General features: G+C 39.9%; 6 protein-coding genes across 22 annotated transcripts in view; 3 read left to right on the forward strand and 3 right to left on the reverse strand.

Moving 5' to 3' along the window:
- Positions 1-9,658: 9,658 nt before the first annotated feature.
- gmcl1.L (germ cell-less, spermatogenesis associated 1 L homeolog) lies at positions 9,659-42,241 on the reverse strand. The gene is made up of 15 exons (XM_018253399.2): positions 41,837-42,241; positions 36,702-36,862; positions 35,393-35,516; positions 34,920-35,016; positions 30,743-30,840; positions 29,972-30,084; positions 27,233-27,298; positions 25,440-25,524; positions 25,132-25,222; positions 21,895-22,035; positions 19,540-19,609; positions 15,751-15,826; positions 12,388-12,533; positions 11,739-11,826; positions 9,659-10,380 (listed from the first exon to the last, which is right to left on the reverse strand). Exons 2-15 carry the CDS (start codon positions 36,851-36,853, stop codon positions 10,252-10,254), a joined length of 1,476 nt encoding a protein of 491 aa, XP_018108888.1. The 5' UTR covers positions 36,854-36,862; positions 41,837-42,241; the 3' UTR covers positions 9,659-10,251.
- Positions 42,242-48,252: 6,011 nt separating this feature from the next.
- anxa4.L (annexin A4 L homeolog) lies at positions 48,253-84,595 on the reverse strand. 2 transcript variants are annotated; one of them, NM_001090012.1, is given in 13 exon segments: positions 48,253-48,405; positions 48,744-48,866; positions 51,326-51,384; positions 54,001-54,096; positions 55,794-55,887; positions 60,280-60,336; positions 62,114-62,193; positions 63,591-63,681; positions 66,090-66,203; positions 67,863-67,957; positions 73,930-74,017; positions 74,832-74,885; positions 84,576-84,595. In NM_001090012.1, coding segments are annotated over 12 exon segments (966 nt in total). In that variant the 5' UTR covers positions 74,841-74,885; positions 84,576-84,595; the 3' UTR covers positions 48,253-48,345.
- A 37,976-nt stretch (positions 84,596-122,571) lies between these two features.
- LOC108711545 (AP2-associated protein kinase 1) lies at positions 122,572-197,767 on the forward strand. Of its 11 annotated transcripts, none has more exons than XM_018253408.2 (21): positions 122,572-123,220; positions 140,155-140,273; positions 146,533-146,641; positions 147,936-148,078; positions 152,570-152,691; positions 155,318-155,399; positions 158,895-159,027; positions 160,481-160,584; positions 160,937-161,016; positions 161,274-161,428; positions 162,795-163,075; positions 163,524-163,724; positions 165,467-165,714; positions 166,711-166,868; positions 168,467-168,583; positions 169,932-170,030; positions 173,327-173,428; positions 177,351-177,452; positions 178,043-178,153; positions 183,277-183,381; positions 196,116-197,767. In XM_018253408.2, the coding sequence occupies exons 1-21, from the start codon at positions 123,070-123,072 to the stop codon at positions 197,174-197,176; spliced, it is 3,783 nt and encodes a 1,260-aa protein (XP_018108897.1). In that variant the 5' UTR covers positions 122,572-123,069; the 3' UTR covers positions 197,177-197,767. The 11 variants fall into 11 exon arrangements, with proteins under 11 accessions (XP_018108897.1, XP_041442886.1, XP_041442888.1 ...); XM_018253402.2 differs by lacking the exon at positions 196,116-197,767 and adding an exon at positions 189,343-191,699 and having other exon boundaries at positions 122,578-123,220; XM_018253404.2 differs by lacking the exons at positions 169,932-170,030; positions 196,116-197,767 and adding an exon at positions 189,343-191,699 and having other exon boundaries at positions 122,578-123,220.
- Positions 197,768-205,310: 7,543 nt separating this feature from the next.
- On the reverse strand, positions 205,311-214,066 carry coa6.L (cytochrome c oxidase assembly factor 6 L homeolog). 4 transcript variants are annotated; one of them, NM_001171673.1, is given in 3 exon segments: positions 205,311-206,769; positions 209,930-210,081; positions 212,681-212,709. In NM_001171673.1, coding segments are annotated over 2 exon segments (234 nt in total). In that variant the 5' UTR covers positions 210,074-210,081; positions 212,681-212,709; the 3' UTR covers positions 205,311-206,679.
- Positions 214,067-216,146: 2,080 nt separating this feature from the next.
- nfu1.L (NFU1 iron-sulfur cluster scaffold L homeolog) lies at positions 216,147-241,566 on the forward strand. 2 transcript variants are annotated; one of them, XM_041586958.1, is made up of 7 exons: positions 216,147-216,671; positions 229,307-229,442; positions 230,580-230,646; positions 230,814-230,928; positions 232,465-232,528; positions 233,675-233,849; positions 241,384-241,566. In XM_041586958.1, exons 2-7 carry the CDS (start codon positions 229,396-229,398, stop codon positions 241,426-241,428), a joined length of 513 nt encoding a protein of 170 aa, XP_041442892.1. In that variant the 5' UTR covers positions 216,147-216,671; positions 229,307-229,395; the 3' UTR covers positions 241,429-241,566. The 2 variants fall into 2 exon arrangements, with proteins under 2 accessions (XP_041442892.1, XP_041442891.1); XM_041586957.1 differs by lacking the exon at positions 241,384-241,566 and having other exon boundaries at positions 233,675-234,094.
- Positions 241,567-264,919: 23,353 nt separating this feature from the next.
- gfpt2.L (glutamine-fructose-6-phosphate transaminase 2 L homeolog) overlaps positions 264,920-281,823 on the forward strand; it is a 33,169-nt gene continuing 16,265 nt past the window's right edge. Inside the window, exons 1-7 of one of the 2 annotated variants that reach the window (XM_041584956.1) lie at positions 264,920-265,075; positions 273,600-273,707; positions 275,953-276,060; positions 279,393-279,518; positions 279,811-279,869; positions 281,113-281,247; positions 281,735-281,796. In XM_041584956.1, the coding sequence (XP_041440890.1) occupies positions 265,069-265,075; positions 273,600-273,707; positions 275,953-276,060; positions 279,393-279,518; positions 279,811-279,869; positions 281,113-281,247; positions 281,735-281,796 (605 nt within the window). In that variant the 5' untranslated portion in view covers positions 264,920-265,068. 2 annotated transcript variants of the gene reach the window in all.

The raw sequence follows: 281,823 nt of genomic DNA on the forward strand, positions 1-281,823 counted from the left end.
AAGTGTTACGTGGGGTGCCCATAGCAGAGGAGGATGAGGATGTTGTGGCAAAGTTAGAAACGGTAGAGGATGGGGTGTGCTGTGTAAGCCAGTCAACTACCTCTTCAGCATTTTGGGAGTTCAGGGTAATTGCCTTTGTAAAACTGGGCAATTTCCTAGGGCCACAGGATAGCATAGCAGCTCGGCCCCTAGTGCCTCTGCGTGGCGGCCTGCCTTTGCCTGGCATTTTTTTTAAAACAACAACAACAACTCAGGTGATGTTTCTGGAGACAGTATTATTATTGATATTTAGACAGAATGTGAAAAAGCTCACACAGCTAGGTGGCAGTTGTTTGAAGAACACACTGGGCAAACAATGCCTGCAAGGTCAACGTATACACTACAGCAGTGGATACGGAATATATTATTGCTGTTTGGAAAACGTCACTCAGGTGGTGTTTCTGGAGACGGTATTATTATTGATATTTAGACAGAATGTGAAAAAGCTCACACAGCTAGGTGGCAGTTGTTTGAAGAACACACTGGGCAAACAATGCCTGCAAGGTCAACGTATACACTACAACAGTGGATATGGAATATATTATTGCTGCTTGAAAAACGTCACTCAGGTGGTGTTTCTGGAGACGGTATTATTATTGATATTTAGACAGAATGTGAAAAAGCTCACACAGCTAGGTGGCAGTTGTTTGAAGAACACACTGGGCAAACAATGCCTGCAAGGTCAACGTATACACTACAGCAGTGGATACGGAATATATTATTGCTGCTTGAAAAACGTCACTCAGGTGGTGTTTCTGGAGACGGTATTATTATTGATATTTAGACAGAATGTGAAAAAGCTCACACAGCTAGGTGGCAGTTGTTTGAAGAACACACTGGGCAAACAATGCCTGCAAGTGCACTACTATTGGTGCACTACTATGAAGAACAGCAAACAGCACTGGACACGTTAAAGAACAGTAAGATAAGTAAAATAAAAAAAAATATATATATATTAAAAAAAAAAAATTACTCTGGTTGGTGCTGAACTACTAGGAGCAGCACACCAGTCCCACTCCCCAACACAGCTAGACTAATAGCACTGGGCTCTTACAGTAGCAAAGTAAAAAAAACAAAAAAGAAAATAAAAGCAGTCCTTACAAGGACTATTGGGTTACAGGCAGCAGTCAGCAGATGAGAGATCAGCAGCAGTGCCCACAGCAGCTACATACAGAGCACTGCAGTAGAAGGTAGATTACTAGCCAGCAAAGCTACCTAACCTAAAATGTCCCTCAAATCCCTGCAGAGTTCTGTCCCTACAATACAGAGCAGTATCAAGTAGATTACTAGCCAGCAAAGTTACTATCAACTGTCCCTCAAATCACTAACAGCTCTCTCCCTACACTAGCTCTTCCAAGCACACACAGGCAGAATGAAAAAACGCTGCAGGGCTTCTGTTTATATATGGAAGGGGAGTGGTCCAGGGGGTGTGGGGGTGGTCCAGGAGGGAGAGCTTCCTGATTGGCTGCCATGTATCTGCTGGTCTGGGGTGAGAGGTCAAAAATAAGCGCCAGCTAAGGCGAACCCAAATTTGCGAACGTCGCACGACGTTCGCGAACATTCGGCGGACGCGAACAGCCGATGTTCGCGCGAATTAGTTCGAACAGTCTGCGACATCCCTACTCACGGACTCCTACAAGGACATGACTTGCCGCTCTACCATTCTGTGCCACTTGTTTTTAAGAAGTTAAAATGACCCATTTGCTGTGTATAATTTAAACACACATGCACATAATTCCCTTTTCTGTTTGAGCTTAAAGAAGTGAGCGCCTCACCTCTAGAGACTTTCGGCGCTTTAGAGTGCAAATTTTATTTTTCCAGTAAACAAACTTATTCCAGCTGCAACGTCAAAGTTATTCTTTGGAACCTGCTGTTAACAGCAACACTGCCAGAGGACAAACACATTAAGAGAGGGTCTTTTTGTGCTCGATAAAGTGATATGCCCATGCTCTAAAGCACGTTCAGTGGCTTGGCACAGAATGATCTCACCGTTTAATACACTTATTGTCATCTAAAAACACAGGGAAGAAAAACAGCAGAATCAGAGGACAAGTAAAGGATAGAGGATTCTATGCTCTCCATGTCTCTGCACCCAGTCTGACACAGAGACTCAGGTGCAGACACACAAGAGAGCAGATGTCAAAGGGATTGGCTGATTTATGCCCTGCGCTTATATGCATATGGCATTAGCCTAAAGAAATGCACCCCCTTTGCAATGAACAGGGCTTGGGCTGAAAATATATTTTTTTCCAATTGTTTTAATCACAAAAATCTGAAGTTTTTGTTATTTCTTGAGCTAAACAGGGAACTTGCACTTACCCCATTGTTTGGTCCTTGCGAGGTAGATAATTAGATTACCAGTTCCACTGGCACTAAAAAATGGTCCCCTTGAAAGATGAAATCATTACTAGAATATGTCTGCTGAAGCTCTTGGGTGATACTGTAAATCCAATACTATTTCAAGCCATATAAACCTGCTCACTTAAAGGACATGTAAAGCCTACATTTTCCTACCATGTATATAAGTTGGGCATAACTCCCTATATACCCCTCCATTTGCATCACATTTTCCTAAAACAAATAGCAGCTTTCACCAGTTGGCCATTTTCCCTCAGACACATCATCAGTAACATTGAGACATGTATGCTGTAAAGTTTATGCAATGCAGAATGCAGGGTTACACAGGCACAACATACTCTGATAAAAAGATCTGTGGGGGTTGAGCACTGTAATGGTTAAGCTGAGCTCAGTAGAGATGGTTAGGAGAAAAAAAATAGGATCAGCCATCTAGAGTTTCTATGGGAACCAGCAGTGCGATCTCTTCTTTAGCTGTTAGACTGGAGGTGTGTTGAGTAATCTAAGCTGAGAAGAACTGAGCATGCTCATTAGCCAATGGCCAAAGAATATTCCTGAGGGAGGGGCAGAGTGGGTTAGAGGAGGAGAAGGAATTTTAAGTGATTAAAGGAGAAGCAAATCAGAAAGTTAAAAACCCTTACCCTACATAGACCCCCCCTCCCCCCAGCCTAAGTGTTACCCTGGGCAAATGCACCAAAGTCTTTACTTACCCCTCCGTGCAGATTCTGTCCAGCAGATTTCACGAGCACCATCTTCAGCCGCTTTGGTAATCTTCGGAATGAGACCGGTGCTTCGGCAATTTACTAGAGTTTCAGCGCATGCGCAGTTGAGAATTGCTCCAACTGCACGTGCCACTGGTCTCATTCTGAAGATTACTGAAGTGGCTGAAGATGGTGCCCGAGAACTCCGCTGGACAGAATCTGCCCCGAGGGGTAAGTAAAGACTTAGGGGCATTTGCCCGGGGTAACATTTAGGCTGGGGGGGGGAGGAGAGAGTGGGGTCTATGTAGGGTAGGGTTTTTTAACTTTAGGGTTCGCTTCTCCTTTAAGGGGATGCTGCAGCCTTACTGTTAACCATTTAACAACCAGTGGCAATTATCTAAAGATTTCAAAGAGGCTGTTCACTGATTACATTTTTTGTGGGGAGGGTTTACATGTCCTTTAAAGGGCATGTAAAGGCAAAAAAATAAAATCCCATTTTTACTTACTTTAATGGAAAAAAAACCTATCTCCAATATACTTTAATTTAAAAATGTGTACCGTTTTTATAAGAAACCTGACTGTATGCAGTGAAATTCTCCCTTCATTTACTGCTGTGGATAGGAATTGTCAGACGGTCCCTAACTGCTGAGCAGGGAAACAATCATACTTATGAACAGCAGGGGGAGCCCCCGCCTTACTTCCCAGCCATGCAAAACTCAAGCAGCTTTGTTTATGACGACCCCTAAGCAGCCCAGACCACACTGAGCATGTGCACAGTCTTAGTCTTGCAAAGATGTATAACAAAGTTACAAGATGGTGACCCCCTGTAGCCAACTTTGAAAGCATAAATTATTTGTTTGATTAGGCTTGTGGTGCAGTAAGTTCATGTTTATATTTAGTATACAAAATACAGCATTTCTAGCCTTATTCTATTTTACACTTTACATGCCCTTTAATGGCAACTTCTGTAAATAATGTGCTATGATTATAAAAAAAAACCCCTCTTTCAATGTTTCAATGTTGTGAACTTGGCTGTGTGCAAAAAATGTTATGACACCCAGGCAATCAAAAAAACGTAAACACAAAGTTTTGTCTGCACCCTAATATTGGGAATACCGGTACCTATTTTAGAGTTGCACCATGAATCTCCTTAAGAAACAATGCAGATGCCCAGCGAGCACCAACACTCTGAATCATGAGAATCTCAGGCACCATCCATAACCGAGCCAATATATAAGAGGAGAAAGAGCTCCACATAGGCTCGGATTAGGAGACTTAGGACACTGTCCTAGCAACCGGCTCCCTCGTGAGCACATACATATCCCTCAGTGCTAATTAGGTTGTGACTGGGTGACATGCCACCCCCTAAAATCTTGCTGCCCTAGGCCCAGGCCTTTGTGGCCTTGCCACAAATCCGGGGCTTGGCTCCATGGAGCCAATTTGGACGACAAATGCTGCGGTACTTAGTACAGGTATGGGATCTGTTATGTAGAAACCCGTTATCCAGAAAGCTGCAAATTAGATTGGCCGTCTCCCATACACTCCATTTTATCCAAATTTTTAAAAAGGATTTCCTTTTTCTATGTAATAAAACAGTAACTTGCACCTGGTCCAAACTAAGATATAATTAATCCTTATTGGAAGCAAAACCAGCCTATTGGGTTTATTTAATTTTTATATGATTTTCTAGTAGATTTAAGGTATGAAGATCCAAATTAAAGAAAGATGCTGAAAACCCCAAGGTCCTGAGCATTCTGGATAACAGGTCCCATACTTGTACTCATTAATTTATAAATATTACAGTCTTATTATATTTGACAGTCAGCAAGATACTCTTTTTTCCCAAAATAATCTTCATTGAGGACTTGGTAAGCATATTAAATTACAGACGGATATTTGCCAAGACACAGTGAGAAATGTGCATATAAATTAGGCTTCACTGGCTGCCTCTTCAGTACAAACCATTTGGGAACGGCATCTGCGGATCTCTACTTTCCCAGCAAAGGAAAATTGCTCCCACTCATCACATGAATAAAGACCAAGCCTCATGTTAACCAGACAAATTCACTTTGGCGTTATACGTATGTATTACAAAGCAAACGAAACAAGTCAAACCAACAGCTTTATTTTTTTGAAGACAAAAAGCAGAGGATTTTCACTGCGCTGCCGAAGCACCAGTTTCTGCCGTTACACAAATGCAAAGAAAAAAAAAAAATTTTCACCATATGTAAACGTATACAGCCCCTGCCCCTAGTATTAGCAGCCCCTTATATACGTTTTCCATTTGTAGATTCTAGTAGGAAAAAAATGCATTCAATCAATAAACTTTTATTTAAAAAAAAAAAAAAAGCAAAAAACAATCACAGTGTTAAAGTACATGGCAAAAATTTGTCTTATAACAGTCATTTGAGCCGTATTTATAACAAATATAAATAATGCCGACAAGTTTAAACACAACAGGAACTATATCTACATTATAAAACAGGAGTGAAGGAACAAAGCAGATTTTATTTCCATGTTTCATATAATTACATATGTTACACTGTGTGCAAGACCAATGCCCTATAGAGGTCTTAACTCTTGTAATAACATTAGGGTTGTCATCTGTCTGGATTTTACCTGTACAGCCTGGTTTTTGGAAGGGCTGCCTGGGGGAAACATTTCCAACTGAGGAGTTCCGGACAGGACATTAAGTGAATGACATGGCAATCAGCCAACCGATGATCATCAGTCCAGACCCCATCACCAGCCCGCTAATGTCTGATTTCGAGAACCCTAAATAACATACATCTATGTAAATGTATAAGCACACATATACACACGCGTGTGCCCAGAATAAAGATGGCGGTGTAAGAAAAAATGGAACCGTGAATATGCTTTGAGCTGTGTATCAGTAGCAGGCGCAGAATAATGGACAGAGCCGCTGAAAGGGAATTGGCAGGAGAATTGAATAGGAATGGATGGGTGATTGTTATGAAACTGATGTTGCTTCTCTACAAATGTGAGAACTTTTTGCAGCCCTGCTTGGGAAATAACAGTCTGTGAGATTTAGCGTCAGTGAATGGGAGGGGAGCTTTATATGTTCCCAACGCACACAAGATATATACAGCACCAAGTAGAGGTAAACAACAGGCATTTTAAACAAAAATTGGAATCTATGTCATAAAATGCAGTTGTGCCTCTTTTAATAATATTTTATTCCAGCCACTAGTGTTCAATGGCACAGACCTCTGCAGCTGGATTGTTACGTTTCTGTTTCCACCTGCTGCTGCTCTTAGGAAGGTGTTTACAAAGTGTAATTTTATACCCTTGTTTCACACGGCACTTTTCCCAAGACAGGTAAAAACCTGGTGCTACCGATATCCAACCGAGTGTTCTCTGATAATAATTGCTAATGTGATATTAAGTAATACTATTACTAAATGCTACCAGCAGTCTTGTATTATATTAATGCTTAACAACAGCAGAATAAACAGGCACTAAAGGTGGCCATACACAGAGAGATCCACTCGTTTGGTGATGTCGCCAAACGAGCGTCTCTCTCCCAGATATGCCCACATTGAGGTGGGCGACATTGGGCTGTTCCGATCATGGGCCCAACGATCGAATCATAATGGAGGCCATAAGGGCGGTCGGATCGCGGGACCACATCAACGAAAAGATCGAACTGAATTTTTTTTACCCTGCCCGATCGCCATCTGGCCAGATATCGATCGGGGATGCCAATCGGATGGCCTCACACATGGGCCAATAAGATGCAGACTCGGTCTTTCAGCAGCTTTTATAGGCCCGTGTATGGGGGCCATAACATTTTGGAGGAGGAGGGGTTACATAGATACATTCCTCAAATATAATGGCAGCGCCCAGGGGGTAAGTGGGTAATATCAGCTCATGCTTCCCATGGAATATAAATACAAATCAAATGTGGTTTCAAAAACAAAATTTTCAAGCAAACTCAATTGATTTGGATAACAATACTTTCCACCGTCAAGCTTAGCTATGAATAGAATATGGTCCCATATGGACATTGCACCCTACATGCTTGCTGGTCACAGTGTAGTCTGGCACCTAATCCAGGAGCAGCTACTGGAAATCTGTTTCTCTTCAGTCCATCACATATACAACCAGACCCTCCCCCCCCCCTCCACAAGTTGAGATTTTGCAGCCTAAAGGTTCTTACACACGGGCGGTTTTACCTGCACTCCCCTGCGTAGCGCTTTCTTCCATTCAGCCGCAGGGGAACGCAGGAGTAGACGCACTCAGTTATTGTGAAGGGAGCTGTATTCACACACAGACGCGTGTATGAGCCGAACGCAGGTGAAATGCAACATGCTGCGTCCCACCTGCGTTTGGGGCGTACATGCGTCTGTGTGAGTACAGCCCCCTTGACAATAATTGAGTGTGTTTACTCCTGTGCTCCCCTGCGGCTGAATAGAAGAAAGCGCAACACAGGGGAGCGCAGGTAAAACCACATGTGTGTAAGGGCCCTAAACCTGCAGCTTACAAAATGAGCCTCCTGCAGAAAAAAAGTTTTGGTAATAACAAAGGCAACACATCCCATTAACTGTTAATTGCCCATTGTTGCTGCAAAACAAACGTAAGACGAAAACCTCACCAAATCCAGTCCGCCAATTACTGAAGGAGATTCTCATGTTCAGTTCATTTTCATGGACTACTTGTCAACAATTGTAAACAAACATGAAAACACTTGCAACATACAGAGCCTGGCTGTGTATTAAAGTCTAGGTCCAATGTAACCCAAGAGAAACTATTAGCCGAGCAGATTCTGCACAGAAACTAAACACTGCGAACGAAGAAAAAAAAAAAAAAGGCTAAAAGTAGCGTTCGTGTGACTTCCAGTCTGGCTCTGTGATCTAACACCGAGGCATGCAGAAACAGCCAATCGGTTTCCTCATTAGGGAAGATGTTCTCTAGTAATCAAAGGACACGGCCACAGCTCTGGTTAACGAAACAGGATCATAAGAACACACTAGTTGAATGCTGCATTAGAAGTGCAGGACAAGGAAGAAGACACATAAGGCATTTAAGGCAGGTGGCTGGGGACTTTTTCTACTGCATTGCTTCCAGCGAGTTTACATTGTATTTCTTTATATAAGGATAATGCTGTCTAGATGCATAGATAGTCCGTCTCTGCCGTAACGAGAAATCATCAAGAATATACATTATCCCAAAATAAAATGACTGTATCCTGGCAAAATAAGAAGGAATTTGCCTTGGTCTTAATCAACACAGCAGCTCCTTTACCAACAGGGAGGTAAATGTGCCCCATGTGCAAACAGTTGATCAATCAAAGCCAATTATGCTCAGATGCTCTGGAACTAATGCACCAGCCTTGCGGTGGCACAAAATGGAGCCCTGGCTGCACATAACACTTTCAATTTAGACAATTAAGATCAGAACAAAATAGAATTAAAGACAAGGAGGGCGTTCATCAGCTAGGCAAATGGAGCATGACATCAACAGCAGCCGCTCTAAACGGTCCCTCACCCATAATGCTCAAGTCACTTCATTCAGTCAATGTTTCCCACAATTAAGTTTAAGAGGATCTGAATTATGCCATAACCATAAATCTTTGTTGCTGTTCTTGACATTTCAGAACACTTTAATGTATCACCGTAGGATAGATTTGCTGGGAGCCACAATCCAGTGGATATCAGGGTTTTAATCTTAAAGCAATATCACTTGATAAATGTTTTACCAAGCTCAAGGGCCAGTGGTTCCATTAAGCGGCAAAAGAATACAGTGAGAATTCCTTTGAATTTGCTCCATGGTCCTTTATCCTGCAACTTAAAGATGTGTCTGCAAGAGAAAAAACTGTTTTTAAGTCCTGATGGCTGATTAAACTAAATTTCAATGGGAACTATCACAAAAATGAAAATGTAAAATAAGCTTCAGCATACTGAAAAAAAGAAACTTGCTAAATACAATAAATTAAAAATCCTGTACCATTTCTGAAATAATCAAGTTTAGCTACACTATTCCTCTCTCAACCTCTGTTTCTTCTCATTCTGTCTTCATTCAGGAGTTGGGTGTCTGATGAATGATCCAATATATCTTATAGGGGGGCTCCTTTTGCCTAGAAGATGTATTAGAGCTCACTATTAAAATCACCAGACATCATGTCTCTCTACATGCAGGATTTGTGCAAAAGGCAGTTATTTTGTTAGATTTTGTTTGTACTTGAATCAGTCATTTGAGTGAGCTCCAATTCATTTGTTAGGAAAGGGAGCCCCCACCTATAAGATATATTGGATCCAACGCTCAACAAATATCTGACACCCAACTGCTGCATGAAGATAGAATGAAGAGAAACAGATGCTGAGAGAGGGATAGTGAAGATAAACTTGATTTAAAAAAAAAAAAAAAAAAAAGCAGAATATTTAATTAATTGTATTTAGAAAGTTTCTTATTTCAGTGTGAAGCATATAGTTAATGTAATTCTTGTGATAGTTCCCCTTTAAACTTAAAGAAAAAATGACAAATACAAGCAGCATTTGGACTGTGGATTGCATCAGTCATTACATTTTAGAGGAACAAGATGATGAGTGGTGGCACAGTTTAATGGAGGGTTTAGATCACTTTCAATTTGCACTTAAGTGTCCCTTTTTACATTCATCAGAAGAGTAGATTGTAGTAATTTGCTGGCAAAATGCAAGCGGATTAAACAAAAGCCCAAATCAGCCCACTACATGTGCTTGTAGCAAGGGAAGGGCTGCTCTTTATTTTCACTTTGAGCACCAGTGAGGCTCTTTTACTTTCAAGTACAGCCATTTGATCTGAGCAAAAACCATTACAAAAAAAAAAAAAAAAAGGTAACAATCGGGGACAGAAATGGCTTGCAAAAAGGTTTGAAGTAGATATCAAATACATTGTTGCCGTCTTGGGAAACTGAAATATCATAGCTTATAGCATATTTTGGGCACTCCTGCATTACTGAAACATAAGGAATGTGCTTCTTATATGCTACATGACTATATACTTTGGGATATATTTTATTTGTACAGTTGGCAGTTGGGTCCCTTTCCAGCATAAACACAGCTTGAAAGATAGGCCAGCAATCTGAACAAAATGCTATGTTCAACTTGTGATACTCAGAGGAAAGTTCCAATATAATAAGTACAGGCTTATGTGTGACTCAGTTCTCGGGATTATCCTGCCGTGCCGGTGCATCTGTTCTCCTCTCGGGGGAGGTATACAAGAAGTTGCAGCAGATGTACAGAGGGAAGAGAAGATGACGGCTGTCCAAGTTCATCACCACTTGTTCCTACAAGATCAAACAAAAAATTGCTGGTAAACATACAAAAAACAAATGCGTCTCAATTGCCAGAAAAAGGGGAATAAGAAAATAAGAACAAAGCAGTTTTCTTGGATGTACATTATAAAAAACGTCCTATTGTCGCACATAAAGCATAGGAACGGGCTAGTACTGCCTGAGAAGTGCATGCTAAAACAGATTATGCCTTTTGATAAGGGGCACCGTTTTTAAAGATCTGCCCCCAGATCAGCAAGCCCATTGGTCTGTGGGAGTCAACTAGGTTCCTACATAGAAAGTCATGGGCTAGCAGGATATAAGGATCAACCCATCTGCTATACAAAGTATCATTTCATGTAGAGGATTTAGTTTAGGCTATGAACAAGAAATTAAATAGAGATGAGAACTGCAACTAGATCAGGCAGAATTGATTTGTATAAGAAAAGGCCAGTAATTCTTAGAGAATGGTGGCTAAAAACATGAAAAAATGGGTGGTTCACCTTTAGGTTACCTTCTAGTAAGTTGTAGAATGGCCAACCCTAGCCAACTTTTCATTTGGCCTTCATTATTTATTTTGTATAGTTTTTTTAATTATTTTACCTTCGTCAGACTCTTTTCAGCTTTCAAATGGGAGTCACTGACCCCATCTAAAAAGCAAATGCTCTGTAAGGCTACAAATGTATTGTTATTGCTAATTTTTATTACTCAGGTCTCTCTTATTCATATTCCAGTCGCTTATTAAAATCAATGTAGGGTTGGTAGGGTAATTTGGACCCTAGCAACCGGATAGCTTAAAATGCAAACTGGAGAGCTGCTGAATAAAAAGCAAAAAAAATAAATAAAAAAAACCGGAAAACCAATTGCAAATTGTCTCAGAATATCGCTCTCTGTGATGTGTGGGTCAGGTTTTGCTTGACCCACCTACTGGCTTAATTTTATAGACCCGTGCCAATCCGCCCATGATGTCACAAAAGGGGTGGGGCGAGCAGGTGCAGCGTCTATAAAAGAAGAAGTCAAAAGCCGGCAGTGCAAGGTGGCAGCAGGGAGAGCAGGAGAAGAGCTCAACCCGGACCCACCCGCCACTAGCGAAGAGGAGTGTGAGGTCGGCCCGAACGACACGTATCGGGCCGGCCCGCACATCACTAAATCACTGCTCTACATCATACTAGAAGTTAACTCAAAGGTGAACAAATCATTTAAAGATTAACAGCTTTTCATTGTGCCGAAGAGCCACAGAAAGCTTGTGCAATTGCGCAGGCCGGGGGAATATTATGTAGGAGCCAGACTGTTCCTATTTACACAGGAAAACCTAGAGTTCTTTGCATGTTACTGCACTGATACATGCAGTGAAACCCAGGGCAACTCCTTACCTGATCTTTTTCAAGGCTCAGAATCTGATATCCACTTGTCTTGCTGCATATAACTTTACCATCATTATCAAACGAGGCCAAGCGCAACCTACAGATGCCATAAACAATTAGATTTAACAATCAATATATAGATTATATTAATAACATGTCTTCCAAGGATCGTAAATACCCTGAAAGTTCAAACAATAAAATGAAGAAAGCAGCAGTTTTATATAAGTGGAAACAAATGATCTAGATGGAAACGCAATGTGACAAGTCAATCCTGATCAAATGTTTTCCAACAGAACAAAATTCAATGGGTTGATTTATCAAAAATGTTATGTTTTTTTTCGTGCCAAATGTTGCTCATAAAATGTGGGCAAGCATTTCTTAAATCGCATATTTATCACTTGTCACGGGAATATTCCTGGAAATTTTCTGACTTGTAAAAATACATTCAAAGCCCAATTTTACCATTTCCCAGGGGCCACTAAAAATTGCCAGTAAACCTGGAAAAATAGAAAATCCAAGAAGGCAACAACACGGCTTACCTGCTTACTCAACTGTATTAACACCAATAAAAGTCAAGAACTGTGTTTTTTGTGAAAGATCTCAAACTTTTAATTGAAATCTTTGATAAGGCAAAGAATACCGCCTGACTGCCCCTCACCTGAAGGCAATGTTCCTATGAGGCTGCAGACTGACAGAACAACTGCACGGCTGGTTGAGGGTGTTGCGCTTAAAGATGATGTAGCGGTTTGTGTATGTAACCAACAAGTCAAAGCCAAAGTTAAACCCGGTCCATCTCCAGCAGTACTACAAATAGGATAATAAAAAGATGCAAGTTTGTCAATTCCTCAAAAATCATTGCCATTTTAGAACATTTCATAGTCAAAATGTATTTTTGTATTTAATAGAGAGAAACTGTTCAGGTAAATGCATCCTACTAAAGGGAAAGTTACAAATGGCTGCTAGTCCTGCTCACAATTAATGACTGGATTACACACAGGGGAAATTCTGTCCTCTAAATGGTTTCTGTGATTTCTTCTCCCAGCATGAAAAGTCCACTCAGCAAAGAGCGCAGCTGTGTTTGACTGCAACATTTTACCGCTCATTTACAGACGAGCAGGGCCATGAAATTATTTTGGCCAATTAAACCCCAAGGAGCTGGTCTACTGGGCTCTCTTAACAGTTAGAAGAAAAAAAAAAGTATATAGAAATCCAGAAATAGAAGCCCTTATTATGACAAGAGGAATCAGGAGGTATCTCTGCTACCAGCAAGATTAGCAGGAAGAGAAATACACAAAAACATGTAAATAGCTCTGTTAAACTTAGGGGTCTATTTATCATGTATTGTTATAAAGAGGAGTGAAACATTAACATCCCATGTCATTAGAGACCAAGATAAAACAGGATACCTTTGAATGTCTAGGATGTTGTGAAATTTGTACAGTATACACAGTGTAGAGGACTGGTACCTAGCTTAGAGTATAGTCCCCTACGGTTTTTGCCAGCTTTGTGGGCCTCACTAGAAGTTTAGACAGCTAAGGGGGTTCTTAGCCATAAACCGGAAGTAAGCTCCTTTTCCTGGGTCAAAGTATGACCTATATAGTCCTTTAGTTTGGCCATTAGGTGGTGATATGTTAAAGTATACAAGCTAAACATGTGCTCTGGGTGCATTTTATAGTAGCCCTTACCTGGGCAGGCAGGAAGGGTCTGGTGGAACCTAGGTAGGTCATACCTAGTTAGTGGTAGGATATACTCTTAAATAGGTCGCTTTAGGAGAGATAGATAGTAATAGTTTGAAGCCAGAAGCTCCACCGAGTGTTAGTGGGACTAGTTTCCCGGGTGCACTATTCCCCCAGAAGGGAAACAAAGTGTACAGACTCAGGGACTAGGAATGTATATCAGGGATCCACTTAGGCTAGGGCCTGAAAGCTAGGGGTGAGTCTTTGTAAGCTGCTCTGTTCTCATTTATTTACTCTGTGGGATGCATGCTGCCCATAATTGTATGCTGTGAGTATAACTTTATTACCACCCTGTTCTGTTATTCTGCAAAGTCTTCTTCAACATCTCACTGTACTCCCTTGTGGATACTGTTCAATATATCTGTTCTTGGGTACGGTACGAATCAGTGGCACCAATTAACTGCACTTCAACAGCACCCTGCCTCCAACACAAGCAAGAGCTCACCGCTGAGTAAAGAAAGTCTCATCTGGGGCACTTATCAGTAAGCCAATGGTTTTGGCCCGGGTAGCCCCATTTTACTGTAGCCTAAAGGTGGTCATAGACGTTACAATTACGATCTTTCCAATAATGATTGTTCATTTCAATACACACACACACACGTGTAGAGCTGAATCGTCAGATATTCAGGTAGAAACAATAGAATTCTACCTGTATCCGACGACTCAGCACTAACAATGGCCGATGTTCGGGTACCTTCAAAAGGCACCCGATCAAAATTTTCCAGTCAGCCCGATTGACGAGCCGACTGATATCCAAGTCTTCTGCTTACAACAGTTGGCTCGTCTCCCACCATACATGCACCGAATATTGTACGAGAATCATATGATATTATTGGTGCGTCTATGGCCACCTTTACAATAGGATTACCTATGTATCTGGCATGCAGATTTATTATGGCCGACACACTGCTGCAGGATAAGCAGGTATTTTATGTGTCATTTAACCCCTAGAAAATCACAGATTCAGTACAAAAATCACAAACCTCCTAATATGTATTTCAACTGCAAAGCTCACTGCATACACATTTTTCACAAGCAGAAACAAGTAATAAAGAAGAATGCCATAAAAATCACTGACATTTTAAAACAAAAATCCTGAAATAAAAGCAATAGAATTCCTTTTTTCACACAGAGATCGGTGTTCAGAATTGCTGGTTCAGTTCTTTTTCCAGTGCCAATGAAGTTTTACAAGCATAAACAAAGCAATCCACAGCTACACAAAACGAAAGGTGCAATATAAATGGCTAAAGGGGTTATAAAATCACCAAAGTAAAATATAAATGTAATTACATAGCAGATTGATAATCTCAATAGCCCAACCTGAAAACAATAAACAGGGCAAAAAAAAAAAAACAAAAAAAAAAAAAAACCTAAAAAAGACTGTGTATGTGTGTGCTTACTCCCCCAACCTAAACCAAAATAGCATGTGGGTGTGTAAGTGGAAAAAGGTGGGAAGTTAGTGGGAAAAAACGTATGAGAGAATTTTTGCAACACTAACCTGGAGCAGACAGGCTGGAGGGACATGGGATATGGAGGAGGGCCACCATCACCTTCTCCTCGCAGGTTGTGACAGAAAGTGAAGACAACAGCAGACACACGTTTTACACACGGCTGCTGTTGCCCATGACCTCTGGGCGTAATTGCCCCTGAGCCTACTCTGCTTGATGGGACCTGGGAATGAAATGGCTGTAAAGAAACAGTAACATCAAAAACTTAAGTGTTTTAAAGTAATAAAAATATAATGCAGTACTGCCCAGCACTGCTGTGTTTGCTTCAGAAACACTACTATTGTTTATATAAATAAGCTGCTGTGTAGCAATGGGGGCAGCCATTCAAAGGAGAAAAGGCTCAGGTTACACAGCAGATAAGCTCTGTAGAACATAATGGTGTTATCTGTTATCCACTATTTAACCTGTGCCATATAGACTTTTTTCAATTTCCACCATTTCTACACAACAGCTTGTTTATATGAACTATAGTAGTGTTTCTGAAGCAAACACATCAGTTTTACCAGTGCAGGGCAACAGTAAAGGATATTTTCATTACTTTAAAACACTTTATTTTTCTGTGTTACGGTTCCTTTAAAAGCCAATCCCCCTAATCAGAAGTGCAGCAGGACACAGGTTCTGGTTCTCAGTTTTATGGCAATAAAGAGGCAATATATACTTTGTGTTCAAAACGACCAAAATAGAGCATGGGCTGGAATTCTACGCTGCCTGCTCTGTATTTACCATATTTTTTAAAAAAAACAAACAAAAACCTGTTTCCAGGTAAGTCAATCTTACATCACCATCTTTGGTCAGTTTCCGGCCACATCTCATGCTGCTGTTCTCTAGATCATCTTTATTGATTTCCTGAGGCCTGCAAACAAATAATGGGGATACGATGACTGTTTTCCAATAAAAACTTGAAAAGTGAGTCACACACTTAAGTATGAATTGTACCTTCTACTGTGAATTGTGTGTCCCTTTGTATTTCTGTCACAACACTAATTGCCAAGGCCCCAAGCTGAGTGCCTCTATACATGCTGCAGAAATACAAGGTCTTGAAGAACTGCAACTGTACTAAAGAAAAACCTTATTCACTGGGTGCCAATATGCTACACAAAAGTGCTGCAGAACCACACTGCCATTTTACTTACTTTCTCAGTCGTCCCTTGGCAGACTTAGATTTTTAGATTTCACATTACTGTGCATAGTGAAGCCTAACATCTGTGCTAGGGACGCCTGGGAAAGCACGGTGCTGTGATATAATATTCTCTGCGTCAATGCATTTTATTTTCCTAAAAGGAACATCAGCCTAGGAAAAACACTTCCTTTTCAAGCCTTTGAATTGACTGGGGGTGACTTGCATATTGGCATGCCCCAGATGTAATGCATTCTACTATATCTACTGTTTATGTAGAGCCCCACATATATGGATTTTAATCTCCTTTGTAAGTAAGGACCATCATTAGGGATGCACCGTATCCACCAATCTTCACGAAAGATTTGGCCGAATACTGAACCGAATCCGAATTTGCATATGCAAATTAGGGGTGGGAATGGGGAAAACATTTTTTACTTCCTTGTTTCGTGACCAAAAGTCGTGCGATTTCCCTCCGCGCCCCTCATTTGCATATGCAAATTACAATTCGGATTCGCTTTGCCCGGGCAGAACGATTTGGCCGAATCCCGAACCGAATCCTGGATTCGGTGCATCCCTAATCATCATATACCCAAAGTCCACAATTGCTTTATTCCAGGTTTAGATTTTTCTCACTTACTGTATTCACTTTTATTTAAAGGGGTTGTTCACCTTTAAATTAAATTAACTTTAAGTATGATGTAGAGAGTGATATTCTGAGACAATTTGCATTTGGTTTTCATTTATTATTTGTGGTTTGAGGTATTTAGCAGCTCTTCAGTTTCATTCCAGCAATCTTGTTGCTAGGATCCAAATTACCCTAGCAACCTAGAATACAAATAGGAGAGGCTCCGAACAGAAAGACGAGCAATAGAAAGTAGCAATAACTATAAATTTTTAGCCTTACAGAGGATTTGTTTTTGGTGGGGTCAATGACCCCCATTTAAAAGCTGGAAACAGGAGAAGGCTGCAAATAATGAGAAAACTATTAACCAAGTCAATTGAAATAAGTTTCTCAAGAGTTGGCCATTCTATAACATACTAACAGTTAACAAAGCTGAACCACCTCTTTATTAATACTGTACTTCCATTGTATTGCCTTGAATTGTGTCCATTGTAACTTCTTAAAGAGGCGGTTCATCTTTGAGTTAACTTTTAGTATGATGTAGAGAGTGATATTCTCTCTTTGCAATTGGTTTTCATTTTTTATTATTTGTGGTTTTTGAGTCATTTAGCTTTTTATTCAGCAGTTCTCCAATTTGCCATTTCAGCAATCTGGTTGCTAGGGTCCAAACTGCCCATTCATTTCTATAAGAGACTGGAATTCTTTAGATGAGGTCAGTGTCCCCTATTTGAAAGCTGGAAAGTCAGAAGGCGGCAAAAAGCGAATAAATTAAAAAAACTACAGCAAGAACCCCCATTTTATGTTTTTCAGGGGACCAGAAAAAAAAATGGTGTAAAATCCAGGAAAATGTAAAATCAAGGAAATGTATTATGCATAATATATAGGTGGGATTACAAAACAACAATGTAAAATGAGGGGAAACTTAAAATCAGGGGATGTAAAATTGAGGTTCCACTGTATAAAAAAAATAATAAAAACAATGAAGACCAATTGAAAAGTTGCTTAGAATTAGCCAACTTACTAAACATTAACTTAAAGTTGATCCACCCTTTAAGTTACCTTCTCAACCTAGACCCCTTCCATAGCAAGCTTTTTCAGCATATAATATTTCAATTCAGTGGTCACAGTCTTAAATTAGGGGTCATAGAATGTGAAGAACGTGAGGGGCATAAAGTAGACTTTACAAACATCAGGGGGCAGATTTACTAAGGGTCAAAGTGAATTTTTGAAGATTAAAACTTAATTTCTAACTATTTTTGGGTACTTTGAACATCGAATAGGCCAAATTCGACTTCGACTCGAAGTAAAAAGTTCGACTTCGAAAATCGAAGTACTGTCTCTTTAAAAAAGTTTGACTTGGACACTTTGCCACCTTAAACCTGCCGAATTGCAATGTTAGCCTATGGGGACCTTCTAGAACCTATAGCCAAGATTTGCCTAAGTTTTTAGAAGTCGAAGGAAAATCCTTCGATCGATGAAATTGTTTGGTTCGAAGGATTTCATCGTACGATTGAACGATTTTCGTTCAACCAAATTTTGCCAAATTCGATTAATATCACATTTTGATCCCGAGAGAATTTCAGCATTTCTCAAGCACAGTAACTAAAACTAAATTTTGCTCCAAACTTCTCTCTTGCTGCCATTTAGAGCTACCAAGATATCATTGATACTGTTCTGGACATGTGGAAACGCAATACCTACACTAATAAAGAAAGACATTATACGGACATATTATAAATAAAATATATATTATATATACTTATATTCTAAAAATGAATTTAAAAAATATATATATTTTTTAAATTAAAAAAATTCACTGGAGTCTATAAATAAATTATATTTTAAACTGTAGTATGACAGCATGTAATATAAAGGTACAGGAGCCACCATAAGCAGAATAACTTTGATGATTTCTTGGACAGACATAATATCAAAGGCTATTGTGATACTAAACTCTATAGTTAGTATAGGTATGGGTATATAGAATTTAATTAAAAGTAGGGAGGGGTGTGTGTATGGATGCTGGGTTTTCATTTGGAGGGGTTGGACTTGATGGACTTTGTCTTTTTTCAACCCAATTTAACTATGTAACTTGCATTACTCCAAAAATAATTCCCCCAAAAGACTAGGAGAAAAATACCCACATTCACAAACATGATAAGGTAGAACCAGGAAACATTAATGGCCAAATTAGAGGACAGTATTAATTACATACAGTATGGGGAGACAGAATTAGAGACACTTTTTTACTTTTGGTACCCCCAAGTAACTACAGTCTTTCCTTCTCCTTTAATACTGCTTTTTTAATTTGGATTGGTTAAGGACCAATGGGAGTTTGAGGTGTTAGCCTATAGTGTTCGCCCTCTCCGTGTATTCCACATCATTACTGTAGGATACCTGCAATTGATTTCGGATTTGATGTACAGGGTACAACACAAAGTTCATTATATTAGTTGCTGGAGAATAATTTGAGCTTTATAAAGCGCTGGCACCTGTTTAGGGTATCTGTGATAAGTACACGTGCACTTGGGACATCATGGCAAAAGATTTGAACCTTTCAATAAATAAAGTATTTTGCAGAGTTAACCGATCTATGCATGGATGTCCATTACAGCTGTAACTATTACCATTTTTTGCTAAAATAACCCCCCCCCCCAATGTGCCCACGTCACTGCCATTTAACAATCCCATAATTTGGCCTCCATGAGGAATGATCAACCGCACACAGTTCTATCTACAAGTATCACAGATTTAGTGTAAAAATGAACAGACTGAATCACTTTCTCTTTTAGATGTGTTTATAGTAGAACATGGCTATTCTTACCCCATATCATTATCCTGTTCTGCTCGGAGCATGGTGAACCACTGTTGCTTGTAAATGGAAGACAACCATTCTGTGAAATAAGAAGGTGATGAAGTCAGAATGTATATTCCTGCAGTAGTACCTACTAATAAGTCTGATAATTGGTTGAAAGGGCACATTTCATCTTAAGAGTGCTCCACCCAAAAGCTGTTTTTCACATACAGAAAGATAAACTTTCAATAGAAACTCATTGAATACGCTCAATTCTTTTTAAGCGTATTTGTATATTATAATGGAGGGTATGGGATCAGTTAACCAGAAAGCTCTGAATTACGGGAAGGCCATTTACAATAGACTCAATTTTAATCAAATAAGTAAAATGCTTAAGAAGTATTTAATTTTTCTCTGGAACAATAAAACTGAATCTTGTACATGTATGGGATCCGCTATCCGGAAACCCGTTCTCCAGAAAGCTCCAATTATGGCTGTCTTCCATCGACTCCATTGTATCCAAACAATCTAAATTTTTAACAATGATTTCCTTTTTCTCTGTAATGATAAAACAGGAGCTTGTACTTTATCCAAACTAAGATATAATTAATCATTATTGGAAGCAAACCCAGCCTATTGGGTTTATTTAATGATTACATGATTTTCTAGTAGACTTAAGGTATGAAGATCCAATTACGGAAAGATCCATTATCCAGAAAAACCCGAGCATTCTGGAACATAGGTCCCATACATGTACTTGATCCTAAGTCTGGGTCTTACTTGAAACAATGCAACCCCAATCAGTTATTTTGCAGGTCTGTTAATCAGCATTGTTTCTAAAGTCAGATACACAAATGCAGAGAATGTAAACAACCAGATAAAGAATACTTATGAGAGCTACACTTATGGGACCGGTTATCCAGAATGCTCGGGACCTGGGCATTTCCAGACAAGGGGTCCTTCCAGAATTTAGAAACTTTTCTTTAACTTGAAAAATGATAAAAAAAAACAAAACACCTTTTTAAACATTAAATAACCCCCAATGGGATTGTTTTGCCTCCTACAAAGATTAATTATATCTTAGTTGAAATCAAGTAGAAGGTACTATTTTATTTTTACAGAGAAACGGTAAATCATTCTGAAAAATTTGACTTAATTTATGATAATGGAGTCCATGGGAGAGATAGCCTTCCTGTAATTCGTAGCTTTCGGATAATGGATCCCATACCGGTACAGAATCGGCTGCACTAGCCTAACGGTTCAGCAGCCCTATAAATATTAATGACCCAGGCAATAGTAGTTCTGCACAGGAGCCCCCCCATCTTGGAGTATGTAGAAGCATTAGTGGCACTGCACATGTTCAGTGTGCTCTCGTCTGTTTTGGGGAATCTATTTGTATTCTGATTTATACAGCACTGATTTTTGAGCTGCCATGCAATGAGATAGTATTGTAACTTTTATATTCTAGATACTGTATTGTTTTGATGCCTACACTCAAGCAACAGACAGCAGCCCAGAGCATGCGCTGTGAATATGAGGATCTACTAGGGGCATCTTTGGAGGATCTTCACTATTAAATGGCTGCCCAAACATAATGTAGAGCTTAGGTTCTCCTTTAAACCCATCCACAGTTCTATGAGGTTTGTAAGGGGCGCACACAAAGCCTTTTTTATACCCCCCATTTATGATTTTGATCATAAGCTCTTGTGCTAAATTTTCAGACCCTCTGATCCAATTTTTATTCGATTTGTTAAAGGAACAGTAACAGCAAAAATTAAAAATGTTTTACCTAACCACAATACAATTTACTGTAGACCTGCAGCGTCTCGTCAGAAACACTATTTTACTTTATATAATCAAGCTGCTATAGGGGCAGCCAAACAAGCACAGGATACTACAGAGCCGATCTGTATCTGCTAGGTATCCTGTGCCTTTTCTCCTTTTTTTCCAGCTTGAATGGCTGCCCACATGGCCATACAGCAGCTTATTTATATATAAACTATAGTAGGCGATCTGAAGCAAACACAACAGTTTTACTAGTGCTGCATAACACGTTATATTTACATTACTTTAAAACACTTTCATTTTTTGGTGTTCCGGTTCCTTTAAACTATCGAAAGAGACATTTGTTTATATGAATTACTGTATTGCTGGCACCATATAAACAATGGCATGACCTACAACAAATTTGCCACAAACTAGAGCAAATTTATACATAGGTAGTAAAAGCAGTTATAAGGCAATGTAAAACAATAAAATAAAGCTGCTTATAAGAAGAAAATAAATTTAACAAAGGAAATAACAGGGCTAGAGGTGAAAGCAATCCCTTTCAAATTCCCACTCTCCATCTTTCAAGACACACCATCTCTTCCTGCACTTTCTTACCTGAAGGAATAAGGCAATCTCGCTCGACAATTCTTGCTGAAGCCAAGTCACTAATTATGTACTGTAACCGTAAGTGCCTGAAAACCGGCATAAACGGGGAGCCTTGTTCACATTCCAGGAAGGTTCCATTCTCTTCAATCTCTAGGGAAGGAACACAGGCAGCAACAGGTAAATGATACTGACAGCACAGCTTTCTAGCACAGATCACAAGTAAACGATTTCATAAAAGACAAATACAGAACAGGATTAAAATTTAATCAAAGAGCCAGTAAACTTCACCATTTACATGTGACATTTGCACAAGTGCAGACTAAGTAATGATTCCATCTCATGTATAAAGCCGGGCTCTCTCACCCATATCATGAACATGTCTTATCTAAAATTCCATCCAACAAAGACTGGGGACGCTTTATTTAGATACTGAATAAAAGATGAACATATCAGAGATATCAAACTCTCTGCAGTCAAGCTCGGGGACTCCTGTTGCAATAAAGTATTAAAGTGGGCAGTAAAGAAATCAGTTAGATCTATACAAAATGCTTTCTTATTTTAGCTACTGAAACTTTAATGTCTGTGGCCACACCCCTGCCGGTTTGTAGGTGATTATAACCCATTAGGAGGGCTATGAGAAGAGGAGGCTAGAACTAATGGAAAATGGGGGTAAAAGGTTTAGAAAATGAAATCAGAGGTATAGAAAACCCATTAATGAACGTAGAAAAACATGATGGGGACCATTGTTAGATTTATCCTTCTCCTGTAATGGAGCAGATTTAGGGAGGACAATATGAATACATGTAATTAGGCTGAATTTCACTTGTTTCTCTTGCGGCGTTCCTGTTTTCACCATTGTGAGCTCCACGGTAACGATTCCTAGTGGCAGCTTTAGGCTACAAGGCTAGACTGCTTAAACACAACCTATTTTGTTCTATCACATTAAATTCCCTCTCGGGAGCGGAACAGCGCAGAAATATTTCCAGCACAAACTGGATTAAATTTAATGAAAAAAAAAAAATCTTCCAGGGGCAGAACACACATGAAGCACCCAATCCATTTGGATTCAGTCAAATAACATAGCTTTCCCCAAAAATTCTGCAGAATCCAATGTGGCCAACGGATAAATATTTATATTAGATGATATTTCTATAAAAGTTTTTGTATAAGTGAGCACGAGACTAAAAATATTACACTATTTACAGATGGGGAGAAGGAAAGGCAGTTCAGGGTAAAAAAAAAAATATATATTTGTGCATCATATTCTCATAAATAACTTTTAAATAAAAGTTAGAAAAAAACAATTTATTGCGCTAATGTTGAGCAAATACAGCCCATAAAATAAACTATGAACATTTTATACCAGGGGACCCCAAACTTTATATATATATATATATATATATATATATATATATATATATATATATATATATATATATATATATATATATATATATATATATCTATCTATGAGCAACATTAAGATGTAAAAAGGTTTGGGGAGGAACTCAAGCAGTTAAAATGTTTTTGGGGGTGCCAAATAAGGATTGACATTGGCTATTTGGTAGCCTCTATGTCAGGGATCCCCAACCAGTAGCTCGTGAGTAACATGTTGCTCTCCAACCCCTTGGATGTTGCTCCCAGTGGCCTCAAAGGAGGAGCTTATTTTTGAATTCCTGGCTTGGAGGCAAGTTTTGGTTGTATAAAAATCAGGTGCACTGCAAAACAGAGCCTCAGTATAGGTTGACAATCCACATAGGGGCTACCAAATGGCCCATCACAGCACTTATTTGGCACCCCAAGTACATTATTCATGCTTGTGTTGCTCTCCAACTCCTTTACTTCTGAATGTTGCTCACGGGTTCAAAAGGTTGGGATTCCTGCTCTATGTGGACTGGTAGGAGACTGTTTGGCAGTACACCTGGTTTCTATGCAACCAAAACTTGCCTACAAGCCAGGAATTCAAAAAGAAGCACCTGCTTACTCCACGGCGATTTCGGCACAAAAACGCAGGCGTCAAGTCACATGCAAAGGAAATAAGGTAAAAGATGGAAATGTCGGATGAAGTCGCAGCGTTCATCTGATACAACACGACTGTCGGATACAGACGCAGCGTGTAGCGTCTGCATCCAACAGTCGTGTCGGACAAATGCTGCGACACCATCCAACGTTCCTGTTGCTTAACTTATTTCCATTGCATCTGACTTTACTACTGCATTTTTGCGCAGTGTGCCCGTGGAGTTCCTCCCCAAGGCCCCTGGGAGCAATATCGAAGAGGTTGGTGAGCAACATTTTGCTCATGAGCCACTGGTTGCAGATCATGGTTTTACAGTATGAACTATGTTTGGATCTTATTGGACTAAAGATGGCATCCTTTTAAAACTATAGTTACTAACTGTATGGCTTCCAGATACAGACTTTCTTATACAGCCTGGGTGGCAATCATTTCCAGGAAGCCTTTTTTGAGAGTCAGCTTGTGTTTTGAATGAAGATCAGGGCCAGACAGATTATCTGAGAATCAATGCAAGACAGGTTTCTTGATCCTGACCTATATAACCATAAGATGGATATTGCTCGGGGTGTGTGCACTAATAATTATGGTAACGTCTCTAAAACAGGGGTCAAATGTCTCCCAGGATAACTGCATAAGATATGTGTTACAAAGATATGCAACCATGAGTGCCTAATTTACAGCAGGGACATTCTGCTGACCTGGTGATATCATACTTCTGAAGTAGTGCCATTAAAATAGATTGAAATTACACCAGCTAAATTACCCAATAGCAAATGCATTTGAAAGTCTTGTGAGATGTTATATAATGAAACCAGGTTTCTTATTAAAAAAAAGAAAAAGAAAAAAAAATGATATTGTATTTAGTTGAGAGATAAAAACTTTTCAAGGTCAGACCCCATACTGGTGAGGATAATGATCATGAAAGGTATACAGTAGTTAGCAAATCAACTTCATTACCTAAAGAATAAAGGCTACAGAAACATCCTAATTTACTAACACTGGACAAAGTTGCCCCAGTGCAGTTAATCAAGGCAATCTTCTAACTGCAGGAAACAAATAAAAAAAAAACGTATTGCCGATTGGTTCATCTGGGCTACTGCCTAATGTTGGTTAACACAAAAACAGGTATATTCATAACAGATCATTTAGCTCATATTTGAGAAGAATACATCAAAATGTGAGTTTCAGGAGGATATACTAAGAGTACATAAAAATTAACACTTCCTACTTACCTTTACGGCGTTTGGAAAACCAAGCGTCGGCTTCAGGCAGCAGTTGTTTTAATGACCCATTCCAAGAAGGCACTAGTTGTAGAAACATCCACTTGAGAGGAAAAAACACATTCATAGTCATTGGTTTTAGTCAGAAAGGACAACGACAATAAAAAAAGAAAAAGAAAAATTTAATAGTGTTTTAAAATTGTAATTATTTGATTAAAATTGAGTTTTTGTGACATGGCCCTCTCATAATTCGCAGCTTTCCAGAAACCAGTCACTGTGCCTGTGTGCGTATTTCGGAAGCAGAGCTACAGAAAACATACCTTTTTGAGAGCAGTGTAAACATCCATTTCTACTTGCATGACAAGCAAGTCAGGTGAGGAGATGAGCTGTTCCATCATACTGATGCTGCAATCAAAAACATTTTTAGTGAAGTAAAAAACCTGTAGAACTATACAAACAGCACAGGGACTAGGCCTGCAAGCATAACATACATTGTTTTGTTTTTATACTCACTTTACATTTATATAAAAAGTTCTGTGTGATATAGATCGCCATTACCCTTACTCATCTAGGTTACAACTCCTCTCTTGACCCATAACACTAAATGTAATCTCAGGCATAGAAAGCTGGAAAGTAACAAGGCCAGAAGGAAGAGGGCAGGGAAAATAGTTTGCCCTAGGGCAGTCAAGCTACTAGCAGAAAACCAACCAACTGGCATCAACAATCTGCTGGTTATTGAGCAACTTCAGGAATGTAATTGTCATTACGTCCGTGCCCCTTTGCTTTCTGAGCACTCCTTCTCTCTCAGACTAAATAGACCTCTAAGAGGGGCCTATTGCACAAGCCTTATTGATTTTCATTGGAGTAGAGGCAGTGAGCATCCTCTTTAAAGGAGAAGGAAAACTACAGAGGCATTTGATTGCCAATAGATTAGCCGCAATAGTGCAAGCTAGAATGCTATATTTATCCTGTAGAATGCTTTACCATACCCGAGTAAAAAGCTCTAGAAGCTCTCTGTTTGTTTAGGATAGCAGCTGCAGTATTAGCTTGGTGTGACATCACGTCCTGCATGAGGATCTCCCTACTCACTTATAGCTCTGGGCTCAGATTACAGAAGAGAAGGGAGGGGGGAGAGGAGCAAACTGAGCATGCTCACGCCCAGGGAAAGGAGGTTTAAACTGAAGGCAGTAAGTCTGATACAGAAGCCCATGTGTACACAATAGAAGGAAAGAAATGCTGTGTTTCTTTTGACAGAGGACTCAGAGCAGCATTACTTTGAGGGTTTACTGGTATATTTAGGTGGACCTTTCTGATAAGGCTTACTTAATTTTAACCTTTCCTTCTCCTTTAAGGGTGACAAAGGTCGAGTTTGTGAGTTTTTTTCTACCTCGAATAAACTCACAACTCGAATGTTTTCTTATTTATGAAAAAACGTGAATGTAAAAAACTCAAATCAATACAATTGGGGGTTAAAAATTTGAATAGCTAGAATTTTTTGCTTTTTGAGTGCAAACCACCAAAAAAAAAAAACCCCAGTGTAGGCTAAAAACATCTTCAAATGTTTCAAGGAACCTCTTGCCATTGACTTCTACATGACCTTGACAGAGTATTTTTTGGATTCAAGCTTTTTGCAGCTTCGGGGAATAATACATCTTGGTATATTTATTTTTTGTTATCCTGAAAAAAAAACAAGTTTTCACTGATACTACACTTGAAAAACTTGAATTGTTTGGGAAATCACAACTCAACCATTGATAAATCTGCCCCTAAGAGTGTAAATATTTAAATAAAGGAAAGAAACAAAAACATTTTTTTTTCTCTATCATCACCAAAATGTTTCCCCGTAAAATAAAATACCATTTAATAGCTGCTTAAGCTGAACACAAGTTGACAAGTCAATATATAATAATATGCTAAGGAGCAGAACAAAGGTACAAATGAATCATAACAGAATTAAAAAGAAATCCAAAAGTAGTCGCCTCTGAAATAATATGCAGTAAGCAGAGAGGTCATTATGCCGTTATTTGCGTAGAGACAGGGTCAGATTGCTAAAATGCTTTCGAATAACTGCTAAACAGACATCAGATTTTACAACTGTATGTATTTATCTTACCTTAGTTCTTTAAACAGGTCAACACTCTGATGCGTCATTAAGTTATTTAAAAGCCACTCAAGGCACCTATAATTAGGGAACAAAGAGATTTCAGAACACAGAAAATATATTATCTATTTTACATAACATGACAAAAAACAATAGAGCAATATATCTTACAAGGATAAAGTTGAGCATTCACCTCTAAGTGAACTAAAGCTTGCAGTGAGGGGGGGACTAAATGTGTGGGTCTGGCCAAAACCCTTGGGTTGAGCAGAGGCCAATAATGGAGGCATGCGTTGAAGGACAGGTTTCTTGCAGGGCATCACTCATGCAAGGATTTCAACACATATTCCCCTCCCTCTACTGATGTTAACCACCAATACTCTGTCCAGCTCTCATGTCATCTGAGGGTGCACACATGGGCTATTATTTCTCCCAGAATCTTTGGGTTGGATGCAGGTTGTAAAGAGTTAATGTTCCCAACCCATGGATCACTACTTTAGAGGGGGGGCATAAAATTCAATGTACATACCATTTAAAAGGTTCTTATTAGCGATGATTAAGAGCACAAGAACAAAATGTCTATAAAGATTTCCAATTATCCAAGTCATGATATGCAGTATCTAGTAGAGTTATGGAAACCAGTTTTCCAGAAAGCTCTGGATTTACGAGGTGGATGTCTACGATAAACTCCATTTCATGCGAATACTCAATTATTTCTCTGTGATAATAAAACGGTATCTTATACTTGATCCTAAGATATAATTAATAGTGGGAGCAAAACCAGCCTATTTGGGTTATTTAATGTTTACATGATTTTCTAGTAGACTAAGATATGAAGATCCAAATTATGGAGAAAAATCCATTTTGGAAAAGTACAGCAGCAGTTTTCTTGAAAAGAAAAGTCAGAAAAGTCCAGTTGCTTCAGACTTCAATCTACTAGATACAGCACAAGCACACAATTGAATAGAAATTAATGATGTTTTATGTATGTGTTCCTTATAGCAACACTGTATACAGAGCACTGTATATTTGTACAATACAGTACAGGTCTGGGACCTGTTATCCACAATACTTGGGATCCGGGGGTTTTCTGGATAATTTGGATCTTCAGACCCTAAGTCTACAAGAAAATCATGTAAACATTAAAGCAACAGTTCAGTGTAAAAATAAAAACTGGGTAAATAGATAGGCTGTGCAAAATAAAAAAAGGTTTCTAATATAGTTAGTTAGCCAAAAATGTAATATATAAAGGCTGGAGTGACTGGATGTCTAACAGAACAAAACACAACTTCCTGCTTTTCAGCTCTCTAACTCTGAGTTAGTCAGCGACTTGAAGGGGGGTCACATGGGACATATCTGTGTCTGTGAGTTTGTAATTGATCCTCAGCATTCAGCTCAGATTCAAAAGCAACAGATATGACCCATGTGGCCCTCCCTCTGTGAGTGTATTCTCCTTTATTATTTCTACCATATTTTCGTATTTTTATTTAATACTTATTTGTTCAGTGCTACCATAGATATTTTCTGTCATGTGGCAGTAGCACAAACATAAGCGTTTTCAATCCAGTCACTCCAGCCTTTATACATTACATTGTCTGGCTAACTAACTATATTAGAATTTTTTTTTAATTTTGAACAGCTCATTTACCCAGATTTTTTTTTTATACTGAACAATGCCTTTAAATAAACCCAATAGCTTCCAATAAGGATAAATTACTTCTTAGTTGGGATCAAGTACAAGGTACTGTTTTATTATTGTAGAGAAAAAAACATTTAAAAAATTTGGATTATTTGGATACAATGCAGTCTATGGGAGACAGACTTTCCGTATTCTGAGTTTTCTAGATAACGGGTTTCCAGATAACTGAACCCTTACCTGTACATTCATAAACTGGCATTTTCCATCTCGGCACTATGGAAGTAACTATATTGCCTATGGCCACAAAACAGAGGAGAACGTGGACCTATATTGACCCATAAGGAGCAGACTGACTCAAGGGACTAATACAGTCCTTGTCCAATGGGTTCTTCTAACCCGTCTAGGAGATTTCAGCCACATATAGGTCGGGCAGTCCATTGGGCAGGGTTGATAACAACAGCAATAAATTGCAGACTATCTGGATGGCCTGAGACAGAAGAGTATACCAGTCACTGTATGGCCTACTTACATCTGTAAACGAAGACTTAAAGGAATAGTTCAGTGTGAAAATTAAAACTGGGTAAATAGATAGTCTGTGCAAAATAAAAAATGTTTCTAATATAGTTAGTTAGCCAAAAATGTAATATATAAAGGCTGGAGTGACTGGATATCTAATAAAACAGCCAGAATGAAACTTCCTGCTTTTCAGCTCTATAACTCTGAGTTAGTCAGCGTCTTGAAGGGGGGCCACATGGTACATTTCTGTTCAGTGAGTTTGTAATTGATCCTCAGCATTCAGCTCAGATTCAAAAGCAACAGATATGACCCATGTGGCCCCCCTCAAGTCTCTGATTGGTTACTGCCTGGTAACCAGGGTAACCAGTCAGTGTAAACCAAGAGAGCTGAAAAGCAGGAAGTAGTGTTCTGACTGACAAGTTATACATCAAATCACTCCAGACTTTATACATTACATTTTTGGCTAACTAACTATATTAGAAACATTTTTTTATTTTGCATAGCCTATCTATTTACCCAGTTTTTATTTTTACACTGAACAATTCCTTTAAAATATACAAGTTATTTGTAATCCAAATAAAATAAGATGCTGCACATACTTTTTCTTCACAGAGTCTAATCCATAGATGCCGGCTGCAGATGAATATCCACAAACTGTCTGCACGCTGATCGTCTCTTTCATGGTTTCTCCACACTGCTGAATTAAACCATCCTGAGAAACATCAGATAAGCAGCAGGTTTTCAATCACAGAAGGGAAAGAGTGAACCGAAAAAACACTGAACTCACTCAGAGACGAAAGTTGCTACAAAATAACGTCTATTTAAATTGAGTCTGGGTCCAAAAATGTAAGCCAGACACCAAATAAATCTGTAGTGAACAGATGGCATCAGATTTGATCTCGAACCAGGAATGCAACTTGTACAATTGGTGTGGAACTGCCAATAAACTCTATAAACACTATTCTATTATAAAGAATAGGATCAAAGGGGTACACTACAGGGGTTATTTACTAAACTTGAATTTATCTAATTTTTTTTTTACTAAAAAACCACAACCAAACTCCCATGCCCGATTAAAAACTCAAATTAATCGGATCAGGAATTAAAAACGGTTAGAATTTTTTTGATTTTTTTGCGTTTATGCCCAAACCCCCGAATCATTTGGATTTTCAGGCTAAACCCAGAACAAACCACTATAACTTCAAATGCCTCTCCCATTGACTTAACAGGTCTGAAATGGTGGATTTTCAGATTCAGGCTGTTTGCAGCGTCGGGGTAATCTGTAATAATTTGAGTTTTTGCCCCAAAAAAACCAACCAGATAAATTCAAGGTTTAGTAAATAATCCCTGTAATGAGCATGGGTACTTACAAGCTGAAGCATACAAGCAGCCGCTAGGATGGCAATGACACGGCTGGGTTTTATCAATACATCGTCTCTGTAGAGGGAGCCAAACGCCACCTGCAGGGCTGAAAAGAGAGATCAAGCTGAAAATAAGCACAATTGTATGTTGTTGGAGAAGTATTGTTGGGAGGGAAAAGTCACTTGGGGTGCCAATGATGCTCCTCATTTTGTGAGCAATATGTTGCTCCCCAATCCCTTTTATGTTGCTCCCATTGGCCTCAAAGCAGGTGCTTATTTTTAAATTCCTGGCTTGGAGGCAAGTTTTGGTTGTATAAAAACCAGGTGTACTGCCAAACAGAGTCTCCTGTAGGCTACTAGCAAATAGCCAGCCAATCACAGCCTTTATTTGGCACCCCTGAAAGTATTTTCATGCTTGCATTGCTCCCAGATTTTTTAGATTTGAATTTATAATACAATGTAACTATTTTAAGTGTGTAGTTTCTATTTAATAGCTTATATTTGGAGGTTCTTGGGGATCAATTATACATTAGAGCATAATGATTGGTATACAGTACATAGTTCCTTATACAGTCAATGCTTGGCTATATGAAAATGATCCTTGATCAATTATTAGCTATACATTGTGTTAGTACTGCCCTCTATTGGTGGTCTGGCAGAACATAGACATCACAATTCTGCATATGCAAATTAGGATTCAGTTCGGCCAGGCACAAGGATTCGGCCGAATCCGAAACCTGATGAATCCTGGATTCAGTACATCCCTAGGTATAATACATAGATTTTATAAATACTTGCATATTCCTAAGAACATAAGGACTCTTTCAGCAGGGTCTGCTATGCCCTTAATACAGGTACCAGTGGTGTAACTAGATATTACTGGGCCCCACAGCAAATTATTTTTCAGCAAGTTGACTGGTTTTACCAATATTTATTGAAACTGTATATGAATTAGGGCCTCATGGGGCCCCTATACCTCCTGGGCCCCCCTGCAGGCGCAGGGTCTGCTTCCTCTATAGTTACGCCCCTGACAGGTACATTCATTTGCATAGCCTAAATGCGTACATGCAAGAACAAAAACACATTTAAAATCTGGCCATATACAGAAATGTAATCTCAATTCTGAAAACCTATATGAAAGACCAACACTTTCATAAAAAGGAGGCCAGGCCATTCACAGCAGGAAACTGCAATGTAGTGTATAGCCGAGTTCTGAGAATGGTAACGATCATTGATTTACTCATGCCCAATGAAGTGAGCATTAACGCTCAATAAATTACAAATACAAAGCTATTATTAACTATTATTTCTCTGGAAGGCCAAGAAAGACACTGATAAAAATGTAAAACTTTTCATGTGTCCTCAAGAGTTGGTCAATTCCGCTTTTCAGTTTACCGAGTTTCCAGCAGGTGGCAGCATCCCCAAAGTTTTTCTTTTTTTCCCCCAAACATAGGTACAGTATTTTGTATTTAATGCAGTATTTGAAAAGGGAGCATTTTTACAACAGTTTGATGAGGCATAAAAGCAATCTAAAAACTAGAAGCAAAGCAATAAGTCTTATGAAAAGAAAATAAATGCAGCAACTGACGTGCCAAGTTGTGTGCACTGGAGCTTGAGTGTCATTTTGAAGTGCGTGCATGAGCTTTTTTATGTGTATAGTTGCCTAGAAAAGCTTTCAATTGACAAGTGATGAGTAGGCGACTTAAATGTAAGTCTGAGAGGGGCTGTTGAGGAGCACCACATCCACAGACTAGTGAGTTAAATGCTAGTCTTGTGTTCCACTACCCTAAAACGGAGTATGAAAAATGCAGTAGAAATACTAGTTCCCAAAGGAATAACACAAAGATAATTAAAGGGGTGGTTCGTCTTTCAGTTTTTTTTTTGTTTTTTTTATACTACATTATAGAATTGCTAATTCCAAGCAATTCTCCAATTGGATTTTATTATAGTATTTGCCTTCTTCTTCTTCTGACCCTTTCCAGCTTTCAAATGTAAGGCTACAAATACATTATTATTGCTACTATTTATTAAGCATCTTTCAGTCCCTCTCCTATTCACATTTGTGTCTCTCTTTAAAATCAATGCATGGTTGCTAGGGTTTACTTTAGGTTACTTTAGACCCTAGCAACCAGACTGCTGAAATTGCAAACTGGAGAGCTGCAGAATAAAAAGCTAAATCACTCAAAAGCCACAAATAATAAAGATGAAAGCTAATTGCAATTTGTCTCAGAATATCACTCTTTACATCACAGAAGAATTCAATTTAAAGGTGACCCACCCCTTTTAAATACTGTGTTCCTAGTGCATCCTGTACCTCCAGTGTAATATGTTCTTTGTTTAAAGAAAGCGTAAAGGGTATTTTATAATTATATGACATAATAAACTGCTAAAGTTTTTCCCAGGCTAATGCTCCTGTTCAGAGAAAACTGCAACGGCCCATGGAAACCCCAGCAAGTTTACTCTACAGCTGCCTGATCAGCAAAGTGCTGAAGATTAAAGAGTAAGAAAATGCCGGTGCAGCTCTTTGGAATTTTTCAATGGGCCAGTGCAGTTTTCCCCGAACAAGAGCACAAGCCCAGGGAAAACCTTAATGGGTAATGTGTTTTTGACTTATTTGGCTTTTTTTTTTTTTTATTATTCAGCAGCTCTCCAGTTTGCAATTTCAGCAATCTGGTTGCTAGGGTCCATATTACCCTAGTAACCATGCACTGATTTAAATAAGAGACTGGAATATGAATAGGGGAGGGTCAGAATAGAAAGAGGAGTAATAAAAAGTAGCAATAACTATACATGTATAGCCTTGCAGAGCAATGACCCCTATTTGAAAGCTGGAAAGAGTCAGAAGAAGAAAGCAAATAACTAAAAAAATAACAACTATACAAAATGAATAATGAAGGCCAATTGAAAAGTTGACATACTAAAAGTTAACTTAAAGATGAACAACCCCTTTAACACTGGAAATGAGTTGAAGTCAAATGGTATCAGTGTAATGGGGAACATAAAGTATTGTATTTTTGTTAAGCTCCAGCCAATAAAAAAAACAATTGGTATCTACTAAAATTCACAGGATGCTAAACCTATACAAAAATGTAATTGAAACAAATACTATACATGAATGTTGTATGCAGGCTGTTTAAGTGCATATTTTTATTTTAAACCCCAGATTCCCACCACTGTATTGGTACTGGCCCATTAGGAATCGCTAACCTTCCCATGCCATGGTTTTGGCCCCATTTGCAAGCCAATAAGCTACTAGTAAGGCCAATAATTCAACAGTAGCCAGTGTATGGCCAAAACTATATTCTGAAAGGGTTTCAGAATTAGACAAGGACCCAGCATTAGTTTACATGAAAGTATGTGGCAACAATTTCCAATTAAAAGGCTTGTTCACCTTCCACACACTTTCAGTTGAGTTAGGTTTTTTTTTAGATTGTTTTCCAAAAATAAAGACTTTACAATTTTTCCAACATTTACGGTAAGTTTAAAGTTTAAGGTTCCTGTCTCTGGTGTTTCAGTCTGGCAGCTCAGTAATTCAGGTGCAGATTTAAATTTTTCAGCAGCATCTCTGGAGTATTAGCAACTATTGTATCAGTTCTAACAGCTGCCTGTAATGAAACCCAGGGATTCTGCTCAGTAGTGATGTGCGGGTCGGGTAAAACCTGACTCGCACCGGCCTACCATCCATGCACGACTTCAGGGTTTCTTTTATGGACCCATGCCGCCCCGCCTATGACATCACAGAAGGGGCTGGGCGAGCAGGCGCGCCACTATAAAACCGGATGTCGGCATTGTAAGGTGGCGGGCGGAGAGAGCAGGAAGAAAAAGCTCAACCGGACCCACCCACCAGCCGCAAATGGGGGTGCGAGGTCGGCCCGTGGGTATCGGACCAGCCCGCACATCACTACTGCTCAGTAGGGACAAAGATAACAAATGTATCAACTAAATGTATCAGTTTAGAACAGTTTACGCAAAACATATTGCCCCTCTAGATAATGTGAAACAAGAATTTTAAAACATTCACATGCAAATAGTGCACAAAATCATAGACCTGTGTTTTCTCAGACAGCAGAGACACACATGCCATACGCACATACGCTAACTATAGCTGGAAGCAGCTGGAAACAAAAGCAATTTTGCTACAATATTTTATTAAATAATGAAATTGTGTCATGCAAGATCTTCTTACCTTCTGCATCAATATTGTGGTCAGGAATCTCCAGCTCTATTACATTCATGCTGGACTCTCTCCAGGATCCACAGAACATACTTGAGAAGTAACCAGACTGCATCAGGAAAATAAGATGTTAAAAATGCCTAATATAGGAATGACACTTGCTAGTTTTTATAAAAGACTAAATGAACCGTCTCTCAAGCTGACTGACTACAATCTTCTTGATTTCCTTTCTCTCGTAGCCTCCTATTATGTTACAGCTGCCTAAGAAGCTTGAGGAGGACAGGCCTTGTAGCCTAGGGTGATATTCTGATATCACTGGGGGCTTGGCCAACAGGAGGTAACATGATTTCTCCATAGTTGAGGCAATTACCTTGATTCTCTCATAGCCTGTACAAAAACTATAAACAAGCTAATAAATATTCTCCAATACAATGCATGTTTGTGCTATAAAAGACTATTCACAATACACTTGGAAAACGACTTACCTGGCAGAGGTAGATTTTGTGCAAGCTCCATTCTTGCCCAAGTGCACAAATCTTAATATCGCTGTTTTCTCCATTGAGGAATAGAGTCTGGTAGATGTACTTTGACGTGCTTTTCAATTTTTTCCTACAGGATGATAAAAAATAATCATAGGTAACCAATTTAATGTTAAGCTAAGCATTTTTCTGCATTGAAAAATAAAACATATGTCTGCCTCAGCAAAAACATTTTGCACCTCCAATGAAAAGTCACTGATGTACCATACGATTCTGACATGTACAGTAAACAAGCAAAGCAGTCTGGTTCTAGCTTCTAGTTTGAATGCTACTGGTTATCGATCAGCCCGAGCCCCTGAAAGGGATGCAGACAAACATGGTGGCCTGCTAACCAGCTGTAGAGCTCTGCCTTTTTCTGTTTCCCAAGTATGGGTAGCAGGCCTGTTCTTGGGAGTTTGGTCCAAGTGGTTTAAGAGGGGGGCTTGTCCAGGGAATATATGATGGCCAAATATATTTACTTCTCCTATAAGTTTATAAGACTATAAGACATTGTACAGAACAAAGCTGGCCATACACCATAAGAAATGTTAGGGGAAGATCCGCTCATTTGGCGACCTTGCCAAATGAGGGGATCTTCCCCTGACATGCCCAACAAAAGGCGGGATCCTATTGTTCGGACTTACGCCCAAAAAAATGATTACAACGACACGCCAGCCGACAGGACAAGGACCATATCAACTAGCTGATGCAGTCCTCAATCTGGCTGGAAAATCAAACCTACATGATTGAGAACTGGCCAGATATCAGTCTGAGAGGCCTGTTGGAGGGCCCATATATGGCAGGTAGGCTACCAAAGTCTAAAGCTGGCCATACGTACAGAGATCCGCTCATTTGGCAATGTCTCCAAACGAGTGCATCTCCAGAGTCCTGTTCGTGGGCTCTGGGGCCCTTCAATTGGATCACAACGAGGAGAATATGGCCAGTCGGATCGAGGGCCACATCAACAAACGATTCGACAGGATTTTTAAACCTGGCCGATCGACATCTGGCCAACTTTCAGCCAGATATCAATCAGAGAAGCCAGTTGGGGGGCACCATACACTGCCCAAAAAGCTGCCGACTTAATACGTCGATGGCAGTTTATATCTGCCCGTGTATGGCCACTTTAAGCCATGTCTTTTAGCATTTTGAACCAAACTTTGACTTTGAAGTTTGCAGTTCTGGATGACAGAATGACAGGACAATGACAGGTTGAATTTCACTAAACGAAATCTTTATTTTACCCCAAAACTGCACAGATAAACATACGGTATACCTTCTTGGAGTATTCAGTAGATTTTCTAGCTCGTCATCTGTCTCGCTCTCACACTGGCACTCCAAGCTTCTTTTTCTTTTCCTGTGTTCACAAGAGCCAACAGTCTTCTGCTTGGACTCTTGCCATAATAGTCGGCTGCTCAAACTGCCCATTGTCAGAACCTAGAAAGAAAAATATATATATATATATATATATATATATATATATATATATATATTCACAGTGATTAGTAAGAGCACAAATAAATGTTTTGGACAGCAGTAGGTCTCAGCTATAAAAGAGATTGAATAGACAAAATTAGGAGTCAAGGAAACCAGTTTCAAATATCATGGCTACATGCCTGGGATACTGTTTGCCGAGTACTGTACTGTCTTCTCTAGTTCTCCCAGGTGTTCCCTATGCCAATTCTAGAAGGACGCATGTGCAGTACAAAAAAGTTCTGTACAGAGCATGCTCTTGCCCAAACCTGTTAGGGCACAAGCCCAAAAGAAGCACAAACAGTTCCCCCAGCTGGTGAGTTTTTTTAAGAAGAAGGGTACCAGTCCAGGGTTGCAGGTTAGAATCACTGTAGTGCAGCGATGTTGCTCATCAACCCCTTGGATGTTGCTCCCAGTGGCCTTAAAGCAGGTGCTTATTTTTAAATTCCTGGTTTAGAGGCAAGTTTTGCATGCATAAAAAACAGGTGTACTGCCAACCAGAGTCTCCTGTAAGCTGCTAGTCTACATAGGGGCTACCAAATAGCCAATAAAAACTATTACGTGTCACACCAAGGATTTTTTGTTCATGCTTGTGTTGCTCCCCAACTATTTTTGATTTGAATGTGGCTCATGGGTAAAAAAAGGTTGGGGATCCCTGCTGTAGTGTATAAAACAACATGGCACCCCAACCCCCAGGGATTTTAACTTTCCTTCTCCTTTAAGAAGCAAGCAAAGGGATTACCTGTTAACCTAGTGCATACAGTAGATGGGCAGCAAATAGTGAGGGTTGGTTAGGCAGCAAAAATGTTTATTGGCCATAGTACTATCATATTAGTGGGGCTCTGCTAAAGGTGGATGTCCCCCTTTAATCTGCAATACATTTGAAGGGCTTTACATTTCTCTGTGAGACTCATGTATTTTATCTTTGTTCTTAAATAAACAATCGATGACAGTCAAGATGCAAAGGCACATAATGAACCTATATCATCCTATAGAAATCTCTCTCACTACAGAATAACCCATCATTTGTTTTCCCTATGACTCATGTGCCTAGATTGAATGTCACTAGTAATGAACATCTGCCTTTCCCACTGATTTCCACAAGGTCACTTATATCATCCATATACTAGCCAGTGTTCTCTCTATAATCAACTAAGGGGGTTGCTGATGCACAATGATATGCCTTCTCAATGTTACAGAATTGATATGGTTTTCAGGCACACCCATAGCTGGAGCTACAACTACCCAATGTATATAGCTGGTCTGAACAGAGTTAAATGGCCTGAACAGAGTTAAATGGCCTAGAGCAGGGATCCCCAACCTTTAGAACCCGTGAGCAACATTCAGAAGTAAAAGGAGTTGGGGAGCAACACTAGCATGAAATTTGTTCCTGGGGTGCCAAATAAGGGCTGTGATTGGCCATTAAGTAGCCCATATGTGTATTGTCAACCTACATTGAGGCTCTGTTTGGCAGTGCACCTGGTTGTTATGCAGCAAAATCTTGCCTCCAAGCCTGGAATTAAAAAATAATCACCTGCTTTGAGGCCACTGAGAGCAACATCCAAGTGGTTGGAGAGCAACATGTTGCTCGCGAGCTACTGGTTGGGGATCCCTGGCCTAGAGCTAGACCCCCCCCCCATATTCAATAAATAGCACCAAGTATGCCCAGAACCAGCCAAGGTTCTAAGTTTTACAAATGCCTTTCCATTTCATATTGACAAGCCACAAAGGCTGCAGCTTCGACACTAAATCTGCATCAGAACAATCTCTTGCGCTCATATCTAGTCTCATCCTCTGCAACAGTTTCATTTCAGAATTGGGAATAAAAAGGAATAATTTATGTCTGAAAACTAATCACTATTGATACCCTTATTCTTCCCAATGTTATGGCATAAACTTATATTTTTCACAGCTAAACACATGATGCCAAAATGCCCAGAAATGTCCACAATCGCTTCCCTTTACTATGGTACACAAAAGAAATTGAGATTAATGGGAAGGTCCATATTTTACTCATGATTGCAAAAGTGCCTTGAATAACTGAGACACTTTGAGCCAATTCCAGATATTTTGTAACAAGAGACAAAACACCATATTTCTCATTGCTGTAAGGTTGCCTTGAAGGGATACTGTCATGGGAAAAAAAAATTCAGAACACATCAGTTAATAGAGCTGCTCCAGCAGAATTCTGCACTGAAATCCATTTCTCAAAAGAGCAAACAGATTTTTTTATATTTAATTTATTTTTATTGTTTCATTTTGAAATCTGACCTGGGACTAGATATACTGTCAGTTTTCCAGCTGCCCCCAGTCATGTGACTTGTGCTCTGATAAACTTCAATCACTCTTTTCTGCTGTACTGCAAGTTGGAGTGATAGCACCCCTTCCTTTCTTCACCCAGCAGCCCATCAGCAGAACAATGGGAAGGTAACCAGATAGCAGCTCCCTAACACAAGATAACAGCTGCCTGGTAGATATATGAACATGACTTAATAGTAGAATCCAGGTCCCACTGCGACACATTCAGTTACATTGAGTACTAGAAACAACAGCCTGCCAGAAAGCAGTTCCATCCTAAAGTGTTGGCTCTTTCTGAAAGCACATGACCAGGCAAAATGACCCGAGATGACTGCCTGCACACCAATATTACAACTAAAAAAAAAAAAAACACTTGCTGGTTCAGGAAAGAAATTTTATACAGTAGTGTGAATTATTTGCAGTGTAATTTAGAAATAAAAACGACATCATAAAAATCGTGACAGAATCCCTATAAGGCAGTGATCTCCAGCCAGAGGCTCGTGAGCAACATGTTATTCACCAACCCATTGAACATTGCTCCACACTTTAAAGCAGGGGCTTATTTTTTAATTTCACGTTTGAAGGCATAAGAACCAGTCTCCTGCACAACGCCAGTTCATATAGATGTTCCATATTGTCAATAAAAGCCCATATTTGGCACCCCAGGAACTTTTTGCATGCTTGTGTTTATCCCCAACTATTTTTTTACATTTGAATGTGGTTCACAGGTAAAAAATGTTTGGGAAGAACTAAACCCCCACCCCCAACAGAGTCCCCATCTGACAGCCCCCATTCCCGCATAGCCAACTACTGCAGTGTTGCAGTAAGTTGCACAGAATTCTCTCACGGGAGCCATCTTCAGATCCTCTTCTTCCCTTTGGCTATCTATGGAGCTTTCCAGCGCATGTAGGGGTTGCCACCTTTTCTGGAAAAAAAAATATTTATCTTTTTTCCCTATTAAAAACATTGGGATAAACCATAATTTTCACCTGCCAGGTGGCAAGCCTAGGGGCATCACAGTACACACAAACCGCAAACTGGCTCCAACTGCACGCATGCGAGAAAAAAACATAGTGCAGGCGGCCCTAAAAGCGCATGTAAAGGCAAAATAAAATAAATAAAATCCCATTTTTACTTTCTTTAATGAAAAAGAAACCAATCTCCAATATACTTTAATTAAAAAATGTTTACTGTTTTTACTGTTTTTAGAAGAAACCTGACTGTATGCAGTGAAATTCTCCCTTCATTTACTGCTGTGGATAGGAATTGTCAGATGGTCCCTAACTGCTGAGCAGGGAAACAATCATACATATGAACAGCAGGGGGAGCCCCCGCCTTACTTCCCAGCTATGCAGAACTCAAGCAGCTTTGTTTATGACGATCCCCAAGCAGCCCAGACCACACTGAGCATGTGCACAGTCTTAGTCTTGCAAAGATGTTTAACAAAGTTACAAGATGGTGACCCCCTGTAGCCAACTTTGAAAGCATAAATCATTTGTTTGATCAGGCTTGTGGTGCAGTAAGTTCATCTTTATATTTAGTATACAAAATACAGCATTTCTAGCCTTATTCTATTTTAGACTTTACATGCCCTTTAAGTGAACGTATCCAAAGACACCAAAGATGGAGCCCATGAGGTCCACTGTGCTACTCTACATGGAGAGGTCTGTGCAAATTTCTGTGACACTTATTTAAGTAGTGGGCTATGTGGAGAGAATGCGGAAAGGGGGGGCAAGTAGACGGAGACTCGCTTTAGGAGGGGAACTTAGTTATCCTTTAAAGGAATTGTTCAGTATAAAAATAAAAACTGTGTAAATAGATAGACTGTGCAAAACAAGACATGTATTTGATATATGTAGCCAAAAATGTAATGTATAAAGGCTGGAGTGACTGGATGTCTCACATAATAGCCAGAACACTACTTCCTGCTTTGCAGCTCTATTGGTTTCCACTGATTGGTTACCAGGCAGTAACCAATCAGACACTTGAAGGGGACCACATGGGTCATATCTGTTGCTTTTGAATCTGAGCTGAATGCTGAGGATCAATTGCAAACTCACTGAACAGTTATGTCCCATGTGGCCCCCCTTCAAGTCGCTGACTAACTCAGAGTCAGAGAGCTGAAAAGCAGGAAGTAGTGTTCTGGCTATTATGTTAGACATGCAGTCACTCCAGCCTTTATACATTACATTTATCTATTAACTCAGTTTAGATTTTTACACTGAAGTGTTCCTTTAAAGTTTTACTTTTTTTTTATTACCTGTACAAAGAGTGCAAATAAAACTTATGGAACTGTCCCCAAGCACTGGCTGCTGTGTCTCACTGGAATGAGCGGAAGCATGGCTCCCCTGCACAACTGTCACTTGCAAAGCTACGAGTCTTTTCCCAGCGGACAGCTCTAACATAGTTGAGGCCATTTCAATTATCCAAAACGGAAAGAGATTGGAGACAATTCCAGGGACTATTCGTTTTCTAGAGGAGATCAGAGCTGCTAATTAATATCAAAGCAAATGGTTAGAAATGAGTAAAGCGATAGTATTATGTGATAAGGAGGAGGTATACTAACAGGGTGCCCCATGCCCCACTGTCATACACAGGTGTAGCAGTACCACCACCAGATCATTGCTGGGTGTCACCCACCTGTGAGTGTCAGCTCCCATGTCCCAGCCCGGCGGAGCCATGAAGGTTAAAGGCAGATCAGTGGTGAACACATCCAAGGAAGGTCTTCAATCACAACTCACCCGCTACTTTCTAGCACCGCCCACTTTCCCTTACTCCCTCTAAGCCGCTACGGTGTCCGTTTTAGGACATGCTTCCTAAATGTAATTTGTGCGTCCGGCTCCCCCACTTCGTCGTGTCCCCTATGCGCCACTCGGATCTCCGCTCTTAATTACATTAAACATCCATCCCACATTGTCTGGCCAGCCACACAGCGCGTCAATGCGGAAACACCGCACCAAAATGAAGCAACTTCAACTACAAACCAATAAATATCAAATGGGGCGGGGCGTCTGGTAATATTCCCACTTCCTTGGTGACGCAACACGATGGGCGGGAGAACCGCGGCGAGGGTCCGCCTCCCGAAAACAAAAGCGAAGCGACTTCGGAAGTTTTCCGGAAGTAGCCGACGGTTGCCAAGATACAGCAAAAAAGAGAATTTTGTCTTCTTTCTATTTGCGGCTGTAGCAGTATTTATAATACGGGGTTACAGTGCAGACAGTTCCCTTGCTTTGCGTTGTCCTTACTTGGCACCAGCCCGAGCCACTGTTTTGAAAGCTGTTTATGGGCGGGGTGTGGGTAGGCGCCTCCAACTTACATAAGCAATAGCTTCTCAAGCACATCATCAACTGCTTCCTCCTTGTGTTTATGCTAGTACTATAATAACACCGCTGTGCATACAGGACCTCTATACATGTCTGCAAGTGACTCTTCTGGATGGGTGTGCCCACTGGAAATATTCATTTTAAAGATGGCAAAGACGTGCATAGTAGAAGCATGGTATTAAAGGGGTAGTGCACCTTAAAGTTAACTTTTACTATGTTATAGAATGGCCAATTCTTAGCAACCTTTATAATTATCTTTTATTTTATACAGTTTATGAATTATTTTCCTTCTTCTGACACTTTCCAGCTTTGGGGGGAGGCACTGTCCACAGCCAGGCCCGGATTTACAAACCGGTTGCCCCTAGGCCAGCTCTGTGCTCTTCCCCCCTCTCCCCTTCCGGTTTTGTCCCCCCTCGATGTCCCCTCTCCCCTTCCGGTTTGGTCCCCCTTCCAGGTGCTGTCCCCTACCCTTCCCCCTGCCAGGCGCTGTCTTCTCCACTTCCCCCTGCCAGGCGCTGTCTTCTCCACTTCCCCCTGCCAGGCACTGCCCGTCCCCTCTGCTTCTCCCTGCCAGGCACTGGCCGCCCCCTTTCTCTGCGTGTGTGCGCTCACAGGCTTCCCAACTTCTTAGTTGGGCACAGCACTGGAGACGGACGTGCGTCTCCAGTGCTAATAGATAATTTCAATGCTGCTGGGCAGTATGCCGCCCCTCAAGTTCTGCTGCCCTAGGCCTGGGCCTTTGTGGCCTCTCCACAAATAAAAAACAAACACTGTTATTGTTACTTTTTATAACTTATCTTTCTATTCAGGCCATCTTTTATTCGTATTCCTGTCTCTCATTCAAATCATTGCCTGGTTGCTAGGATAATTAAGACCTTAGTTACCAGACAGGTGCTGAACTTCCAAACTGGAGAATTGAACAAGAAGCTAAACAATTCAAAAACCACAAATAATAAAAAATGAAGACCGAGTGCAAATTGCTTCAGACTATCACCCTGTACATTATACTAAAACGTTAACAACCCCTTTAAAGGAACAGTAACTCCAAAAAATGAAAGTAATGAAAATATAATATACTGTTGCCATGCAGGGAGGCCCAGGAGTGTAGGGAGCACAGTAAGGCCCTTAGAGTAGAACTACATGCGCGACTTCGGTGCGTTTCCGCCAGATGTGACGGAGAATAAGGTAAGCAATAGCAATGTCGGATGGTGTTGCAGCGTTCATCCTACATGACACGACTGTTGGATGCAGACACTGCATGCTGCGTGGCAAGATCTGACATTTGTATTTTCCGTCGCATCCGATTTGCTGTAGTGCGTTGGATCTGCCGGAAACACATCGAAGTCCCCCATGTAGTGCTACCCTAATAAAAAAAGCAATTTCAATGTATATTGGTAGACTATATCAACCTGCCAATGTTTTGGAGCCCTAAATGTAATTTGCTGCGAGGCCCAGTAACATCTATTTATGCCAATGGATGTATACCATAGCGGTCGACCATGGGGCCCAAAATTTTACCCCCTGATTCTGTTGCAGCCGGACTAAGTGCCTGTTATGGTGTGGCACTGGGTCTTACCCACATGAAACTTCTTCCTTGACCACTGATCAGTGTCGGACTGGGACACCAGGGGCCCACCCATAAACAATAAACCAGGGGCCCACCAAAAAACCTTAGACCAGGGGCCCACTCTCAGTACTATTATTCTTCCTCTCCTCACTCAACCTCTATTCTCCTAGTCTCTTTTCTTTAAATACTATAATCTATTATTCCATCTATTTAGCCTCTTTGTTCTCATAGAAATAAGGAATGACCATGAAATAGGCCAAATGTTTAGCAGCAGGAGGGCCCACTGGGAGTTTTCCTGGTATCCCTGTGGGCCAGTCCGACACTGCCACTGATATACACACCCATTTATTGTACATCACTTGTCAGTGAGAGACATCTACCTCACAAGGATCTTATATGTTTATATTGTCTATCGTTCACAACTATAATATAAACCACATAAGAAACAGTTTCAACATGAACCACTTTACTGACCTGTATGTTTTTGGAATGCAGGAAGAAACACATGCAAACCATGGGGTTGGGGCATACAAACTGCTTATAGCGAGTACCCAGCCAAAAAACTAGCCACCAGGGGTGCTTCGCCAATGAGGTGATTTGAGGCTGTCGCCTCAGGCAGCAGAGCCCCACTAGGTACCAGGGGCAGCAGAAATGCTGCTCCTGTTACTTTAAGAGTGAATTTCCGGGGGAGGGGGGGCAGCAGCAACTGCTGCTGCCTCAGGCGGCGGAGGGGCCAGGATCGCCCCTGCTAGCCACCATGCTTTGTGTTTGCGCTTGATTAGGATAAGTTTGTATTATAATGCCATGTAAATGCCTTAATTTGCCCATCCAATGAGCAGTAATGCCCATACATTTCAGTGGGGCTAACACAGCATGCTACGTTTTCATGATAAATGGTGTCATAGGCAGATTTGACAGTGTTATAAAATGATCAATGCAACAGACCCAACACAGGGACTGAGATAGATCTTTCTATATGAAAGCAGCACATCTTTAAAGTAGGATAACATAACTATGTTTACCATGGGTAACTACAGTAAGTCATCAGCTGCTGTTCTGCAGCAAAAAACTAGCTAATCACACAGTGAAAGTCCCCTACCATTATTATACGGTTTTTATATATCACCAGCACATTTACACAGCACGTTGGTCCCTCCCCCAGTGGAACTTACAATCTAAGGTCCCTATCACATTCACACATGCTATGGTTCATTTTATCAGGAACTTGCCTGTATGTTTTAGGAGTGTTGCAGGAAACTGGAATACCCAGAGGAAACCCATGCATAATATATTTTCACAGTAAACTAGGAAATGAAATTTGAGATTGAGTAGAACAACAAAATCATGGGTAGCACTTTGAAATACAGCAGCAAAAATTCTCAATCTGCACAGTTAGAAAGAACATATAAAATACAATTCCACTAGTATTATCCTCCAGAGTTCCTGGAGAAAATGTTTGGGACACCCTGCTTTCCACAAGGAGGGAAAGGGGATCATTCACACACATTAGGTGGTTCTGCAGTATAAAAAAGGCATTCTGAAATAAGGCTGCAACTATGCTTTCCCAGGTATTTCACTGTAGACTCCAGCCAACCACTAAAAATATTATACTAGGCATAAAAATGGGAACTATTAAGGGTAGGGATGCACCATATCCAGGATTCGTTCAGTGCCAAAAGAATGGACGGCACTCCATTTGAGGAGGAAACAAGTTTTATTGCAGGCTCATGCAGGGATCAAAAGGCCCTACGCGTTTCGGGATACATTCCCTTAATCATAGGCATAATCCAGGATTCGGCCTTTATCAGCTGAATGCAGGTTCAGCCGAATCCAAGTGCCTGGTCAAACCGAATCTGAATCCAAAAAATCATCACACAAACAAGGAAGTAAAAAATATTTTTAACCACATACTGCGCACGCGGTTTTCTTTCCCCCTTTTTTTACATAAGAAAATTAGATTTGGCCAAATCCTAAAATAGTGGATTTGATGCATCCCTAATTAAGGGGGAATCAGCTCTAAGGGCCCTTACACACGGGTGGTTTTACGTGCGCTCCCCTGCGTTGCACTTTCTTCCGTTTAGCCGCAAGGGAGTGCAGGAGTAGATGCACTGAATTATTTTCAATGGGGCTGTACTCACACAGACGCATGTAAGCGCCAAATGCAGGTTGGGACACAGCATGTTACATTTTACATGTGTCTGATCATTAAAATAAATTGGGTAAGACCATGAAAACAATAAATCACTCACTAGACTGGCACCATCACTACTAGATAGAGCCTATGAAAATGAACTGGAATGGTTTCTCCAAACACAATGTCCACCTTTTTACCCTTTCCCATTTTCTTATTTTCCATGGCCTCTTATTAAGGTGCAATTCGAAAAAAACATAGCTCAGTGTTCTACATACTAACCAATGGCAATATATGGAATAGAAGCATTTTACATCACACGTGAAAGTCAGTCTTTTTTTCAAACATCCTGCTGTGCCTAAATGGAACCTGCAATCTTTATAAAAGTTTCAATAAAAAAAGAAAGAATGTCATTTATCCTCTAAGAGCAATTCTCAAGTTTTGGAAGTTTTTGTGATTGAGCAGATGACAGAACAATAATGCAAAATGCTGCACGATGACATGAAATACTATATTATTGTACACATAATCAGTGGCAATTATGCTCCTATTTATTCTTTCCAGTGTTGCTTTAAATACACTAGTTTCCTACTGTAAGACTTCTCTGCCAGCTGCATGTGCAGCCTACTCACTCATTAATCCCCATTAAGCACATTGCATCAAACTTGTACACCAACAATTCATGGTCTTTCTTTCTATACTGAAAAAAAAAACCCTCCTAATAAAAATACAAGATGACTGTAAGTCTTCATATCGGGCATACAGAATTCAGCATTTGCTATATCCAAGTGATGTAGGCCTTCTTCAAATTAAACCAGAATTGTGTCGTAAACATAAATATTCCATCTGCATTTATATTCAAAAAGGGATTGTGACATCTGTACTGTAAACGTTATTAGGAGGTTTGCTAAAAGACCACACAAAAAAAAAAAAAAAAGTATGTTCTGGAGAACAGAATTATAAGTAGGAATCGGCATGGCTTTATGAAGGATAGAGGACATCAAACAAACTATGATATAACTGGACACTGGGGTTTCGATACATGATCATCTTGGATTTTGCCAAAGATTTTGATACAGTGCTGCATAAATGTATGCTCTTTATAGTATGATCTGTTTATATCTGTGGTTCTGTTTGCACATGGATTGATTCTGGTTTACTTACCCTATAGCCAGGGAGTCACCAAAGGTTTTGGCCAGCTACATGGGCCATAATTTTGCATTTTGGGTGGTCCTAACTATAGATGGGAAGCAGTTTCCTTATGTTGTGTTAAAGTATTCTCCTGGCAGTTCAGTAACTGGTCAGTTGATGTCCTGGTTCTATTTCATAAAAAGGGGAGCCAGGTTCTCTCTTTTTCGGACAAAAAACTTGAATCGAATGCGATTCAAGTTTGCAGGTCTATCCCATTCACCCAAGTTTGTGAAATTCAAATTTTTTCATAAATTGCAAGTTGGTCGAATTTATGAGAGTTTTAAAAATTCGACCCTTGAAAATCTGCCCTTTTGCTTTCTGCAGAAGAGTTGCTGTCTGTAAGACCAATCAGATAATTAATTTATCTGTAAAAAGCTAAGTGTATCCCAATGCCTTGTGCAAGAATGCCAAGAGTTCATTGGAGGGTGCCGCATAAAAAATCCTGGTCTGTGGAGTGTTCATCAGGCTCACTAGGAGTGGGGCCCCATGGGCTTTTACCTGCGGTCCCGTTGGGCCAGCTACACAGACGAATATTTTATAAACTGTTACAACTGTACTACACAGAAAATCTCTATTCACAAGATAAAAACTATAAATTAGAATGCAAATTGCATAATGCACTTCGCACTCATTGTTGCTCATAGTGAGGTTAATCACAGATGAGAAAAAGCTGATCCCACCTGCAGCTGCTCTGAAGGAATTAGATCTGCCCGTTACCGTACACACAGGGCATATTTGGTCCTGGAGACACTCCTCCATGCATTTTCTACATGATACCTACTTGTTTGCTCAGTGTCAGAGCAGATTTCATTCATACCCTCAAATAAGATCAAAACAGACATTGTAAAAAGGCATCAGAAGGTTTTTATTTTGCATTGGTTATGTGTTCAATTAGACACAACAGACTTTTCTTGGACACACAGAAAGGCTATGTTACTTAGTCTTCCCCTCCGCAAAGTTTCAAGAGCACCTTCCTGTAATCTCCCGAGCAGTCACCCTGCGGAAAACAAAATACACAATATATATTACAACAAGCAAGCAGGAGATGGGACTTCTTTTGGTTTACAGATGCCTGCATTGCTTTGATTTCCTAGAAACGTGATCCCGAGTGTATAATTCATTACTGCGGAATCTCGAGGAATCAGAGCATCGTGTAATAGTTTATCAATCATCGATGGCCCAGTTCCATCACACAGCTAATTAAATCTCTATCCATATTTTGTGTTTATATGAACGGAGGATGTTGGGCAGTTTTTCAGGGCCGGCAGTCAGGGCATAGTGCCTATATACCATTGGTAAATGATGCAGCTGCACAGCAGTGAATTCTTCTCTCACCTTAATAAATGAATGCAGAGATTTGCCATACATCTTCTTGAACTCGCAGCGGATTTCCAGCATGTCAATTTCACAACGAGAAACCATAACTCTGATCAGAGTTTTATCGTCTGTCCCCAGACCCTGCAACACATAAAAATATAGCAGATATAATGTTATGGCACATGGGGAAGACATTTATCATTTGCAGTTTCTTATTGTTCATGTTACGGATCTCATTACAATGTTCAGCTACACAGAAGGGAAGGGTGCAGTGAAGCGGAAGTATGAGAAGCACGGAGGCCATAAAAAGGTGCTGCATTGCCCTGCATGGAATCTCCACACGTCTGGAAAAGGAGGCAGCATTGTAGGATGAGGCAATTATATTATCCAGCCTTTATAGATTACAATTTTTGACTAACTATATTTTTTTTTGCACAGGCTATATATTTAACCAGTTTTTATTTTCACACTGAACTGTTCCTTTAAGCAACCGATTATTTTTTTAAAATGGGAATTTTCTATTTAGGATTACCCAATGGCACATACTACTAAAAAAGTATATTATGAAAATTATTTATTTACACATGAGCAGTTTCATGCAATATCTTTTTATAGAGACCTACACTGTTAGGGGGGGTATAGTGTGCCTTTAAAGTCGCTGACTAACGCAGAGTTAGAGAGCTGAAAACCTGGAAGTAGAGCTCTGTTCTGTTATGTTAGACATCAAATCACTCCGGCCTTAATACATTGCATTTTTGACTAACCCAGTTTTTATTCTGAACTGCTCCTTTAAAGGACAAGTAAAATAAATAAATATCATACCTACAGCACATTTGAATGTTTGGGGGGGGGGGGATAATGAGAGGGAAATGTATATGCCAAGCCCTTTTCAGCTAGAAAGATACAGTATATGCTTCCTAGCCAGCTTTCAGTGAGAAAATAAATCACTTATTTTATTGGTGACATTTGTGTACATCGCATAATGGTTTAGGAATCCAGAGTCACCATGGATACGGTTTCTTATCAAGTTGGTTATTAAGTCTTCAATTATATGCTCTGCCTTTTTTCTGCATGGCAGCAGGATTCTGCATATACTGTAAGAGGCACACAGGTCCCATCAAAGGTCATACTGTATCACCAAGAGATGGATGCTCCTATTATCACAAGCGCTTATCATATGTACCATACAGACGATTTAAAGGAGAACTAAACCCCTTTGCTAATAAAAACCCCAACCTTCCATAGTCCCCCCTGCCTGCTCCCCCACACACAGGTGTTCATACAAGTAAATGCCCCTAAGCTGGTAATGATCCCTCATTGCAGAGTCAGTGCAGTGGAGCATCTTCAGCAAGTAAGCGCGGTATCGGCACATGCGCAGGCGTAGCAATATTGCGGTCCCGAACAACTGAGCATGCACAGAAAGCAACAGTAATTGCAGAAGGGACCCAAAGTTTACCGAACTACCAGAAGATGGCACCTGTAAGCTCTGCTGCGCTGACTCTGCAGTGAGGGGCAATTACCATTTTAGGGGCATTTAATAATAATAATAATGTTTTATGTAATGTTTTTATGTTTGGGGGCCTCTTTGAGCGAGTGTAGAAAATGATCTATTTTTTTCTGTGAGTTCAGAATGGTCCTTCCACGTGACAATCTTAGTGTTTTGCTTGTGATGGCTGATCATGTTTTTAAACACTCTCTATAATGGTCTGCTTTCCTGTAAAGGTCATGAGATAATTAGCTGCTAACGATTCATTAGGGAACAGCAAGATCATAATAAGACAGCCAGAATGTCAGTGGCTATGCCTTAGGTCTCTTCTGTCCTCCTCCCGACATCACTAAGGAAACAGCACCCACTTGCTAGTTATCAGACTGGGTATGTACTGTAATGTCACTGAGGTCAATTACAGTACAAGGATCTCATAGGCGACAAACGGATCAGATCATAACTGGATATACAGGGGACTAGTTAGTAAGTAAGGGGCTGTTTTCCCTTATAACTGCATTATTACAAAGCTGGGGTTCACTATGCCAAAATAGTATAAAGTATTAACACTATTTTTTTGTGTGCGCAATGAATCATATGCAACACCACATTATATGGGAACAACAAGCCCTAGCCCCATCAACCTTACAGTCTATGGTGGTGGCGAACATACAGGGAAATTAAGCGACCTGCTCATCATCCCACTCTAATCTTGAACCTAGAGGCCCTCTATCTGCTGCAGAAGTGTACTGCTAATTCCTTATGAAAATAGTTTGCCTACAGCTGTCTGTCTGAATGTTGGCACGGTCTTTTAGGCTGAAATACAGTAGAACCCCCATTTTACGTTTTTCAGGGGACCACAAAAAAAAATGGTGTAAAATCAGGGAAATGTATTATGCATAATGTATAGGTGGGACCACAAATCAACAATGTAAAATGAGGGAAAACAAAATCAGGGGATGTAAAATCGAGGTTCGACTGTACACAAGTGGAAAATGCCCAAGATGCCATTGCTTTACCCATCACTACTTTACAGTACATAAGATACGGTTATAAGGCACAAAAAAAAAAGTACACTTTCAGTGAAGTGTATGCATAACAAAAAACAAACACTCACCTTCATAGATTTATACAATCGTTCTGCAAAGTAGGCTGGCCTGCTCTTTATGCATTTCACTGCAGAACAAAGAGACAACAATTTAAATGGATTAGTCATGATTTTCATGATGTAGGCTTTATTTCTAAATTACACTGCAAATAATTCACTCTACAATATAAAATTGAATTCCTGAACTAGCCAGTGTATTTTTTAGGAATGCACCGAATCCAGGATTCGGCCTTTTTCAGCAGGATTAAGATCCGGCCGAACCGAATCCTAATTTACATATGCAAATTAGGGACGGGGAGGGAAATCACATGACTTTTTGCCAGAAAACAAGGAAGTAAAAAATGTTTTCCCATTTCTACCCCTAATTTGCATATGCACATTAGGCTTCGGATTCTTTCTAAAAGGATTCGGGGGTTCAGCCGAATCCAAATTAGTGGATTCGGTGCATCCCTAGACTATTTTTGTTTTAGTTGCAATATTGGTGTGTAGGCAGCCATCTCAGCTCATTTTGCCTGGTCATGTGCTTTCAGAAAGAGCCAGCACTTTAGGATGGAACTGCTTTCTGGCAAGTTGTTGTTCTCCTACTCAGTGTAACTGAATGTGTTGCAGTGGGACCTGGATTTTACTATGGAGTGCTGTTCTGAGATCTACCAAGCAGCTATCATCTTGTGTTAGGGAGCTGCTATCTGGTTACCTTCCCATTGTTCTGTTGTTAGGCTGCTGGGGGGGGGGTGATATCACTCCAAACTTGCAGTACAGCAGTAAAGAGTTACTGAAGTTTATCAGAGCACAACTGACATGACTGGGGGCAGCTGGGAAACTGACAATAGGTCTAGCCCCATATCAAATTTAAATATAAAAAAATCTATTTGCACTTTTGAGAAATGGATTTGTTTCAATTCTGCAGGAGCAGCACTATTAACCGACATGTTTAAAAAAAAAACATTTTTTCCCCATGACAGTGTCCCTTTAAGTCTGGCCAGTCGCATACCCTAAAGCTGACCATAGATTTTAAGATATTAGCTGCCCACTCAGTCACAACAGATATCTGGCTGCAAATTGACTTGATATCTATTGGGCAGGTTGGCCCATGGACATAGTCCTCTTTTTTTTTTTTTTTAAAGGTTAATTTTTATTAAATTTTAACAACAGAAAATTAGAAGGAAGAAAAGCAAGTTAGAAAGGAAAGAAAAGAAGTGGAAAGTGGGGAGAAGGGGATACGGCTGAAAAAGTATCTATCAATAGTTGTTCGAGGTGGCTGGCGACTCGAGCCAAGGGTTCCAAATATTCTCAAACTTCTTTGGGCATCCACGTGCTAAGTACGTGAGCTTGTACAGTTCCAGTTGCGAATTAACCAGTCCAATCCATCTACTCAGAGATGGTGGCGATGGGCCCATCCAGTGCAGGGCAACGACCTTCTTTGCGTAAAAGAGGAGCAACCTCATCAGGCATCTAGTGTTTACTCTAGGTATCACGGAGTCAAGGAGACCCAGAAAACAAGTAGCAGGGTTAAGTATCTGGGGAAGTTCCAGTTCGGTAGCCATGAAGTTCAAAATTGCCTTCCAAAATCTGAATATCACTGGGCAATCCCACATTAGATGTATGAAAGTAGCTACAGGAGCACCACATCTCAGACAGCTGGGTGAGGCTACTTTTCCCATAGTAAATAGTTTCTGAGGGGTGAGGTACGTTTGATGTACTATCTTAAACTGTATGAGCTTGTCTCTTACACTTACTAATGGGATATATAGGTTATCTATAATTTCTTCCCAATCATCTGGGTCGACATGAACCCCACTACTCTCCCACTTATACTTCACCCTGGGTCGAGGATCATATCTATTGGAAATTAAGTGCCTATATGTATTGGATAGGAGCTTGATCTTGGCGGGTTGAGAAATCAAAGTTTCCATCCCTGTGTATTGCAGGTGCTGAGGAGGGGTTGGGAATTGCGCAGAGCAGAGGTGGCTAATCTAGTTATAACGGAATTCGGACAGATCAGGCAGAGAGAGGATCTGGCGAAAGTCAGGCAGCGTGCGAATCCATCAGCGTATACTTGTGACCGCCGCTTTAGACCAAATTTAGTCCATGTTCCCACCTCTGAGAATGTGGATAATTACTATTACCCCATAAAGGTGAATCTAGAGAAAGACTGGTATCTGCTTTAGTGATTTGCACAATTGCATCCCAGGCTCTCTTAGTGGCATCCATTACAGGCAACAAAGGGCCAAGATCCCTTCGAGTTCTATATAAAGCATTGTGTAGGCTTTCCACAGAAGTAAGATAAAGTGCCTCTATTATGGATGCCGGGTTGTCAGCGTCAAACACTTTCCAACCGGCCGCATGTGAGGGGACATAGTCCTCTTTTAGCCTTGACCCATATTAGGAAACAGTCTTGGCCCAGGGTCCAAACTATCAAATCAGCTCTTCTGACCAATTTTTAGGAAACAAGCAGATAGTGTGCGCGTATTCTATTTTACTTGCATATGTGGCTAGTTTTTTTTTTCAACCCACCGTTAATAACCCTCAGGTTTTGTGTAAAGATCAAAACTAATATACACTCTGCCTTTTATATATACCCATTAGACAAGTCGAAAGCAATAAAAAAAAAAAAAAAAAAAAAAAAAAAAGTGGTGACCCTTTAATATCAACCTCCAGTAATGTGTATTTTATAAAATGCTTACCGATTGCCAAAAGAGAATCTTCTAAGTGTCCCGACATTTCAGATTTTATACTGGCCTCAAGATCTTTCTTTGCAATCTTTTTGTACTCTTCAAAAACTGAGAATAAAAGAACATAGAGCTTCAGTTCAGACCACGTCTCAGCAAGCATTATTATAATGGCTGCCCCTAGCGCACACAACCTTTTTTCTTCCCAGCAGTTTTGAAACACACAGAAATCATTATCTGACGACTGTCCCATTTATACTATGCATTTAAATACATTTAATTTCTTACTGTGTTACATCTCTCTGTACAAATTGTTCATTATTGGACACAAAGAGATATTTCACCCATTTCTGTAAGGTGGCACATTGTTATGTCACTTATCCTAGCTTTCCCACTCTAACTTTAGAGTCTCTCCTATACCTCTAACATACACACACACAATGTCCTGGTGCTAACCGTAGTATCAGATAAAAATTTACAAAAATGCTGTTGTACTCTAGGGACCTATGCAGTAAAAAGATATTTTGAATCGACGTTTCGACCCTCAATGGGGTCTTTATCAAGATCTTGATAAAGACCCCATTGAGGGTCAAAACGTCGATTCAATAAAGCTTTTTACTGCATAAGTCCCTAGAGTGCAACCGCATTTTTGTAAATTTTTATACGATACTACTGTTAGCACCAGGGCATTAACTCTTTTCAGTGTGTACAGCAGCCCTACGGACACACGGAGGATCAGCACTCACTGTTTGTGAATATATGTTCTTTTATTTCACACGAATTTCCATCTCAAGGACTGAAACGTCGAATAAGATGTCAATTCGTGTGAAATAAAAGTACATATATTCACAAACAACAGTGAGTGAAGTGTGGGCACTGTGGGACATGCTTTGACGATCCCACGCCGTCACTCTTCAGAAGCACAACTTGCAATTGGCCACCTTAAATACCCTTTCTCCCGATTGGACACACCTGCCTATGTAGGTCAAGGCTTAACAAGCTAATCTAACCAATTTGGTGTTGCCAGTAGTCAGTATTGAGCAGTTACACACATTCAAATTAGCAAAACTACAAGGGTACCACATTTTTGCACAGCCAGTTTTTCACATTTGATTTAATTTAATACAACTGAATACTGCTTCACTAAAAATCTTTGTTCAGAAAGCACTCCAGTACTTGGAGGGAAATGAAAGACATACCATCTTTTTTTGTGGAGTAAATTATTATGCAGGCTGAGAGGGGTTCCCAAACGAATATATATATATAAGTTTGGGAGTTTTACTTTGAAAGCAGCCAGTAAGTTGCAGGTAAAACTTAGTCCCTTTGTAAAATGTATAATTAAGCAATTGAATTCTTAATGAATCAGATAAAATTGAGCGTAGGACTGGCCAGATATGGGATGACTTTGACGTAGTTGGCCAGCTTAAATATATTGCAATATATGGACAAACAATCCCTGTGTTGTTTAAAGGGTAAGGCATTTTTCAGTAGCAGTATGCACAAAATGTCTCTGTCTTAAATATATTGATAATGGGTTGAGTGCAGAGGACCTCTTGTAGTTGACTATATGTATTTTGTGGTCACACCCTCATTGCACCCCCGCCTAATGGTTTTAAAAAATAGTGGTGAGCACAACTTTCCCTTGTTTTTTTTATATAAAACATATATATTTATTTAATTTTTTTTGGAAGTTCTGACATTTTGTGAAAGGCTTGCCTGTTTGACTTGCTGTTTAAAATTGGGTAAGCGGTGTTTACAATAGATATATACCCTGCAGTACATAGGACTAATACAGGAGATGTGCTCACCCTTCAGTAAGTGGTTCCGGTTTCTGCTGCAAAGGATAGTCAGGAATTTCACCTCATCGGTCCCCCACTTCTTCTCACCGGCTTCATATAGGTCCTGAGAAGAAAGTGTTACAAATACACATCAGACATAAAATTGACTACAACACAACCATAAGTGTGAGTTCCTCCGAAAAGTAAGACAGTAAATAAAAAAAAATACAAAATATTTATTTATGAGTTAGCTTATGAGTAAGTGCCCCCAACAGGCATGAAACGCGTTAGGCCTTTTCCTAATATGTCCCAATAAATATTTTGTTATGTTTTTTGTTATTTACGGTCTTACTTTTTGGAGGAACTCGCACTTATGGTTGTGTTACTATGTGCATGCACCCTCGGACTGGAGTGAATTGTGAGTATGCCCTCCTGCTTATATCACTTTTTTTTTTGCAACCCTTGAAATTGTATTTATTTTGGTAGTACTTATACTGGCCTTGTGCACTATTCCTTTTTGTATAAAATTTGACTACACACAAAAAGTGGGCAAACAGGTTTGATGCCAAAGTTTTATTTATTCAGGATTATTATTCTGTAAGGGAAACTACACACCATATTTATGCTGCAATGTTTATTTTCTATTTACTAAACAGTAATAGGACAAGGGAATAATGTGCCTTACTATGTGAGCTGTGATAATTCCCCCTCAGCAGCACCCTTGCATGCATACATTTGTTCTCCATAGATAGGACCAAGAACAATCTATCTTGCAAAAAAAATACAACTGCTGTCACTTATATTATTTCTCATATATGGCCTAAGGAGTAATCATGGATGATATCTGACATCAAATCTGGTCTCTAGACAGCTAATATACATACATACCACAACAGTATATATTAAGGTCAATAAAAAGCCATGGCTCCATACAACCCTTGCTCAGAACGTTGGCTTCCCATCTACAAAGGGGGATTAAATATGACAGAAAGCCAAAAATAAATGATGCCTTTTAAAAAAATAAGCGGTCACAAAATGGAGGCTCAAGGCAAGAGATGCAAAAGGCCAAGATTTACTTAAAATATATAGACCAGTTTGGTAAGATTCTTTAATATGCCACTTAATATGATGTAAACTGTTGCTTAAGTGTTGATTTGGGGGTATAGTTTTCCTTTAAAATCCCCAAAAAAATATTTGGCAGGTATTCGATGCCCAGGAGAAATCTGCTTTCTCTGATCATTCCCAACATTTCCGACACTACCTATGAATTATGCAAGTGAGCAGCCGAACAGTAAGGCATTAGTGAAAAGAGCAAGTTCATTCAGAGAAATGACTTGTATCCAGAAGCGAGCCCAACAGAAGGTATAATGGGAGGAATACTTTCACTTTAGTAGTTTCAGAGAATCTAAGCAAGTGGTTATGTGGAAAAGGTTAGAGAATATTTTCACTCATCAAAATAATTGGCCTTCCGTAGAAACCAGAGTTTGAATCTGTTTCTGAAAAGGAGATTGTGTACTCACCGTTAAATCTCTTTCTCTTCAGTCACTTGGGGGACAAAGGGACAGTGGGGTATAGCTGGCACCACTAGGAGGCAGGACACAAAGTAAAAGAAACAACTAGACCCTCCTCCGCCTACTATACCCCTCCTGTTGCAGGCAGAGACACTCAGTTTGTACCAAAGGATGAGCATGAGGTTACTAATAACCAAAAAAAAGATAAAACTAATTACAAGAAAACAGATGGTTGAAAGCCAACCATGTCTGAAGCCAAGAGAAGGCCTCTATCCAGGGAGGGAAGCACTGTGTCCCCCAAAGACTGGAGAGAAAGAGATTTAACGGTGAGTACAAAAAAAACCTTTTCTCCAGGTCTGCTTGGGGGACACAGCGGATGTACCAAAGCAGTCCCCGAAAGTAAGGGCGGGAATTAGAGGCCTATGTGGAACTAGCCACTGCAGCCTGAAGTACTTTCCTGCCGTAGCGGGTGACAGATGCCGCAAAGGTGTCAAACTGGTAAAATTTGGCAAGTTCCGCTGAGGCTTGGTTCCAAAAAGCCCAGGGCGTACTCATTCCTCTGCTGGAATGTGCCCTGATTGTATCTGGAGGAGTTTGGCCTTGTGCTGAGTAGGGTCTTTGGATGGTCTGTTTTATCCAGCGGGAGATAAGTCTTAGTGGCTGGAGTGCCCTGGAGGGGACCTTAAGGAAGGATGAACAAGGAGTCTGATTTACTAATGTCCTCAACTCGATGCAGGTAAAATTTGAGAATAATAGGAAAATAAACCATAAATAAATAAAAAGACTAAGATTATAACTCCTGTGACAGGAGCTCTTAGGATGTCCTAACCTCCTGAGGACACGACGGAACCGAGTGTCTCTGCCTGCAGAGGAGGGGTATAGCAGGCAGAGGAGGGTCTAGTTGTTTCTTTTACTTTGTGTCCTGCCTCCTAGTGGTGCCAGCTATACCCCACTGTCCCCGTGTCCCCCAAGCAGACCTGGAGAAAAAAAGGAGTTTGGAGACAGCCTCATAAAGTGACTGTATTCTGCTCAATTCTTAAGTATATGTGTTATGCCCATATAGTATGCTTACTCTACAATGTATTGCCTGGATATGCTTTAACAGAGTCATGTCCAAAATGTGGTCCGGGGCCAATTGCGGCCCGTTTTCAAATTTACACCGGCCCTCAGCCGCCATCATAAATTAATAATAATAATGAGGCCCCCCAGCAGAGTGCGATCTGGAATCCCATAGCAGTAATATTTGGGCATATTAGTGAAATGATCTGCCACCAGTCTATACTGCTGCCTGTGTGCTGATGGTGTTAGTAATAGACACGTACTGGCACATAGAGACGCGCTGTCTTCGCATACTTCTTTAGGGCTGAAGGTGTCAAAAGACGTACTGACGTGCCAGTACAGTAAACTAAAGAAGTATGGCATCACTATGTGCCAGTACATGTATTGCCTTCAGCACACAGGCAGCAGTATAGACCAAGTAGCAGATCATTTCATGAATATGCCCAAATATTAATGCTACGATTACTCGACTCCTGTAATTTAAAGTTAATGGTTCAAAGAATGTCGGGCTGAATTGTCGGCCCTCACACATTTTCACCTCACGAAATCTGGCCCTCGTTGCAAAAAGTTTGGGCACCCCTGCTTTAACAGGATGGATGGTGCAAGACCAACACAATAGGGGTCAATTATGAATGCAGTAGCAAGTCAGGTTGAACTAAACTAAACAAATGTTATTGAAGTTTTTTGTGTGCAAATGCACCTGCTGACACTGTAGAACCCTGCAGCCAACCTGAATGTGACAGTAATTCCAGGGTTCCCACAGTGGGATGAATCAATAGGTTGCAGTAGACTTGCACCAACACTTATGTAATTTTAATGCAGACTACCTGAAGTGACAATTCCAATTTTGAAACAGTTTGATACCACTTGCATTCAATTTTCTACCACATGAAAGTGCAACAGAGTTTGTTTTGACCCACTGGGAAAAGTTGCCCATGGTGCAACTCTCAGGGCAGCTGTAATGTTTTGCGTGGCCAGGCAAAAATTCGCTCAGAAAACGCCAATTTCCTAAAATGCAAAGTTGCGTCCAGGGCACCGAATGATGGTTTATTTTTGCTATCATTACTTCGGCAATCAAGGTGCGCTAGCGTTCAATTATTACTTCATTAGAGGTGTTCGCTCAGGCTAATTTGCATACGGTGAAAATTATAAAGTTGAATTGACGTATATGTTGCAGCAAATACATTACACAAATCCAGGGAACCTTAATAAAGAAAATAGAGTTGTTATAATGCCCTACACATTAGCCTAATGTATAGTTTATGTTCCATATGTTAGAAAATGTATGGGGGAAGCCGGTTACACCAAAAAAATTTTAAGGACTTTTGCAGGCTGAAAAAAAGAAAAAAAGACGCCAGCGTATTTTGGGACTTAGAAACTTCTTTTTACAGAGTTACAGAGGATTGAGGAAGATCTAGCTACTTTAATACACTTCGCCTGGTCTGAGCTGGCAATTGCAAGTCTGGCGAAAGAGGTAACGTTCAGTAAAATCCGCATCTTAGTGAATTTGCGGAGTAAAGTCCATTGGCCAGAGCGAATACTCGCCTGGCGATAGTGTGCGAATGACCGCTAGCATCTGTCTCTTTCGCTAGCGAAGATACGCCTGTGCCCGTTAGCTATAACTCTGGCACTTCGCCCTTTAGTAAATCTGCCTCATAGAATAGAATCAGTAGGTAATGCAGATATACCTATCACAAAGGGCAGTACTCGGGTCTCACACATATGTTTATTGAGAAACAACCAATCATTATTATTCAGGAATCTTGCTCTTATAACTTGTACAGCTTTTTTACCAAATTTTCTCGAAGATGGGTTGGGGAAAAAAAAAAAAAGTTTTCAAAATATCAGAATAAAATAAAGGAAAAAGTATTTGACTGCTACATAATCTATGGTGCAATACATTAAATTATGTACCAATAAGAAGAGAGCAGGATAGACTGACTTACATTGGCATCTTGTTTTGCAAGGTCTTCATTCACGGTGCTGCTCTGGTCTCTCCCACCCTGCAAATGAACAAAGAAAAAGATAAATAAAAGAATGGGATGCTAAGAAATTGCAGACACAGAGTGGCAGATTTATCAAGGGTCGAATTTATGGGAGTTTTTTTTAAAACTTCCATAAACTCGAAATTCGAACAATCGAAATTTATTAAAAAAATAAAATTCTAATTTTCTAAACTCGGGTGAATAGGATCGACCCTGAAACTCGAATCGAATTTGATTAGAGTTTTTCTCCCTAGTCGAATTTGATCGTTTTGGCCATTAAAAAAAAAAACAAAAAAACTCAAATTCTAAATTAGAATTTTCAACTCGACCCTTGATAAATCTGCCCCAGAATCTTTAGAGGCTTATGCAATGTGTTAGGCAATGTACACCAATTCTGTTGAAGTTTCTCAAACCAGCCATTTGTAAAGTTTCATGTAAGCTACAACCTGCAATCTATGTATCTGCCCAGTTTATCCAACACTTTTTCCCCAACTTGTTTTTCACCAGTGTAACTTAAAGGGGACCTGTCACCCTAAAAAAATAATTCCAAATCCTGCTTTATGAGGTTAGTCAAGCAAAATAAACTTCACTTACACTATATAAATTATTTAAATCTCGTTTATTTTTAGTCTTGGAATTCACAATCATGTGAAACATGCAGCAGACATTTTATGGATACGGTTATTAAGGCAAAGCTTTAGATCATGTCAAAATCTTGTTGATGTACCAAAATGGGGAACCTGATGCACATGCACTGGCTATAAAATTAAATGTTGGAGACAGAGGGGTAATGTAAGGAGAGCACTGACATCTAGGAATCTCAGAATGGAAAGTGAAAGTAATTGCCTGCCCGCCTCTATGCCTAAAGCTGGCCATAGACACAAAGATCCGATCGAGGATTCAAACGATCGGATCTTAGCATCTATGGCCAGCTTAAGGCATAGAGGCAGGGCAGGCAATTACTTTCACTTTCCATTCTGCGATTCCTAGATGTCAGTGCTCTCCTTACATTACCCTTTGACAGCTGAGAGTTTTAAATGAGTTCCTAACCATTATGGTTGTTTTAATGAAAAAAAGAATTTGGGTTTCATGATTAATTTTAAAAGGACTTTTATTATACAGATTTTCAGGTGTGGGTGACCGGCCCCTTTAAGAACGGGATGGACAAACTCTAGCCCCTTTTTCTGTTGCCAAACTGAGCATTTCCACGCAATCAAATCTGTCATTTAGTAACAACTGGAAGACTGCAGTTTGGCCAAACCTGACCTCCAAACTCCAATCACCAAGAGCCAGTTGATAGGTTAAATTGAAGATCAAGGCTAATGACAGATGGGGAATGAGCCCCTAGTTGCTACGCCTTTTCTGCCTTGCCTATACCCGGATCCATTGCATTGGCCTGGGTGTAGGTACACATGGTGGATTTCATTGATGAAAGACAAGAGTTTGCATTTCAGCACTGAAATCTGTTGCATGTGTCTGCACCTGGATGACGTAAATGGACCCATGTGCAGACAAGGAAGGAAGGAAGGAGATAGAGCAGGGCTTATTCTCAGCCTGTGCATTTCAGCGAGATTAGGCTTAGGGATCAACAAGGTTTTCCAGACTTGCAGAATTAAGAAATTATGTGCAAGCAGGAAGCTGTAGGTGTACTAGATTGTGAACTAGTATTCACAATGCTGTGGGCCAGTACAGGTGGAACCTCTAAACAAACCTGCAGGTTCACTTAGCACCCAAATTGCATATTTTACCCTTTAAAGAACAAAGATTACATCCTGACCGTGGTTGTGGTACTTACAGCAGCCAAAGATACCAGAACTCTCTGGAACATGAAAGATGTGTCTGAGCAAATATCGTCCTCCAGAGATTTACCATATTCTGCAAAGCAGAAAAAGGATCGACATTAACCTGCAGCTTGACAATACAACGGTTTTTATAAATGGGGAGACAAACATTTGTCTAATAAATCAGCAGTACATCAATTAATAATTGGCATAGGTTATTGTTCCCAGGAAGTTATATTTGCATATCTGCATATTCATATGCGTGGGAGCAGCACTGCATTTCAGTCTGTCAAATTAAGATAGTTTCGCTCATAAAATAAACAGCGCCTCCCAATGCTAAAAGTTTAAATGGTTCCCTTGTTTGGGTCAGGCCTATTGCTGATGTGGTGTGGCCTTAAAAAAGAAAGAAAGTACAGTTGGCAACATAGGCCTCAGTGAAGCATATCTGATTGACTATCCTTAAGGAAAATCAGTAGATATTAGTGAAAAATAACCAAACCCTCGGCCAATGGGATTATCAGTCAAACTCCTCTGTTAAAGTGAAGTCTTTGCATTTCTGCATCAGCCAGTAATGCCGACACATGCAGTGATATGGTTACTAGCCACTAAAGTTCCCCTGTGATCTGGTCATTCAGCCATTAAGTAAAAAACCAGGTCCGCAAGCTTTTAGCCAGTTATGATACTACACTGGTCATATATGCAGAATTTTGGCCATCAGGTCATTTGGTTGGAATGGACCATGTAAAACTACCTTGGTTATTTTAAATGCTGGCATTTAATTAGTTCTTGACTGCCAAGGCGAGTTTGCATTATATATATATACTAGCTTTATTGTATATAAGAAACCTTTATCTCAAAGGAAATCCTTCTGATGTTATTTTGCTGCCTCCCTTTCCCCTATTCCTCTCGTGTCTTGGAGATAAAAGCTGTCATCTCTTAAAGCACATTCAGAGCCAAAAAAAAAAAAAAAAACCCCCTCTCCTCTTTTGAAACCCAATACGTAAAAGTGCATTTGTATGAAAGTCTCCCATATCTTGTAGGTCACCAGCAAGGCAACTCATGAAAATGCTAATCCCAACTTGTAATTATAAATTGAAATATAAAATAGGACATGTACTCCGGTACCATGCTCATAAATTTTCAGCCTTTCTATAACCGTGCAGTTGGCCGATTGATCGTTCCCCAATCTTTTTTTTTCTCAAAAATGAAAGGGGACTGGAAACAGGACAGACAGCATTTCTTTCATCTGCAGGCTGGTTCTGTTCTCCAGCGTGCTTCCCTGAGGTGCTGTAACTTATACTTTGTGTAATGCCCTGTCCTGTATAGCCAGTAGTTGATTTACATGGCAGAAGAGCCTATAAGATGCATGTAGTCTCCAGCACAAGAAAGCATATATGCAGTTATAAAGCATATATGCAGTTATAAAACAGACAGGGTGGTGGAACCAAGCAGGTATGTCTTCAACTGCCTCTTCTTGTTTATAATACTTACTTATTTTGTAGGTGATATTTATGTTCTTGATCTCCTCTGCGCTGCGAGATGCCAAAATCTCAATCAAACAGCCCTCGTCTGTCCCTGCACCCTAAAAACCATACACAAAATGGTTATCACAGAGGGCATAACATAATTGTTGGTGCTATACAGATAACTGATGAGAAGGATGAAAGACTAACAACAATGACACTGCACAGAGGTCTTTGTACTGCTATACTGTATTACATGGACACTTAGGGCAGTGATTTTGCCAAAGTGATTATGGCTTTCCTTATTAAAAGGACATGTAACGTAAAATGAAAAAATATTTTTCCTCTCAGTAAATCCTAAATTTATCGGGATTGGCGCTACATGATTTCCAGAGTTGTAAATTGCTCCTATATCTTAAAAATCAATCTTAAAATTTGTAGCTGCAATCATGGAAGTCAGCACTGGAACATTTGACTGCAATACAGCAAGTCTTCAGCTGGAGCGAACAGAGCATGCTCCAGGGAACAAAAGATGGACAGGGACCTCTGTTGGATGATTATTAATAATTAATCCCAGTTCAGGCCTTCAGAGCATTGTTTTACTGTGAAACACACAGCATAACGTCCTTTAAAGGGGAAGTTGATTTATGTTATTTTTTTAACTGGTCTTTTTTCTTTGTGGTTTTAAGTATAAGCCTTCCTATATTTCTCTCTCCCGATCTAATTGAAATGCTACCTAGCTGTCCAGGTCACTGACTAAATTAGAAATTCACTGCAGTCTACAGTTCTATTGCAGTGGCTTTTTCTTATTGCGGACACTAGTGCAGATGCATGTGGACTTGAAAACCACTGCTTGGCTACTAGGGAAACAAGCCTTAGCAACCAGATCACAACTGAAATTCCAAACAGGAGAGTAATGTTACACCAATTCAGATTTTAAGATGAAATGCACAGGATTCACATCATGATCAGATGCCTTCAGTCTTTTTAAATCTGTAAAACATAATCCTTGATTTATACTCTCTCTTATCCTTTTAAAATGTGAAGAGATAAAGCAAGTATGCACACACAGAATGGCAAAAAGCACATAGAGAGAGAGAATGAAGCCTACTTTTCATACAATTGGCGGTCTTATGTTTAGCTTTGGCAAGAAGCTGTAGAAGACTTGTATTGTTGGTGAACCTGACTCCTACAGAAAGTAAAAAGCATCAATGGGGGAAAATGAAAGTGCTCTGTGGTGTGTGACATGCTTTGTCAAGAGACTTTATTGCAGTGTCTAACAAAAGCTTCCTTGGTATCTTTGCTTGCCCTCTCTCCCCCTCTCTTCTCTTCTATAACAAAGCCTCTGTCACAGGACGCGAAAGCACTGAGAAGTATCAGTGAGCTTCTGTATAAAGCATTAGCAATTACAGATGTTATACCTATTATCCAGAATGCTCTGGGCCTAGGGTTTTCTGCAGAACAGGTCTTTCCATAATTTGGATCACCATACCTTAGGTCTTGTATAAATCATTAGAATATTAAATAAACCCAATAGAATTATTTTGTCACCAATATAGATTTCATGCAGCTCAGTTCCCATCAAGGGACTGTATTAGGGAAATCGTTTTTAAAAACTAGAATTATTTGCTTGAAATGGGAGAGGAACTTCACGTAATTCAGACCTTTCTAGATGGCGGGCTTTTGGATAACAGATATACCTATATAATACATTTCTAAAAACCTATTTAAAATGGCCAATGTAAATAAATGCACATATGGATAATCATAATCAGGCCTGGATTTGTACTTGCGAGGGTGAGCGGGCGTGAGGACACTGCACCCTTGGGGCACTCGAGGGGGAAATCTGGGCCTGATCATAATACAGTATATAATGGGGCTCATTACCAGTACTGTACTAAGAGGGTGCAAATGTGCATGTGAAAAAAACCCATTATAAATTAGGAGATTGCAGGGACATAGTCTTACACCAAAATCCAGGGCGTCAGTTAATATAAATAGGGTGCAGCATTTAGCACTCAGGTGTACAGGAGCCCTGTCCCTTACAACTGACACAGACCAGAAGTAATTTACAGGGCTCTCCTTGCAAACCACAACCAAACATTTTTTGTGCAACTACAACATTTCAGACCTGCCCAACTTAAGGACCATTAAGTCTTGGGTGGAACATTCACAAAGTTGTGTGGCATTTACTAACTGGTAAGCCAAATTGTCAGGCATGGAATTTTGAACCAACAATTGGTGGGCACAATTACAAGTGTGGGTGGGACTGCAAAGTCTGGGGATTTAATGCAGCAAGCACTTTGCTCCCATTACTGATGATCGCCAGGGTATTTTTTGAATGAATGACCTTAGTAGGGGACAAAAGCCAGTATTGATGTTGTTCGGGATTTGAGGAATAAATGAGAGCAGGTGTATCCTCCGGAAACTTGTTTGGTTTGATGTTGGGCAATAACACAAGGGCGGGGACTTTGTTTCCCATAAAATCTAAAAGATGGCCTCTAAATACATCTCTCAGAACACCCACCTTCATGGCTTTTTTCAGTTCCTCCACATCATAGAGAGTGGATGAGGTTATAAGTCCCAGGATGACTTTTTCAAAGTTCCCTGTCAGTTCGGATTTTAAATCATCATCAAGATCCTAAAAATGAGAATAGCACAAATTTAAGAACCTGCATTGAAAGAAGCACCAACATTCTGTGAATAAGTAATTAGCATGGGGCTAGATTGCAAGGTCTAAACACTTCAACTGAAGCAAAAAATGGAACAAGTGTAGATGTATGAGAGGGATAGCTTTTTCTACAGAGCAGATTACGAACATTGCAATACTGTAGGTCCAAAGATGTAGATGTAATTCTATAAATAAAAAAGTAAAGATAAAAATAGTACTCCCATAAGGGAGATGTATCCTCCTCCGATAAGGACACTAAATGAACTGGGGGCGACAGACTCCCAAGAGGGGGGTGTAGCCTGCTGGGGAGAGTCAGGCTGGCCCCCTGGGAGGACTGTCATCCCCTCTGTTCTTTTACTGTTCTGTCCTCCCAGAAAGCAATGTTAACCCTCCAGTGTCTGTGATCAAAGAAAAACATGATTTTATTAACGTCTGTTAGCAATAATGTGACTAAACCATTAACGAAACAGTTTGGTTACCAAAGCCAAGGGGCTCAAGACAAAAGCTGTTCCATTATAAAATGCTGTAAAACATCAGCGTTTTGGCTTTTTTTGGTCAATACAACAAGAATTTAGGAAATATAATAAATGACAAAACATTTGCCCACGTGCAGTAACCCATAGCAACCATTAAGTTGCTTGCTTTTAAATAGGAGATTAGTATACTCTGCTGGTTGGTGGTAAGACCTATAGCACAGTTTGCACCTTTTATTTCATATCCCTCTATAAGTTGGGACGTAGATATTTTTTTTGCTTCCCACAATCCCCAGTACAACTTACTAACACTAGAGTTTATGGGAAAGTAACATTAAATGCTCTTATTTTCACCTTTTCGAGTGAAACAAGCATTTTTTTGCCACTATTTTATGCCACAGTTTTAAGTTAGTGATGCACCAAATCCATTATTCAGCTGCATTCCAGCACTTTTTTCAGGATTTCATTCAACCGAACCCTAGTGCTGTCCAACTATTTCCATGTAGAAGGCCAATTAGCCAACATGATCAGCATTGATGCATGGCAGTAGGGAATATGATACAACCAATTGGCCGACATGCAACATGTTCATGGGCTGAACTGTATCGAATGGATGATGTCATACACAACAGTCTAAAGCTGGCCATAGACTCAAAGATCCTCTCGTTTGGCGACAATCGCCAAATGAGCGGATCTTTCCCTGATATGCCACTAACGGCATGGCTATATCGGGGGTAATTCGAACGTTCGGCCGAACGAATTACGATACTCCAAGGGGCTCCGACGGGTCTGTCTGTTAAAAATCAAACCTTCCCGATCGATATCGTGGCCAGATATCGATTGGGAAGACCCGTCGGAAGCCCCCATACACTGGCAGATAAGCTGTAAAATTGGCTCAAACGACCGATATCGGCAGCTTTATCTGCCCGTGTATGGCCACCTTTAGGAGCCCATAGGCAGGCAGCGCGATATAAAAGTACCTTGAAGGGCCACATCTGGGCAGCCCTAAACCTTAACACTGGCAAATTCTTAGGGCTATAGAACATGCCACTATCCACAGCTGGTAGCTTCCCAGGGTCACTCAGCACCCACAATTCTACTTGAACACAAACACTGGCCACCACATTGTGTCATTGTAATCTTTGGCTTGACTTACTTTTCCAACAGTGGTTTTATAAGCAGTCTTGATTTCCTGGCGCTGAGAAAGAGTCCTGTTTGCAATGACGTCAATGACAGCATCTTCATCGGTGCCTAGAAAAGAGGCAAAGGGAATCCTTGTCACCGAATGTCAACACTAATGGATCCTTCTCACATGGCTCAGGTTATAGTATTAAAAAAAACAAAAAACACTTTTAACAGGTGTAAACATGGGCGTCCACAGAACATTTCTCAGGGTGGGGCAAGTAGCTAAAAGCATCACAAGCTAAATGTCTACAAATATTGTCATGGCAAAAACACAAATCTATGACTGGAATTGTTAATACACTTGAAAGAGAACTATTGGTAAGCTAAAATATTAAATAGCCTGATGGTGAAAAGAAATACGGTGCAGAGGAAATAATGTAAGAGTCATAACTCTGAGCCAATGTGGCCATCTTTATCCACTTTACAAGCAAATCATGCCTTGGGCACACACATATTAGCAGGTGTTGGCCTGGGTGCATACACACAGAGCAGATTTTGGATTGAAAGCATGCATTTGTGCTGAATCCCATTCTGTGTATATTTACCCAGGCTGAAACACTGCCCTCTCATAGAGACATAAGTAAGTGGGTTGAAGCCAATAAACATCACATGTGGTACTAGCCTTAGAAGGACACACATGTGAACCAAATCCAGGATTTGGTGCAATCAAAGTGAATTTTACTGAATCATCACGTGATTCAATAAAATTCACTTTTTGATTGAACTATTTGGAGTGCGGGTCCATTCTGAAGAAAATTGTATGTTATAAACTTGACCCAGCACCCACCACGAATCGGAAGGGATTGAGTGCAGGTACTTTCTGAACATTTATATATATTATCGGCCAGGATTCGGCCCTTTTCAGCAGGATTCGGCCGAATCCTTCTGCCCGGCTGAACCAAATCCGAATCCTAATTTGCATATGGTAATTAGGGGCGGGGAGGGAAATCACATGACTGTATCACAAAACAAGGAAGTAAAAAATGGTTTCCCCTTCCAACCCCTAATTTGCATATGCAAATCTTTCCCGAAGGATTCGGGGGTTCGACCGAATCACATATACATATACACACACACACACAAACGCTAGGTCGGTGCACCCAGAGCACAAAATGGATGCCTAGGTGCTGGATCTTTAACATCAATAATAGCAAAGCAACAAAAGGTGTCGTTTATTCAACGTTTCGGCTCAGCTACAAAAGACGGCTAATGTAGCTGAGCCGAAACGTTGAATAAACGACACCTTTTTTCTTTCATATAAGACCCTTGTGTGCGGACTCTTTTGTTGCTTTGCTATAGATAGATAGATAGATAGATAGATAGATAGATAGATAGATAGATAGATAGATACACACAAACAAGGGAATGTTGTGCTCACCACTAATTTTTAAAACCATTAGGCGGGGGTGCAATGAGGCTGTGACCACAAAATACATATAGTCAATTACAAGAGTCCTCTGCACTCAACCCATTATCAATATATTTAAGACAGAGACATTTTGTGCATACTGCTACTGAAAAATGCCTTACCCTTTAAACAAAACAGGGATTGTTTGTCCATATATTGCAATGTTTTTAAGCTGGCCAACTACGTCAAAGTCATCCCATATCTGGCCAGTCCTACGCTTAATTTTCATCTGATACATTAAAAATTCTATTGCTTCATTATACATTTTCAAAGGGACTAAGTTTTACCTGCAACTTATACACAATATATACATATATTTCTTATAGAGGGACTCGTTTTTTCAACACAAGAATCTGTGTGGGAGTAAGAATGTAAGTGTACGAATGTGGAGTGTAAGAATTATACAATTTCCATTGATCCAGCACCCACAAACGGATATTGGGAGTTAGAGTGCGGGTACCCTCTGGACATATAATATACAAATGGCTGCAGACTTTTTTTTTTCGGATAAGGGGTCTTTCCATAATATGGACCTGCACACCCTGTATACTTAAAATACATTAAAGCATGGCTTAAAACCAATAGGATTGTTTTGCCTCTAATAAAACTGAATTATACCTTAGTTGGGATCAAGTACAAGCACCTGTTTCAATATTACAGGTATGGGATCTGATATTCAGAATGTTTTGTACCTGAGGTTTTCTGGATTACAGATCTTTCCTTAATTTGGATCTTCATACCTTAAAACTACTCTAAAATCAGATTCAACAAGATTTGCTGAAGAAAATGGTTACCTTGCATTTATGTTTGTTAAACCATCTAAACAACTCATCCTGGATCTTCATACCTTAAACTACTCGAAAATCATTTAGAAATAGAATAAACTCAATAGTGTGGTTTTGCTTAAAATGAGAATGAATTAGATCTTAGTTGGGATCAAGTACGAGCTACTGTTTTATTATTACAGAGAAAAAGGAAATCATGTTTAAAAAAATTGATTATTTGGATAAAATGGAGTCTATGGGAGACAGCCTTCCTGTACTTCGGAGCTTTCTGGATAACGGGTTTCCAGATAACAGCCATACTGTTAACACCATATGCACCACCAATGATGTCAGAATACCATGTGACACACATGAAACATCATTTTTTGTGAGTTTTGTCGTCCACAAACCACCTATTTTTCTCAATAGCAGCAATGATCCAGGACTTCAAACTTGTCACAGGGGGTCAACATCTTGGAAAGGGTCTGTGACTCTCACATGCTCAGTGGGCTCTGAGCAGCTGTTGAGAAGCTAAGCTTAGGGGTCGTCGCAAATTATCAAGCAGAAAATTAGGTTTGTCTGTAATATAAGATGATACTACAGGGCTGATTATTAAATTCTGATGCTAATTGCACTGGTTTTGTTGCTTGTTTTGCTGCTTGTTTTATATCCCCCCCCCACCCGGTTACTTTTTCATCCCACCCGCTAGGAAAAAACTCCAGAGGGAGAACACTGTCCATGCAAAATAACATGGCAATTTCCATTTTATCTTGTTCCCCAGTGGCCTCAATGCAGGTTATTTTACATTTGAATGTGGCTCAAGGGTGGAAAAGGGGACCCCCCTCCCCAGGAACTAACCTCCCTCTAGCTAATCTAACCGATCCATGGCCTACACACGCCTAAGCCTGGCTGCTCATAGCCACACTCAGGAGTGCCCCAGCACCTATCACATTCACCTGTGGGCGCCGGGGAGACCCTATTCCCTATGTCCCTATCCTTCCCAGTGGTCTCTCCACACGCCTAAGCCTGGCTGCCCTCAGCCACACTCAGGAGTACCCCAGCACCTATCACATCATGTGAGTACTGGGCAGACCCCCTACCTAGCGCCTCTGCCCACCTCCCATATGTTTTTGGATTGTGGGAGGAAACCGAAGTACTCGGAGGAAACCCACACAGACACGGGGAGAACATACAAACTCCTTACAGAAAGGGCCCAGGTTAGAATTGAACCCAGGACTCCCAGCTGCAAGACACAGTGCTACCCACTGAGCCGCCGTGCTGCCCTACCTATATATACTGCTACTCATATATATCCTTTCCACTTTCCTATGACATCATCATAAAAAGGTCACATGACACTGTGCTGCTTTACGGTTACCTCAACAGCTCAAACAGCTTTACTGTTGCATGAACAGCTCTGGGGCTGAGACAATCCCAAAATGTGTCTTAAAGGAGACATGGGGAGACCCGTTTATCAAAATTGTGACTTTTATAGAGACACAGGGTGGGATTAATAAAGTTGGGAGCAGAGAGTGTGGGATTAAATTAGGCAGGGAGCATGAGTGGCTTTTCATTAAGGCTCTGGAAGGCAAATGTTTCCCAAACCTGACAAATAAAAAAAAGCTTTACTGACTTTTTCCCCCAAGTTGTAAGTCCCGGTCTTGCCACAGAGGATTGGCTGGGCTTGGAGGAAGAAATTGAAACCTTCCCTAAACCTAGCTAATCCCCTAGTGGCAGGGACTTTACACTCTGAAGGGAAAAAGTAGAAGTAGTTTACTGTTTGCAGGACAAGGCCCAGCACCAGGGTTCAATTTTTTTTTTTTTTTTCTTTACTCCTGGATTTTATGGAGTTTTTTGTTTGTTTTTTTAATTAATTAAATAAGGTGGATGGGAGTTTCTTCAGACTTTTTTTTTAAATTAAAATAATGAGAAAAATTTGGATTTTAGTAACAAGCACAACAAACTTCATTATAGACTGCGTAATATATAATTATTAATAATAATAATATTTTTTTGAATCCAAAAAACACAATCAAATAAAATCCATGGGGAAAAAACTCAAATAGCAGAGACACATGGAGGCAGGTCTAAATTAGGCTGGGGCAGAGAGACGTGGGGGAGGGGCTTAATTAGGCTAGGGCAGAGACGAGGGGCTTAATTAGGCTGGGGCAGAGAGACGTGGGGGAAGGGCTTAATTAGGCTAGGGCAGAGACATGGGGGAGGGGTTTAATTAGGCTAAGGCAAAAATATGTGGGGGAGGGACTTGTCAGTGTGAGATGAGCAGAGCTATGCAATAGGAGCCCAAGTTATGCAAATGAGGAAGTACAGTTGGCAATACCAACAGCTATAAACTCAATTAGTTGTTTCATAGTCAAATGGCACTTCATGTAAGCACATACAGTGCCAATCTGATACGCAATGCCCCAGTGCCAGTGCCATGTAAATTGTCTCCATGTGGTAATTGGGCCAGCTCTGTGTATAATAGACCTAATACCTTACAGTGTAAACATGGTCTCAATTCAATAACGAATCCCCCAGAACACAGTGCAGAATCATTTTTCAGACCAGAACAGACCAGGAAACACACCAGAATTAATATAGTGCCAATAACAATGGTGCCAGTTCCATTAATAATGTCCACAGAAGACAAGGCTGGATAGATACACCATGCCATTTATAAAGCTGAGAGCTCAGATCACATGGGAGAATAAATAGGGTGCGGTCCTGCCAGTAGTGTACATGGACTTTACTCAATCAGGAACTCAGGCAGGTGCACAAACACACACATATATAAAGGCACTATAAAGCACTGCAACAAAAGCAGATGTAACAGTCACAGTTGCACAAGAAATTGTGACAATACTCGGCAAACACACACAATAACACACAATTCATTAGGCAGCAGCACAAATATCAAATGCAGAATAAGATATACTAAAACACACACATGTACATGGCAGACACACACACACACACACACACACTACATTAGAAGATTTGGACAAATCTGGAGCTTTCACCGACAATAAATTTTATTGCTATTACCTTATTCCAAGCCTGCTGCTGCCTGCACAAACTGCTCACCTTCCCTTCAGTACAAGTCCCGGCACAGCTGCTCAGGGATTGGCTAGGCTGCAGAATGAATCCTTTCAGTCTATCCAATCGTGTACAGCTGCATGGTGATTGGTTATACTGCTGGGTATAGCCTACCCAATCAGTGTTCAGTTGTACCGGGACTTAAGACAATGAGATTAGTGATGTGCGGGTCAGGGTTTCCCTGACCCGCACCCAACCCACCCTGCTCCAATCCGCACCTGCTTTCGGGGTCCTTTTACAGACCCGCGCCGACCTGGCGAGCAGAAGCGAGACTATAAAACCGGAACCCGGAAGTCGGATGCCAGCATTAGAAGGTGGCGGGCGGGGAGAGCAGGAGAACAGCTCAATCCGCACCTGCGAGGAGCACTGCGAGGTAAACCCACGGGTATCGGGTCGGCCCGCACACCACTAACGGAGATCGTATCTACAGCCAGTGGCTTGAAACGTCTTCAGTACAGGTCAGAGACTCCAGGGGGGGCAAGTGCCCTCCCTTGCCCTTATTTGTGGATGCCCATGGGTGTAAATGTTCCTTGTGGAATATGACAGAAGAAAATGAATTACACAAGTGACTGAAGCATTAAAATAGGGCAACACTCCCATTCCACTACTACTACTAGATTCCAGGCATATATGTTATGTAGATCTACGCACATCCATGCTGTGCAAAACAAAAAGTCCTCATGTACCCATCAGTGTGCTTAACCAAGAGTGATTAAAGAGTAGTTCATACATGAGTGGGCCATTTATCCTGGAGATGTATTGGTACTCACCTGCTCCTTTCATGGCGTTCCTCAGCTTCTGCACATCATCTGCTGCATTGAAATTGGGGTAGGGTTTAATTGTACCCTTAGTTCCGAGCTATAGAACAGGAAAATAAAGTTTTAGTAGTTGGTTGCCAAAACAATAAGCTACCTTTATATTTGTGTTTTTGCACCATAGGTTTCCTTTAAGGAGAACTAATCCGTTAAAATGAATATGGCTAAAAAAAAATTAAAAAAAAGCCACAATTTATAGGTTTATATAGTAATCTTATTGAATCATCTTAGAGGTTCAGCATCTCTATAGTAGTAATGATGCATGCCTTCAAAGTAATCATAATAGTTTCTTATCTTGAATTTGTTAGGAGTGTGACACTCATGCTCAGTGGGCTCTGAGCAGCTGCTGAGAAGCTTAGGGGTCATCACAAATCATAAAGCAGAAAACGACTGATGCTACAGGGCTGATTATTAAAATGTGATGCTAATTGTGCTGGTCTCTCTGAGTTGCCAGGTACCAATAATCTCAATGATTTACTAATCAGCATCTTGTGCATCAGTCCCAGAGCTCAGGTAAGTGACAGCAGCCCAAAGCATGTGCAGTGAAACAGTAAAAAAAGAAGATGGGTAACTACAGGGGCATCTTTAGAAGCACAGATCTTCTACTACAGGGCTGTGGTTATGTTTCGGGTTCTATACCAACCCAAGGCACTGTACAACATTTCTGCCATACTTCTTTAGTTAAGCTTTAGACTCTTGACCAACGCTGAAGCAGACTGCTGTCAGTTGCAAATGGCATTTGCAAATACCTTTAAAAAAAAAAAAAAAAAACTAAAATACTGATTCCAGTACAGAGAATGGGGCTCCGCTGTCATAAGCAGCAGTCTCCCATTTATTGTCAGAAGGTTTATACTTACTGCTGCCATGATGTCCACCAACTGTGAAGCAGAGAATTTCTAAGCAGATGTCGGCTGTAATAAAACAGATAAGGCATGTTTTTACAAAGGCACTAACTGGCTGCGTTGGAGAATCTGTGGTCACCGTACATCTGCTTTTCATGCCATTTATGTACATGTAATTAATAGAGCTGGGAGGTTAGGGAATATATAGGTGCTCATTACTGCCCAATTCTTATTCTACAGCTCCTGCACATGATACAGGTCATTACTCCGATATCGTTATCTTCGGGAACAACCATTATCTTCCTTAATGGACAAGAACTTTACATTTTATGGTTACAGAAAACAATCCCATCTGATAAGGTGAAGGAAAACCACAACTAAAAACATCAGACTTCTGCATTATCAGAAACAGACTGGAGCAAAGGGCAAATCAACTTTCCTTTTTTTTCTTTAAATTCCACTATCATTATAAAAACCTTTTCTATATCTTAATGAATCCATCCTTCCACTTATGGAACACAAGTTATTTTCTCTAAAGAGGTATATATGTCAGCAGAGAAAAACAGATCTTTATATCTTACTTGGGATCAAGTACAATGTACTGTTTTATTATCACAGAGAAAAAGGAAAGCATTTTTTTTAAACTTTCAATTATTTGATTGAAATGGAGTCTATGCCAGATGGCCTTCCTGTAATTTGGATCTTTCTGGATAGAGAGTTTCTGGATAACGGATTGCATACCTGTAGACGCAAAGGGGGTAGTACTGAGAAGTACAAGGGTCCTATGCAAATGTAGGATATTTACATGGGTTCCCTTGTTCTTTAAAGGGATTCGGTCATGGTTTTAATGTAGTATTTAGTATTTATTTCTAAATTACACTGCAAATAATTCACTCTACAATATAAAATGTAATACCTGAACCAACAAGTGTATTTTTTTAGCTGTAATACTGGTGTGTAGGCAGCCATCTCAGGTCATTTCACCTGGTCATGTGCTTTCTGAAAGAGCCAGCACTTAACTGCTTTCTGACAGGCTGTTTCTCCTACTCAATGTAACTGTAATTGTGTCGCATTGGGACCTGGATTTTACTATTGAGTGATGTTCTGGTTAACTGAGCTATCTGGTTACCTTCCCATTGTTCGCTTGTTAGGCTGCTGGGGTGGGGGGGGAGGGGTGATATCACTCCAACTTGGAGTACAGCGGTAAAGAGTGACTGAAGTTTATCAGAGCTCAAGTCACATGACTGGAGACAGCTGGGAAACCGACAATATGTCTAGCCCCACGTAGATTTCAAAATTAAATATAAAAAAAAAAATCTGTTTGCTCTTTTGAGAAATGGATTTCAGGTCTGCTGGAGCAGCACTATTAACAGATGCATTGTGAAAATTGAAATCAGCTAGTAAGTTGCAGGTAAAACTTATTCCCTTTGTAAAATGTATAATGAAGCAATAGAATTCTTAATGAATCGGATGAAAATTGAACGTAGGACTGGCCAGATATGGGATGACTGACGTACTTGGCCAGCTTAAATATATTGCAATATATGGGCAAAATCTCTGATTTGTTTAAAGGGTAAGGCATTTTTCACTAGCAGTATGCACAAAATGTCTCTGTCTTAAATATATTGATAATGGGTTGAGTGCAGAGGACTCTTGTATTTGTCTATATGTATTTTGTGGTCACAGCCTCATTGCACCCCCGCCTAATGGTTTTAAAAATTAGTGGTGAGCACTATAGTGAACAAAGTAGCCCCCTATTGTAAAATATAGGGATATTATAAGTCACCGAGGAGTTCCATGACCATATAAAAGCACGAGGCCAAAGGTCATGGAACTCCGAGGTGACTTCTAATATCCTCATATTTTGCAACAGGGGGTACTTTTTTTTATTATAATACACATGTTTTAGTGAGTCATGTGATAAAAATGACATCGCTACTCACCGTTTATAACTGATTACATCACTAGTCACCATTTACAAGATATTCATGGCTTTTGTGTATTATACATACTAATTTTTATATATATATATATATATATATATATATATATATATATATATATATATATATATATATATATATATATATATATATATATATATATATATATATATATATATAAATAAATAAATAAATAGTCCCAACTGTAATATTTACTCATTTAGATACTGGATGATAATTCTTGTTTGCATTAAAGAATCTCCCTTTCCCCTTTGTTTGTCGCTTCTACACGTTTCATTCTTCCCAAAAAAAAAAAAGCCAAGGGAAACAAAAGGGGTCGAGCCTTGTTTCATGTTACAGATGAACACTGTTATATTTAGGATATAAATCTAAGAAAAAACAGGGAACGCCCAAGCTCAGCTGATTTTTTCAAAGAGCTGGGGGAAAATAACAGTCAGATGAAGCATTTCCATCCCACAGAAAGCAAAGCCAGCACCCAGCTCACTCCTACCCCATGGGTGGATTTTAAAAGGGCAGTATGGAAGTTCTCTCTTTGCCTGTAAAGTTGATCAGGATACATAATACACAGGCTTGTTTCAGATAATGTGGGGTTTTTTTTTTTTGGAAAAAAAGCAGGCAGTCGTTTTGCTTTGTAACTGCTACGCCCCCCCCCCCCCCCCTATAGGTCATGCTGATCGTTTTTTGCCGAGAGGTTTGTTTTTGTAAGTAATTGTTAGTTGAAGTTCCTAAACCTGAAGGTTTTGTCAACCTGACTGTCCCATCTCAGCCGGTCAGTTAAAGTTTCTAATGATCTCTTTCTGCACAAATATGGCAGCCCCCTCATAGATGAGCACGGGGAGTCAAATAGGTAATGTAAAAGCATTTTACAAATACTTTATGGCAAAATTATTAGAAGCATGCAAAGTCAATTTTATGGTAGATAAAAAAAGGTTCAATTTCTGGTGTCAGTATCTCTTTAAGAGTGAAGAGGAATTAGGAGTGATAAAAAATCCCAAACTGGATCATCACCCTCATATCTTGGCATTAGTTCACATCCCTACAGGTTTTGCAAAAAGAAAAAATTTGAGATACAATGGCTGTTAGCTTACCCGGACAGACACTCAGACTGTGTTTCTTGCAACAATGTAGCAGAAGCCAGAATAAACCGATACTGCTTTTAATTGCAATTACGCATAACTAAAAAATGGGTCTATATCACCCTAGCAACCATGCATTGATTTTAATAAGAGACTGGAATATTAATAGGAGAGGACCTTAACAGAAATAAAAAGTAGCAATAACAATGTGTAGCCTTACAGAGAATTTGTTTTTTTATATGGGGTCAGTGACCCCCATTTGAAAGCTGGAAAGAGGGAATAAACAGTGAAGAAAATATTGAAAAGTTGCTTAGAATTGGCCATTCTATAAAATAGTAAAAGTTAACTTAAAGGTGAACCACCCCTTTAATGTATATAAAAAAAAAAATTGCTTAGACTTCAATAGGCATACATTTCCATTCCCTTTATTTCTACCACTCATTGGCGCAAATGGAAAAACTTTATGGACAATGAATCCCCGGGTGAACCTGACACTTAATTACAGTGCTGTGCATCGGCGTGTTACTCGGATTGTCTTTCTACCCAAACTGGTTTTACTTTAAACACAGTCTGTAATTGCTGGTATTCGTCCAACACGCACTGGAAGCATGGGAAATGTGACGCCAACAGGAATATTGAGTTAAGGTGTTTGCCTTTCTCCAGAAATGCACAGTGTTTAACTAAAAAAACATCCTGCAAATAGATAGTACAACGTTTGAACTAGCTCTAGAATTCCTTGGCAACCAATTAGCAGAACATTTCATGGGACTCCGTTAGACCTGATATTATACATTACCCCAGTGTATTATCAAAACATGCAAATAATGAGCCTATAAAGCCATTTCTACTAGTACTGTTGCTATCCCCACTGCAAATATAGGCACCATCTCTCCCTACTATACCTGCTATCCCACAGTCACACTCCCTTCCCAGAGATTATTATCCCACTGTTACTATAGACACCATCTCTCCCTACTATACCTGCTATCCCACAGTCACACTCCCTTCCCAGAGACTATTATCCCACTGCTACTATAGACACCATCTCTCCCTACTATACCTGCTATCCCACAGTCACACTCCCTTCCCAGAGTCTATTATCCTACTGTTACTATAGACACCATCTCTCCCTACTATACCTGCTATCCCACAGTCACAGTCCCTTCGCAGAGACTATTATCCTACTGTTACTATAGACACCATCTCTCCCTACTATATCTGCTATCCCACAGTCACACTCCCTTCCCAAAGACTATTATCCCACTGATAGACACCATCTCTCCCTACTATACCTGCTATCCCACAGTCACACTCCCTTCCCAGAGACTATTATCCCACTGTTACTATAGACACCATCTCTCCCTACTATACCTGCTATCCCACAGTCACACTCCCTTCCCAGAGACTATTATCCACTGTTACTATAGGCACCATCTCTCCCTACTATACCTGCTATCCAACAGTCACACTCCCTTCCCAGAGACTATTATCCCACTGTTACTATAGACACCATCTCTCCCTACTATACCTGCTATCCCACAGTCACACTCCCTTCCCAGAGACTATTATCCCACTGTTACTATAGGCACCATCTCTCCTTACTATACCTGCTATCCCACAGTCACACTCCCTTCCCAGAGACTATTATCCACTGTTACTATAGGCACCATCTCTCCCTACTATACCTGCTATCCCACAGTCACAGTCCCTTCCCAGAGACTATTATCCCACTGTTACTATAGGCACCATCTCTCCCTACTATACCTGCTATCCCACAGTCACACTCCCTTCCCAGAGACTATTATCCCCACTGCAAATATAGGCACCATCTCTCCCTACTATACCTGCTATCCCACATTCACACTCCCTTCCCAGAGACAATTATCTCACTGTTACTATAGACACCATCTCTCCCTACTATACCTGCTATCCCACAGTCACACTCCCTTCCCAGAGACCATTATCCCACTGTTACTATAGGCACCATCTCTCCCTACTATACCTGCTATCCCACAGCCACACTCCCTTCCCAGAGACTATTATCCCACTGTTACTATAGGCACCATCTCTCCCTACTATACCTGCTATCCCACAGTCACACTCCCTTCCCAGAGACTATTATCCCACTGTTACTATAGGCACCATCTCTCCCTACAATACCTGCTATCCCACAGTCACACTCCCTTCCCAGAGACTATTATCCCCACTGCAAATATAGGCACCATCTCTCCCTACTATATCTGCTATCCCACAGCCACAGTCTCTTCCCAGAGACTATTATCCCCACTGTTACTATAAGCAACATCTCAACCTACTATCACACAGCAATCTTTACTTTTACATTAACACTGTGTATTATATAAATCTAGCAACCTTCTAAGGATTTGGGGAATGTAATAAAAGATGCAGTTTATCCATCTCTGGTTACTCCAATCAGATGATTTGTTTTCATACAGCTGACCAGTAAAAGCTATCTAATAATCAGTTTCTATGGGCTACTAGACCTAATCTATTATTATTATCAACATGTATTTATATAGCGCCAACATATTGCACATCGCTGAATAATCTGAACTATGATCCTTTTACTACACAACCCCATAAGTGGCCCTGCAAATCTCAAAGTAGTTTCCTCTGGGCAGATCTAACAATACTGCTGGGAGAATGGCCAATAAAGAGAGCATCATAACAGGAGGCACTACTGAAAGTCAGTTTGTTAATAAACTTTGAAGTCACTAGAACATGGGTAGAGGCAGTTTTAAAGCGCAGATGTTGCAATTTTTGGTTTCGTGATTTACAAACCTGACTTCTGCACTACTATTGATTAATGGCTGGAAGTTCTGCTACAAGTGAGCCATGCCTGCTCTACACTCAGCATATTCAACTGCTACACATAAGGCAAGTATCTCAGACTGCACTAAGTATTTCCCCATTTTACACATAACAGTGAACGCACTGTACACAGCTCCACCCTCTCTATGAGCACTTTCAGCCCCAGGCCTTGCAACATGCAGTCAGCTTCAACAGCCCTGCACCACACCCCATACTCTGTAAAGCAGAGACAAAAAACATAACAGCAGAAAGGAGTCTTGACCGCTTGTTTTTTTCATAGTTTCAGTCATGTGCCACAACCCTCCACAAATCTCCCAAGTCATCATCCTGCTGAATTACAATTCAACTATGGGGCTTTTAAGCAAATCATTGATGCAAGTTAAAAAGACATTGAGTTCCTCTAACCTCTCCCACATGCAGATTAAAAGCAGATGACTAAATTCTTCTCTATCCAACTGAAAGGAGTTAACAGATCTTCACTCACAAATATTCCATGATCCAATGAAAACAGCCAACCCCTTATCTGCCATAATGCCAATAATTTGATTATACATCAAATACAAGCGAGTTGTTGCGGTGCAATGACTGACTACATGTATTCAAAGAGGCAAGAGACTCCCATCTGTACCAGTTCAGTATCACAGCTATATGTAAAACCATATTTTTTGTTATGTTTTACAGGTGTTAGGACCCAGGGGCTTTGGATGGCTTCACCATTACATAAAGTAGCTCTCTCACCTTTACCTCTTGCAGTTCAACAACAACAGCCAGTACCTTGCCCCTTGTTCTCATCAGCCTTCAGCCGTCACCGGAACAATGGAAAGGGTGCAGGTAGGACCATTATCCGACTGTTACTATAGGCACAATCTCTCCCTACTACACCTGCTATCCCATAGTCACACTCCCTTCCCAGAGACTATTATCCCACTGTTACTATAGGCACCATCTCTCCCTACTATACCTGCTATCCCACAGTCACTTCCCAGAGACTATTATCCCACTGTTACTATAGGCACCATCTCTCCCTACTATACCACAGTCACAGTCCCTTCCCAGAGACTATTATCCCACTGTTACTATAGGCACCATCTCTCCCTACTATACCTGCTATCCCGTAGTCACACTCCATTCCCAGAGACTATTATCCCACTGTTACTATAGGCACCATCTCTCCCTACTATACCTGCTATCCCGTAGTCACACTCCCTTCCCAGAGACTATTATCCCACTGTTACTATAGGCACCATCTCTCCCTACTATACCACAGTCACAGTCCCTTCCCAGAGACTATTATCCAACTGCTACTATAGGCACCTTCTCTCCCTACTATACCTGCTATCCCACAGTCACACTCCCTTCCCAGAGACTATTATCCCACTGTTAATATAGGCACCATCTCTCCCTACTATACCTGATATCCCACAGTCACACTCCCTTCCCAGAGACTATTATCCCACTGTTACTATAGGCACCATCTCTCCCTACTATACCTGCTATCCCACAGTCACACTCCCTTCCCAGAGACTATTATCCACTGTTACTATAGACACCATCTGTCCCTACTATACCTGCTATCACACAGTCACAGTCCCTTCCCAGAGACTATTACCCCACTGTTACTATAGGCACCATCTCTCCCTACTATACCTGATATCCCACAGTCACACTCCCTTCCCAGAGACTATTATCCCACTGTTACTATAGGCACCATCTCTCCCTACTATACCTGCTATCCCACAGTCACACTCCCTTCCCAGAGACTATTATCCACTGTTACTATAGACACCATCTCTCCCTACTATACCTGCGATCCCACAGTCACACTCCCTTCCCAGAGACTATTATCCCACTGTTACTATAGGCACCATCTCTCCCTACTATACCTGCGATCCCACAGTCACACTCCCTTCCCAGAGACTATTATCCCACTGTTACTATAGGCACCATCTCTCCCTACTATACCTGCTATCCCACAGTCACACTCCCTTCCCAGAGACTATTATCCACTGTTACTATAGACACCATCTCTCCCTACTATACCTGCTATCACACAGTCACAGTCCCTTCCCAGAGACTATTATCCCACTGCTACTATAGGCACCTTCTCTCCCTACTATATCTGCTATCCCACAGTCACAGTCCCTTCCCAGAGACTATTACCCCACTGTTACTATAGGCACCATCTCTCCCTACTATACCTGCTATTCCACAGTCACAGTCCCTTCCCAGAGACTATTATCCCACTGTTACTGTAGGCACCATCTCTCCCTACTATACCTGCTATCCCACAGTCACACTCCCTTCCCAGAGACTATTATCCCACTGTTACTATAGGCACCATCTCTCCCTACTATACCTGCTATCCCACAGTCACACTCCCTTCCCAGAGACTATTATCCCACTGTTACTATAGGCACCATCTCTCCCTACTATACCTGCCCTCCCACAGTCACAGTCCCTTCCCAGAGTCCCTTCTGCTTTCCTTTCCCGCCCTTTTCGTGATGTCACCACGGGACTGGGCGGCCGCAGGTCTATAAATAGAGAAGACAGAGCAGGCCGCGCCAGGTTCAGGCTAGGAGGGCGCAGGTTAGGGTCGGGTCAAGGGAAACTATCGTACAAAATACGACTAAAGTTATGTCTGACAAATACTAGTGACAGTCTCCCACTGATATGATCAGATATGCAATACATGCAGAAAAATTATCATTAAACGACAGAAATCTAACTTGCCGGATCGCCATGGTACGAAAAATGTCGTGACGATCCACACGCGGCCTGATAATCATAGGAAACTATAATTATCTTTGCATCTATGGCCAGCTTAACCCATAACATAGTTCTCAGACTATGATAACTGTGCATTCTGTCACTTCTAGCAGTCCCTGTCAGACACTTTTAAAAGACCCTAACAATCCTAAAAAAAAAACTAAAAATTAATTTAGTTATATACTGAACTTATTGCACCAGCCTAAAGTTTCAGCTTGTCAATCGCAGCAATGATCCAGGACTTGTCACAGGGGGGTCACCATCTTGGAAAGTGTCTGTGACACTCACATGCTCAGTGGGCTCTGAGCAACTGATGAGAAGCTAAGCTTAGGGTGTGGTTGCCTTGGGCTGGTACTGAAGCCCAAACAAGATGTATAACAATTCTACATCTTTAGTTAAGCTTTACTTCTCCTTTATAGAGGTTATTCACGTTTCAATTAACATTTATGCTGTTGAGAGTGATATAGTGAGACAATTTGCAATGGATTTTATTAGTTGCGGTTTTGGAGTTATTTAACCTTTTATTCAGCAGCTCTCCAGTTTGCAAGTAAGTAACCATGCTTTGATTTGAACGAGAGACTGAAATATGACTATAAGAGGGCATGATTAGAAAGAGGATTAAGAATATGTAGCAACAACAATACAATTGGGGCATATTTTATGAGATGGGGTCAGTGACCCCCATTTCAAAACTGCAAAAAGTCAGAAGAAAAGGCGAATAATTTAAAAACTATAAAAATAAATAAAGAAAACCAATTAAATAGTTTGCCATTTCACAACATACTAAAAGTTAACTTAAAGCTGAATCACACTTTTTAAATATCCACCAGGGCCAGTCACTCTCAGGGACAATAGATTGCAGTAAATACAACAAACAATCCACATTATAAACAGGCGAACGTAAGTTTAATATATTAAAGTGCAACGCTAAACTCGCGGCAAACCCATGTTGTGCTATACAAAGGCGTTACTTTCTGTCAAGTTTCTATCGAGTTTCCTGAACTATCGAGCCCTTCCTGCTCTCTCAGTTAATAATCCGGGGAGTAGGCAACTAGCAAACAATTCTGAGGTGCGCACCCCCGGAGTAGAGAGTTGACTTCACCCACTGAAGCACCACTCACCTGCGTCGACGGATCCAAACAGGGCTGGGCAGGGAGTAACAGCAAGGCGGAGGGGATAGTATATAAGTGAGAGCTGACTGGGAGGTTGCCGTGCCAGGGGCGGGCGGTGCTTTGGACCCGCCTACTGAGTGCGCGGGGCGGGCAGTTCCTGGTTGCTCTATTTGTGGGTCAGAGGGTTATCGTGGCAATGCGCTTTATGTAAACACACGCATATATATATATGTACAATTCTCTGTCACAAGTCGCGTCTCTGTGCGCCGTTATATACCCAATGTATGGGCTGAAATCCCATTGTTTGAAACACAATGAGCAGTCAATAACTTCCAGCTTTCAAATAAATGTTTATGTCGAGTTTTAGTGGCCACCTCCTGTCCTGACTATATTAAATATCACGTTATTTAGTAGCGAAATATGTTACGTCTATGGCCTAGAACCGTGGGTCAATTGTCCCTCAGAGACGTGCTCAGAACAGCGGCCAGTCAGAAGGCTGGTTATTAGAAGGCCAGTCTACATTTGAGGAAATTCACCTTCCCTATAGTTTATGCGGCCTGTGTTTTGAGGAGAAATCCATGTACAGGGTGTAAGAGAGTAATAGCGGGGTGTCAAAACTAGATAAATTATTCCCTGGAATAATTGTAAAACCAAATCTGTTGTACACCAGAGAATAAATCTCTAGCCCGCCTAAACAAAAACCATACATATATAAATACCTCCCAACTGTCCCGTTTTGAGCGGGACAGTCCCGCTTTTGACAGCTCAACCAGCAATCCCGGATTGGTACTGATATGTCCCGAGTTTCTCTTTCATCTCCTGCACTGAACCGCCAGAAAAAGATACAAAGTTTCTAACTTAATTGGCTCTTGGCAGAGAGCCCAGAATAGATACTTTTGTAACAATTTTAGATAAGATAACAACTATGACTGAAGCTGGCCATAGACGCAAAGATGGGACTTTCCCATCTCCCGACCCTCCACTAACCATTCAGATCAAAGTCTTAACAGATCAGCCGATGTTCTGCCCCTGACAGCAATCGTACGATAGTTATGTCTGACAAAGCTATGACAGTCTCCAACTGAAAATCATACGATCGGCAATACACGCAGAGATATTATCGGCAGGCGACAGAAATTTTCTAACCTGTCCCATCGACCAAACGACCAATCTCCGCCGGACGAAAAATGTCAGGACTCTCCACACATGGTCCGAAACCAAATCGGATCGTTGCGTCTACGCCATCTTTAGGGTTAGGGCACACCGGAATATTCGGGGAGATTTAGTCTCCCCGGCAACTAATTACCTCTTCTTTGGGGCGACTAATCCTCACGAGTAAACGTCAGGCAACTTCGGAAATCGAAGCGCCGCGAGTGCATTGGCGCAGGCGTTTTTTCTTTGAAGCAGACGGAAGACACGGGGAAGCAGTTCGGGGGGAGATTAGTCGCCCCAAAGAAAAGGTGATTAGTCGCCGGCGACTAAATCGCCCCAAATGTCCAGGTGTTCAATATATTTCCTGCCCCCCATCTGGATATGTACCCCTCACTCTAACAAGTTGATATTGGTAGTGTCTGTCTGGCTCCCACCCTTGCCACTCAGACTTTACTCAGTATATTGGTCTTTGTTTACACTTGTCAAAGCCTCCATATTTTGTGGTGCCATCTGTATTTATACTACTGATACAGGAACAGAGCTAGGGTGTGGCTGGAGCATAACAGGTAGCCGTTGTATTAGAGTTCAGAGGCCCATCCTACACTATCTCTGCCTCTTAACTTGTGATGGGTGTTTGCAGGTATTCATAGGCCTAAAAACAGCAGAGCCCTATCTTGTACATGGTACATAGATAGTTACTCATTCTGTACATATCACTTACCTTGTCCCCTGTTTGGGACCAGATCCGGACTGAGAATTAAAATAGGCCCTGGCATTTCAGGTACACAGAGGCCCAAACAGCCCCCACAAGCCCACTAAATACTGACTTTCTATGGCACCTTATAGCAGCCCCTCTGGAATTTGCCAGAACCCACAGATTGCCAGTCTGGGCCTGTTTGGGGCCCAGCCTCCCACCTCCATTCGAGAGTGCCGAGTTATTAGACCAGGAGCACATAGGGCATAGGCCCTGCCAACTATTTAAAATGGGACCAAAATTTTAAAATAATTTCCTAAATAGCCAGATTTGCAATGTCCAAATAAGCCACCAATCCTCCCCAGTTACAAGTCATTTATCTGTAGTTACTCATTGAGTACCGTATGTACCACTCATACTGGCCTCTGCCTGGACACTGAGTACCTGTGGATGCATTAGAGACGCTGTCTTTTATGGAAAAAATATACTGGACCAACAGAGGGGCAAATTCACTAAGAATCGAAGTTGCGCCAGGCACAACTTCGCCGCTCTTCGCCGCACTTCGCCAGGCGAATTTTCGCCAGCGCTTCGCAAATTCACTAAAATCCGAAGTTGCGCACAGGGGTAGCGTAAGTTTACGAAGTTGCGCTAGCGTTGATTCGCTATATAAAGCGAAGTTGCGCTAGCGAAGGCTAATTTGCATACGGCGCGAAATTCAAATTTCAATGGAGGAACACGTATCTGCACTACAAATGCCTAGAAAACCTTCAAATTTGCAAATAAAAATTTTATTTTGCCCTACACATGTGCCCACTGTCTAGGTAAGTTGCCATGAGTCAGGAAATGTAGGGGGGAGGAAGGGGAGCCCCAAAAAATTTTCGATCTTTTTCAGCCTATCAGCCATCATGTAGAAAACACGCCAGTGTTTTTTGGGACTTAGAAAAAATTTTGACTTTTTTTTAAACAATCCCTATCTACTCTATTGCGCTTCGCCAGGTCTGAGGTGGCGAAGGAAGTCTAGCGTAAAAGGTAGCGTTCAGTACACTGCGTAAGTTAGTGAATTTGCGTAGTTTCGTCGCTAGCGAAAATTCGCCTGGCGTAAGGTTGCGAAGTAACACTAGCGAAACTACGCCAGCGTTCATTAGTGAATTTGCGCAGTAGCGAAAATGCCAAACGCTAGCGAAATAACGCTAGCGTTCGGCGCTTCGCGCCTTAGTGAATTTGCCCCAGAGTGCCCACCCCTTCCATCATCATTAGAGAGAGCAGGCTTTGCATGGGTTCTACTCTCTAGTAACCTCTGGCAGGGTTTGGCCTGGATATTTGTTAATAAAATTGGAATGAAGGATAATTTCTATAAGCCATGTGACAAAATTATAAATGAGAGCCTTTGCCTTGTTGCTTGGCTGTACTAACTCTGATTTGGTAAAGCTCAAGTACGAAGCAACTGCAAACAGAGGTTCCTGTTTAGTGATTTGGACAGTGCGTACAACCAAGTCACATCAGATTTATCAGCTAGAGAGCTAACTTGATGTTGGAACGAGGAATAATCATTGGGTTAATTATTTTTTTTTTTTACTTATGAGTGTAGCAAACATAGGGAAGCTGCTTGCATTGTTTCTGCAGTGTTGCTTGCAATATAAAGGTTGAACATCTTTTAAAGGATAGTTTAAGATATCTTTTGTATTAATTTTGCTTCCTTGGACATGTGTGATAAAAAGTGGCCACTTCAAGTATCAACATCTCTGAAAAAGTCATATATATGACCTATATGTATCCGCTCTATTCAAACCGAAGCGTAAGAGAACTAACAAAGTTTTGCTAGGCAGAAATGAACAGTAGCTTATCGAAACTTCACCATGTACGGCTGCAGAGACTCAACTTCGCATTTTAGTGAATTTGTGTAGTGGTAGCAAATTTGCAAATTTCGCAGGCGAAAATTCGCCTTTAGTGAATTTGCCCCATAGGAAAAGTATTTCCTTTTCCTTTAAATGGGAAGTGATAACAAGCAATGAAGGCTGTTTTAATAGTAAAAATGGCACGTCTGTCATTGCCCGTACATTTTTTGTCAAGCTATAACTACAGTATACAGGTATATTTGGAAACTTTAGACCCCTGATGTGGTGGAACAGGGGCTCAATTGCTGCAAAACCGAGATTTTCTGCATGGTGTGTGACTCTGTCATGTTGGTTCTTACAGAGGATCCAAAAGTGCTTACTACTCCAATTGAACATGAACCCCTTAAAAAAATTGTTTAGCCTCCTCCTAAATTTGAGGAATATTTTAAATGTTTATCGACATATATTGATACTGCTTATCAGCAGTATCTGCTTCTTCCACAGTTACACTCTTAGTTAATATACTAGATTAATGATGCCACAGTTACTGTTTGTAACCTATATTTTAGGAATCGTTAACAGTTTAACAGGGTTAACGCATAATCCATTGAATCTCAGGATGTGCACCCAGACTCACATACCCTCATTGATCCAAGAGATGCACAGATATTCTACAAACCAGCAAGAAAACCTGAGTGGTTAGATTCCAGCAAGATTCCAAGAACTAGCTATACAGGAACCTTTCACCCCCCCCCCCCCCCCCCGGCCAACAGTTGTGGGTTATTTCTTTTATATCTTGTTCAAAGATTGGATTCAACAGGTTTTATCACTTTCCCACCCTGCATGTTGATGTGCCCCATATTTAGTAGTCTCTGTCTATATCTGAGATGATACCTGATAACCTCAATGGTTAGGTTTTAGGTCTATCTTGCTCATGGTGACAACTTTATTCACTGCTAGTCAATATAAAAAGTATGAATGGGTGGTGTCCAGTGAAGCCAAGAGCTTACTACAAAAGAAAAAGGTTTAAGGATACTAAAACAAAGGGCAAGCCCTGCTGGTCATTGCTTACAGATGTCACTGACTGGTGGAACCTGAAACCAAGAAAATGAGTAGGGGGTGGAGCAGGCCAGATGAAAAGCAGGAGATTCTGATGTGGCTGCCATATGCAGACAGTCATTACATTAAATAGAACAAAGAGTTTACTCTTTCATATTTAAACTGACATAGGATCTGAATTGCTAATAAGATTTAGCTGCACCCTTTCCTTGCTGATGTAAGCTGGATGCATGAGCAATATGGTAAACACCCAAGAGGTTCTAGACTGAGTATGCCTGCTGCCCAGGGTGGAGCAAGGGATACTTGGGACTTTGTGTCCCACATGTATGGTAAAGGCTGGGATCCCAACCAGTGGCTCGCCAGCAACATTTTGCTCACCAAGTCCTGGCTGTTGCACCCAGCGGCCTCAAAACAGGCGCCTAATTCCTGGCTGTGAGGCAAGTTTTGGTTGCATTAAACCAGATGTACTGTCAAACAGAGCCTCCCTTAAGGTGGCCATAGATGCAAAGATCCGCTTGTTTGGCCACATCGCCAAATGAGCGGATTTTTCCCCGATATGCCATTAACAAACATGGCTATATCGGGGGTAATCTGATTGTTCGGCCGTATGGCCGAACGATCCGATTACAATGTGCCGTGGGCTCCGGCGGGATCGGTCTGGGTCAAAATCAAACCTGACCGATCGACCAAACGACCGATCTCCGCCGGACGAAAGATGTCGGCACACGCCTCACACGATCCGAAAATGCCCTAAGGCACTGTTTTCTAGAGGAATGTACCCCAAGATGATTTGTTTTAATTGCACTATTTTCTAGAGGAATGTACCCCCTATTATAGCTTTTCTATTCTTTTATGGCTGCAGGTGAAATTACTCCCTAGTTGTTGGGGATTGATGACTCATGGCAGACCCAGCATCCCTGTCACCACCCATGCTTGATTCGTTTGACTATAATGGCATCACCCAAAAAATATGCACTAAATGTCACCAGTGGTGACAGGTGGTTAATATTCAAGTTAAGGGCAAGTAATATTGGCAGTAAAAGGTGTTTCTCCTCAACTAGACAAGAAGCTACATTCACCATTAGCCTAAACACAGATGGACTGGGTGGTTTTAGTTTTATTAATATTATTTTGTAGAATATCTTGTATTCAGGCCTTATTAATCTTTCATTAACTGCTGCCTGGTTACTAGCACAGTTCAGCCCTAGGTACTATTTCAAACCTGACGCAGAACAAAAAAAACCTAAATATTAAAAGCATAGGGCTAATGAAATATAATGTTTTAGAATACTAAGATCTACACCATACTTAAAGTTAAGTCTTAGATGAACCCTAAAGGGGTATTATAGTGAAGTATTATAGTGAACTACTACTGTGTTAAGTAGTACTTTGAAAAAAAACTAGACGCATACCAACCAGTCAGAAAATTCTGGGTGATATCTTGTGATAAAGCTGTGGCAGCTCCCACCAGTATTGATATACTTATTAACTGACTAGTGCACTTCTCACAAGCATTTCTTCTCATTTTCTTTGTCGGTTTGCACCCACCTGTAACCTTCTACATATGCCTGATTCTTACTGGTCACTCTACCATAAAATGTAATTCCTAATCCAACAAGTGTATTTTGCCTGGTCATGTGCTTTCAGAAAGAGCCAGTGTTGCACTGTGGAACTGCTTTCTCACAGGCTGTTGTTTCTCCTACTCAATGTAACCAAAATCGGGCCGCAGTGGGAGTGCTGTTCTTATATCTATCAGGGAGTTGTTATCTGTTTACCTTCCCATTGTTTTACTGATGGGCTGATGGGCTGCTGGGGACGGGGGACGGAGGAGGATGATATCATTACAATTTGCAATGCAGCAGTAAAGAGTGGCTGAAGTTTATCAGAGCACAAGTCACATGACTGGAGGCACCTGGGAAACTGACAATATGTCTAGCCCCATGTCAGATTTCAAAATTAAATCTTTTTGCTCTTTTGAAAAACATATTTCAATGCAGAAGTCTGCTGGAGCAGAACTTTGATGCATTTTGAAAAAAAAAAAAAAATCGTTTTCCCATGACAGTATCCCTTTCATCTATTTGCTAGTGATCAAACCAGTAACTGAATTCCTGCCCCAATGCTTGTATTTATGCCTGGTTCTGATTTTGACTTGCTTCTGACCTCTGGGCCGTTTATTGGACTACTGTCAGCCATGTGATATTGATAAGCCTAGACCCTGAAACTCTGAACAAGCCTCAGTGGTTTAGCAGAGAGAGAGCAGGAAGAGGATGTGTTAAATATTCCTGGGCATTGACCTGAGGAAGGAAGGCAAAAAATAACAGTAAATAAAACTTGTCACTGTTTGTCCCTTGCAGTGAATGACAAATGGCAGATATCTAAATTAAATGGACAACTTCACCTCTACTCTATTTTCCTTTTCGATCTTTATTTCACGAATTGATGGTTATTTCATAATTTTCTTAATTATCGACTTTGTCTTTTAAAAATACCTTACTACCTATTTATATTATAACTTGAATTAATTGACAACTAAAGATGAATTCATAAATTAATTGATTGTATTTATAAGCACTAGCACTTTAATTGATAATTTTATGCACTCAAGTGACGTCCTTTACAAGTTTCTAAACGGTTCTTAGCAATTGGTAATTAAGTGTATAAGCACTAGCACTTTAATTAATGAATATACATACCTATGCGATGATGTAAATAAGTACCTTAAAGGTAAATTAAATTTAATTGGTAATTAATTGATATTAGAACCATTTAACTTGTGTTAGCAATTTACTATATGAATTTAGACGGTACAATTAGCTCCAAGCACTCTTATTAATTTTTGCACTTTAATGGTAGTTGTCGTTTTTAATTATTTTGGAATAAAACGAATTTGTCAGACAGTGTGGGGTTACTACTCTCTTGTTGAATAAATACCAGATATATAGTACAACAAATATGTTTCTGCTTCTAGTTCAATTACAATCCTTGTTGTGACCAGGTTTGTAAACCTTGTTATTTTTTTCATTATTACTGTATATTATTATTCTTTTTAGTTATATAGAACCAAACACTTTAAAGAAGAAGGAAAGTCATTTAGCACTTGAGGGTGCCAAATGTTAGGCACCCCCAAGTGAATGTATTTACTTACCTGAAACCCCAGGCCGGTGCTCCTATCGCAGAAAACTGCACCGGCCCGGGGTTATTCCAGTGAGCACCACGGAGCGCTTCTTATTAGAAGTTACCTCAGAGTTCCATGTCCTGTATAATATATTTATATATTTATATGGTCATGTAACTCCTCAGTAACTTATGATATCCTAATAATTTACAAGAGGGGGTACTTTATTCACTATATAAACAATAGAATTCTACTTGTATCTGACGATTCAGCACTAACAATGGTCGATGTTTGGGTGCCTTTAAAGGCACCCGATCAAAATTTTCTGTCCAGCCCGATCAGCGAGCTGCCCGATATCCAAGTCTTCCCTTATACCGGTCGGCTCTTTTACCACCATATACGCACCGATAATCGAACGAAAATTAGTTTCATACAATATTATCTGTGCGTCTATGGCCACCTTAAGTGCCCATGGTATATCTGCTCTCCTGCAGCAACTAATCTGAATGCTCTCCTACTGGCATTAAATTGGTTGTTTACCTTTAAATAAACTTTTAGTATGATGTAGCGTGTTATCATCTGAAACAATTTACAATTGGTTTTCATTTTTTGTGAGTTTTGAGTTTAGCTTTTTATACAGCAGGTCTCCAGTTTTTCCAGTTTCAGCAATCTGGTTGTTAGGGTCCAAATTACCCTATCAACCATGCATTCATTTGAATAAAAAAAAAATGAAGAAAAAATGAAGGCCAATTGAAAAGTTGCTTATAATTCTATAACATACTAAAACATACTAAAAGCTGACATAAAGGTGGACCACCCCTTTAATATAAATTACCAGTGGGAAAACATACACACTGCATAGTAACCCAAAGTAGCCTCCCAACTACATGAAGCACAGACAATGCATATGTTTTCGCACAAGCAATTTACACAGGAAAGCATTTTTAGAGATTAAACACAGTCCTTTGTCATTAGGCCAATATAGGATAACAATCACACTAACCAATGGGAATCCTAATAGGAAGAGGGTGCACTGAGGCACCATTGCTCCTCTTGGACAAATACAAGAGGTCCTCTGCACTCAACCCATTATCAAAATATTTAAGACATTGAGACATTTTGTGCCTTAAGATGCTAAAAATGCCTTACACTTTAAACAAAACAGGGATTGTTTGTCCATGTATTGCAATATATTAAAGCTGGCCAACTACGTCAAAGTCATCTCTGGTATGGCCAGTCCTACACTCAACTTTCATCTGATTCATTAAGAATTATATTGCTTCATTATACAATTTATAAAGGGAGTATTACCTCCAACTTACTTGCTGCCAAACTTGGTTGCCCTTTTATTGGCCACAACTGGGATCACCTAACTATAGCTGGAAAGGATGGGAGCTACAGCGCCAATTCTAATTAATGCGCAGCCTGAGGTGGTTCCCTCAATGCTGCCGCCCCCCCTTTGCCGGCAGGAACACTATTGCAAATAGCGCAATTGCGCTCTCTCGCAATAGTAAAGCTGAAAAACCAGAAAATCAGCTCTTAAAGGGACCAGGAGCAGCTTTTTGCGAGTTTCTCCACTCGCCTCATTGGCGGCGCGCCCCTGCATGGAGCATCAATATATTAAGGACATTGAAACATGATGTGCCTTAAGCTACTAAAAATGCCTTACCCTTTAAACTGAACAGAGCTTGTTTGTCCATATATTGCAATATATTAAAGCTGCTCCTCATTGCTCCTTTTTGCAACAAAAATACATTTTAGGGAAAACTTAGAATTGTAAAACATTACGGAGTCAAATGTTCCTTTCTTTCAGATACCATCATGTACATCTTTTGTCTTGCATTGCAATTGAACAGCAGTTTGAGTGCAGTGCTAAGCTGTCTAAATATATCTAAAGGACAGCTGCATACTTTGTTTTTCATTGGTTACTTAGTGGTTACTGAATAATACTGACCAGCTCATGACCAGAAGCAGATAGCAGAAGCATTTTCCTGTATTCCCTCAAGGGCATTGCCCTTATTACTACACCTGTCTAGAATGAATCAATTTGGATAATGCTGCTATCTCTAATGTTGGTGTCTCCGTGTCCAGTCTGCCCTTCTGGTCCCACAGGTTGATTATTACATGTTATACTGTTTCATTTCATCTGGACTAAACATTTCCATGCACAACTGGATCCGGACAGCCATGCTTTGCTTTTCAACATAAATTGCTGCCAGCATTCCATGGAAATAGTATTTAAAAAAAGTTCTGCTGAATTTCAATGCCGACTTTATGGGCATGGTCTTGGAACTCCAATGTAAAGTCTATGCAAAGTTGCTGGATGGTAATTTGTATTTACAGCATATTTCCACCTGATACGTCTATGTAAAGTGAATTGATTTTCATAGCTTTATGATGCAGCGTCTGTGGTTAATGTTTTACAGGGGTTTCCATGCAGATTGTCATGCATGACTTTAGGAACATTCATTAAAGGGACCCTGTTACTTTTATAATTGAGCACTAAGGGGGGAATGTAGTTTAAAGTCGCAAGTGTTATTTAAAATGGCACGTTTGTGAATGCTTAGCACTGCTTGCAATATAAAATAAGTCGCTGGCGAATATTACATTGTGCATTTTTGCTAAGAAAAGGTTTAGGGGCCGATTCACTAACTTCGAGTGAAGGAATCGAAGTAAAAAAACTTCGAATTTCGAAGGTTTTTTTGGGCTACTTCGACCATCGAATGGGCTACTTCGACCTTCGACTACGACTATGACTTCGAATCGAAGGATTCGTAGTAAAAATCGTTCGACTATTCGACCATTCGATAGTCAAAGTACTGTCTCTTTAAAAAAAACTTCGACCCCCTAGTTCGGCATCTAAAAGCTACCGAAGTCAATGTTAGCCTATGGGGAAGGTCCCCATAGGCTTGGCTAACTTTTTTTGATCGAAGGATATTCGATCGAACTATCTGCGCTAAATCCTTCGACTTCGATATTCGAAGTCGAAGGATTTCAATTCCTAGTCGAATATCGAGGGTTAATTAACCCTCGATATTCGACCCTTAGTGAATCAGCCCCCTAGTGTTAACAACACCTGCTCTGGAATTTTGTAAAATATTTTGTTGCAAAAAAAGGTGTTGTGAATTCAAAATTTAATTTCATCCACTGCGAACGTTTGCAAAAACTATTTGTTGCACAGGGTTTTTTGCTAGCTAAACATATTACATTCCCCCTTAGTGCTGTAAGTTGAATCCTTACTTTTTTTGGATCGAAAGGCTGTATTTTTCTTAATTGATGGGTTGGAGGTACTTAGTTGTTGCAAACACACAGTGACTACACAGTGACTACTAGAGGCTCTCGACTGAGATTATTATTTATTATTATTAACATGTATTTATTTATATAGCGCCAACATATTGCGTAGCACTGTAAAGTAAATGTGATTATACAACTAAATCACATGAATTCTATACATAGTATAGAATTCTCCAACATGGGTGACAACATGGGTGTCAAAATAAACCTTTGTAATGACGTAATTCAGAATCTTTGGTGGTAAAACATTTGAATCATATAACCTTGTAACCACCCCCCCAACAAAACTGTATGCTATAAAGAGAGATTTCTTCTGTTTCCACTACCACAGTAAGTAGGCTGCTTTTTAATAGGGACCAGGCAACTACATTTTTTTCTAGGGGTTTTTACAGTGGCATAACTAGATATTACTGGGCCCCAGAGCAAATTATTTTTCAGGCCCTCAAAATGTCTAGAGGACTTGTTTTATCAATATTTATTGAAATTGTATTTGAATTAGGGCCTCATGGGGCCCCTATACCTCCAGGCAGGGGTGCTCTGCCAATGAGGAGGGTTGAGCAACTCGCCTCAGGCGGCAGCACCAGGGGGGCAGCAAAAAGCCGCTCCTGTGCCTTTAAGAACCGAATTTCCGGCTTTACTAGTGCGAGAGAGCGATATTGCGCTCTCCGCAATAGCGTTGCTGCTTCCCACCCGGAATGGTAAGCGGGCAGGGGGGTGGGGCGGCATTACAGGAGCCTCAGTCGGCTCTTTCCTGTGAAATGGCGCTGCCTCCAGGGCCCCCCAGAAACCACAGGGTCTGCTTCCTCTATAGATACACCCCTGGTTTTCTACCTTCCCATCTTAAAATTGAGAGGGCAGATAAAAAGGCTTGACTGCCACACTGAGTGACATAACTAGAAGTTAATTGACCCTACAGCAAAATCTTTTTAGGGCTCCTCTCCTAAACTTTGGCAATTAGACGTGATTTTTTTATCTTATCAGTCAGTGTCCTTCTGGAGCTCCTATACCTCTGGGGGTCCCAAGCAGTAGCAGCTTACACCCCTGCTTTTGCTAAATGCCTGACACATGACAGGACTGTTTAAAGGAACAGTAACACCAAAAAATTAAAGTGTTTTAAATGAAAATATCATGTAGTGTTGCCCTGCACTGGTAAAACTGGTCTGTTTGCTTCAGAAACACTACTATAGTTCGTATAAACAAGCTGCTGTGTAGCAATGGTGGAAATTGAAAAATGGCTATATGGCACAGGTTAACTAATGGAAAACAGATAACACCATTAGACAGACAGAGCTTATCTGCTATCTTCTGTGTAACTTGAGCCTTTTCTCCTTTGAATTTTCATTACTTTAAAACACTTTTATTTTTTAACGTTACTGTTCCTTTAAATAAGGGTTTCAGTGTTTTCTGGGTAGTTGCAGCAATGCCACTTTCCAAGATTTCTAACAAAGGGTGTCTCTCTGCTGTTAGTGTTCAGTGCAGCTCCATTGGTAGAATGCTGAATCTGGTAAGAAATATTTTTATGTATTGGTTTGAGTTAAAAAATGTAAATGGATACAAGGCAAAATATTAGATACATCTGTATGGAATTATATTCTAGGGGGTTCACACCCACTCGTAACTCTAATGGAAGGTTTTTGGAATGTCCATGGCACAAGTAGAATTCTTTTATTTACCAGATCATATTTCTGTTGCAATATGTTAATTGTTCTGTGTAGGTCAGAATACTTTTAAACGTGAATATAAGACAGACACAAGAGATCTCTTTGTTTTGTGCTCCTTGACAGAAACCAAACAAGGAGAACCTTACAATCCACATGGGATACCCCAAGAGAGAAAAATGCATCCTTTTAGCAGATGAAAGGTCTGTTGGTGTGTTTCCCCCACCATCCTGGTGGGCCATGGCCAAATAATTTCAGATTCTGCTGCCTGAGACAAATTCTGACTCTAATTGCACTGTGTTTAAGTTACCATGTACCAATAATTTAGAAATATTTACTAATCAGCCTTAAATTGTGATATTTATATTGTATATATTCAGTATATTGCATGTTGGTTCCTAAGCTTAGTAAGTGAAAGCAGAGCAGAGCATGTGCAGTAAATCAGCAGAAAAGAAGATGGGGAGCTACTGGGACATTTTTGGAGACAAAACCCTGGTCTAGTATAAAAGCCCAAAACAAAATATACAACATTTCTGCCCTACTTCTTTAGTTAAGCTTTAGTTTTCCTTTAATTTGTATTTACTGGGAAATCCCTGCAATTGAATGCATGTGAAATCTTTTGCACTGATAGGGATTGGCTTCATGATGTGAAAGTGAATGCTCACCTTTCAGATTCCTGGCCTGTCAATTTATTTGTGTAAGAAAATTTAGGAAAATATCCAAGTTCACCAATCAATGGAAAATCCGTGGGGAAATCTGAAGGTCACACACTGTTGCATTCACTGTTCTTTCTGTCTGGGCCACAGAAACAATGACACACAGTCACTGATGAAATGAAGAAACAATAATAGGCAGATGGTGAGTTTTTTGTTTGGGTAGGCTAAGTCTAATGTTATATCAACAGTTTCTTCACCTGTGATTTTCCACTGGCAGAGCAACAGCTGATTCAGCCCCATATTATAAGCATGGCAAGAGTTGTAATTCACCTGTCTGCAGGGGCGATCCGCGGGTAACCCCGTTGCCACCCCCCTCTCCCGATCCGCGCTTAAAAGTTTAGCATTGGAGCGGGTCAAAGGGGGCTGCATCACTAGCGCAGCGAGCGCATACTGCGCTTTCTGCACTAGCAGAAGCTAGCAGAGCTTTTTGCCGCCCCTTGTAACTGCCCGCTCACTGCCGCCTGAGGCAAGGTGCTCACCTTGCCTCATGGCAGGAACGGCCCTGCCTGTCTGAGCACACAGGGAAGTTTTTTGTGTAAAAATGCACTACAGTCTGAAATCTGTCCCATACATGGGCTGACTTAAAGCGATACTGACACTAAACATTTCACTGCCTAAAAATAAACCTATCATCAATATACTTCCATTGAAAATTCTGTACCTTTTTCATAAAAAATATGATTTTCTGCGCTCCAGCTCCCCCTTCTGGGGGAGCTGCACACAGATTTCAGCCTGCATGAATTCCTCAACACAGAGGGCCGGCCCGTGGCTGCTTTACTTCAAAACAATCTCCCCTCCTCCGAGTTCTGTAGTGTCAGGGAAAGCGTCTGGAGTTATCATGGAGGTCAGCTCTAGGAACGAAAAGATAAATTAACCTGAAGTATCTTTTATCTTGAAGTAAAGCAGCCACGGGCCGGCCCTCCGTGTTGAGGAATTCATGGCGGCTGAAGTCTGTGCACATAGAGAGAAGGGGGAGCTGGAGGGCAGAAAATTATTATTTTCATGAAAAAGGTACAGAATTTTTAATAAAAGTATATTGACAACAGGTTTATTTTTAGATGAGTTAAATGAATTTAATTTTTTGACTTTACATCCCCTTAAACTGATCCAGGGGAAGGTGAATTGAAACCCCAGAGACACGAACATTAAACTTTATACTTCAATTTTGGAAAAACAGTAACAAGTAAAAAATGTAAAGCAATTGAAAAAATACTTTGTTTATGGGGAACAATCTGAAAATAACTCAACTGAAAAAAGTGTTTGGAAGGTGAACATCCCCTTTCAGGAAATAGTCACCAATATCCAATGACAGTGGTTTCATTGAACTATTCAGGTTGGTGTTAGCGGAAACTGACACAGGTGTGAAAGTGAGATCTGTGCAATGTAAGTATGATATAGTCCCCACATACCAGACAAGCAGGTGGAGGATTAGCTGCTACTTTGTCTCTTGGCACTGATCCCCAGCAGCACCCCTTGCCCCAACCCCAGACAGGCTGAAATAGACACATTGGTGAGACTTTAATTTTTTGTTCTTTCAAATGTTCTTTAAATTTTTTAGGCAAACAGGTTTGGGGAGGCTTAGCCTCCCCAAGCCTTAATGAAAACCCGCCTATGTTTATTTCTCATTTTATCTTGCAGCAAGAATTAGAGATTCATATGGGTCATGCTGTGAAGAGCTCAGTGGAAATGCTAAAGGTTTAAATCCCCATTGAATGGAATGTGCACTCAATGCAGTAGCAAACAATTTCAGAGTGATCCTGTCAGTGATCCTGACACGTGGAGGCCTAATTATCAAAGGTTGGATTTTAAAGGAGAAAGAAATGCTTTGTGTACTTGGGGGTGCCAAATGTTAGGCACACCCCAAGTGAATGTATTAACTTACCTGAAACCCAGGGTCAGTGCTCCTATCAGCAGAAAACTGCACCAGCCCAGGGTTATAACAATGAACACCACAGAGCGATCCTCTTCCAGCTTCTTCTTTCTTCAAATTTTCCTGGGCAGACGCATGTGCAGTTGAACTAAATAGCTGACTTTTTAGTTAAAGTTCTGCTTTTCACTCTAATGCGCATGCGCAGCCGTGGGAGGAGAAGAAGACGGAAGAGAAGTCAATCCAATCACTTGGGGGTGATAACATTTGGCACCCCCAAGTACACAAAGCCTTTTTATTCTCCTTTAATTTTTTTAAAGGTTTTTGAAACCACGGCTAAATTCACTTTCACTCAAATGTCATAACATTTAGGGGCAGATTTATCAAGGGTTGAATGGGAGTTTATGGGAGTTTCTTAAAAGTACCATAAACTTCCATAAACTCAAAATTCAAAAAAAAAATGACAGATCGAAATTCATTAAAAAGTTAACATTTTTTAAATTCGGGTGAATAGGATCGACCTGCAAACTCGAAAAAAAATTATTAAAGTTCACCAAACAACTCCAAATTGATTGTAGGAGGTCCCCCATAGGCTAAAACACCAATTTGGCAGGTTTTAGATGGCGAATTTGAATATATAACCCCGGGCCGGAGCAGTTTTCTGCTGATAGGAGCACCTGCCCGGAGTTTCAGGTAAGTCAATACAATCAATGGGGGTGCCTAACATTTGGCAACCCCAAGTGCACGAAGACTTTCCATCTACTTTAAAAGGACAGTACATGATAAATTTCAAAATTCTAATTTTTAGTTTTTTTAAACTCAAATCGAATTTGGATTAGTCCCTAGTCGAATTTCACTAAAATAATCTTGAAGCTCAAATTTAAAAATTTGAATTTTCAATTCAACCCTTGATAAATCTGCCCCTTAATGAATCTTGAATTTTTAGAGCTTTTAAAAAAAATAGGAATCAACGAATTTTTAGAGATTCGTGGAAAAAAATTGAAAATTGATTGTTAGTAAATCAGCCCCTTGTGAAGGTGTTAATAAATTGGGAATGCACTGAGCTTCTAGGAATCCCTACAGAATCCCCCATTTAGTAGCTGCTAATGCTGCCATCTGCAGTAACTTGCTATTCATTGTCAACTCACTTAGGATATAAACTAAAATCAATGTTCAAGTTTAAGAAATTGAACCTAGCTATCATCTGTCTCTCTCTCTCTCTCTCTCTCTCTCTCTCTCTATCTATCTAGCTGTCTCCCTTTATATTTATCTATCTCTCTCTCGTCTATATCTATCTATTATCAATCAAATCTATCTAGAATGTGCCAGTGTATTATACAGTTGTAAATATAGAAGCAATGTGCTTAAAAAAAGCAGTGTGCTTATGTATTGCACATTTGGATCTGGGGCACTGTTGTGCTCTGCAATTTGTGCCAGACTGAAAACTTGGGTGGAAGATTCAGAGTGCAGCACTTTTGGGTGCAAGGTAGCCCTGTACTTGGCACTTACCATAGGCAGGAGGTAAGGACAGAGCTCTGCGGCACCATGCACCTGCCAGTGCCCTATAGATTGCAAATCCCACCTATCACCCATGTACTGCATATACAGTAAATCTGCAATTCTTTTTTTTACTTATTTGAAGTTTTGTATTGGTTTTACTTGTTAATAAACAAAACAAAAACTGTGGTACCGTGTTAGCCAGTAGCAAAGATAACAAACAAAAAAACAAACAAATACAAAAAGTATTGTAGAAGTGATACCTGTATTGGCTAACAATAAAAATACATTGCAAGCTTTCAGAGCACCAAGGCCCCTTTGTCAGACAAACGGTTGCCTGACGAAGGAGCCTTGGTGCTCCGAAAGCTTGCAATGTATTTTTATTGTTAGCCAATATAGGTATCACTTCTACAATACTTATTGTATTTGTTTGTCCTTTTATTTGTAATTACATGTTAATAAAGTAACAATAGGTCAGACAACATTCAGAGTTTACAAGTATACAAGTAATGCTTTCTTAGTTTAACAAACATTTATCACTTCTGAGAAAATAGAAGGAGGAAAAGAAAGAATGAGAAGTGCAGATGGGAAAAAGTGTGTGGGGGGGCTTTAATGGTGAGTTAGTGGGAACTGGGTGAAGATAAATTTGAAAATGAAAGTTAAGATTCTGTCCTCTCTAATTTATAGGTCTGTGGTTGTAACCTGCTTCCTGTACTCGAAGAGTTGGTTGGGTGGTCGTTATCTTTTTCCAGGTAATTAATGTTTCTCTTTCCGTTGATTTAATAGAGACATGGACTGTAGGCACTGTCTGTTGGTTTGGTGCAATAGCCATTTGTCCATATTTGAGGTTTGAGTCTATTAGTGATATTAACTCGTCTGCAATTCTTTGCACTCAGTTTTGTGGGTACATAAATTTGAGGTTACGGTTGAGGTTAGGTTTTGAGATATTTGTACCTTACCCATTATTGATAAATGAAGCCCTGGATGAGGCTGCTACTTCAGCAATATAATAAAAACTGAAAACTACTACTTCATTATATGTGGGCAGCTTTCAAGTGTATTCAGTGATATACATTGCCATCTTATGGGCTATTCATTTATATTTTCATCATCACGTATTTTGCAAATTTAAGTTATAATTTATTAAAAGGGAACTATGCCCACACAAACTACTAGTTTTTAGTTTTCATAATTAGCAGTTTTAACAATTTGTAACATGAGTGCCCTCTGCTGTTACATCTATGTTACAGAATGCCAGAAGCTTACATTTCTGATGCCGGAGACATTTATCTGCAAAGTTATATCACTCCGGTCGCAATGAGTTAGAGACAGGTGTTCTGGATGGATAGAGCAGGGGTGCCCAAAAGGTAGATCGGGATCTACCAGTAGACCTTTAGCTGGTGATCAGTAGATCTCAATACACTGTCAACAAACAGCTAGTTAAAGCAGAATTCAACCATTTAGCCAAAAAAAACCCACCCCCCACACCACGTAGAGACCCTCCCTCCTCCGCCCCAGGCTAGCTGGCCCCCGGGCAACGTTATACTTACCCCTCGGTGCAAATTCAGGCATCGGACTTCACCGCAGTCATCTTCCAGGTCTTTGTGTCTTCTTCCGGCTCTTTGGCGAATGCACAGTTGTCGCAAACTGGTAAATGGCTCCAACTGCGCATGCGCCATTCCTGGTCTCCCACCCAGCTTACCGAAGACCCGGAAGATGGCTGTGGTGAAGTCCGATTCCTGAAGGGTAAGTATAAAGTTAGGGGCATTTGTCCATGGGGGGCAGCTAGACTGGGGGGGAGGAGAGAAGGGGTGTCTACGTGGGGTGGGGGGGTAATGTTTTTTTGGCTAAACAGTTGAATTCTCCTTTAATTACTGCTTGCAAAGCGTGTGCCTGCGCAGCAAAAATACTCTGGCACTTTGTTTCCTTTAATATCTGCCTACACCTATGATGGACTGATGTTTCAGTAGATTTTGTTCTCACGGAAATATTTTTCCAAAATGTCGGGTTCTGTCTGGCTCATCAAGTGGCATCTGGGTGCCTCTGCATTTTTTAATGCTTCAAAGGGTTTAAGCAAGCATGCCCAGACATTTGCTAGGGACGAAAATGGAGACTGTCCCAGGAAAACCTGGGCAGATTACAAGTTTCGTTGGGGGGGGGGGGGTGCCAGTTCATATTTCAAAAAAAGAGTGAAAGGTTAATAAGATGTAGATGGGAGCCTAACAATCGTTTTAAGGATTTACTCTTCCATCACAAAAAATGGTGGTTGTGATTAACAGATAGCCCTTTCTAACAGCAGAATTACAGATGTGTATGTATATAGCAGGGTGAGACAGTACTGTCACATGGTTGGATTGGGCCACACCAAGAAAAAAACTGGTGAGCCCATTCAACACAGATCCCCAGTCCGACGCTGCTGGTAGTAAAGCCCACCAGTGGGATCTTTGCCCTGGGCCCACTAGTGACTACAGTTAAATTGGCTTAATATAATTATTAGTACTGGTGGTGGCTTTATTGTTTCTATCTAATAATCTAAATATTCTTAAAGTTCACTATAGGTGTATATCTTTATATTATCGGACAATATGGCTCATGCTCACTCACTTTAACTTCATTTTATAAATAGGATGTTTGTCATTCAAATCTTATCTCAATCTCATCCAACAACTAGATTATAATCAACAATGCCATATTGTTGGCATCTATCTTATCTTCACAAATTTGGCAAAAGGAAGACGTCATTTTTTTAAGGGGAGATACAAAAAAACAAACTACTGAGCATTTACAGGTACGTGATGTGAGGTTAGCGTGACGTGTCGCAGGATGGGGGTGGACTTGTTGATTTTATTCCTGGTTAATTGCAAGTGTAAACAGAGAACTTTATTTTCTTGTATCTCTGCATATTCTGCCTTGTTACCACATTTATAGGAATAACAAGCACATTGGTGCTAGGCCAAGGAACTTGACTACAATTTGAATATCACCCTTGTCACTTGCTCTTACTTCTTAAAGTAGCTAGGTTCATTATCAGAATCATGTGCGCCTCTTACTGCATTTCCCCTCTGTCTCAGCATTTTCATACAAAGTAAAGCATCACTCTCACAAAAGGACACATACTTTATATGGCAGTAAAGCTAAGGACACTGGGCCGAACAGGTTTCAGGTGCCATTCCCTTAATCAGAGTTTATGCCCAAGAGCATGACACCAAAAGCCTATTAAGCCCAGAATCATTAGCAGTGATATTGGGCCAGCCCATGGGACCAGAGTTTACCCGCGGGTCGGTTGGGTTAGGCCCGATTCCCGGGTTACAGGAGGGTTAGTGTTGAACACTTCCTTCCACGCTCCCCAACTGCGACCTTACACTGATGGCTTACTCCTCCAGCAGCCTCTATTATAGGTGTGCCCCTACCTGGCCCTCTTTTGTGCCATAAGAGATGGGTGGGTCTATGAATAGAGGGGACTTGCCAGTTCGGGAGACACATTGTTCAGTTAAATTATTTACTTGGATATTAGTTTGATTAAACAAAAATCTGAAGGCAGACCTGTGGAACTGGATGCTCCCTGGATGCCTTACATTGTTATAGATAGTATTGGGTAGAAATTATTTCATGTTCCAGGATGATTTTTTCTTGCAAATCAAGGGTACAACTATGGGTTCGAAAGTTGCCCCGTCCTATGCAAACTTATTTATGGATGTATTTGAAAATCACTTTGTCTATACTAATCAAAGATTTCAACAGCACTGTAAGTGCTGATATCGCTATATAGAGAATATCATTGTCATTTGGACGGGACAACATTCGGACCTAATTGAGTTTGTTAAAGGGATACTGTCATGGGAAAAACATTTTTTTTCAAAATGAATCACTTAATAGTGCTGCTCCAGCAGAATTCTGCACTGAAATCCATTTCTCAAAAGAGCAAACAGATTTTTTTATATTCAATTTTGAAATCTGACATGGGGCTAGACATTTTGTCAATTTCCCAGCTGCCTCATGTCATGTGACTTGTGCCTGCACTTTAGGAGAGAAATGCTTTGTGGCAGGCTGCTGTTTTTCCTTCTCAATGTAACTGAATGTGTCTCAGTGGGACATGGGTTTTTATTATTGAGTGTTGTTCTTAGATCTACCAGGCAGCTGTTATCTTGTGTTAGGGAGCTGTTATCTGGTTACCTTCCCATTGTTCTTTTGTTTGGCTAATGGGGGGGGAAAGGGAGGGGGTGATATTACTCCAACTTGCAGTACAGCAGTAAAGAGTGATTGAAGTTTATCAGAGCACAAGTCACATGACTTGGGGCAGCTGGGAAATTGACAAAATGTCTAGCCCCATGTCAAATTTCAAAATTGAATATAAAAAAATCTGTTTGCTCTTTTGAGAAATGGATTTCAGTGCAGAATTCTGCTGGAGCAGCACTATTAACTGATTCATTTTGAAAAATTTTTTTTTTCCCATGACAGTATCCCTTTAAGGAGTTAAACGTTACAACATTGTGATATAGTTAGTATTCCCTTTTTGGATGTAATGATAAAAACCACCTCACAGGGCTGTTTGGATACTGATTAAACAAACAGATAAGAATACATTATTTCGGTATGACTGTTTTCATCCCCCGCACGTGAAAATCACAGATACTTCGTGTAAAACGAATAGTCAAAAATGAACAACAGCGGCTAGATAGAGTATTGGAGATGAAGGAAAAGTTTAAAGCCAGAGGATATCCTACTAGAGTTCTAGAAAAGGGATATGGTGAACAAGAAAGATGTAAGTTGTCTAACAATCTTAGTGAGGGAACCTCAACAAATAGTAAAAAAGTAAACAAAACTTCAAAAGGATTCCATTTGTTAATCAGTACAATATGCTAAGTGGAGAGATCTCGAGGATTATATGCAAGGAGTGGGGTTTATTAACTAGGAACTTTCCAGAGAAAGATATCTTTAAATCCCCACCAGTGATGTCTTACACAAGAGCTGAAACAATAGAGATGAAACTAGTTAAAAGGATCCTGTCATCGGAAAACATGTTTTTTTCAAAACGCATCAGTTAATAGTATGAACATGTGCAAAAAAGACTCAGGTGAGGCTTAATGAGGTAATGGCAGACTTGTAGTGTTGAGGTGTCCACTAAATTAGCAATATGTAAACCGAAAAGAACACAAGGGACTTCTCCTCACACTACATATGTCTGAAAAAATCTGAGAGCAAAAATGATAATAATTAAATATCAAAGTAAAATAAAAAGCAATTTTTATTCACCACCATGCCATATTGAAACAGTGAGATTAAAACCATTTAAAATAATAAGCAGCGCTGCATATGGAGCTGAAGGGATCCCTTCTAAGAGGACAGAAACCCAAAAGCTGGTTATATTAACCAACTCAGGGAAAAATTAGCATGCTATTAAGTATGGTAATAAATTTGTAATGGAAAATGTAATGGAAAAGCTTAGGAACAAGATTGTGGGTGGACGTTTGTAAATACAATAATTCGATAAGGTTCAGTTGAATGAGTCCATCTTGATCCTAAACGAAAGAAAAATTCCAAAGTTCTTGAATAAACAGCATGTGAATGTTCCCCTACTTCATATAATATGAGACAGATTTGCAGGGGTGTTTGTGGGTCGGTATTAAAATGACTCCAATCTGTGGGTTAATGCTTGCTGGACGTGCTGGGGTCTGTATAGGCCTGGGGAAGGGGTTAACTCGCCTACAGTAAGCAATGGCGATTAAACCATCCAAGTAAAAGTTTCACCGCATGTATTCCCAAGGACATCCCAAATGTTCGCAAGTACTAAATCCACCGCTTATTGTAGCGGTTCTGTAGCCCTCATAAGAAATGAAGTTATACAGACCGTCTCACGGGTTATGCTCACGGGTAAGTCCGAGGATCCTTGGAGCGGCTGTGCGATATTGTCAGGGCCGCTCCGGCCATGAGGCAAGGTGAGAATCTTGCCTCAGGCGGCACGGAGCGGCCAGTTACCAGGGGCGGCAAAAAGCCGCCTCTGGTAACTTTAAGAGCCAAATTTCCGTTTTTTAAAACGGAAATTCGGCTCTTCTAGCGCAGCGAGCACAATAGCGCTCACTGCACTAGCGATGCGGCCCCTCCTCCACCCGCTCCGACGCTGGTAGTTAGAAGAGCGGAGCAGGAGGAGGGGCGGCATTGGGGCTGCTGCCTCAGGCGGCAGCAGCCCCTGAAACGTGCCTGGATATTGTTGTCCCTGACCTCCCCCAGTCACGCCAGAATGCAGTCCAAGAGGGAACACCCTGCAGCCAATGCAGCGCTGAACCTCGACAGCTGTTTCGCCACAACGCGTGGCTTTGTCAAGATTTTTTCAGACATATGTAGTGTGAGGAGAAGTCCCTTGTGTTCTTTTCGGTTTACATCAGTTAATAGTGCTACTCCAGCAGAATTCTGCACTGAAATCCATTTCTCAAAAGAGTAAACAGATTTTTTTATATTCAATTTTGAAATCTGACATGGGGCTAGACATTTTGTCAATTTCTCAGCTGCCCCTGGTCATGAGATGACAAAGAGACAGAGATGATGTTGCTGTCCAAAAAAGAATAAAGACGGTTTTATTGAAAAGGGAGTGCTGTCTACTGGATTAAATTTGTATACCTTGGAGCAGCCCTTGTGAATAGGCTACTAGACATGCACCCAATTATTAATTTGGGCAGAAAAAGTAAGTGCGGTCTAATTAACATTTTCATGCCTGAAACCTCAGCCTTTTGAACCTTTCAAAATAAATAAAATTGGGGTGTATTAAGTTAAGTGCATATAATCCATAAACCTTTTTTGGACACTATACATGACACACTAAAAACTGATGAATATAACGAAAAGCATAATTGATTATGTACTATAATAGAAGGAAGTTTTATTTTTCAAATGCTAAAAACAGTGCCATTTTGTATACTAGTTCTCATCCACTTGGTGTCACTAAAGGCTTACTAAAGCGTTTGCTTCTCAGACTTAAAGGGGCAATCTACCCTGTTCAACATGAGTTCATCGAATAGGGATTGTGCCAAACAAATTTTCTCCGTGAAAAAGGGCTGTTTTTCTGTTATTTCTTGAACTAAACGGCAAACAGGAAAGTGTTAGCTACTCCATTTCAACCACAGGCAGCAAACAGGCATACCACTCTCTATCTTGAATATTAATAGTGCTAGAAAAATTCAATATGCAGGATGGTGTTTAGGCATCAAAATGAAATAAATATCCAAAAATTATTTATTTGGTCCTGAAGGAACCAAATACATTGCCTATATTGCAGCACTCTCCAAGGTCTTTTATTTGTAAAGTGCAGTTACATTTTATAATAAGAACACAAGTTCAAAACACAATTGCCTAAATCTCTCCAAGGGAGATTTGTCCTTTAACTTAGTTCAACAAATAGTTTATATTGTGCAGTTACATATCCACCCACATATTCTTCATTTCAGTCATATCCTGGCCTGGTGGAAATGGCAGTACGCACTTGCCTGTAAAATAGATTGTTGTGCGTGTCTTTCTTTCAGACCCACATATTGGTTAGGGCACCCACATGTAACACATTTTGTTTCACAGGTTATGCCTTGTCTCATCTTAAACGAGACAGATACGTGAACCTCCTCCCTAATATTGTAGGTAATAATATATGGTGCTGGTTTCATTTTGGGCTAAAAGTTAATATAATCTTTTGGATTAGAAAATGCTGTGTCCTGTAGCACTCCATGGAAGAGTCAAGTACTGTCAGTCTAAAATCTGGGATGAACATTTATTTGCTCTTTAAAGTAAAGTCTAAAATAGAATAAGTCTAGAAATGCTGTATTTTGTATACTAAATATAAACATGAACTTACTGCACCACAAGCCTAATCAAACAAATAATTTATGCTTTCAAAGTTGACTACAGGGGGTCATCATCTTGTAACTTTGTTAAAAATCTTTGCAAGACTAAGACTGTGCACATGTTCAGTGTGGTCTGGGCTGCTTAGGGATCGTCATAAACAAAGCTGCTTGAGTTCTGCATGGCTGGGAAGTAAGGCGGGGGCTCCCCCTGCTGTTCATAAATATGATTGTTTCTCTGCTCAGCAGTTAGGGACCATCTGACAATTCCTATCCACAGCAGTAAATAAAGGGAGAATTTCACTGCATACAGTCCGGTTTCTTATAAAAACGGTACACATTTTTTTAAGTATATTGGAGATAGGTTTCTTTTTCATTGAAGAAAGTAAAAATGGGATTTTATTTTTTTGCCTTTACGTGCCCTTTAATGTCTTTATAGAGTTATACCAGAATGACTTTCACAACAATGTGACTGTGTTATTGGGTACCATTGGTCCTGCCAAAATGTTCAGACTTAAAGGGTGACTTGTGTCTGAAAATCTGAAAACCACTAGACTCGTCTATAGTGCAGTGGAAACAGATCTGTCTAGTCTACATTGATCCAATGAACAAAAAAAAATGCGCTCATGTAGCATAGAAAGGTAACTATTCCACAGTAGTAAATAATAAATCTATTCCATATCTCACAACTTTCAAAAATGTGGCTGTGGTCTATTTGGGATGGGGTCATGGCCAATAAGGAGGGCGCTTCTCACAGCACTGAATGCTCATTGTGCATGCCCACATCTTACTCAGAGGAGGAAATTGTAAACTTGGGGAAATGGGTATGATGACAGCAGTGGGTCCTAAACCAGGTAAATTTCAAGGAACCCAGTGTATTTGGCAAATATGCTGTTTTTCTAGCTAAGCCTGTATATGTATATGCTGTTTTTCTAGCCTAAGACTAAGCCTACCAATGCCTGGTTGGTAGGAAATTCATTTATTGGTCCAGCCCTGAAGTCACTTGCACCTTACTTAATTGTGTAACTAGGGGGGCTGTTTTAGTAGATAGTATACAGTAGAACCCCCAAAGTTATAGTTTTCAGGGGACCGGGAAAAAAATTAAAATACCTCTAATCTGTGAGTTAACAAGCTCAAAATAAATTGACAATCTTAAAAAAATTTTAGTTGAAATTTTGCCTAGGACAGATCCTATTGACTTCTACATGGCCCTATTATAGATGAACTTGCCACTGTGTTCATCCTTTGTTGTGTTCTGCAGATGTGGAATTAGCCTACATTTATCCCACTTTGTTTTTAATGGAATTATAAATGAAACTGGCACAAAATGCGTTTTACCAAATTTACACTAAAACTAATATTACACTGTCTCTTCATTTTGTGTAAGAAGACCTGTGTGTGAAAGGAGGGTAACATTCACACTTAAGTAAATATGTACCAAAGTTAATACAGCCGCTGAGCCAAAATATCAGAATTGTGCAGCTATGTAAAGCCAATCTTTCCCACTCCCTCAGTTCTACTTCAAATGTATTTTTTCCCTTTACTAGCACTATTTATGTTACATGAGCATTACTAAATGTATTAAAAGCAGATCAAAGAATCCCTAATATATTCTGCTCTGCACAGACAGGCTCCTCATTAATCTGTAGGTGCTCAGCCCTGACTATAACCAGAAGATAGGGCACTCTCTCAGATATTCCATTTGCATATAAGGCAGTGCCTCAGTATTAAGACAAATCTCAATATCTGAGAGATTTGTAATTAGGTCAAGATGTGCTCTATCTTCATTTCATGTGTCTGACTGCCCAACAGCACACTTGCCATTAGCTGAGTAATCCCAACCTAATAACTACAAGGGTTGCTTTGTTAATAGGAAATATTTATATTGCTACTGCCGCATATACCCACCATGATGAAGAATTGTGTAATTGAAAGATATCAAGCCTGGTGCCTTTCAGTATTTAAAGTTACAGTTAGTTGCAAAGATTACTGTAATGCACATTCAATCTTGAGGTGGATGGTATTATGAAGACCTTTAGGAAAAATTGAACTAATTAGAATTAGAATTGCAAGCTAGCCTTCCAGCCTGACCACACTGCAGAGGCCAAGTTTCATTATGTTTTGCAATCTGGATGCACATTTTGTGGGCAAAGTGCCCGCAGGCTAATTGGTTTGAACTCTACTCATGTCCCAGGCCGGTCATTAACCCCATATATAGGTCAATGGGTTAATTTACTAGATTGGTGACCGGCATAAGGCCCTAGAGGAGAACCCTAGGATGGTTTTATGGTTCTCCTGAGAGGATATACTTCTATTTAAAAAATGCTGCCTTGAGGATAGCACCTCATACGCAGAATTGTGCTTCATGACACCTGCAGCAATGTAACTAGGGGTTTTATCTTGGGTCTCATAAATAGAAGACAGGAACTTTCCTTAATAAAAAAGGATTTACATGCAACCCGTTTTATTAAAAGGGTCACAAAAAGGCAAAGTTTTTATCTGGAAAACCTCAGGTCCCCAGCATTCTGGATAACAGGTCCCAAACCTGTATTTAAATTATAGTGTGGACAGACTCCTGCTAGAGATATGGAACTATCAAACTGTTGGATTTCAGGGTCATTTTCTGAGATCCAACAAAATGTACTACATACAGTATACTGCATACAATAATATACAGTAAAATGGCCCTGCGGTATAACTACTTTGAGAATTTGGAATACAGGAAACTAAATTTAAATTTAAAAAAAGCCTAGAGTCCCAGAGCATCTGCTGGACCACATTGCATGGCTAATTAGCAACTAATTCACTTTTGTGCCACATATTTACATGGACTATAAGGAAAAAAATGCATCATGCTCGGCCTTGAATACATGCCTGCTGCACCTGATCTGAGGTTGATATGGGTGATATGTTTTGTGAGTGTTACATTTGAAGAGACTATTTTTCAGCACTATGTTATTTCCTACTGGTGCCAGGGGCGTAACTACAGAGGAAGCAGTGGCAGGGGGCCCAGGAGTGTAGAGGGCCCAGCGAGTCCCTAATTGATAAGTCATATCAATATGTCTTAGAAAATAGGTCAACTTACCAATGGTTTGGGGCCCTAAATAAAATTTGCTGTGGGGCCCGGTAACATCTAGTTACACCACTGACTAGTGCAATCATACTCTAATAGCAGCTTAAGGTTGCACTGCATGTCTTTAAACCTAAAGGATTATAGCAGAAGCTAGTCAAATAATTCTTTCTCAAGATGCTTTTGAACAAAACATACAGCATAACTGAAACCCATCCTAATCATGCAGGCAATGATGAATAATATATGGTTTTACTTTGAGCCAAAAATTAATAGTAGTATTATTATTATTATTATTATTAACATGTATTTATATAGCGCCAACATATTGCGTAGCAATGTAAAGTAAATGTGATTAAACAACTAAATCACATTAATTATATACATAGAACATATGGAGTTACATATATCACAGTCAATGCCAGTACAAAAGGTGAGGAAGGCCCTATGCATAGGCATACACTCTAAAGGGAAGGGAGTAATACACAAGGTGTGGGAGTGGGCAAGATCGAATCAAGTGGGTGAGAAATGTAATATTGTATGTGGTGTTGCGTTTGGTAGTTAAGCAGAGTGAGGGTAGGCTTCTCGAAAGAAGTGCATTTTAAGAGATTTCTTGAAAGCAGAAAGGGTGGGAGAAAGTCGGACAGACCGTGGGAGAGAGTTCCAGAGGAGGGGTGCAGCCCTTGCAAAGTCTTGAATGCGAACATGTGAGGAGGTAATAAGAGAAGAGTTGAGTAGCAGGTCAGTAGAGGAGCATAGTAAGCGAGTGGGTGAGTATATAGAGATGAGTTCAGAGATGTAGGGTGGGGCAGAGTTATGAAGTGCTTTAAAAGTCAGTGTCATTAATTTGAATTTGATTCAGAAAGGTAACGGAAGCCAGTGCAGGGATTGACAGAATGGCGAGTCAGAGGAGGAGCGTATGCTCAGGTGTATGAGCCTCACAGCAGTGTTCATTATGGACTGGAGAGGTGACAGTCTCTGGAGCGGAAGGCCAATTAAAAGAGAGTTACAGTAGTTTAGACGTGATATGATGAGAGAGTGAATAAGAATTTTGGCAGCATCTTGGGTGATAAATGATCGTATTTTGGATATGTTCCTTAGGTGGAAGTGACATGATTTAATAAGTGACTGGATATGAGGAGTGAATGACAGTGAATGACAGTGAATAATATCTTTTAAAACTCTGCTATGGTCCATGTCCAAGTTCAAATGAGGAGTGGGCATGTACTAACAGATCCTGCCAGAAGTACAGTTGGAGTGGTATATCCAATGACAGGCCTGTAGTAACACAAGCAAAGACAGGCTCCAGTTCCCAATCAGGTCAGCCTAGCTGCTGATTGGTTCCTATCCTAAAATGCAATGTGCTGGGTTCTGCTGACTCCCCTGCACAGCCTGGAAAGGAGGCAGCAGCCAAAACCATTACTTTTTGTAAAGCATTTTCAGTATAATACACTGGCACATTCTTGTTTTTCACACAATATGTCTTCTTTAAAATGATAGCATTGAAAAGATTTTATACGTTCTTGGACATTTTTGAAGTGAGATGGAATTCTTAGATTAAACATTTAAGTACAGCTGGTTTTGTCTTTTAAGAGCCACATATACTGTATGTAGTATTCTTACCCAACAGCTATCTGGACACAAATTGGGCGGATGGCAATCGGATAGGTTTGATTTTTTTTGTCGGATCGAGGACTGCATTTGTGTTTTGAATTGGTCCTCAATCCGATGGCTGATATAGTGGCATAGATCTGATTGGTGGCCTGATGCCAAAGAGTGGTGAAGGCTAGCCCATCTCAATTTTATGCAGTTACCGACAGTAACGAAACAGCAAAATAGCAACGATCTGATTGATTGTCATGGTTAACTGCACTGATGCCTGACACAATTTTGTGACTTGTTTCAGAGGATTTAAACAACTTTATCTTTATTCCTTTTAATAATATTGGTCAGCAAGCACTTCTGCTACCCAAGAGAGAGATTCATTCACTTGTGCCCAGTCGATGGTTCCTCCACATTTACCAGTGTAGAAGCCTTGTACAAGTGTTTGCCTCTGCTCTCCATCAACACCCCAGAGCAAAAATGTCTAGTTTAAAACTAGAAGTTTCTATTTTAAAGTTAAATGCACACGTTTTCGGAGTTTGGGTGGCAATACATCTGATGCAGCAAGAATTAACAATAATGGCATTAGCATTCAATTTGCCTGGCTCAAGTTTATCCAGGTTTGCCATCTACTAGGGAATTACTTGTAGGTCCAGGGTGGGAGTAGTTCTAGAGTTTCCTAACATTCTTGTGTGCAATTACACTGTGCGCAATTCACAAGCATGTGCTCAAAGGGCACAAAGGTGCTTGCTGTAACTTTCTTATATGTTTCTTAATATTTGTGACTTCCTTAGTAAAGTATGGGTCCATGACTGTTCCTTTTGTCTTCTCTGGAAGGCCCTATGTATAGCAGCTCCTAATAACTTATAAGTAAGGTATATGCGTATATCACTTGTGATATTCAGTGATATTACTTGCCCCGAAGAAGAGGAGATGTGTTGCCGGGCGACAAATCTCCTCGAATCGCAGTGTGTGTCTCTGTCCTTAGACATATATGAATACTGAATATACAATAACAGCTTGAGCACCCGCAGCAATTTGGGGGCTTGGGACAAGGGGGCTGATCAAGGAATATTAGCGCTAAGCTTTGTGTAGTGAAGTCCAAACGAATTGCTGATTATCTGCAATGTGTAACTGCACCTGTGAAGTTTAGCACCTTAGTTAATTAATCAGCCCCAAAATCTGCCTAAATTCTATATTCATGTTCCCAGGATAATGTAATGCATTATACAGTAAAATATCCCCTAGCACTGTAGAAATTACATCCCAACTGGGTGCCTCACATTCACTGAGTGAGTGTTTTCTTTCTTCAAACCACATAAATATTTCTCATACAAACATATGATTATTTTTGAAAAGGCTCCATCTTTCTATCTGAATGGCATTTTTCCTTAAACTCCTGAATATCCCCTTCTGTTTCTTGCCTTGAATGGGCATTCTGTCCTGAATTTGACCCTTGGCGGTTGCGATTCCAAATTTCCTTCCACAAGGTCCCTTTGTCTTTGTCAGTCGGTAAATCTTAAAGGGATACTGTCATGGGAAAAAATTTTTTTTTCAAAATGAATCAGTTAATAGTGCTGTTCCAACAGAATTCTGCACTGAAATCCATTTCTCAAAAGAGCAAACAGATTTTTTTATATTCAATTTTGAAATCTGACATGGGGCTAGACATTTTGTCAATTTCCCAGCTGCCCCTGGTCATGTGACTTGTGCTCTGATAAACTTCAATCACTCTTTACTGCTGTACTGCAAGTTGGAGTGATATCACCCCCTCCCTTTTCCCCCCCAGCAGCCAAACAAAAGAACAATGGGAAGGTAACCAGATAACAGCTCCCTAACACAAGATAACAGCTGCCTGGTAGATCTAAGAACAACACTCAATAGTAAAAACCCATGTCTCACTGAGACACATTCAGTTACATTGAGAAGGAAAATCAGCAGCCTGCCAGAAAGCATTTCTCTCCTAAAGTGCAGGCACAAGTCACATGACATGGGGCACCTGGGAAATTGACAAAATGTCTAGCCCCATGTCAGATTTCAAAATTGAATATAAAAAAATCTGTTTGCTCTTTTGAGAAATGGATTTCAGTGCAGAATTCTGCTGGATCAGCACTATTAACTGATTCATTTTGAAAAAAAAAAATTTTCCCATGACAGTATCCCTTTAAGTAAATGCCATTTTCCATTTATATGTATGCATTCAAATTGAATTCCATCTGCATAATGTACATCTTTTTTATTATTAATAAATTGCTGTAACCTGTACAAAAATATATCCATCATGTAATGGCTGTTTGGTACGAGGGATACAGATTAATGATGAGGGTGTTATTTAAAAACCTGTAAAACTATGAGGCATATTTACTAAAGTGTAAAATGTCAAATCTGATTAACTTTCTCCAAAAACAAAAGTTTCCCATAGCATCTGCAGCTGGCTAAAATACGAGTATACGAGTATAGCATACAAGTATGGGACTTGTTATCCAGAATGCTCTGGACCTGGGGTTTTTCAGATAAGGGATGTTTCCGTAATTTGGATCTTCTACTAAAAAGTAATTTAAAAGTTAATCAAACCCAATAGGATTTTTTGCCTCCAATAAGGAATAATTATATGTTAGTTGGGATCAAGTACAAGGTACTGTTTTTTTATTACAGAGAAAAAGGAAATAATTTTTAACAATTTAGATTATTTGGCTAAAATGGAATCTATGGGAGATGGCTTTTCCGTAATTTGGAGCTTTCCGGATAACAAATTTCTGGATAACAAATCCCATACCTCTATTACTAACCTAATGCCACTGCAAAATTATAAAAATATTATATGTTTTTTCGCCAACGTAATTTCATCAGGTCCATACAGCGCCAGGTGCGAATTTGCTGCAAATTTGAGAATTTGCAGCGAAAATTCGCCAAACAAAAATTTGTCAGTGTCAAAAGTTTTGACAATCAAACGCACGCCCATTGACTTTAATGCGCTTCAAATTGTCACAGGTCGGAATTGTCACCGTAATCAAAATTCGCATTTTGCTAATTTTTTATTTTTTTGCGGGAAATTCGCAAATTTTCGAAACAGGGCAATTTCCCCATTATCTCATTATCATTATCAATGTGATATTCTCTGTGTTAATATCCCACATACACCATTGCTTTATGGCACCAAAGTAATAAGCCATTGCAATTGTATGTTGAAATATGTTTGCTTAATTCTGCCAAGTATTAACATCACCATTTACATCACAATGGTGTAATTATGATTTTTATTGTCTACATGACATTGCCACAAAAACACACGGGACATATTGATGTGAGTTTTGGCATACTTAATAAGAAAAGTCACAATTATGTAACCCCATCTAGGCTAGGCTAGACTTTGGCTAGGAAACAGGCAGAGCACCGGTTACATTCGACCCTCTCGCCACAGGATGGGGCTTTGCTGAAAGGGTAAAGGAATGGTGTTGTGCAACTACAGCTCACTCGTGCTGAGTGACTAAATAAAATAATTGGATGCCAGAAGGTTAACTGAACAAAGCAAATAGCAACAGGCTTTATTCTCTTTAATCAGGGTTTTCATACACACAATCGTTTGAGGTTTATCACATACATATCAGGTAACATCACAGCAATTCAGAGCCAGCACCTTGTGACATCCCTGTGGAAATAATGTTCCAAATAGTAGATGCACCCTCAGGATCTCTGAAAGTGACCTGGATCCCCACATGTTGGACCTGGGAAATCACATAACCTAAATTCCTGTTAGTCTGTGATCCCTACACTAGAGACCAATCTTGCCTGAGGGGAGAGCTACCCCCTTGCTATGAATCTGAGTCGGAGCATAGGCTGCTCTTGCTCACTAGATCTATCTGCCTCACTTTCCTAGAAAGTGCTCTTACAGAGAACTACCCTGTCTTGACTACCCCTCTTTCACAGGGTCCTCGTATCCCCAATTTCACCAAGAACCTCACCACCCTTGGGGCCTAAGTCCCAGGATCCCAGCAAAATCCACTCCTGCCTGAAGTGGAAGGCAAAAAAAAGAAGACCACCCTCTACCAAGCACTATACTGAAGTTAGGTAGGAAGTGGTCATCAACCTCTGGGCCAATGATACATGATAAAATCTCTGTAAAGTGATGGGGAACATGTCAGCACTTTATAAATTAGAAATAATGACTCCCTGATTTTCCAGGAGTCACTGATAGAGGTGGAGCAAAGGGCTTAACGCAGTATGACTAAATACTGCCCGGATTTCTGCTGATCTCTCTGATCTCCCTGAAAAAGAGGATTACTGGGGGTGGTCCCAGTAGCCCTCAGCGAGGTAGGATTATTTGATATTGAGGGATTTTTGTATTCAAGGCCAGAAAAAAACAAAGTAGGGTAGATTTTACACTAATGGTACAAAAGTAGTTTTCTCCACTAGCATATATCACTACACAGTTGCGAATATGTGCTACTATTTTAAAATTGATATGGACCAGACTACATCATCCGACTAACCTCAAAAACCTAGGGCAAATCTGATTTAAAGAATGGAAACCAATCACTTCCAACTAGTGTACAGAGTTTACCCCACAACAACTAAAGCTGCAATCTATGTATAAAATGGATCTATATAATAAAAGTGAGGGGTCTGAATGCAATGTTCTTTAACTTGTTCATCTAAGTTGAAATCAAGATTATTGGGAGCAAAAATAAATTGTACCCACTTATGTCAAATTGGCAAAAGCAACAGGTGGAGGGTTTTCACTTTCCTCTGGAACAATAGTGACCAATATAGGTGATGCATTGTCAAGCAGCAATTTGTGCTCTGTATATTCTAAATTTACATGGCAATGTCTGATCCTTTGGCAACAATCAGTTTATATGGGAGTCCAACACAGACTGTTTGGGAGAGCACCACATAAATATGAGTGTGCATAGTAGTGGGTGGGGCCAGGCAAACTTAGAAATGTCTACTTAGAAATGTTTTTTGCATTCCAGGCATAAATTGCTGGAGGGACATAGCCTGATTCAGTCCCCAACTGAACATTTTTTCCATCCCAAAATAATATCGGACTAAGCTCCAATCAAATATCCATAGGCCAATGTTTTTGACCTCATACACATGTCTTCTAGACTTGTGAGCATGTGCCACATAGATTTTTTTGAGATAAATATGAGTACTCCTACAATTTGGAATATTGTCATAAAAGTAATCTTTAAGTAATTTTTCTGTGCTACACATAACGACTAAAATTCATGCCGGAAAACAGCAGAGGCAAGAAAAGCACCATTAGAATAATGAAGAATTATTTTTAGATTCCTCTTAAAATAAATGCAGACAATGATCATGAATAGATGATAATGGTACACGGGCAGTTTTGACTACTGCTGTATTCAGGCAGAAATCAGCAGAGGAAGCAGAGAAGAAAGCAGAGGTCAGAACATAATGTATATATTCTGATTATTATTATTATTACAGTCAGGTGCATCACAGTTTTCATCATGTTGCAGTTCACTGCACATGGCAATATTGGATAATTTTGGGTACGGTTGTCTTTAATTCAGCTAGGGAGGTTTGACCTATGTTCCCAAGCTTCCCATGCAGATCTCCAAATTATGTTCCCATGCAGATGCCCATATTATGTTCTCATGCAGATCCCCAAATTATGTTACCATGCAGAGCTCCAAACCATTTGCATGGTTTTACTATATTGCAGTCCCTAAAAGCAACTCTGCAGCTTGGCCTTAGTGTCTTAAAGGAGAACTTAACCTTAAAGATGAATATGGCTAAAAATGCCATATTTTATATATACTGAATTTATTGCACCAGCCTAAAGTTTAGCTTGTCAATAGCAGCAATGATCCAGAACATCAGACTTGTCACAGGGGGCACCATCTTGGAAAGTGGCTGCGATACTCTCATGCTCAGTTGGCTCTGAGCAGCTAAACTTATGGGTTGTCGCAAATTATCAAGCAGAAGATTAGGTTGGCCTCTAATATAATACTATAAGGCTGATTATTAAATTCTGATACTAGTTGCACTTTTTTTTAAGATGCCATGTAGTAATTATCTGTATTGTATTAATCAGCATTATATTGTGACATTTATATTCTATGTGTACCGTATATAATGAGTCGGTCCCTTAGCTCAGTAAGTGACAACAGCACAGAGAAGGTGCAGTGAATCAGCAGAAAAGAAGATGGGGAGCTACTGGGGCATCTTCAGAGACACAGATCTTTACTGCTAAAGGTCTGTGCTTGCCTTGGGTTGGTACAGAAGCCAAAAACATAATGTACAATATTTCTAGCTACTTCTTTCGTTACGCTTTAGTTCTCCTTTATATGTATGTTTTTCCCCTGAATGTTAAACACACTAGGCATACACAAGCATGCACAAGTGCAAAGTACAAATCTTATTATGCTAGGAATCTGGGGGAAAAAATCTGCATTGTCAGTTATCAATATGGCAATCTGCATCTGAAATTTGCCCTTTGCATGGAGTACTGCTTTGGTAAATAAGCCTTGCTGTGTCCATAACTCATTGCGTAATTACATCTGTGAAATCCTTATTTATTATAATTGCAGTGATAGATTATTTTCCAGCCCTTGAACACCAGGCCAGTGGGTGTGAGAAAGCGTGACTGCTAGTTACAGCCATATGAAAGGCAAAGTTCTTATTTCCAACTTGATATACCTGCACCACAAGTTCCATGACTGGAAATATCTCTCCATTCTTCTTACCTCCGTTCAGGTCAACAATTTAAAATATTCAATCAATCAATTCTTTAAACTGTCATATAGAAAAGAGTCTATTGATTTGTTAAACTATCAGTAGCAATTGACCAAGGTAGCAGTACAACTGCCATTTGGGGGTCTTTACTTTATATAAACCGACTCCTTGCCATCTGGAAATTGTTTTAACTAGGGTATTTGTATCTATTAGGTTGTTTTTCAGAAGATGAATAGGTATAGTAGGGAGAGATGGTGCCAATAGTAGCAGTGGGATGATAACCTCGGGGAAGGGAGTGTGACTGTGGGATAGCAGGTATAGTAGGTGAAGATGGTGCCTATAGTAACAGTGGGATAATAGTCTCTGGGAAGGGAGTGTGACTGTGGGATAGCAGGTATAGTAGGGAGAGATGGTGTATATAGTAACAGTGGGATAATAGTCTCTCGGAAGGGAGTGTGACTGTGGGATAGCAGGTATAGTAGGGAGAGATGGTGCCTATAGTAACAGTGGGATAATAGTCTCTGGGAAGGGACTGTGACTGTGGGATAGCAGGTATAGTAGGTGAAGATGGTGCCTATAGTAACAGTGGGATAATAGTCTCTGGGAAGGGAGTGTGACTGTGGGATAGCAGGTATAGTAGGGAGAGATGGTGCCTATAGTAACAGTGGATAATAGTCTCTGGGAAGGGAGTGTGACTGTGGGATAGCAGGTATAGTAGGGAGAGATGGTGCCTATAGTAACAGTGGATAATAGTCTCTGGGAAGGGAGTGTGACTGTGGGATAGCAGGTATAGTAGGTGAAGATGGTGCCTATAGTAACAGTGGGATAATAGTCTCTGGGAAGGGAGTGTGACTGTGGGATAGCAGGTATAGTAGGGAGAGATGGTGCCTTTAGTTGTAGTGGGATAATAGTCTCTGGGATGAACATTGCCAGTAAATATGTACCATCTCTGGCCTTGGCTGGTATTTTACCAGATAGGTTGGGGGAAATGCCAGCTAGGTGGCAACCCTAAGTGCTGTATATAGTAGATATAATAGGATGATATGGTGACAGTAATCAGTCATATCCTATCCTATGATAGCAAAAGGCTGTCAGGTTGCAGGAAGATGTAGTTCACCACAGTGTCTATTGTATCCTGGGTCCCCATGACAACTAAACATAGCCCGGAAGAGAATACGTGTCTTTGGGTCACATGCACAATTAGCTGCACAAATGAAGTGTGGAACATTTCTATGTTACAGGGCAACCCTTTTGAAATAAAAAAATAACAAAAGTGGTATAAAGGTGATAGCTTTATTGGCTAACTACTATAATCATAGCAAGGTTTCAAGACATTTTAGTTCCTTTTTCAAGCTTTTGATGTTACTGGTACTCTTTACCTGCAGGGACATTCCTATGTAATATGTTGTTTTCTAAAAAAAAAAAAAAATGAATGCATACGAATTAAGAAAAGAAGCGACATAAGTATAGCAATTGTCTTGTACTTTTTGTTTTGTTTTAAAATGGCCAAAAAAACTGAATAATTTATGCGTTAAAAAGCTAATTTGGGTTATTCAGGAGTTTACTTTCAGCAGTCTTTTATTCCATTCCATAAAGAGATAATGATGCTCCTACTGTCATTCATAGTAGGATTTCTAGATATGTTTTGTCTTTTTAATGTAAAGGAGTGGCGTCGAACTGTAAACTCCTTTCACAGATGGGAAAGGTCACTGGGAACACATGAAAAATTATGTAGGTCATCTGCCAGGGATGCAGGTACACTGCTACACTGTACACTAACAGAAGGGACAGGCGGATGGCTTGAGGTAGGAGCGACGCCCCATGGGAGTTGTAGTTTCTGTGTCGGTCTTGATGCATAACCTAGAGGCCCTCAAAGACTACATCTTCCATCATGCAAAGCGGGTCTTGCAGAAGCGTTTGTTAATACTACTCCCCCTATATCCGAATGCTGTGTGTGACTGCCTGCTTAGTGCTGACACGGAACCGGCAGGTTTCACGGGAAAGGGGAGGGGTGTCCTGCTTCATTCTCCCTCAAACTCGGCGCATCAGGGCGGAGGGGGCAGGAATTTGAAAACCTGTAGTCATTTCCTGTAGAGGTTCATTTCCTGGTGAAGCCCTGGTTATTAGCTGCTCTGTCCTTATATACAATTCTCTGTATGGGACCCGCTGTCACCCCCCTACCCTATAGACTTGTGTGTTCCCAGCCTCTACGTCGGTGTTATGATGCTAATCATGCGCTCCCGGGCTGTGTGAGGTCTGTCCGTATGTACGCACGTCTCTATTCCCTGCACACTGATCCGAGCTGTTGCCGGTGAAGCCGTGTCATTGATTGTTACATTGAGAGCCATTGAATGAAATAACTGGCTCCCCCATTTGGATCGCCCGCTGGAAGGATTTGGGGTTTCGCAAAAACATGAAGAAGTTTTTTGACTCCCGGCGTGAGCTTGGAGGATCCGGTTCTGGAGTCGGTGGTGGTTTATCCAGCGGCCTGGGGACTGGCTATATCGGCAGAGTGTTTAATATTGGCAGACATCAGGTCACCGTGGATGAGGTTCTGGCTGAAGGTACAACACATTATTCCTAGCAGACTCCCTTTGCTACAATGATATTCTAAGCTTTACCTCTGTGTTTGGTTTTAATTCTGTAATTCAAAGGTTGCTAATTCCAACCAAGCATTCTGCCACATGGGATGACACCAATCTATAGATGTCCTTTACATTAAGCTGATACTATGGCATCCTCATGAAATAATAACCGATAACTGTACAGAACGAGCCAAGGACAGGCAGCCTGTGGCCGTCCAGATGTTGAAGGGCAACTCCCTGGTGTGGGTGCCATAGATAAAAACAAAACAAAAAAACATTTGCAGCCTTGCAGGTTGCCCACCCAGGCCCATACTTGCAATCTAGATCAGAGGGGCTGCTGTAAGATGCCATAGACATTCACTATATCAGGGGTGCCCAAAAGGTACATCTCAAGACACTGTCAGCAAACAGCTTGTCTAAATCACCCTCCAATTTCATGCTTTTCAATCAGATATTTTTTACATAACAAATAGTATATTGCAATATACATTTTACATTTTCTGATATGTTATAGGAGAAGGAAAGCTACTGAGGCAGTTTATTGCCAATAGATTAGCCACTATATTTATTCTGCAGCAAGCTTTACCATACCTGAGTAAAAAGCTCTAGAAACGTTGTTTGTTTAGGATAGCTGCTGCAGTATTAGCTTGCTGTGACATCACTTCCTGCCTGAGTCTCTTCCCGCTATCTCATAGCTCTGGGCTCAGATTACAGCAGAGAGGGGGCCAACTGAGCATGCTCAAGCCCTAGCCCTGGAGGTTTAAGCTGAAAACAGGAAGATACAGAAGTCCATGTGTACACAATAGAAGGAAAGAAATGCTGTGTTTCTTTTGACAGAGGACTCAGAGCAGCATTACTTTGAGGGTTTACAGGTGTATTTATATAGACCTTTCTGATAAAGCTTACTTACTTTTAGCCTTTCCTTCTCCTTTAAGTAATATTTTCCATGGAACAGAATGCTAACTATTCTTTTATGGATGTAGATCATAATGGGTCAACATCACTAAAAGTAGACCCTGCATTAGTAAAGTATGGGCACTCCTGCACTATATATTAGGCTGATGGGGGCTGTTGGGGCCTCTGTGTACTTGAAATGCCAGGGCCTCTTTTGAATCCCAGGTTGGACCTGCCAAACATATTTTCTGCTCACTGTATCCCTTGGCACTGTTTTTGCAACATAGCTGGTCACACTAATTAAGCCTGCCATCCCCTGAGGGACTAGTCCAATCTGATGCCTTCTAGCTGTTACTGAACTTTAAGGGGGAACTATCGCGAAAATGAAAATATAATATAACATACCTCCCAACATTCTGGAAACGGAAAGCGGGACAAAAATTTGCTTTGCGGCAATTTTTTTGGACCACATCCTTTATGCGGCCACACCTCCTAATTACCATGCCCATTTTAAAAAAAATTGCCAGGCTATTGAAGTTTGAACACATTTCTGTTTTTATGTTTTATTACAGTTTTACTAATGAAGGTGAATTGCCCTTTAAGCTGTGAGTCTAACTTCTCCCAAGTGACAACACTGCTACAAATGTATCTTAAGTATCTATTCTGGGCTCTCTAGCCAATTAAGTTAGGAACATTGTATCATTGTATCTTTTTTGGCTGTTCAGTGCAGAGAAATCGGGACTTTCCACTACAAACGCAGGACTGCGGGTTGAGCTGTCAAAAGAGGGACTGCCCCGCTCAAAACAGGACAGTTGGGTATAAGTTTCATTATACTGAAATTAGAAATTTTCTAAATTCAATTAAATATTCTGCATAGTTTCTGAAATAATCAAGTTTATCTTCACTATGCCTTTCTCAGCATCTGTTTCTCTTTATTCTGTGTTCATGCAGCAGTTGGGTGTCAGATATTCATTGACAGTTAGATCCAAAATACCTTTTATCCTAGCAGATGAATTAGAGCTCACTCAAATAACTGATTCCAGTACAAACAAAATCTTACAAAATAATCGCCTTTTGCACAAATTCTGCATGTAGAGAGACATGATGTCTGGCGGTTTTAATAGAGTGAGCTCTAATACATCTTCTAGGCAAAAAGAGGTCCCCTATAAGATATATTGGCTCTAACTATCAATGAATATCTGTCACCCAACTCCTGCATGAAGACAGAATGAAGAGAAACAGATGCTGAGAGAGGGATAGTGAACATAAACTTGATTATTACAGAAACCATACCGAATATTTAATTGATTATATGTAGAAAACTTATAAAAATATTTCAGTATGCTGAAGCTAATATTAAACTTTAGTTTTCGCGATAGTTCACCCCTTTAAGTCTTTTATCCTTTGGCAGCCTTCGGTTGTCAGGGGAACTTATTGGGGCAACAGCTGGGCTGCTACTGAATGGACATCCCTGGCCAGTAGTTCTTCTATCTGTCTGAGGCTTGTTTAAATAGGATACAAGAGGGAAAGGAGACAAGGAATGCTGTCTTTGTATTCTTTACTACTGTATGTCCTAGCTGTCAAACTGCCATGATTCTATATTTGTTATTTGTTCTCTATGCCCAGATCTTATCTGAAAGACAGGGCCCACAGGAGAAGTCATTGGCCAACTTCACCTTTATGTAGCTCATTTTAATAAAAATCCTTGTGCTTCTTTGTATCACTGATTCTAAACTTTATACTAGAAAACCTAAACTTCATCGGTCGTGAATCTTACCATTCCCGTTCAGGGTGCCGAAAGAATTTGCTCATATGTTGCAGTAGATATATGTTGTTTTTATTCATATAAGGTGGTTAGTCATTGTAACATGTCTATTGTTCCCAGAATGCAAGATGCTGGTAGTGTATATGCTTATATATACCTTTCTTATTGCTTGTATATGTAAAATGATGTGCTGGGATAAAGATTCATTTGTATATAAGGCTCATGTTCATTGTCATTAGTTTTATTAATACATTTATTAAGCAGCACTATATTTAGCTTAGCTGTACAATTGATGGGTGTGTATATAATAAACATACAGATAACATACAAATATTGACTGATGCTGAAGATAACATGGAACCTGTTCAACAGAGTTAATGATTAACAAAACAGATTATACATTTAGTACAGGTATGGAATTCGTAATCCTGAAAGCTCAGAATTATGGACAGGCCATCTCCCATAGACTCCATTTTATCCAAATAATCCAAATTTTAAAAATTATTTCCTTTTTACCTGTGAAAAAAAGGAAACAGTAGCTTGTACTTGATCCAAACTAAGATATAGTTAAACCTTATTGGAAGCAAAACCAACCTATTGGGTTTAATTAATGTTTACATGATTTTCTAGTAGACTTAAGGTATGAAGATCCAAATTGCAGAAAGATCCATTATCCAGAAAAGCCCATGTCCCGAGAATTCTGGATAACAGGTCCCATACCTGCACACACAGTATACAATTGTGAGATCCTTTAACTGGGAACCCATTCTTCAGGAAGTTCATTATTACAGCAATGCGGTCTCCCATAGACTCCATTGTAAAAAAAAAATGGTTTCCTTTTTCTCTGTAATAATAAAACATTACCTTTTTACTTGATCCAAACTAAGATATAATTAATCTTCATTGGAGGCAAAACAATCCTATTGGGTTTAATGAATGTTTAAAGGATTGTTTAGTAGGCTTAAGGCATGGATATCAAAACTATGGAAAGATCCCTTATCCAAGTCCCAAGCATTCTAGAAAACGGGTCCCATTCCTGTACTAGCCATGTATTCCTAAATTTTGTACACATTGTATATTCAGGTGCCTTCAGTACTTCTGTAGAGACTATACTACTCCAGAGTAGAAGCAACCGATACGCAGTATGAATGATCACCTGATGTTAGACTTGTAAAAGCAAAATTCTGATCGGTTGCTACACTGGAGTAAAATCTACACATTCAAAGATTAATCATTGTAGGTCTGAGATCATTTTACCAGCTTAATGCAATAGGGAATATGAATACTTAGCTTAAGAATGTGCTTTCCAATTGACACAAGCTATTTACCTAGACAGGTCCCTTGACATTAAAGTTTAGTAAATATAGTTGAAGTGTGCTTCAAAAGCGGATTAGGCTCCTTGCAGCCCCGGGTGCAAGCCGTACCCCCTGCCAGGGCAAAATATGCATATATCAAATAAAGCAGCAGCACTCCGGTATTGTTGAAAAAGTGAAAAACTTTACTCAAATGCCATAGGCAACGTTTCGGGCCCGAAACGTTGCCTATGGCATTTGAGTAAAGTTTTTCACTTTTTCAACAATACCGGAGTGCTGCTGCTTTATTTGATATATGCATATTTTGCTTTATTTGATATTGACATTAAAGTTTGTAACAGCTTGATTGTAACATCAGCCCTTGGTACATTTTAGTCAATAACTGTCTAGTTAGTATGTATTATATAGTGAATAAAGTCTTGTAAATTATAGGGGTATTATAAGTTACCAAGGAGTTTCATGACCATATAAATAAATAAATATTTTATACAGGTCATGGAACTCCGAGGTAACTTCTAATATCCTCATATTTTGCAACTGGGAGTACTTTATTTATTATAATACACACGTTTTTGTGAGTCATGTGACAGAAATGACATCAGAACTCACCGTTCATAACTGATGGCATCAGAACTCACCGTTTATAAGGATATAATTTACAAGATATTCATGGCTTCTGTGTATTATATTCTTATAATACACAAAAACCATGAATAACCTGTAAATGTTATCCTTATAAACGGTGCTTAATGAGGTCATCAGTTATAAACAGAGCTTAGTGATGTTATTTTTGTCACATGACTCGCTAAAACTTGTGTATTATAATAAATAAAGTACCCCTTGTCGGAAAATATGAGGATATTAGAAGTAACCTTGGAGTTCCATGACCTATATAAAAGCACTCAGCCTTTCGGCCTTGTCTTTTTATATGGTCATGGAACTCCTCGGTGACTTATAATATCTTTATGTTTTACAATATGGGGTACTTTATTCACTATATATTTTGCAAAAGGGACTGCTTTATTCCCTATATAATACTCAAGAGCTATGAATATCCTGTAAATTACATCCTTATAAACGGTTCTTAGTGATGTCATCAGTTACCATCGGAGCTTAGTGATGTCATTTCTGTCACATGACTCACTGAAGCCTACTGTTTTATAATAAATAAAGTACCCCTGTTGCAAAATAAGAAGGGATTAGAAGTCACCTCTGAGTTCCATGACCTGTATAAAAACACTTGTGCTTTTATATGGTCATGGAACTCCTCAGTAACGTATAATATCCTTATATTTTACAAGAGGGGTTACTTAACATAGTTACATATTTAAAGCGCGTTGAAAAAAAGACAGTCCATCAAGTTCAACCCCTCCAAATGAAAACCCAGCTTCCATACATACACCCCTCCCTACTTTTGCATAATTTATATATACCCATACCTATACTAACTATAGAGTTTAGTATCACAATAGCCTTTGATATTATGTCTGATCAAGAAATCATCCAAGCCATTCTTAAAGGCATTAACTGAATCAGCCATCACATCATCACCCGGCAGTGCATTCCACAACCTCACTGTACTGACTGTGAAGAACCCCCTACGTTGCTTCAAATGAAAGTTCTTTTCTTCTAGTCTAAAGGGGAGGTCTCTGGTACGGTGATCCACTTTATGGGTAAAAAGGTCCCCTGCTATTTGTCTATAATGTCCTTTAATGTACTTGTAAAGTGTAATCATATCCCCTTGCAAGCGCCTTTTTTCCAGAGAAAACAACCCCAACCTTGACAGTCTACCCTCATAATTTAAGTCTTCCGTCCCTCTAACCAATTTAGTTGCACGTCTCTGCACTCTCTCCAGCTCATTTATATCCCTCTTAAGGACTGGAGTCCAAAACTGAACTGCATACTCCAGATGAGGCCTTACCAGGCACCTTTAAAGAGGCATAATTATGTTTTCATCCCTTGAGTTAATGCCCTTTTTTATGCAAGACAGAACTTTATTTGCTTTAGTAGCTACAGAATGACATTGCTCTATATATCTATGACTGTGCCAATTGCCTGTATGAGAAAAGGCACTAATAACGCTCTGCCTCTGCTAATGCTCCGTAATAAATACACTGTATCTTCCTTTAGTTGGAACTGGAAAAAATAGCACTTGGTGAGAAGGAGGCGAAAGTTCTGCATTAATGAAGTTGAAAGTGTTTACTGGAGTATAACAATGTCGCATCTGACAATCTGCATCCTGGATTAATCATTCTGATGCAAGAGAAAGATTCGGAATTCTATAAATAGGAAAAATGACTTCTAGAAGTCACTGCATGCAGACCTATACTTAATATGCATTAAAGTTCCCAATCAGCACAGGTTGCTTTATCAATATGCACTATACGGGGAGTACAGAAAGTGTGTAGTCATGGAACAGACTGGAGCCAAGGAATTCCAATACCGAGGAATTATGGAAGTATGTGTATGAATGAGGTTGTTGGAATTTAGAGCAGATACACGTTGTGTCGTCTTGTTTTCTACAAGCAAGGGTACATGGCATCTATTGTATTCTAGAGTAGCTTAAAGGAGTGGTTCACCTTTCAGTTAACTTTTAGTATATTATAGAACGGTCAATTCTAAGCAACTTTTCAGTGGGTCTTATCTTTTTTTAAAGTTTTGAATTATTTGCCTTTTTGTTTTGACTTTTCAGCTTTCAAATGGGGGTCACTGATCCCATGTAAAAAACAAATGCTCTGTAAGGTTAGAAAAGTATTGTTAGTACTATTTTTTATTACTCCTCTTTCTTATTCTTATTCCAATCAGTTTATGGTTGCTAGGGTCATTTGGGCCCTAGTAACCAGATTGCTGAAATGGTGAACCAGACAGCTGATGAATAAAATGCAAAATAGCCCAAAAACCACAAAAAATAAAACATGAAAACCAATTGCAAGTTGTCTCGAGAATATCACTCTCTACATCATACTAAAAGGTGAACAACAACACACATGAGATCTAGTATCCAGAATGCTTGGGACCTGGGGATCTTTTCTGTAATCTAGGTCCTCATACCTTAAGTTTAATAACATTTAAACATTAAAAAAAACAAAACAATATAGTTGTTTTGCCTCCAAAGTGCATTGGTGCAACTTAGTTTGGATCAAGTACATGGTACTGTTTTATTATTACAGAGAAAAAAGTATAAAATGGTCTCTTGTGGTAGAAAGCCTTTCTGTGATTCTAACATTCCTGGACAGCTGGTTTCAGATAAGGGATCGTACCTGTGCAGGTATGGGACCTGTTATCCAGAATGCTTGGGACTTGGTGTTTTAAAGGGCCTCTCTGTAATTTGGATCGCCATACCTTAAGTCTACTAGAAAGGCATTTAAAAGGAAATTTAAACATTTTTGAATTATTTGATTAAAATGGAGTCTATGGGAAATGGCCTGCCTGTCATTTGGCGCTCATTGGTTAACAGAGCCCATACTTGTACTAGAAACTCCATCGTTTTTTTTTTAAAAAATGTAATTCTCTAATTCTACTTTAAGGGGGGTTATTTACTAAAATCTGAATTCTTATTAATAAAATAAAAAGCTCCCGTGCCCAATTTCGACGTATTTATTAATAATATAACTCGAATAAATCCGGTCGAAAAAAAAAAGATAATATCGAGCGAAAACCCGAATTGTCTGAATTTTTCAGGTCCCCCTCCCCCCCCCCCGAAAAGATAGGATTTCTGAGCTAAACCCACAGAAAACCACTGACTTCAATTAAGGATAGGTGCTTCTTCCATTGACTTATACAGGACCTCGACAGGTCTGAGATTTTCGGATTCTGGCTTTTTGCAGCATCAGGGTATAATAAATATTGAAAAATTCTGGTTTTTTTTCCCACAGACAATTCCAGTTTTTGCCCCAAACAGCCCAACCAAATACATTTGAGGTTTAATTAATAACTAAGTGTTTGTTAGTAAACAGTCCTGTATTGGATGGAGATTAAACCGGATAATGAAGTTAACACGATGTATAACCCCCCGATTCTCGTGTGTTCGGTGACCTGTGAAGGTTGCAGCATATTGTAGTCGCAAATTGTGGTGAAAAGATGTGACATTGCAGAATTAATTGATGGTGTTTGCAGCCTAGATGAGCTTTTTTGTTTTTACATTTTCATCTTCCTTAAATGTTTTATAGTCTGATATGGGTGTTCTCCTGTTTTGCCTCTTTTTAGCTCCATTCTCAAGCCTGTTCTGCTTCTCTTTTTCTCCCGTATCCTCCCTTTTCTCTGTGAAATTCTGGCTCAGCAGTTTTTCTCTGGCTGACGCTGATATACAAAGGTTCATTATAAAATGCCCATGGGATATTGCAGGCTTCTCGTGCTTCACTTCCTCACTCCATGCTGGAATATGCAATCATTACAGACACATTGTTCCATTCATGCAGTAATGGTGCTTTTTTTTTTTTTCACGCCACACCAATTTCTGTGACTTTCATTAGTGGGATAATAAAGAGCATTATAACGATCTCTATTAGGGGAAGAATTTCATGTATAAATTCATGCTAAAGAGGGATAGAGTAAATCTGCAATAACAATTGTGATGTACAGTTTATAATGATCCAGTGTCAGACATAGATTTCTCTATAATAACAAAACAGTCGCTTGTACTTGATCCAAACTAAGATATAATTAATCCTTATTGGAAGCAAAACCAGCCTATTGGGTTTATTTAATGTTTACATGATTTTCTTGTCGACTTAAGGTATAAAGATGCAAATTACAGAAACATCCATTATCTAAAAAAACCCAGGTCCTGAGCATTCTGGATAATAGATCCCATACCTGTTCTTCCTTTTAGCTTAAAGGAGTTGTTCACCTTTGAATTAACTATTAGTATGATGTACAGCGTTTTCATTTTTCTTATTTGTGGTTTTTGAGTTATTTAGCATTTTATTCAGCAACTTTTCCGTTGGCAATTTCCAAATTACCCTAGCAACCATGCATTGATTTGAATTAGAGACTGAAATATGAGCAAACAAAAGTAGCAATAACAATAAGGGGCACATTTACTAAGGGTCGAATATCGAGGGTTTAATTAACCCTCGATAATCGACCCTTAGTAAATGTGCCCCTTATTGTTATTGCTACTTTTGTTTGCTCATATTTCAGTCTCTAACCCTAGATATTCAACCATCGAAGTAAAATCCTTCAACTTCGAAGGATTTACGGCAAATACTTTGATCGAATGAATCGTAGGATTTTAATCCATCGATCAAAGGATTTTCCTTCGATCAAAAAAAGCTTAGAAAGCTTATGGATACCTTTCCCATAGGCTTACATTGGTGCTCAGTAGGTTTTAGGTGGCGAAATAGGCAGTCGAAGTTTTTTTTTTTTAAAGAGACAGTACTTCGACTATCGAGTAGTCGAACGATTTTTAGTTCGAATCATTCGATTCGAAGTTGTGGTCGAAGTAGCCAAAAAAAAAACTTCGAAATTCGAAGTTTTTTTCATTCGAATCCTTCACTTGAGCTTAGTAAATGTTATAACAGAGCATTTGTTTTTCTGATGGGGTCAGTGACCCCCATTCGAAGGATGGAAAGCTTTAAAGAGTCATAAGAAGGCAAATAATTTAAAAACTGTATATAAAAAAAAATAATGAAGACCAATTGAAAAGTTGCTTAGAATCAGCCTTTGTATAACATACGGTACTAAAAGTAATCTTAAAGGTGAACCACTCTTATAATAAAAAAATTCCAATGACCTAGTTCAGCTATTCTTTATCTTACTGTGTAGGGCAAGGCTGCAGTACAACTGCCATTAGGCAAGTCTAAGTTACTGTTCAGTAGAAGTGACATGTACAGGCAAATATAAAGTATTCGCTTTCTTCTGCCTTTGTTTTGCCTTCAGTATTCTATAAGATTTAAGGGCATAAAGTGTTGTGTGATCAGAATCCTCTTTGAACATGTATAAAACTTGTCAATGGCAGGAGCTGCTTTGTCTGCCTGTGCTGAGACATTTTCCATCTACTGTAATAAAATAACACAAAGTATTAATGACAACTAGAGCTGCTGCGATCTCTGCAGACTGTCCTTGGTAAGGCAAACAAAGTGGCAGCTCCCTCAAATATGTGTAAGTGTAAATAGGCAGAGAGGTGAAGTTTTGGGTATACAGAAAGATAAAATATACACCACAAAGTGTTAATGAAACAAGCCTTGTTCTATGGAGCTTGTGTACCTTTGCCACCTAACATACGATACTAAATATTATAATTAGCCCTGACTTCAAACAGATGAATTTACAAATAGAGGTATGGGATCTGTTAAATGCTGGTTTTCTATTGTTTTGATCACCACTCCTTAAGGCTGCTACAAAGAAAAACTAAATAAAACCAATAGGATTGTTTTGCTATATAGATGCAGCTAAGTTACCATCAAGTACAAGGAACTGTTGAATTATTATAGAGCAAACTTACTAAAGAAATTAGAGCTATTTGCTTAAAATAAACTGTGCGGGAGATGTCCTTCCCGTAATCCAGGGCATTCTGGATATTGGGTTTCTGGATCGGGGGATCCCATACCATGTATGTAATATATGGAGCTCAGTGGATGTCATCAATTATAAGAGACTTGTAATATTATTATTTTACAGTATGGAGGTACAGGTATGGGATCTGTTATCCGTAAACCAGTTATTGCAGAAAGCTCTGGATTACAGGAAGGCCATCTCCCATATACTCCATTTTTTTTGTGGATTTAAGATCCACATTACAGAAAGACCCCTTATCTGGAAAAACAACAGGTTACATACCTGTATATTATTTCCCATGTAATCCAGGAATAACTTTAGAAAAATATCTATTTATTGTTTATACTTATTGTTGATCTGTCATCACTTATATGTAGCCTTTACTGAAGTCATTTGGTGACCTTTAAAACTTTTATTTCGTACTGTACAGCATAGAATTATTCCCTCTATATTGCCTTTTATATTTCACCTGTTTATTTAGTTATGCTGTAGCCCATATGGAGTATCCTTACATCACTATCTCTATATGTGCTCTATATACATCAAGGTTTGGTGCCAGCACATTCCTATGCAGGGTTTGGGACCTGTTAACCAGAATGCTTGGTACCTGGGATTTGGATAACCGGTCTTTCGGTAATTTAGATCTTCATATTTTGTCTACTAGAAAATCATGTAACGCTTAAATAAACCCAATTGGCCAATAAGAATTAATTATATCTTAGTTTGGATCAAGTACAAGGTACTGTTTTATTAACACAGAGAAAAAGGAACATTCTATGGATAAAATGGAGTCTATGGGAGAAGGCTTTTCCATAATTTAGTGTTTTCCATGTAACAGGTTTCTGGATAACTGATCCTAAACGTCTTGTAAATTACACTTTGTTCTTGTAGCAAAAGTGGTTCAGACTAATGGTTATAAAAATTGATTACATAGTTGTAAGTTGTTTAAAGGAGAACTAAACCATAAAAATTAATAGGGCTAAAAATCTCATGTTTTATATGGTGAAATTATTGCACCAGTCTGAAGTTTCAGATTGTCAATAGCAGCAATGATCCAGGACTTTAAACTTGTCACAGGGGCTCACAATTTTGGAAAGTGTCTGCAACACTCACATGCTCAGTGGGCTCTGAGCAGCTGTTGAGAAGCTAAGCTTAGGGGTTGTAGCGAATTATCAAGCAGAAAATAAGGTTGGCCTGTAATAAAAACTGATGCTACAAGGCTGATTATTAAATTCTGATGCTAATTGCACTGGTTTCTGTGCTGCCATGTAGTAATTATGTGTATTAATTACTAATCAGCCTTATATTAAGACATTTCTATTCTATGTGTACTGTATATTGTGAGTGGGTCCCTTAAGCTCAGTAAGTGACAGCAGCACAGAGCATGTGCAGTGAATCAGCAAAAAAGATGGGGAGCTCCTGGGGCATCTTTGGAGACACAGATCTTTACTGCTAAAGGGCTGTATTTGCCTTGGGCTGGTACAGAAGCCCAAGACATAATGTACAACACTTCTAGCTACTTCTTTAGTTTAACTTTCCTTCTCCTTTAAGTGAACCGCTAGAGCTGAACATGTCATGTAGTTTGGGCCCACTGCTCGCATAAGAGCCTAGTGGACCCAAAACTATGACATTACTCCTCAGTGACATCACAGGAAGTGTGACTTCATGCCTAACGTGGTCGAGGAGTCATTAGAATTTCATAGTGTTTACTCTTGGGCTAAAATGAAGCATACCTGACCTATTCATATTTCATAAGCATCCTGCATCAGTGCAGAGGCCTGGGCACTTTGATATACAATCATAAGAACAAAACAGAAAAAAATCCATATCACATTACTCCTCTGTTATTCTAAGTTTAAAAATAGCAATTAGGAAAAAAAAAACCTCCACATCACATCAGGCCTTTGGTACCCAGGATGCTGCTTGTATAGTTTCCATGGAGATGGTCGTTGTAATGGATTTGGGCCTAGGATTCCAAGCACAGATGCTGAACACTTGCTGAGGCATAAAAGATAGTCGGGCAGCAGGATACAGACAGCTATTCTTCCCTTTCTAGATAGGATTGTTCAGTCATTCCGACAAGCTACCTTCATTTATTATGGCACAAACCAGAGCCACTGATTTTTATCGGTAATGCATCCAAGCAGCAATAGGGGTAACCTCTCATCTGTAGTTTATTATGATTGCAGGTATAGGATTGGGAATACAATTCCCAGAAGCTTTAGGGCTAGTCCACACGAGGAGATTCGGAGAGATTTTGTCGACTAATCACCTCGTCTTTTGAACGACTATCTCCCCGAACTGCCTCAGCGTTTTTCCCCATAGGCTAGAATGAAAAGTCGCCTGCGCTAATGCACACGCAGCGATGCGTTTTCAATAGTCGCCCAAAGTTGCCTCAGAACCCCAAATCATAATGTGCAGCTTTGCTTCCACACTTCTTCCTGTTACAGTTTTAGTATTTCTGGTCAGGTGATCTCTGAGGCAGCACAGTGAATATCATAAAATGGTGGTTCAAGGGAAACGATGTAAAAGGGCAATAGTTACTTAAAATATTTATATATTCCAGTTTGGTAAGATTTAATATACCACTTAATATGATGTAAACTGTTGTGTAATGATTTATTTTGGGGTTAAAGTTTTCATTTAAAGCACAAGAAGGAAAAATAGTGATATATCCCACCAGCCGACCATCTGAACATAGACTAGGGTGCAACCTTTCTTATCTGCGGACTGTGTTTGATCACTAGGAATGTGGCTTTGGGTCAGGCCTTACCGTAAAGTCTGCCAAAACACTGTTTGCTCAGCCATTTCCTGACGGCTTTATAAAAATACACATATTATTTGTCATGCTGTCCCATGCTCCATCACGTGCAACAGTGGCAGGCCTCGGAGATAAAACCTGTTTTTATAAAGCTGCTTTGCCTGTTGAATCACAAAGTTATAGCTGAAAAGAAATGCAAGAATATCTCCAAAAGAAGTTCGGAGCCATGAAATCTTTCTTGTTTAAATCATAAGAGATGAAATAATGATCATGTTGAATTCTGGTTTCCTTAGGTCCGCCATCAGTAATATTGGAACACCTAAAGATCTCGTTGGGCTAGGTCATCAAACAGGCAGATCTATATGCCCATCTTTATGTTTGGCAGGGCCAAATGATCAGATCATAATTGCCACCGATGCAGGCCGTCAGGGAGAAGACCACATCAATGTACCAATGCATTGCCTTGACAGGAATATTAAACTTGCCAGATAGATATCTGTGGGATTTTCTGTAGAGCATGCCCATATGGGGTCAATAAGCTGCTGACTTGATCCTAAAGATCCTCTGCATGGCCACCTTTACAAAGCTGGCCTAAGATACACGGCTCATATGGGTTATTCTACAAGGTTTGCAGGCAAAACTAGTCTCACAAAGTACGGATAATACATTGTTTATAGAGGTTTTCTTAGCTGACGCAAGCAATAGTCTGCTATACTCTACTATCTGTTTAATAAAGGAGGAAGCCTGCTTATAATCATCTTATCATGTTTAGAATTTCCCATTCTTTTATGCTGTTTGTTGTGAATGAAAGTGATAAAGAGAAGACTACAGAGACTGTATCTATGACGACCACACCAGCCTTAAGGGCTGGGACACACTGGGCGATTTGGGGAGATTTAGTCGCCTGGCGACTAATCGCCGCGACTTTCCACGACCAATCTTCCCCGAATGCTTCCCCTCGCTCTGCGCCTGGCTAAAATGAAAAATCGCCTGCGCTAATCACACGCGGCGATTCGTTTTCCAAAGTCGCCCGAAGTTTCCTCGTGAGGCAACTTCGGGCGACTTCGGAAAACGAATCGCTGTGTGTGATTAGCGCAGGCGATTTTTCATTTTATCCAGGCGCAGAGTGAGGGGAGGCATTCGGGGAGAAAAGTCGCTACGATTAGTCGCCAGGCGACTAAATCTCCCCAAATCGCCCAGTGTGTCCCTACCCTAAAGGAGAATTCAACCGTTTAAAAAAAAAAAAAAACCCTGCTCCCCCCCCCCAGCATAGCTACCCCCTGGGGAAATGCCCCTAACTTTATACTTACCCCTCAGGGCAGATTCAGACATCGGAGTTCCCCACAGCCATCTTGCGGGTTTTAGTAAGCTGAGTGGCAGTCTGGTGAAGCCTGTACAATCAATTGTAAGCACAGCTGGCTCCATTGTTAAAGCTGACATGTGTGATGCATAAGTACGCGAATATGGTATCTGTTGTACTTAAGCCGGACCTGCTTGTGGTAGTTTACTCAATGTAAGTGTTTAGTTATGCAACATGGAACCCGGCTACAGAAAATCCATGGTGGCCACCAGAAATCCACTTGTCTCTAGGGTCTTTTACAAGCTCTAACTTTTCCCCCCCATATATTGGACTATTTGTATAGGTATGGGACCTGTTATGCAGAATGCTCTGGGTTTTCCGGATAAGGGATCTTTCTGTAATTTGGATCTCCATAGCTTGTCTACTAAAATAACATTTAAACATGAATTAAACCCAATTGGATTGTTTTGCCTCAAATAAGGATTAATTATATTTACCGTATATACTCAAGTATAAGCTGAGTTTTTCAGCATCCAAAATGTGCTGAAAAAGTCTACCTCGGCTTATACTCGGGTCAGCGGGCAGCAGCTGAGATTGCAGTCACTTTTAATCATTCCTATACCAACAGTTCACTTGGGGAGAGACTGCAATATCCCACAATGCCCTCTGTTGGTTATATGAAAGAATAACAGTGCGCCCTCTGTTGGTTATAAGAAAGAATAACAGTGACTGCAATATCACACAGTGCCATCTGTTGGTTATATGAAAGATTAACAGTGACTGCAATATCACACAGCGCCATCTGTTGGTTATATGAAAGAATAACAGTGACTGCAATATCACACAGCGCCATCTGTTGGTTATATGAAAGAATAACAGTGACTGCAATATCACACAGCGCCCTCTGTTGGTTATATTAAAGAATAACAGTGACTGCAATATCACACAGTGCCCTCTGTTGGTTATATGAAGAATTAACAGTGATGGCAATATCACACAGCGCCCTCTGTTGGTTATACGAAAGATTAACAGTGATGGCAATATCACACAGCACCCTCTGCACATGGTAGTGGGACAGTGGGACAATGCACACAGTAATCCGTTTGGCAATTCTCTGTCACCATCAACTTTGCAAAGAAGTCCGGTTGATCGCTGGGGGTCGCTTTGGCAGAATGTGCGCTGCTGGGAGACAGGGATGTAGTTGTGTCTAGGCTTATACTAGAGTCAATAAGTGTTCCCAGTTTTCGTAGGTAAAATTAGGTAGCTCGGCTTATACTCGGGTTCGGCTTATACTCGAGTATATACGGTATATATTATTACAGAGAAAAAAAACATTTTAACATTTTAAAACTTGAATTATTTGGTTAAAATGGAGTCTATGGGAGGTGGCCTTCCTGTAATTCAGATCAGATAAACGGATAACGGATACCTGTATCTTAAACCAGAGAGTTGTGGGATGGGTTATGCCTTTATCTGGACTCCAGCCCACTATTTAGGTATAATTGGTCTAAGGAAAAATGAATCCATTATCTGCTCTGTCAACAAAGACAATCTGTTCTAATAGCAAAGGTGCATTTTCTCTTTTAGTATAAATCAATAAGGCTTTTCTGTACTTATGTTATGAGCAGGTCCCCTTGACCATGGCATTCTCTTTAATATCCTTCTGCTCAATTTTTTGTTCTTCCTTTTATGCAATGGCATATTTATAAATAAACTATGATCTTAAATGCCCCATGACTTTGAAACCAACCAAGGTATAAAAACACGCACATTAATGTATATAATATTTAGTTGAGGCCATACAATAGAGAGGTGGTCATCCAGAGATAAGACACCAAGCACCTGCCCTCTAATGACTTTCACATAAATATTCATTTCATGCCTTTCTCTTACATGTCATAGACGGAAAGGAAATGTGCGTGCCCGCGAATATTCCATATTTAACAAAAGTTCACATTCTAATAATGCAAATGATTTTGCAGCAGTAGGATCTGCTGTAATGATATTGCACCAACCTCTTTATTTTAAGGACTGCTTGGTACCATTTTAAAATAACTTGCAGCCTCTTCCTGTGTTCCTTTAATAATAGAATGTGTCCCCAGGTGGTAGGAAAATATTCTTGTTCAGTAACCCACGCATCGCCCTTAGGACAGCGTCCAGAAAGAAGAGCCATGATTGAAATGTGAGCGACTCGTTCATATGATAATGAGTGCGGAAAGTTTAAACGGTTTGGAACAGACATCAGGCTATTAATTAATAAAGAGGCTGCAAATGTAGCCAAGGCTTATAGAACTGCAGTCTGCCTGCCATGTTTTGTTAGCAATGTACAATTTAATGTCCTCTTTGCAAGGCTCATTTAATAACCTTTTGTGTCTTCCGTAGGTGGATTTGCACTTGTGTTTCTCGTTCGCACAAGCAATGGGATGCGCCGAGCACTTAAACGCATGTATGTGAACAATGAACATGACCTACAGGTGTGCAAGAGGGAAATCCAAATTATGGTAAGAAATTTTTGCTTTTATTAAAGGTATACTGTCATGGGAAATCATTTTTTTCCCCAAAACGTATCAGTTAATCGTGCTGCTCCAGCAGCCTTCGGCACTGAAATCTGTTTTTCAAAAGAACAAAAAGATGTTTTTATATTTAGTTTTGAAATCTGACATGGGGCTAGACATATTGTCAGTTTCCCAGGAGTCATGTTTCTTGTGCTCTGATAAACTTCAGTCACTCTTTACTGCTGTAGTGCAAATTTGAGTGATATCACTGGCCTTCCTACCCCCCCCCCAGCATCCTAACACCAGAACAATGGGAAGGTAGGGAAGGTAACCAGATAGCAGCTCCCTAACACAAGATAAACACTCCCTGGTAGATCTAAGAACAGCATTCAATAGTAAAATCCAGGTCTCACTGTGACAAATTCAGTTACATTGAGTAGGAGAGACAACAGTCTGCCAGAAAGCAGTTCCATCCTAAAGTGCTGGCTCTTTCTGAAAGCACATGACCAGGCAAAATGACCTGAGATGGCACCTACACACCAATGACATTTTATATGGTAGAGTGAATTATTTAGAAATAAAAACTGCACCATAAAAATCACAACAGAATCCCTTTAAGTATTTACCCCCCATTGTCAAGTAATAATAAGTGGCACTAATTATTATATTAATTATATTAATACGGTAATAAGTGGCATACTACTGTGAAAGGACCACTGAAACCAAAAAGGTGAAATAAAACTCTAACACCGGAAAATCATATTTTAATCATCATCACTAATCATTTTAAAAAAAATGTTGCTTACATTTTGACTAGGACATTGCCTGTTCTACATGAATTCACCAGCTTTTAGATGACAACTTTTTACATCTTAAGTTTTTCAAGGCTTTTTGCACAAGCCTCCAACGTTTGCATTTCTGCAACTTTCATTTGAGTTCGTGAATTTTAACACACACCTTGAATCGTGGTAAAAACTGGAATTTGAAAGTTGATAAACTGGCCTCTTATTGTGTTCCATGGAACAGGATTCTGCCTTTTTCATCAGGATTCCGAATCCTAACTTGCATATGCAAATTAGGGGTGGGGAGGGAAATCACGGGACTTTTTGTCACAAAACAAGGAAGTAAAAAATGTTTTCCCCTTCCCACATTCGGTATTCGGCCGAATCTCTCGTGAAGGATTCAGGGGTTCGGCCGAATGCAAAATAGTGGATTCTGTGCATCCCTAACATATATACAGGTCCGGCCCAGACCTGCTTCCCGATCTGCTGCCCCGGCAACATCTGGGTCTTCTGCGTGTTTGCGCATGCGTTTAGCGTGTCTTATGCGTGCTTGCGCATGCATGCAACGTGTCTCCCGCATGTGTGCGCATGCGTGTCTTTTTCTACAATTACGCAATCACACAGAGTTTGGCGGTCAGGAGGGCCCTTCCCTTTGCAGTCCCGGTGGACCCCCAATGCGCCAGTCCGAATTAATTCTGTCTGTAAGGGTTGCCAGTAGTTTTTGAAAACCCAATAAGGAATGATTCTAAAAATGATGGACCATGTTGCCCAGCTTTTTGCCTGTAGTTTGAGAAACTAATTTAGCAAAAGTTTGAGTTGGATTATTTCAAAGGGGTAGTTCTCCTCTACAATATATTAACTTTTAATATAATATAGACCATTTTTAGATGCAGAGTGACCATTTTCTCTGATAATATTTTGAGACAATTTGCACTTGGTCTTAATTTTTGTATTCCAATAAAAAGAACTGTTGAAAATTGCTAAAAGTTGCTATGGATAGGACATATCATAACATATTAAAGTTAATTTAAAGTTGAACCCCTTTAAAATGATTTTATGTAAAGAAGTCAGGAAAGCCCCTGGGCAAGCTGGAGTAGATAAAAATCGTTTGAAGGGTATAATCTTGATGGATGTTGTGTATGAGAGCAGTCCTCTTCCATTAAAGGAGAACTAAAGCCTAACTACAGAAGTTGCTAGAAATGTTGTACATTATGTTTTGAGCTTCTTTACCAGCCCAAGACAACCACAACCCTTTAGCAGTAAAGACCTGTGTCTCCAAAGATGCCCCAGTAGCTCCCCATCTTCTTTTCTGCTGATTCACTGCACATGCTCTGTGCTGCTGTCACTTACTGAGCTTAGGGACCCACTCACAATATACAGTACAGATAGAATAGAAATGTCTTAATATAAGGCTAATTAATACAGATAATTACTACATGACAGCACAGAAACCAGTGCAATTAGCATCAGAATTTGGGTTCTGTGATAGTCTACTGGCTTGCTGGAAAGGAGCTTAGTTATTGAGGTATCATACTCAGCCAAGGGCAGGTTTGTAAAATAACCCTGTTTCTTTTCTTCACACTTTATAAAACAAGACATACCCCCATATTTTTTTTTTCAAATACATTTGCCTTAAAGGGAAAAAAAATCTACAGTTTTAGTATGAAACATTATATTATACTGCCTCCAGCCAAATCTTTTCAATGTCTGGGGGTTACCTACATCCAGAGCAGTACAATAGCAAGATTGAAACATAATCATCCACAGTGCTCTTCAGATATTCCTTACATGGATTTTATTTAGAGGGGGAATGAAACCAGAACCTCTCTCACTAGGGGTTGTAAAGCCACAGGGGTGAAGTCGGTTTAGATTCCTTCAGCAAAAGGGTGGCCAGGTCTCTGCAGAACAGTAGGCAGTTGCCTGCATCAAACTGTCATAAAAGCAATGTATGAATGGCTCTGCATAGAAAAAGTCTGTTTTATATCTCTTTGCAAACAAAACAGGGAAACACACTCAAGTTAATATCCACAATACACATAAAATATTTTATGACACAAGTTAGTTATGTGCTTCTATGCACAGTAATACTTATTCACATGAGCAAGATGTCGTGGCTTGCTTTGACTGATTACAAAAAAAAGGACTTCTGCTGTGCTGTTTTTATCTCTATAACTTTACAGAAATTAAAATACGAGGAAACTTTGGGCGACTTCACAAAATGTTTTACCACCGGCAATTTCAAGTATTTGGCATTAACTTGTATTACACTGATGTTTGTCAAACTTGTATCAATGATTCAGTTATGCCTTTCACATACATTTTCTATTTTCATCAGTTGATTCATTTTCTGTTTTCCCGTTCTGTCACATTTCTCCGCTAAATATATTGATTACGTTTTTGTTGTGTGAAATTGTATTTAGTTGAACACTTAATCACTGACAACCCACTAGCAGCATGGCACTGACAAGAATGATGGTGGCCAAGTCCTCACCCACTGTCTTCTCTGTCTGCATCATGAGATTTAGACTTTTTATGAAAAAAAAGTTCTACCGGCCTGATTTTATGAGGGGAAGTGAAGAGCAGCTGCAGGTACACACACCTATTAAATTTACTGTGCTTCGCTGTGTGTCTGTCTTCTGAACCCATCACACAACCCAAGCGCATGTGCATTAGGTGAAGTCCAAGCCTTGCACCTAATAAAGTTAAATAGTGCATAGGCTGAAGGTGGTTACATAAAATGGAAATTACATAAGCAGTTTAAGTGTTTCAGGATATCTTTTTGGGCACAGGACACTTTTTGCAAAATAATGATGGCGGTTTGGATGAGCAGAAGCAGATCAACCAATGGACACACCTATATTATTGACTCTGCAGAAGATAAATCCTTCTACTCAGACTCCTCATTTTATGGTACCTCCGACTCAAATTAAATAAAATATAATGTACTGTTGCTCTGCACTGGTAAAACCGGCATGTTTGCTTCAGAAAGACTACTATAGTTTATATAAATAAGCTGCTGTGTAGCCATGGGGCCAGTACTTCAAGCTGGAAAAAAGGAGAAAAAAAGACACAGGTTACACAGCACATAACCAATAAGCCCTGTCCAATAGAATGATGTTTTATCCGTTATTTGATATGTAACCTGGGCAAACATGGTGCATGTATTCTAACAGTATTTAATGCGTTAATTACTTTAAAATGCTATCATTTTTTGGTGGTACTGTTCCTCTTATATAATAATGTATTTTCCATGTTGATTGAAAGAAGTTAAGTACACAACATACAAGGCATTTTATCACTGCCAAAGTTCAACAATATAAACCACATCTTTTGTTTATTCTCAAAGTCAAACTACATAAACGAAAAAACAATTGGAAAATCTAAAACAACTTGTATATTAATTGAATCTGGCATATGGCAGTAGAATAACTTTTAAGTAAACACAATACAAAATTGACTAAAGTACTGTTCTTAGGAACAGAATTGCTTCTGCCATATCCTCCTTCATAGAAGCTCTTAAATCTGATTAGATTACAGTTAGACCCATAATTCTTTGGACAGAGACAACTTTTTTTCTAATTTTGGTTTTGTACATTACCACAATGAATTTTAAATGAAACAACTCAGATGCAGTTGAACTGCAGACTTTCAGCTTTAATTCAGTGGGTTGAACAAAAAGATTGCATAAAAATGTGAGGAACTAAAGTCTTTTTTTAACACAATCACTTCATTTCCGGGGCTCAAAAGTAATTGGACAAATTAAAAAAACTGAAAATAAAATTTTATTTCTAATACTTGGTTGAAAACCCTTTGCTGGCAATGACAGCCTGAAGTCTTGAACTCATGGACATCACCAGATTCTGGGTTTCCTCCTTTTTAATGCTCTGCCAGGCTTTTCTGCAGCGGCTTTCAGTTGCGGTTTGTTTGTGGGCCTTTCTGTCCGAAGTTTAGTCTTCAACAAGTGAAATGCAGCTCAATTGGGTTCAGATTAGGGGACTGACTTGGCCATTCTAGAATATTCCACTTCTTTGCTTTAATAAACTCCTGGGTTGCTTTGGCTGTATGTTTTGGTCATTATGAAACGCCTCCCAATCAATTTGACAGCATTTAGCTGGATTTGAGCAGACAGTATGTCTCCGAACACCTCAAAATTCATTCAGCTGCTTCTGTCCTGTGTTACATGATGGATAAACACTAGTGTCCCAGTGCCATTGGCAGCCATGCACACCCAAGCCATCACACTGCCTCTGCCATGTTTTATAGAGATGTGGTATGCTTTGGATCATGAGCTGTTCCACGCCTTCTCCATACCTTTTTTGTCATCATTCTGGTAGAGGTTGATCTTGGCTTCATCTGTCCAAAGAATGTTTTTCCAAAACTGTGCTGTTTTTTTTTACATGCTATTTAGCATAGACGAATCTAGCCTTTCTATTCTTGATGCTTATGAGTGGCTTGTACCTTGCAGTGCACCCTCTGTATTTACTTTCATGCAGTCTTCTCTTTATGGTAGACTTGTTTATTGATACACCTACATCCTGGAGAGTGTTGTTCACTTGTTTGGCTGTTGTGAGGGGGTTTCTCTTCACCATGGAAATGATTCTGTGATCATCCACCACTTTTGTCTTCCGTGGACGTCCAGGTCTTTTTGCGTTGCCGAGTTCACCAGTGCTTTCTTTCTCAGGAAGTACCAAACTGTAGATTTTGCCACTCCTAATATTGTAGCAATTTCTCGGATGGGTTTTTTCTGTTTTTGCAGTTTAAGGATGGCTTGTTTCACCTTCATGGAGAGCTCCTTTGACCGCATGTTGTCTGTTCACAGCAAAATCTTCCACATACAAGCCCCCCCCCCTCAAATCAATTCCAGGGCTTTTATCTGTTTCATTGATAATGACATAACAAAAGAATTGTCCACACCTGCCATGAAATTGCCTTTGAGTCAATGGTCCAATTACTTTTGAGCCCCTGAAATTAAGTCATTGTGTAAAAAAGTCTTTAGTTCCTCACATTTTAATGCAATCTTTTTGTTCACTGAATTAAAGCTAAAGGTCATGTACAGAACCAAAATTAGAAAAAAGTTGTCTCTTATCCAAAGATGTATGGACCTAACTGTATTTTCAGTGCTTGTATTTAAAGTTATTAGGAGTTGGTACATTTTCTGACTCCACAGCTCTGCTTTAAAAAGGTTCTATGTTTGCCATGGGAGTTGAGGAGTTCAGGGATCAATAAAACCATTTTCCCATTAGTGCTTAATGCAAATGATTGTTTTTAAATGTAAAATAATTGCCAGAATACATTTTAAACAAATTAAACAGGGTGATAGAGGGACTGATGGTTTAACATATCTGTTCCGTTCGTAGGACATGGTGTTAGGAAAAACTTGCAAACATATTTCTATCAATAAAGTTAGGTGCTTGTTTATACAACTAACACAGTAGCATTGAATGAAGCACCTCATGCAATTGGTTTGTATTTTTTTTTTGCAGAGGGATCTGTCTGGGCACAAGAACATTGTAGGATACATGGATTCCAGTATTAATTCCGTGAGCAGTGGGGATGTGTGGGAAGTTCTCATCCTAATGGATTTCTGTCGAGGTAAGAATTTTGTGAGTATAAATTAAATGGGATGTCAGTGTTTTGCCTAAACCTACCAGAATGATAGAACTGTGCAAAAGAATAACTTGTGCAAATAGGCTGAAGGTGATCCATTCTGTACTCTCACATTAGTCACATTCTGCTGTCCATTGTACAGGACATTATGTGAAATAATGTTTTCTTCTTTTTACCGCTGTTATCGGAAGCCAGTGTGTGTATTTGTGTACTACTGCAAAAAAGAACTTTCTCTAATAAAATTCTTTAAAGGAAACTGTTTAATATTTTATAAGTCATTATATTTGCCTTCCTAATCCTCCATGTTTTCCATCCCCCTCCTCTACTACACGCAAGCAGAGATTGGCAGCAGGGTATGAGAACAATGCTGGGCTGAACACTTCTGCACATGCTCAGCCTCTTCCTCAATCTTTTTCGGGTCTCCTCACCATACTAAGTCTGCAGGAGCGTGTGCAGTTGGGTCTAGAAAGGAATCGGCTCAGGTTTTTAAATAGGGGCAACTTTCTGACTAATACATTGTGCGGGAAGGGAGAGGTGGGGGGGCATAGAAGGCAGCTAAGCGGGATTGGAGTTCCTAGGGGGGTTTAGTTCTCCTTTAACACCACATTTATCTAAATGGACTCTCTCCGTGCCACCAATATCTGCACTGAACTCAAAATTGGGTAACCGCTTAATATTATTTGTCATTGGACTCTGCAAAAGATAGGCTTCCTTTTTAATCTGTCTGTAACTATTTTTGTACATAACCTAAAAGTCACTGTGATTGAACCCAAAAAGACCAGACTTTACTCTGCTTAGTTCATGCTTCGCTAACCAAACCTAGAAACAGATTGTCATCATTGTCCCCCATAGCTGTCACACGATGTACAATGTGTAGTTGACAAATAGAACACTTTGTTCTCTAATCTGCAAAATCCCTTTGGAAAAACATTCTCCAATTTCTCCTGAACTTCACCTTGAAAAGAGGCTACTTCCGCAGAATCAGAATGTTTGCTATATTCCAAATTTTCTAATGCATTAGAAAACTTCTAATTCAAAGCATGACTCGCTTAACCAAGGGTTTCTGAATTCTTGAGTTCTGATACCAGGAACATTGTGCAACTAGGAATATGTTCTTGGCTATCTTCGCACTCAATTGCAGTTAGAAATGATAAATGTAAGCAATTAACAGAAACTGAATGATGAATTCTTACCGATGAGGTTAGTAGAACAGAGGGTATTTTAGTTTGCTGTTCCTAAACCACTCATGAAATATTGAACTTAATGTTCCTCTTTACAGGGGGGCAAGTAGTGAACCTGATGAACCAGCGGCTACAAACTGGTTTCACAGAGAGTGAAGTTCTCCAGATCTTCTGTGACACATGTGAGGCAGTGGCTCGTCTCCACCAGTGCAAGACTCCCATCATCCATCGGGATCTTAAGGTACTGAGAAGGAGCAAGCAGTTAGATAGGAATACTAAACAGTCATTGCAACTCTGGGGATTTACCTTTGATGCACTATCACCCCGTGCTTTAGTGAGTTCCCCTGGGTACTTTGGTTTCCTCCCACACTTCAAAGCATATAGATACATGTTAATTGGCTCCTGGTAAAATTAAGCCTAATGTGTGAATGTTAGGGTCTGGGCACACGCTCAGATTCGGGGAGATTAGCAACTTCGGAAAAGAATCCACATCCTGCCGGCAATATACATTCTAGCCAGTGGAAGGCAGTTTGGGGAGATTAGTTGCCCCGAAGAAGAGGAGATTTGTCGCCGGGTGACTAATCACCCCGAATCTGAGCGTGTGCCATGACTATAATAGGAATTTACATACTAAACTACACTTCGTAGTGTCTAATGCTGATGATGTTTAATCTATGTAAAATTCTGTGGATTACGTTGTCATACAAATAAAAAATAATAGTGTTTTTCAGTATGGTTTTTAATGACCATTAGTCATAGTGTTCTGTGTGAAAGTGAACAATGGGTTTCATTGGTTTCTTTTTCTGACCATCCTACATCTACATCTAGCTAAGCAGTTATGCCATTAAGGTGCATCTTCAATTTAAGACTTAAGGTTCATTTTTGCCCTATTTAGTGCAAGAAATAATTAAACCACATATTTAGCGGAGGGGGGAGGGAAGAGGAGCAATCTGAGAATGCTCACGCCCGGGGCAAGGAGGTTTAAGCTGAAGGCAGTAAGTCTGATTCAGAAGCCCATGTGTACAATATAGAAGGAAACAAATGTGGTGTTTCTTTTGACAGAGGACTCAGAGCAGCATTACTTTTAGGGTTTACTGGTGTATTTATATATAGACCTTTCTGATAAAGCTTACTTAGTTTTAACCTTGCCTTCTTCTTTAAGGAGACCACAGGTGCTTGTAATTGTGCCTATGGCATTTAGCTTTTTTATGAGTCTCATTCATAGATTATCTGAACTAGATGGCTTTCCAGGAGCTTACGTTCACAGGTGTGGGATTCGTTATCCAGAAACCCTTTATTACAAATGATTTTCTTTTTCTCTGTCATCATATAACAGTACCTTGTACTTGATCCCAACTAAGATATAATTAATCACAATATAAACCCAATAGGCTGATTTTGCCTCCAATAAGGATTAATTATATCTTATTTTGGATCAAGTATAAAGTACTTTTTTATTACTACAGAGAAAAAGGAAATAGTTTAAAAAAAATCTGGATTATTGTAATAAAATGGAGTCTATGGGAGATGGCCTTCCCGTAATTCAGAACTTCCTGGATAAAGGGTTCCCAGGTAAACAATCCCATATCTGTATCTTAATTATAGAGTGGAATATTGACATAGGACATTTTCCATCTTCTTACATTAGAAGAAATAAAAATATTTAGATATGACAGAAAATTTAATTCATATTATAGAGTATTTGCAACTTGCCTGAACATTACATAAAGGTTTGGATAATTATGTCTTTAACCAGTCTGTTGTTGTTCTCTGATGTTTGCCTAATTATCAATGTGCACAAGACATTGCCTAGCAGACATAAACACTGCCAATAATTAATAGTGCCAGGGGAGTATATGAAAGAGAAAGCCATTTGAGTTGGAAATGCAGCACAATTAAGTACCGTTCAGGAGAGTGTGTCTCCGATGTGTGTGTCACATTTATGAATCTGTGATTCTCATTTTGTGGGAAATAAAACTTTATTATATATCATTTTTATCTTTTATTGATTACTTCATGTGGTTGTTCACCTTAAAGTTAACTTTTAGTATATTGTCGCATGGTTAATTCCTTTCCAATTGGCCTTCGTTTATATATATATATATATATATATATATATATATATATATATATATATATATATATATATATATATATATATATATATATATATATATATTTTTTTTTTTTTTTTAATTGTTTGCCTTCTGAGTCTTTCCAGCTTTCAAATGGGGGTCCCTGACCCCATCTAAAAAAAACAAATGCTCTCTAAGGCTACAAGTTTATTGCTACTTTTTATTAGTAATCTTTCTATTCAGGCCTCTCCTATTCATATTCCAGTTTCTTATTTAAATCAGTGCATTGTTGCTATGGTAATTTGGACCATAGCAACCAGATTGCAAACTGGAGAGCTGCTAAACTCAAAAACCACAAATAATAATAAATGAAAACCAATTGCAGATTCACAGAATATCCCTCTCTACATAACTCTCTACATCATAATTTAAATGTGAATAACCCCTTTAAATCAGTTTATATATATATTTTTTTTTAAAGTAAAGAATGCAAAGGGTGCTGAAATAATTAAATACTACATGTAGATCATTGGTTTGTATAGCAACACACACACTAATAGGACCAATACAGGCCCACACATCACATACAGGTGTTGTGATACTGCTGATGATTGTGCATATATGACTATACGATCTTCAGTCCAACCAGATTTAGTCCAGGAATTGGCTTTTTTTGACTCACTTCTTGCAGTGTATGTAAATGTGTTTGTTGATAAAACGAATTCCTAAAAACTAAATAGGGATGTTATTAAAGGGGAACTCCGGCTTCCAAACCAAAATTTAATAAAGAGGCCCACATAACACAGAAACCCCTAATATATCAAACACAGTTGCCTGTTTCTTCAAAAATATGAATAAATGCCATTTTCTATGCTGAAATCCAGCTGTTTAATAGTCTGCATAATTTTTAAATTATGTATATCGTAAAGTTGCTTGAAATTATGTTTACTTTTCAAAAAGCTTAAGGTATGTTTTTGTGGAGTTCCCCTTTAATGAATGCATTTTTAGCTAATGGAATCAGCCCTTTATTCTTTCAGGTTCACCAACTTCTATATCTAGATCCCAGCTGTGTCAGTTCAGTTCTGACTGGGAACATGTAGTCATCCTTTTGTCACTCGGAATCTTCTTTGCTTCCCATCTGTTTTTGTTCAGATTTTTAGCATGTGACCAGGCTGCGATCAGTCAATATCACCTGCTTAAACTGTTTGTTTTGCTTTGATTGTCAGCATATGAGCTGGTGGCTGTCATTCCTAATTTTCTTTGCTGTCTCATCTCCAGGGCCGAATTTACATAGCGGGCACCCCTAGGCCTGCTGCAGTTCGTCTCCCCCTCCCTTATATTTATGCAAATTTTCATTGGGACCGAAGCAATGGAGATTGGCACATAGGAAATTTATAAAACTATTGTATCTCCTGCGCATCATCAGTGTTTCTGAACCAATGTGGGTGTGGTTGAGCAGCATGTCGCCCCCTTAAATCCTGCCGCCCTAGGCCAGGGCCTTGGTGGCCTTTCCACAAATCCTGACCTGCTCATCACCTTTACCCAGATACTAAGTGGCCAGCTTGTTAGGGTCTGGCCACATGAGCAGATTTGGGGAGATTAGTTGCCCAAGCGAGAAATTTCCTCTTTTTCGGGGCGACAATCTCCCGAGGAAACTTCGGGCAACTTCGGAAAACGAAGAGCCGCGTGTGCCTTCCCCCAGGCGATTTTCATTTTAGCCGGCGGAGGGCAGGTGGAAGACAGTTCGGGGAGATTGTCGCCCCGAAGAAGAGGAGATTTGTCGCTGGGGCGACTAATCTCCCCAAATCTGCTCGTGTGGCTAGACCCTTATCAGGCAGAATCTACTTCATAAATCCTCCCCTTTGTTTGTTCTGATTTCTGACTACTAACTGCTTCATTAGGCTTGCACACACATATCCAGCAAGCAACGTGTCAATCAAACATTCCCATGTACAAAACACCCTTTTTACACTCCTGCTGTCAGTCTGGGTCGAAGGGGTCCGCCCCCGAAACGTTACATCACAAGACTTGAATAAACACGCAGGGGTCCGCCCCGCTTCACTTGCTGTTGAGTGTCTGGTGATTCTTTCGCTCCCATTTGATTTCTGCCATTGGCAAGTCACCAACTTGCTCAATTCCAGCTCAATAGCTTATAGCAGCATGTGTTGTACCTTCTCTCAAACAGAACAGATTTAGAGGGGGAAACTTACTCAAGGGCGAAGTGGCTAATGCTGGCGAAAATTCGCCAGTGTGATGTCATTTCAGCACTTCGCCGTTTTACTAACAGTCTATGGCGTAATTTCGCCACGGAGATACTGTGGCGCAACTTTGCACTCTAGTGGCAGGTTAATTTTCGCTCTGGCGAAAGAGCATTACTACGCAAATTCACAAAGTTTTTGATTAACTGAACGTTACCTCTATCGCCAGTCTTGCCTTCGCCACCTCAGACAAGGCGAAGTGCGAGTACATAGGAGTTCCTCAAAAAAAAAGTTGAAAAAACGCTGGTGTCTTTTTCTTTTTACAGGGTGATAGGCTGAAAAAGATTGAAAATTTTTTTTGGGGTACCCCACAATTTTGCAAACTGAGAGCAGGTTTGTGTGCTAGTGCTCTAACGGACTATTTTTCTCAGGCTCGCTCTATGTTCTGTTTGTGCACAGGTTGAGAACATTTTACTACATGATCGTGGTCACTACGTTTTGTGCGACTTTGGAAGTGCAATAAATAAATGGCAGAATCCACAGACAGAGGGCGTCAATGCCGTGGAAGATGAGATTAAAAAGTAAGTTTCAGATGGAAAAATTACTAAAAAAAATTCAGAACCGCACTGTAAATTATTTTGTACTTTTCTTTTGTAGCAAAATGATCTTTTACAACAGTTGTAGGTCTTTCTGTCTGGGCAGCACAGCGGCATTTTGGTAATCACTACTGCTTTGAGTTTGATACTAGCCAGTGCACTGCAAATGGGAAGTCTTGATTATATCCACTATATTAAACATAGTGTCTATATGTATGATAGAAGCTCTACTGGGGCAGGAACTAATGTGATTGTTGCAATATCTGTATAAGTGCTACAGTATATGTTGGCACTATATAAATAAACTGATAATAATAGATATTTAAAATGTGTTGTCTCAGTGGGCAGCTCAGTGTCACAGTGGTTAGCACTGCTGCTTTGCAATCTTGGGTATATAAAGAATCACATTGGTATTATTCTAGCCAGGGCACTGTTTGCAAACAGTTTTTATGGTCTTCGTCTGTTTCCTCTGGGTACAGGTATGGGATCCATTTTCCAGAAAGCCGTTATCCAGAAAGCTCTGAATTACAGAAAGGCCATCTCCCATAGACTCCATTTTATCCAAATAATCCAAAGTTTTAAAAACGATTTCCTTTTTCTCTGTAATAATAAAACAGTACCTGGTACTTGATCCTAACTAAGGTACAATTAATCCTTATTGGAGGCAAAGCAATCCTATTGTTTTTTTTTAATGTTAACATGATTTTCTAGTATGAAGATCCAAATTACAGAAAGATCCATTATCTGGAAAACCCCAGGTCCCAAGCATTCTGAATAACAGATCCCATACCTGACCTGATTTCAGGCCTTTTGTCCACAACCTTCCTCATAACCTCCTCCTAGATGGTCTATTGTGTTATAACCTAGCGCCCAAAAACATCCAGTAAGAAAAAGCATTCTCCTGTGTCAAATGCAGGCCCGAGAAGCAAGTACAGGTATGGGACCTCATATCCAGAATGCTCAAGACCTGGGCTTTTCCAGATAATGGATCTTTCGGTAATTTGGATCTCCATACCTTAAGTCTACTAGAAAATTATTAAATAGACTTTATTATTACATTACAGGAAGATCCGTTCTCCAGAAAACCCCAGGTCCCGAGCATTTTGGATAACCGGTCCCACACCTTAATTACCGTATCCCCCACAATCGTAACAAGAAAACATAAAGATATGCGGATACTGCTCTTCCTTCTCAGGAATTGCTATACTTCCACACACAGAATTCCCATATCCTATGTGTGATATGCCAAAATAAGAATCTTCTTTTACAGTTTCTACCTGATCTCTGGTTTGATCACACATTGGCACACCTTCTCTTATAATTGACATTTTGCACATAGACTTAGGGGAACAGACTGAAGCTGCAAGGTACAGGTATGGGACCTGTTATCCAGAATGCTTGGGACCTGGGGTTTTCCATATAAAGGATCTTTCTGTAATTTGGATCTTCATACCTTAAGTCTACTATAAAATCCTGTAAAAATAAGATAAACCCAAAAGGCTGGTTTTGCTTCCAATAAGGATTAATTATATCTTAGTTGGGATCCAGTACAAGGTTTTGTTTTTAAATTACATAGAAAAAGGAAATCATTTGTAAAAATCTTGATTATTTGGATAAAATTTAGTCTGTGGGAGATGGCCGTTCCGTAATTCAGAGCTTTCTGGATAACAGGTGTCCGATAACAGGTCCCATACCTGTACCTAATATGTAATGTAATTTCTTGTGATACGAAGGTGTATTGCAAACATTTACATGAATCACAGTCATATTAAGTAGATAAGCATTATATATATATCTATATCTATATCTATATCTATATATATATATATATATATATATATATATATATATATATATATATATATATATATATATATATTCATGATGAAAGCTGACGCACACTGGGATTTATCAAAAATAAAACTTATTTTATTGGATCGACGTTTCAGTCCACACACGGACCTTTATCATCTTGATAAAGGTCCGTGTGTGGACCGAAACGTCGATCCAATAAAATAAGTTTTATTTTTGATAAATCCCAGTGTGCGTCAGCTTTCATCATGAATATATGTTTTTTTTCTGACTAGCACCTGGTTTTTTGCCTCAGTAAGTGTGTGCCACAGCCCTTCTACATATATATATATACAGGCAAAATATAACTATGTGCAGACGGTGTTTGGGGGGCTTTCAGCCCCACCTATGCTTAATACTATGCTTAATACTAATACAAACAGAAGTTTTAGTTCCACATGGTAAAATGACACTTTTTTTGTTGGAATTAAAATAAAAATGTTTACCGTATGTGTATAATCGGGCAACTTCATTAAATACCTCTTGACAAACAAATGTTATAAAGTCTTCATTTTGTTCTATCACCTACTGCTTCATTTTTTTTCAAGTCTGTAATGTAAAAACTGGTGCTAATTATTCACAAGCACCATATGGTATTTTGCAACTTCTTATTTTTTTAATGTTCACACACCGGTTGCTGCAATGTTTTAAGTGAAGGAGGAAATTAAACCAAGAGGCAGGGTGGATTATCCGCATTTCCTTTTGTAAAATGACTAATACATATGTCCTTTCTTTATTGATTTTAATATTAATCAATCAGGTACACTACTCTCTCCTACCGGGCACCAGAGATGGTGAATCTGTACAGTGGCAAAATGATCACCACCAAAGCTGACATCTGGGTATGTAAAAGCATTTCTTTGACATGATTAATGCCTAGCTGTGTTCCTTATAGAGATGGCCATTTTATATAACGTCCAGGACAAAATTGCAAAGCAATTATTCCTAGTGCCTGAATAAGGTATAAGGCACAACCTTTGGTGCTCTAGCTGAAACTACAACTTTGGCTTAGGGCAGGGGTCCCCAACCCTTTTTACCTGTGAGTCACATTCAAATGTAAAAAGAGTTGGGGAGCAACACAAGCATGAAAAAGTCCCTTGGGGTGTCAAATAAGGGCTGTGATTGGATATTTGGTAGCTCCTATGTGGACTGCCAAGCCTACTTGGCACTATACTTAGTTTTTATGCAATTAAAACTTGCTTTCAAGCTTGGAATTCAAAGGTAAGCACCTGCTTTGAGGACCCTGAGAGCAACATCAGAGGGGTTGGAGAGCAACATGTTGCTCACAAGCTACTGGTTGGGGATCACTGGCTTAGGGATTGCTAGCACATATTGCTCATGCAGCAGATTGTGTTTTGTGATGAAGCTTTTAATCCTCTATCCGTAAGCGTCCAAATCTTCCCATTCATGTTTAAAGCACTGTAACATTACAAATTATCCCAGCTATGCAAGATCTGCCACTGCCAGGAGCTTACACTGCATATGTGTGCTATCCATTTTTAAAGAAGGAAAGCTACTGAGGCAGTTTATTGCCAATAGATTAACCACAAAAGTGCAAGCTAGAATGCTATATTTATTCTGTAGAATACTTTACCATACCAGTGTAAGCAGCTCTAGAAGCTCTGTTTGTTTATGATAGCAGCTGCCATATTAGCTTGGTGTGACATCACTTCCTGCCTGAGTCTCTCCCTGCTCACTCATAGCTCTGGGCTCAGATTACATTAGGAGGGAAGGAGGGAGGGGAGAGGAGGAGCCCTGTAGGTTTAAGCTAAAAACAGGAAGTCTGATAGAGAAGCCCATGTGTACACAATAGAAGGAAAGAAATGCTGTTTCTTTTGACAGAGGACTCAAAGCAACATTACTTTGAGGGTTTACTAGTGTATTTATATAGACCTTTCTGATGAAGCTTACCTAATTTTAGCCTTTCCTTCTCCTTAAAGCAGGATTCCCCAACATTTTTTACCCGTGAGCCACATTCAAATGTAAAAAGAGTTGGGTAGCAAGAAACAAGTTCATGAGGTTCCAAAAAAGTGCTGGGATTGGCTATTTGGTAGCCCCTATGTGGCAGCCTACAGGAGACTCAGAACACCTGTTTTTTATGCAACCAAAACTTGCCTGGAATTAAAAAATAAGCACCTGCTCACTCATAGCTCTGGGCTCAGATTACATCAGGGAGGGGAGGAGGGAGGGGCAGAGGAGGAAACTGAGCATGCTCAAGCCCTGCCCTGGAGGTTTAAGCTGAAAACGGGAAGTCTTATATAGAAGCCCATGTGTACACAATAGAAGGAAAGAAATACTGTGTTTCGTTTGACAGAGGACTCAGAACAACATTGCTTTGCGAGTTTACTGTTTATTTATTTAGACCTTTCTGATAACGCTTACTTGATTTTAGCCTTGCCTTCTCCTTAAAGCAGGGGTCCCCAACCCTTTTTACCCGTGAGCCACATTCAAATGTTAAAAGAGTTGGGGAGCATGAAACAAGTTCCTGAGTGAGTGCTGTAACTTGGCTATTTGATAGCCCCTATGTAGACTGGCAGCCTACAGGAGACTCTTTGGCAGTACACCTGGTTTTCATGCAACCAAAACTTACCTCCAAGCCTGTAATTCAAAAATAAGCACCTGCTTTGAGGCCACAGGGAGCAACATTCAAGCAACCGCCATGTTGCTCGCGAGCCACTGTTCTAAAGTGATTTTTGGACCCTTTCTCTGGACCTGGTATGAGTAAATTCCCACTTGCCATAAACCTTTCCTATTTCACATACTTGGTAAAAACAAAAGTGCAGTGGCATTACCTCCTAAAACTCAGTGGGGTTTCACAGGTAAATTGTAATGTTGCAATGTAGACTTTTTTTCTGAGGATAACGGCATAGAGGAATCTGAGGCAGACCTAATGGGCCAGTGGTTTAGTTAATCACCGTAACCTGCAACTAGAGTGTGTGCCGTCTGTGTCATTTACTGCCAATCCTACTTAAAGTGATACTGACACTAAATTACTACTTTTCAAAATATCAATGTACATTAAAAGTTACCTGTAGGTCATGTTGATCGTTTTTTCCCTGATAGGTTTTGTTTTATAAGTGATTGTTACTTGAAGTCCCTAAACCTGACTGTTTTGCCAACCCAGCTGTCCCTTCTCAACCAGAGTCAGAGTTTCTAATGCTAATATGGCAGCACCCTTACAGAGGAACTTGAGGGATCAGATAGGTAATGTAAAAGCATTGGGCAAATACTATTAAAATTATATATATAGCAAGACAATGTTATGATAGATGTAAAAAAAAGTTTCCGTGTCGGTATCTATTTAAGCCAAATAAAATGGGTTTTTACCTATGGCTAAAATATGTTTTTGTGCTTTGTTGCAACTTACCGTATATACTCGAGTATAAGCCGAGTTTTTCAGTCCCCAAAATATGCTGAAAAACTCTACCTCAGCTTATACTCGGGTCAAGCGTAAAAACGGTCGCCGGCGCCTAAGAATAGTCGCCGGCGTCCAAGAATAGTCTCCAAAAATATTCGCTGGCATCCAAGAATGGTCGTCGGCATCCAAAAACGAGACGCCGGCACCTCCAATGGGAGCAGAAACCCTCAATTTTTTGATTGAAACTTACCAGAAGCTGCTGCATTTCTCACCCTAGGCTTATACTCGAGTCAATAAGCTTTCCCAGTTTTTGGAGGTAAAATTAGGTACCTCGGCTTATACTCGGGACGGCTTATACTCGAGTATATACGGTATATTAAAATCATTAAAGGAGACCTAAAGCATAACTAATCCCCCCAAATCTTGTAGGCAATAACTAATAATTTATGGAATTGGTTTTACTTTGGCCTAAAGGTTATCTTTAAAATTACCCCTTTACTGGAGTTCCCTGTAGATCTGCTACGGTCCTTGTCCATGTTTCAAATGAGGGCATGTCTAACGGTCCCTGCCAATAGCACAGTAGGAGAGGATAGCCAATCACAACCCTGCAGTCACACATGCAAAGACAGGCTTCAGTTCCCTATCGGGTCAGCTTAGCTGCTGATTGGTTTCTATCCAGTAGTGCAGTGTTTAGTCGGCTGCTGGGAAAGGAGGCAGCAGGAAGAGCAACACATGGGAACATTCCTTCTATAGGAGTATAATAAACTGGCCCTTTTTTGTTTTTTCACACAATAGATCTCCTTTAAAAACAGCATGTTGTTACAAATGGGATTTTTTAGCACAACTAAGGAGGGGGCACAGAACTGACTACCCCTTCTCTCCTCACTTACAGTTTTTCTGGGCTTAGTAACTACTTAAAAAGTGTTAACTATCATTGCTAACATCTGTCTTCACCTCTTGTGTGCGTCTCTCTTTGCAGGCCTTGGGCTGCTTGTTGTACAAGCTCTGCTTCTTCACACTTCCATTTGGAGAGAGTCAGGTTTCCATCTGTGATGGGAATTTCACTATCCCGGACAACTCTCGCTACTCCCAGGACATGCACTGCCTGATCCGTAGGTGTCCATTCCCTGGTCTATGCCTCTTCTTTCATTTGATGGATAAATGGATAAAAAACAATTCTATTCTTACTGTGTGAATGCATACACCCAGTTGCTGATCTTATTTACTATTGAGTGCATGGCATTTTAAGATCTATATCATGCCAACAGTTCATGTTTTCTCACACCTGACTGTAATAATGTAGTAGTAAGGAGAAACTGCTATAATATGCAGTAATTGAAATGAGTTTTGAACATTTAAAAGCCCTAAGGTATACAGTGGGATTGCAAATAGTTCCTCGTCTATAATTCAACAGGCCCTGTTGGCTTCAAGGGTTACTGTCATGTCATGTTAAAAAATGACGTTGAAACGGAGTCAGAGATTTGCATTCATAAACAGGATGTGTAATGTAAATTATTCTGCATCTAGATGGAAATGAATGGGATAAAAGCTTATAAACCCTATAGGCTAGAGGCAATCTTAACGGGGTGGTTTTGCATGTGTGTATATAGAGTATATATGTGTTATTAAGGTCTTGACGAGAATGGTGCTTGTCAAAGCCATTAATTGCGACTGTGGAGATTTCAGGTACCGTAGTCATTTCCCAGCTGTGATCTCAATGTGCTGTATGGTGGGAGTTCCCAGGGGCAGCACACAAAGAACGTCTTGCAATGTCTATGTTCATTTAAACAGACCAACAATTTATGTAAAAGTTATGGTACACATGGGTAATTCACAATCTGTGTCCAAACGTCACTGGTTGAGGACACAGCTTGTGCCCTCTGAGTTCTGAATTACCATTGTGTACCATAACTTTAACGTACAGTCTAGTTTAGATGAATAGACATTGCACTGGGAACTCCCACCATACAGCACATTGAGATCACAGCTGGGAAATGACTACCTGGAATCTCCATGGTCTCAATGAATGGCTTTGAGAAGCACCATTCTCACTGAGACCTTGATTACAAAAAGGGCTATCACATCTGCAAGGGTCTGCTGTGACTCTAAATGTAGCTGTTTTGAAGTCCTTGGATTGCACAGTGCAACCCAAGCTTAACATTAACGCTTTAAAGATGAGCTGATGCTTCAGAAATGATATGAGCATTATCCATAAGCTGTAGCAGCCCATATGTACAGAAGCCTAGTGAAATATCTGATATTCTGTTCATTGAAGTAATTACAATAATCCTATGCACAAGGTACAGTATATCGTTTCTAGACTTCAGTTGCATTCAGTATGAACTGCTGTTCTGTAAGTGTTAATGTTGCCGTGATGTGTTACAGCCTCTTGTTTGCCTATGAATAAAAATACATTCCTAGAGTCGTATTGAAAAAATAAAAAATTAAAGGGGACACTTTTTACAGTTTGTACTCTAACCGATGATTGTGTTCATACTTGAATCTGTTTACTGAATGCTAAAGCACATATTACACACTTTCTGATGCAATTGGTCTACCCCACAGGTTACATGCTTGAGCCAGATCCTGACAAGAGACCTGATATCTACCTAGTATCCTATTTCGCCTTCAAGCTTGCAAAAAGGGAGTGCCCTGTGCAGAATGTGCATGTAGGTACCCATATTATTCTGCCAGCTGGTATCCTGTATGTCTGAGACTTCCAATTTTAGGCTGTGCACCATCATGTGCCCTTTTGATTTTCATGGACTGCCTCCATCTCAACTCTGTTTAGGTTAACTGGTGACCGATGGATTATAATTTGATCACTTTGTTCCCTGTTAGTCGCCGGTGAGATGAGGGAAAAAAACCCCTAACAATTACATGCAAAAGAGAGTGCTGAGCTTTATTTTAGTGTGTTGGGTTTCCATTGGCTACCAAGGTTGAATGTGGAAAGGTGGTGGAGCATTAAGGATAATTGTATAACTGTATAGATATAATGACCTTTTTGCTCTAATTTCCCAGGATGCTGTGATTCCTGCAAAGCTTCCTGAACCTATAAAAGATGGGGAGGCTGCTGCTAAGAAAACCCAACCTAAGGCCAGGTAGTATGTCAGACTGGTAGCATTAGCATATATGTATTCTTTTGTCTCTTTACAATTCCTTCTGGACTGTGTGTTAATGGATAATGTTGTTCTGGTCCAAATGCTTTTTCTCTATCATAAAGCACTGCAGGAAATATATAGAACACATTTCATTTCAAGGTTATTTCTGCTGTTCCTGGGGCTCACTAACCATTAACTGCTGCTGAGATATCAGTGATTCTAGTGATGTCTCAGTATTGTTGTGCTCTGTTGTGCAGGTTGACAGACCCTGTTCCAACTACAGAGACATCCATAGCCCCTCGCCAGAGGCCGAAACCTGGTCAGCCTCAACCAAACCCTGGGATGCTTCCAATTCAGCCAGCTTTAACCCCACGTAAAAGAGCCACTGCTCTGCCAGCCAACCCCTCTCCAGGTATGTGTCCATCTGTAACACACCAATGCCTCTGATGTTAAGCAGTATATAGTTCCATCCTCATACTGTAAGGTAGCATGAACTGAATATTAAGAGATATGCTTACAGACCACTAAATTAGAGTATGTTGTAGAGCGTGAAATTCTGAGACAATTTTTATTATTTGTTTTTGTTTTAGTTATTTCGCTTTTTATTCAGCAGCTCTCCAGTTAACGATTTCAGTAGTCCAAATTAACCTGTGCATTAATTTGAATAAGATGCTGCAATATGAATAGGAGAGGGCCTGAATAGAAAGGGGAGTAATAAAAAGCAATAGCAATACATTTGTTGACTTACAGAGCATTTAAAGGAGAAGGAAAGTCGTTTCACAATTGGGGGTGCGAAATATTAGGCACCCCCAAGTGAATGTATTTACTTACCTAAAACCCCAGGCCGGTGCTCCTATCAGCAGAAAACTGCACCGGCCCGGGGTTATACCAGTGAGCACCACAAAGCGATCCTCTTCTGGCTTCTTCTTGCTTCTCACAGCTGTGCATGTGCATTAGAGTGAAAAGCCGAACTTTAACTAAAAAGTCTATTTCATTCTACTGCGCATGTGTCTGCCATGGGAAATTTTAGGAAGGAAGAAGCTGGAAGACGATCGCTCCATGGTGCTCGCTGGTATAACCCCTGGGTTTCAGGTAGGTAAATACATTCACTTGGGGGTGCCTAACATTTGGCGTCCCCAATTGTGAAACGACTTTCCTTCTCCTTTAAGATGGGGTCAATGACCCCCATCTGAAGGCTGGAAAGAGCCAGAAGAAGAAGGCAAATAATTCAAAAACTATAAAAAAAGAAAAAATGAAAGCCAAAATCTATAACATATTAAAGTTAACTTAAATCGATACCTGAACGTTCCAATTAAAATCATAGGAATGTGTCCATATCTAGGAGCTGCTGATTATTTTCAACTAAAAGCCGCCCACAGCCCGCAAATCTTCGTTAAACCAACCCTCTGACACAGCTATGGATCTTCTGCATTGCTTCAGTGACGCTGGGCTGGGGGCGGAGCGATCGTTCCATTGGTTGCAGTCCTGTTTTTGTTTGTAATTAGCCTATGGAAGGATCGCGCCACCCCCAGCCCAGCGTCACTGAAACAACACAGAAGATCATTTAGCAGTGTCAGAGGGTCGGGTTAATGAAGGTTCTCACAGTGCTCGGGGGGGTCTTTTAGTTGAAAATATTCAGTGTGCAGCAGCTCCTAGATAAGGACACATTGCTATGAATTTTATGTGAACCTGTCGGTATTTAAAGCTGAACCACCCTTTTAAGATGGTGAGTAAATTCTGATGCGTTTGCTCACATTTTGTTTGTCCTGTCTTTCTAGTTGCACCAGTAAATGTCCAGTCCCCTAACCCTGCTGCTGTGGCACCTGCCGTGAGACCAGCTGTACAGCCTCAGCCAAAAGCAGCACAGCCTATGGCACAGGTTTCCACACCTGTAACCTCCACTCCACAGCCGACAACTCCACAGGCTCCTCAAGCTGCTGTGCAATCTGCACTGGCCCAACAACAGCAGCTGTATTTGAAACAGCAACTTATGCAACAACAACAGCAGCAGGCAGCAGCTTATTATCAACAGCAACAGCAGATGCTGCAAGCTCAACAGGCAAGTGTTATATTTGCAAAATTGCATTTTACTAGAACGTGTTTACTAGTAGCAACCACGTTTTATTTTGATGAGTTAGGGCGAAAAGGATAAATTACCCATTTGGTTTTGTGTCTGCATGTATGTTGGTACTAGGGATGCACCGAATCCAGGATTCGGCCCTTTTCAGCAGGATTCGGATTCGTCCGAATCGTTCTGCCCAGCCGAACCAAATCCAAATTTGCAAATGCAAATATGGGGCAGTTAGGAAAATTGCGTGACTTTTTGTCACAAAACAAGGAAGTAAAAAATGTTTCCCCTTCCCACCCCTAATTTGCATATGCAAATTAGGATCCAGTTCAGTATTCGGCTGAATCTTTAGCGAAGGATTCGGGGGTTCGGCCGAATCCAAAATATTGGATTCAGTGCATCTTTAGTTGGTACTTACTTTTGTCCTTTTTAATTGTAGATGCAGGCCATGCAACAGCAGCAGATGCTTCAGGCCTATTACTTGCAGCAGCAACAACAGCAACAGCTATTGGCCCAGCATGTCGCTATGCAACAGAAAGTGGCAACACCTAAACCATCTTCTTTACCAAATCCACAAGTCATGCCAGCTTCTCTCCAGCCGCTTGCTGCTGCCCAGCCGACTGCAGCACAGGAACAGGGGGTGAGTGCCTTTATTAAATCTTTGTTGCATTAACAAGCTAAGATATTACAGACCCCGAGAAGCACAATTTAATAAAAGAATATGAAGTTTAAATAGGACTTATTTGTTTGTCTTGCTCCCACCATTTGTCAGTGCCAGTGTAAAATGGATTCCAGCAATGAAGGTGCCAAGAGCACACGTTTAGCCAACCCACAATTGAAGCTGTATAGGGCTGCTATATATATATATATATATATATAAAATAATACAGTAGCCTTGTGCATGGATGCAAGCTTACTTGAATATGGCACTTAAAGGACCAATAACATCAAAAATAATGTTTTTAAAAATTCGTTAGTATACATAGAAAAAAAAACCCACCAAGACAAATTAAACTTTAAAATCGCAAAGTCTTTATTAAAGGAGAAGGAAAGGCTAACATTAAGTAAGCTTTATCAGAAAGGTCTATATAAATACACCAGTAACCCCTCAAAGTAATGCTTCTCTGAGTCCTCTGTCAAAAGAAACACAGCATTTCTTTTATTGTGTACACATGGACTTCTATATCAGACTTCCTGTTTTCAGCATAAACCTCCAGGGCAGGGCTTGAGCATGCTCAGTTTGCTCCTCTCCCCCTCCCTCCTCCCATCCCTGCTGTAATCTGAGCTCAGAGCTGTAAGTGAGCAGGGAGAGACTCAGGCAGGAAGTGATGTCACTCCAAGCTTATATGGTAGCTTCTATCCCAAACAAACAAAGACAGTGTCTAGAGCTGTTTACTCAGGTATGGTAAAGCATTCTGCAGAATAAATATAGCGTTCTAGCTTGCACTATTGTGGCTAATCTGTTGACAATAAACTGTCTTGGAGCTTTCCTTCTCCTTTAAGAAATAACTTACCGAAACTCCGCTTGCGCTCCTCTTCAGAAAAGGCGATCCATTGTGCGATGGATCGTCACCCTGTCGCCTTTTGTGAAGAGGAGCGGAAGCGGAGTTTCGGTTAGTTATGTCTTAATAAATGCTTTGCGATTTTAAAGTTTAATTTGTCTTGTTTTTTTTTTTTCAATACTATACTAACAATTTTTTTTAAAAAAATGTTGATGTTACTGGTCATTCAATCAATGGCAGATATTTGGACACTTCTAAACTTTTTTTTTCCCAATATTCGACCCAGAAGTAAAGCATTCAAACCCTTGGGTTAGACATGTAATAAAATGTTTATAGCTTTTCTAGAAAAATTCCCTTGACTTACTATTAATAGAGGTATTTAGTCAAACAATAAGGTTTGTTATAACAATGTTTTGAAATATAAGCTTATTACTAGAATACTGTATAAACATATTGTTTGTGACCAATTCTATACAAATTTTAATAATTAATGTGATTATTAATGTCATTATGTGTTAATGTAAAAACTTTTACTTAAAGTATATATTAGGCTTTTACCAAAAGCTGTAATTTAACTTGAAAAAATGCCCAATAAAAACTTATTGAAATTAAAGTTTTGTTGTGTTCTAGGAGCAAGTGGTAGCAGCCCTTGATGTGTCCTGAAAAAACATAGATTTTTATTGCGCTGGTTTCTTTTAACAGAAAAAAATGCATATTTCCATTAATGCAATTTTAGTGACTTTTTTGATGACCTTTGATTACCAAGTTGCAGAGGAATGCTCAGGTTTTCATACTTGTTGCCATTATATTCAGATAATGCAGTCACAACACAGTTAATATAATGTGTTATAATGGATCGGTTTATCGCAAATAATTACAGCTGCCAGCTCCACTCAAGACCCCACAGAAGCCCCAGCCACCTACAGCACCTCCATCTTCTGCACCACCCATTGCAGCAGGACACAAACTAGGATCCCTTACCCCTCCTTCATCCCCCAAAACCCAAAGAGGTGGGCACCGAAGGATTTTAAGTGATGTTACACATAGTGCTGTTTTTGGTGTCCCAGCAAGTAAATCGACTCAACTTCTTCAGGCTGCTGCTGCTGAAGCAAATCTCAACAAATCAAAGTGAGTATTGCAAAACAAAATACTTTATACAGAAAAGATAAAAAATGTAAATGTGCCAAAAGGTGTTTATTTGTGGCAAACATTGTCAGTGATTGAGCCGCATGGAGGTGCCTTAAAATTATCCCCTAAACACAAAGTAGTGCTACACACACACACTCTCACCGCTCTTTGCAGTGTCGAGTGCCGTCTGTGAACCTGTCTGCCCATGTCTGGTTCACGTACAAGAAAATACTTCAGCAGCACTCCGATTATGGTGAAAAAATTGTTGCTTTATTCGTGCCTCAAGCTAAGCGACCTTTCGAGCTTTTCCAGCCCTTTATCAAGCTTGATAAAGGGCTGGAAAAGCTGGAAAAAGTGTTTCTGCACTGAAATCAAAAGAGCAAACAGATTTTTTTATATTTAATTTTTAAATCTGACATGGGGCTAGACATATTGTCAGTTTCCCAGCTGCCCCCAGTCATGTGATGTGTGCTCTGATATACTTGGAGTGGAGTGATATCACCCCCTTCCACCAGCAACCCATTAGCAGAACAGTGGGAAGGTAACCAGATAGCATCTTCCTGACACAAAGTAACAGCTCCCTGGTAGATCTAAGAACAGCACTCAATGGTAAAATCCAGGTCCCACTGAGACACATTCAGTTACATTGAGTAGGAGAAACAACAGCCTGCCAGAAAGCAGTTCCATCCTAAAGTGCTGGCTCTTTCTGAAAGCAAATGACCAGGCAAAATGACCTGAGATGGCGCCTACACACCAATATTGCAACTAAAAAAAATACACTTGCTGGTTCAGGAAAGAAATTTTATATTGTAGCATTAATTATTTGCAGTGTAAAACAGTGTCATTTAGAAATGAAAAATACATCATAAAAATCATGACCGAATCCCTTTAAGAAATGATCTGATTGAAGCAGGTCAGCATTGTGTGCTTCTGATTTGGAAAGAATTGTAGTTTTTCTGCCCAAGTTAAATTTTGCTTTATTTTCCCCAATTTCAGATCAGCTACAACCACTCCTTCTGGCTCTCCTCGGACCTCCCAGCAGAATGTCCACAACCCGCCAGAACCTTCTGGCTGGAATCCCTTTGATGATGACAACTTTTCCAAACTCACCGCCGAGGAACTCCTAAATAAGGATTTTGCAAAGCTAGGAGAAAGTAAGAAAGCCTTACTTTTAGCCATTAAGCTCATGTGTGACAAAGGGTGAGGTATTAAAGGTATAATGTCACAGGAAAACATGTTTTTTTCAAAATGCATTGGTTAATAGTGCTGCTCCAGCAGAATTCTGCAGCAAAAATCTGTTTTTTATATTTCATTTTGAAATTTGGCATGGGGCTAGATATATTGTCAGTTTCCCAGCTGCTCCCAGTCATGTGACTTGTGCTCTGATAAACTCCAGTCACTGCTACACTGTAAGTTGGAGTGATATCACCCATCTCTTCCCTCCCCAGCGACCCATCAGCAGCCTGTCAACAGATACTTGACACCTCTGCTGAAAGATTTGTTTGCCTTGCTAAATGTGCACCACGACCTAGGGTTGTGGTTAAATGCAATGGGAGGGGGAGAAACAATAGCTGTTTCAAAGCAGTTCCATTGTGAAGTGTCGGTTCCTTCTCAAAGCTCAGAATCTGGCACAAAGCACGGAGATGGCTGCCTCCACACCAATATTACAGCTAAGGAAAAATAAATACATTTTTAAATGGTAGAGTTATTTGAAATGTAAACAGTGTCATTTAGAAATAAAAAGTAATCCATAAAAAACATGACAGAATTCCTTTAATAACTTATTCTGTCAAACACAGAAACTAAGCAAACTGCAAAGAAGCATTACACTGGCCAAATCGGTCTATTTCTGATATTGTCATAGCTTCTCTAATTAGTAGAGCTACTCAGTCCATTTTTGGATCAAGTCAAGTTTTTCTTTAAATACTCCAGCAGTCAACCAAATAATTGCACAATCCAAAAGGCTTGTGTTTGGCCTATGGATTCACCAAATACATGATCTTTTTTTAATAAAACCCTTCAAAAGTTAACATTTATGGACTGTATTACTATTTCAGCGAGTTTCTTCCCTTAAAGGAGAACTAAAGCCTTATTAACTATGTGGGCTAGAAATGTTGTACATTTTGTTTTGGACTTCTGTGCCAGCCCAAGGCAACCACAGCCTTTTAGCAGTAAAGACGTGTGTCTCCAAAGATGCCCCAGTAGCTCCCCATCTTCTTTTCTGCTGATTCACTGCACATGCTCTGTGCTGCTTTAACTTACTGAACTTAGGGACCCACTCACAATATACAGTAAACATAGAATAGAAACGTCACAATACAAGACTGATTAGTAATTAATACAGATAATTACTACATGGCAGCACAGAAACAGTGTGACTAGCATGATCATTTAATGATCAGCCCTGTAGCATCAGCTTATATTACAGACCAGCCTCACTTTTTGCTTGGTAATTTGCAACAACCCCTAAGCTTAGCTTCTCAACAGCTGCTCAGAACCCACTGAGCATGCGAGTGTCACAGACGCTTTCCAAGATGGTGACAAGTATGAAGTCCTGGATCATTGCTGTTATTGAGAAGCTGAAACTTTAGGCTGATGCCATAAATTCATTATATAAAATTTTGCATTTTTAGTCAAATTTATTTTTAGGGTTTAGTTCTCCTTTAACGTATTACAATTTGAAACTTAAAGCTTTAAAATACCTTTTATTGTTTTTCCAAGAGCCCATGGTTCTTTCACTATTGCCTTTCAGGTAAGCCATCAGAACAGCTGAGCCGCTCGGCAGAAGATCTCCTGTCTGGGTTTCCAGCTCCACCTGCTGTGTCACAGGCTGATGCATTTGGAAATTTACTCTTTTCCAGCGGTTCAGGTGATTTAAGTCTTTGCTTTCCCTTAAAACCTTATTACAGAAGGAGCAAAAAAAATATTGGCAAAGAAACATAGCAAAATGAATTTCTGCACAAGTTATGGTCCATGAAAATGCACTATATCAAAAATATTAGCATGAAAATCAGTCTACTAACTGCTGGCAACTAGTAGTACTGTGATCTCATAGAGCAGTTACAGTCTCGATTGCACAGGTTTTGAAAAAGTGAACATTAACTCCTGCTTAATTTAAAAAGGCAATAATGCTACAGTATGTTATTGTTGGAGGAGACTCCTTTAGTCCTCCTACCGGTACTTGTTTGTTCCCAAGCCCTACGTTTCTGTTCATACCTGAGCATGTAGGATGGGTATGACAAGTTCCAAATACAAAGCGCTTCTTATGATTTCTTGCACAGGAAGAAAAAGTGTGACTACATAATTATCAGTTGCATGGTGACTTGTGTGTTAGTTTAAACATCCATGCGCTTTGTGATACTTTTTAATTAAAGACTACATGAGTAGCTATCTCTTTAATTATTTAAAGGGATTCTGTCATAATTTTTATGTAGTATTTTTTATTTATCCACTGTTTACATTACACATATTTCAGTCTACCATATAACATTTTATAACTGACCCAACATGTTTTTTTTTTTGGTTATATTGGTGTGTAGGCAGCCATCTTAGGTAATTTTGCCTGATCCTGTGTTTCCAGAAAGAGCCAGCACTGCACATTGGAACTGCTTTCAGATCACCTATTGTTTCTCCAAGTTAAAGTAACTTAAGGAGTCTCCGTTGGACTTGTATTTTTACTATTGTGTGCTATTCTCATACCTACCACTAGGTGGGGAATGGGATCAATTTTAGCAATGCAGGTTTCGGGGAGCTCTTATCTTTTTACTTTTCAATTGTTGTGCTGTTAGGCTGCTGGGGGGAAAGTGAGGGGTGGAGCAATCACTCCAACATGCAGCGCAGCAGTAAAGCGTAACTGAAGTTAGAGTACAAGTCACGTGGCTGAGGGCACCTGTGAAACTTAACAACATGTCTAGCCCCATGTCAGGTTTCAAAATTAAATACAAAAAATTCAGTTCTCTCTATTTCAGTGCAGAATTCTGCTGGAGCAGTAATAGTAACTCAACAACTAAAAAAACATTGTTTTCCATGACAGAATCCCTTTAAGTGCCTTTACAGTGTGTGTGGCAGTTAACCCTTTAACTCGTGGAAAGAGTCATTACACCATGGTGGAGGATAATGATTTGAGATTCTGCAGGTGCAGGTCTCCTTTCTGTCCTTTATTCTTATTCCTCAATTTTCTATTCTTGTTTTTCTCTCTTTATCCTGTGAATCCTCAGCTGTAGAAAAACCTGTAGATGCTCAGGGGCCCAGTCCTGGCTCTCAACTGCAAAAAACATCTGATTCTTTCTTGCCTCTCCCTCTGTCTGACACCCCAGGTAAAAAAAATAAAAACAGATTAATACAAGAGTGGAATCGTACCGTTGTTTCGTTAGAAGTGCAGTAATATATGTTTACATTTTTATTTAAATATGGCACAGGCAGCATTTTCAGCCAGCAATTGAAACACACTCACCTGCAGCAGATCAATTCTCCTAAATAGGAAAAACCATGTGTTGTAACCATGTCCCAAAACACTTAAGAGGTGGGTGTCTGTAATTTCCTGTGCAGGTTAACCCATAAGGCTTACACAAACAATATCCATGTACAGAAATGCACATGGAGATACAGCGCCGGATTTCAATGACGGGCGCCCCAAGGCCGCGCGGTCCGACCAGGCGGCCGCGTGGTCCAAGCGCTCACCTCCCTTTCCCAGTGCGCCGGCGAAAAAACGCTGGCGCAGCTGCTGTGATTGAATGTGGACGCACATGTCCCCATAATGCGGCTGGGCGGCATGCCACCCCTATTTTTTTGCCGCCCTAGGCCCGGGTCTATGCGGCCTTGCCGCAAATCCGGGCCTGTGGAGATATGGTGTGAAGTGTATACACACTTATTTGTATACTGTAGCATGGAGTACTGGCTCCACTACCCCAGCCAAACTCACATCTATCATAAACTGTTCTGTGATATATCTTGGGTTTTGTTCAAGCTCTGGTTCCTCTAATAGCTTTGTATTCCGCATTCATCCAAGTATATATATATATATATATATATATATATATATATATATATATATATATATAAAACAGTCATATGAAAAAGTTTGGGAACCCCTCTTATTTCTTTGGAGTTTTGTTTATCATTGGCTAAACTTTCAAAGTAGCAGCTTCCTTTTAATTTATATAACATGCCTTATGGAAACAGTAGTATTTCAGCAGTGACATAACATTTATTGGATTAACAGAAAATATGCAATATGCATCATAACAAAATTAGACATATGCATAAATTTGGGCACCCCAACAGAGATATTACATCAATACTTAGATGAGCCTCCTTTTGCAAATTTAACAGCCTTTAGACGCCACCTAGAGCATTTGATGATTCTGGATGGCGGTATTTTTGACCATTCGTCCATTCAAAATCTCTCCTCTTCCGTTAAATTTGATGGCTGCCGAGTATGGACAGCCTGCTTGAAATCATCCCATAGATTTTCCATGATATTCAAGTCAGGGGGAACGGAAACGGCCATTCCAGAATATTGTACTTCTCCCTCCGCATAAATGCCTTTGTAGATTTCCAAGTGTGTTTAGGCTCATTGTCTTGTTGGAATATCCAACCCCTGCTTAATTTCAACTTTGTGACTGATGAACATTATCCTGAAGAATCTGTTGATATTGGGCTGAATTCATCCGACCCTCGACTTTAACAAGGGCCCCAGTCCCAGAACTAACCACACAGCCCCACAGCATGATGGAACCTCCACCAAATTTGACAATATTTAAACATTAAATAAACCCTATATGATTGTTTAGCCTCTAATAAGGATTAATTATTTCTTAGTTTGTATCAAGTACAAGGTACTTGTATTTTTACAGCGAAAAAAGGAAATACATTTTTTAAAATTTGATTTGATTAAAATGGAGTCTATGGAAGATGGCTTTCCTATACTTTGGAGCTTTCTGGATAACATGGTATAAGGATCCTTGAATTCATATTGAACTTACTGATCCAGCTATGAAAGATGTCACAATGTTTCTAGTCATTCATCTTAACTCTATAAATATATATCCAATATTCATTTGACTGGGAAATGGGGGGCAGCTTTGAATTTAATAGACAAAATAGGAGGTAAAAAAAGAAAATATTTAAAAACTTGTTCTGCCAGCTCAATAGGAGTTCTGTGCTAATCATTTGGCTCTCTCATCACACCCCCCTCCAGCTGCTATGGTTGCTGAACTACAAGGCACATAGCCCCTGGCCAGTCATTGAGCATTAGTTAACTAGAAGGAAGTTTTTGGTTAAAACATGCTGGTTGCAAGACACTCCAGAATGCAAGGTTCTTTTATGTGATGAATGATAAAAATGCAGGTAGGGCACATAGTAATGTAACAGATGATGATTCTGCTGACCCCTTAAAGGAGCAGCAACAGCATAACTGATAATAAAAAAAGAAAGAAAGCAAGTCTTGTTCTGTTCTGCAATATTCTTTACAAGATTGGCACTTAGGCCTTTCCAAACCAGAGATTTGTATTCTTCTATATGAATGGTCATGGCATGTCATTGCTCTTAGATAGTACCCTGAAGGGGTCAAACAATGTTCGCTTGCTTACAACCAACTGTTCCCACAGTACCTCCGTGTTGTACTTTGAAGTAATAGAGGGTTTTTGAACTTTATGAGCACAGGTGCATAGGGGCAGATGTATCAAGGGTCGAATTTCGAGGGGTTAAATCCCTCGGAATTCGACTGGGGAATAGAATCGAATAGGGAATTCGGGCGAATTTACGCGCTGGCGAATGGGCGAATATTCGCCCGGCGAATAGTCGAGCGATCGAATATTCGATCGAAGGATTTTCATTCTATCAAATGCTTTTTTATTCAATCAAAAACTTAGAAAAAAAGCCTATGGGACTTTCCCATAGGCTTTTAAAGCAATTCGGTAGGTTTAATCTGGCGAAGTAGGCAGTCGAATGATTTTTAAAAGAGACAGTACTTCAACTATCGAATGGGCGAATAGTCGCAGCGTTTTTTCGCTCGATCTATTCGAATCATTCTTCTATGCCAATTCGTTAGTCGAGGAGCACAAAAAACTCCTCGAAATTCAATTTTTTTTCCTTCTATTCATTCACCCGAGCTTAGTGAATGTGCCCCCCTAATGTAGGTGAAGTGGGAGAAGGGAGAGAATAAAAGAGACAATGTTAAACCGCTATATGTTTTATTATTTTTAACACAAACGGTAAAAGAAATATTGCATGTAATCTTAAGTCTGATCAAGGTTAATGTAGAAATCAGATTATAAACACTGAAATACATTACATTACTAAGCAAAGAGTGCAGACATCATTTTTTCCTTGTGTATTTATTGACTTTTTCTTTGTGTCTTATTTAACTCAGCACATCATAAATCTATTCTGTATTTACAAAAAAGACTTGCTTAGTGGCTGTGTTTTTTCCCTGCTATACCAATTTTCAGTAATAAATTATCCCTAGTGCCAATGGATTCCTGTCCCTGGATCTGTCTTTTTTTTATGTTCTTGAATACTCTCCTGCACTTGCCTATGCTTTGCTGTCCCGTCCCTTCATGCAATGCTCTTTTTTTATCTGTTCCTATATCTTTCCTCCTCCTTTAACCAGAAAAATTGATTGAGGGTCTCAAATCTCCAGAGCCCCAGCTTCTCCTACCTCATCTTGTGCAGCTGGCAGATCCCTTTGGGAGCACAACAGAGGATGGAAATGGTAATTCTTATATCTCTATGTATGCTCATTTCCAGGGATACTTCTATAGTATCAATTTGTAGTTTTTGCTGTCAATAAATAAAGAGGGTCTATCTGAAAAAAGTAAATATTGGTGACGTTTCCCCATCAATGTTGCCTGCTGCACTGCCTGTATTTTTCCTCTCTGGCAGAGTGTTTAAAGGGGCAGTACACATACAAGTGTGTTAAAGCATTTTCATTGAAAAAAAAAAGGGTTTTTTTCATGTTTATGTGCTTGTTTGTTAAGCAGTGCATGGGGAACATCAAGGGTCAGGGCACACAGGCAGATTCGGGGACATTAGTCGCCCGGCGACAAATCTCCTCTTCTTCGGGGCGATTAATATCCCGAACTGCCTCCCCCCCCCTGCCTTCCCGCCAGCTAAATGAAAATCAACGGCGGATTTTCATTTTAGGCGATGTAAAGGCAGGGGAGGCAGTTCTGGGAGACTAGTCGCCCTGAAGAAGAGGAGATTTGTTGGCGGGCGACTAATCTCCCCAAATCTGCTTGCGTGCCCTGACCCTTAGGATGCATATCTATGAGTTTCTGCTGCAGCTGTGAAATGGTGTCCAGTGTTAAGGTGGCCATAGACATTACAATTACGATCTTTCCTGGAAAAGATTTTTCAAAGAAAGATTGTTTGCTTCAACACACACATGTAGAGCTGACTCGTCCGATATACAGGTAGAAACAATAGAATTCTGCCGATGTCATCTCGTCTCCCACCAAACATGCACCGAATATACTACGAAAATTTGCTTTGTATGATATTTTCGGTACATCTGTGCCCATCTTTAGAGTAGGCAGATAAAGGCTATAAAGCTGATCAATAGGTGTGATTTTTAGGTAACTGTATCTATTGCTATCCTATACATACAAAACTGTAAGGCACGGGCAGAATATGCATAAAGATTCTAAAACCACAGCTCTATTCCTATCTGCAGTAACCTTGCCCTGGTGGGATTTATTGCCCTGCAATTTGACTATGCCCAGACTATGGAAACTCAATTGGGCAACTTTAGCCTGCCATATACCAATACTTTAAAGTGAGCCTGGGCATTTGAAATGCCAGAGCCTATTTTGAATCTCTGTTCAAGCAAACCTGTGAACTCTTGGTCAAGTTATTGTGAGCCATGACACTTTGCCAGTGAATTCATATGGCTGATCTCTGTAAACTTAACCAGCACCAGTAGTGAAATCCCATGTCAAGCTCAGGCCACACCTTCCAGAACAATTAAATGTGCAGAACATTTTACTAAAGACAGTATAATTATTATTATTATGTTAGGTGTAGTGATGGGCGAATTTGTCCCGTTCCGATTTGCCACAAAATTTGCGAAAAATTTGTGAAACGCGGATTTTGATGCCTGACGAATAAATTCGCACATTACTAGTTAGATGTAAAATTGCATTGCCTAAAATTGTCATGCATTGTCGTATTTATTAGGAACATCACAGGGGTGCTTGTTATTACCTTTCTATGTGCTGAAATACTGGACTCAAGTGAGAATTTGAATTTACAATCATTTATGTTCCATGTGCACTGTAAGTAGAAAGAAATTACATGGTAGGAACATATGGTCTTACGACGACTATATGTGGAATATTGGGATTGTGTTGGACCCTTGTCTGTACTGCCACTTTAATATGAAGGGTTGTTTTGCAAATTCCACAATTTTTTCTTCTTTTTGGCTAACAGCAGACTGTGTGTGCACGCACATCAGGAAAACCATTCCTCCTATGCTATTAGTCGGTTAGTGTTTATGCAACAAGCACAACTCTGCCCTTAATGCTTATTCCATGTGGTTTGGCAGGAATATGACCTGGGATGGTGCTGAAGAGTCCTTACTTGGCCTTGTTATATTTTGGAGCCCTCCTAACCTCTGGTACTGGTACAGATACCCCGCCCTTCCCCAGCTGTTGTTCATTTTAGGCTACACTTTTATATAATAATACCCAGAGGCTGCATTATAGCTGATTACAATGGCCACACACACTTGCTTTTTTCATTTGTTTTAACTCCATTATAGTTTTCCATAACATTTTTTTATTAAAATGTACTGAAACAAAGCCTTTGTTATTTAAAGGGAATGTGTCACTGTAAATTGAGTATGTTTTATATCATATTTGGCTTTGAGATGCTGGTGCAGCGTCTTCTCACTAGCCAGGGTACCAGCTGTGTATCCTGAACTCCACCAAATGGCAATGTGTATATACCTTCATGTATTTCTTACATGTCAAGACAGATGAAGATAATACAGTTCTGCAGGACCAATATCATACTTCTAAGCTAAATCTATTCATATATTAAACAGGAATTCTCTGTCACTTACATTCTCTGAAATAGACAACAGTTTACTCCTATACAAAAAGTGCTGTTATATTGGTTGCCATTATTATTTTAGTAAAACATTTCTAATTCCACTGATTAGAAATGCTTACTATAAAGGGGGTGGGGTAAGATTGCCTAATTGGTTGCAAATGGGGTATATTTCTTTTAGGAAGTTGTGTAGATCCAAAGAGAATGGCTGCTTTCCTCTGATACAGAAAAATTGTCTGTTTTGCTGGTCGAGAAAGGCACTATATGCATACTCCACCGATTTCCTACAGCAAGATATGTTTGGAATATGTTGGACACTAGCAACCAGATTGCTGAAATTGCAAGAGAGCGAGCTGCTGAATAACTCCAAAACCATAATAATTGCAGATTGTCTCCAAATTTCACTCTTTAAGTCATACAAAAGTTAATCTAAAGGTGAACAACCCCTTTAAATATTGGGAAAATAATTATAAGTAGGGAGTAAGAATTGTCTGCAGGATCCCATGTGTAGTTCAGTACTGATTTTTGGGGATTTTATGTTGAAATAGCCGTCATCTGTGGAATTTTAGTCTTTGCTGCTGGAAGCAAAGGGTAGTGCAGTTACAGGTTAACTTTTTTGAAAATACAATTGCTGATATGGAGTTTGCTTGGGTCCACCTATTTCTTATGGTTACTTGTTCATACACTGAAGCCTCTTGGCTAGAAAGACAACATTTATACTATCATACTTGTCAAAATTTTAAGAATAGAGGGACAAAAAGTTTTGCCACGCTGTGCACGGCAACATTTTTTGACCATGCCCATTTTATGGTCACACCCCTAATTACCATGTCCATTTTGCAAAATTTGGCAGGTAAAGTTTCTGAAATAATCAAGTTTATCTTCACTATCCCTCTCTCAGCATCTGTTTCTCTCTATTCTGTCTTCATGCAGCAGTTGGGTGTCAGATGACTGATCCAATATATCTTAAAGGGGGGCTCCTTTCCTAGCAGATGTATTAGAGCTCACTCAAATAACTGATTTCAGTACAAACAAAATCTAACAAAATAACTGCCTTTTACACAAATCCTGCATGTAGAGAGACAAGATGTCTGGTGATTAGAGTGAGCTCTACTACATCTTCTAGGCAAAAGGACCCCCCTATAAGATGTATTGGATCTAACTGTCAATGACACCCAACTGCCGCATGAAGACAGAATGAAGAGAAACAAATAATGAGAGAGGGATAGAGAACATAAACTTGATTATTACAGAAACAGTGCAGAATATTTAATTGATTGTATTTAGAAAGTTTTTCATTTCAGTATGCTGAAGCTTATATTAAATGTTTATTTTTCATGATTTACAGTGAGGTGCTAACCCTAAACATCTATAACTAATTATAATGTCATCCGTTGAAAGTGTTCCTTTCAAAAATACTGTTGTGTCTAACAAGCTGGCGTTGCCTTGATGCTCACTATGTCCAATATCTTCCTCATTTCATCTCTTCTTTTGCTGTTGTCCTCTTTCACTTCCTACACTTTGCCATCTTGTTTAATCATTCATGCCCTCTGTTTCCTGGCTTCCATCTCTGTTCATTGCATAAGGAAAATCAGAGCTGGCGGTGGAAAGCCTCATTCCTGGGCTGGAGCCTCCAATGCCCCAGCGACTTTCATCCCAGGCAGACTCTGTTGCTTCAAACCGAACAGGTTGGTGTCTTGACAGTAGCTGAACATCTTCTTTGTGCTTCTGTGGGAAGCCTGCCATCTGGAATAATTCAGGTTCCTCCTGACCGACCAATACACCTATCATAAAGATTTTTCTAATTTAACTTCTGTAAGTTTTGGTAGCCACCATTAATTGGAATTCAACAGGGTTGTTAAAACCTTTATTTGGAAGTTATTTCTTTGGTTCCTTAAAAATAACTATTCCTATTAGACAATGCAAGCCAAGGGAGATGCTTTTTTCTTCTAACCATGCTAAAAATGAGTTAAATGCCATGACTGCTATCCAGAGCTCATCCTTAAAGCACAATAGAAAAAAAAATGGCAACTTGTAAGAAAAGATGCCAAATCCTTGGAGCACAAGACTGAAGTTCTTGTTTTAAAACCAAGACCTAGGAACCTTGTCGTTTTTGTTGAGGCTTTTAAAAGAGGCTTTTCTGAATTTGTAATGACCAAGAAAATAAATGACTTGGCTTAATCGTTACAGTGATGGAAGTGCTACTATCTCCGATGCATGTGCTGACACTTTTCTGTCTCTTTAATGCTTCCCATTGAAATCCATCTGTTGCTGTCAGACTCCCTCACTGGGGAAGATTCTCTTCTTGACTACTCTCTTCTCTCTAACCCTGCGGCTGATCTTCTTGACGAGTTTGCTCCTGTAACACATTCAGCTTCGGCTTCCACAGGTAATGGCTAATGTGGAGTCCCTGTGTCTTTTTTTTATCTATACTTGTGATGTTTATTCATTTCATCCCTTTTTAATTTTGGGTGGTTTGCTGTTTCTTCTCCAAACTTCTCTAACCTGGTATTTTCCTGTTATTCCTACCTGTCTATCTAAAATGACAGAGAAAAAAAAATACATTTTTCTTAGGTATAAATCTGCTGCTGATCGTCATCTATTAAAATAAGTGGGAGTTTAAGGAGTTGTCCTGTAGTTTAAAGATGTTTTTTCTTCTCATTAAAGGAGAACTAAAGCTTAACTAAAGATGGAGGCTAGAAATGTTGTACATTTCGCTCCAGTACCAGCCCAAGGCAACTGCATCCCTTTAGCAGAGAATATCTGTTACTCCAAAGATGCCCCAGTAGCTCCCCATCTTCTTTTCTGCTGATTCACTGCACATGCTCTGTGCTGCTGTCACTTGCTGAGCTTAGGGACTGATTCACAATATACAGTACACATAGAATATAAATGTCATAATATAAGGCTGATTAGTAATTAATACAGATACTTATTACATGGCAGAACGGCAACCAGTGCAATTAGCATCAGAACTGAATAATTAGCCCTGTATCATCCACTTATATTACAGGCCAACCTCATTTTCTGATTGATAATTAGTGACGACCCCTAAGCTTAGCTTCTCAACAGCTGCTCAGAGCCCACTGAGCATGTGAGTGTCACTGCTGCTATTGGATCATTGCTGCTATTGAGAAGCTGAATCTTTAGGCTGGTGCAGTAAGATCAGTATATTAAATATGGCATTTTTAGCCATATTCATTTTTAGGGCTTAGTTCTCGTTTAAAACCCTCAGTGTACAATTCGATGTAATGTCAAACTGTACTTTATAAGGTTTATAGATTGATAGAAGCTTTGGGCCAATTAATGAAATATCCAACTCTGAAGGATTCCCAGTAATTTCTTATCCTTTATCATTCTCAATATCATCTTTTTTTTATCAAGAACCTTTTCAGACAGTCAGTAAAGTTTTTTTAACAAATTAACACATTTATCAAAGCTAATCCATGTGTTCATGATAATGTGTTCAACTGCTTTGAGCATTCCAACGCCATTCTGATCTGTTGGGGATATAGTGCTCATCGCTGGTCAGCAGCAGCCTCTCAGCACTAACACCTCTCCAGTTCCTTATTTCTCGATTTAGATTGCAAGCGAGGAGAGAGGATTTGAAATCAAAAAATTGTTCATTCTGAAACCTTCATGAATGTCTTACCCAAGAGTTGATAAACCATCTTTAGAGTGGAGTATTGCAGTATCCTTCAGCAGGCTTTGTGCCAAGTGCCTTATTTCTCTAAAGAAACTGACATTTGAGATTTACTGATCTTTTAAAAAAAATCAAAGATAGAAAGGGGCTATTCATTAACGTGCTATGAGCAGTAAAATGTTGTTGTTTTTTCAGGCTATAGGTACAAGCTTTTGGATCTTTCTGCTGCTCCTTCCACATTTTTTATTATAAGGTCTTGTTTATAGCAGCAACTCTGCTGGACTTAATTGTATGTAAAATTTGGACGTGGCTAATTTCCATGGCAATGTGAAAAATTTTCAGACAATTTTAGATGTTTCAAAACTGGACATAGAGGAGTTTGTTGCTGCCACTTCATCTAGTGCTTCATGTGTGCTGCAGACGAGTCTGACTTGCCAGTGTGAACAGCCCTGTAGCCTTTAATAGAATTCCTAATTCATTTTTATTCAATTAGTTGGGGCTATTGGGTCAGATGAAGTTGTTTAGTCTGAAGCTTAAATGTGGCCATACACTCGCAGATATTATTGTATGAAAGTTTCGTACTCTAGTCGGTGTATGTATGGTGGGAGATGAGACAACCAATATTGGCAAAAGACTTTGTTGTTTCGTTGATCGGCCAAGAAGGAAAATTATGTTGAGGCGCCTCGAACGTCAGCAAAGGGATACTGCAGAATCGTCAGGTTGAGGTAGAATTCTATTTTTTCTACCTGTTTTTCTGACAATTTAGCTCTTAACTTTTTTAGTGAAAAGGAACAATTCCTCTTTCACAAAATTCTATATATATATATATATATATATATATATATATATATATATATATATATATATATATATATATATATATATATATATATATTATAATCCATGTCTTCAGTTTATTATACTTTAGTATCAGAATTCATTAAAGGGATACTGTGTTTTTTCAAACCACATCAATTAATAGTGCTGCTCCAGCAGAATGCTGGACTGAAATCCATTTCTTAAAAGAGCAAACAGATGTTTTTATATTTAATTTTAAAATCTGCCATAGGGATAGACAAATTGTCAGTTTCCCAACTGCCCCTAGTCATGTGACTTGTCCTCTGATAAACTTCAATCACTCTTTACTGCAAGTTGGAGTGATATCACCCCCTCCCTTTTCCCCCAGTAGCCTAACAGAACAATGGGAAGGTAGCCAGATAGCAGCTCCCTTACACAAGATAACAGCTGCCTGGTAGATCTAAGAACAGCACTCAATAGTAAAATCCAGGTCCCACTGAGACACATTCAGTTACATTGAGTAGGAGAAACAACAGCCTGCCAGAAAGCAGTTCCATCCTAAAGTGTTGGCTCTTTCTGAAATCACATGACCAGGCAAAATGGCCTGTGATGGCGCCTACACACCAATATTACAACTAAAAAAAAATACACTTGCTGGTTCAGGAATGAGATTTTATATTGTAGAGTGAATTATTTGCAGTGTAAACATTGTCATTTAGAAATAAAAACGACAAAGTTAATGAAGCAGTAGAATAAAACTTTATTTTTCAAATGCCATTTTATGATGGGATCTTTTGAATTAAATACATTATAACTATAAAAAGAACATTAAATGAGACTAGGCCTGTGGCACATGGGGTGGATTTTGGGTGTTGGCTTACTTTCACTCATATTTCATTTAACTCTGTGTGAGAGGCAGCAAGGCCATAATTTCAAGCAAATAGGTGCTTTGCTTAAGAAAAAAACACATTAGATCAAAATGCCCAAAGTGTTAAAGAAGTTGTTGAAATTATATAGTTTTGTGCTCATTGGTGCAAAGAATTTCTAAAAATGCATTTCCTATAGTGATTATCCTTTTAAGGTATTTACATATTCTATTCATTATCCTTGTTCACCATAATGATGAGTTTGTCACCCCATCTATGAATACTGAGAATTAAGACTTCTTTGGGAATATATTGTCACACAGCTGGGACCTCAGGCCTTACAAATATAGGTTTTTTTTTGCAAGCAGAGGGATATCTACTGAAATTTACAAATTAGGATGGTATTATAAAAAGGAATAGTCTGTATTTCAAATGATTTTTCCTTAAATATTTGAGGTCTAACTTTTTAGTCTAGACCCCTTATTTTATAATAAGTTTACAGATATATGGAAACATTGTTGTATCAGGCTTTAAGCCATAGTTCCAAAATATCTAGGACAGCTAATAAGCGTTCACTCCAAATCTTACACTAATTGAACTTGAGGCTGGGATTCTAGGAGTGTCTAGATAAACAAATGGGCTATCTCCCCACATTCCATGGCATGCCTTGCATCCATGGTCCTTTACCAAGGGGGCCTATCACACATTATTGCCTTAGAAAAACATCGAAGTATAAGGGTTGAGGCAGACAGGCAGATTCGGGGAGATTTAGTCGCCTGGCGACTAATCGCCTCCTCTGCGGGGGGACTATCTCCCCGAACTGCTTTCCGTCTGCTTGAATAAAGAATCGCCTGTGCTAATACACTCGCATCGCTTCGATTTCCGAAGTCGCCCGAAGTTGCCTCACGAGGAAACTTTGGGCGACTTCGGAAATCGAAGCGCCGCGTGTGTATTAGCGCAGGCGATTCTTCATTCAAGCAGACGAAAGGCCTAACAGCATGGCTTAAATAAATGCACACTTGTTTTAATTTTTTAAATATGAGAGGGGCCTGAGCTACAAAGTAAATTTTTTTTTTATACTCAACAGAACTGAGGCTTCAAGAAAACACAAGCTCTTTCATCACTAGATGTCAAATCATTTTTGTGATACTTCAAATAAAATAATAGATACATTTCAAGTTCACTAAAAAGCTTGGTTTAATGGCTAAATTCAACATTCCCATTACATGAGCTCACCATTTCATGCAAAGATCTGTGTTATCGCTAGCTCATTATCATAGATGCAAAGTAAATCCTTTTCACTCTCGGGCCATTTTATACTTGGAATGAGGCCATTATACAAGGGACCATTATGTACAGGAGCAAGTACACACAGTACTTTCTCTTGCATATTGGTAGAATTCTACTGAGCTAGAAACTACTGATTATTAATTCTATACATATTTATATTAGGAGTGTTTTAAGTATATTTTTTTAAGTATTTTAAGGGCAATTTTTGGCTTAAAGGGGACCCGAAAAAAAAACATTCCAAATCCTATTTTATCACATAAGTCAAGCAAAATGAACTTTAATTACACTATATAAATTATTTGGATCTTGTTTCCTTCAGTCTGGGAATTCATAATTATAGCAAGCAGGCAGCAGCCATTTTGAGGACAGTTTTATTAAGACAAGCCTTTTATCATCTCAGAATCTTGTTTGTGCAGCAGAATGGGGGACCTGATATCCATCTCCATGTCCTGGCTACACAATTAAACGATAAAGAGAACGGGGGACGTGTGGAGAGCAGTGACATGTAGGAAGTGCTGAATGGAAAGTGAAAGTAATTGTCTGCCCCGCCTCTATGCCACTGGCATAGAGGAGGGGCAGACTATATTTGATTGACAGCTGAGATTTTTAAATGAGTTTACAACAGCTATGAATGCTTTAATTAAAAATAGAAATTGGATTTCATGTTTAATTTGAAAAGGACTTTTATTATACAGATTTTTGTGTCTGGATGACAGGTCCACTTTAATGATCGTCGTGACCTTATATATTTTCTTTTTCTTGTCTGCATTCCTTCTGGGAAGTTATTTTCTTGTATTCATCCATTTAGCTCCTTGTTCCATTCTTTCCTGCTTGGCTTGTGTATGGAAAGTCTAACAAGCTTATCTTTACTGCTGTCTGAGCTTCCCGCTTCTTTTTCTCCTCCGCACGCTGCAGACAATACTAACCTGCTAACGGGCTTTGATATCCCGGACGATACAGAAAAAAGGGCTGATGATGAATTTGATCCTATTCCAGTTCTGGTATCCAAAAATTCCCAAGGTAAGAAAGAGGAAAGTGTTCAGGGGACAAACAAGACATTTTGTAAGACAAAACTTTATTAAAAAAAAATCCATAATTTGCTTCTAGCAGTGAAGGAGTTAATGTTCCATTTCTCGGATATCCCCAAAACAACCTCTACTATTTGAACTATTCTCTTGTTGACCTAAATCACATTCAACAACAAGTGGAGGGATACAAATACTGGCTAACCTTAGTCTAATATGTAGAGATGTACTAATAACTTGATTTTTGCATTTGGATGTGAATCAAATCCTTTATTTTAAAATAAAAATTACTAAACTAAATCCGAACCCAAATTGCCATTTAATCAAACAAAAAAAAATTTGCATCTTGTTCAAACAAAAAACTTCTCTTTCAGGTGTCAAAGTCATGCAGCATTATGGTTTAGAATTTGGTTTAGCTGAAAACTTGGGGGGTTATTTATCAAAGTCCGAATTTATTTCACTATTTTCTGCTACAAACAGCGATCAAACCCGATCAGATTTTTTACGCTTATTTATTATCTTTTCCCGAAAATTTGCTTTGCGAGAAAAAATCAGATTTTCAAATTTTTTGGACAATTTTCACGTTTTGGTTTTTTTTTCATAATTTTCGCACAAAAACTCAGAAAATTTCGGGGTATTGCCCGAAACCCAGCGCACATAAAAAAATCATTGACTTATATGCAACCTCGACAGGTCTGAGATGCCGGATGTACAGAGTCGGACTTTTCCATCCTCGAGGTTTAATAAATTCTGAAAAATTCGTGATTTTTTAAGTCAGATTTTATAAAAAATAAAATCATGAATTTTTCGTGATTTTTGCATTCAGAGTTTAGTAAATAACGCCCTAAGGCTTTGGCTAAAACAAAATTTAGCAAAAAGTCAAATTATTTAGCTGAATTCTGAACCTAATCATGGATTTGGTGTGTGCCTATGTTATGTTCCTTAGAGACTTGCAATCAGTCTGATTTGGCAATAAGAAAAGGAAACAGAAGAATGCCAGAATATCTCGGAAAGCATTAGCCTTTAAGGCATAAGAAAAGTTAGCATACAAAAGTTTGTTGGTGTGTTTTGTACTTTGAAAGGTAAAAGTTGAAAATGACCCTTCTTTTAAAAATAAAATCCAAAATACAGTCCATAAAATCCAGAATACTATCTGAAATACAAAGTGCTGAGGGTTACTTTGTCTTTGGAGGAATTTACCATATGTTTTAGTGCTCTAGGCCTTGGTGGTCCAGATAAGTGGCAAATCACTCTCCCCATGGGTTTAATTTGTTACTCAGAAAGACCTTGACAACTTTGTCAAACAATAACACTGAGACACAGCCATTACATTACTATTTAAACTGATTTTTAAACTGTATAATCACAATAATGTTTGTACAGTGTACTTGGTTATGCATGCTATTGTAGTAGGGTTTTTTAAAAATTCACGTTCATCTGCAATTAGTACATAAATTGTGGAATTTGAATATTTACATATCCGTGGCGCTTCTAAGGTCACTTTAAGCCTCTATGTGAATGTAACGGTCACAAAGCATTTTGCATTTTAAGGTGCTAGACTGCTAAAATATTAAGCCACTTATTTTTTTTCTTAAAATTGGGATTAGGACAAATTTTAAACACAGGCGTGTTGATGTCTAAAAAGATGCTAAAAATTGTCATTGACCTTTAGAGAATGAAGATATATCAACACTTTCCAGACCTCCAGATCTTGATCTGTTGCAAAGGAGGTCATACTACCCGTCTGCTAGTTTTATAAGTTAAACTCAGCACAACAGGAACTCTAAAAGCACAAATGGGTGACGTTCGGGCATATATTCCATTCTTTCTCTGGTTGTGATCTCCTAAAATCCTGCCCTTTTGGTGGTCTTTGAGGTATAAGGATACACAACTAAAGTAGTGTGATTGTGTGACTCTTACAGTTGCTTATGACACAATCACCTCCATTTCTCAAAAATACCTTGTTCTAAAGATAACTCCTTTTTTTGGGGGGGGGGTGAATTGACCTTTTTCCTTCATGGAAGCAAAAACCCAACTTGATAGATGTGATTAGTCTGTAATAATAAAACAGTACCTTGTAATTGAGGCTATCTAAGGTAGATAAACCCTTGTCAATATATTGAATGGACTAACGCAGATGCATCTCAATAGTAGATTAGATGAATCGTTTCTAAACAGAGAAACAAGTTAATCAAATAATGATAAAAGAAATAAAGGCAGAGTGACCATAGTAGCCAGGTTCAATCCAAGGCATATAGGCTCTAGTTCTATTTGCATGATACTGAAGAATTCCCCATGAAATATATTGAGACTCCTCACAGAAGTGGGTTCTCACCTTTTTCCAAATGATGGTATAGGTTTCTGGTGAGCTAATGTATTGTAGCTGGTACACTTCAATCTTTCCACATTCTGTTTCTTTTACTTTGTCCAATCCATTTGTAAGTTCTCTTTGGAACAACAACAGCACTCTCATTTTTTTTTTTACCTGGCTCGCCTTCTATAGGCCCTTTTTTGCTATCGCACATGTCCTGATACATTCAATTTTTTTAGAGACTCTAATTGACCAGTGCAGGGCACTAATAGCGAAGGGCATCAATAAGAAAAATTATTAACATGAGGTTATGAGTAAGGGATACAGTCAGGCCCAGTCTCCTATGAGTGAAATGGGTGATCCATTCATCTCTTAAAGGACCTGTACCCTACATATAAACATGTAATCGTGCCTGGACTGGCAATCTGTGGATTCTGGCAAATGCCAGAGGGGCTGCTATCAGTTGCCAAGTCTCTATTTAGTGGGCTGGTGGGGCCTGTTGTACTTGGAATGCCAGGGCCTACTTTTTATTATATTTGCATATAAACATATTAAATGCAGATCTCGACTGGGATTCAGTATAGGCCCTGGCATTTCAAGTACACAGATACCTAAACAGCCCCCTACCAGCCTAGTAAATATTGACTTTCTATGCTGCCAGCCCCTCTGGTATTTGCCAGAACCCACAGATTGCCAGTCCAGGCCCGATTACATGTTTATATGTAGGGTACAGGTCCTTTAAGAGATGAATGGATCACCCATTTCACTCATAGGAGAGACCAGGGAGCCTCCTGGATAAAGACTATTTAAGTCAGATTGATTTGAAGGTTTTCTCATAAAATTCATTAGTGTTTCTATGTAATCAAATTGATTCTGGGCCTTTTTGGCATAGAAGCCATCACTGAAGCACACCTACATAATGTTACATTTACCATATCCAGTAACAGGCATGGAATGGAACCTTCAATCATTTTGTAGATGTGCTAGCTAAGCCCTTAATTGTACTCCCTAATATATACCTTTATTTTAAAAAATGATCATGTCCCTCTTCTGAAAAAAAACTTTACTGAAACAGATGTGGCATTTTATAAGCCTCTTCCTTTAAAGCTGATGCAGGTTCTCCTTGGTTTGGTCAATGCCCATTTATGAAACAAGCTTAATTATGATTTGTTCTTTTTAAAATATGTTGTCTCTCTTGCCACAGTTCATTATAAAGATATGGAATCCATTATCCAAAAAGCTCCAAAATATGGGAATGCATAATATTATTTTTGCAATGATTTTCTTATCTTTTCTTTATCTTTAATAATAAAACTTGTACAGATCTTAATTAAGCTGCATGAAAAAACAATCCTATTGGATGTTTATTAAACTTTTAATTGATCTGAAAACTAACTTTATCAAAATTATACTTTTTCTTCTTTGCCTTGCCTATTTTTTTTCCCCCATGAGATTCTCTTATAGGGGGGCTCCTTTTGCCTAGAAGATGTATTAGAGCTTACTATTAAAATCACCAGACATCATGTCTCTCTACATGCAGGATTTGTGCAAAAGGCAGTTATTTTGTTAGATTTTGTTTGTATTGGAATCAGTTATTTGAGTGAGCTCTAATATATCTGCTAGGAAAGGACCCCCCCCCCCATAAGATATATTGGATCTAACTGTCAATGAATATCTGACACCCAACTGCTGCATGAAGAGAGAATGAGGAGAAACAGATGCTGAGAGTGAAGATAAACTTGATTATTTCAGAAACAATGCAGAATTTTTAATTTATTGTATTTAGAAAGTTTCTTATTTCAGTATGTGGAAGCTTATATTACATTTTTGCAATAGTTCCCCTTTAAAAAGAAAAAAAAAAAAACTCTTACCGGCTTTTAGGTGGCAAGCTAGTAGTAAGTGGTGCTTTTTTTTGAAGAGAAAACATAAGCAACATAAATAAGTAAATAAAGCAAGCAAGGCAAAACATGCCAGTGAGATTGTGCATTTTCTACCTCCTTTTACCTTATTCCTACTTTGCCAATGATCAATTATAATTATGTGTAGCCTCCATTTTCTAGTAAATCGGTATAAAAACATTTTCTACTTATTGAAAATAATTGTGGCAAGCAAAACTGCATAATTTTAAAGCATGATTATTTATTTGCTCCCCCTCTCCCTGTCTGAAACCTAAGAAAATTGCCTTTGGGGGTTCCAATTTCAGTAGGTTGATAGTTGAGGCCGTGTATACACAGGCCAATAAAAGCCGTCAACAGTGTATCGGGCTGTCTGTCTGGCTTCCCCGACCGATATCTGTCCAAAAATCAGGTAGAAACCAATCGGACCAGTTTAAAAATCCCATCAGAGTGAGGACTGCATAGGCTCATTGATCGGTCCTTTCTCAGACGGCTTTTATCTCCGTCATTCCAGTTGGATCAGACCAATATCGCCAATCTCAACAACCCCAGGGGGCACAAGTGCACTTGTGCCCCCCCAGTGTTGTAAATAGCCCCTAACATGTTTTGTTGCACTGCTAATTTCAACCTCCTAATTAGGATATGTAAAATGCATGGAGACTGTCCCAACTGCCAACCTACAAGATTATTACAGCTGTCCATCAAGCTTTCCTCATCAGAAACTTTCATTTTAAGTTCACTTTAAATGTATAATTATCAATAAAGTAAATTTTTTGTGCAGCGTATGTTTTGCCTTCTAAGTAGATATTTTAAATTAATGTTTAGTATGATGTAGTAGAGTACAATTTGCTATTGGTTTTCATTTTTTATTTGTTTTTTTTAGTTATTTAGCTTTTTACTCAGCAGCTCTCCAGTTTGCAATTTCAGCAATCCTTTAATGAAAATAAAAATGCAACAAGAAATCTTTCTGACTGAGCTGTTTTATATAGTTATGTCAAGCTATTAAAAATCTGAGCATTTGGGAATCCATCCCCATGCTTTCAATTGTTTTTAAATTACAATGAATAGATGGCCCATTTCAATCTTAAACAGTGATGGAATAATCTTTCCTGGGAAAATGAACTGAAATTAGAGGAGAGTTACTAAATACTGTATGTACATGCTCTAACTTTCATTCTGTCACTGAAGCATTTAGAGAAATATTTGTGTTTATTAAACAAATTTAGATCCCGTTTGTCATTATTGCTGCCCTTTAAAGGGGATCTATCACGGAAATGAAATGTAATATAAGCTCCATCTTGCTGAAATAAGACACTTTCTAAATACAATCAATTAAAAATTCTGCATCGTTTTAAGAAATAATCACGTTACTCTTAAGTATCTCACTCTCCACAACCTGTCAAACTTCATGCTGAGGTCTGGGTCAGATTTTGATTGACAGGTAGGTCAAATATGTCTTTTAAGGGGGGGGGCTCCCTTTCTTGCACCTGGGCAACTTTGTGTCTTTTATTACATATAGTACAGTTATCCCAAAGCTGTGGGTACTGCAGGTCTTGATGCAAGTTTAAAACGTATAATGCATAAAGCTTTTCGGCTTCACATCTTCATAACCAGCTCTTATAACAATAATAATAATAATAATAATAAAGCTGCTCTTTTTGTTGCACTCCTTCTTCAACCCTTGTTTTCCTCTCTCTTTCTCTCCGTTCACACCAAGATACTGAACTGCTGTCTCTCCCCCACTTTCCAGGTACTCACTCTAGTAGCAGCAGTGGGAATTCTGAGTCGAGCCTACCAAACATGACCATGTCTCTTCTGCTGGTGGATCAGCTCATAGACTTGTAAACTGCACACATGCTAGTGAAATCCTTCCCACCCCTCAGAGGAGTAACCCTGTGTATATATATACATATAAAATAGTTAGATGGGTATATATATGTACATCTCTGTATTTTTTATTTGATCCTTCTGTGCACATCAGTGTAGTGTGGATCTGCTAAGAAAACACTGGCTGACTATGAATACATATCCTTTACCATCTTTGTCTTCTATGAACTGCTTCCGTCTTTAAAAGAATAGAGGGACCTGTGTTGTGGAAGGACTAAACCAATTAGATTGGTGGTGTTATACGAGGGGGGGCCCAAAGAGGATTACCGATTCACCCCAGTGATGGAGTTGCTGACACTCGCTCAGGGATTGGCAGTCTTCGGCACTTCTGGTGGGGTCTTGCTAGCATCTGTGGTTCCTCAACAACCAGACCACCGAAGGTTGCACTTGCTTTTTCCATGTTTACATATTGGATCCTTAATAGTTCATATAGTGTATGAATATGAAGAACAGATGGTTGTTTTTACCTAAAATATATGACGTATACTTGTACAGGCTTAGAATGGGCCTGTTCTCTACAACAGTTGCTATGTATGGTACATAAATTTATATAAATATATATATCAACATTTATCTGGTAATGGAGTATGCACCAAAGATCTGCCATCGATCAACCTCAGATGATTCCCCTTAATACTCCATAAAGTAGTTATTTTTTAAACCCCAAATTAGGGCAACAATAGAGTGTCAGAGTAACATCTCAAAATGTCTTCATTCAATTGTTTTATTTTTGCCTTTCTGATGTAAATATTTATCTGCTAGTAAAGAACCGCTTTCAAATATGCATACCTCTAATATCAGAGTGCCGGTGGCCACTTTTGCTTCGTCTGCTTAGGTACATTCAGGGTCCATTAAACACAAAAGAGTAAAACTGTGAAACAAAAACGACTGAATTATAATGTGTCTTAAGTTGAAAAAGGATTTTTTTTATATCAAGAGTCTATATCATGATACACAAAAACTATGAAACGTCCGCGATGATACTAGACAGATGTCCTCTGTATTCCGCACTGCACGTCCGAATGTAACGTCTATTGAAACCTATTCAAGCCCATTATGGTTCATATTTAAACAGGTGAATGTAAAAAAGGGACCGAATTAAGGGAATAAAAAAGAAATTGTGACAGCATAGCGTTGCGACATTGTATTTTCTCAGATCATCGCCTATTTTAAGCAAAGGTACTGTAGGTTCCATCTGTAACCAATGCATTTGTAGAGCAGCTCCCTGTTCTTGCTCTGTATTCATGTCACAAAGTGTTTCATGCAAAAAAACCTTTCGTATCAAAAACGTAATCAATAGATCTTCCTGTGTTGACCGATTTATGCAGCCGCATTGGTCCACAAAAATATCGTGAACCAAAGTCGAGTCCTGCACAGATGCAGTATGTGGAACAGTTGTAGCATAGCAACATTTATTTCTGCTTCTGACCGTTATGGTGCAAATTCAACGGAAAACAGATATAAAAGTTTGTTGCGTTTGTCACGAGAATGGAGCGCACCTTTTACCTTTGGCAAAATCAATGTCCGATATCTGTTTTAGTTCTGCTGTTGAAGCTGAATATTCCACTCTGCATGTCGGGATACCAGTGTAGCCCCATCTAAAAAAATTTTTTTTTAAATAAATAAGTATTTAAAGCTGTGTTTGTGTTTAGCGTGTCCTGCAAGAAAAGCGTATTCTCTGTTTGTGCAAATGTCAGTAAGGAAGTCCCCGATGTAATCTGTAAATTGTGCACATCGATCACAGGGTATACGAAACCGTTAAGTTAGGCTTTCTTTGTCTTTCCATGCCCCTCTACAATGTGATGGATTTTACCGTCTGTAAATAGAACTCTTTATCTTCAGAGCGTGTGTGGGAGCTCCTATGTACAACTGCTTTCTACCCGTGTTGAATCCACCAATTGTTTTTGTTCTTCTGTAATGTAAGAAAATGTGGTTTATAATTAAGAGCAATTCTTATCAGTGGGGGGGGGGGAGAATTCCTTTAGTGAAGTGATTGATAGAATTTTGACTTGTGTATATATAAATATATAAATATATTTCTGTTAACTCCGTCCATGAGCCTCCTCTGGTACAGAACCCGTCAGTTTTGTCCTTCCTATATTTCTCAGAGAATACTATGGATATGGAGAATCTATTCCCGTTATGATCTTTGAAACCTGCACATTCCCCGATTGTATAGTAGAAACCAATCTATTTCTGTGAATTAAAGTATTTTAAAGAGCTGCTTCTGCTTTCAGACTTTCAGCACTTGTTTATTGCTTTATATGTGTACGTTTTATAACATTTTGCAAAAGGTGTGCTATTGTATGATGCTGATATTTGAGTTGAGGGGTTATCAGCAAGTGCCACATTTATCCATATACCTAGCCAACCCTAGATAATTGCCACATTTAGCCATGCTGTTGGGCATGTTCATGTTCAGAAGTCAGACGCAGATGTTGAGTAGAATATTTAAAGGTATGTGCATAGATGTAGCACACCTTATTGCCAGCAGGAGGTCAGTACTAGCCCTGCATCAAAACCTTGAGCTCTAGAGCTGTGCCTCCAACAAAGCCGAACTGTCTAAAGAAACCAGTCTGCTGCATTTCTATAACCTTTTATCACTTTTCTCTGCTGCCATTAGGCAGCCAGCAGCTACCCTGTGATTGGCTGCTCACAATTTAAGAAAGTAGCTTCTCTAAAAACTCCAGGTAAGTCCCCAATGGAAACATGTTGACACTGGTAATTGCGATGTTTGTATTTAAGTTTCAAATGCCAAAACACATATGTACGAACATGTTGTCAGTTCAGCTTTCAATTTACATATCTCTCGTAAAACACTCGTAAACTGGGCTACACGTTCCAGAAAGTCTCATATGATTGTTGGAGGAACACTAGTCTCGACTGATATTTGTGTTCTGGAATCTAGCATGTTTGAAATTTTTATCTGCTAGTGCCCCATGTTGGCCAGTTCATGCAACACATCTCTACATGTGGAGCTGCTATGCTGTGCGTAGTCCCCTTTTACACTCGCCTATTTAGGGCCCTTACATACGGGTGGTTTTACCTGCGCTCCCCTGCGTTGCGCTTTCTACCATTCAGTCGCAAGGGAGCACAGGAGTAGACGCAGTCAATTATTGTAAAGGGGGCTGTACACAGACGCATGTATGCACCGAACGCAGATGAAATGCAACATGCTGCGTCCCACCTGCGTTTGCCGCTTACATGCATCTGTGTGAGTTCAGCCCCCTCCACAATAATTGACTGCGTCTACTCCTGTGCTCCCCTGCGGCTGAACGGAAGAAAGTGCAATACAGGGGAGCGCAGGAGAAAACGTATGTGTGTAAGAGCCCTAATATAGGTTGCTAACTAAACAATTTAAAATGGCAAAAAAGTTTTGGATCATTGCCAACTGACCCCAAACGTATCAAATGTCAGGTATTTTCTTGTCATATTTAATATTATAGGCTTTGAGTTTTATGTTGCCAAAATAAGTAAAAAAACTCAATATTTCTATCAATTCAAGTGGAACACTTGTCAATGATTTTTCTTAATCCGTATATCTATTTTTATGTTTCAAAAACTGTATTGAGATTTTTATTAGGGCTGGACTCCACAAGCGTTTTTGGTCAGATCGACGCCAGTGACAAGTCGAATGGAGTCGCACGTGTGAAGATATAATTGGACTGAATGAAAAGTTGGAGGCAACAACTACTTTGCATCCGATGTTTCACAACTGTCGTATGTGGACCCAGAAAGCACCGTCTTCATCTGACAGTCGAACCGTGTAGTTGTTATCTCCGACTTTTCATTCAGTCCAATTATATCTTCACGCATGCGACTCCATCTGACATGTCGCGTGCATTTTGTTGGCAGGCGTGGATCCGACAGAAAACGCTTGTGGAGTCCAGCCCTTAAACAGGAAAAATACTATGGAACGTTTGAATGACGGCAGATTCAAGCATATCTATTTTTCAATAACCATTTAGGATTTAGTAAATAAGCCACAGGGTGTATCTGATTGTGGGTTTGTCATCTAAAGGCACCTAGCAGTGACAGTAAGTGTTTTCCCCTTACTTGGACCAATTGTGAGATGGGTACTTTGTATGCACATCAAAATGCTGAAAGGTCTAGTTAGCTTTTTGACAAATTATATCAAATGCCACAAAACTGACAACTTATGAGCAAAGATGGCTACCATGTAAAAGTTTATCTTCTATTGGAAATATAAATTTTGCCAAGAAATTAAATTAGTGAAAATATAGAAGACTAATTTCTATAAGCCACATCTAATATCTTGTGTTTATATAGTGTTTGACTTTTTGGATCAGCATTTCCTATTAATAAATCAAATTGTTTATAGGACTGTGGCGTAAAAGTGTGTGATCATTGAAATATTATTTTACCATTGTCAAATAGTTCATGTATTCTTAGGAAAAAATGTATCCCCCCAACTAAAATATAAGGGTTACACCGAGTACCATACCAGTCACCCTCCTGTAGTTGCTAGACATATAGTGGAATCCATTCTAACAGAGATGGGAAGACCACATTTTAAAGGACAAGGAAAGGCAAAAAAAAAATCCCATTTTTACTTTCTTTAATGAAAAAGAAACCTATCTCCAATATACTTTAATTAAAAAATGTGTACCGTTTTTATAAGAAACCTGACTGTATGCAGTGAAATTCTCCCTTCATTTACTGCTGTGGATAGGAATTGTCAGATGGTCCCTAACTGCTGAGCAGGGAAACAATCATACTTATGAACAGCAGGGGGAGCCCCCGTCTTACTTCCCAGCCATGCAGAACTCAAGCAGCTTTGTTTATGACGATCCCTAAGCAGCCCAGACCACACTGAGCATGTGCACAGTCTTAGTCTTGCAAAGATGTTTAACAAAGTTACAAGATGGTGACCCCCTGTAGCCAACTTTGAAAGCATAAATCATTTGTTTGATTAGACTTGTGGTGCAGTAAGTTCATGTTTATATTTAGTATACAAAATACAGCATTTCTAGCCTTATTCTATTTTAGACTTTCCTTGTCCTTTAAGGACTCATGACCTGTTATGAATGCATCAGATTACTAGGCAACAACTTATCTAACTTTTAACACCTGCTACTAATATTCCATTTCATTTGTCCAAAATTGAAGAGGATTTTGGCAGGCACAGATGAGTTCCATGACCTGCATTCATTATACATGTGCAGAATTTGAGAGGTTTTTGTTAATACACATACTTGAGCAGGTTCTTGTCCTGTAACCTACCAAGAATAAAGGGAAAACTATGCATGTTTGGGATTTCATACAGCAAGTCACTGTTTCTATTAGTCATTTCTTCTCGTGCTTACAAGGTTATAAATGGTCTTTCGCTGTCAGAAAACTGAAGTGCATGTCAGTCTCCTGCTGTGACTCAAACAAGGGAGGGTTTTAGTGGTGGCACTTTTCAGAGATGGCCTGCATTATTTGACCAAATCTTGACTAAATCTTGAGGATTAGGCATCAATGTTGTATTCTGTTCTGGAAGGTAAGGAATTGTTTTAAGTAGCAGAAATAAAATACTGTATGTATGTACTTAACACCAGTACACAAAACACTGCAGGTGAGTCATCTGTTTCAAATGAAAACCCTGTTATGTATATAGTGCTGTTCTAAGTTGCCCTCTCTAAGAACCCCTTTCTTGGTTGCCCCTGTAAACTCCATATCCTCAGTCTTTCTGGCTCTGTGCCGATTATAGATTATATCAGTCATGCACAATGTGTGCTCATCCAGAAATAGAGCCTTATAACTCAAGAAGCAGGTCAAAGCACACTCATCTGCCATCAGGGAGAGGGTCAACTGATCAGAAATATCAAAGACCAAGGGATAACATCAGAGTCACGGATCCTCGCTACATCTTTAGGCTGATTTATAAGGTACATCCATTCTAACCAAATTGTTTAAGGCCTTCAAAGTCCATCACTTGACATTCTGATCATTTCAACTGATGTCAATAGTACCTTCAGATATAGATTTATTCAATCTGTCCTGCCTTCTTTTCATCCTTTTTGCTCTCAGTAGCCTATTGCTACCCACAAGGTAAGCGTGTTTAATGGGATACCATAATGTCTTCGTTTGTGTTTAGCTGAGGTAGTCTAGGCATATTCATGTTGCAGATGAAAGCATGCTAATGTATCTGTGTATGTGTACAGGTATGGGATCAGTTATCCCAAATGCTTGAGATCTGGGGTATATTTGTAATGCTGAGCACCAAGCATTACATTTATTAGGACCAGCAAACAAATTAACATGGATTTAAGCTCATTGCAGAGAAAAAGCAATTCTGCCATCAATGAAGAATTGTTTGGTTGAACTAAATCCTGTGGAAAACGAAATTACCATTTATTTGTCCTATCTGGATAAGCCATATATGGATAACGGAGTCCATACCTGTATATTATTGTATATATGTGTTCATTCTAGATATATTTTCCTAATGAGACAGCCATGGTACCAAGCATAATAGGAAGATGGTGCAAAGATGATTTCTTATGCATACACAATGCAAAGTTTTTGCTTCAAATAATAGCATAAGGTTCCTCAACTTTTACAGGACGAACTCCATTTACAAGTGCCAGTTTTGAAATTTAATGTAAGGGATTTTTTTGTTCTTTTTGTCAGGTGTGCATCAAGATTCCTCTTGGAAGACTCCTCCTGCAAATGATGGGCATATTAAAATACATTCTGGAGGAGACTATCCTCTGGCTGTTGACAACACACACTTCCTTGAAATGAAAACCAATTGTCCATCAAAGGGTCCATCTAGCTGCAGCTCTTTTCATAGCAGTGATGGAGAAGGAACTGATCATGAGCCTGACTTGCTCGACTGCAGTGGATCAAGACCTTTGTTAATGGAATCAGATGATGAAGAATGTTCTAAGAAAGCTAAGGATTTAGAACTTCCAAGTCCTCATATTGAGGCAGTTTGCAACCAGAACTCTCAACTTCCTTCTCAAAAGGTAACCTCTCCGCAGCCAGAGTTGGGCTTGACTGAAAAGTTTGATATATTCTCCACTGCTCCATTCAAGGGTCCTAAATTAACACATGATGAATCTGATATATTTACCAATGCTCCATTTGTAGCCAAGACTTCATTCCCTTTATCCCAGTCACAGGAACCTGATGTGTTCCTCAGGGCCCCTTTCTCTAGGAAACTCAGTGCTGATGAAGCTACCCAAAATTCTTCATCCCAAACATTTCCATCTCTGCTTGGGCTTGATGTGGCGGGTAATTCTACATTCCGAAATTCTGATGTGGCCGTAGGATCCCCATCAATGAAGACCTCATACACCACAGGCAATCTCTATTCACATTCCATCAGAACCTTAGAATCTGCTGACTCCTCTCTTTTTACGAATACCTCAAAGGAACCAGGCATTGTACAGAATCACACACTTCCAGGACATGAGGCTGCTCAAGAGACCGTATTTGGCACAGTGATCACAAAGCCTTTTCGCTCACAGTCATTGTCAAAGTATTCCCGGCACTATAGCCCTCAAGATGGAAGGAATGTGGATGCTCAACCAATTGCTGCTTTCAAAGTCGTCTCCAAGAGTGCAAACACCTCTGTAGCTGGATCTATTCCTATATCTTCTGTAACTTACAGGACCTCAGAAATCACTAATGTAGACCCATTTGGCTCTGCTCCCTTTCCTACTAAAGCTAACAGACCAAAGCCTTAAGATTCATGCATCCCCAGTTGATTTTTCTTTGGAAAAACTTCCTTCTGTGATTCCACAATCAAATGCCCACATCCTATGAAACGTTTTACCTTTGTCTTTGAAGTCTCATATTGCAGTGCACTTATTATAAAATGCTTTAACCTCTTCTTTACTATCCCACCGTAGTGTTTGGACCTCCGATCTTGGGACAGAAAATATTTTTGCTTTGTTGAAATGACACTTATTGAAGCACTTGAATGAATTGCTATTCTGACACTCCTTATCTGTGCTTACAAATCTCTTGCATATTAACCATTTTCAAAAACGGTTAACATTTAAAGTGTTGGCTACCCCGCCTTTGTTTTTTGTGTTTAGAGTATTTGATATTAAGGTGCCTTATTTATGGCCTTATTTATGGAGGTGAACCAATTAATTGTAGAAATCCTGGGGAAGGAATTATAAGGTCTGAAGTTTTCAGATTATCTTGAGCAATCACAACCAGTGGCTCCTCTCTGTACTTTGTGTTCTTGATCTTCACCTCCTTTGAAATGGACATGATCAAAACCTAAAAGTGTTGTAATGTTTATCCCGTTACATAAAGGTAAACAATTACTATTTAGTTTATTGTATTGTGGGCAAAAAAACTCTTTCTTCCAGTTTAGTGGTTCCTGTAACTACTTAAAAAAAGAGATGTTTAAAGTCCCAGGATGGCCTTAAGGTCAGGCATAACATCAACTCTCCAGCTCTTCACACATTACATTTTGCAACACCCTAGCACTGAGGTGTATGGAACTGTAGTTCAGTGATAGTTGGTTCCTAGTAGTGTGTTCTGTTTGTATTCTTGTGACTTTATGCCCTCTGTCATGCAAATGTTCCTAATCTACATTTTGGGGGGATATGGATGATTGGCAAGATATAAACTAGCCGATAAAAAAACTTGATTGTTGCTTCATTTCAGCTTTAACATTTTAATACCTTTAATTTTGTTTCCCATGTTCATGATAATGTCTCCTTTTTTTTAATGAACGGTTAAAGCACTTGACAGTAAGGAATAACCACCCCCTGAATCAGTCTGGTATTTCTTTTTGTAAATCAAGTGGGTAAACTGCAGTGTTGCAGATTCCAAAACCTCCAAGATTTTTTTGAAAGCACGACAACATCCACTCTGATCCAAATCAGGACTACTGTAAGTATCTAGATTCATCCCAAAGGTATTTGCTCAAAAACCACCAATGTTTTCTCAAGTTTTGAAGTGCAAGCTTGCCTTACAAAATGTCAAATATGCACAAAACAGATGGTGCAACTTCTTTTTGGAATCACTGGATTTCAAAGTTGAGGGCGAATTGTGTACTTCAAGGTCAGCTACTGGTGGGTTTACTTTTGCACTGCCGAAGATCATCAGATTGTTGAGTTTCCCATTATGAGGGATTTTGGCCAGTTGCATTGTAAATAGCTGACAATGGTTGGGAAATCTGGATAAAAAAATACTCAACTTGCAGACCCAGTTGAATTGGAGTTTAAATCAGTAAGGTTTGTTGAAGCAGCAGAAAAAAAGATGTCTGCACATGTCAAGAGGTGATAAGCAGTCAGTACAATTAGAATACAATACAATAAAAGAATACATATTTATCAGGTTTGGAGTCCATTTTGGCCATGTTTCACCGCGAAGAGGACGCCGCTAGGCTAATGTGTGAAAAAACATTGTTGCACGTGGAAAAAAAATTGTCGCCCATTAACTTCAATGTATTTTGGCCAACCTTCACATAACAGCTTAGTACAGTTTATTACCGGTATTTAATTTTGCATTGAATCTAGAATTATACCAAAATAATCAGCATATGTGAGTTTACACATCAACATAGTAACTTTTCAGTTGCTTTTTGTTGAAGCAGCAGAAAAAAAGATGTCTGCACATGTCAAGAGGTGATAAGCAGTCAGTACAATTAGAATACAATACAATAAAAGAATACATATTTATCAGGTTTGGAGTCCATTTTGGCCATGTTTCACCGCGAAGAGGACGCCGCTAGGCTAATGTGTGAAAAAACATTGTTGCACGTGGAAAAAAAATTGTCGCCCATTAACTTCAATGTATTTTGGCCAACCTTCACATAACAGCTTAGTACAGTTTATTACCGGTATTTAATTTTGCATTGAATCTAGAATTATACCAAAATAATCAGCATATGTGAGTTTACACATCAACATAGTAACTTTTCAGGCATGTCCAAAGTCCCCCCCGCGAGCCAATTGCAGCCTGTTTTTAAATTTACACTGGGCCGCAGCCTCCTCGGTGAAATTAATAATAATGGGGCCCCCCCACCCAGGGGCACAAGCACTTCTCTGGGAATGTGTATGTGACAGCGCTGCAAGTACCTGCCCGCACAACCACCCTGTCCTCCTTCCAGTCCCACTCATGCGCTGCCTGTCACTTCTTTCCCGGAAACTGCTGGCCTTGGGCTGTGGAGTGGCTGATGCAGCAGCTTTACTTGCAAAGGACGGTGAGTCTGATAGGAGACAGGAGGGAAGGGAGCCATTGACGCAGTCCAAATCAAAGTAAGGGCATGTGGGAAGTGAAGGGGAGTTGACAGTGGTGGATGATATGTCAGGTGTACAGAGTTTGTGGTGCATTCTGTAGCTGACTGAACAGACACTGCTTGATGCCCTTGTAGCTGCAAAAAGGATCTGCACCTGGTGGCCTTCTGGCTATTGCTGAGTAAAATTCACAGCATCATGAATATATGTGCTGGAATATCGAGTACAACTAAAACTAGGCAATCACAACTTCATAGTCCTCCAGTGGCTTTATGGATCGCTGTGTCAGGCTGGCACCTGTTTAGCAGTGTGCATGTTACAATAGATATGTCTGTGGCTGACGAGGCATTTCATTTGTATTTTGTAGAACACGCCGGCACCTCTTCTGCAACTGCAAGGGTCTTGTGGGAAATCCTGAGGTGGTGATGTGGAACATAAGAGTCCTGTGTCCTTATCTGTGCTCCCCTGAATTGAGGGTTTGTGCGCACTATAGAAATGTTGTGATCCAACTTGTACAGGACAAATCAATGCAACAAGTTGTACAGAAATCACATCCTTTTAGTCATGCGAATGCACATGTCTAATTGGCAGCCAGATCTCTGATTTTTTTGAGCAAATTGGCAAGCTATTTGTCTGTGTACAGTACACTGTCTATAAAATAAAGTTTGCGGTAACGAAAAAAAAGAACTTGCTTGTGACAAATTCAATAGTGTAAATATGAGCACATAATGCGCCTTCAGTCAGTCCCCACTTCTCTCCTGCTGCTGCTGCTGCTGCTGCCCTCATTTGTCTGGTCCAGTGCGGTCAGAATAGTCGGCCTCCACACATTTTCACCTCACCAAATCTGGCCCTCGTTGCAAAAGGTTTGGACACCCCTGTTTTAGAAAGACTGCTACATTTAGGAACATTGGCAATACTGATATCCATCTCAATAAGCATTTTATAGCTGATGCTGGATCAGGGCTAGGGGTACATTATTACTGGCTATTTCTAAGCCACTTATACCAAATATACAGTGACTTCTGTAAGTATTCATCCACCTTGGACTTTTCCACATCTGCCCCCAATTCATGGTACAACCGGCTTTGGCTGCAGTTACAGCTCCAGGTCTTTTCAGGTAAGTCCATAGCGGCTTTGCATACTGGAGTGATTTGGGTACGTTCCTCCAGGCAGATTTTCTACATTTTTTCAGGTTAGTTTGATGAAACGTGTGCTCCTCAATATACCCAGGGGGTCCCCAACCTTTTTTTTTTACCCTTGAGCAACATTCTGCTATAAAAATAATTGGAGACAAACACAAGCATAAAAAAGATTCCTAGGTGGTGCAAAATAAGTTCTGTGATTGCCCATTTAGTATTCCCTATGTGGACAGCCTACAGGAGGCTTTTTGTGGCAATACATCTGGTTTTTATGAAAACAAAACTTGCCTGCAAACCAGGAATTCCAAAATAAACACCTGCTTTGAGGCCGCTGGGAGCAACCAGTTGCTCACAAGCCATAGGTTGGGGATTACTGATATTGACTGACATTCTCAGGACATTCACCTTGTTCTTGAGCCTCTCTTGTGTTACTTTGGTCTTATATTTAGGATAATTGTCCTAAAATATGAGCTTTCTCCCAGATTTAAGGTGCAGAGTTATCAAAGATTGACATAAGGAAAAAAAAAGGGTTGTCCAGCAGTTTCAATCTATTTTGTGATTTGCTAAAATGTCTTTTCAGGAAAATTTCCTTAACAGTCAAGAACATTTTACAAAAGTTGAAGCCTGTTAGTTCATAGGAATTTGCTCAGCTGCTTTTTTATTTAATTTTTAGATCACAATAAAAAGACCCTGCCCTCCCAAAATGTAAGATGTGTGAAAAGCAAAAGGTAAAAGTCCCACTGGAATTATTTTTTATTCCAGATTATAACACAATAAAATGTGGAAAACGTCCAAGGTGGGTTAATACTTATGGAAGGTAATGCACTACATTAGAATTACAGGCTTAATCTATCCTTGAATATTAAAGGGATACTGTCATGGGAAAAAAAAATATTTTTCAAAATGTATCAGTTTATAGTGCTGTTCTAGCAGAAATCCATTTCTCAAAAGAGCAAACAGATTTTTTTATATTCAATTTTGAAATCTGACATGGGGCTAGACATTTTGTCAATTTCCCAGCTGCCCCTGGTCATGTGACTTGTGCCTGCACTTTAGGAGAGAAATGCTTTTTGGCAGGCTGCTGTTTTTCCTTCTCAATGTAACTGAATGTGTCTCAGTGGGACATGGGTTTTTACTATTGAGTGTTGTTCTTAGATCTACCAGGCAGCTGTTATCTTGTGTTAGGGAGCTGCAATCTGGTTACCTTCCCATTGTTCTTTTGTTTGGCTGCTGGGGGGAAAAAGGGAGGGGGTGATATCACTCCAACTTGCAGTACAGCAGTAAAGAGTGATTAAATTTTATTAGAGCACAAGTCACATGACATGGGGCAGCTGGGAAATTGACAAAATGTCTAGCCCCATGTCAGATTTCACAATTAAATATAAAAAAATCTGTTTGCTCTTTTGAGAAATGGATTTCAGTGCAGAATTCTGCTGGAGTAGCACTATTAACTGATTCATTTTGAAAAAAATAATTTTTCCCATGACAGTATCCCTTTAAACAGCATAGCCACTGCAAGCTCTTCTCATTGATGCAAAGCCCGTTACTTTTGAAATTAGCTGACTTCTGATTGGATCTTGCTGTTTTAAGCTTTTCCAGTCACAGGGCAGCTTTCTTTACAGACAGCGGAATCGACCAATGAAGTGCACAGGAGTAGGCAGGGTTGTTTTGTTTGGAGCTTTGCTAGGAAGAAATGTATATCTGGCAAAAAACATTTAGTGGGAAAGGTTAACACAGGCTAAAGGTGATATAAATAAATACAAATGTATTGCAAGAGCAGTGTGTAGAATAGGGGAGCCCAAAAATGAGGGATACGTGAAACACTCACACACACTTTGCCGTAGGAAAAAATGCAACAGTGGAAATAGTCAGTGGGTATAGAAAATATGATCAGGGGAACAAATTACAGAAAATATGTAAAAGAAAAAAGATATTGTGGTGTGAGTGGGTAATAGGGGTAAAGAGTAAAATAAAATGTAAGGAGAAATGAGATGGGAAAGCAAAAGAGGCAATAAATGTGTCCTTTGTACAAGGGAAAGTATAAAGTTTTGTTTGAAAAAAATATGTTGGAAAAAAATCAGTATTGTGTTTCTTTTGCCATGTTACAGTTTGAGGGGTTAGCCTAAATGTGTGTTAATACCCACTGTAGATGTCAATAACCACTGCCTTAACTGGCAATCTGTGGATTCTGGAAAATGCCAGAGGGGCTGCTGTAAGTTCCCATAGTCCCCCATTAAAAGTAATTAAAACACATTAAAGCTAACCTATGTAGAACGGCATGCTTCAATTGAAAATTCCACCATGCATATAAACCAACCAGTTTCTAGTTTATAAATTGTAATGAAAAAGCCCCTTCCTTTTAAAATCGGGCATTATATGAAAAATATAACCCCTTTATCATATATGAGGAGAATTAAGGGGAATAAACGTAATAAATGTGCATACATCGTGAGCAGTTTGGGCTGGAAAAGCACTTCCACCTGCGCTTCTACACAGTTTCCAGTGAAGTCAGTGGGATGTGCGAGAGGTAGTTGTGAGGGTTCACTTTTTTAGCAGCATCTAATACACCATATCTGACATTAGTGTTAAATCTGCTGGAGTATGGTCATCTTTAGCCTTCCCAAACACAAAATCCACCCTCCGCCTATGCATACCATCTACCACAGGCATATACACCATCATGGATCGTAAATGTCAGAAGAACGAAAAAATATAGAATGTGTGACTGGCTGCTAGGTGCTTTTTTTTTTTTAAATGCATCCAGATATACAGCTTTATTATAACAGTTAAAATAGATCTGACATATCCAATAACATTGAAGGGATGAGCACACTTAATCTGATTTCTGCAACTCATAGAGGCAAGGGAGATGACAGAGTGTGTATATATTCCAGTTTCAAAGAGATGCTTTTTGAGTTGTAAAAAGCAAGATACATCAGTGGTCAGCCTTGGTTCACAAGACTGCTTTATTTATTAGTTAGCTGAAATCTTTAAGGGGCATGTTAAAGCAAAAAAATAAAATCCCTTTTTTACTTTCTTTAATAAAAAAAGAAACCTATCTCCAATATACTTTAATTAAAAAATATGTACAGTTTTTATAAGAAACCTGACTGTATGTAGTGAAATTCTCTCTTCATTTACTGCTGTGGATAGGAATCCACCTTACTCCGCCTTACTTCCCAGCCATGCAGAACTCAAGCAGCTTTGTTTATGACGATCCCTAAGCAGCCCAGACCACACTGAGCATGTGCACAGTCTTAGTCTTGCAAAGATGTTTAACAAAGTTACAAGATGGTGACCCCCTGTGGCCAACTTTGAAAGCATAAATTATTTGTTTGATTAGGCTTGTGGTGCAGTAAGTTCATGCTTATATTTAGTATTCAACATACAGCATTTCTAGCCTTATTCTATTTTACACTTTACTTTAAAATGATATAAATCTTCAGCTGTGTCCCGGGGGTCCTTTCCTCTCTGAGATGGCCTTTCTGACGCCGCCCCCTCACACCAGTCGCTTACCGTTTTGAGCTCCAGAGCAGGCAAAGGGGGGGGGGACAGCATCACTAGTGCAGTGAGTGGAATTGCACTCTCTGCATTAGCAGACCCTGAATTCTGATATAAAAATCAGAATTTCAGCTCTTTTTGCCGCCCCTGGTAACTTGTGGGCTGCTGCTGCCTATGCGAGTTTCTCAACTTGCCTCATGGCAGCAGTGCCCCTGACTATGTGTTGCTTAAATATTCATTTTGGGGGTAAAGTTTTCCTTTAATAACATACAAGGGCCGCTTATTACTGGGAAGCTGGATGAAATTAGCAATTTCCTGCAGCAAATGAGTGGTAGTCAGTAGTTTGTTCTTTATTCTATATGCTGCTGTCTCTTTTACTTAGTACAGTACATTCTCTTCCCCTTCAGGTTCCATCATACACACCTTTCCTGACATTACAAAATGAGATGGTTTCACATTGGCTCATTAATGCCTTGAAGCTTTGGTGATCAGGACCAACTCTACAGAATGATCTAATCGGGTTTGCTGAGTACTCCTCTGACATTACACAAATGGTTAATTGCTCCTGCTGCCCTAATGTTGGGTAATGTGATAGGGACCTTAGATTGTAAGGGCCATTAGGGCAGTAACTGATGTCAATGATGAACAGTGTCTGTCAAGCACTTTAGACTTTAGTAACACTTTAAAAAGAATAATTATAATGCAAATGGCAGAAAAATCATAGTTTCCCACGCATTCTGTTTGATACAGAAAAAAAATGTGCCGCTATGCTTATTCCATGTATATTATTATTTGATACAAATTCTTTTGCTGGCAAAACAAATGGAGGTCAGATATCTGGTGCTCCTTTTGAAGATGGTTCTGTACCATTTTCTGGTTTAAGGTAAAACCTTCATGTAATCTAACCCATTACCCAGACTACTGGGCTCTTACCTTTTAGCAGAGCAGACTTTTTATAGTTTGAAGGATACTCCAGTACAAAACAGTAAAGTGGTTTATTTGTGTCACATTACTGTAAACTGATACAGAAGGGGGTTTTAATAGAAAAAAAATCAATAGAATCTTACATTTCTTCTAATGGACTAAAATATTAATATGAATATTTAATTTTCTTTTTGCATACCTCAGAGTGCACAGTGAGGTACCCAAAAACAATATCAGCATTGGAATTACAGTATCATTCCTAGTACTGCTGTATTACTACTTCTACACCCAGTAATGCAGCAGCACTCTAAATGTACTCCTAGCTTGTACAGAGAGATCCCGTAAAATGATAACGGCATTGCTATTCTGCTTAAAGGGCATGTAAAGTCTAAAATAGAATAAGGCTATAAATGCTGTATATTTTGTATACTAAATATAAACATGAACTTACTGCACCACAAGCCTAACCAAACAAATGATTTATGCTTTCAAAGTTGGCTACAGGGGGTCATCATCTTGTAACTTTGTTAAACATCTTTGCAAGACTAAGACTGTGCACATGCTCAGTGTGGTCTGGGCTGCTCAGGGATCGTCTTAAACAAAGCTGCTTGAGTTCTGCATGGCTGGGAAGTAAGGCGGGGGCTCCCCCTGCTGTTCATAAGTATGATTGTTTCCCTGCTCAGCAGTTAGGGACCATCTGACAATTCCTATCCACAGCAGTAAATGAAGGGAGAATTTCACTGCATACAGTCAGGTTTCTTATAAAAACGGTACATATTTTTTAATTAAAGTATATTGGAGATAGGTTTCTTTTTCATTAAAGAAAGTAAAAATGGGATTTTATTCTTTTGCCTTTACATGCCCTTTAAAGGAAAAGAAAAACCTTACAGAAACCTTGTAAGTTACTAAGTACTCCATCATAAATAAATATGCAACTCTGGGATATTGAACAGGACCACAAGCTACAAAAACAAAAAAGACCTTTAATCATGTATATGTATAGATTTATATATTAAACTTCCCATACCTCCAAATGATAAATATTTGTTTGTATTTAAGCTGAAAGTTACAGTATTGTCACAAGTTAAACACACAGTGACAGGCATGCCCAATTTTATTATAGCCACAGATGTAACTAGTGACCATAAAAAAAATTAGGAGATCTTAGTCTTTTGCTTCAATATAATTGGCTAATCATCTTTCACTTACATACATATGTGCGTAGCTCCTATTGTCGACTTTGCGTATGTATGTTCATAACCAGGTACCTTATTTATCAGTGAAGTTTTAGGAAGTAAATATGCTGGAACTTGTGATTCAAATGACACATCTTCTATTGTACATTTTCTTTTATGAAAAAAAAAAAAAACATTGAAATATTTTCAAGCCTCTTATAGTTTTTTTAATATGGTTCCTTTTTAAGTCTTATGACTTTTCTGTGGTTTCTGTTGTGCTTCCTCCTTGGAGCTTTTCTTTATATTTCAAGTAGTCTCTTCTTTTATCAAAGTATTTCATCTGTTTCAAATAAAAAAAGTATAAATGATAAACTATCGCCAGAATATGTTTATTATTATTATTATAGAGATTAGTCCAAAGGGTGAATACCATATGCAGTAACAAAACTTGGATGTAGTACAAAAAATACCCAAGAACAAGGACAGCACTCCTAGGATTTAAAAAATTACCAAACAAAAGCAGAAAAACTCGAACAATTCAATGGTAATGCTTGTTTGTAAATCCAAAGTATTTCTCTCTGTAATTACCATTGAATTTTTTGTTCCACATTTTTTTCAATATGCGTTTACTTCAGTTTTGGTATGGTTCTATTTATCCTATATAAATATATGTGCATTTGCTTCCTTTCCCTTTGGGGTTTTCTGATTACTCTAACGTATCTCTCGTGGTTTGTAATGCCCCAATCCTGCAAGTGGGTTTCAGCAAAAGTACGTTTGTGCCCACTGGATTATTGTTGGCCTATTGAGTGCAGCAAGACAGGTATGATCACAAAAAGTTTTTGATTGTGGTCCCTGGGAGCACAGGAGTTGATCCAGGTTGGGGACCCTACTAAACTCCCATAATTGTACAGTATCTGGTGTGTTTGCTTCATGTCCATATGGCTGGTGGTGCTGCCTGCTAGCAGTATGAGCAATTGGAATGTACATGTTGCCTAGAAACAACATGCGATTTTGGCGCATTATGGATGCTGGGTACAAATGCACATCCACTAATATAGGATTAATCTCATGGTGTTGGGGCTGGATGGAGCCAAGGGAGGTTAAATATAGGGGCACAGTCTATACAAATATGGTCAGTAAACTGTTCCCTTTCCATTCTAAGCCTTATTTAGTCTACTGTTCTTTTTTTCTCTGCCTTTTTGCTGCTGCACTGACTTTGTGCTCTGAGCTGTTCTTTCTCAGTACTATCTGATTTTAACCAGGATTGTTTCAGGTGATTTCAAATGTTAGGGCATGGGCACATGGAGCTGTAGGCTCTGCGGAACCAATTTCTAAGACCCGGACCCAACCCGCAACACACATTTACCCGCTTTGATCTGCTTCCCGACCTGGACCCGCAAATGCCTTATCCGCAACCCACCAACTACCATCAAACCTGAAGTGCTGTCGCTGCAAACCGCAAGTGGTGTCGCTGCAAACCAGAAGTTACATCATCAAAAGTGCCCGACAGAAGCGCGCTGCTGGGAGAGAGCTCCAGCAAGAAGAGACCCACAACCCGACCCGCACCTGAAAAGCCTATCCTCGTTCCGCAGGGTACCAGTTTTTTTTTGCGGGTAACCCTCGAATATCCGATCCGCTGCAGGACTCTAGGCTCCGCTGCTCTCAGCCTGTGTAATTTTGCAGGCTAAGAGTAGCGAATCCGTTCTATCCCCCCGCTCCAACGCAACACTTCGCCAGGCGAAAATTAATTTAGACAATGCTAATTTACTAAAATGCAATGTTGCATTTGTTGAATTTTCACTAGCGTTACTTCGGCAATCAAAGCGAAGATGTGCTAGCGTTCAATTATCATTAAGAGAAATAAAAGTTAAGGGTTCCAGAAGTTCATTCCTGTAGCCGTTTCTGTTCCGTTCTCCAACCGGTAAAACAACTTTAAAATCCAATTATCTATGAATCAGCGCTCCACAAGGAAGCCCAGGAAAAGACAAAAAAGAAAAATGATAGAAATATAGTGTAATATACTTTGTTAATCTCCTCTTTGTGTAGGCACTCTATTAGTTAACTTTTTGTGGGACCCATTCCAACATCCACCTTTAATTAGCCTTAATTTTTAGTGGGTCACCGTTAGGGGGAAGTGGGTACATTTAAATTAGTTGTGCGCCTATCTGAAGATTCTTTCAGTGCTTTTGTCCGATTTGCAGTCTGGATTCACTGGGAAAATGCACTTCATATAGTGTCAAAAAATTCTTTAATAAATAGTGCCTAAGTTAAAATTACACTCACATAAAACCATGCAGATTTGCAGGGTCTTTTCCAGGTTCGCATTTGCTTTTACCCGATATGCTGTGCTGGAGGTTCAGTTTCTATGAGCCGGCATACTCCCCTCCTCATATCGTGTTCCTTTTTCGGGCGCACCCTGGCTGACGTCTCGAAGCCCCGCCTGATGCGTTTCGTCACTCTGGACGAGGAGTGACACAACGGAGAATTCCGGCTCATACAAACTGAACTTCCAGCACAGCATATAGTTTATGTTCCATAGGTTAGAAAATGTGTGGGTGAACCTAGTTACCCCCCAAAAAAAAAATAGGGATTTTTGCAGGCTATTACTCTGAAAAAAGGAAAAGACGCCAGCGTTTTTTTGGACTTAGAAACTTTTTCCACTAAAAATATGATCTGGTCTGATCTGGCGAAGGGAAGTCTGGTGAAAGAAGTAACGTTCAGTAAAATCCACATATTTTTGGAATAACGTCCATTCGCCAGAGCGAAAATTCACCTGGCGATAGAGTGCGAATGGCCGCTATCGTCTGTCTCTTTCGCTAGCAAAGTTATGCCTGCGCCCTTTAGTAAATCCGCTAAGTGCCTGAAAGAGGTAACGCTGGCGAATCGCCAGCATTAGTCACTTCGCCCTTCAGTAAATCTGCCCCAAAGGCTGAGAGCAGTGGAGCCTACATCTCCATGTGCGTATGCCCTTATAGTCACTTTATTTGTAAGCAGGTATTGTTTACATGCAGGAGTGAGTCTCTAGTTTCCTAGACAAAACTTGCCTATGATTAAGGGATTGAATCCTGAAATGCGTAGGGCGTGAGATCCTTGTAGAAGCTTGCAATAAACCTGCTATCTCCTAGAATGGACTGCCTTCCACTTTTTTGGTTTTGGTGTGATTACAAGTGGTGGGAACGGAACAGCTAATGGAAGGATGAGCTTTGGGCGGTCTATTTGGTTTGACCTAGACAAAACTTACATTTTCTATGACAATTCTAGGAGAATTGTCCTTGTTCCTGTATATAACATATTATATAATTTTTTTATACATACATTAAAAACAGATTAAGAATATAGGGGTTTTAGAGTCTACCAGAAAAGAAAAGAAGAGGAAAAGAGATAGATGGCATTTAATGTAGCATTTACTGCATTTGTAAATAATAAAAATAAAGCAAACAAAGTGTAGTGTTTGTGTGGTAATGGGTTAATGCCTATAATGTATTATATTTGCAACCTACCCATTGTTGTGGACAGTTGTTTGTAAAGCCGTGTCTCAATTTCTGACACTTTGAGGCATCTTCATTATTAGCATCCAAGCACTGCCAGTATTCATCTCGAGCATCCCAGCATGCTTTTCTTTCCTTTGCTGTAGGAGCAGCCATTTTTACCACTGGATAAAGAAAATTATTTACACCAGTCTATCATCCAAGAAATGTATTTTAGAATTTTTTTTTTTTTTTTAAAGGCTACATATTTGACCAAAAAAACAAGTTTAAAAACACATGCACATAATAATTAGAATAGTGGATAACCATGTAAAGGGGTTGTTTACCTGAGTTAACTTTTAGAATGATGTAGAGCGTGATATTCTGAGACAATGCAATTTGCAATTGGTTTTCATGTTTTATTATTTTTGGGTTTTGAGTTATTTAGCTTTATATTCATATAGCGAGGTCCGGGCCAAGCACCCTAGGCAACCCGGCCGGCCTCCCTGCGTGCACGCCCCAGATGAACCGCAAGCACATACGTGGACGGGGAGAGAGCGAGGAAAGAAGTGAGGGGCAGCAAGCAACGTAGGGGAGGGGACGCAGGGGAGAAGAGCAACGGGGGAGGGGGGAGAGCAACGTTGGGGACGGGATGCAGGAGATATAGTTTATAACATATTTAAGTGGCATATTAAAGAATCTTACCAAACTGGAATATATATTTAAAGGAGAAGGAAACCCTTTTGCAAAAAAAACCTCGAACCCCCCACCCCAGGTAGACCCCCCTCCCCCCAGGCTTACCCCCCCCCCCGAGGGAAATGCCCTATACTCCATACTTACCCCTTGGCGCAGATTCTTCCAGTGGAGTTCCACGCATCCATCTTCCGGCTCCTCTGTAAGCTGACCGAGAGATCTGTATTTCTGCGCCTGCGCAGTTTGCCAGTTTGTTTACATGGAAATTGAGGCTCTCCCAGTCAGCTTACAGAGGAGCCGGAAGATGGATGCGTGGAACTCCACTGGAAGAATCTGCGTCGAGGGGTAAGTATGGAGTATGGGGCATTTCCCCTGGGGGGGGGAGGAAGGAGGGGTGGGGGGTACAGGGTTTTTTGCAAAAGGGTTTCCTTCTCCTTTAAGTAAATATTGCCCTTTTACATCTCTTACTTTGAACCACCATTTTGTGATGGTCTGTGTGCTGCCTCAGAGATCACCTGACCAGATATACTCCCAACTCTAACAGGAAGAAGTGTTGAAGCAAAAGACACAACTCTGTCCTTTAATTGGCTCATGTGACCTAAGAAGTATAGTTTGTTTGTTTGTGTGCACAGTGAATTGTATGATCCCTGAGGGCGGCCCTTATTTTTTAAAATGGCAATTTTCTATTTATGATTACCCAATGGCACATACTACTAGAAAAGTATATTATTATGAAAATGGTTTATTTACATGAAGCAGGGTTTTACATATCAGCTGTTTTATGCAATATCTTTTTATAGAGACCTACATTGTTTGGGGGGTATAGTTTTCCTTTAAAGGTGAACCACCTCATTAAGACTGTGTTGTATAAATGTCTCACTAGATTCATAAAAATGAGAGACAGAGGTTGCTTTATTATATAACAGTACTACAGCTTCATAGCTTACAGTTGAAATCAGATATGGGTAGCTGATCACACACCTAATGCGTTTTGGGATAAAGTCCCTTAATCATAGGCTCCAGTGAAACGCGTTAGGTGTGTGATCAGCTACCTGGTTGCTACTGTACCCTGGTTGCTACTGTACCCTTTCTATAGTCATTTTTCATTATTTGGGGTTCAAATCGTTATATGTATATGCAGAGATAACTAATTCCATGAGGTTCATAATGATGATCTCTGGACATTTTCATGAATTTGACTTCTGTATAACGTGGCTGCAATAGAAGAAACCCTAGACTACTTATTATCAGATAAGACTATCAAAAAAAGTAGCCAAAAAGTAGCCAAAAGGCATTTTAAAAGTAGCCCAATTCGTAAACTGAAAAATCTTTATAAAATAAAGTTAAACAATAAGGGTATCAAATCAATTCAGTGTCCAATATTTCACTGCTCAGAGAAACACAAAATACAGGGAGGGGAGGGGGAGGGCTACTGCACACTCCACACACAGGCTGCTGGAACACAGGAACATAACAGAACGTAGACAAACAATAGGCTCATGTACAACACAAGCTACTGAGAAAACTGCATACCTCCCAACATTTTGGAAGTAAAAAGAGGGACAAAAATTTTTTTCGCACATAGAACAGCAATTTTTTTGACCATGCCCCTTTCTATGGCCACACCCCCTAATTACCATGTTCATTTTACAAAATTTGGCAGGTTATGAAAGTTTGAAAATATTTCTCCTTATCTAAACGTTTTTTTTGTATCTAAAAATTGTTACAAAGTATCTTATTTGCACCTGTTACCTGTTCTGTGCTCTCTTCTAAAAGCCAATTAAGTGAGAAACTTTGTTTATTTTTCTGGCTGTTCAGTGCAGAGAAAATAGGGACTTTCCAGTACAAATGAGGGACTGCGGGTTAAGCTGTCAAAAGAGGGACTGTCCCTCTGAAAAAGGGACAGTTGGGAGGTATGATGAAATTGAAAAGGGCAATGCTGCAGCTTTAGTAACCATAACATACCTCCCAACTAGTACTCACAAACACACAGTCTCCGTTATTCCACTAACCACACACACAAACACACACAGACACAGCAGCAGTAGAGCCAGAGTCTCAGTCTGAGTGTACAGTAGCACTGAGGTTTACCACGCACATGGCAGCAGAGCAGAAGGCAGTCTCTCTCTCTCTCTCTCTCTCTCTCTCTCTCTCTCTCTCTCGTCTTGTGACCTTCACTGTCTCCTCCTCCTCCTCCAGTCTCTCTCTAGTCTCCAGTGAACTGACGTCCCGACCATTTGCATAAAAAATTTGGCATAAAACTTGTGGCAACTATCAAAACTAGCCCAAATCGGTTTTGGACTTTTAAAACCCACCACTACATTTTAAAACAAAGCCCAATTGGGTGGTAAACATGGCAACCCTGACAGCACTACAAGCCCGCGCATGATTAAAGCATCACACATTTTGCCCAAAGACAGCGGCCATCTTTCTAACTGGCAGGGTTTTAATTAATTTGGAATTTGTGTTTTTACTTATTTCATTTCTCATAGTTCTGCCTCCATGCCAGGCATTTCGTTTTGTGTTCAGAACATATAAACAACAGTAGAAAATTATGTTATGGGATCTGCTCTTACTTTGTGTTGATAGGTCTTGTCTACCCTATTCAGCGTTCTCCTTCCTGGGATGTCCGTTCAGCAATCTCCTCTTACTTTTTCCTGGCAGGTCCCAACTTCCCTTTTTTTTTCTTCCTTTATCTTGCCTGGCCCCTCCTCTGAGTGATGTCATGTTTTGGCCTTCCTCCATTATTCTTATGGGCTAAAATTCTGTAGTCCACAAGCATGATAGTAAACTGAAGCAAGACATTGCTCAGAGGAGGGGCCAGGGACATTGCTTGAAGTTGGGACCTGTCTGGAAAAAGTAAAAGGAGATAGCATAACTGACATCACACAGAGAGGAGGATGAATGGGGCAGACAGGACCTGTCAGCACAAAGTAACAGGAGATCACATGACATAGCAGAAGGGAGGCTTTCATAGCAATTCGGAGACTTTGGGGGGCGGTGATATACAGTGCCCCCCCTGCTGACAGTTTGTTTTGACATGCTTGTGGATGCGTTGCTTTCTAATTGTAAAGTCCATGCTACGGTCATTAGTGAACTCGGCTTGTGGAATCAAACTGCAGAGAAGGTCCCTACAGCTGGAGTTTCCTGTACTTACACATGGCAGTGGACAATAAAGGGTTAAATCCCCCTGACGATAGGGGTCCCCACCAACACCCATCTCAATTCTCCGGTCGAGGAATACCCCCCCCCCATACCAGAGGTGCTGCTCTCTTTCCTTCTGAAGTACCTAGAGTTGCCACCTGGTAAAACACCTGCCAAGGCTGGGGCCAGTATTACAAATTTACCGGCAATGCAGTTGCAGGTAATTTGTAATACCCTTTAAAAAAAAAGCCCCTGGCCTGCCCCCAATTCGCACAGAACATACCTCTTTTCCAGAGCTGTGGACATCTCTGCGATGTTGCTCCGCCCCTTTTGTGGCACTCCCCTTTTTGTGTCACAGACCACCCCCTTTTGGTGCCCACCCCCCACTGGCCGGTAATATTTTTCAGTAAAGGTGGCAACCCTAGAAGTACCTGGGGCCAAGGTTCTCATCTTGTGAGTGCCCCAGGGGAAGCTGGCAGTAGGGTTGCCACCGGGCCTGGCCAGTAAATATGATGTTGATCCCAATGTTATTAATACGGAAAAAAGATAAATATATAGGAAGGCCGGTATCTTTTTCTAGAAAAGGTGGCAACCCTAGCTGGCAGGCTTCAGGCCTTTTGTTGCCTCCGGTGCAATCAGCCGCAATGCTGCCATTCGGAAAAAGGTAGCGACGCGAGTGCCCATCTCCTCTATGGCCCAACAGTGTGCATGTGCAAATATGCAGAACTAGGGCTGCCACCTTTTAAAAAAAAATTAACGGCCAGCGGTGTGGGCGGAAAATAAAGGGGCGGTACGTGACCCAAAAGGGGCGGGCCCGACGAGGGGCACTGAAAAATGGGCGGAGCCACGGTGGGTAGCATCACTAAAGGGACGGGCCACCGCCCGAAGCCGACGAAAATGTAAGTTTTCATAGGCGGGCAAGGGATTTTGTAAATGGTATTACAAATTACCGGCAGCTACATTGTCGGTAAATTTGTAATGCCGGCCCCAGCCCTGGCAGGTGTTTTACCAGCTAGGCCGTAAAATACCGGCCGGGTGGCAACCCTATGCGGAACTGGCGTCTTTTCCCCTGCATAGGAACGCTACACCAGAGGAAAGGATCTGGAACCTCTGCTGTGCCCCTGAATAACTTATCCAGCCCAGGTATAAGTCTTGCTGGAAAGCTGAAATGCTGGAGCCTTTTTTTATATTCACTACCCGTTATTCATGATACCTTTCTTTTGCAGACGCTCAGGCTCCAGGGGGTAAGTGCACTAAAGAAAGCTACTCTAAGGGTCAGGGCACCTAGGCAGATTCAGGGAGATTAGTTGTCCGGCGACAAATCTCCTCTTCTTCGGGGCGACTGATCTCACCGAACTGCCTCCCCTGTCTTCCAGCCAGCTAAAATGTAAATCGCCGGCAGGATGGCACTCGGCGAGATTCATTTTCCGAAGTTGCCTCAAAAGTTTCTCAGAACAAAGAACTTAAAGATGGAAACTCTGAGGTCAATATGTCAATTCATAAGCCCTGGAGACTAGACTAGACCTTCCTTATTAGTTAATTGATTAACACACATCCAACCTCTTATATATTGTCTCTCATCTACCGATATGATTCTCCACTAGGGATATATGATTCTCGTCCACAATGAGTAAGTCTCTCTTGGAATGAAATAAATACTCAAATCGAGCCTGGCCCCGAAGTTCCCCCTGGAAACTGTTATACTGTTATTTTTAAAATTGGGTATCAACTTGTGATGGATTTTCTTTATGAACTAATAGTGACTTAGTATGACCCCAAGTTGGGATTGTTTCAGTTAATCAATTTTATGCTTATTTCACAGTCACAAGATGAAACATACTAATTTTTAGACACAAAGATGGACATAATCTTCAAAAAAGGTCACCTTTGAACACTGTTTATCACGGTTTGTCACTATTCAGATATTGTGATACAATAATGATACAATATAATGTATAATACACTGCAACATTTTTGTATAATGGTAAATATATGATGTCACTTAATTAGAGGGTAGGAGTGTTCCACCCCTGTACCTTGACAGCGCCGATTCAGATTTAGGAGCCGCCTGAGGCGGCTCCTGCAATGCCGCCCCCCCTCACCAACTTACGTGTCGGGAGGGGAGGCAGAAACTCTATTGCGGAGAGCGCAATTGCGCTCTCTCACAATAGTACAGCCGAATTTCTGGTTCAAAAACCGGAAATTCGTCTCTTAAAGGAAATGTCAAGCCGTTTTTCACTTTTATCATGCCTGTGTAGCCTACCTTAACCCCAGCTCAACCGCATTATTTTCGCTTCAAAAAACGCTTCCACTTCCCTGCACTGATGCAATGTTCGCCTCCCTGCGCATTCATTAACCCGCGGCCATTTTTTCTGGGTTGCGCTCTTCCTGTTAGCATGTGCCAATAGTCCCACCCGTCTGACCTCTACACTGAGGTTTCAGATTGAATAAAACTTTATACAAACTTTGTACAAAAATAAAAGGAGGATTTCATTAAGCAAATTATGCTGTTTTGGACTTGCTGATAACTTACATAGTTATCCTGGTGGCAGTGTGATAGTTAATGTCTCCGCTCTTGCTCACTCGCTGCAGTCAGCATGAAGAAATATGTGCTAGAAGCGCGGGAGGGGCGAGCTAAAGCTTGCCAGATTCAAATCCCTATAGCAACCACCAACGCTATTTTTCTATTGGCGGATTGAAGACACAGGCGTGTCTTCAGAGGTCAATGATGATGCGGCTTGATGATTTTGCCGAAGCTTATTCAGCTCAACTGCGCATGTGCTAGATTATTTTACACAAATGCGCATGAGCGTATCGCCAAACTACAGGGCGCATTCCAAAGGGAGGGGGGAGAGACGCAGATAGTGCAGGAAAGAAGCAGGAAGCCGAAATCAACAGAGCTGCTTAGTGGATCTCTTTTCAAGGACTGGAATTCTTGGTATGTGAACAATGTTATGAGGCATTTTACTGATAACATTTTTGTTGTAGGGGTTGACATGTCCTTTAAAGGTGCAGGAGCGGCTTTTTGCCGCCCCTGGAATCCTTTCAGGCGCTGCCGCCTGAGGCGAGCGGCTCAGCTCGCCTCATTGGCGGCGCGCCCCTGTACCTTGATATACCTGTGGGTTGAATTACACGAATGAGAGCACTTGAGAAAGGAAGTTGTACCTCCGAAACGTTGTGTGGAGATCTCAAAAAAAACACTTTAGCACAATTGCTGAAGTGTGTGCCATCTGATTTTTTATTTTTCGCATGGAATATTGAAACCTATTCATGCAGCAAGGTTTCCGGATAGAGCACCACAACACAAATCGCAGTCTTTTGAACTATTGTATATTGATTAATACAGAGTAATATAATACAGAGTATTAAATAATAGCTCATACATCCTGAAAGCTTGTGAGGATGTGGAGGGAACAATTAGCAATACAGCAAGTGACCCTTTAAACATTTCTTCTTCCATGGGGCTGATCCAGTGACATCCAATCATCATTCTGGTTTTAGCATAACTGTGTCACTATTTCCATCTTAGGGACAGACTCACGGTCTCAGTAAAATAGCCAAATAAGGTACATCTATTTTGTCAGCACAGTGTCCAGAATGGTATTGGCACTGTGGGAATGTTTTTGAAACTATAAGTGCTTTTCTTGGACTACTAGGAATACTTGTGACATGAAATAACAGATGTATTCTTTGTTATGTGTAAACATTCTACAACCCTAATAACAGAATGAATGGCCTTGTACTAGTGTCATGTTCTGTAATCTTTGGGGCAAATTTACTCACCTCCAAAATTGCGCCAGCGACGGCTTCGCTGACATCGCAACACTTCGACAGGCGTAGATTCGCCAGGACAACATTGTTTCACAAAAATCCGAAGTTGTTTTCAGGGAGCCGAACGCTGTGAAGTTACGACAAGTAAAGCAAAGTTATGCTAGCGTTGGCTAATTTGCATACGGCGGGAAGTTAAAGTTAAATAAACGTATATGTTGCAGCCAGTATATTACACTACACAAGCCCAGGAAACCTTAATAAAATAAACTAGAGTTATAATGCCCTACACATGTGCCCACTGTATAGTTTATGTGCCATATGTTAGGAAATATAGGGGGAAGCCGGGTACCCCCAAAAAAATTACAATCTTTTGCAGCCTGTCACCCTGTAAAAAGTAAAAGACGCCAGTGTTATTTGGGACTTAAGTTACACCACTTAAGACTCACTCACTCACCTACTTCCCCCAATAAAGCACTTTGCAGTCGAAGTTTGCTGTTTTGGCCCACTCATATACTATTCAGTAGCTGCAGAAAGTGAATTTTTATCTTAAAAAAATATTTCCTCAGCAGTGATGTTATAATAGGGGTCAAAATGACAACCTGATGGTTACTACATCAGTCAAGGGCCCCTAGTTAACAGTCTAAACATGTTACAATATAGGAGCATGAGGATTCTAGTTCGAACACAAGCCAGACCCGGATTTGTGGAAAGGCCACCAAAGCCCAGACCTAGGGTGGCAGGATTTCATGGGGCGGCATGCTGCCCAACCACACCCACATTGGTTCAGAAACACTGGGGAGGCGCAGGAGATATGATAGTTTCCTGTACGCCAATCCCATTGCTCTGGTCTCAATGATGAAAATTTGATTGAATAAAAGGGAGGGGACGAGGCGACGAATGACAGCGGTTCTAGGGGCGCCTGCTCTGTAAATCCAGCCCTGACCATCGCCTTGTACAGCTGGAGCTCCCTATTTATCTTCCCCATTGTAAAAATGTAAGGGGATTCATAATATCATCCCTGACTCTCTAAGAGCAGAGACACACGCTGTGATTCGGGGAGATTAGTCGCCTGCCGACAATTCTCCTCCTCTTCGGGGCGACTAATCTTCTTAAACTGCCTCCCTACTGGCTACAATGTAATGGTACTCCGAGCACTGTTTTCCGAAGTCATCTCACGAGGAAAACTTTGTGCCATCCCGCCGGTAGGGTTGCCACCTTTTCTAGAAAAAAAATACCGGCCTTCCTATATATTTATCTTTTTTCCTTATTAATAACATTGGGATCAACCATCATTTTTACTGCCCAGGCTGGTAAAATACCAACCAGGTGGCAACCCTACCCGCTGGCGATTTACATACTAGCTGGCAGTAGGGTTGCCACCTGGTCCGTATTATAATGATGGCTGATCCCAATGTTATCAATGGGGAAAAAGGATAAATATATAGGAAGGCTTGTATTTTTTCCCAGAAAAGGTGGCAACCCTAGCCGGCGGGAAGGCAGTACGAGGAGATTAGTCCCGTAAAGAAGAGGAGATTTGTTGCCTGGCGACTACTCTCTCCGAATTGCAGCGTCTCTGTCCATATACTTGTTTCTATGCTTAAAAAAATAAAGCTGGCCATAGACGCAAAGATCTGATCGTACGTATCGAGAATTCATACGATTTTTGGACAGTGTGTGGAAAGTCCCGACATTTTTCGTCGAGATCATCGTTTGGTCGATCGGACAGGTAAGAAAATTTCTGTCGGCTGCTGATAATATCTCTGCATGTATTGGTGATCCGACGATTTCCAGTGGGAGACTGTCACTAGCTTTGTTGGACATAACTTTGGTACGATTGCTGTCAGGGGCAGAACATTGGCTGATCTGTTCTTTAACTATTTTATTTGAGCTGAATGGTAAGACTTTGATCTGAATGGTTAGTGGCAGGTCGGGAGATGGGAAAGTCCGATCGTACGATGATTCATACGATCGGATCTTTGCGTCTATGGCCAGCTAATGGTCACTCTTTGTCATACCTCCCAACTGTCCCTTTTTAGGAGGGACAGTCCCTCTTTTGACAGCTCAACCCGCAGTCCCTCATTTGTACTGGAAAGTCCCTCTTTTCTCTGCACTGAACAGCCAGAAAAAGAAACAAAGTTTCTCACTTAATTGGCTTTTAGCAGAGAGCCCAGAACAGCTAACAGGTGCAAATAAGATACTTTTTAACAATTTTGAGACACAAAAACACAGTTTAGAGAAAGGAGAAATATTTTCAAACTTTCATAACCTGCCAAATTTTGTAAAACAATCATGGTAATTAGGGGGTATAGCCACAGAAAGGGGTGTGGTCAAAAAATTGCTGCGCTACATGCGGTAAAAAAAATGTTGACCCTCTTTTTACTTCCAAAATGTTGGGTGGTATGCTTTGTTGATCTCATAATATAATGAACACGCATTGCCATTTGCCTCAGGAATAAATGGTTTTACTGCTGCTGTGCCCTGGGATATATCCAGCGAGTGCATTTAAATGTTCCTCTAATCTGCACTTGTTTTTAAAAAATGAAAAGTAAAACAACAACTGGAGGGATGTTTATTGGGGTTTGCTATCGGGAAGCTGATTAGGCAAAACAAAGTCTAGTTTTGAGCAGCCGTGAGAGAGGCAGGCGACGTACTAGTTAAGCTGCATTTAGCCGACAATTGAACCATCCACCCCAGTGTCTCCCTCATTCTTTGCCCGCGCTAAGTAATCTCTCTTTCTCTCCCATAGTTCTTTGCTACTCAGGCGCTCTTTGGGCAGCCTTTTCGTTAATGACGCCACGGGGTCCTTTCAAAAGGACAACAAATATGGCGGCGCCTGCGAGCACGTTTCTCCGTTTCATTGCAGTAAGGGGCGCAAAGTAAGTCTCGGGCAACGAGGCCCGAAAGTAACAAATCTGCCTAAATGTGGGGCGTGGAAATAGGTAGTGGACACTTTAGTTTTCTAACACGATCTGGAGGTATTCCTGTAGGTTTTGGAGAGCGAGATATGAATAAAGGATAATTCCACTGCTAAATAAAATGTCCCCTCGCTTGCAAGGCTAATTCCAGGATTGGGATCCTTTTCCAGGAGTCTCTCTGCTTTTTAGAGAGTGTCTCTGATTTGTGAGACAGCTTTCCTGTATTGTGGAGCTTTCTGGAGAACGGGTTTGCGGATTATGGACACAGTATAGTTAAACTGTCAAAAGTAATATACCAAGAATGTGCAGGTGTCATGCAACTGTGTTCAAAGGGGAAGGAAACCTCGTCGGCGCTAACCCCCCTCCCCCCTCCCGTGTGTTGCCCCCCCTCCCTCCTCCCCCCTGGCCTACCCCTCCCGCTGGGCAAATGCCCCTAACTTGTTACTTACCCTTCTGCGCAGGTCCAGTCCAGGGAGTTCACAGGCGACATCTTCTTCCACGCGATCTTCTTCCTCCTTTGACCGGCGTTTTGGCGCATGCGCAGTAGGATCGTTTCGCCGGTACGGATCTACTGCGCATGCGCCAAAAGTCACGCGCATGCGCAGTAGATCGTACCGGCGAAACGATCCTACTGCGCATGCGCCCGTCAAAGCAGGAAGAAGATCGCATGGAAGAAGATGTCGCCTGTGAACTCCCTGGACTGGACCTGCGCAGAAGGGTAAGTAACAAGTTAGGGGCATTTGCCCAGCGGGAGGGGTAGGCCAGGGGGGAGGAGGGAGGGGGGGGCAATACACGGGAGGGGGGGTGGGGGGTTAGCGCCGAGGAGGTTTCCTTCCCCTTTAAGGGCAGAGACAGTCTCCCGGTGACAAATCTCTTCTTCGGGGCGACTAAACTACCCGAACTGCCTTCCCGCTGGCAGGATGGCACTCGGAGATTGCTTTTTCCGAAGTCGCCTGAAGTTTCCTCTTGAGGCAACTTTTGCCGACTTCAGAAAACAAAGCGATCCGAGTGCCACCCCGTCGGCGATTTACATTCTAGCCGACTGGGAGGCAGTTCGGGGAGATTAGTTGCCCCGCAGAAGAGGAGATTTGTCGCCGGGCGACTAATCTCCCTGAATCGCAGCCTGTGTCTCTGCCCTTAAAGGAATTGTACAGTGTAAAAATAAAAACTGGGTAAATAGACAGGCTGTGCAAAATAAAAAATGTTTCTAATATAGTTAGTTAGCCAAAAATGCAATGTATAAAGGCTGGAGTGATTTGATGTATAACAGGTCAGTCAGAAGACTACTTCCTGCTTTTCAGCTCTCTTGGTTTACACTGACTGGTTTCCCTGGTTACCAGGCAGTAACCAATCAGAGACTTGAGGGGGGGCCACATGGGTCATTTCTGTTGCTTTTGAATCTGAGCTGAATGCTGAGGATCAATTGCAAACTCACTGAACAGAAATGTACCATGTGGCCCCCCTTCAAGTCGCTGACTAACTCAGAGTTATAGAGCTGAAAAGCAGGAAGCTGGATTCTGGCTGTTTTATTAGACATCTGTTCACTCCAGCCTTTATACATTACATTTTTGGTTAACTAACTATATTAGAAACATTTTTTATTTTCTACAGCCTATCTATTTACACAGTTTTTATTTTCACACTGAACTGTTCCTTTAACAACAGTTGCATGACACCTGCACATTCTTGGTATATGTTTAACTATACTGTGTCCATAATCCGCAAAAACATTAACGGAAGGCTGTCTTCCATTTTAAAATGATTTATTTTTTCTCTATAACAATAATCTATAGAAAAAAAATAACATATTTAAGAATCTTGCCAGACTGGAATATATACCTAAGTACATTTTGCTCTCTTACATCGTTTCCACATTTTGGTTCAGTAATTGGTTCATGTTACCTAACATGTATGATTTGTTTGTGTGTACTGTGAATCATAGGGTCCCAGGGGGCAATTATCTATTTAGTATTACCCAATAGTTCATAATACAGGTATGGGACCTGTATTCAGAATGCTCGGGACCTGGGTTGTTTCCGGATAACGGATCTTCCCATATTTTGGATCTTCATAAATGAAGTCTACTAGAACATCATGTAAACATTAAATAAACCCAATAGGCTGGTTTTGCTTCCAATAAGGATTTATTATATCTTAGTTTGGACCAAGTACAAGTTACTGTTTTATTATTAAATGAAAAGGAAATATTTTTTAAAGATTTTGATTATTTGGAAAAAATTTAGTTTATGGGAGACTGTTATTCTGTAATTCGGAGCTTTCTGGATAATGGGTTTATGGATAACCCATGCCTGTACTAAAAATGTATATTATTATAAAAATGGCTCATTTACATGAAGCAGGGTTTTACATATCAGCTGATGTATGCAATATATTTCTATAGAGACCTACATTGTTCAGGGGGGTCTAGTTTTCCTTTAAGTCATTTTTTAGCAAGTAGGTAGATCCAAATTACGGAAAGATCCCTTATCTGAGAAACCTCAGGTCCCGAGCATTCTCGATAACAAGTCCCATACCTGTACCTGGGAAATGGACACTGGGTCGATTCAATATTTATGGAAGATTTGCATTGGCTCACGCATTTTAACAACTTGCCTCAATTTAATAAATATTTTGAATGAGTATTTTAAAACGAATACAATAGTTTGCTGTACCATTGCTTGAGCTTTCTTTCCTGTGAGCACTACCTAATTATTTTCATTAATTTTCTTTTGTTTTTTTTTCAAGGTTTTACCCTCAGCTGAGGCCTAATGTTTATTCAGCATCAGCCCAAGCATATCCATTTGCTAAAAGGAAGCCCCAGCTACCAGTGAATTCAGCATATTATCCAATATATATAACATAGCAAATGGACCCGCACTCCTTTTATCGTGAAAACAAATGTGTTTTATTTACAACGCATATCCAATTTATTTTACAACTCATATCCAAAACTTGCAGTACAGCAGTAAAGAGTGAAGTTTATCAGAGCACAAGTCACATGACTTGGGGCAGCTGGGAAATTGACAATATGTCTAGCCCCATGTCAGATTTCAAAATTGAATAAAAAAAAATCTGTTTGCTCTTTTGAGGAATGGATTTCAGTGCAGAATTCTGCTGGAGCAGCACTATTAACTGATTCATTTTGAAAAATTTTTTTTTTCCCATGACAGTATCCCTTTAAGTTATTTGTACATGTATTGCTGTTGAAATGTCTGTCCCTGTGTATTCTCTGCACTGGCGGCTCAGACTGTTGATACAATGTAAAACAAGGCAGCTGATTAACTGACCTGTCTTTGCTGGGGAACTAAGACTTTTGCAACATTGTTTAAAAAGTAACAACTGGGATTTAAGCAAATGCTGCTTTCACTTGCAACTGATTTTACAAATAACTGTAAAATTCTTAAAGGGGTTGTTCACCTTCCAAAAACTTTTTTCAGTTCAATTGTTTTCAGATTGTTCCCCAGAAATAAAGACTTTTTTTTCAATGAATTTCCATTTTTAATTTTTTTTAATTACCCTGTTAGTGATGTGCAGGACGAGAATTTCTCGACCAGCACCTGACCCTAACCCGCCCCCTCCCCAAACCGCACTGGGCCCGGGCCCGTTCCTGCCCTCTTTTTATAGGCCTGTCCCGCAGTGATGTCACAAAAGGGGCGGGGACAGGTGGAAGTCTGTAAATTCCAGCGCCGGAAGCAGGCAGTACTAGGTCGAAGAGCGCAGAGCGAAGAAGAGCTCGACCCGCACCCGCGACCCGAAGATTTTGTGCAGGAGTCGGGCCGAACCCGAGGGCTTTGGGTCAGCCCGCACATCACTAGTCCCTGTTTTGGTGTTTCAGTCTGACAGCTCAGTAATTCAGGTGAAGATTCTGAACTGTTACAATTTTGTAACATTTAGTTGATACATTTCTCAGCAGCAACTCTGGAGTATTAGCAACTATTTTATTGTCGATTCTAACAGCTGCCTTTAGGGTGGTGACACATGCTAAGATTCTTTGGGAGAGTAATATCCCTGAAAAGCCTTCCCGCCGGCTAGAATCTAAATCGCCGGTGGCACTCGGAGCGTTTCGTTTTCCGAAGTCGCCCGAAGTTGAACAATCCCTTTAATAAATGTATATTGTATGTTTTCCTTTATGTTTTCTTTTATTAGACAAATTTTTATTTTGGGGTTGACTTGCCCTTTAAACACCAGAATAATGCAGCAGACTGACTTCATGACTGTATTCAAAAATAAATTCGTGTGGCTGCCGAATTAGTGTTTCCTTTTCTAATATTACTTTTGTGCTTTGATACTTCCACTATAAGTGGGCGTGTTGTTTCACCAGTACAGATTTGCTGCACAGGTATTTGAGTGAACAGACCAGATTTGTAACTATGCCACTGGGGAATTGTTGTTTGGTCAATCCCTTGCTGGAAAGGGTTCTGTGTGTTGACTTCTTTTGATAACAAAATGCAGTTGCCTATCCTGTTCTGCTGTGGCTTCCTCCAGGTAAAACCGGTGTGGTGAGGGCAAGCTGTAACCTGTGTGGGATTATTTGTCATTCCTGAGATGTAAATGAACGTGTCAGCAATTCAGTCGTCAGTTTACATTCTATCGTTTCATGTAGTGTTTTTTAAATGGGGTTTATAGGGAAAGTAAACCTTTATAATAAGTGAAATTGATGAGAGTCCTATTCTAAGCACTTTTGCAATTTACATTCATTATTTATTTTCTTTTTATTCAAAGATATTAAAGGAGACATTTGCTGTTAATATGAATGCATTTTGTTCCAACATCGCCACCTGCTGGTCAGTTTCTGACCAGTCTGACCACCAAGTAGTCAAGGAAGTTGTCAGGAGAAAGAAAGAGGCTGCTCTGATGTTCTTCTGCTTAGGAAAACAATTAGAAACCTTTCTCAAATCTTTTCTATATGTATCCCTTAAAGGAGAATTCAACCTGTGAGGGAAAAAACCTTTAACCCCCTCTCCCTCCTCCCCCCAGGCTAACTACCCCCCCCAGGGAAATGCCCCATTCTTCCAGCGGAGTTCCACGCGTCCATCTTCCGGCTCCTCGGTAAACTGATTAAGAGATCAGCAATTTCTGTGTAGTTTCCCGCATGCTCAGTTGTCGCAAAACGGCAAACTGCTCCAACGAAGAAATACCCATCTCTCAGTCAGCTTACAGAGATCGCAGAAGATGGATGCGTGCAACTCCGCTGGAAGAATCTGCGCCGAGGGTTAAGTATGGAGTATGGGACATTTCCCGGGTTGGAGGCGGGGTGGTTAGCCTGGGGGAGGAGGGAAGGGTGTCTACCTGGGGTGGGGGGTATGAGTTTTTTCCCCACAGGTTGAATTCTCCTTTAATATCTTGGAATAAAATGAAAATAAATAATGAATGTAAATGACAAAAGGGCTTAGACTAGCACTCTCATCAATTTTACATTCACTTTAAAGGCTTACTTATCCTTTATGGTGTTTAACTTTTACTGACTTATTGACTCTAAAGAGTTGACTTGAGTAATTTGACTCTCCCTCACGTGACTTTTAAAAGAGAAAAATCACACACATAATAGTTACACCATAGTGCTCAATGTGCTCTAATGAACATTACAACATGATGGGAAAGCACGATCGAAGGTCTCTATATTCATTTAAAGGAGACCTAAACCCCACCCAACAAAACTCCCCATCCACAGCCATCAAATGAGCCCTCTGCTCCCCCCCCCACAGACTCTATTTCAATTAACAGTGTGTCTCATATAGCTAACCTATACAGATACAAAATGCACAGCAGAGCTAGGGGGGGGGGGGGGTTAGTACTCCTTTGAAGAGGTTGTTCATCTTAAAGGACCAGTGACATCAAAAAATTAAAAAAAAAAAATCGTTAGTATACATCAAAAAAAAAACACAAAGACATATTAAACTTTAAAATCGCAAAGTCTTTATTAAGTAATAACTTACTGAAACTCCTCTTGCACTCCTCTTCGGAAAGGGGTCAGGCTATCCATCGTGCAGCGCTCGTTTTCTTCTCCCTGCCGGAGCGGAAATCGAATGTCGCCTTTTCTGAAGAGGAGCGGAAGCTGAGTTTTGGTAAGTTATTTCTTAATAAAGACTTTGCGATCTTAAAGTTTCATTTGTCTTTGTGTTTTTTTCTTCCAATGTATAGTAACGAATTTTTGATGTTACTGGTCCCGAGACAATGTGCAATTGGTTTTCATTTTTTATTATTTGTGGTTTTTGAGTTATTAAGTTTTTTATTCAGCAGCTCTCCAGTTTGCAATTTCAGCAATCTGTTTGCTAGGGTCCAAATTACTCTAGCAATCGTGCTTTGATTTGAATAAGAGACTGGAAAAAGTAGCAATAACAATAAGTGTGTGACCTTACAGAGCATTTGTTTTTTACATGGGGACGCTGACCCCATTTGAAAGCTGGAAAGAGTCAAAAGAAGAAGGCAAATAATTAAAAAACTATAAAAAGAAAAAAAAACCAATGAAGACCAATTGAAAGTTGCTTAGAATTGGCCTTCCTAATATTAAAAATTAAATTAAAGGTGAACCACCCCTTTAACACTGCGGCTACCCACATCCAATTCATCACACAAGGTTGGGCCGTTGAGGGTTAGCAATGACTCCTGGGTATACCATGTGACCCGTGCAGCATCACTGATACAGAAGCAACCAGGGATGCAAGAGGCATGTGCAAGAGCTGGACTTGGAACATTGTGCACGTTCTTCATCCAGTTCAGGTCGGAGGAGCAACTCTGCTGAAGTGCAATAACATGACTCAAGTTATAGAAGTAAATAGAACATTTGCGATGTAATATAAAGCTTATCACAGAGACTTTCATGGCGACTTATATTTTAACTTTCCTTGTCCTTTAGAATGATGGTTGCAAGGATCAGCCTAGCAAGTAGAATGCAGATTTATTCTAAGGCTTGGTAGTTATTATTTTTTATTCTCTTTCTGTCTATGCCCCCTTTTTCACCTTCACCTTTTAGATAAATAAGATCTAAAAAATCTAGCAAATCTAGAAACAAATTCAAAAAAATTGTACGATTTGGATTTTCTCTCAATTTTATCAAAATTGTCCCTGATCCGATTAAATCATGCTTTTTTACTAATAAATAATCGTGTATTCTAGCTTTTTTACTCGGATTTTGATAAATAAGGCCTTTACAGTGCAGCTGATGATTTCTTAGTGTTTGTTTTTCATCCCTGAACTCCTTCTGACCAAATTTACCTCTTAAGAAGCTGATATTTATTTTATAAAGGAAAAAGTGCCCTCCCCGGGACATTAGGTTCTGGGTGATGAGTCAGGCACCCGTGTCTGTAATGCTATAAGTGATGGATGTGTGTTGAAATGTGTTTCCACTCAATTGAAAATAAATTCTGTGTGTACATCCATTTATTGTACAGAGCTTTGTTTGCACCTTATAAATATGTGTTAATAACGAAGCATTTCTTTTCTGAAGGGTGATTAGGACGGAAGTGACTTGCACTAGAAATACATTTAGTAGAAAAATCAGAGCTGGTTTTAAAAAACAAGAAATGTTTTTTTTTTTAATTTTTTTTATTCACTGTGATTTATCCTATATAATAAAGTTGAAGTGACTCTGCGTCCAGTCCCTGTGTCCGTGGGATTGCGCTACTGCGCATGTGCCCCACGGACCGTCTCTGGCGAATTTAAACTCTAAAATGGGTTTTTATAAATGTTTGACTACATATGTTCTAGCGCCCGTTAATTTAACGGGCTTAATGTCTAGTATTATATAATTCTTTAATACCAACACTGTAACTGATGGCTTTATTTGTGTACCAATAATATGCATTACTGAAAATGTAATAACAACAAAATGAAAAGTCAAATGCAATGTTTGAAAAATACATGTTTTATTGTTAAAACAAATAATCAGAGATATAGTGAATAAAGTATCCCCTATTGTAAAATATAAGGATATTATAAGTTACCGAGGAGTTTCATGTCCATATAAAAATACGAGGCCGAAGGTCATGGAACTCCGAGGTAACTTCTAATATCCTCATATTTTACAACTGGGGGTACTTTATTTATTATAATACACACGTTTCAGTGAGTCATATGACAGAAATGACATCAGAACTCACCGTTTATAACTGATGACATCAGAACTCACCGTTTATAAGGATATAATTTACAGGATATTCATGGCTTTTGTGTATTATATATATAAAAACAACACCAAATATTTTCCTATTATCACATCCATGCTACCTAAACTGTACCCAGCAGAGAAGAGCCCAAATCTGCCAGGCCTCATGTCTTTGCTTGTTGAGTGATTTTCTACTGGCTGAATAAGTGGCCAGGGAATATGCCTCATGTATTGTCAGGCTAGGAGAAGTAACATAATACATGATCTATAGGTAACTTTTAATATACTTCATATTTTGAAAAGTAATTTTTAGTGTCAGTGTTCACCTTTAAATAAACTTTAGATATAATATAGATATGTTGATATTCTTAGACATGTTTTTATTATTATTTGTGGTTTTGGGTTATTTAGTGTAATTCAGCAGCTTTTCAGTTTGCAATTTCAGCAATCCGGGTCCAAATTCCCCTAGCAACCATACATTGAATTGAATAAGAGACTGGAATATGAATAGGAGAGGCCTGAATAGAAAGAGGAGTAATAAAAAGTAGCAATATCAATAAATTTGTAGCCTTACAGAGTATTTGTTTTTGTATGGGGTCAGTGACCCCCATTTGAAAGTTGGAAAGAGTCAGAAGGCAATAATTAAAAAACTATAAAAAAAGAAAAAAAAGGAAAAAATGAAGGTTGCTAAGAATTAGCCATTCTGTAACATAGTAAAAGTTAACTTAAAGGTGAACCATCCCTTTAATACATTACATGTCCAACAATTTTATCTTCCCACAGTGAGATGTTTGTTCATTCAGACTCAGGACACGCCGAATCCCAACAGTGTCAAGTTCATTCCAGGAAGAGCTGTGCTGGATGCAAGAACTATGGACTTCCCAAATCCTGCTTCTGCCTATTGCTCCCCATTGGCTAGGTAATTCACTTCTGCAGACTACTAGTGATCCTGCTATCGGAGGAACTAGTTAATTTTACCAAATAAAGGTGGACCCACAATGAAAGATCTGCAAACTACCGGATCTTTCCTCGATATTCCTACCTTGAGGTGTCGGATTGCAATGGCAGGGATACAAGTTATCAGGGCGAGGACAATATTAGGGTAAGGGCACACCTGGAGATTCGGGGAGATTTAGTCGCCTTCCACAACTTCAGGTAACTTTGGAAAATGAAGCGCCGCGTGTGGCATGCCGCAGGCGATTTTTCATTATAGCTGGTGGAAGACAGGGGGAAGCTGTTCAGGGAGATTAGTCGCACCAAAGAAGTGGCAATTAGTCGCCAGGTGACTAAATCTCCCCAAATCGCAAGGTGTGCCCTTACCCTAAGTGCAGGTTTTGTTACACAATGTAATCCTGTTTGCCCATGGGAATGTGCAGTAATTAGAAGACATGCCAGTTTCAGGGTACTGCTGATAGCCATGCACTTAAAGGACATGTAAAGGCAAAACAATAAAATCCCATTTTTACTTTCTTCAATGAAAAAGAAACCTATATCCAATGTACTTTAATTAAAGAATGAAACTTGACTGTATGCAGTGAAATTCTCCCTTCATTTACTGCTGTGGATAGGAATTGTCAGATGGTCCCTAACTGTTGAGCAGGGAAACAATCATACTTATGAACAGCAGGGGGAGCCCCCGCCTTACTTCCCAGCCATGCAGAACTCAAGCAGCTTTGTTTATGATGACCCCTAAGCAGCCCAGACCACACTGAGCATGTGCACAGTCTTAGTCTTGCAAAGATGTTTAACAAAGTTACAAGATGGTGACCCCCTGTAGCCAACTTTGAAAGCATGAATTATTTGTTTGATTAGGCTTGTGGTGCAGTAAGTTCATGTTTATATTTAGTATACAAAATACAGCATTTCTAGCCTTATTCTATTTTAGACTTTACTTGCCCTTGAAAGACTAATTATAAGTGGTAATGCAAACCATGGATGAGGTGAAGGAGATACTTTGCTTTTGTTTTCACAGCATAGAAGAGGTTAAGGTTATCTTTCTCTTAAACCTAAACCCGGCAATGATAACTGATACATTGGTTTTATATATTTTTTTCAGGCATCTTTTCAGGATTGAGGGAGTGAAGAGTGTTTTCCTTGGACCAGATTTCATCACTATCACAAAAGTAAGATTCCTGACATTATGTGTGTAATATTGCAGCATTTTGTGGCAATCCACAAAACTATGTGTGGTCCCATTATAATACAAAGATATTTAATAAAATGATATGGATATCCGGCTAAAGAATAAAATTAGCAGATTTAGTAATGCTTATTTTTGTCATGTAAACAGGAAAACGAAGAAATGGACTGGAATGTAATAAAACCCGATATATATGCAACCATTATGGATTTCTTCTCTCTTGGCCTGCCAGTAGTGACAGATGATGCCCCTCGTGTGGATCCAGGTAATATACCTAATTGTGTGTGTGTGGATGTGTGTATGATCCTGCCTTATCTGCTTTTGGTATAATTCTTAAAGGAGAAGGAAAGGCTTAAATTAAGTAAGTTTTATCAGAAAGATCTGTTTAAATACACCTCAAAGTAATGCTGTAGTCCTCTGTCAAAATAACACTGCATTTCTTTCCTTCTGTTGTGTACACATGGGCTTCTGTATCAGACTTCCTGTTTTCAGCTTAAACCTCCAGGGCTTGGGCATGCTCAGTTTGCTCCTCTCTCCCCCTCTCTTTCCCCTCCTTCCCTCCCTGCTGTAATCTGAGCCCAGAGCTATGAGTGAACAGGGAGAGACTCAGGCAGGAAGTGATGTCACACCAATCTAATATGGCAGCTGGTATCCTAAACAAACAGAGAGCTTCTAGAGCTATTTACTCAGGTATGATAAATCATTCTACAGAATAAATATAGCATTCTAGCTTGCACTATTGTGGATAATCTATTGGCAATAAACTGCTTCGGTAGCTTTCCTTCTCCTTTAAACTGGTTATTAAACCAACCTATTTTTCATTTAAATGTAATCAATTCATTACCTTGTTCCCAGTGCCTGTCCTACTAATGTAGGACTGTTAGGAGGGGAACGACAACTGGGGTCAATATTTGTAACCTAATTGCTTGGTCTAGTTTTTGCTACTCTGAAGGTATTACCAGTTCAGCTTTTCCCTCTTATAACATGGCCTGCTGTTCTGCGGTGTTCTGTTCCCCTTATAAAGAGCAATTGGTGAAATCTGACAGTTGGAAGTGAACGGTAATTGAATACTGGAGACATAGCATTAGTAGGAACAACTACATAATAGGCACCATACATGGTGAGACGACACTAGCTGCTGACTTAGCAGGATATTGACCAGTGTATGGGGCTAAAACAATGCAGACATTGGCGTAAGGCCATGTTATGTTCTGCAAAATTATAGTCTGCCCAATTTGGACTACCCTCTGGTAGACCTAATCAGACAAATAGCTACAAAGTTGCCAATTGAGCAGATTGCTTAACTTTGCTTACTGACTGTGCAAATAGAACTCATAGAGCTATATCAGTGTAGTTGTGTATATTTATTGATCATTATTCAGCAGAACAATATTCAAGGGCCTTGATGAGCTCAGTTTCAACCTGACCAGATTAGCCGGCATGTGACAAAGACAAGGAAGTTTTATATATGATTTTTTTATATTGAGTATTTTGTTGTCACAAAAGCACCATAGCTTGAGGAAACAGAATGGCGAAATACATCATTATGCGACTGGGTTTTCCCATCATCTCAAATCTCACACTTGTCAGAGCATGCTGTGAGAAGGTAAAGGAGACAATGGAAAAGAAGCATAAGGAAGACAAGAGGAGGGCAAGGTGGTGCTAGTAAGATGAGAAGTGGCAGAATGGTAAAGGGGAAAGAACCTGTAAGCAGAAAATACAGGCTTGTCCCCAGCATTGAGAGCTGTACTGGAATGGTGAAGATGATCTCTTGTAGTAACTGCGTGTATCTATTATATAGCAGCCTCGGAAGAGGAAGATGAAGTGGTGGCCATGATCAAAGAACTGCTGGACACAAGGATCAGGTAATATTTATCTCCTGCCCTTGTTGCGACCCACAAGGGTCAAAGATTAAAATGATATTCACTAGGAGGTGTCTGCAACCTCCTCCCAAATCACAATTTAATTTAACCGTTTTACACAAATACCAGGAAGAAAAGGTATAAACAATAGGAAGATCACTACTAAAAATAAGTGTTTGGTTGGGTTGAAAGATTGATTGTTGGGACACCTTAAAACATAAACAGTTCTTCTGACCTGGAGCCGCAAAAAGTCACACCCCAGTCGGCTCACAACCATTACCCAAGGGTGTCTCATACACTTGCCCACCCCTTGAAACACAAACTATAGACTGTCAGTTCTTGCAGTCAGTGATGTGATCATAAATAACTCAAGCTGGTTAATTGCTCCCTTTATGGGTTTTGCATAAAAGGGAACCATGGGAAATGGATGAGAGGGGCGGCAATATTATTCTTGGATGAAGTCAATATTAGAAGCTGTTACATTGGCTGCAGTGGTAGCCGCACCCTTTTGAGTTTATATAGTGAATAAAGTACCCCCTCTTGTAAAATATAAGGATATTATTAGTTACCGAGGAGTTTCATGACCAGGTCATACAGGTCATGGAACTCCGAGGTAACTTCTAATATCCTCATATTTTACAACTGGGGTACTTTATTTATTATAATACACAAATTTTAGTGAGTCATGTGACAGAAATGACATCACTACTCACCGTTTATAACTGATGACATCACTACTCACCGTTTATAAGGATATAATTTACAGGATATTCATGGCTTTTGTGTATTATATTTAGATAATTATACATTTTAGATATTTAGGTAGTCGTTTTATTTATTGGTCAATGGAAAATGTTTTATCCGTGGTAAGAAATATAGAATGTCTTTGGATCTGGTGTTGTGCTTCCATGACGCTTGTATCAACTATTCCATTTTTCCATAGATCTTGTTAAATGACCATATTTTTTTCAGACTTACTTTACAAAAGGACAGTTCCTATGGACATGTCTATGCACACATAAGCTGCACTAGAGATTGGCAACATGTACCCCTCCTGGATGATGAATAAAGACTTGCAGTATGAACACTAGTAGAAAAATCTATCCTTAAATTCAGTCTTCTTTCTGTTTTCCACCCTAACATATACAGGCCTACAGTGCAGGAAGATGGTGGAGATGTCCTGTACAAAGGATTTCAGGATGGCATTGTCCAGCTGAATCTGCAGGGGTCCTGTACCAGTTGCCCTAGCTCCATCATTACACTGAAGAGTGGCATTCAGAACATGCTGCAGTTCTACATCCCAGAGGTTGAAGGAGTAGAGCAAGTAAGATACAGTCTTGAGCTCTTGTCTATGTCTCATTGGTGTCACGGATCATTCTCACACTTTTTTCTGATTGCCTGAAGTATTCCCTTTCCTGTTGTTCGTGTGACTTGCAGTCAAACTTCCCACCTTCAAAAATAGCACTGTTTTATTTCAGAGCGTCGACCCATTTTTCCAAGTGAAAGGTTCTCTGTGAATCCACAGGCAACTGCAAGGTGCTAAAATGAATGCAGAATTGTTCCCATAAATATGCCACAAATGTGATTGCACTTACTTAAAGGGATACTGTAATGGGAAAAAAAAGTTAATAGTGCTGCTCCAATAGACTTCTGCACTGAAATCCATTTCTCAAAAGAGCAAACAGATTTTTTTTATATTTAATTTTGAAATATTCATGGGGCTAGACATATTGTCAGTTTCCAAGGAGCCGCCAGTCATGTGACTTGTGCTCTAAAACTCTTTACTGCTGTACAGCAAGTTTAGTGATATCACCCCCTCCCTCCCCCCAGCAGCCTAACAACAGAACAATGGGAATGTAACCAGATAACAGCTGCCTGGTAGATATAAGAACAGCACTGAATAGTAAAAATCAATGTCCCACTGCGACACATTCATTTACATTGAGTAGGAGAAATAACAGCCTGCCAGAAAGCAGTTCCATCCTAAAGTGCTGGCTGTTTCTGAAATCACATGACCAGGCAAAATGACCTGAGATGGCTGCCTACACGCCAGTATTAAAAAATACACTTGCTGGTTCAGGAATGAAATTTTATATTTTGGAGTGAATTTAGATATAAAAACGACATCATAAAAATCATAACAGAATCCCTTTAAACTTATCTTTACCAACACCTTATACTAATGTAATTTGTGCATACTTTATTCTCTGGCACAAGGCATCTTGGCTCACATATGGCTGGTGTGGGCAGATGTCAGTTGAACATGTTTAAATATACTATTGGGCAAAGACTACATTGGCATCTTGATTCATTCTTCTCCAGACGGGTCTCCTGATGTGATCATTGTCTGGGGGGTCAAACAATCATATCTGCCCAAATGAACCAAGAACATGGGTAGCCATATCAGGTAAAGATCTTGTCTGGTGATCTTGCCAAAACATTGAATCCTGGGATGTGTGCCCAGTTTAACAATTTTTTTTTTATCAGTAGCAGTAATCAAAGCACTAGTTTAATTCCTATTCACTAAAGTGGAAGCAATTCACTAAGGCTATGGGCGCAAAGGCTCTGGCTGCGTAATTCTGCAGGCGGAGAGAAGCCGATCTTCTCAATGCCACTGCTCCATTGATTTGCATCTGACAGCCTGTGTGCGGTCATACACAGTGGAGCTGAAGTCAGATACTCGGAAGGAGGCATCTCTGGGCTGACCTCAGCTTCAGCTCCTCTGTGTGTGAGTGCACACAGGCTGATCAGATTCAAGTCAATGGAGCAGGGACACTGAGCAGATCTGCTTCTCTCTTTCAAACCACTGCCTGGTAGCTAGGATAAAGTGGCAACCGGATAGCTGCTGAAATTGCAAACTGGCAGGCTGCTGAACAAAAAGCTAAATGATTCAAAAACCAAAAATTAAAAAATGAAGACCAACTGCAGTTTGTTTCAGAATAGCAGTCTCTACATCACACTAAAAGTTCATCTAAAGGTGAATAACCCCTTTAAGCTTGACCTGGCACCAGTTTCTAAGTTTGTCCTTTTAACCACAACTATCTTATGTGACATAAATCAGCCGATGATTGGCCCCCAAAAGCTGGTCATGCATCTAAATATTTGGCCCAACAATGCAGTATGCAGTATCGGAAGACTGAAATAATGGGACAGTGTGATCCTCACCCAATGGGATTTCCTAATTTCCTTAAAAGGCTTTCTTTTGGCCCCATACACAGTCCAGCAAGGTGCTGACTTATACTGGAATGGCCAAGTTGTGACCCATGAATGGCTACCTTTTATGCTTTCTGGGTGGATTGGTGGGATTAAGCCTGTACGTCTAATATGGCTGCAGATCTGCTTGTTAGGCCAGCATTAGCAAAGGTAAATGTCATTATTCTTCATAGATAGTTATAACAACACAAAACATAGCTTCTTCTCTGCAGGTGCTTTTACTCCTGATGGAAAGAAAGTTCATGTCTGCCTCTTGGGGCTCACAGTACCTTCAATAGAACATAATCAATGAGAGATGGATTGGGGTAAAATTCAACCCTCACAGTCAGAATTTTGGATTGTGACTAGTGATGGGCGAATTTCTCCAGAAAAATCGTTAAATTGGAAAGTTCACGGAAAGAATTTAACATTTTCTCGATAAAATCGTGCAATTCTAAAGTTTTCACAAAAGAATCGAGCAATTTGAACGTTTTCACTAAAATCGAGCAATCTTAATGTTTTCACTAAAAAATTGAGCAATTTGAACATTTTCACCAAAAAATCGAGCTATTTGAAAGGTTTCAACTGAAAAAATCAAGGAATTCGAACGTTTTCACAAAAAATTGTGAAAATCGGAAATTGACACCGGAATTTTCACCATCGGCGAAACGCGGAAATTTGCCGCAAATTCGTGCCAGACTAATTTATTCGCCCATCACTAATGGTGACCCCTGTCAATCAGTGACCCTGTCAACCAACCAGTATTTTCATTTTCAAATGAAAATGCTAAAATAAATAATGAAAAAACAGCTGGAAAAATTATTCTGAAAAGTTCCATTTATAACATGAGGTCCCCAAACTTTTTTTTTTTTTTTTTACCTGCCACATTTAAATGTAAAAAAAAGTTTGGGGAGCAATACAAAAATAGATTTTGATATTGGTGCTATTGGTAACCCCTATATAGTCTGGCAGCCTACAGGAGGTTCTGTTTGGCAGTACACCTGGTTTTTATGCAACCAAAAGTTGCCTCCAAGCCTGGAATTCAAAAATAAGCACCTGCTTTGAGGCCACTGGGAGCAACATCCAAGGGGTTGATAAGCAACAAGTAACATTCCAAAAGATAATGTAAAGGTGAATATCCCCTTTAATTTGGAGTCCAAGATATAAATTACATTGGCAAGGGATAAAGAGAGAGATCTTACAGACTGTGCAATACATTGTCTCTATAATAAATATGGTGTAAGTGAGAAGTTAGATCCAATAGGCCAATAAAAAGGTACAGCCTCGTACTTTCAGATTCTAGCGAAGGTCTTCAATGTTGTGAAATGTCAATGAATTCATGGCATCGCAAGTATGATGAAATGAGTGGCCAGAAATGTTTGACTTGGGAACCCAGACTTTTATTTATTGCTCCATATTACTCCATATTATTATAATGGTCATTGATTTATGGCTGAGCTAATTTCTCCGCTCAAGGGAGTCAACCAAGTGACCAGCAAGGAAGCAATGGGCAATTTTTAAGCCTTGTAGCACAATGGGTTCCACAAGCAAATACCCAGCCTGTCTAGGTTCTTTCTTACCATTTCCCATTCTGACACTTACCAATGGTTAAACGTATGAAGAAAAGGAATCTGGACCCTAACAGGATAACTGTGTCAGTGCCTATTGTGTTATTAAAGCCCTAACACTGTTATCTTGCTTGGCTCCAGCTTCTTTTTCTCAAGCTAATCCATGATTGGTCATTGCCAGGTTGATAATTTGATTCCCAGCCCACAGATAATCCCCCCCCGCATAATGGACAAAACAGTCACAACGAAGGTTTCAGGTTAGGGGTTCTGTTTATCTCTCTCACAAAGATCAAACATAGAGGAGCTTCAGTTCCCCTTTAAAGCTAAAGATGAACAAAACCCATAGCTTTTTCATGACAAAATCAACAGGTAAAAGGTATATTCAGCGCAAGCCCTCGTGTTGTAAAGGGGGATATACCACTACGATAAAACTGCTTCTCTGTAATGGTACAAAAATAACATAACTAGGAGCTTGCATTCTTACACTATTTAGTAAAGTATGTAGCAGCACAGTAAGTTATATAACTAATGCAAAATACATTCAGATATATTGCTCTCTCCATGTTTACATCCATCCCCCCCCCCCGGAATTCTTTTGTGCACACAGGGGGTTTCCCATGTGTTTTCCATTAGTTTTGTTGCTGATTATGTAGCATGTTTATATAAGCCTGTAACTGCTGATTAATGTATATGTACTTTCTTCCTGTAGAGCCAGTAGTGTGTTCAGCACTTCCTTATTGACTGACTGTTCCTCCCTATGGGTCTAACAGTGCTGGTGAAACACAAAAAAACACAAGTCCAGACCCCCCTACTCTTTTTTTCCCCTTTTCTCTCCCATCCAACCCACAGATCTTGTAAAAGAGAGAGAGTTGTCCAGACAAGGTTTCCTGTGTGCACTTTTAAAGGGACAATGTCATTAATTGTGTGCTTTTTTCCTTTTACGTTGTACTACATATAGTTGTTATAGGCCTACAAAGTATAATCTACTGCCGCTGGCTGTCAATTTCCATGGCACACACAGTGTTTTTTAATTAACAGGTCAATATGCTATTTGTAGGGATGCACTAAATCTACTATTTTAGGTTTGGCCAAATCCTTTGTGAAAGATTCCGAATCTTGCTGAAAAAGGCAGAATCCGGAACTGAATCCTGAATTAGATGCATCACTAGCTATTTGCCCCAGGTCACATCCCACTGAATGAGAGTTCACTGTGGGTTGTGCTCAAAATGCTGCATGATCTGTTGCTTAACTTTCAGTATGATGTAGAGAGTGATATTCTGAGAAAAGCAGTGTCGGACTGGCCCACAGGGATACCAGGAAAACTCCCGGTGGGCCCAGGTGTCAGTGGGCCTCTTGCTTCTAACCATTTAGCCTATTTCATGGTCATTCCCTATTTCTTTATGGGGAAAAAATGCTTAATAATGGAAGAATATAGTGTAGAAGTAGAAGTAAGTAATACAAGACTAAGAGAATAAAGAGTGTGAGAGAGGAGAGGAGGAATAATAGTTTGAAAAGTGGTCCCACAGTCTATGGTTTTCCAGTGGGCCCAAGATCTAAGGTTTTCTGGTGGGCCCCTGGCATCCCAGTCCGACACTGGAGAAAAGTCACAATTGGTTTTCATTTTTTATTACTTGTGGTTTTTGAGTTATTTAGCTTTTTATTCAGCAGCTCTCCAGTTTGCAATTTCAGCAATCTGGTTGCTAGGATCCAGATTACCCTAGCAACCATGCACTGATTTGAATAAGAGACTGGTATATGAATAGGAGAGGCTTGAATAGAAAGATGAGCCAATAACAATACATGTGTAGCCTTACAGAGCATTTGTTTTTTTACAAGGGGTCATTGACCGGGTTGGAAATAGTCAGAAGGCAAATAATTCAAAAACTACTGTATAAAAAGAAAATACTGGGTTGATTTATATACAGGACAGTGATGTTTGTCGCCTGTAGCGAGTGTGATCTCTACATTGGCAACAAAGTACTCTGTAACTTTTAGTATGTTATAGAAATGGCTAATTCTAAGCAACTTTTCAATTGGCCTTCATTGTTTATTTTTTATAGTTTTTGAATTATTTGCCTCCTTCTTCTGGCGCCTTCCAGCTTTCAAATGTGTGGTCACCAACCCAATCTAATAAAAAATGCACTGTAAGGTGTACACATATATTGTTATTGCTACTTTTTATTGCTCATCTTTATATTCAGGCCTCTCCTATTTACATTGCATCTTAAGCAGTCTGGTAACTAGGGTCCAAATTCTCCTAGCAACCATGCATTGATTTGAATAAGAGACTGGAATATGAATAGAAGAGGCCTGAATAGAAAGATGAGTAATAAAAAGTAGCAATAACAATACATTTGTAGCCTTACAGAGCAATTGTTTTTTAGAAGGGAGTCAGCGACACCCATTTGAAAGCTGCAAAGAGTCTGAAGAAAAAGGCAAATAACTATAAAACTATGAAAATAATGAAAACCAATTGAAAAGTTGCTTACAATTAGCCATTCTATAACAAAATAAAAGTTACCTTAAAAGACCAATAACAATTTTTTTTTCCAAAAAAAAATTTGTTTCTACTTAAAGGGCATGTAAAGGCAAAAAAATAAAATCCCATTTTTACTTTCTTTAATGAAAAAGAAACTTATCTCCAATATACTTTAATTAAAAAATGTGTACCGTTTTTATAAGAAACCTGACTGTATGCAGTGAAATTCTGCCTTCATTAACTGCTGTGGATAGGAATTGTCAGACGGTCCCTAACTGCTGAGCAGGGAAACAATCATACTTATGAACAGCAGGGGGAGCCCCCGCCTTACTTCCCAGCCATGCAGAACTCAAGCAGCTTTGTTTATGACGATCCCTAAGCAGCCCAGACCACACTGAGCATGTGCACAGTCTTAGTCTTGCAAAGATGTTTAACAAAGTTACAAGATGGGGACCCCCTGTAGCCAACTTTGAAAGCATAAATTATTTGTTTGATTAGGCTTGTGGTGCAGTAAGTTCATGTTTATATTTAGTATATAAAATACAGCATTTCTAGCCTCATTCTATTTTACACTTTACATGCCCTTTAACGGAATAAAACCACAATGGATCGGCGACAAACCATTGTGCGGCGCTCGATTTCTCCTCCCTGCCTTCTATAGGGAGGAGCCAGGGAGGAGAAATTGAGCGCCTCACGATGGATCATCGCCCTGTCAACGTTTCTGAAGAGGAGCGCAAGCAGAGAATTGGTAATTTCTTAATAAAGACTTTGCGAATTTAAGGTTAAAACAGCCTTGGTGGGGTTTTTTTCCGTTAAGTAGAAACAAATTTAAAAAAAATGTTTTTAAGTTACTGGTCCTTTAAAGGTGAACCACCCCTTTAAGGGTCGAATTGAAAATTAGAATTCAAATAATTTGTATGATCAAAACTGTCAAATTTGACTAGAGAATGAGCCAAACTCAATTTTTTTTTTTTTTTTTTAAAAATTGAATACAAATTAAACTATTTGCCACCTAAAACCTGCCAAATTACTGTATAAATCAATGACTAATTTGGAGATGTTTACAGCCTTCCTGACATTTGAGTTTTTTCTGAGAAAAAACTCAATCCAGTTTGGTTGAATTCGATTCGAATTTTCAGGTCGGTAACATTCGTCCGAATTTTACATATTCGATTTTTTTAATAAATTACGAATCGAATTTCGAGTAAAATCAAATTCATGTGAGTTATAAAAAACTCACATGAATTTAAAATTTGACCATTGATAAATCTGCCTCTAACAGTGTTAAAGGTAATTGGCAGTTTGATTTTAAGTAAATCAGGGGCATAAAGGTATCCCGTCTGTGCTGTGTAATGAGGGGTGCTAAATAGTGGGGAGCACCCTCTACATAACGCCCTGCATGATATTACATAGTAACATAGTAAGTTAGGTTGAAAAAAGACACATGTCCATCAAGTTCAAACTTTTACCTTTTTTTAACCTGCCTAACTGCCAGTTGATCCAGAGGACGGCCCAAAAAAATATTGTTTTTTGGCACAAGTATTTTTTCATTAGCGTGTTTTTTTTTTTCAGACAGATCATGCCATAAACAAATATTTGTATTTTGTGTGTATTCTAAGGTGACGGATGAAGATGAGGAAGATGCTGGAAAAGGAACTGCCTGACACTGCCTTTGTTTCAAAGCCCTGATCATGGAGCCCATATCCGACATTGTGCTTGATGGAAATCCCAGTGGCACTGTGAATGTGGCAACCAACTGGACGGTTTAGGTAGCCTGTGCCATTCTCAAATGCTTATCCCAATTCAATGGGATCAATCCTTTGTTTTTGGGTGGGGGGGGGCGGGATCTAGAAAATAAATATTACAATAGTTTGTTTATTTTGATATTCATCCACTTGACATATTATAGTATTGTATTTATCTGCCTGGTGGAATTAAAGGATAATATAATGTGCAAAAGCTCTTACTCCATGTTTTGGGGCTATGACGTTAAAGGGTAAGTCTTACTGTTAGATATTGATCCTATATGTTCCAAGCTGCTGGAACACTGTGAAGAGCCCCCTGAATGGGTATTAGGGACTACTCTGCCTACTGGTGACAAGCTGCTATTGGCAGAAAGGGATTTACTACTAAACTGACATTGTACGGTTCTGTGCATGTGGGGCTGATTTGTTGCTTTGCTAATGTCTTGCATAGTCTTAGAAGGGCTGGGCAGCACCAAGGCTTTCACAAATACACACAGTATACTCATGTCAACAGCAGCACAGAATATTTTAGGAATGGCTCTACTGAACACATTTCAGACAACTTTAAGGGGGTTATTTATTAAACTCCGAATGTCAAAACCTGAAAATTCAAATTTTTTTACTAGGGATGCACCGAATCCAGGATTCGGCCAGGATTCAGACTTTTTCCAAGGCCTGGCTTTTGCATATGTAAATTAGGGGCGGGTAGGGAAATCAGGTGACTTTTTGTCACAAAAGAAGAATTTTTTGTAAATTAGGATTCGGTTCGGTATTCGGCCGAATCTTTCACCAAGGATTCCGGAATTCGCCCGAATCCCAAATAGTGGATTCGGTGCATTTTTTACTATAAAATCCAAATTTTTATCGGAAAAAAAATCTTGATTTTTCTGAATTTATTATACCCAGAGGATGGAAAAAGTTCGAATGCGAAAATCTGGCATCTCAGAACTGCAGAGGTTGTAAATAAGTCAATGGGAGAAGTCCCAAAGATATCCTGATCTGCGATGGGATTCGTGCAATAATTGGAAGATTTAGTACGATTCGTTTTTTTCACAATTTTTTCAGGTTTTTTTTTCCCGCACATAAAATTTTCAATACTAAAAGGTATTGATAAATAAGGGGGAAAACCTGTGCGGAGTATTTTACAGAAAATAATGAGATAAATTCAGATAAATGAGCCTCAACCCGGGAAAGAAAGCAGTGTACAAAGCCATGAAAAAAACAGTTTTTACCTTTGTATTCCCAACATCACTTCTATTACTTCAGCCTATATATTTATATCATGTGTTTAAATGCCCCAAATCACCCTTTGTTGTCCAAAATGAGAAACCTTTGTTGGCGATTTTCAAGCAGCAACCAGAAGCCCCCCCCACCTCCATGCTATTGCTCTCAAACACTATACAAAACGCTCCAAAGGGGTCGTCACAAATTATCAAGTAGAAAATTAGGTTTGTCTGTAATATAAGCTAATGCTACAGGGCTGATTACTAAATTCTGATGCTAATTGCACTGGTTTCTGTGCTGCCATGTAGTAATTATCTGTATTAATTACTAATCAGCCTTATATTGTGACATTTCTATTCTATGTGTACTGTATATTGTGAGTGGGTCCCTAAGCTCAGTAAGTGACAGCAGCACAGAGCATGTGCAGTGAATCAGCAGAAAAGTAGATGGGGAGCTACTGGGGCATCTTTGGAGACACAGATCTTTACTGCTAAAGGGCTGTGGTTGCCTTGGGCTAGTACAAAAGCACAAAACATAATGTACAACATTTCTTGTTTTTCTTTAGTTAAGCTTTAGTTCTCCTTTAATGTATATTGCCAGCTTAACAGTTAACCACCTCCTTGATAATAACACCCACATGCCTGGCATTTAGCCCACGTTGAAAAAAATTGTAATCAATCTCACTTATATTGATGCACATTCTTCTGCATTCCAGTTTCTGTGCCTGAGGGTTAAATCTTTGTATCATTTCTGCACATCTGTATGGGTGGATTTTACAGTCACGTTGCATGGCTAGTGTGGCACATCCAAGTTCCTGGTTGACAAATATGATTTCATATCTAGTCATAATAAGAAGTAATTGGCTGGTGGAGTTTAACTTCGCTGAAAACTATTATTGGGAGGTCCCGTGTGCAGAGGTAGACAGTGGGCAAAATAATACACAAACTACCGGTATGACTGTGTGTGTGATTGACTCCATGCTTTCTATTATCTAGAAAAGGTTGTGAGGCACAGTAATGTTTGCAGATTCTTATATTAGCCTAATTAAAGGCTTAAGACAAAAGTCCTTTGAGAAAATCAAATCTGACTGGAAAGACCTACTGGTAAATAAAGCATTAGAGAGATTATTATATGATCCCCTTATATATTTATACATAGTTATCATATAACCCCTTAAGCTCCTCTTCTCCAGTGTGAACATCTCCAATTTGGCCAGTCTTTCCTCATAGCTAAGATTTTCCATACCTTTTACCAGCTTAGTTGCCCTTCTCTGTACCCTCTCTAATACAATAATGTCCTGTTTGAGTGATGGAGACCAAAACTGTACGGCATATTCTAGATGGGGCCTTACCAGTGCTCTATACAGTGGAAGAATGACCCCTCCTCCCGTGACTCTATGCCCCTTTTAATACAGCTCAAGACATTATTTGCCCTTGATGCTGCTGACTGGCATTGCTTGCTACAGCCAAGTTTATCATCTACAAGGACTCCAAGGTCCTTTTCCATTATGGATTTGCCTAGTGCAGTCCCATTAAGGGTTCTTACTGACGAGTGGTTGTAGCTATGCTCCCCTGCGTTCCGTTTTTCTGCATTCAACCTGCGCCGATCGCCGGTTGAGACGCAACATGCTGCATTTTTCCTGTGTCCGGCACCTACACGTGCCTGTGTGAGTACAGCCCCATTGGAAAAAACGTAATGCGTCTATTCCTGCGCTCCCCTGCGGCTGAACGCAGAAAAACGGAACGCAGGGGAGCGCAGCTACAACCGCTCGTGAGTAAGAGCCCTAAAGGTCAGTAAGAGCCATAAGGGTATAAATTGCTTGGATATTCTTACATACCAGGTGCATGACTTTGCATTTATCAACATTGAATCTCAGTTTACAATTAATTTGCTGGACTCTACAATTGGTGAAGAACTCCACCCATAAGACTTCTGCCCCCTCATTTTCTAACATAACCTCCTCCTTTATTTAAGCTTTTAAATCCTGCCTAACAAACAGTCATACCCCTCCTCCTTTTCTATTGCCTCTGTCCCTCCGAAACAAAGTATAGCCACTGATATTTACTGCCCAGTCATGCGACTCATTCAGCCATGTTTCGGCCACACCAATCACATCATATTTTCCCTCCAGCTCTCATTTTACCAGTCAGACTCGTTGCATTTGCAAACATACATTTAATACTGGTACCATATTGAACATATGACATGTGGTCCTCCCTATCCTTAACAGTGCCCCCAGCCATATCTCCCGTCCTTTGTTCATTATCTCATCTAACCTGTCTTCCACTGAATCTCTTACTGAACCCTCCCCCCCATGCCTAGTTTAAAATCTCCTCCAACTGTCTAGCCATCTTCTCTCCCAAAACAGCTGCACCATCATCATTGAGCTGCAGCCCATCCCTAGCAAAGAACCTGTAGCCGACTGAGAAATCAGCCCAATTGTCCAAAAACCCCAACCCCCCCCCACAACAATCTCTCAGACATGCATTAATCTCCCTAAGCTCCCGCTGTCTTCTTAACGTTGCTCTTGGCACAGGTATTATCTCTGACAAAATTACCTTGGAAGTCCTCGCCCTCAACTTTACACTTAGTTTTTTAAAAATTGTTTTTGAGGACATAGGTTAGCAGTGGCTGTAATGGAAAAATAATTGTTGGCAACTTCCTGACCACAAGGAAGTGGAAGAGCCTGCAGCCACAAATATAACTGCATTTTACCTTTGTTCTCCCAGCACCATGGGTATTGTGTTTTTATTGACCTGCAAATAAAAATTTTATTTAACCTAGGTGTAAAAAATAAACTTATCATGTAACCAGCATTTAGTCATTTTAAATGCCATTTTATTGGCCTTCTGTACTGGCAAAGGGACAGAAAAACAAAGTTAACTGATAACTAGTCTTTTCTATGGAGACTGCACCCATGGGTGTGCAATGCATGTCCAGTTTTAACTGTGTTTCAAACTGCACGTTTGCTTAGAATGTGTGTGAATGCGATTAGTACTTAGATTGTAAGCTTCATTGGAGCAGTAAATGATGTATAATCCCTGCAAGGGGTAATATGTCGGTGCTATATAAATAAAGAAGAAGGTGAACATCCTTTTATAAAAAAGAGATAGCTCAAAGCATACATTAAAGAGGTTGTTCGCCTTTGCGTTACCTTTTATTTTTTTAATATTTGTGGTTTTTGAGTTATTTAGCTTTTTATTCGGCAGCTCTCCATTTGGCAATATCAGCAATCTGGTTGCTAGGGTCCAAAGTACCCTAGTAACCATGAATTGATAGTAAGAGACGGAAGTATAAATAGGAGAGGCCTTGAATAGAAAGAAGAGTAATAAAAAGTAGCAGTAACAATACAATTTTTAGCCTTACAGAGCATTTGTTTTTTAGATGGGGTCAGTGACCCCCATATGAAAGCTGGAACGAGTCAGAAGAAGAAGAAGGCAAATAATTCAAAAATTATAAAAATGAAAATATAAAGGCCAACTGAAAAGTTGCCTAGGATTAGCCATTCTATAACATACTAAAAGTAAAGGTGAACCATCCCTGAACTTTCATAATGATTGTATACTGTAAAGTTGCTTAGAATTACATTTCCTTTCATTATGTAAATTTTTATTTTGGGAGGTTACATTCCCTTTAAAGGAGTGGTTCACCTTTAAGTTAACCTTTAATATGTTACAGAATGACTAATTCTAAGCAAATTTTCAATTGGCCTTTGTTTTTTATTAGTTTTTTTTATAGTTTTTTTTTATTATTTGCCTCCTCCTTCTTCTTACTCTTTCACTGACCCCATCTGAAAAACAAATTCCCTGTAAGGCTACAAATGTATTGTAATTCCAACATGTAGTTACTCCTCTTTCTATTCAGGCCTTTCCTATTCATATTCCAGTCTCTTATTCAGCAACACCATTGCTGAAATTGCAAACTAGAGAGCTGCTGAATAAGAAGCTAAATAACTCAAAAACCACAACCAATAAAAAATGAAAACCAATTGCACATTGTCTCAGAATAGAACTTTCTCCGTTATACTAAAAGCTACCTCAAAGATGAACAACAGATTTAAAGCACTTTGTAAATATAATGGCAACTAGAAGCAGTACCTGTTTGTGTCTTGGTGCTCTGCTGGTTCTGCCTATATGTTGCGGAAGTTAGTCTTGTATGCTTTTACACAGGTCAGTTGATCCGATGGCTTCTGCTACATTGTTTACAAAGCACACCTGAGGAGACAATAGACTGTGTTTCGTGGCTGATACGAACCATAGAAAATGTGCAATAAGTGGATATGAGAGAGCAGCTGAGAATAATAATAATATTTTGGGAAGCCCTATGGGGTGCATTTATGTAGGCACCCTGCATGAAAGAGTATGTCTGGTATTTGTCTGGCTGCTTTAATAAGACCTTTTCTATCTCCGGTATCTCTATATGTGTTAGTCTATAGCCAAGCTCCATATCTCCATAGAGCCAGACATCTGCATTTCATCAGTGTGGTGAACCCACCCCTCCTGCTGGGCTGCTCGCTGCCTCTCTGCTAATATACACTATAATATACACTATAATTGATACCTGCTGTTCCTGTTTGTTGTCCCATACATTTTGCTGAACTGGAAGCACTCGGGTGGGGGGGGGGGGTGGATCTCCTACTTATTGCTTCTCTTCTATGCTCCTTAGACATGGATGTTGGTAGGATAACCCCCACTTTTTCACTGTTTTATTCTGTCCCCTTTTAAATAACGGTGCATTCTATTCCTTTCTTTTTTTCTGTAATTATTGTCGTTTTCATTTATGGAATTCATTTCCAAGGACATATTGGTACTATGATATACAAGGGCAAATTTACTAAAGGGCGAAGTGGCTAACGCTAGAGAAAATTCGCCAGCGTGACATCATTTTGCCACTTCGCCGATTTACTAACGGGTGCCGATGTAAATTCGCTAGTGAAGTGGACCTACTCTAGCACTACTTCGCCCCCTTACGCCAGGCAAAATTGCGCTACGGCGAAGGGACATAACTACGCTAATTCACTAACTTGCGGATTTTACTGAACGTTACTTCTTGCCCAGACTTTACTTCGCCAGGCGAAGTGCAATAGAGTAGATAGTTTGTCAAAAAAAAGTTGAACAGTTTTCTAAGTTCAAAAAATGCTGGCGTCTTTTACTTTTACTTTTTACTGGGTGATAGGCTAAAAAAGATCGTAAATTTTGGGGTACCCTTCTTCCCCCTTACATTTGGCACCTAAACTATACAGTGGGCACATGTGTAGGGCAATATAAGACCTCTATTTAATTTTATTAAGTTTCCCTGGGCTTGTGTAGTGTAATGTAGTTACTGCAGCATACACGTCCATTGTACTTTAACTGCACGTCGTATGCTAATTAGGCATCGCTAGCGTAACTTCGGACTGCTTAGCGTATTATCGTTAGCACAACCGTTTGGTAACCTGTGCGCAACTTTGGATCTTCGTGAATTTGCGCAGCCCTGGTGAAACTACGGCTGGCGAAGTGTGACAAAGCCGTCGCTAGAGCATTTTTCGACACATAGTGAATTTGCCACACAGTCAGGTAGACATGGACCACTGGGGCGATTTCTTACATCAGTCTGTGTTTACAGTTGGACCCAGTTTCTGACCAGAATCATCTGAGCATCACACAGCCATTGAGTGACATGTTGGTGAAGCTGATTTTATAATGGTGCATTATATACAACCCTAGACTGAATGGATCAGTGGGTCTGTGGGTTCACGTGTCTGATATGAACATGAGGGGAGCCTTGCCCATCTGTACTCAGGATTGGAAGCTGCTTTTGGTGACCTCAGCTGGTTTACATTGTTGGAAAACAACAGACAGACATTGTTCCAGCTACTTAATGCAGGGAGGGTCTATTGTTGCATAGTAATGTGATGTCATGTTTGACCTGTACTCTGTGTGTTTTACTTCTTCCTCTTCCTGTGTATGCTCTCTTACTTCCTGTTGCACACATGTTATGCTGAAGTATTTTCTTTAAAGCAACCAAGTTACTGTTCACACAGAAGTTGATGTGTGTCCTCACTTACAGAGAAGCTGCATGTGCAGTTCAGATCAGCTCTCTACTAACATACATAACAGCAAAGGCAGGGAAATCTGGGTACCCCCATGCTCCCCCAAACATGTCCATCCTGGTCCTGCCTCTCTCAGGGCTGGATTTACATAGTAGTCGGTCCTAGGCCCGCTGTCGTTCGTCCCCCCGTCCCCTCCCTTTTATTCAATCAAATTTTTATCATTGGGAGCAAAGCAATGGGGATGGGCATACAGGAAATTTTAAAAACGAACGTATCTCCTGCGCCTCCCCAGTGTTTCTGAACCAATGTGGGTTTGGTTGGACAGCATGCCGCCCCTAAAATCCTGCCACCCTAGGTCCTGGCCTTGGTGGCAGGGGCTTTCCTGGCCCCTCCCCCGGAAATTCACTCTTAAAGTACCAGGAGCAGCATTTTTGCTGCCCCTGGTACCTAGTGGGGCACTGCCGCCTGAGGCGACAGCCTCAACTCGCCTCATTGGCGAAGCACCCCTGCTTGGTGGCCTCTCCACAAATCCGGGCCTGGCCTCTCTCCTGGTGCCATTATGTCTGGGGGCCTGGCAAGGTAACAGCAATGTCACCTAATGCATAAAGTTACAATTATATCACCTGTCCTACCGTGGGTTGCAGAAAGTTTTTGTTTAACAACAGGTAGAGAACTGGACATCCCTGTTAGGAGTTACTTGCAATATCAGCTTGAGGGCCTACATTCCTGACTTATGAAGTCACAAGCTGGGGCCCCAGATGTCCTGCATTGTCTTGGGCCCCTTAATACCTTTTTGGGAAGAGGTAACTTGATCGGGAGGCAAAGTATGTACTAAGGACACTAGATCTCCTTGTGCTGGTATTGGTTTTCCTGTTATAATGAAAGCACTCCGAGTAGTTTTAGCTTTGCCTCATGAGAAGGTGTGTGTTTCCTATGTGTGCTCCGCTGTGACCCCATTCTGTTCCCTTTATTAAATCTGTAAGCTGTGTTCTCTGTCCCAGTCTTTGTATAGAAAAGCTGAGCAGGAAATAGAGGAAATAAAAACGGCATTTACCTTGGATCTAATATTCAGATACAACTTACATATACAGGTATGGGACCTGTTGTCCAGAATGCTTGAGGCCTGGGGTTTTCCAGATGAGGGGTCTTTCTGTAATTTGGATCCCCATGCTTTAAGTCTGCTAAAAAATAATTTAAACATTAAATATAATTATTTATTTATTACTGAAGGATTGTTTTGCATCCACTAAGGATTAATTATATCTTAGTTGGGATCAAGTACAAGGTACTGTTTTATTATTCTAGAAATTGTTTTTAAAAATGTGAATTATTTCATTATAATGGAGTCTATAGCAGAGGGTCTTTCTGTAATTTGGAGCTGTCTGGATAATGTATTTCCAGATAACGGATCCTAAACCTGTATTACATCATAGATGTTGTAAATTAGCCAAACTTGGGGATTGTTCTGTGGGCACAAAAGTGCTGCAAAACATAAGGGCTCACTGAGCATGTGCAGTGCCACTGACACTCAATCGATGACCTATCAAGTTGGAGAGCCTGGGCGGACTATCAGTAACATTGGAAATTAGTGAGTCCCCAAGCAAGTTAATTTGCAGTATGGCTTCCTTCTCTTCTCAAGCCTTGCCTACCAATTTCTCTCTATATCCTCATGATTTCATATTGTATCATCTTTTCTCCTCATCTCTTTTATTGCTACCCTTGTCCCAAATCTGCCTTCCTTACAGCACCCTTTCCACTTGCCTCGTCCAGGAACTATTTCTCTATATATAACAAAGGGCCAGTAACAGGAAGAAAGAACAAATGCCAGTTTCTACTTACTCATACCAACCAATCAGCAGGCAGCATTTACAAGCCGGCTGGTGGAAAATAAACTTCTAATTGGTCGCTATGGGTAATTAAACCTGGGCAAACTTTGTGCCTTTTGTTACATTATTCTGTAGACGTTTTGTTTGGTCATAAAAACTTTATTTGCCTGGTTTATGTGCTTTGTTATCCACTGCATATATATGCTGCATGTACACACAACACATACCGACAGCAGAAAGCCCTAAGTCTGCGTCTCCTTAGAGCACAGGCAACACACTGAGGTGCATATCCTGGGAGAGACTCCCTATGGAAAATACCCCTAACTCTGCAATGATGCATCAATAGACTGCAGTTCCAAGAACATGGCAGCGCTGGTACATCCACACTACAAGGCACAGTCCCCCTTTGGCACTAATGGTGTAAACGCATGTATGCACAGTGTCCCACGTGTGGTGGGAGTTAAAATGCAGAGCCTTATTAAGTGCAATAGAAACAAGAATCCCCCAGTGAGCCAGAAATACAGATAAACAGCCTACAGTTTCCTGGCAGTAGAAATTTAGGTCTGTGTATATCCCAGCTATAACATTATCTACTTACCATTAATCTTCCTCTCCTTTACTTGTTAACCATTCTCTTTATACTTTAGCATTTTGTGTCTTATTTCCCCTTTATTCTTCATATCACCCCTGCATACTTTTTCTCAATCACCCAATATCCTTTCTCCTTTTTTAATTTACTCTTCCATTCTTTTTCTCATTCCACATCCCCTCTCTTTCTTCTTTCCACATCTGGATTTTATTATCTCCTAACTGGTGGTCCCTCCTAACTCACCTTATATTCACCCATTTTTTCTGCCTGCTGCAATTTTATTTTTATTTAAATTACTTCTCCTTTGTCTGCCGGTTTTATGAAAACATTCACCTATTCAGGGCCAGTTTCTATACAGCAGTTTGTTTATATAAACTATAGTAAAGTTTCTGAAGTAAACACACCAGTTGTACCAGTGTAGGTCAACACTACATGATATTTTCATTACTCTAAACCACTTTCATTATTTTGATATTACTGTTCCTTTAAGGCCAGTGGCACACAGCACGATTCCCAGTATTTTGCCACTAGTGTTGCCACCTGGCCTGTATTTGACCTGCATTGTAATTCATCAGCTAGGACCAGCACCGGTATAGCAAAATCACCGACAATGTACCCTGTAAATCCCTCCCTTCTCTTATCCCCCCCACTGTCAATCTCCCCTTCTGCTCATACACCTGTCCATATCCCCACCCAGTCCGCCCATTTTTCTTCATATTTCTGCCCCATATGCCACAGCCCCGCCCCCGCATGACATCACGGACTTCCCCCAACCTGAAGGCCGGTGTAAGGTTAAAAAAAAAGTGGCAACCCTATTTGCCACCTGTGGGTTAAATAGCTCCACTGGTGGTAAAACACCTGGAATCACTCCCTACTGATTTCAATGGCAATTGGATTGGATGAAACAGACAGACAGAAGGGTAACATGGTAACATATTAAAACAGTAGATAAAAAAAACTAATGTCCATCCACTTGAACCTAAATGTCTAACTGCTAGTTGATCCAGTGGAAGGCAAATAAAAACCCCATCTGTGGCCTCATCCATTTGCCTCAGAGGGGGGAAGAAATTTCCTCCTGAATCCAAGATGGCAATTGGACAAGTCCTTGGATCAGGTTAGGGAGCACAGGTGGGATGCCCTCAATGATGTTCCAATCTCCATCTCCAATGATGATGGGTGGTCATCTCCTCTAGAGACCCATCAGAAACATTCTGCACAATACACACATGGATAGACCTTGACTCAACAACACTGTAACTGACCAACATGGCCATCCATGTGTGTGGCCAATTGCACTAGCGTTGCAACCTTTTGTCTGAAAAAAATGGGCGTGGTCAAAAATTTGCCACGCTTCTCACGCCAACTTTTTTGTCCCTCTTTTGATTTCCAAAATGTTGGGAGTTATGCAGCTGTCAATCATATATTGCGTGCCCCTCCTCTGGTGGGACAGGCAATTACTTTCACTTTCCATTCTGCACTTACAAGATGTTATTTCAATCCTCACATTCCCCCTCCCTCTTCACCATCTAATTATGTAGCCAGTGCATGGGCATGGACATCAGGTCCCCCATACTGGTGCATAAACAAAATTTTGGCATGATCTAAAGCTGGACTTTGTCCACAAAATGTCTGCTGCCTGTTTCAAGTCATTGTGATTGCCAAGGCTAAAAGAAACAAGATATATATATCTTGTTTATATAATTTATATTGTGTGAGTAAAGTTTATTTTGCTTGGCTAACATCATAAAATAGAATTTAGAACTATTTCTTATGGTGACAGGTCCCGTTTAACAGACTCTTGCTCAAAGTTTGTTTTGAAGGAAGTGGATATCAATTAGGCACAGAGTTTCTTCCACTGTAGCACCTTATGATAAATATGTCCCTCTCTGTGAAATGAACAACAGACTTGAACACTAAGTAAAGTTCTCCAAGGAAGAGAAAAAGGAAAAGCAATTTCCTGTTTTGTGAATATGCAATAGATCCAGGAACTGGACCCATTGCCCTTTTGTAGTTATATAGGAGTTTTTTCCCCTCTTCTAAGATGAATTTGAGACAGCTGGTGAGTTTCCCCCTTTCTCTGGATGAACTAAAAGTAAAGGGAACATTAGAGTCAGCCCCTCCAGGCAGAGACGGCTGTTTATTGGTCATATATGGGGCAGGAATAGTTCAGATATCTGTTGGGCAGGTTTGAAAGCCCCATCAGATGAGGAATCATTGGCTCCGCGGCCACCACATGCTGAGTCAAATCAGGCAATGATGCATTTTGCCAAATGAGCTGATCTTGCAGGGTTTCCCCATTATTGGCAGTTTTCACTTGGATGAACAGTTGAACTTGATGGAAGGGTGTGTTTTCAGCCTCATCTACATGTATGGAATTCTTGTAGCCTGTAAGAGTTGTCTTCATTAGCTAAATGGGTTTATGCTTCCTTCAGCATTATTAATCCAGGGATGGGCCAGGCAGATCAGTACTTTCATTCATTCATTCATTCATAAGGAGTAAATACTCTTAAATGAACTTTTAGTATGATGCAGAGAGTGAAATCCTGAGACAATTTGCCAATGGTTTTCATTTTTCATTATTTGTTGTTTTTGAGCTTTTTTATTTAGCAGCTCTCCAGTTTGCAATTTCAGCAATCTAGTTGCTAGTGTCCAAATTGCCCTAGAAACCATGTATTGATTTGAATAACAGACTGCTAAAAGTTAACTTACAACTGAAGATATAAATAATACTTCAAGTTAAAAGGATTACCATCTTCAGAAAACAAAAGTCTTTGAGTTCAATTTATTTACACAGCAAACAAGAAAAAAATGAATGTGTGTTGAACTGTAACAGAATGAACTGGGGCCGCAAATCTCTCTACTGGAAACGTGTATTATGTATATAAAACACAAGTAGGCCATCCCAGGAGGAAAGAAAGCTGAATCTGTGACTTACATGCAGTTAAGAGAGCAGGAGTAGGCTTGGGGCTGATTTATCCAATGTCAAACTGGGCAAGCATGAATGATTTTTAGCAGTTCAATATTGTCTCCATTTCTCAAAACATCGACATATTTATCAAAGTTGATACCTGTGTCAGTTCATCAGAATGTGCTTGACTTTATTTGAGCAGTCAACTAATGGTTGGTAGTGCTCAGTGATGTTCAGCAGCAGCTCTGAGCACTAACGCCCATCTGAATCCTGGCTACCTGCATGTAGGGGGGGAAAGATTCAGACAAACTGTTACATTGGAAATGCCTGATGTTATAGAGCCATATTAGGCAATGATAAATCAGCTCCAGGGGTCAGAGGGGGCCAGAGTGGCTTGGGGTCCAAAAGGGAGGGGATTGAGTCAGGAAATAAGTATTGCTTACAGAGTAAGTTCTAGGACAGTATTGCCTAAAAATAGACCTCAGTTACCATTGTCCCAGGCACAAGTCCTAGTAGAGCTCCTTAGGATACTTTCACCCGGAACAATGGTCATATAGCTTGTGCTCAATTGAAAAACTCAGCTGGAAGGTGCAAAGTGCAGCACTGTTGGGCACAGGTTCTGCAATTATTGCATCTGTAGGCACAGTGACCAGTGAATCCAGTTTAAACGTATGCAATTTCTTAAACTATTTCAAAAGGGTTGCACTGTAACATTAAACAAGCTCTAATCACCTGTTACACCCTGTCCATCCGCATAACACCCCTAGCGACACCCCTGATTGTGCTCCGACGGCTTACCTGTTTCTAAAGTATATTTGGATATAGTCTATATATTGTTCCTCGGTGTGGTTAACATAAATTAAGGTGCAAATCAGAGGTTGTTACTGGGAATGACTGGCTGAGGGTGGGAAGCAGATAAGAGTGACTCCGGAAAAATCTTTGGAGATTGATTATAAAATTCCTTTCTTCGTGCACACATCTGTGCCATTAAATAATACTGTGGTCCTTGCTTTCTAAACAACATTTATTTTAATAGTGAGGAAGAGACATAGGAGATAGGAGAGCAGGTAGTCAGTTCAGTTAGGATGAGATCAAGAACAGGAGGGCTACATTTCTCCAGCCAGGAGTGCATCTGCCCATCTCCTACTCCTTCCTAGAGAATAACAAACAGCTCATTGTTCCCATTTTTTGCATAATCTCCAAAATGAAGACCTGCTGCAACTATGTGTGTCATTTAGAGAACAGTAACGTCAGGAATTTTCAGTATACTTTTCTCGTTTAACCCCTTCCTAGAACAGATCTATCACACTGCCGCTTAATTTTTTTTAGTTCATTTGGGAGTATATTACATTTCCAAAATGTTTCTCATAGCTCCATGGGATCAAGTACAAGCTACTGTTTTATAATTACAGAGAAAAAAGGAAATTATTTTAAAAAATATGGATTATTTGGGGAAAATGAAGTCTATGGGAGATGGCTTTTCTTTAATTCAGAGCTTTCTGGATAAGGGTTTCCAGATACCTGTACTAATGGAGCACTAAATATCATTATACTGCTAAAAAGTATGTAAAAATTATTGGAGAATTTGCCGCTAGATGTATTACTGCATATTACAACTGTGCTTATAGTTAGAATTTACTGGGTCTGAAAGCAAAATCATTTTAGGAGCAAATCTTTAGAAAGCTGTTGTGGGCTTATGGGAGTTTTAATTCATCCACAGGGCTGCACATGTTGGAAGAATTTTATTTCTTCCAACTCCCAACGGCCCTAGTCTTCATAAATTGCCAGAAGTCCTAATCTTCCTATATTGCTTCTCTCATACTTTGACTATACACTTGTATATCTGTCCGCCCGTCCTTCCGTCTGTCTGTCTGTCTATCTATCAATCATATATCTCTCTCTCACTATATATATATATATATATATATATATATATATATATATATATATATATATATAAAATCTCTTCCTGTACGTCTGTGTTGGACTGATATATCACAGCACAGTATTATTTGGGCATAAACTGCTTTCTTTGAGGTATCATGTCCAATGTTTCCTTATATAGGCACCTAGTTAGTGCCAGCAGTGTTTTAGCCGCAGCTATTTGGCACACATGCAAACACTGGGCAACATTCTTCAGGTTGTGAAATGAATTCCCTGTTGCCCAATATTAAAGAGAGTCAGGATAGCCCCTTATTTAACATGAGTACAATGAATACAGCTTGTGCTGAACATATTTTTTGCCTGTTTTTTCATCATGAAGATGGTGAATTATGGTTTTTGTTGTATCTTATGCTGAGCAGGGCAAACAGGGATTCTAAAACGACTCCATGTTTTATCCTTGTGAGGTAGATAATAAGATTACTAGTACACAGAAAATCCCCCTGCATAATGGGGTCCTGCTAACAAAACTGTCACAACAAAGGATTTAGGGAGAAGAAGGTTGTGCACTGGTTATATAATTATGTACTCTCAAGGACCAAACATGGAGAAGCTTCAGTTTCCCTGCTTGCCATGTTTAGTACAAGAAATATAAAAACATAGATATATCGATTTAATGATTAAAAGGATGGTTCACCTTTAAGTTAACTTTTAGTATGTTATAGAATGGCCAGTTCTAAGCAACTTTTCAACGGGGCTTCATTATTTCTTTCTTTTTTTTTTTCTTTTTTTTATAGTTTTTGATTATTTGCCTTCTTCTTCTGACTCTTTCCAGCTTTCAAATGGGGGTCACTGACTCCATCGCAAAAAACAAATGTTCTGTAAGGCTACACATTCATTGTTACTGGTACTTTGTATTACTTTCTATGCAGGCCTCTCCTATTCATATTCCAAAAAAAAGTTCCATAAAAGTTGTTAGAAGTCCTTTTCCGAATCATATAGACATCGGTACCTCAAGGGCCCGTCATCACATCCTGATGACGGTCCCTTGAGGTACCGAAACCCGTAAAGGACTTCTAACAACCTTTATGCCGTGAGTGCTTCCTTTAATTTCTGGACTTTATATTGAATTTGGTTAGCACCCGGCGAAATTACCATATATATATAGAATAGGCATATGTAGCTTTTGCATTTAAATTATCCTTAAAGGAGAAGGAAAGTCTTCGTGCACTTGGAGGTGCATGATCTGAGGATGTAGTCAAGACAGTAGTCAAGACAGTACAGCACCTCCAGGCAGAAATACCTCACACGTGGTCTGGATCTCACCAAGTGGAGGGGTCAGGGAGGAGAACCTAAAGCCTAAACCTAAAGCCTGACACCCTATCCACTGTGTCCCTTCACTGTAGGCAAATCTTACAGCCTGGGAAGCTACTCCCTGCTACACCTCCTTGATGGAGCACAAAGCTGCTCTTTCTCTCTTCTCTCACTGTCTCACTCTCCTAGAGAGTCTATAACAAATACATTACTGCCACTCACTAGCCTCATTCACAGGGTCCCTGCTCCCCGACTTATCTCTCTAGAGGTACTGGTCCCTCTGGGGTAAAATGGCTTTACTAGGCTTTGCTGTACCCAGGCACCCTGGAAACATCCAGCTGGGTCAGCAACCAAAAGCCCAAGAGAAAGATCCACCCCTTCTCACTCACTAGCCCAAAGTATGACAGGATGTGGTCACAGCGCCTCCTGGCCAATAGCTTGGATAGGCAAAATACATCTAGCTACATGGGCATCTGCCCAGCAACTAGGGAGATCAGGAAGTGTAGGGAATTAAAACCATAGGGGGCATATTAACCCTATGGGTCCCTACAAAAGATTAATTATATCTTAGTTTTGAACAAATAGAAGGTACTGTTTTATTATAACAGAGAGAAAGGAAATACATTTGATGAAAAATTTAGATTATTTGGATAAAATTTAGTCTAATTTGGTGCTTTCTGGATAATGGGTTTCCAGATAATAGATCTATACCTGTATTATTATTATTATTATTATTGTTATTAATAATAACAACACATATTTATAAAACAATATATATTCCTCAGTGTTTTACAGTTAATGGGTGTATACATTAAACACACAAAAAACACCTGTGACCAATACAAGAGGTAAAGAGAGCCCTGCCCAAAAGAGTTTAGAATCATTTTATTATGTTAAATTGTATCTGGATTTATAGGCCCTTTGTTCTATTGATCTTTAAGGGCTGTGGTAGACATGGTGAATTTGTTGGCACAGTGCTTTAAGGCAGGTCCTGGCACACAAACACACTCCATGGGGAGTCCAGCACTGGATAGCCTTGCCCAGGCCTCTCAAGCCCTGGCAGAATATATCCTGTTCTTTTCTCTGTGGAGTTTATGTGCAAGCTAAATAAAGAAGTATAAAACATCTTTATATGCACCCCTAAAATCTCTCTCTGACTGCTACGTCTTCCTGGCTTAGAACTAACAATCAGTTCAGAATTAAATGCTTATGGCCTAGACATCTCCATGGAACAGCATTCCTGGGACTGGGAGCTAATATTAGGGTCTACGACTGCTGGCAAATACCAATGCCTCTGCTATCCTTAGTGTGCCCTTTAAATGAGCATATCCATTGTATTATTGTAAAACTGTACTCTTTCTAGGAGTTGCATGACACATTGGATAATCCTATCACAGTAACTACACAGAATCTACACCTCTGTGAATTTCTTCAGATGTCGCCTCTTTGAAGAGTTACAATGTGCCATTGTGATTGGATTAGTGGAAGAGTTTATATGCCGAGATCTTCCCACACCAGTCAATTGAACTGAAGGAGCTGCTCGGATGAGTAGTGAAACGTCTTCATTGATTACTCAGCAAATCCTATTGTTTTTAGATTGACCTATACTAGATATGATTATAAATAGTCTGCAGCCATTTGCATTCAAAGGTATAATGACATTTTCTCCCCTTTCCAAAGGTCTCGGTGTGGACTGAATCAGTGTGATAAAGCTAACTCATGGGGTGGAGCATGTGTCTCGTGGCCCAGCAATCCCATTATCTTTATTAGCACGATTCAGACTTCATTACATAGAGATCAAGGGAAAACAAAAAAAGTGTCTGACCTCACCACTGGGAGACAAGATAACTAATGGCAGTATGGTATGGAAGATACAATGATATTTCTGTGTATCTTATGATGCTCCCTGGTATTCTGGCATGACATATACAGGCTCAAGTACCATGGGTATAAGTACAAGTGCTGGATTACTAAGTGGTGCAAAACTGCGTCTCTTAAAGCCCCTAGACCAGGGGTCCCCAACCCAGGAGGGATCCTGGCCCCTCCGCCGCCTGAGGCAGCAGTTGCTGCTGCCCCCCTTCCCCCGGAAATTCGCTCTTAAAGTACCAGGAGCAGCATTTTTGCCGCCCTTGGTACCTAGTGGGGCACTGCCGCCTGAGGCGACAGCCTCAACTCGCCTCATTGGTGAAGCACCCGTGCCCCAACCTTACATGTGAGCGACATTTACATTTAAAATGAGTTGATAAGCAACACAGGCATGAAAATGTTCCAGGGGGTGTCAAATAAGGACTGTAATTGTCGATTTAGTATTGACTAGAAGACTACAGGAGACTCTGTTTGTCAGAACACCTAGTTTTATGCTGCCAAAAATTGAATCCAAACAAGGAATTAAAATTAAACACCTGCTTTGAGGCCATTGGGAGCAACATCCAAGGAGTTGGGGAGAAACATATTGCTCATGAGCCACTGGTTGGGGATCACTGCCCAAGACCATGGGTCCCCAACCTTTTTTTACCCATGAGCCACATTCAAATGCAAAAAGAGTTGGGGAGCAGCACAAACATAAAAAAAGTTCCTGGGGTGCCAAATAAGGCTGTGATTGGTTTTTTGGTAGCTCCTATGTGGACTGGCAGCCTACAGGAGACTCTGTTTGGCAGAACATCTGTTTTTTATGCAACCAAAACTTGCATAGAATTCAAAAATAAGCGCCTGATTTGAAGCCACTGGGAGCGACATCCAAGGGGTTGGTGAATAACATGTAGCCACTGGTTGGGGATCGCCGATCACTAGATGCAGGCAAAGTATTTATGCCTTGTGCCAGAACAAGCAGCCAGCATCCACATCCCTCCAAACACCCTGACCAGTAAGCTCCACTATAACATGGATCCATGCTGCATATATCAATCACTTGCTTTATCACCTGGGCCTTTTTCCCACTAGGGATATTTATACTGAAGACACACACACATGTTTGTTATAAGAGTTCATTTGTAATATGTGACCCTAGGGAACGGGAGGTGGAAATGATGGTGATTTTCAGACCAGTGTGGTTTCTTTATTCATACAAATAATATAAAGTGACTATTTCTTTAAAAAGGGTAATCTGTGGGGAGTGTTACTTCATTAGATTGTATTACTACTTCATTCACATTGTACAAATGTAGGAAAAAAGCAAAGGTGATGACAATGGTGACTGTCAAACATTTTTAGCCTAAATTATGTGAATCTTTCGAACACACCGATCCGACGACACACATCCTGGCTTCTTTGATGGTTAGTTATCTGTCTGTCTGCAGGTTGTTAAAAGTTGTACATCAAAAACATGTAGAGAGCTGCAGGTTTCTCGCCCCTGTAATGTATGATAAAAGGAGAGATCGTCTATAGTGAATGAGAAAGGTGCTGTTTGGATTTGACATCTGGATTACAACAATAGCAATTATGTGTTATTAAAGGAGAAGGAAAGGTATAATCGCTGGGGGGGGCACCAAGTTGTTGGGTACCCCAGATTTATCCTCGTTACTTACATGCTTCTCCTGGCTGTGCTCCGTAGATACACACAGACTGCAGAGGATAACACAGACACATAAAACTGATATGGCTATTCACTTGTGCTCTGAAATTTGCCCCATGTATGCAGACAGTGGGGATGGACGGGAGCAAATCAGCATTGTGTGTGTCACTGACCCAAGACCTGCGTAATGCAAATTCTTTCTGAGGCCCTCACCATACCAGCCCTGTACAATTAGCAGCCTCCCTGGATTATCCTGCTTATCTCTTGCAATAAATGTAACAACTAACTATTCCCTGACCCCATCACAGTCAAACAATTACTCTTTCCTATCTTTCTTTTATGATTTGGCTTCCCCCACGTACCTTGCACCAAACATTAGCAAGAAACAGAACAGAACAGAACTATTAAAATAAGGGAGAACCACAGCAGTAGCTCAACTGCAACATTATTTATTGTGGGGAGTGTACTGAACATGCTCTTGGCAAAGCCCTTTTTCAAGGGGGAAACCCACAAACGTTATAGAAAACCCAGAGAATGCTACACTTTTTCACATTTTTTGGGAAGAGGACTAGGATCACTGCTGGCATTACATGAAAACGCAATAGAACCTGGAAACGGTAGTACAGGTACAGGAGTCCCTTATTCAGAAACCTGCTATCCAGAAAGCTCGGAATTATGGGAAGGCCATCTCTCATAGACTCTATTTTAATCAAATAATTCACATTTTCAAAAATGCTTTTTCTCTAATAATAAAACAGTATTGTGTACTTGATCCAAACTTAGATATAATTAATCCTTATTGGAGGCAAAATCAGCCTATTGGGCTTAATTAATGTTTCCCTTTTTTTTTAGTAGACTAAGGGGCACATTTACTATTGGTCGAATATCAAGGGTTAATTAACCCTCGATATTCGACCCTCTAAGTAAAATCTTTTGACTTCAAATATCGAAGTCGAAGGATTTACTGCAAATGCTTCAATTGAACGATCTAAGGAAAAATCGTTCGATCGAACGATTAAATCCTTCGAAACGAACGATTCGAATGATTTTAATCCATTGATTGAAGGATTTTCCTTCGATCAAAAAAAGCTTAGAAAGCTTATGCGGAAGGTCCCCATAGGCTAACATTGGTGCTCAGTAGGTTTTAGGTGGCGAAGTAGGTAGTCGAAGTTTTTTTTAAAGAGACAGTACTTAGACTATCGAATGGTCGAATAGTCGAATGATTTTTAGTTGGAATTGTTCGATTCGAAGTCGTAGTCGAAGGTCGAAGTAGCCAATTCGATGGTCGAAGTAGCCAAAAAAAACGTCGAAATTCGAAGTATTTTTTATTCTAATCCTTCACTCTAGCTAAGTAAATGTGCCCCTTAATATATGGAGAGCCAAATTAGGGAAAGATCTCTTATCCAGAAAACCCCAGGTCCCAAGCATTCTGTAAAACAGGTCCAATACCTGCTCTGTGCTTTACTCTATTACCTAGGGTTTTCATGCCCCATATAAACTCACTTTGCTTGCTGCAGAGCTTTACCTTTATATGTTCACAAAACTCTTCTATGACCTGTAATATGTACATGCATGACCCATGATATCATATAGGCTGGGTGTGGTGCACTATGCCCACTGATTGCATTAACAGTCAAACATATTGGTCGCTTATTGATCTCTGTAGAACTTCGCCCTGATGTGAGAACGTCATGTCCATCTCCAACAATAAGATGATATACCCAGGGCTGTATTTAGGTCCCAAGCTTCCCTACGCACCGGACCTCTGTCTGCCACCAACGCTCACAGCTCAGTGTATGCACAGGACAGTCTGCACAAGCACCAGTCACAGAACATGGGTAAGCCCCTCAGCTCTGCCACAGATTTAGACTCTGGCTGGGGGGAATTATTTTTTATTATCATTTTATTTATATGTAGTTAACCAAGGGCTTCTCCCATATATCTGCTGCCTGCCTAAGCTCCACTGGTGCATGGACAGATTGGGAATGATTGAACATACTCTGTAATACATTGACACTATATATAAAGTACAATAATTATACTAAATCTTGTGTAATGCACCAACCTGGCATTTATGACAATATCATTTTCTTTAAAGTAAATATAATGGACTTTAAAGGAACAGTAACACCAAATAAATTAAGTGTATTACAGTAATGAAAATATAATGCCTTGTTGCTCTGCGCTGGCAAAACCGGTGTGTTTGCTTCAGAAACTCTACTATAGTTAATATAAACAAGCTGTTTAGCCATGGGGGCAGCCATTCAAAAGAAGAAAAGAATACACAGCAGATAACAGATAAGCTCTGTAGTATACAATGGGATTCATCAGAATGTATCTGTTATCTATTGTTTATACTGTATTTGAATGTCTGTCCCCATGGCTACATAGCAGCTTCTTTACATAAACTATAATTGTGTTTCTGAAGCAAACACACCTATTTTACCAGTGCAGGGCAACAGTACACTATATTGTCATTCCTTTAAACCACATTGCTTTTTTTGCTGTTACTGTTCCTTTTAGTAAGTTGCACTCAATGATATTCTAAGACATTTAGCCAGATCTTTCTTTTTTTATGTTGTTTACCTTGAAATTACTTTTAAGCTGACCATACATATGGAGATCCGCTCGTTTGGCGAGGTTGCCAAACGAGCAGATTTCTCCCCGATATGCCCACCTTGAGGTGGGCGATATGGGGCTGATCTGACTGTGGGCCCTAGGGTCCAATGATCGGATCATAACGAAGAGAAAACGGGTGGTTGGATCCAGGACCACATGAACAAACCGATTTTTAAGCCCGACTGATCGACATCTAGCCAACTTTCGGCCAGTTAGCGATCGGGGAAAGTCTGTCGGAGGCCCCATATACTGGGCAATAAGCTGACGACTTAAAAGGGACCCATCACCCAAAAATATTATTCAAAATCCTATTTTATCACATTAGTAAAGCAAAATTAACTTTAATTACACTGTATAAATTATTTGAATCGTGTTTCCTTCAGTCTGGGAATTCATAATTATAACAAGCAGGCAGGAGCCATTTTGTGGACACTGTTATTAAGGCAAGTCTTGCATCATCTCAGAATCTTGTTTGTGCACCAGAATGGGGGACCTGATGTCCATCCCCATGTCCTGGCTACACAATTAAATGGTAAAGAGAACAGGGGAATGTGGGGAGAGCAGTGACATCTAGGAAGTGTTAAATGGAAAGTAAAAATAATTCTCTTCCCCGCCTCTATGCCTAAGGCATAGAGGAGGGGCAGACAATATTTGATTGACAGCTGAGATTTTTTAAATGAGCTTACAACAGCCTTGTCAGCACCCACTTAACCTTGTTCAGTGGCAGACAAGGGGTAGGCTGTTTATGAGGCACCGGCCTCTTCTGACTTCCCCTAGTTCTGCCCCTGATTATTGCTTTTCTTTTCTTTCATTTCAGACTCTCACTCAGGCTTTCAATCTCTTGCCTCTTTCCAATGACCACAGAGTCCTCTGTTATTGTTAGTTTTTATTAATTTTCCTATTCAGTTCTTCGCTTATTCATATTCCAGTATTTCATTCGAACTACTGCCTGGTTGCTAAGATAAATTGGACCCTAGCAACCAGCTGCACAACTTCCAAACTGAAGAGCTGAAGAACAAAATGCTAAATAATAAAAAAAAAAATGCCTCAGAATATCAGCGTCCAAATGGAACTAAAGGTTAATTTAAAGGCGCCACCCTCTAAATAGAAGAACACAGAGATGATAAACACCTGGAGATACATAAATAGATACAGACAGACAGAGGCATAGATATACACACTGACAGTCACGTACATAGAAAAAAGGCTAAATTGAGATTCACCTTTCTACATTACACTGATCATTAGGAACTGCTGGGCCGAAAGGGGTTAATGAAAGGCAGGGGACGCCCCCTCCGCCTGGAGCTCTGAGGCCCCGCCCACGCTGCGAAGTCACCGCTATCCTGGTGGATCCGGCCACGTCACTGCTGCCAGCAGCACGCACCGCCTCCCTCCGTCCCAGCCATTAAGAACCTATAGGGGCGCAGGAGGAGAAGGGGAGTGCCCAATGGGACTGCTCGCAGCTGGTGACGGCTGAGAAGCTGGCCAATGGAAAGAGCGAGGGGCGGGCAGAGTGACGTCACGGGCCGGTGATGGTCCTTATGTAGGGTAGGTGAGGCAGCTTGGGCAGTGTGTGTGGCACAGTGAGAGCGGTCCCATTCAGACATTTATACACACACATAAATATAATTATATATAATATATACAGACGGCAAGATGTGCGGTGAGTATGTCATTCTTCCCACTGACCTTCTACTGAGTGTCTCCTCTCCCCGCATGCACTGACATCTCCTGCGACACCCGAGGTCCCTCTAGGGGCATTGCCATTCAGTGCCAGTCCGAGTGGTACCTCCCTGTGAGTGACAGCAGTGTTTCCATCCCCTCAGCGAGTGTCTCCTCTTCTTCCCTAACTGCCAGCTGTTGTCCCTTAGCAAGTGGCATCTGGGTTTCCCTGGAGACGGCCAATCTCACACCTGACCTTTAGCCGCATTTACTCCTATGAGGACTTCCTGGGAAAAAATCCAGTAGTTGGGTTTGTCTCATGTAGCTGCCATCTCTCTGATGCCATACTCATACATATGTCTCCTCTGCCCATACACAATAGACTATGTGACCCATCTGCTGCTTGGCCAATTCTTCTTATTATTATATTCTTCTTATTATATTTTGGCTTCTGTTTATTTATAATGCCAAGTATTTTTTGTGTCGCTAACCCGCTGCCATGCCAGTCTCAGAACAAGAGTGTATTAATGCCCAATGTGGGGCCCTCCAGCTGTTGATCTCTGACCCCCAGCATCCTCTGTTACACAAAGACAACAAGGGACAGCGGCTGGAAGTCTTTTCACTTCTGTCCTCTTTATCTGTCTGCTCTTGCTTCCCCCAGTCCTACTTCTGTCCATTCCTGGGTTTATTCCACAGACACAAGCAGTCTAAAGAGACTAAACGGGAGAGGATTATATTACTAAAGTGATATTGTCTAGGTTGGTCTCTGAGTAACGTGTCCCATTAGACTGGCACAGGATTAGTGCCAATACTCACACAGAAGTGCAGTGTGATCCAATACTTTCTTTGTCCTGGAGCAGTGATGAGACCTTCCTGGGCACAGAATGTAGTTCAGCAGGCACCACTGTGTTTCAGCTTAATCTCTCCACACCCACATGATATTGTAAACTGTATATAAACGGTCATTGCCTTTTTTATGTGCACTGTTAATATTTCATAGCCCAGGAAGGTGTCCTAAAAATAGCTTTTTTTTTCCCCTTAAATTTTCTCCCTTTACATTTTGAGTTTTCCTGTTGGTAGATTTGTTTTCAAATGTCACTTGCTTTGTTTGCCATTTCACTTAGATTCAGAGCCAATGTAATGAAAACAAGGTTTTGTTTGTACCGAGACAAAAGTGCAACAGTAGGGGTAGCAGACATCACGGCTGCTCCTGGGGGGAGTTCCCCAGTAATTTATGAGGCTCTGTGGGGAGTCCCGGCTGATGTAAATTGTTTTGCAGTTTGGGGGTCCCTGATGCCTATCTGATGTTCCCACTTTTTAGCCATGGCATTGCAGGCATATATACCCTAGATAGCTAATGAATAATGGCAATGATTTTATATATATATGTATATATATCAATAGTCAAATGTGTTTGAGTCGTCACTCGTGTAAGCAACGTTTCGGCCCTCATTGGGGCCTGTATCCTTGATAAAGGCCCCAATGAGGGCCGAAACATTGGTTACACGAGTGATGACTCAATAAACACATTTGTTTGAAGATTATTGGAGTGCTGGTCCATTTTTGAATTTAACATAATACTTCTTTGATCAAGCACCCAACATCGAATAATGGAATAAGAGTGCAGGTACATTTGGACTTTATATATATATATATATATATATATATATATATATATATATATATATATATATATATAAAAATACTTGTAATTTCCGCACACCACTGAACGAAGCAAAATACCCAGGTGCTACTCAAATAGACAGTATCAATAGTTTTCCAAGGGAAAATGAGTGCACACTGGGAACATTTAAATAGGTTATTTTAAAACCATAATTTTATTTAAATTAACTAAATCAGGCCTGCAACACCATCACTTTTTAGTAGAAGAAAAAAGTATTATTGCATGTATAACCTACTACATGATATATATTGTAGAACTATTGTAAAATGGAAAGTACAGTGTAGACTTGATCAGAATAAATGGGCCCTCCGTCTGAAGCTGCCAGGCTTACTATTTAAAGCAAGCATCTTTGCCTTTAAAGTTCATTTGGTGCCGATCTTTGTATTGTTATGCCATTGCATTTCATTAGTGGTAATGTATTGCCAGTTCAGAGTTGTATATAAGGGTAGAGATATCCAGACGGCACGAGGCAAAGCCTGTTAGCACCTCTGTTACGTACATAAACACAACCATTTGCATAATTAGCGCTTAAGTTCTAAAGTCTCCTCGGGTATTTATCAAGATAAAGAGAATGGATTAACTTGTTTTACAAGTCCAGCATGAAATGAGTTAATTGTCTCTCAGTGTCTAGCAGAACAGGCATTACCTGCCTCTAAAGTCTGATATTGTTTGGCTATAGTGCAACTCTGCCCAGTGTATTTAATACAGGAGGACACCCCTTGTTATTTCATTCAGTCAAGTACTGACACCAAAAAGCTCATTCGGTGCATCCTTAGTTCAATGAGTGTCTTTTTATAATAAATATTAATTGTTTCCGTCATCAGAGAAGTCAACTAACCCTTTGTCATTAGGCTGATAATGATCAACTCCAGGCATTTTTGTAGGGGATCTAATGGGAATGTTGTATTTCGGATAACACGCATGGGGTCCATTAATCATGCTATGTAAAAATTGGAGGAAAATTTCACCAGCGATGTTGCCCATAGCAACCAATCAGATCTTTGCTTTTGTTTTCTAAAGGTGGCCATACACTATAAGATCTGCTGGGGCCGAACGATCGGATTACAATACTACGAATGGGCTCTGATGGGTCGCAGGACCGCATCAACTAGCCGATGCGGTCCTGGATTGTACAAAAAAATCAAACTTGACCGATTGATATCTGCCCGATTTTTGGCGCCTGATATCGATCTATAGGACCCGTCAGGAGCCCCTACACATGGCCAGATAAGCTGCCGAATCCGTCTAAAGAACCGATATTGGCAGCTTTAATCTGCCCGTGAATGGCCACCTTAACTTGTAGATGACAGTAGAAGTCTAATTGCTGATTGGTTGCTATGGGCAACATTGCCAGTTACCGTATATTTTCCTCCAATTTTTTTACACAGCATGATAAATAGACCCTATAGATTGAATAAATGACTTACTTGTGTTTTTTCACTGGTTCAGTAACATGTAATAGCCAATCAGCAATTAGCTTTAATCAGTCTTGTTGGAAGTTGAAGTTCTGCAACATGTGCTTAGCTGCCAACCGTCGCTCATTTCCAAGGACGGTTCCAGGTTTTTTAAACTGACCAATTGGACATCAGAATTTTGGTTTAGTTGCCTCACTCATGGAGGCTGATTTATGAACATAGGTGATAAATTGCACACGTGAAAACCAGTCTGCAATTGTATTGAACTGTCCACTACATTTTTTTTTGGAAAATGAAAGCAAGGGCCTGATCTAATAATGCACTGTAGGTGCAGCCAGAATTCTGTCTGTCTGAGATGTGAGTATTTATTATACAGACACGGCTATATGATTCGTGAGTATATGTCCTTTTGTTGGGGGAATTTAAAGCTTAAAGGGTTTTTTTTTACCTTTAAATGAACTTTCAGTATGATGTAGAGAGTAATATTCTGAGAACATTTGCAGTTGGTTTTCATTTTTTATTATTTGTGGTTTTTGAGTAATTTAGCTTTTTATTCAGCAGCTCTCCAGTTTGCAATCTGGATAAGGGATCTTTCCTTAATTTGGATTACCATACCTTAAGTCTACTAAAAAAAATCATTTAGACGATGATTAAACTCAATAGGATTGATCTGCTTCCAGTAAGCATTTGAAATGATACGATTACAGCGGAGTCTGTGGGAGACGGCCTTCCCATTATTCAGAGCTTTCTGGATAATGGCCTTCCAGATCCCATATCTGGGTTAGGGCATTTCACCTTGAAATGGCTTTTTTTTTTTAATGCTTACTGCTGCACGGGAACGCATGGGTTAACAGACCCCATTGTATCTTGTAGTAGTGGATAGAATGGCTTTAACTCATTCCCTTGTCTATGAAGTCTTTATGGTGCCCAGTGACAAGGTGCCCATATAAATTCTTTTCACATCAGCGCATGTGGAATGCTGCAGATTGCCCTTCCCTGTTCCCAATCTCAAACACTGAGTATTTATAGCATCTGCCCAATCTGTGCTGATTCAGTCAGTCTGTGTATTGTTTGGGGCTGGTTGCTAAAATGAAATAATCGCTGATACTTTGCTCCCGGGCAGGACAAGATATAGATATACTCTCTGAGCAGCGCCTCTCCCTTACAGCACAGGGTGATATTTAGGCTTCAATAATCTTCATGTGTCTTACAGCTGACGTGGGTTGTTGTAGTGAGCGACTTCTGAACTTAGGAAATATTTACCTATATTGTGTGTGCTGATTCATTTGTTGGTGGGGGTTATGATGTAGGTATGTAGGGCTCCTCTGAACTCAGTGCTCCTTAGATGCTAAGTCAGCCCCATATGTGGCGTGTGTTGTAAAAAATGTAAAGCACTGGATAGATAAAAGTGCTATAAATACATAGTCACATCCAAGCAAGTGCACAGCATTGAGTGAGGGGTAAGTGAACCTTTAAAAGTAACAGTAACATTGAAAAATGAAAGTGTTTACCCTGCACTGGTAAAACTGTTGTTTGCTTAAGAAACACTATTATTGTTTATATAAATAAGCTGCTGTGTAGCAATGGGGGCAGCCATTCAAAGGAGAAAAGGCTCAGGTTACACAGCAGATAAGCTCTGTAGAACATAATGGTGTTATCTGTTATCCATGATTTAACCTGTGCCATATAGCTTTTTTTCAATTTCCGCCATTGCTACACAGCAGCTTGTTTATATGAATTATAGTAGTGTTTCTGAAGCAAACACAGCAGGTTTACCAGTGCAGGGCAACACTGCATTATATTATTATTACTTTAAAACACTTTTATTTGTTGATGTTACTGTTCCTTTAAATAAGGCTACTAGCCCTTTAATCGGCCATAACGTGACATAGTGACAGTGTCTAATCGTAGGTGCGTTTGAAGTCTCAGCGGAAGGAGGGACTGAACCTGTCCCCCCCGGCTCCATAGAGATGAATCAGCGCACTCTATTGGGAACTCTGCCATTCATAAACCTGACGCACCTGTTTCTGTCCCCAGGCAAAACTTACTTTTGTGTGTAATAGAAATTCCTGCAGTGCATTCACCTACTAGGTGTGTGTCAGGTGCACCTCCTTCTACACTGGAGACCTTTTATATCAGTGTATATTAGAGATGCACCGAATCCACTATTTTGGATTTGGCTGAATCCTTTGCAAAAGATTTGGGCGAAAAACCGAACCCCCGAATCCTAATTTGCGTATGCAAATTAGGGATGGGAAAACTTTTTACTTCCTTATTTACTTCCCTCCCCAACCGTAATTTGCATTTGCAAATTCGGATTTGGTTTGGCCAGGCAGAAGGATTCAGCCAAATCTGAATCCTGCTGAAAAAGGCAGAATCCCGAACCGAATCCTGGATTCGGTGCATCCCTATTTTATACACACACACACATCTTTATTATACACAGCCTACAATTGATTTGCCTAGGTGCGTGTCTGTGTGTGATCACAAAGGTTGTGTCTCTGATATGAGCTCACTAATATAGACATGCATGTAAAAAGTGATATCCTGAGACAATTTGCAATTGGTCTTCATTTTTTATTATGCATGGTTTTTGAGTTATTTAGCTTTTTATTCAGCAGCTCTCTGGTTTGCAGTTTCATCAATCTGGTTGCTAGGGTGCAAATTACCCTAGCAACCATGCAGTGATTTAAATAAGAGACTGGTATATGAACAGGAGAGAGCCTGTATAGAAAGACAAAGAAAAAAGTAGCTAAAACAAAACATTTGTAGCTTTACAGAGCATTTGTTTTTTAGGTAGGGTCGGTGACCCTTGTTTGAAAAGTGGAAAGAGTCAAAAGAAAAAGGCAAATAATAAAAATACTATAAAAAAAATAAACAGTGATGGGCAATTGAAAAATTGCTTAGAATTGGCCGTTCTATAACATACTAAAAGTTAACTGAAAAGTGAACCACCCCTTACAGTTTGATGCTTGCTGCAGACTGCATTGTTTATGGGCAGCCATGCAGTAAATCTAAAGAGGTTGGTAATAGCTCAGCTCCTAGCCCTGCTAACATGATACTGCTTGTGTAGCTTTTCCCATTCACCTACACCTCCTGCAAATGATTGATACAATTGTGGGCAGAGTTACACGTAGGAGTCCGTATTGGTCCCTGGCACAGGATTGGTAAATAATCAGAATGTTGGCGGTGCTGGAGGTGTATAGATACGAGAGCTTTGAAATGGCCCATTGTGGAAAGAGAACGTCTCCCTCCTCCTGCATGATGAAAGGGACTGTGTTTTCTGAATGTGGGGCCCGGTGTTTCCTTCTGAATAGGGTTTCAGTCTTGAACATGAAAGCTGCCAGTGTTACCCTGGCACATCTCCCACCTGTGCTGAGAGGCTCCTCTTTGCCTTCCAACCCCCCCAACGATTTACCAGCAAGAACCGCCACTCGCACCTTCACAACTGCCCCTAAATCTTTCTTCTACTTTTTGTGGCAGTTCTTCATTTGATTTTATGTCGTGCATCAGAGGCCATGTGTAATATGTTGCAGTGTGTGTGTGTAAATGTTTATGTGGACATTTTTTCCAATACATTGTACTCTTGTGTGTAGATTGTAGATTGGGTTACAGTTCAGCTGGCAGGGGAAACCTTGTCCAATTAAAGCAACAGTAACACCAAAAAATTAAAGTGTTTTAAAGAAATGACAATATAATGTAGTGTTGCAATGCACTGGTAAAACTGTTGTGTTTACTTTTTAACACTACTTTAGTTTATATTAGAGTCCTGCACGGAACCAATTTGTTAAACCCGAACCCAGCCCATATACTTACCCGCTACCCGACCCGCAAGTACCTTATCCGCAACCTGATCCGTGACCATCAAGAAAAAGTGCTATCATTATAAACCGGAAGTGATATCATTAGAATTAGGTGTGATCAGAAGAAAAGGAGTAAAACTAGCTATTGAGAAGACCCGTGTCCCGCAAACCCGGATAACCACCGACCCTGGTCTATGCCTGCTCCCGAAACTTCTACCTGCAACCTGCAGGCTTTTGCATGTACCCCGCGGGTACCTGACCCGCTGCAGGACTCTAGTTTATATAAACAAGCTGCTGTGTAGCCATGGGGGCTGCTATTCAAGCACAGGATGCCCAGTAGATAACATACGTTATGAAGAATCCCATTGTATGCTACAGAGCTTATCTGTTATCTGCTGTGTATCCTGAGCCTTTTCTCAGTTTTCAGTTGTGAATGGCTGCCCCCATGGCTACACAGCAGCTTGTTTATATAAACTATGGTGGTCTTTCTGAAACAAATATACCAGTTTTACCAGTGTAGCACAACAGTACATTATTTTTCCATTACTTTAAAACACTTTCATTTATTGGTGTTACTGTTCCTTTAATCCTAAGTGGGCAGTTGGTAGAGACATTTTAGCTGCACCATCTGCTTATGGCCACCAGGGGCACTGTGGATTTAGTAATTTATGGGCAATTCTGCAGCAAGGAGGCTGGAGGAAAACAGATTAGGAAGAACTGCAGGCTAACGGGGCTGTTTGTTTATTTGCCTTATAGGCATTAAATCCTCTGCATATTCTATGTGAGTGAAGCTGCCCTTTTCCCTGACTCAGCTGAGGCACTCTTTATAGAATATCATACATATCTGTTCTCTGCACCCAGGAACACATGATTTTATGCATTAGAGTCTGTGTGTGGGAAGATAAATGGTGTCTATAAATATAGTAGCTGTTTTCTTTTAATGGCATGGAAACTGGGACAGCTTTCCTTACTATCATTAGCAGCAGCCTCCCCATTCTCCATACTTATTATAGCTTGCATTCCTTAGCAATAGGTATTTCATTGACACAGGAGCTTGTGCTCCCTGCATTACACTAAGCAATAGGCACAACATAGAAATGCAGAAGGCAAGCAGAGTTTACTAGCAATGTTTAATGGTACAGTAATACCAAAAAATGAAAGTGTTTTAAAGGAATGAATACATAATGTGCTGTTGCTCTGCACTGGAACTATTGGTGTGTTTGCTTCAGAAACTCTACTATAGTTTATATCAACAAGCTGCTGTGTAGCCATGGGGGCAGCCATTGAATGCTCAAAAAGGAGAAAAGGCACAGGATACATCGCAGATAACAGACTGTAGCTTGCAAGAGGATTCTTCAGAGCTTATCTGTTATCTACTGTGTATCTTTTGCTTGAATGGCTGTCCCCATAAGTACACAGCTGCTTGTTTTTATTAACTGTAGTTGTGTTTCTAAAGCAAATACGCAAGCTTTACCAGTGCAGGGCAACAGTTCATTATATTGTCATTTGTTTTAAAAGCTTTTATCTTTTGGTGTTACTGATCCTTTAATGTGTAAGTGTGCCAAGTGCTGTCTGTGCCCAGCTCCCATATCACTGACATTATTGTATGTATTTTCCTTTCAGGAATCTTTGCATACCTCAACTACCACGTGCCACGCACCAGGCGGGAGATCCTAGAAACACTCATCAAAGGCCTCCAGAGACTGGAATACAGAGGATACGACTCTGCAGGTGAAATAAATGAGCAGACAATTGGTCAAATGTGTACATTATATCCACTTAATATGGAAAAAAGCAGAATACTGACATTTATTCAGCCTCCAACACATTTCCATGGCGTTTTACAGAAATTATACCTTATTTACATCAGTCCCTGCCCCAGTGGAGCTTACTATCTAAAGTTACTGTCACATTCACACATGGTAGGGCCAATTTAATAAGGAGACCGTTAACCAGCCTGTATGTTTTTGGAATGTGGGAGCAAACCACAGTACCTGGTGGAACCCACTCCAACATAGGGAGAACATGCAGGTATGGGACCCGTTATCCAGAATGCTCGGGGACCTGGGGTTTTCTGGATAATGAATCTTTCTGTAATTTGGATCTTCATACCTTAAGTCTATTAGAAAATCATGTAAAGATGAAATTAATTAAGGATTAATTATATTTCAAGCTGGCCATAGACGTGCAGATTTACCTTCATATCGGACAAACGATCGTTCGGTGCCATCTCCAGACCTGCCACTAACCATTCAGATCAAATAAAGTAGTAAAAGAACAGATCAGACAGACGATGTTCTGCTCCTGACAGCAATCGTACGAAAGTTATGTCTGACAAAAGCTGGTGACAGTCTCCCACTGATATCGTCAGATCAGCAATACATGCAGAGATATTATCAGCAGCCGACAGAAATCTTCTAACCTGTCCGATCGTCTGAATGACCGATCGTCATCTTACGAAAAATGACGGGAAATGTACGAAAATCGTACGAAACGGAGATTCGTATGACCAAATCTTTGCGTTTATTGCCAGTTTAAGTTCTGATCATGTACAAGCTACTGTTTTATTATTAGAGAAAAAGGAAATCATTTACTGTATAAAATTGTGGATGGAGTCTATGGGAGACAGCCTTTCCGTAATTTGAAGCTTTCTGGATAACCTGTGTTCTGATAATAGATCCCATTGCTGTACAAACAGATAGTGCCCTCAGACCACAGCTGTCTAACTTCTTATGGTTCAGTTATGGTCCTATAACCTAAGTTAAGTCAGAAAGTGAATGTATGTATATTTGGTTGCTATGTTTTACTTCCCAAGACCAATCTTGCACCATTGTTTGTAAAGGAACCTCTCATTTTCTGGTTGCTATTGTCACTATTGCCCCCAGGCTACGAGTTTAATTACAGAAGAAAGTGAACAGCATTGATAACTGCTCTCTATAAGGTAGTTAAAGGTTAACCGCTATGGGTGAGGACATTTCAGAAATATATATATATATATATATATATATATATATATATATATATATATATATATATATATATATATATATATATATATATCTCAGAAAGCCCCAAATTACAGAAAGGCAGTCTCCCACAGACTCCATTTTATCCTAATAATCCAGATTTTAAATATGATTTCATTTTTCTCTGTAATAATAAAACAGTAGCTTGTACTTGATCCAAACTAAGATACAATTAATCCTTATTGGAAGCAAAACCAGCCTATTGGATTTATTTCTCAAGTAAACTTAAATTATAAAGATTAGGGATGAACCAAATCCAGGATTTGGTTCGGTATGCGGCCAGGATTCGGCCAAAACGAATCCGAATCCTTAAAATCATGTGACTTTTTGTCACAAAACAAGGAAGTGAAAACTTTTTAGCCAAATCTTCCATGAATGATTCAGGGGTTCGGTGCATCCCTAATAAAGATACAAATTACAGAAAGATCCGTTATCAGAAAACCCCAAATTCCCGACCATTCTGGGTAACAGGTCCCATACCTGTAATTGACACACAACAAACATGCCATTCATGAGAGCATTCTGCAGTGTCTTCACAGGGGGGGCAGTAGATATGATAGACAAACCGGTGATTAACAATTTATTTACACAAAACAAGAATTCAGCTTAATGGTAAAGCTAAGCAAACATTCTACCAGTTTTCATACCAGCATTGGCATTTATGGATTATATTTAAGTGCTGCTGAGATGAGAAGCAGGGCAGATAAGACTTCTGGTCAGAATGACTTTTGCAAATCAGTTTTTTACTGAATATTTATAGAAATACAATCATTTTGTCCTTGGGGCTAGTGCTAAACAAAATCTTTTAGATAGCTAGACAAGGGTAATTATTCCCTCTGTATTTTCCATATTCAGCTGGAAATAGTGCAGATTGCTACCGTTTCTGCATCACTCCCCACTGGTCCTTTTTCAGGGTGTTTTATACTGTATCTTATTTCTTCATCTTCCAGGTGTGGGTATTGATGGTGGCAATGAAAAGAACTGGGAAAAGAACTCCAACCAAATCCAACTCATCAAGAAAAAGGGCAAAGTTAAGGCTTTGGATGAAGAAATAAACAGTACGTGGTTGGCAGTTGCTTTGTGTGGATGGGAGGAGATTCAGGGAGGAACAATGAAGGGGCTGATATGAAATTAAGACTAGGCTCTTCCTACAGTCTCTCCATCCTGATTAGAGAGTGGGTTGGTAGCCTACAAGATTATATCACACGTGGTCATCCTCTGAACCTACATTGTTACTGTGCTTCAAAAGAAGCAGGGCCATCTATTAGCATGGGGTTGCATTTGCAGTCTCTGGTGCTTGCTAAATACCAGCAACCTAACTGTAACATTGTTAAACCTATACATTGAACAAGCCTCTGTGGGTATCTTCCCCATTCATGCTTATCTTCTCCCTCTACAACTACCTCCTTTTTAGTAGAGAGAATTAGTGTTTAAACATGTGAATAATCAGTAGGTGATAAAGCAGGGAGAAAAATAAGGATGTTCAATTGCTTCAAGGATGCAGTAGTCTGATTCCTCTCACATATTATAAAGGTAAAAACATGCTGAGAGTTGTAGTGTAGGAGCATCTGCAACGCAAGGTTAAGAAACTGGGGCGTGAAGACTTGTTTAGGTAAAAGGGTTGTTCACCTTTAAATTAACTTTTAATATGAGGTAGAGAGTGATATTCTAAGACAATTTGCAATTAATTGGGTCTCATTTTTTTTTTCATTTGTGGTTTTTGAGTTATTTAGCTTTTTATTCAGCAGCTCTCCAGCTTGCAGTTTCAGTAGTCTGGTTGCTAGGGTCTGAATTACCATAGCAACCATTCACTGAGAATAATAAAAACCTGGAATATGAATGGGGAGGGCCTAAATAGAAAGATGAGTAATAAAAAGTAGCAATAACAATAAATGTGTAACCTTACAGAACATTTGTTTTTTAGATGGGGTCAGTGATCCCCATTTGAAAGACGGAAAGAGTCAAAAGAAGAAGGCAAATAATTAAAAATATAAAAAATAAATAATGAAACCAATTGAAAAGTTGCTTAGACTTGGCCAGTCTATAACATACTAAAAGTTAACTTAAAGGTTTAAATTCATAATAATAAAACCCCAAAAACTACAAATTGAGGTTTCGAAAAATGTCATTATTTCAGCCCAGCATTCTGCCAGATATCTCTGTGAATCATTCAAGATGGTATCACCGTGTTTATACAGCCACTTTCTTTGCATTCTTTGCATTATGCCCCAGAACAGAGTCATTGTTTTGCAACATATGCTTTTCGAGAAAGCAGCCAGTAATGATTCATATATACAATCCCAGCTTTGTTTGCCGGCAGGAGAATGTAGCCGGTTATAGGTTTCTGAGCCATCGGAGACCTAAATGCCTTCAGACTGCATACGTGGAACATTCATGGAAATAGGCCCTTAGTGTTTCTATTGAGTTACTTGGAATGACGTGAAACACTGCTCAATTAGCTGCAAGCTGCCAAAATTTTGTTTTCCAACAAAAACAGTTCAAGGAAAATTTCTTTTTTTCTTCACATTCTCCTCCACCAAAATTATCCAAAATGCTCCCTGACTGCCAAAGTCTTGCACAACGGAATAGATTTTTGTTGGAAAAGACCTTTTAATTGATTTAATACAAATGTTGATTTTTGTATTTCATTTAATAAAAAAAACAACAGATTTTGATCCTTCAATCATTCCCAGCATCCTCAGCAAAACAACATTCATACCAGCTGATTTATGGCCGTGGTGATAGCCGGTGGGACGTGGCTGTTGAAGCTGGGGAAACACATTGGACATCCCTGATTTGTATACTGGCAATTGGAACAGAATAAAAAAAAAGAATACAAAAATGTTCTTTTTTTTTTTTTTATTTAGTTCTGTTTTTTATCAGGGGGCCCGATTGGTTGCGAGGAGGGGGGGCAGGGAATATGCCTGAAACGTAACCCCAGTCACAATACCGTCTTTTGTACTGCTATATCTGTGCTTCCTGTTTCCCTTTATCAAATGTTATGGTTTCCCTTCACTTGCCATTTAGTGCTGATTTATGTCAGAAAACAAGCAAATGTCAGATAACGGCACTCAGAATATCTCTTTGGTTGCACAAGATTTCCCAGAGAATAGCTTTATGTCAGAGGCCTTTGAACTCCATATGTTTTAAATCAGATGATACTTGGCATGTGCCTCCCCCCCCCACTAGCAAGATGGTGGGAGGAACATAGGTCAGACACCAGTGCTCACTAACCACCTACTAAAAACATTACAATCTTCTGTTTTCATGACCTTTTTCTCCTTTTGAATGTCATAAAATGTTATATTAGCATCTCTGCTTGGCACATGTTTAAAGGAACAGTATACCTTCAATAAGTTGTTACAAGCACCCCCAGAAAGAGAGAGCACCGGTATTGCTTCTCTGGTTAATATGATGGTACAGCACGATGACACAAGCTTGTAAAGAAATAGTTGACTCTTTATTAGCAGTTTGCGGCTGCAGATCATGTCCATTTATATTTACCCCCTGTTCTAAATTATTACAATCACATTTTAAGTCTCACATGTCTTATCAGCATGCCCACATCCCTGTCTAGTCCTAGAGTACTTTCCTAGATAGAGCACAGCAACGAGACTGCTCCATCCTTCTTCTCTCTCTTCCATAATTAGTAGGGCTGCACTGAATAGTAGGGATGCGGCCGAAACTCTGAATCCTTATTTGCATATGCAAATTAGGGGTGGAAAGAGGAAAACATTTTTTACTTATTTGTTTTGTGACAAAAAGTCACGCAATTTCTAGCCCCTCCCCTAATTTGTATATGCCAAATATATGCCGAATCCCCAACCGAATCCTGCATTCGGTACATCCCCAATAAATAGCTATGAAGGTTTCCAACTCTTTTGGTTTCCAGGGAGTATGAAGCTCAGTGATAATCCTGGGGTACCCCAGTTCCAAAAGGATCGCCTGTTTGATTAGTGCCAGTATCTGGTTTTCAGATTGTGAGATTTTTGGCACAGTACAAGAAGAACACGAGTAACAACATGTATAAAACTGGTGGCTAAACATGTAATGTATTACTAAGAGTAAATATTGGGCAAGAACAAACGTTTCATAATAATATTGGGCATTGTTCAAAGGTACCCATATCCGCCTGTCTTGCTCAAAAACTGGGCTGGCAGGTTTGAAGGAAAGGGGTGGGAGAGTTCTGATATATCCCTTTGGTGCCAGAAACTGCTCTGGGATTTTTTTTTTTTTTTTTAACCTGTTGTCATTATATATTATATTAATTCTCTGCGCAGATTTTTTTTCATTGTATATATTATACTGCAAATATATCTCCATTATTAGCTGCAGGTTGTGTATATAGATTGAATACCATTCCTAATTGTTTTTTGTATTGTATTTATAGAGCTTATAGACACGGACCTTGACATTGAATTTGAGATTCATTTGGGTATTGCACACACTCGGTGGGCCACACACGGAGAGCCAAGTCCCACAAACAGCCATCCACAGCGCTCTGACAAGAATAATGGTAGGTTGATCAGAAGCCTTACCAACTTGTAGACTGTAGGTGCTTTATACACAACATTTACCTTACAGCTGGTATAAAACACAATGCTTAACTTTAATTGGGTGCTTTAGGGAGCTGGGATATCTCACCTGAATAGTGGGTCAAATTGTGCTGACCAGTAAGTTACATATAAGCTTTTACTTTACTTCAACAACATCTTCATTTTTCTATTCTAGACATTGTGATTTATGTGAGAAAAGGACATTTTTTTTAGTCTTATGATTTGATGACATCTCATTTGTCCCCATTCTAGAGTTCATTGTAATTCACAATGGCATCATTACCAACTACAAAGACCTGAAGAAGTTTTTGGTGAGTTTTTTTTATTTCTGGAAGTCATGATTTGGTTGATACTACCAAGCAGTGCATTGTTGCTAAGTAGAGACTATACACAGAACCTACAGGTTTTAAGGGTTGATTATGCAGTCTTTATGCCTTCCAGTGCTGAATAGAGGCTGCCTATATATCTGACCTACGGCACTGGAGAATGTCTCAGCTGGACAAATGTTTTACAATGCAGACTGTTTTTAAATATCCTATTATTTAAAGGAGAAGGAAAGTCTGTTTGCACTTGGGGGTGCCAAATGTTAGGCACCCCCAAGTAATTGTATTGACTTACCTGAAACCCAGGGCTGGTGCTCCTATCGGCAGAAAACTGCACCCATCCGGGGTTTTTCTAGCGATCGCCACGGAGCGATCCTCTTCTGGTGTTTTCTTTCTTCAAATTTCCCTGGGCAAACGCATGCGCAGTAGAACGAAATAGCCGACTTTTTTAGAATAAAGAGGAAGCTGGAAGAGGATCGCTCCATGGTGCTCACTAGTATAACCCCGGGCTGGTGTGGTTTTCTGCTGATAGGAGCACCGGCCTGGGGTTTCAGGTTAGTCAATACATTCACTTGGGGTGCCTAACATTTGGCACCCCCAAGTGCAAACAGACTTTCCTTCTCCTTTAAAGGTCACATTTCCCAGGAAATGCAAGGTTACCTCAGCATTTATATATTTACAGTCTGATTGATACAGTCTGTTACTTTAAATTAGCTTTATATTAAATGGGTTGTTCACCTTTTGAGGCAATTTTTAGTATGATGTAGAGAGTAATAGTCTGAAACAATTTGCAATTGGTTGTCATTTTTTATTGTTTAAGGTTTTTGAGTAATTTAGCTTTTTATTAAGATGCTCTTCAATATGCATTTTAAGAAATCTGGTAGCTAGGATCCAAATTACCCTTGCAACCATGCATTGATTTGAATAAAACACTAGATATGAATAGGAGAGGCCTGAATAGAAAGATAAAAATATAAAGTAGCAATAACAATACATTTGTAACCTTACAAAGCATTTGTGTTTTAGAAGGGGTTAGCAATGCCCATTTGAAAGCTGGAAAGCGTCAGAAGAAAAGGGCAAATAATTATAAAACTATAAAAAAAAAAAATAATGAAAACCAATTGAAAAGTTGCAGAATTGTCCATTGATAACATACTAAAAGTTACCTTAAAGCTGAACTACCCCTTTAATGTCCAGCTTGCAAACTTTTAATGTTTCTGCTTCATCCCAGGAGAGCAAAGGCTATGAATTTGAGTCTGAAACAGACACAGAAACCATTGCCAAGCTGGTGAAATACATGTATGACAACCGGGAATGTGATGAAATCAGCTTCACCACCCTGGTAGAGCGTGTAATACAGCAGCTGGTAAGTGATTCCCTTACATATTTAGTAAGTAAACATATTCTAGTGAGAAGTTTTGATTGCCTTATACTGACTTTGTGTCTGAGATGTGCAGATTTGTACTGTAGGGTAATGTTGCTTAGAGCAATGTTCTATTGTGGTTGTTTTACCAGTTGTGAGAGTGTTAAACTGTGCATTATTTGGAAGTATAATGTCCAGTTAATACAGACACACACACTTCTATTCACACATTTGAATTTAGTCCATGCCGAAGCGTTAAAGTGATGTATAATCTGTAGAAGCCAAGTTTTACAGGTTTTGGGAGGTAGCCAAGGTTTCACATTAGGGTACTGTCAAGATTTGTTTGTTTTGGTTTCAGTGCATTCCTAAATTAAATGGTGTGAAGCTTAATTGGGATAAAGTGTAATTTTTCAAGCAGAAATAGAGGGTGGCACATCTGCAGGCACCATAAATTTAGTAACTCTTCACTTCCTTGTGTTTCCTCTCATAGGAAGGGGCGTTTGCCCTTGTATTTAAAAGTGTTTATTTCCCAGGACAGGCTGTGGGGACCAGGTAACTCTTTTTGTTTTTCTTTATTCA

The sequence above is a fragment of the Xenopus laevis genome, chromosome 3L, assembly GCF_017654675.1.
Source record: "Xenopus laevis strain J_2021 chromosome 3L, Xenopus_laevis_v10.1, whole genome shotgun sequence".
NCBI lineage: Eukaryota > Metazoa > Chordata > Amphibia > Anura > Pipidae > Xenopus > Xenopus laevis.

Coding starts and splice junctions, on each gene's coding strand:
- gmcl1.L (XM_018253399.2), bottom strand. CDS start 36,853: ATGGGCAGTTTGAGCAGCCGACTATTATGGCAAGAGTCCAAGCAGAAG. Junction 30,841..34,919: donor CCACAATATTGATGCAGAAG/GTAAGAAGATCT, acceptor CTCTCTTTTCAG/CCCTGCAGGTGGCGTTTGGC. Junction 27,299..29,971: donor TTAGACTCTGTGAAGAAAAA/GTATGTGCAGCA, acceptor CCCTAATTATAG/GTGCCTTGAGTGGCTTTTAA.
- anxa4.L (XM_041585014.1), bottom strand. Junction 60,337..62,113: donor TTCTGGTATCTTTGGCTGCT/GTAAGTACCACA, acceptor GTTCATTTGCAG/GGTGGGAGAGACCAGAGCAG. Junction 51,385..54,000: donor AGATTCTCTTTTGGCAATCG/GTAAGCATTTTA, acceptor TTTGTTCTGCAG/TGAAATGCATAAAGAGCAGG.
- LOC108711545 (XM_018253408.2), top strand. CDS start 123,070: ATGAAGAAGTTTTTTGACTCCCGGCGTGAGCTTGGAGGATCCGGTTCT. Junction 152,692..155,317: donor GTGGAAGATGAGATTAAAAA/GTAAGTTTCAGA, acceptor TTAATCAATCAG/GTACACTACTCTCTCCTACC. Junction 155,400..158,894: donor CCACCAAAGCTGACATCTGG/GTATGTAAAAGC, acceptor CTCTCTTTGCAG/GCCTTGGGCTGCTTGTTGTA.
- coa6.L (XM_018250574.2), bottom strand. Junction 206,770..209,929: donor ACAACTGTCCACAACAATGG/GTAGGTTGCAAA, acceptor TATTTGAAACAG/ATGAAATACTTTGATAAAAG.
- nfu1.L (XM_041586957.1), top strand. CDS start 229,396: ATGGACTTCCCAAATCCTGCTTCTGCCTATTGCTCCCCATTGGCTAG. Junction 230,647..230,813: donor ATTTCATCACTATCACAAAA/GTAAGATTCCTG, acceptor TCATGTAAACAG/GAAAACGAAGAAATGGACTG. Junction 230,929..232,464: donor TGCCCCTCGTGTGGATCCAG/GTAATATACCTA, acceptor TCTATTATATAG/CAGCCTCGGAAGAGGAAGAT.